The sequence below is a fragment of the Budorcas taxicolor genome, chromosome 25 (assembly GCF_023091745.1).
Source record: "Budorcas taxicolor isolate Tak-1 chromosome 25, Takin1.1, whole genome shotgun sequence".
Taxonomy (NCBI): Eukaryota; Metazoa; Chordata; class Mammalia; order Artiodactyla; family Bovidae; genus Budorcas; species Budorcas taxicolor.
This window is the reverse complement of record NC_068934.1, coordinates 44440490-44688289: the sequence shown is the minus strand read 5'-3', so window position 1 is coordinate 44688289 and position 247800 is coordinate 44440490. Positions and strand designations below refer to the sequence as shown.

General features: G+C 54.6%; 14 protein-coding genes and 1 non-coding gene across 42 annotated transcripts; 7 read left to right on the top strand and 8 right to left on the bottom strand.

Annotated features, from left to right (window-relative positions):
- Window positions 1–28318: 28318 nt before the first annotated feature.
- Window positions 28319–37298, bottom strand: OVOL1 (ovo like transcriptional repressor 1). Its single transcript, XM_052662386.1, has 4 exons — window positions 37199–37298; window positions 30625–30842; window positions 28779–28968; window positions 28319–28614 (listed from the first exon to the last, which is right to left on the bottom strand). Exons 1-4 carry the CDS (start codon window positions 37296–37298, stop codon window positions 28319–28321), a joined length of 804 nt encoding a protein of 267 aa, XP_052518346.1.
- An 8048-nt stretch (window positions 37299–45346) lies between these two features.
- Window positions 45347–48651, top strand: AP5B1 (adaptor related protein complex 5 subunit beta 1). Of its 2 annotated transcripts, XM_052661938.1 has the most exons (3): window positions 45347–45388; window positions 45758–45925; window positions 46030–48651. In XM_052661938.1, exons 2-3 carry the CDS (start codon window positions 45776–45778, stop codon window positions 48511–48513), a joined length of 2634 nt encoding a protein of 877 aa, XP_052517898.1. In that variant the 5' UTR covers window positions 45347–45388; window positions 45758–45775; the 3' UTR covers window positions 48514–48651. The 2 variants fall into 2 exon arrangements, with proteins under 2 accessions (XP_052517898.1, XP_052517897.1); XM_052661937.1 differs by lacking the exon at window positions 45347–45388 and having other exon boundaries at window positions 45389–45925.
- Window positions 48652–58331: 9680 nt separating this feature from the next.
- Window positions 58332–64284, top strand: RNASEH2C (ribonuclease H2 subunit C). 2 transcript variants are annotated; one of them, XM_052661832.1, is made up of 4 exons: window positions 58332–58566; window positions 58782–58960; window positions 59046–59165; window positions 63968–64284. In XM_052661832.1, the coding sequence occupies exons 1-4, from the start codon at window positions 58395–58397 to the stop codon at window positions 64106–64108; spliced, it is 612 nt and encodes a 203-aa protein (XP_052517792.1). In that variant the 5' UTR covers window positions 58332–58394; the 3' UTR covers window positions 64109–64284. The 2 variants fall into 2 exon arrangements, with proteins under 2 accessions (XP_052517792.1, XP_052517793.1); XM_052661833.1 differs by lacking the exon at window positions 63968–64284 and adding an exon at window positions 59451–59588.
- Window positions 59625–67346, bottom strand: KAT5 (lysine acetyltransferase 5). 4 transcript variants are annotated; one of them, XM_052661828.1, is made up of 14 exons: window positions 67143–67345; window positions 66977–67043; window positions 66581–66649; window positions 66358–66494; window positions 65915–66070; window positions 65751–65825; window positions 65576–65650; window positions 64980–65228; window positions 64809–64898; window positions 62672–62812; window positions 62495–62588; window positions 60474–60633; window positions 60261–60342; window positions 59625–60168 (listed from the first exon to the last, which is right to left on the bottom strand). In XM_052661828.1, the coding sequence occupies exons 1-14, from the start codon at window positions 67152–67154 to the stop codon at window positions 60034–60036; spliced, it is 1542 nt and encodes a 513-aa protein (XP_052517788.1). In that variant the 5' UTR covers window positions 67155–67345; the 3' UTR covers window positions 59625–60033. The 4 variants fall into 4 exon arrangements, with proteins under 4 accessions (XP_052517788.1, XP_052517787.1, XP_052517791.1 ...); XM_052661827.1 differs by having other exon boundaries at window positions 66977–67346; XM_052661831.1 differs by lacking the exon at window positions 65915–66070 and having other exon boundaries at window positions 67143–67344.
- A 36642-nt stretch (window positions 67347–103988) lies between these two features.
- Window positions 103989–112937, top strand: RELA (RELA proto-oncogene, NF-kB subunit). Its single transcript, XM_052661673.1, has 11 exons — window positions 103989–104370; window positions 104953–104979; window positions 105080–105231; window positions 105375–105523; window positions 106418–106509; window positions 106884–107015; window positions 107887–107991; window positions 108203–108415; window positions 110509–110589; window positions 110677–110751; window positions 111517–112937. Exons 1-11 carry the CDS (start codon window positions 104364–104366, stop codon window positions 112149–112151), a joined length of 1668 nt encoding a protein of 555 aa, XP_052517633.1. The 5' UTR covers window positions 103989–104363; the 3' UTR covers window positions 112152–112937.
- Window positions 112938–116045: 3108 nt separating this feature from the next.
- On the bottom strand, window positions 116046–127584 carry SIPA1 (signal-induced proliferation-associated 1). 2 transcript variants are annotated; one of them, XM_052661783.1, is made up of 16 exons: window positions 127519–127584; window positions 124367–125135; window positions 123660–123787; window positions 123397–123573; window positions 121206–121380; window positions 120416–120519; window positions 120015–120172; window positions 119319–119928; window positions 118748–119022; window positions 117529–117747; window positions 117321–117426; window positions 117126–117234; window positions 116927–117028; window positions 116765–116819; window positions 116500–116578; window positions 116046–116392 (listed from the first exon to the last, which is right to left on the bottom strand). In XM_052661783.1, the coding sequence occupies exons 2-16, from the start codon at window positions 125037–125039 to the stop codon at window positions 116246–116248; spliced, it is 3117 nt and encodes a 1038-aa protein (XP_052517743.1). In that variant the 5' UTR covers window positions 125040–125135; window positions 127519–127584; the 3' UTR covers window positions 116046–116245. The 2 variants fall into 2 exon arrangements, with proteins under 2 accessions (XP_052517743.1, XP_052517744.1); XM_052661784.1 differs by lacking the exon at window positions 127519–127584 and adding an exon at window positions 127283–127386.
- Window positions 127585–128303: 719 nt separating this feature from the next.
- PCNX3 (pecanex 3) lies at window positions 128304–146768 on the bottom strand. Of its 6 annotated transcripts, none has more exons than XM_052662490.1 (35): window positions 146249–146768; window positions 145708–145904; window positions 145377–145476; window positions 145213–145252; window positions 145016–145111; window positions 143660–144793; window positions 143084–143207; window positions 142818–142996; window positions 142517–142607; window positions 141960–142095; window positions 140535–140695; window positions 139632–139785; window positions 139331–139363; window positions 138947–139118; window positions 138723–138833; window positions 138243–138334; window positions 138008–138117; window positions 137746–137851; window positions 137556–137648; window positions 137256–137406; window positions 136302–136446; window positions 135842–136019; window positions 135070–135178; window positions 134771–134900; window positions 134299–134357; window positions 133987–134202; window positions 133089–133342; window positions 131377–131607; window positions 131107–131210; window positions 130691–130838; window positions 130366–130596; window positions 130012–130286; window positions 129409–129542; window positions 129026–129324; window positions 128304–128947 (listed from the first exon to the last, which is right to left on the bottom strand). In XM_052662490.1, the coding sequence occupies exons 1-35, from the start codon at window positions 146399–146401 to the stop codon at window positions 128753–128755; spliced, it is 6141 nt and encodes a 2046-aa protein (XP_052518450.1). In that variant the 5' UTR covers window positions 146402–146768; the 3' UTR covers window positions 128304–128752. The 6 variants fall into 6 exon arrangements, with proteins under 6 accessions (XP_052518450.1, XP_052518455.1, XP_052518454.1 ...); XM_052662495.1 differs by having other exon boundaries at window positions 133131–133342; XM_052662494.1 differs by having other exon boundaries at window positions 140535–140656.
- TRNAE-UUC (transfer RNA glutamic acid (anticodon UUC)) lies at window positions 131705–131777 on the top strand. Its single transcript has one exon. It is a non-coding gene; the product is annotated as a tRNA-Glu (tRNA).
- Window positions 146769–147014: 246 nt separating the features above from the next.
- On the top strand, window positions 147015–164194 carry MAP3K11 (mitogen-activated protein kinase kinase kinase 11). Of its 3 annotated transcripts, none has more exons than XM_052662498.1 (11): window positions 147015–147208; window positions 147727–149347; window positions 154363–154543; window positions 154737–154885; window positions 154995–155170; window positions 155295–155538; window positions 156028–156141; window positions 157011–157146; window positions 157240–157331; window positions 162317–162736; window positions 163308–164194. In XM_052662498.1, the coding sequence occupies exons 2-11, from the start codon at window positions 148609–148611 to the stop codon at window positions 163643–163645; spliced, it is 2589 nt and encodes an 862-aa protein (XP_052518458.1). In that variant the 5' UTR covers window positions 147015–147208; window positions 147727–148608; the 3' UTR covers window positions 163646–164194. The 3 variants fall into 3 exon arrangements, with proteins under 3 accessions (XP_052518458.1, XP_052518459.1, XP_052518457.1); XM_052662499.1 differs by having other exon boundaries at window positions 147693–149347; XM_052662497.1 differs by having other exon boundaries at window positions 147015–147588; window positions 147693–149347.
- Window positions 164195–165589: 1395 nt separating this feature from the next.
- KCNK7 (potassium two pore domain channel subfamily K member 7) lies at window positions 165590–168327 on the top strand. Its single transcript, XM_052662400.1, has 3 exons — window positions 165590–165908; window positions 167385–167783; window positions 168002–168327. The coding sequence occupies exons 1-3, from the start codon at window positions 165590–165592 to the stop codon at window positions 168205–168207; spliced, it is 924 nt and encodes a 307-aa protein (XP_052518360.1). The 3' UTR covers window positions 168208–168327.
- Window positions 168328–168374: 47 nt separating this feature from the next.
- On the bottom strand, window positions 168375–184674 carry EHBP1L1 (EH domain binding protein 1 like 1). Of its 13 annotated transcripts, none has more exons than XM_052662136.1 (22): window positions 184310–184674; window positions 181915–181972; window positions 181595–181690; window positions 181190–181243; window positions 180933–181111; window positions 180712–180854; window positions 180278–180313; window positions 180116–180184; window positions 179850–180012; window positions 177987–179679; window positions 177867–177926; window positions 177204–177806; window positions 176582–176739; window positions 176439–176487; window positions 175380–176021; window positions 171414–171483; window positions 171237–171292; window positions 171016–171139; window positions 170616–170715; window positions 169468–169541; window positions 169271–169385; window positions 168375–169130 (listed from the first exon to the last, which is right to left on the bottom strand). In XM_052662136.1, exons 1-22 carry the CDS (start codon window positions 184411–184413, stop codon window positions 169031–169033), a joined length of 4746 nt encoding a protein of 1581 aa, XP_052518096.1. In that variant the 5' UTR covers window positions 184414–184674; the 3' UTR covers window positions 168375–169030. The 13 variants fall into 13 exon arrangements, with proteins under 13 accessions (XP_052518096.1, XP_052518097.1, XP_052518095.1 ...); XM_052662137.1 differs by having other exon boundaries at window positions 177867–177986; window positions 178047–179679; XM_052662135.1 differs by lacking the exon at window positions 177867–177926 and adding an exon at window positions 177927–177986 and having other exon boundaries at window positions 177204–177866; window positions 178047–179679.
- A 1935-nt stretch (window positions 184675–186609) lies between these two features.
- On the bottom strand, window positions 186610–188247 carry FAM89B (family with sequence similarity 89 member B). Its single transcript, XM_052662144.1, has 2 exons — window positions 187805–188247; window positions 186610–187424 (listed from the first exon to the last, which is right to left on the bottom strand). The coding sequence occupies exons 1-2, from the start codon at window positions 188102–188104 to the stop codon at window positions 187146–187148; spliced, it is 579 nt and encodes a 192-aa protein (XP_052518104.1). The 5' UTR covers window positions 188105–188247; the 3' UTR covers window positions 186610–187145.
- Window positions 188248–188349: 102 nt separating this feature from the next.
- ZNRD2 (zinc ribbon domain containing 2) lies at window positions 188350–190236 on the bottom strand. 2 transcript variants are annotated; one of them, XM_052662143.1, is made up of 4 exons: window positions 190201–190236; window positions 189953–190104; window positions 189738–189822; window positions 188357–189346 (listed from the first exon to the last, which is right to left on the bottom strand). In XM_052662143.1, exons 1-4 carry the CDS (start codon window positions 190217–190219, stop codon window positions 189003–189005), a joined length of 600 nt encoding a protein of 199 aa, XP_052518103.1. In that variant the 5' UTR covers window positions 190220–190236; the 3' UTR covers window positions 188357–189002. The 2 variants fall into 2 exon arrangements, with proteins under 2 accessions (XP_052518102.1, XP_052518103.1); XM_052662142.1 differs by having other exon boundaries at window positions 188350–189346; window positions 189953–190219.
- A 17408-nt stretch (window positions 190237–207644) lies between these two features.
- Window positions 207645–227912, top strand: LTBP3 (latent transforming growth factor beta binding protein 3). Its single transcript, XM_052662374.1, has 28 exons — window positions 207645–207966; window positions 210763–211083; window positions 211213–211415; window positions 211588–211693; window positions 211886–211978; window positions 212106–212228; window positions 212724–212882; window positions 212973–213158; window positions 213708–213724; window positions 213801–213873; window positions 214052–214141; window positions 215970–216095; window positions 216180–216311; window positions 216455–216583; window positions 216822–216944; window positions 217178–217300; window positions 220066–220188; window positions 220424–220543; window positions 223727–223855; window positions 224154–224321; window positions 224499–224582; window positions 224881–225009; window positions 225113–225250; window positions 225345–225485; window positions 225631–225792; window positions 225891–225971; window positions 226055–226186; window positions 226346–227912. The coding sequence occupies exons 1-28, from the start codon at window positions 207645–207647 to the stop codon at window positions 226495–226497; spliced, it is 3885 nt and encodes a 1294-aa protein (XP_052518334.1). The 3' UTR covers window positions 226498–227912.
- Window positions 226873–237896, bottom strand: SCYL1 (SCY1 like pseudokinase 1). 2 transcript variants are annotated; one of them, XM_052662375.1, is made up of 18 exons: window positions 237720–237896; window positions 237231–237371; window positions 236898–237020; window positions 236588–236814; window positions 236059–236149; window positions 235820–235975; window positions 232720–232878; window positions 231752–231859; window positions 230583–230696; window positions 230030–230185; window positions 229364–229552; window positions 229168–229243; window positions 228732–228896; window positions 228449–228591; window positions 227718–227789; window positions 227408–227620; window positions 227262–227316; window positions 226873–227136 (listed from the first exon to the last, which is right to left on the bottom strand). In XM_052662375.1, exons 1-18 carry the CDS (start codon window positions 237828–237830, stop codon window positions 227012–227014), a joined length of 2424 nt encoding a protein of 807 aa, XP_052518335.1. In that variant the 5' UTR covers window positions 237831–237896; the 3' UTR covers window positions 226873–227011. The 2 variants fall into 2 exon arrangements, with proteins under 2 accessions (XP_052518335.1, XP_052518337.1); XM_052662377.1 differs by having other exon boundaries at window positions 227718–227786.
- Between the last annotated feature and the right edge of the window lie 9904 nt (window positions 237897–247800).

The following is a 247800-nucleotide window of genomic DNA, read 5'->3' as shown; positions in this document are numbered from 1 at the left end:
TCAGAAGTTTATCTTTTTGGCCACACCACACAAAATGTGAGATCTTAGTTCCCTGATCCCTTAGTTTAGGGATCAAACCCTCGCCCCCTGCAGTGGAAGCACAGAATTTTAATCACTGGATCACCAGGAAAGTCCCTGGTTAGAAGTTTATAGCTTGCTGTTTCTTGCATTCTCTAGGAACTCTGATCTCATAGTTAAGGCAATAAAGTAGAGATATTGGGTGTGGACAGAGTTGTAGAGATAAACTACAGAAGGCTCAAACCTATTAGTAGGATCTTCTTAGCTAATGAGGATAGCTAACATTGACTGAATTCTTAAAATAATCAAAATAATCTCGTAGGTACTGTACTGAGCCCTTAACATATTCTCTATCATCTAATCTTTCCAACAACCCTCTGAGATAAGAACTGTCAATCTCTCAGCTCTACTTAACCAGAAACTGCCTGGGCCAGGCCCGGAGCCAAGGTAGCCTGAACCCAGACCCGCATGGGAAACCATTGTGCTGAACTGCTTCTGCTCTTGCTAGCTAAGCCCAACAACCTGTTCTTCTAGCCTGTCACAGCATGGTCTGCCATTCTGGCTGGGAGTCAGGGAGCAAGGTTGTAGAGCCACCTGTCCATTCATTCAGTGAATGCTTATTCTTTAAAACATTATTTTTTGGCCATGCCATGTGGCATGCGGGATCTTAGTTCCTGGGCCAGGGATCAAACCTGTGCCCCTTGCAGTGGAAGAATGGAATCTTAACCACTGGACCACAAGGGAAGTCCCATGAATGCTTGTTGAATGAGCACTTTAGAGGCAAGTTGTGTTTTTTTTTTCCCCAGAGGCAAGTTTTTAAGAACATAAATGCCAAAAGACAATGATGTTTATTTTCTTTCTCAGACCTCTGCCTCCCCAAGATCAACCACTCTGGGCCTCCTCTGGTGATATCTGAGTGTAGAGAAACTGTTGCCCCTCTTCTAAGAGGCCTGCACAGGCACCCAGTCAAGACGGACAGTTGACTGTTATGTGAGTCTCTCAGATTGCACTTCGCAGTATATAAATTGTGAACTAAATCATCAAACTTGTTCTTTGGCTGAATTACATTTTCTCCTGGAATATGAGATGCATTCCACTGAGACCACAGAAAGAAAAAGTGAAGATCAAGACACTATGACACCACCTTGTGTAAGTGCAGATATTTTCAACCATCTGAGTAGCTAGAACTTTATATAATATATACATTTTTAACTAAACTTAACCAAAATGTTCACATTACAGGGGATTGTGGGCTGTTGGGTGATTTTTATTATTTTTATTATTCTTTCTTTGCATTTTCCCAAAGATCCCTGTTTCTGTCTTTTTTCTTTTCCTTTTTGGCCACAAATTGCCACAGTCAGAAGTTCCCTGACCAGGGATTGAACCCATCCCCCTGTAGTGGCAGCTTGGAGTCTTAACCACCGGACTACCAGGGAAGTCCAAGATCCCTGTTTCTAACAACAAGTTGTATAAAAGTGACATTATTGTATGGCTTTTGTTCAAGTGCCTTCTTGGTCCCATTCATTCATTCAGCCAGCACTGAACACTCACCAATGTGCCAGGTGGAAATACAACAAACATAAGGGACCAGGTTTTTGCCCTCAGCTTCCTGTCCATCTCATGCTGAGAGAGATGCCTCAATAAACCAGTTGCCACACACTGAGAGAGGACCTGAAGGGACCTATGTACCCTGTCTGGTGGGGAATGCAGTGGAGGCGGGCTGGCTGGTTAGAGAGGTGATCCCAGAAGCCTTCATGGTGGAGATGACCACTTGGGGCTGGACGTAGCAGGGTGAGAAGGGGTTGACATTGGCTGAGAAGAGGACAACAAACACTCTAAGCAGGAAGAGTAGTGTTGCCAGCGTATGATGACCAGAGGCCACGCGACTCACTTGGGAAAAGGTGAAAAAGTAATTTGGTGGAGCTGGAACAGAGAGAGGGCTGCAGAGGTTGGGAGGAGGCGAGCTGGCATGGGGGAGCCTTGCATGCAAGAATGAGGAAACCGCCTTTGTTCTGTAGGTGACAGGGAAAAAGACTCCAGCATGTCTTTGCTTTTCATCATTTGCGGAGAAGAGAGACTGAGTCCGCTGGGAGCAGCATGGGAGTGGGTCAAAATGGGGCACTAAGTAGGCAGGTCCCTGGCACAGAGTCCCCTGCTCAGCAGTGCAGGAGGTCTGTTCACTGGATCACTGGAATGAACAATGCAGGAGTGAGAGGACGAGATATAAACTAAGGCACAGAAAATGGGATGGAAACAAGAAGGATAAATCCTACTTGACAGAATTTGCTGATTAATTATGAATGATGGCGATGAGGGAGACACCAAGCTTACAACTAATCATAGCTGATGTCTTTAACCAAGTGCCTGCTTTGCAGGTAGATTCTTTGCCTGCCGTATCTCCTTTTTTCCCATAATCACCATATGAGAGGAGTTATGTTATTATCTGCATTTTATAGATGAGGAAGTTGGGCCCTGGAGTGGTCAAAGTGACTAGGCAGGTATATCACTTTGAATCCAAGGATTTGAACCCAAGGGAAGGGAGGAGAGCAGCCACCAGGCACGGTTAATGAGTGGCAGATTCGGGCTCCCCAGATGCACAGCCAGGCTGCATGAGGGCCATATTAGGCCACAAATGTGTACTGCTTGGCCCATAGAATATTTTTTTTTTCCAAATGACTTTTTAAAAGTTTTTTTTTTTTTTTTTAATGTGACCAGTTTTAAAGTCTGTTGAATTTGTGGCAATATTCGTTCGGTTTTATGTTTTGATTTTTTGGGGAGGAGCTTTGTGACATGTGGGATCTGAGCTCCCTGACCAGGGATCGAACCCATGTTCCCTGCACTGACAGGCAAAATCTTAACCACAGGGCTGCAAGGAGAGTCACTTGGCCCATAGAATATTCTGAAAGCAGTTTTTAGAACTAATTGCTAATGTTTAAAAATAGAGTTCTTATTAAAACCTGGGTTTCTGGTTTTTCCTGAAAAGTAAGAAGCTCTGGCCGCCTGGGCCCGTAGAGCAGCCCTTGCTGCCCGTCTGCCTTCCCTTTGGCTGTGGCTGGTGCTCTGCTGTTGACCAGAGCCCGCCAGCCTGCCTGGGTCCCTGCCCATCTTTGCAGATGCTCAAGTTTGCTGGTTCAGTTTGACACCAGGCTGTGCCTGTTCATTTGATCTCATGTCAAGCCCAGGCCTCCAACTGATGGCTAAACACTCTTTCTGAATGTTAGGGAATATAAGATAAAAACAGTAATGCGTTTTGCTTTGTTTGTTTTTTCTTTCGTGCTCTGGGAATTGAGAAAAACTAAACACCCACCCATGCTTGAGTGCCCACAAGGAGGAGGTTTACGTACAGGCCAAAGGTCAATGGTCGCAGTTCCCGGAAACAACACCCACTAAAATGAAGTGTCAATCACCCCTTGGAAAATGGCCAAAGTAATGGGAGCTATACAAATCATGTTGTGATTTTTTTGTGTTTAATTTGTTTTGTAATTGATTAATTTGCTTGAATTTTTTTTAAGGTTTTTTTTTTTTTTTTTTTTTGCTGTGGACCATTTTCAAAGTTTTTATTGAATTTGTTACAATATTGCTTCTATTTTAATGTTTTGGTTTTTTGGCTGTGAGGCATGTGTGATCTCAGCTCCATGATCAGGGATCGAACCCATTACCCACTGCTTAGTAAAGTCTTAACCACTGGACCACCAGGGAAGTCCCTGCTGGAATTTTGAGCTGTGAACTTGGAACATATTGTAAGGAAGTTTTTTGGAGAAAACACGTGTGTGTGTGTCATAGCTTACATAGCTTGGAATTCTCTGTAGAAATTCAAGTTCAGAACATTTTTTAAAGGTTTTTGCAATTTACTAAAGGTTGAAACATGTTTCTGTTCCATTTAGTTAGAATGTGAGGCTCAGGATGACAAACAGGTATCTGTCCACATTAACTATTTTGTTCCATCTAAGATGTAACAAGGGCCATGGCAGCTGCCGGTTTGGACAACTGATAAATTTTATGTTTGTGCGAGATTGTTTGCAATTTGTAAACTGCACTTAAGAGACACAGGTTCAGACAGGTGCAAGGAAGAGAGAAGACAGCAAAGCTTTAGGAGTTTGGCTCCTAGTCTGTGTCCTGTATGCGACCCCAGAGGGTTTTCCCCTGTGCTTGGCTGCCTGACTTGGGGACTGAAGGAAGGTGGCGGCTGCTGCTCCTGGGCACAGATTTCTCAGAGGCCACTAGATACTCCTCTGGGATGGCCACTGGGTCTCAGAGGTTCATTGTCCATCTTGCAAGGGTTACTGTGCTGTCAGACCACCCTGACCCAACTCTTAAGAGGTCTGCTCTGGGATCTTCTCCCTCAGTTCAGTTCAGTTCAGTTCAGTCACTCAGTCGTGTCTGACTCTTCGCGACCCCATGAATCGCAGCACACCAGGCCTCCCTGTCCATCACCAACTCCCGGAGTTCACTCAGACTCACATCCATCAAGTCAGTGATACCATCCAGCCATCTCATCCTCTGTCGTCCCCTTCTCCTCCTGCCCCCAATCCCTCCCAGCATCAGAGTCTTTTCCAATGAGTCAACTCTTCACTTTAGGTGGCCAAAGTACTGGAGTTTCAGCTTCAGCATCATTCCTTCCAAAGAAATCCCAGGGCTGATCTCCTTCAGAATGGACTGGTTGGATCTCCTTGCAGTCCAAGGGACTGTCAAGAGTCTTCTCCAACACCACAGTTCAAAAGCATCAATTCTTCGGCGCTCAGCCTTCTTCACAGTCCAACTCTCACATCCATACATGACCACTGGAAAAACCATAGCCTTGACTAGATGTACCTTTGTTGGCAAAGTAATGTCTCTGCTTTTCAATATGCTATCTAGGTTGGTCATAACTTTCCTTCCAAGGAGTAAGCATCTTTTAATTTCATGGCTGCAGTCACCATCTGCAGTGATTTTGGAGCTCAAAAAGTAAAGTCTGACACTGTTTCCACTGTTTCCCCATCTATTTCCCATGAAGTGATAGGACCAGATGCCATGATCTTCGTTTTCTGAATGTTGAGCTTTAAGCCAACTTTTTGACTCTCCTCTTTCACTTTCATCAGGAGGCTTTTTAGTTCCTCTTCACTTTCTGCCATAAGGGTGGTGTCATCTGCACATCTGAGGTTATTGATATTTCTCCCTGCAATCTTGATTCCAGCTTGTGCTTCTTCCAGCCCAGCATTTGTCATGATGTACTCTGCATATAAGTTAAATAAGCAGGATGACAATATACAGCCTTGACGTACTCCTTTTCCTATTTGGGACCAGTCTGTTGTTCCACGTCCACTTCTAACTGTTGCTTCCTGACCTGCATGTAGGTTTCTCAAGAGGCAGGTCAGGTGGTCTGGTATTCCCGTCTCTTTCAGAATTTTCCACAGTTTATTGTGATCCACACAGTCAAAGGCTTTGGCATAGTCAATAAAGAAGAAATAGATGTTTTTCTGGAATTCTCTTGCTTTTTCGATGATCCAGCAGATTTTGGCAATTTGATCTCTAGTGGGCCCAAATTAATCTTACAAGGTTTGCACTGCAGATCACTCTGGTCTCAGGAGCTGTTTCTACCCTGAGTAATTAAGGCTTGGGAGGTCATGCTCTGGTGCTCCTTGGACTCTGACTCTTGCCCAGCACATTCTCCTTCCTTCCTCTCCTCCTCAGAAATTCTCCACCCCTGGTCCCCTGGTGTGCACACCCAGGGTGGGACCTGGATGTGTGTTGCGGTCAGTTCTTCCATTCTTGGCAGTATCACCTGGAATACCTCATGTCTTGTTGATATCGCTAGACAAATGCCCGTATTAGGTGGTTGGCACCATGCTGAGCCAGGGACACAACAGACAGGTGCCCTGCCCTTGGGGACAAGAGGAACACACAGCTACTCATTCACGAACAACGTGGCATTTCATCACAGCGCTGTAACAACTGGTACTTTATCTCAGTCACATTATAGTTGGCTCAGCGGTAAAGAATCCACCTGCCAACACAGGAGACAAAAGAGACACAGGTTCAATTCCTGGGTCAGGAAGATCCCCTGGAGAAGGAAATGGCACCCCACTCCAGTTTTCTTGCCTGGAGATTCCCACAGAGGAGCCTGGAAGACTACAGTCCATGGGGTCATAGAGAGTCAGACATGACTGGGCACACACACATGTTGCAATTTCATTTCTGTAGTATCACCTATAAAGCCTAGACTCCCCCAAGGTTCCAGACAGGTTCTTGGTCAAATTCTACGTCTTCATTCTTTGACAAGTATTTCTACAGCACCTATCAGGCACTATTCCAGAAGTCAGGATTGTAACAGAAAACAAAACTGACAAATATTCCTGTTCTGTTGCCTATGGTGTTGTGGAAGGAGACAGAAAACCTGTGTCCATATGTAATATTAGCTAAGAATTTTGAAGAAAACCAAGAAGGGTAGCAGAGAGAGAATGACAGAGGGGAGTGGCTGGACTGTGTTTTTTTTAGGGAAAGTCGTTAGGGAAGGTTTTCTGATGAGGTTACTCTCCAAGTCAGGCCCAGAAAGGGGTGAGAGAGAAGCAACTCATTGGAGGAAGTCCTTTTCAGGCAGGAGGCCGAGGGGACAGCGCCCCCCAGTGGTGAGCGCTCCTAGCCCGTCTGAGGAATAGGAAGTCACTGTGGCAACCCACTCCAGTACTCTTGCCTGGAAAACCCCATGGGCAGAGGAGCCTGGTAGGCTGCAGTCCATGGGGTCACTAAGAGTCGGACACGACTGAGCGACTTCACTTTCACTTTTCACTTTCATGCATTGGAGAAGGAAATGGCAACCCACTCCAGTGTTCTTGCCTGGAGAATCCCAGGGACGGAGGAGCCTGGTGGGCTGCCATCTATGGGGTCGCACAGAGTTGGACACGACTGAAGTGACTTAGCAGCAGCAGCAGTGGGAACATCTGGGCTCCTTGGTTTCCTCCTGGGCAAGTCCATGGGCCAGTTGAGAGGCACAGATGAATCATTTACGTGGAGAAATTTATGTAAACCATCAAGCACTGTATCAAAGTTATTCTCTTTATATTGACTTCATCAAATATTTGTAGAATGTCTAAATCATCATGGATCATAATTATTTACAATTCTGCCCTTTCATTTTTTTTAATTATTGAGGTGAAATCCACATAACATATAATCAACCATTTTAAAGTGTATGCTCCAGTGAAATTTAGTGTCTTCACGTGATTGTGCAACGATTACCTCTATTTAGTTCCGAAATTTTTTCATCACCCTGCCCTTTCATTTGTAAAAAAAAATTATTTATTTATTTGGCTGCATAGGAGTCTTAGTTGCAGCATGCAGGATCTTCAGTTGCAGCATGTGGGATCTAGTTCCCTGACCAGGGATTGAACCGGGGGCTGCTGTGTTGGGAGCACAGAGTTTTAGCCACTGGACCATCTGGGAAGTCTCTCATTTTTAATATTAGTTTGTCACCACTCTTTTTTTAAATTTGTAAGTAATTTATTTAACTGTGCTGGATCTTAGCTGTGGCATGGGAGATCTTGAATTTTTATTGCTGCATGTAGGATCTTTTTTTTTCTTTTCTTTTCTTTTCTTTTTCAGCTGTGGCACACAGGATCTTTAGTTGTCTTATGTGAGATCCCAACCAGGGGTCAAGCCCAGGTCCCCTGCATTGGAGCATGAAGTCTTAGCCACTGAACTACCAGGGGAGTCCCTGGTAGCACTCTTGAAAAGGGGTTTTTCCTCCCCATTTCTGACTGTGCCCTTTCTGGCTGACCTTCACCAATTCTTATGATTCATCTATGTGTTTATTCAACAGATATTTATCGCACATGTGTTGTGCTGGTAGGTACCGGTAATACGGAAGACACATAGGTCCCCGAACTTAGGGGACTCATAATCCAATGGAGGATTTAGACACTAACCATAAAGTATCAGAAAATTGATTTAAGTCATGATAAAGCTGGAATCAAGATTGCCGGGAGAAATATCAATAACCTCAGATATGCAGATGACACCACCCTTATGGCAGAAAGTGAAGAGGAACTGAAAAGCCTCTTGATGAAAGTGAAAGAGGAGAGTGAAAAAGTTGGCTTAAAGCTCAACATGCAGAAAACTAAGATCATGGCATCTGGTCCTATCACTTCATGGGAAATAGATGGGGAAACAGTGGAAACAGTGTCAGACTTTATTTTTGGGGGCTCCAAAATCACTGCAGATGGTGATTGCAGCCATGAAATTAAAAGACGATTCCTTACTCCTTGGAAGGAAAGTTATGGCCAACCTAGATAGCATATTGAAAAGCAGAGACATTACTTTGCCAACAAAGGTCCATCTAGTCAAGGCTATGGTTTTTCCAGTGGTCATGTATGGATGTGAGAGTTGGACTGTGAAGAAGGCTGAGCACCGAAGAATTGATGCTTTTGAACTGTGGTGTTGGAGAAGACTCTTGACAGTCCCTTGGACTACAAGCAGATCCAACCAGTCCATTCTGAAGGAGTTCAGCCCTGGGATTTTTTTGGAAGGAATGATGCTAAAGCTGAAACTCCAGTACTTTGGCCACCTAAAGTGAAGAGTTGACTCATTGGAAAAGACTCTGATGCTGGGAGGGATTGGGGGCAGGAGGAGAAGGGGACGACAGAGGATGAGATAGCTGGATGGCATCACCGACTCAATGGATGTGAGTTTGAGTGAACTCCGGAAGTAGTGATGGACAGGGAGGCCTGGCGTGCTGCGATTCATGGGGTCGCAAAGACTGAGCGACTGAACTGAACTGAACTGAACTGAAATGCTTTTTTAAAAAAAGTGCTTCCAGAATTACACTTAAAGCATTTGTGAAGTTATTAAAGCTACCAGAAGTGAGGTGCCACTAGCTACTAGAGCTTACGGTAGTATGACTAAATGGTTTTTATGCTTGTGCCCTTGGTTCAAAGGCATTGGAGAGAAAGATCACCTCAGGAAAGTGACCTGGATCTTGTCAGGGCAGAGAGCAGAACGGCAGGCAGAGGTAGAACACAGTGGTACTTCATTCATTTCCTCCTGATAACAGCCCTTTGCAAGGCCAGATACTGTTACCGACCACTCCCATTTTATAGATGTGGAAACTGAAACTTAGAAGATCCTGCCTAAAGCCACCTGGCGGGCCTTATAGCCAATGTTTCCCTTTAGCCGGCTGTCCGGCAAAGCTGAAAAGCATTTTGTCCAATAGAGGGCCGTCGCGCACGTGGTTGGAAGAAGGCCTGCACGCTCGCGCCGGGTTGGTCCGTATCCACCCGGCCCAGATGGCGTGCTCCCAGACTTCCAGGAGAGGGCGCTGCTGGGCTGGCCTCGGAGTCGCCTGGCCGTACCTCCCTGGGTCCTGCCCTCCTGCCCCCTACCCGCCCACTCTCGCACCAAGACGCCTGACCCAGCAAGCCCTCAGCACCCTCGGGCCTTTTCTTACACACTAGTGTGTGCATCTGTGTTTTCCTAGATGATTGTTTCTTAATCACGCTGTGGAATAACAAATCAGTAACCCAGTCACCTCAAGTGATGAGCTAGTGGTCACCGAAACATGGGGAGTAGCCCCCTGGGCAGGAGCCACAGAGAATGCTAGCGTGGTCCTCGTGGCCACGTGGTACAGCGGTGCCACCATGGTGCCACCGCCGCACGTCTGTCATGTAGGCACAATCGTGGGTTGTTTTTTTTTTTAAGGCGGGATGACCTGGCAACATTTCTACCCCACCCACAGCTAGTTTCGCTTTCCTAATGTTGTTAAAAAGTACCTTCTAACTGAAGTAGGGTGGTTGAACAGGTTCCAACATTTTACTTTTAGCTTTTCTACGTGATCATTGAAGATTTCTTCCTGCTAGTGGGTCTTTTGCCTCCTGTCTCTGGAAGATGCCCGGGACTGTCACCTATGGCATTTTTCCAAAGTCCATGTCCTAATAGCTTTTGGACTGCGGTTTTGGAAGAAGTGCTTTTTAATCTGGAAAGTGCCAGCCTTATACAGAGCAGTAACAGGTCCTGCCAGGAATCATCAGTAGGCGGAGCTATGCTCATGTTCTGCTGACCTATCTTTTTTTAAAGGGGAAGGGGGCTGATTTGGTGGGGGGAAAAATGAAAATTGTGGATAGGTCAGTTGGAGGATTGTTTGAACCTTTGCTTTCTTCAACGTGATAAACTCTGGTTTACCAAAAAGAGCGGGCAGTGGGAGGAAATTGAGGGGTGAAACGATTGTGAGATCCCTGTGTTCACCTACTAAGCTGAGTGCAGCAGAGAAAGGCTTTTTTGAGCTGTGCTGTGGGAAGCCATGTGTCATCAGCTTTTGGGACAATCTAAATTTCTGAGGCAGAAGACACTGGCCCTTTGCTGGGCACATCAGACTGCCACCAATTCTCAGTTCTGAAAATGTGGCCATCAGAGAGGCCTGTGAGCAGCGCTGTGAAACAGTTGTTACCTGCTCAGAAATGACCTTACCCAGGCCGTAAGCTCCCTGCAGGATTCCTCCGCTTCCCTTATAATGCAAGTCTTTTGGTAATAATCACCTGCATTTGTAGGACCTTAAAGAATTTTTTATACAACAAGACACAAATTGGTTATCAACCTGTTTTTTGTCAGTTTAGGCAACAAACCTCTTCTTCGGTGATTAAAAAAAAAATCAAAGATGAAAAGAAAATGGAAGATACAATGGAGATCAGTTCTAGAAAAAAAGAATTATTTGTGTCAGCAGTCCCAGCTGAGGCACGCAAACCCAGGAAGACTTACCCTTTTTACAGGAATAGTGTTCTCTTTACCAGAGATTCATGCTTGGACTTATTTAAATATGAGACTCTTCTGGAGGATGTAAGTAGGTGGGAGGATAGAAAAACCAGAGGATAACTATCCAAAGCTGTTACCAGTGGAGGATGTCTTAAATGAAAACAAAGGGTCTGATTACCGGTGAGTCAGGAAGGGCTGAGGTCTCCATTTAGAAAACCCCGACCTGTGCAGAGGTCCGGGCAGGTGCATAAAGCCAGGTGCAGCCAGGCTGGCATGATCAGTCCCACAGAAGCACCTCAAAGCAGAGGCTGTGGCCTTTTAGAGCTCCTCACTGCTGTGATTTTTCGTTCAAAACACTCAGTGATTGTCAGCCCCACGTGTCGATTGGTCAGATTTGATGCATTTATAAGGAGAACGATCCATCCACTCGTGACCCAAGCTGGTGCCGAATCAGAATGTGATGCTTCTCACCCCTCTTGCCTCTGGAAGAGGACTGAACAGGAAGAGAGAAGGAAAACGTTTCACATGCCCAGAGGCAAACAGATGCTACAGAGATGAATTTTTTTTAAAAGAAATAAAGCGGGTTTAATCTGGGAGTTTGATCACCACTAAGAATGTGTTTCTATTTCATCACTCAGTTTCTAGTTCCGCCTTCCAGCTCAGACCTGTGTGTGCAGCAGCATCTCCGGAAGCGCCTTCCTTCTCAGCCGGTCTCCTTGCCCCCCGGGCACAGTTCCTCACTGGCACCTGGGCTGCTACCTTCCAGGACCGCCCCCCCTTTCCTGAGTCCTGTGAATCTGCCAAAGACAGAGAGATCGGCGGCACTAGGCTTCTCGAAGGTTGTGATCACCCCTCGAAAGGACTTCTGCTTGGTGATATTTCAGAGGAGTCCAGGGAGGCAGCGGCTTGGACACTGATTCTGTTGGGAGGGAGGTAGCACAGCTTTCTGAGTCCAGCTCAGTCAGCCTGGGGAGGGCAGGCCTGTGTCTCCGGCTGCTATGGGAGAGAGAGAGTGCCTTTGGCAACTCTTGCACCAAGAGTCCTTAGGATGTAATGAGGTTTCTCCTCAATTCCCTCATCTTAAAGTTTTTACCCACTCATCCACAGGATTGGGGCATCTCTTTTGTCTTGATTATATGCATCTTCTTTTTACAAATTACTTTTTTTTAAAACAGGTTTTATTTACTTGTTTGTTTACAATTTCTGGTTGTACCCTGCGGCATGTGGGATCTTAGTTTCTGGGCAAGAGTCTTAACCCCTGGACCGCCAAGCGAGTCCAGTCTTAGTTATATTCTCAAAGGAAAACTCACGAGACTGACAGAATCTGAAAAACAGCAGCCAGTGAAGCATTCCCTCTAAATAATCTTTTTTAAATTTAAATTTATTTATTTTAATTGGAGTAAACAATCTTTTAAAATAAATATCATTTCCTCCTTTCATTTACTTATTTATGGCTGTGCTGGGTCTTTGTTGCTGCACGTGCTTTCTCTGGTTGCAGTGAGCAGTGACTTCTCTTTGTTTAGGTGCGTGGGCTTCTCATTGCAGTGGGCTCCGTAGCTGCGGCTCCCGGGCTCTAGACACCGGCTCAGAAGTTGTGGAGCCTGGGCTCAGTTGCTCTGCAGCATGTAGGATCATCTCAGACCAGGGATCGCACCCATGTCTTCTGCACTGGCAGGCGGCTTCTTTACCACTAGGTCACCAGGGAAGCCCCCCACCCAAATAATCTTCAAAAGGAGTGGAACCAAGGGCATAAGTCAGAGTATATGTAGCAGCCCTGGTTAGGAGTCTGTCTGTCCATCTGTTAACAGATAGTTGCATGATGGGGACAGTAAGCCCTGAATATTATCAGTGCTCTGTAAAAAGAGCTGACAAGGTATTCAGCTATAGACTTGCTCTGTCTACTTGTCCAAGCTGGCATGTGCCAGAAAGAGAGTGAAATATTGAAGGGGCAGCCCAAGCGTGAGTTCCGCAGAACAAAGCGCCTGGAAAGAGAGAGCCCCTTTCGATCTAGCGGGGCAGTGAGGCCCCAGATGAGTGGCGTTACCCATGTGTGCCTCCCTCGTGGGGAGCCCCACCGCTGCGGCTGTTCGAGGCTCAGAGTTGCACGTGGGACGGTCCTGCTGACAGTGTGGTGTCCTGCCCTACACGTGCCCATCAGCAGGGCACCGTTGACAGGATTTGCTTGCCGAATTATGGCGCATTATGCACAATATCTTTTAAGTTCAATTAAATTAATGTTTAGAAATACCATAAGTAGAAGAGGCCAGAAAAGCACTGAGGTAAACAGTGATTACTGAGATTAGAGTGCCTGGAACTTGAGCACCTTGCGGATTTGTAGGAGTTATCCAGGACAAGTCTCCGTCTCTTCTAGGAAGCATGGAAGTTCCTGAAGGAGATCAGTGCTGATTGAGCTATTTCAGGTAGCTCAGGGCAGACTAAGGAGAGGAGGAAAGAGATAGGACATCAGAAAACATCTCTGAATACCAGGAGTTGTTACCTCCCTCGGCAAAAATACCAGGGGCTGAATTGTTTGGGTCAGTTACACAGGAAAAAAGACAGACTGAGGCAGAAACCCTGGGCGCAGACTTTGGAGGCCATGTTCAGGGAGAAGTCCACGGCCGCCTCTTTGACTTCACAGGTGACGTAGGTGAACCGCAGACCTCACTGTAAGATGTGGAGTCACTCCAAATTTATAAGCTTATTAAACTCGCGTGTTTGACTGTCTACACAGTCCTCCTTTAGAGAAAACACACAGAATGCTTACAGCCACACCTTCTAAACCACTTGGCTGACAGTTTTTTACTTCTAATTACTCTAGTGAGCGTCTCTATTATTTACAAAGTTTGGGGAAGGCGGGGGTGGGAGTGTAGAGGGGTCAAATTCAGCCCCTCTATCGGAGTCAGTCTGAACTGTCAGAGACCAGAGTAGAGGACCCCTGCCTCCCTCTCTCGATTTCTCTTTCTCTCTCTCTCTCTCTCTCTCTCTCAGACACAAACACACACAGGCACACCCTCAACTATCTGATGTGCTGTGGCCCTGGGGCCAGGGTCAGGACTTTTGAATTTGTTTACACTTCTTTGTTGGCTTCCTGGTTCACCCCAAAGCTCCCCCTCCCCGTTCACTTAAAAAATTTATTTTAAATTTATTTGACTGCGCTGGGATCTAATTCCTTGACCAGGGATCGAACCCTGGGCCCCCTGCCTTGGGAGCACGGAGTCTTAGCTACTGGACCGCCAGGGAAGTCCCCCCATTCACTTTTGTTTCAGTAAAATGAGAAGGCTTCTTCTCCCCTTTCCCTTTTTTCTTTCTTTCCTTGGTTGTTGGCCAGATCAATGAGACACTTGTCACAAAGTAATTAGTTTGAAGTATTTCAGGAAGAGCACAGCCTGACTCGCTGTTGCACTTGGGTCAGTTCATGAATCTCCACAATCCAGGCTTCCTTCTATGGCCTCAGGGCTGGGGCCGGAGAGCAAGGAGCGGATGCTCTGGACATGGCCCCGGGTGGTACTGTGGGATGGGTCGGCATTGCTCCTTCCTGACCTTGGCCTTGACACTCAGCCCCAGAAGTGGGATAAGTGGTGATTTGACCCCTTGTCAGGTGAGCCCTCTACCACCCCTGCGTGACTTGCCAGGCCGCTCAGTTCCCACCCGTGTTCCAGGAACCGAGGCAGAATGAGAAGATTGTTTCCTCCGATGCAGGTTGACAAGATGTTTTCAAGGATGAGGCAGCCGGGAACCGGTGAGCCCCGCTCCCTTGTGTGTAGAGGCGTCAGCGTTCTGGTGGGAGGGCACAGGGACACCCCTCCTTCCTGGGGCCTCTCGCTCAGCACAGCCAGAGGCAGCCAGGGGCCGGGGACCAGGGACCATCAAGGTAAACTGCAGGCCTCGTAAGCAAGATGCTGTTGTCCCTCCCGGGCTGGCGACAGCGTGGCCTGCTCTGGCGGGAGGGCGACTGAAGGGCAGCTGTGCTGGGCAGGCGGCCCTCCCTGCGCCAGCTCCCCCTGGGCCGTGTCTTCACTAAACCTGTGCTGTCTGTGACTGTCAGGCTTCTCCCATACTACCTTCCCTCATGGGTCATGAGGAGCTGGGTTTCTTTTTTTTTTAATTTATTTATTTTGATTGGAGGCTAGTTCCTTTACACCGTTGTGGTGTTTTGGGCCGTACATGGACATGAATCAGCCACGGTGTACATGTGTCCCTGCCCCAGTCCCGACCCCCCGACCCCCTCCCTGCCCATCCCATCCCTCTGGGTTGTCCCAGTGCACTGGCTTTGAGCGCCCTGTCTCATACATTGAACTTGGACTGGTCATCTGTTTCACATATGGTAATATACATGTTTCAATGCTGTTCTCTCCAATCATTCCATACTTGCCTTCTCCCACAGAGGCCAAAAGTCTGTTCTTCATATCTATGTCTCTTTTGCTGTCTCACATAAAGGGTCATTGTTACCATCTTCCTAAATTCCATATATATGTGTTAATATACTGTATTGGTGTTTTTCTTTCTGACTTACTTCACTCTGTATAATAGGCTCCAGCTTCATCCACCTCATTAGAACTGACTCAGATGCGTTCTTTTTAATGGCTGAGTAATACTCCATTGTGTATATGTACCACAACTTTCTTATCCATTCATCTGCTGATGGACATCTAGGTTGCTTCCATGTCCTGGCTATTGTAAACAGTGCTGCGATGAACATTGGGGTACACGTGTCTCTTTCAATTCTGGTTTCCTCGGTGGGTATGCCCAGCAGTGGGATTGCTGGGTCAAAAAGCAGTTCTATTTCCTGTTTTTTAAGGAATCTCCACACTGTTCTCCATAGTGGCTGTACTAATTTGCCTTCCCACCAACAGTGTAAGAGGTTCCCTAATCTCCACACCCTCTCCAGCATTTATTGTTCATAAACTTTTTGATGGCAGCCATTCTGATCAGCATGAGATGGTACCTCATTGTGGTTTTGATTTGTATTTCTCTGATAATGAGTGATGTTGAACATCTTTTCATGTGTTTGTTAGCCATCTCTATGTCTTCTTTTGAGAAATGTCTGTTTAGTTCTTTGGCCCATTTTTTGATTGGGTCATTTAAGGAGCTGGGTTTCTTATGAGGATTCGATCCGCATCCCCAGAGGAGGAACCACTGAGCCCAGGACAGCCTCAGGAGAGCCCCAAGGACATAGGAATCTTCTGGAGACAGTGGAGGTCGGGGGGTTTGTAGAAGTGAGCCCAGAGTCCAATGGGAGCTCATTAAACCCTGTTGAGAGGAACCTGGCAGTTGTTTCAGGAAAGGGAGACAGAGCAGAGGCTGAGGAGATGGTGGAGCTGGAGAGCCACAGGGGGAGAGGTTTAGTTATGCTAATTAATTAGACTAACTAGAAGGGACTAGAACATTCACTGGGTGGCCAAAAGGAGTTCTTAGCAGAAAAAATGGCGAACTTCCGCACTGGGGATTGAGGAAGGTGTGATGGGTCAATGCCTTAGAAAGGAGGGAGACAAGGAATCCTCACCACGTGGTTAGAAATAAGTGCTTTCACTGCTGAAGTGAAGTGAAAGTCGCTCAGTCATGTTGGACTCTTTGCAACCCCATGGTCTATACAGTCCATGGAATTCTCTAGGCCAGAATACTGGAGTGGGTAGCCTTTCCCTTCTCCAGGGGATCTTCCCAACCCAGGAATTGAACCCAGGTCTCCTGCATTTCAGGCAGATTCTTTATCAGCTGAGCCACACAAGGGAAGCCCTTTACTTCTGAGCCAGGGTTCAATCCCTGGTCGGGGAGCCGGTCATGAGTGGATGTCTCCTGTGTTTCTGCCAACAAAATGTGCCATTTTGATGTCAAGGGATACTTAAGTGTTTTCGTGTGCATGTGTGTGGTTGTCTGCTGAGCAATTCTGAGTTTTAAGAAAATGTTGGTGAAGTCCGCAACCCACAGTTCCCATCGCCGAGGTTCCACCCAGGCCATGCTCAGGGAGAGGGGGCCCTTGCTCCCGGCCCCTCGCCGTGGAGCACATCCTTCTGTCAGGAACAGGACCCTCCTGTTCCTCCAGGAGAGCTGGGCTCCGGCCCTGGCACGTGGGGCGGCGGGGAGGCGCAGGAGAGTCCTCTCCTCTGTGGTGTCGTTGCCACCAGTCCTTGAAGGCTTTGCGCTGAACCAAGATGACGTAGGGTTGACACCATGCGCCAAGAGCGGGAGCTTGCTTGCCTTGAGTTACAGGAGCAGAGAGAAAGGCTTAGTTCCGGTTGGCACCATCAGCCTCAGTCAGAGGGTGACAAGAACCTCAGAGGCTGGATGGATGTCTGCATGTCACTCTGCTCACTTGAATGAAGGGACTGGCTCTCTGGGAATTAGAGGCACAACTGGGGCTTTGACTAGACCTTAAAGATAAAATTGGCAAGGACACGATACGGAAACCCAGGTTGCCATTTTAACCCCAAACTGCTTCCTCTAGAGAATAAGCACGGCCCGCGGCTGGGACCACAGGCTGGAGCCACTTTGCTGGTGGCAGGGAGCGCTCAGGGCTCAGGTTACCAGGCAGGTGGTGGGTCACCTTTGTATGCAGAGAACAACCCATTTTCACTTGTGCAAAACACTGACCCACTTCTCTGTGTTTGTTCTTGCGGCTGCTCCTGTCTCGGGATCTCTGGCCAGAAATCCACCCCTTCTCTCAGGGATGGGGAGCTACGCTGGGAGGGACTGGACACTTCGGAGCAGAGTGTTCCGTGGGCTGCTTGGAGAGAATGGCCCAGACGCAGGCCGGACCCTTGGTTACAGCACCCCTCTGCGTCCCCCGGGGAAGGAATACAGCCGAGTTGGCATCAGCCTTCCAGCCAGTCCTTGTTCGCAGCTTGGAGCCAACTTGGTTCCCTCTCTCGTGGGAGATAAGGCGAGAATAGATTTGTTTGTCCAGGTGCAACCTGTCCAACGGCTGTCGTGGGCACAGGAGTGTCTGCAGAGTGTAGTGTCAGATCCAGGCCCCCCTGACATTTCTATTTTCTATCCAGGTGTGCGCTAAACAGCGGGTGGATTCAAAACTGGGAGGTGTCGGGAAACCCCTTGGGCAGGAGATTTCGAAATGAGATTCGGATTAGAAAAAAACGCAGTGGGGTGAAGTTCTCAGGAATGAAGACCAGGAGAAACTCTGTCCTGGCACTTGGCTGGATAGCGGGGACACACAAAAGCCCTAGAAGAGCCTAGAACAGGAGGGAGGCCGCCGAGCTGAGCAGGAGCGCAGGACAGGCCTCATTGGTCTCTCCCCGCTGCTTCCGCCTCGGAGGCAAGAGTCTGTGACTCTGTTCACCAGGCGAAACCGCACAGCCGAGCAGCGCTTTCAGTCTAGGCATGTCGGCACCAGCAAGGCCTGGATACATCAGAGGCTCCCGCAGATCAGATCGGGGAGGGGCCTGGGGGCCAGGAAGTAGGGCTGGCAAGAGTATCATGAGAAAAAGTCAGAGAAGGATTTTAAATGGCTTGTTGGATAATTGAGAATGGGACTAGTTGAGGGGGTGAGGAGAAATACGCATGAACTTTCACGCTTGGTGGCCCCGGGGAAAGGGGCACCCCCAGCCCCTGGCTACTGACCAGTGGCCGGCTCTGCAGCCTCAGCACACAGTTGTCCTCTGTGCTGTGGCTCAGGCATCGGGTTACTCCGAGTGTCTGTGACGTGAAGAGCACAGGTGAAGGTGCTGGCTGGACCCAGAACCAGAGAGAGGTGGACAAGGGGAGAAGGGGGGATACTGAGCATCGAGGAGAGGAAGAGCAACCAAAATGACCCCAAAGAAGGAAAGGGGGTGAATAGGAGGAAAGGCACCCTGACAGGAGCAGAAAAGCAAAACAAGAAACGTGAAGATGAAGCGCCTCATTTGGAGGACTTGGGGAGGCACAGTCAGGCAGGAGTCTCCAGGGACTTCCCTGGTGGTCCCATGGCTTAGACCCCACGCTCCCAAGGCAGGGGGCTTGGGTTCGATCCCTGGTCAGGGAACTATGATTCCACACGTCGCAGCTAAGACTCCCCGTAGCCAAATAAATAAAAATGAATACTAAAAACAAGACTAAGTCTCCAAACATGGTCAGTATTAGAAAGCTTGTCAGCAATAAATCTCCTTCTTCTAGTGGGATGAAGAAAGTGGTGTTCTTTGGGGATGTTTGAGACCACCCTGCATGAAAGCTGTGAGAGGCGTTGTAGGAACCAGCTCCCTGGTTCTGAACAAGAGGGGCTTGTGATTCACGGGCGTGCCCGCCATCTCCACCCACAAGCCATGGCTTCCCCCATCTCACACAGGGTGGGGACCTATCTAACCGGAACCGCCACCCAGCCTCTCCCAGTCTCCTTAGATGACGAGTGTGGCATCCTTGGTCCACCCACCTCAGCCCCCAAGCATTTTGCCAGAACATCAGTAAACAACTCTAGGTGAAGGGGATCAAAGACCCCTTGCATTTTCATCCGTCTCCTCCTTTCCACTGCCAGCACCAGGCTACCAGGGAGTTCTTATCACTTATTACATATTCTTTCCTCAAAGAGTAGACAGTGAATGCCTGCACACTTTCCTTCAGGCTCATTTTATTTTTATTTTTACGTGCTATGACTGGACCGGGAAATACAAGAGTTCTCCTGAGCCACGTATGGACACTTGCCCCTCAGTTCCCTCATCTCCAGCGCAGCCCTGACGGCAGCAGCTGGCCAGCTTTCTTGCTCAGGCTCAACCGGAGGTGAACGTTAGAACTACAACAGCTAACATTTGTTTAGGGCTTTTGTGGGGGTGGGGTGCTCACTGTGAGGCAGGTGGGTTCTTAGTTCCCCAACCAGGAATCCAATCCATGCTCTCTGCAGTGGAAGTGCAGAGTCTTAACCACTGGACCACCAGGGAAGTCCCTGTTTAGGGCTTTATACCTTGCAAAGAAAATAATCATCTTATTTGGTCCTTACAATATCCTACATTACTGTTACTTCCACTTTCTAGACATTGATTTTCAGAAAGATAAAGCGGCTTCCTTTGTGTCAACTGGTGGACCTGGGATCCACTCACGTTCTTTACCTCCAAATCCTCTGTACCTTCTGTCCGAGGTCGGGGGCCCCTGGGGGCTTCAGAGCACCTTCAGAGTTGGGATCCCTGGATCCCTTTCCTGACCCCCAGCTGACCTTGGGCCTCAGCCTTCCTCCCCCTATTCCCACCCTACCCTGCCTCTGTGATTACCAAGCGGGAGAAGACTGTCCACTTCTTGGGGACGAGTGTACATAGAAAGCAACAATTCTTACATCTGCTCTGCCAAGGACCCTTTCAAAGTCACCAAGAAGATTTCTTTTCATTAAAAAGTGATATGGGATGATTGTGAAAAAGTACAAAATACAGACAGACAATCAGAAGAAAACAAAAATCCTAATTCCACCACTGAGGAATAACTTAGTGTTGTGAATGTCACGGTGTCTGGTCTTCCGTAGCTTTTATGATGTGTACGTCAGCCTATCCGTGTTTACAAAAATGGAAAGTGCACCTACCCGTAACACTGATTTTTAAACTTAATATATTGTAAACATTTTCCCTTTAATAAATACTTTCATAACATCGTATTTAATGGATACACAATATTTCATTATAATTTTTGATGGTAACCTAGAGGTGAACATTTGGATTTTTCCTACTTTTTCATTGAAATAATCAGTTTTATGATAGACTTCTATATCTGATTTTAATTTTAATTTTCCTTTACTTGATTATGAATGAAGTTTGTTTTCTGAATGATTTTTATCACTTGAGACTCTTTCATAAATGGCTCCTGCGTATTATTTCCCAGTTTTCAGTAGCCTGTATTTTCTTTTTCTTGTTGATAGGCAGGGATTCTTTATTTTAGGGCTAAAATTTTATCTCTCAAACTCATTTTGACACCACATCTTTTTGCTTTTCTTCGTTATTATTTTTTTCGTTACATATCTATCTGTGGCTGCGCTGGGTCTTCTTGCTTTGCTCAGGCTTTCTCTAATTGCCGTGAGCAGGGCTGCGCTGCATTGCTTCTCACTGCGGTGGCTTCTCTTGTTTCTGAGCACAGGCTCTAAGCACACAGGCTTCAGTAGTGGTGGCGTGAGGGATCCGAAGTCGTGGTGCACCGGCCTCATTACTTTGTGTGGAATCTTCCTGGGCCAGGGATTGAACCTGTCCCCTGCCTTGGCAGGTGGATTCTTCTACACTGTAGCACCAGGGAAATCCCTTTCTTTTTCTTTTCTTTTTTTTTTGCCACACTGTGCCTGCAGGATCTTAGTTCCCTGACCAGGGGTTTGAACCTGCACCCCCTGCAGTGGAAGGGCAACGTCTTAACCATTGGACCACCAGGGAAGTCCTCTCGACACCACATCTTCATGCACCATTTTGAGTGTGGGAATGTATGGATTTTCCCCACATCTCCCAACCAGGACATGGATGTTCTTTCTCCCCTGCTGTCTCTTTAACAAATTCCCCAGCAACAGAGCAAACTTTGTAGAGGGCTCCTCCTCCAGTGCCCACCCCCAGAAGCACCCTGGCCTCCTTAGGGAAGGCCATTCCTCTTTGCCTGGGCACCAAGCCCCCATCCCTCCACCCCCAACTTCCAGGACATCATCGCCTCCTCCTCTTTCACAGGCTGCTTCCTGGGGGTGATGGTGGGCCCTTCAGAGGTTCCATCAGAAAACCTGGCTGTGAACTTCTCAGAAGCCTGGAGGATGGCGGAGAAGACTATGTCGGGGTATTAGCATCAGGGTCCGGCAGGGCAGGCAGTACTGATCGGGTCTGTCAGCGCAAGAACAGAGAGCCTGACTTTCTGAGGGCCCCTCTTGCTTCTGAGCCAGCCCTAGTGCCGCCAGCCTGGGGCCGCCAGCCTGCCCTCTTCCTGAGTCTCTGGCTGGCCCGCTTCTTTGCCCTGTGATTACCGCTGCAGGTTCTGCCTCTGGCAGAAGGGACAGGAGTCCTACCAGTTTTCCTGGCCAGCTTCACCAACTCACCTGCGCGTGGGGAGGGGGAGGCGCCCAGGCCTGTTGCCTGGAGTACCCCCAGAGGTGGGGGAGGCCCGGAGGAGCGGGCTGGACTGGACAGGCCGAGGGGGTGAGGAAAGGATGAGTTTCTTACAGGCCAAGATCACTACCTGGTAATCTGGGTCTGCAGGGAGAAGGTCAGGGCAGGCGTGGGGGCAGGTGCTGGAGCTCCCTTCAGAGTTTCTGCCAGTTTGGAACATCCTGGCTCCGGAGCATCTCCCTGCCTGTCCTTTCTCCAGGTTTGGAATATCTGAAGATGGCTGTGGCTGGAGCTAGACCCCGACCCCCTTAGCCCCCTAGGTCTCTCACCGAGGACTTTTGGGCTTAGGAGTTTCTGGGACCCTCTTTTCTTATATTTTCACTCATTTCCAATGAATACAGTGTGACACCCATCAGTGAGAGGCTGGGAGGCTCCAGCCAGGTGCCTGCATAGTGGTGGATCTCCCGGGTAGCAACTGTGAACTTGGCCTCCTGTTAACGTTTCTAGGTGTCACTTTCCCAATGGCAACCTTCTCCAGTATTCTTGCCCAAAAACCCCATGGACAGAAGAGCCTGGCAGGCTACCGTCCATGGGGTTGCAGAGAGTCAGACGTGACTGAACACGCAGGTGCAGTTTCTCATCTGGCGAGTCCAGACCTTGGGGCTAGGGCACAAATCACCAGACAGGCAGTCGTGGGGGCTAATCCGTGTCAGGGTTTCTCCCACCTTTCTCTTTTCCCAGCTCTGCTGACATGGGGTCACCCCTTCCTGCTCCCTGGCTCTCACGCTCTAGTGCGGCTCCTCCAGGGCAAGGTGAACCCTGGGGCACAGGGACCGCATCCCCCCTGCACACCCAGGGCCTCAGCACAGGGCTTGGCACAGAGTAGGTGCTCATGGAGAGGAAAGGTTGTCCCACCGCCTGATCGTGAAGGGCTGGAGAGACACGAGTCACAGCCTGAGAGTCAGGCCTCAGACTGGAGCCCATGTGACCCTGAGCAAGGCATTTCATCTCCCTGAGCTTCCATTTCTTTGTCTAAAAATAGGAACAATAATAGCCACCTCCCAGAGTTGTTGTCGTGGTTAGCAATGATGTCAGAGGGGAAGCGCAGCGTGGTGTGTAGTAGGAGCTCAATAAATGCCAGTGGTGATTAGCTGCTATTAAAGGGCTGGTGACGTGGCCCCAGGAGTGCCAGGCTCAGCAGTGAGCAACACCGGCATCTCTCAGTGCCCAGAGCCTCTCCCAGTTTGGTCTCCCACCTTGAAAGCCATGGTCTGTCTGTCCACCAACGGGCAGTGTGGACCCGCAGCCTGGACACAGAGCTCACTCACTTGCTCTCTGCCCTGGGCCGCCCTGCCCTGGCTTCCTCTGTGTGGAGGTGGGATTGGGGGGGCAGGTGATCCTCCCTCAAAGGTTAAGTCACCAGAGAATTCTGTGGACAGTTGCGTGCTCCCGCTTGAGGGTTCGGCAGGTTGCACCATGCAGCCGGCTCCCCGCCCTTCACATCTCTGAGCATGTCTCTAGATGCCTGATGTGTGTCCTGCTGTGAAAGCTTGATGGGGTAGAAGTCTCCCTCATTTTCTGTGCAGAGAACACATGGGGAGGAGAGGACATGGATCGCTTGATACCCAGCTCTTACGTTTTCTGGAAATAGAAACTGGAAGACATCATTGTCAATGTCCCACTTGGGCCAGGGCCAAAATCTCCACACCTGACTCACGTCGCTTCCGGTGCTGCCGTGGGACCTGAGCCCCCACGTGTCAGCGAGCCAGCCGCCTGAGGGCAGGGGGCTGCCAGACAAGGAGGGCTGTCCCTGAGGGAGATGACTGGTGGGTTGACAGATGGAGTATCAGACAGACTCTAGCGGACTTCCCTGGCTGCCGGTGGTTAACACTCCATGCTCCCAGTGCAGGGGGTCAGGGAACTAAGATCCTGCATGCTATGCAACAAGGTCAAAAGAGAAAAAAATTCAAAGCATACTCTAGGAACTGGGGAAGTGGGCTGGGATGAGGAGGACAGAGGGCAGGTTGGTCTGGGACATGAAGAGGGTGGGACATCCTGGGTCAGGTGACTGCCTGAGGGAGTGGGCTCCTCCTGGGTGGCCCCAAGGACCAGCCAGGGGAGCCCTTCTCTTGGCAAAACCACCCAAACCCAGGCTCCCAGCTGGTCTTCCCCATCCAGAGTTTCCTTTTCCATTCCATTCTTTTCACTCTCATTTTTTGGGCTTGGAAGTCATGACCACTGCTCAACCTCTTAGAATTCCATGGGTGGAAGTTTTGAAGATTATTTTGTCTAGCCTTCAGCTCCCCGACTTGAGTCCCTGCAGAAATTCCTGACAAATGGCTTCCCAGGCCCAGCCAGCAGACCCCAGGCACCCTGCCTGGGGTTGCAACCCTTCTGAGCTGCTGCCCCAGGGCTCCCTGCAGTGGGGGCCCGCGCCCCTCTGATGCTCACCTCTCTGCCCAGGTTCTGCCCGTTGGATCCACTGGAATGAACCTTTCCCCCTGCTTCAAGTCGGCAGCCGTGTGGTTCATCTTCCCCACTTGCAGGACAACCTTCTCAGCCTTCTGCACCTCCTCCACTGCAGTTTGTCAGTGAGTTTCTTCAGGGGTTTTATTGAGATAGGGGCCTAGAGACATGAAGTCGTTAGGACAAAAAGGACCTTTCAACTTGGGGAGCCGCCTCATTTTATAGATGAAAAACTGAGGGGTTCGGTCGCTTGCCCAAGGCCCCACAGACAGCCAGAGACAGGGCTGGGCCTCAAGTCCTGTGTGCTTAGTGGCTCAATCGGGTCAGACTCTCCGGGACCCCATGGACTATAGCCCACCAGGCTTCTCTGTCCATGGGGATTCTCCAGGCAAGAATACTGGAGTGGGTTGCCATGCCCTCCTCCAGGGGATCTTCCCAACCCGGGGACTGAACCCAGTTTTCCCCCATTGCAGGCGGATTCCTTACCATCTGAGCCACCAGGGAAGCCCTTTCTCTGCTCTCTCCCCACCCTCACCGACCCCAGGGTCACACTGGCACTCCTTTGGGCACCTCCATCCCCAGTGACGTGTTGAACTTCAAGTTGACTAAAAGCCCCGAATTGTTTCATAACTTAATTTTCTTCTGATTATAAAAGATAATATATGTTCATTGTAAAAACATTAGAAAATGCGTACAAATATACAGTCTAAATCTTCACCGCACTTCCTGGTGTTGTCAAGTTCCCTCTGCCCTGCACTTGGTTGCTTTGCTTTTAGCTGTATAAATAGGACTCTCCCTCCATCCTCCTTTAGGCCAGACGTCTTGCTAGGTCCCAGCCAGCTCTTCTGTCTCTCGTTTTGTTACCAGTTCTTATTGGCACCTGGGCAGGGCTCAAAAAACACCCGTGGTGTGGCTGAATGAATGACAGCGTCGAGACTGGCAATGGGACTGGTGAGGACCTCCGCCCAGTGCAGGGCGCACACCTCCTCTCTTCTGGGTCTGATCCTACCCTTACCCTCCCAGAAACGCCTTCCCTCCTCTTTTGTTCTCTTCAGACCCTCCCATTTTTTCCGGCCCAACTGAACCCCACCTCTTCCAAGAAATCTTTACTCTTTCAAATGCAAAAGCCTCCTTTTTGGGTCCCACCACATTGGTTGTTGGTCGGCCCACACCACTTAGCCGTAGTTATACATTGACTTGCATTCATCTCTCCCCTCTGCCTGGCTGCGGCCTCTTTCCCTGTCCGCGGAGGCTCACACGCGGCAGCCATCCTGCAGAAGCCAGAGATCATTACGGGCCCTCAAAATGTGACCGTCTGGCCTGACCTTGTCGGTGGCGTCCCACCACCAAGCCCTGCTGAGGAAGGGGAGGCAGCAGAGCCTCAGAGGGAGCCCTCCCCCAACCACCATCCCTGGCTTCCGGGAAACCTTGCTCCTGCTAAAGTTTACATAGCAGTTAATCATCTGGGCTTCGACAATGGGCTCTGCTCATCCTGGGACATGGAAAAATGGGATTTGGTTTGTCATTCACATTGGGAGGCTTCTAGAGATAAAAAGAAATCCTCTGTGCCTGGCTATTTAAAGAGACACAGGGAGGGCTAGGGGCCCTTCCACCCTCTGCCTTCACACGGAAGAGCCGTGGAGGTTAGACCAATGTTTTCCTTTTTCTCACTGCACCAGGGCTACCGACCCTTCTCCCAGAACGTACGCCAAGGGCCCAGGCCTGGCAGCTGCCTCCTCCATCCCTGGCGAGGCTGTAATGGAAGAACACTGAACGGGCACTCAGGCACCCAGGTCCCAGAGCGATCAGGGCTCCCCAGTGATCCTAGGTAGGTGATGGGCATGGCCAGGTGATCTCTAAGTTTCCCTCTACTTTGAGCTGCCTAGAGGTGCCATGCCATCTGTCAACCTCCCCATCAGCAGTGTGCGCCCATCCCAGAGTGTGGCTGGAAGGTCAAGGGTGCTAATACACGATGTGCCTGGCCTGGAACAAAGGCTATGTGGGTGTGACCATCCCCACAGCTAAGTGTCTGACCCAGAACTGACAAGAACTTCGTGCCCTACTATTTAGGGAATGCGGCTCTTCCTCCTCTGGTCCTGGCAGGGTATGGGGAAGAGACTGGACCCTGTGGCCACCATAGAGAACAAAACAGGGTCCTGGGGTCGGCAGGCACTGACCGCTTAGACCATGGGCAGGCCACTTAATCGAGCAGGTTCTTGTCTTGACTTGAGGGCCACTGCTACCTGTAAAAGGCTAAAACTTTGAATAGAGTGTATCCACTGTTTTGATTAATTTCCCTGTAGGTGGGGAAAAAAAGCCTATAAAACAAAAATGCTGAAACACAGAAAATGACAGTTCTTTTATTTTGCTACCTGAGGGGAAAGTTATAAAATAAAACAGACAACACAGAGCTTTGCAACTTCCTTGGATAGGCAATGAACACAGAGATGAACAATGACCAGGTAACAAACACAGGGATACAGACATGTAAACAAGACAGAACTTCCACAGAAAGTTATTTTATACATTACAACTTCCAGAATACAGCAGCTCTTGCAGGCTCTAAAGTAAAATGAAGCAAGACTCTTCCAAAACCATCCACACACATTCAGAGCTTTGTCAGAGAAGGCCCCCTCCCGCATCCCAGGCTGTGTGGATGCTGCAGGAGAGGCCAAGGCTGGGTCCACCTGGGCTTTGGCTTTGCAGGGCAGCTCCACCTGCTCTGTGCTCTCTTTCGAGTTTGCCTTCTCATTCTTTGGCAGACTAGCTCCAGCCCCTGCCTGTCTCTCCCTTTTGACCCACAGCCCTTTCCCGTTCTTAGTAGGAAACCCGGGTAAAGCCAGGGGAGCCTGGCCGAGTTCTTCTAATGGAGCAGGGGTGCAGGGGTGGCTCCCTGCTCAGGGGCTCAAAGGCCAACCCTGTCGTTAGAAAAACAGCAAAAAGGCTACAAAGATAACCGGTTAACCATCTCATACTGTTCTCCCTCCAGAAGCTTCTGATGTGTCTGGTTATTACTCTGTCCCATTTTTTTGCTCCTGTCCTAGGGTTTTTGACTCAGCCAGGAAAGAGCAGACCTCGCAGCCTGGCCCTGCACTCTTCTTGTTACTGCCGGCGGTGGACCCCTGGGCGCATCACAGACTCATCACCCCACCACTGGTCTTAGCCCCACGGCCCCAGCCAGACAAACCCTCGGCCTCTGGAATGGTGAGTTGTTCTGCCCATGGTCAGGAGGCCAGGGGGCTCTTGGTCACTCGGAGGCTGGCCTTGAAAGGATGTAGGAAGGAGGCAGAATTCCAAGGAGGGAAGGGCAGAAGCTGTGATGGGCTGACCCATCAGGAGGAGAGAACGGGGCGCAGTGCACCCTCCCCCAGGGCTGGAGGGAAGTCTTCGATTAAATATCTTGGGAAAGATGAGGGTGGGTGAGGGCAGCCACCCCACAGCCGACGCACAGGGGAGGTGTGAAATGTCCAGGATAAATAGAACTGCGTGGGGAGGAGAAAAGCCAGCTCCATCCTCTCTTAAAAGCAGTCGCCATCGGCACCAAAAATATATTAGTATCTGTACACTTGTCATCTTTTTAAAAAAGAAATAAAACCTCCTTGGCACCAGTAGTTGATTTTTTAAAAATGAGGTGATATGTGGCAAGGCCTCCTGTGTACGCACATCCATGGCTGTGCACACACGCGTGCATCTCCCTGTCAACGAGCAGAGCCCTGTAGCCCTGAGCAAAAGGAACACAGCCGGGTGGGCCATCGCTAGCTCCTCCATCGCTGGTGTTTGCTGGGGTGTCCTTTGTCAGGGCACCCGACTGCCATCCACGGGGAACCAGCTGCCCCTGCCCTGGGGCTTCAGAGGCGAGGGACAAGAGAATCACCTTCCCGCACCTCGTCTGGGAAGAAGTCCTATCTTTGGACTCAGCTGCTCCACAGGGAAGGCAGTCCCAGCCTCGCCCTGCCCCACACGGCTGCCCAGGCTCAGAGCAGCCTCTGCCCAAAGACACCAGTGCAAATACAGAGGTCAGTAGTGCCAGCCTGAGCGAGCACGCGTGGCCAGCTCCAGGCCTGTCCTGGGTGCTCCGGCAGGAAGCCGCAGAGGGCGGGCTGGCGGGGCAGCGAGGAGGCGCCCCCACCCTCTCGGGGCGCCGCCGCTCAGACGTGGTGGGCGCCCTGCAGCAGGGAGGTGACGGTGTTCTGCAGGGCCACGGCCACCTTCTTGGAGGTCTTGCGCAGCAGCGGGCTGTCAGGGTGGTGCTCCTTGAGGTGGAGGACGTGGCCCTCCTGGCTCTCGGACGTGCAGCCGCACTCCTCGCACACATACAGCTTGGCCCGCCGCTCCTTGTATGCGTACTTCTGCTGCACACCGTGGATCTTCTTGAGGTGGGACTCCAGAGAGCAGCGCTGCGTGAAGGCCTTGTCACACAGGCTGCACTTGTAGGGCCGCACGCCTGCAGGGAGGGTAGCGCGGGCATCAGGGACCCAGCTCTGGGGCACAGGAGCCCCAACTCCCCAGCGGCCCGAGGGAGGGGACGAGGATGTCTGCCCCGAACACCCCGGCCCCCGCCATAGCCACGCGGCTGCTGGGCCTCGCCGCCGGGCGGGCCCCTCTCACCTGTGTGGGTGCGCACATGCCTCTTGAGGTCGAACGTGTCGTTGAAGCCCTTCCCGCAGTAGGTGCAGAGATGCCTCTTGACGTCATTGTGGCACTTCATGTGGCGGTTCAGCATGCGCTGGTAGGTGAAGGCCTTCTGGCAGATGTGGCAGGTGAAGAGGTCTCCGCTGGGACCGTCCCCCAGCGTCACCTGTGGGCGAGGGCAGTGTGTGTGACAGACACCCAGGAGCTGGGGCTGCAGGTGGCAGATTGGGAAGACGCACCGCACCAGCCCCCGGCCCCGAGGAGGGGCGCTGCCCACCCAGGGGCCACACCTCTGGGCCGCTGGCTCCCGGAGATGGGGTGGTGGGGCGGGAAGCCGCCTTGGGTCCTCGGTCAGCCTCCTGTTGCTCGGTCAGCCTCCTGTCGGGCTCCTGAGTCCCTCTGCGAGGCCCTTCTTTGCCATCTCTAGAGACAGGCGGCCAGCTCCCGACAGAAAGAGGGCAACTCTCCCTGGCAGAAAGCCCCCCTTTGCTGAGCCCAGGCATCCTCTAGCTGCTGCTCAGTTCTCAGTCTGCACCTCAGGATGGGGAAGGCTCCACAACGTGGTTGTGGTCTCCACGCCGCCCTCCCAGGCTGAGGCCGCTGGGGGCCTGGAGCTCCCTCACCTCACGGGCCAGCCCAGCCCCAGCTTCTTGAGCCTGACATGGTCTCCTCTGGGTCCCTTTGCCACCCTGATGACTCTCTTTATAAAGGTTTCTCATTTTCACGGTAACTGTGCAACACCTCAGATCTGTTCAGAAGTGGAGACGTGGTCTCCGGGCCCTACCTCTAAATGCTCAGAGGTTGCTTGTGCTTTGTGGTGGCCTTGTCACCGGCCACGCCGCCTGAGCTCCCCAGGCCCCAGGTGCCCCGCTGTCACTCATACCGCCTGGCCCTGTGCTGCTCCTGGCACTGGGTAAAGGCCGTGTTGGTCACTGAGCAAGCTGTTTGGGGTCAGGACTCACTTCTCTGCCTCATCTACGGTCCCGTGCCCTCTGCTTTCCCTCCACGTGCTCCCTAGCTGCTGGGGCTCAAGGGCTGGGAGGAGAGGCCCTCGGGGATTTGGGTGCCGTGTCAGCTCCCCTGTCAGCCGCCTAGCACATTTCCTGGTGATTCCCGGCGGGTTACAACACCCAGCCTCCATGGGTGAGAGAGGAGGATTAGCCTTTCCCTGACAGTTTTCTCCAGTCTCTTGGCTCACAGGAAGCTCCATGAGAGCCCTTCCACGAGATCACCACTGGCAGGTGCTTCCAGGTTCCAGAACTTTCAGGAATGCAGGCCTCGTGCTCCTGGAAAGCAGGGCCGTTTCCGCCACCCTGTGCTTCTTCCTGCCTTGGCTGCTGAACGCGGGTTCACCAGGCCCCGCCCCAGATGCAAGGCCCTGGGTTGGAAGTGTACACTTCGAGGCAGAGACTGCCGGGCACACACCTCAGGGGACAGCTGACCACCGAGCAGACCCCAGACCTCACTCTTGAGGCGGCAGAGACACGGGCCAGGCGCTCACGCCTCCCCGCTTTTCCAAGGACTTCTGTGTAAGGGCTGCCTCCCCTCAAGGCCAAAAACAAAACTAAACAACCCCCACAAAGGACTCCAAAGGGCTGGACATCTCTCCAACCTCACTGCTTCTCCCCAACGCATGGCATTCTCACTTCAGACTCACTTTTCTTTCCCACCCTGTCTATGCCCCAGGGAGGTTCACATCTGTAGAAATCTGGACCCAGATCCAAAGCCAGTCTGCCTAATCTCATTTGGGCCACGTCTCGTGGCCAGGACCCATGTGGACCCACGTGCCCCTGGGCCTCAGGGACACTGTGAGGATCAGTACCTTCATCTTGGTGCGCAGAAAGCCATGGTCTCTGCTCTGCGGGCCTGCCAGGCGGCTCATGTCTTCGGAGGGCAGCTGGGCCACCACGCAGGGCCCGGGGGTCACAATATAGCTGGAGTTCCGAAGGCTCATGTCCAAAGCCAGGGGGCAAGAAGGGGGTTCGGCCACCGAGGGCTCTGGCTCCTGGTAGGGCTGTGGCGGGCAGAAGCCCAGGCTGACTGTGAAGAGAAGAGCAGCCAGGTGAAGGGCTTGGAGGAGAAAAGGGAACTCTGTGGGGTTTCAGGAGGGCTCCCTGGCAGTGAGCTGGCTAGAACTGTGAGCCGCTGTCCCGCCCCTCGTAGGCATGTGGCAGAGCAGGGCTGCCCCCAGCCCACCACACCTCCCTCCCACCCCATTAAGGTAATTACAGGTGACGCCAGCCAAGCGCCACGGCCCACAGGCCTGCCCGCTGAGTAATTTGTGTCTTAGCGGAACTGGGAGGACCGAACCTGCGCTACCAATTATTCCTCCCGAGTTGTCTGCCGGCCCCACCTGGGCCAGTCCCCCTGGATTCCAGGTCTCATCCACGCTCCTGCAGGGACAAAGGGCACCACGGGAGGCCCGGGGTCCCGGGACTCATCGCGGCCCCAGAAGGTCCCGGTAGTCAGGGTCACTCAGGGCCTCTCCTCCAGGCAGATTCAGCCACTGGTTGTGGGGAACTGGGTGGTCCTAACCCCTCCCTCCTTTGGGCCAGTCTGTCCCTCACACTGCGGCTGTTTGGGGCTCCAGGCTCCCCACTCCCGCTGGCCCAGCCTGGCAGGCAGACAGGTGGGCGGGGCGGAGCAGGGAGGAGGTCAGGGAGCAGCAGGTGGATGTGGCCTAACAGTCTCCTGGGCAGCCTGCCTGCCTGTGACGCAAGCCTCCCCCGCAGCAGGGACCGCTCCTCACCGCTCCAAGCTCAGTTCACGGTGGCGCCTAGAGGGCCTGGCCCCCCCCCCCGCCGGGGCAGTGACACCAGCGACAGCAAGCAGACACCTCACACACGGGGGCTTGGACCCCATCCCGACTAGAGAGGAGGGGAGGTCTCCCGAGTGACAAAGACGAGTCTCACACCCCCAGAGCCGAGGCAAACAATCTAATGTTTCAACTTAGTGTTTTTCCCCCAGAGAGGCTAAGCTAGAAACATTCTCCAAGCCTCAGAAGGAAAACTCAAGAGGGGCACAGGGAGGAAAGGATGAGTGGGCTTCCGGGAGGGGACTCAGGAGGTGGACTTCGGATTTCAGAGCTATGAACAGATCCCCTGCGCCACTGCCCCCTGGCCGGTGAGACAGTGGATGGGGACACAAGGAGGGGCGGCCCTGGCAGGACGCAGCGGGAGAGGCTGGAGGCGGAGGGCTGGGACCCGAGGGGGCGGAGGACACACTGATGGAGGAGAGGCAGCTGTGGAGGCACCCCAGTTTCGGGAGAGGCCCCGGCTCTCGCCCCCTCAAAGTACAACAAAGGTCTGACGGGGGAAGAATGTGCTTGCCCGACACCCAAACCCGTTTGACACCCAAACCCGTTCGGCTGGCACTGGCGCCGTCTGTCTGTCCGTTCGGGGATTCTAATGAGCCACCTCATTCTGGGAGTTGATTCACCAGCGCCTGGCCCTGGCCTGGCCTCTCTCCAAGCTCTGGGCGGCTGGACGTCAGGCCAGAGCTCTCGGGGGTCCCCCCAGTCTTCCCACAGGGACGGGGGCTGCTGAGGGCGGGCGTGTCTGAGAGCTGGCAGCTTCAGCTGATGCCAGCTTACATGGCTATTGGAGATCCTGCCTGGGAATTCAAAGCTGGATCACAATTTCCATTTTTCAATCCAGGTAGAGATAAACAGGAACCTCTACCCTCTCTATCTTTCAGTATCGGGTAGCGTAAGCGAGGCTCCCCAGCGCTGGAGCCGGGCCACACCGCCTGCACACGGAGGAGTGACTGCAGGTAAGGGTTAACCGGTTTGCACCCCAGTAAGTTGTCACCCTTGGCTCCCTTGCTCCAGCGGGGTGGGGGTGGGGGGTCCGAGGCCAGGGTTCTGAGATCTCAGCCCGTTTGGGGAGAGACCAGTGCCTGCCTCTCTCATTCCACAGAAACCCCAAAATGATGGTGCCAGGGAGCTGGGGACAGGGAGCGGGCCTGCCTGGCCCGCTTCTGTGCGGCTTCTACCCCAAGCCAGGGGCAGGTGAGGCCATCAGGGTGGGGTGCTCGCTTCCTCCCGCCCGCCCAGCCAAACCTGCCTTCCCGCCACCCCCAGGAGCGTGTCCACTCGCCCGCGAGCCGCTCCTGTGGCTGGGTGTCACCGAGTCGCAGGAAGCAGAACTGGTTGGGTCCTGCCGGTGCTGCTCTCTGTCCCCTAATTAGATGTTTCCGGCAAGGTGGCGGCCGCTGTGGCTACTCATCGCCCGCCCACAGCTGAGGAGCGTGGCCAGGCCGCGCCAGCCGGGCCCTCTCCCCGCAGCCTCAGACCCTTCTGTCTGCCCAGCTTGCCTCCACCTGGATGAGGGGTTCAGAGCAGCTCCCCCTACCCCCCCAAAAGGCCTTCTCCCCACTCCTTGGCCTTCAGCAAGTCCCTCAAGCTCCTGGCCCAAATACCAGACAGGGTGCTGGGTCCTCCCCATCCAAAGCCTCAGGCCAGGGCCGGGCTCTCTGGGCAGAGCACCCGAAGGAGGCGTGAGGACACCCAGCCTCCACCTCCCAGAGGCTGGGGCTGCACCGACCTGGAAGGGGGTCGGGGCTCAGCTCAGCCCTGAACCGGGGCGGAGCACAGCCCCGGCTCCTGTCAGGCGGCCTTGAGCCCTCATCGGGAAGGGCATGGTCCCCGCACCCGTCTCCTCCCGCCCCCAGATCAGCTTCTTCAAAGGAAGCCAGTGAAGCCAACCGCCCGAGGTGGGCAGCCCTGGAAACACAACGGGCCGTCTCTCAGCCTGTGGTTCCCATCCTGTGAATGCCAAGTGTTCCCCTCAGAAGGGACCTTCCCCCCTCCGCCAACCGTTTTTCATATCGAGTCCACAGCGCTGGTCACCCGGCGCACCCCAGCCCTCACGCCCGGGCAGACGCCGCAGGACTGGGCAGCATTTGCGTGCTGCCCCCCCTCCCTCCCGGGGCAGCATGGGGAGCCCCCTGTGGGAGGCCACGCAACCCCAGCTGAGAGTGAGCAGCGTTAAAGAGGAAGCCTGACGCCACCAACGGCCACGCTCTGCTCCTGTCCTCCCTGTGCCCAGAGGACTCGTCCTCACCTGCTCTTTCTGGGACAAACAGTCTGGCAGGATTCTGCCTCAGGTCACCCAAGCGAGGGACAAAGATTAAGGGCAGCTTGGGTGATGGCACCCCGTGGGACAGCCAGGGAGCCCACTGAGCCCACCCTTCCCACCCATGGGCTGGCTGCCTACCTTCCCAGCCTTGCTCCATGGAGACCTCACTGCCAACCCTTCCCAGGAATTAGAATAATTACCATCAGAGGCATAATCGTGCCCCAGCTCCACTCCGTCCCACCCCAACACGTGTACGCTGGGGCCCCAAGCTGACTTTCTCAGCCTTTCTATCTCAGCCGGCCCGGAAAGAGAGCTGCCCAGCAACCCACATGGCCTCGTCAGAGCCAGGCTGGGGGAGCTCCAGGCCCCCACCTCAGCCTGGCTGCCTCCCTGGGGAGGGCACGTGCTGGGGAATTGGCAGAAGGGCCCACAGACGCTGTGTCCCAAGCTGGGGAGAGGGCGGAGGCCCCCGGATGCTCATGGCTGGCACCTGTCCTTCAGCTTCCAGGCTGGGTCTGCCCCTCCAGGGCCGTCCCAGCCTTTGGCTATTCCTCTCAGCAGGGGCCAGGAGGACCCCCGCTTCATCCTCCCTCCTCTCTGTTCCTGGAGCTTCCTCTTTGGTCCAGGAGATGGAATTTAGCTCCTGGGTACAGGTGCCCGAGTTCATCCTCAAGAAACCAGCAGCCCTCCCACAGTCAGTACTGACACAGCAGGAGAAATGCCAGGGAGATGGGGGCCAGGGGGGCCCAAAGAAGGGGCTTCTTAACCATGAGCCCTTTCAATGCTCCCAACAGGAGTGGCACCGTCTCCCACCCCCATGGCCTTCCAGCCCGTGTGCCCAATTCTGGGCCTTTCCCTCAGCTTTGGGGGGAGACTGAGGCCAGGGGACTGAGGGTGGGAAACCTTTAGAATTGTGCCTCAGAGAAGATGCTGGAGTGCTGGTCAGCCTGGGGCCCTGGAGTCACAGCTGCCAGGCCAGGGGCCAGAGCCTTCAGCCAGTAAAGCCCTTCTTTGCAGGCATTCTTTGCTGCTCTGAGGGTCTCAGAGGACTGGGGTGGGAAGGTCAGACCTCAAACGCTTCGTTCCCCAGCCCTCCCAGTGCCTCTCCCGGAGGGACCGGACGGGGTCAATGCTTAGCTGGTCACAATGTGCTGAGTCTGTGCAGTGGGGTGAAGGAAACGTGCCCAGCCGGCTCCTGGGGTCACGGTCCGCTGGTGATGGAATGGCCCAGTCAGGGGACAGGCCACCACAAAACACACTCCCCACTCTCCTGCCATCTGAGGCGCCTGAGCGTAGCCCGAGAACATTCGCTTTCTCATTTCCAAAAACTGTGGGAAAGCTAGTGAGCCACATGGTTTTGAGGGGCAAAAGTCAGTTCTTTGACTTGTACTCTTTGCTTGACCCCACAGGACTTTGCCTGGCAAATTCTCACCTGCATCTCCAGGTCAGACTCCACCCTACGTCCAGGGTGGTCCTGCAGGCTGAGCAGCTCCCCTCACCTGGACAGCAGCAGCAGGTGGCACAGACATCCAGATGCCCTTCTCCACACCTGCTGGGCCTGCCCCTGGGTGTAGGTGCCCCCGCCCCCCACCGCCACTCCCACCACGGCCACCAGAACTTCGGTGGGGAAAACCACTAGGACACAAGGCAGCCAACGATTTGAACAAGCGGAATTTCTTTGTCCTTTGTAAAAGTCACCACATGATCTGTTACTGATTGGGATGTGAAATAAAACTAAAAATAACAGCACACTGAGTCTCAAGCAAGGCTCCGCTCACCTTTAACACAGTCCAAGTTCGGTTTATCAGATCCCAAGGAGCAGCTAAGCAGCAAGTCAAACACAGGTGAGGGAGGAGCAGGAGCAAGGAAGGGGGCCCATGGCCCTCACCCTCACCCCTTCCGGACCTGAAACACCATCAACTCCCTGGGGAACTTGGAGAAGCAAGAAACCGCACAGAAAATCCTGGGCCTGTTCACTTTCCTTGATGTCTCAGTTTCCCCACCGGGATCATCAGGGCTTGGAACATTCTCTCGTCTTAAGGAGGCTGTAGACAGGGGCCAAGGAGCTTGAGACAAGGCTAAGCTGTGAAACACCCTGCCAGCACCCTAGGCCATAGGATCCTGATATCGCTCAGGCCACCGCTCCATTCAGTCTCCAACCATGCATTCAGGAGAGAAACTGAGGCAAGAGCCCTCACAGGGCCCCTCACCACCCTCATTTCGCCACTTTCCTACAAGGCCTGGGGCGGTGCCGGGGAGCCTGCAGATCAAGGGTCAAAGTCGGTTGGTTAATTACAACCTCTCCCCCCTTGGAGGCGCTGGGCAGGGTGTTCAGCGCATCCCCCGCCCCACCCCCCAGGCCTGGGGAGAGGGAGTTCGGAAGGAAACCGGCTCGCTCCTGACCAAAGATTCTGTTGGGGGTGGGGCGGACAGAAGACTAACAAGGAAGATGCCGCCGGGGCAAGAAACAACTAGGTTTACTCATTCCAAGTTGACTCCGACGCTGTCAAGGCGTCTTCCGAAAATAAACTGGCTGCCCCAGCTTCCCCCGGGCTGGTCCCTGGCTGTGGGATGGGTTCTTTAAACCCCCTTTCAGCTCACTGGTGTCCTCTTCGAGGCTGAAGGAGGCGCGTTTCTAACCGAGGTGAGACCCGATCCCACCTTTGTCTTAAGGGCTGGTGGGGTGCAGCCGGGCGCCTTCCCGGCCGTCTGGCGTTCCCCACGGCTGGGGGGCTCCCTGCTCACGGGGACCTTCTGGCCACCCGTGTTGTGGAGGAAACGGAGAGAGCAATGAAGGTGGCCTACGCTCTGGGTCTTCTCTTGCATTTGCACAAACCTCAGCCTAAACTCCAGCTCGCTCCCGGCCCCCCCAAAGTGACACCGCTCCAGTGCCCTCCGCCCGCCTCATAAAAGCCCCGGCTTTCTGGATTTACGACGCGAGAGTGGAGGGTCGCCGGGGCGGTGACACCCCGTTGCCTCCCCTGCGCCGCGGCTCGGGCCGGTGGAGGGGAGAGCGGCCCCACGCGGGCCCGCGCGCCCCCGCCGGGGCCTGGGAACCGCTGTCCCCCCGCGCCCACCCCGCCCCCACATGGCCGCTCCTTCCGCCCGCCCTGCCCTCCCCCCCCTCCCCCCGGCGCCCGGGGTCGGCCGCGCCCGCGCGGGCTAACGGGGCCGCGGCCGCTTAAACATTAAATCGAGCGCCGCTGCTGCTCCGGCCGCCGGGCTCCGCGCCACGGCGCCCCGCACGCCGGCCGCTCGACGGGGCCCGGCGTCCTCTCTGCGGCGCGGGGCTCGGGGCGCGCTGGCCGGGCGCCTCACCTGGCACGTAGATCTCGCCGCGCTCCTCGTCGGGGAGCTCGCTCCAGTTCCTCTTGCACGTGGAGACGCACGGCTTCTTTACCAGAAACGCTCGGGGCATCTTCGAACCCTCCTCGCGCGGCACGGGCCGCTTCCGCAACTAGAGCCGGAGTCGTCCTACCTTTCCCAGGCCGGGCTGGAGGCGGGCGGGGGGTGGCTGGGGGTGGGGAGGGGGGCAGGTTGGAGAAGTAGCCAAAGCGCCCCGCGTTCCGTTCCGCCGGGAGGCCGTGCCCGGGACGGCGCGCGCCCGTTTCAGCTCGGTGGAGCTGTTGCGTCCTCCGGTCCCAATGAGGTCCCCTGCAGCCAGGTGCAGCGGGCGGCGGGGAAGCGTCTCCCGGCGCGACTGGCGTTCCTCGCGGCCGCTCGCGGAGTCTTAAAGTGCTAGCCGGCCGGACGGGTTCACGCTTTATTGGCTCGCGGCGGTGTGTGTTGGTGGCTGGGGCGGGGAGGGGGTGATCGAGCTAATTAGCTTGGAGTGGCCCGGGGAGCGACGGCGCATGCGTTGGGAAATAACGGTGACAACCCACCTATTTGTTACCTGTCGAACCGGTTTCCATTCCGCTGCCGGTGAGGTGGCCTCGCGGCCTGGGCGGGGTGGCCGGGCGGGGGCGGGAGCAGGGCACCCGGCTGCCGGGCCGGCCCGGTTGCCGCCCAGCGGGAGGGCTAGCGTTCGCCAACCGGAGTTTCGGAGAGAGAGAGAGCTGACGAGCAGGGGAGGGGAAGGGGCAACGTTATCCGGCGCTCGCACGCTCCGCCGGTGATGAAGTGAAACTCGCCCGACGGGGCCCGGCGCGCCCCGGGCGCCTGGGGAGGCGCGAAGCCGTCGGGCGAGACTGGGCGGCCCGGCCCACACTTGTTGAACCGGGCCTGGGCCCAGGCGGCCCCGGGTCTCAAAGGCCTGGCTGAGCAATTCGTGGCTCAGCCTAGAGGTATTGGCTGGTCGCCGGCTCCGTGCGGAATGGCACGCGGGGCCGCAGGAGCGCGCAGGCGGGTGGACCCGCAGGCCAGGCCGCGCCGGCCGCAATACAAAGCGGAGAGCACCCGCCGGGCCCGGGGCCGCCGAGAGCCCGCCTTTCCGCCGGGCAGGTGTGGAAGGCTTCGTGGAGGAAGGGTCGTTTTAAACCGCTCTGAGTTCGCCGCCTTCCCGAAAGACCCCAGCGCCTTAGCCATTGGGGCTTACCCCGCGCCCCACCCCCAAAGCCCTCGTCTTTGTCCCAGATGGCCCTATTTCGGGTGCAGCAAGACTGCAGGGGTGGCGGATGGTGGAAGACCAGCTTCCTTCGCCTGGCTGCAGCCACGGCAGGCAAAGAGCTTGTATCCTACCCTGGGCTCCGGTTCAGCCTGGGACCCCTCACTCCAACCATTCACCATGCCCTGCCCAGTCCCCAGGCCCAGCCTCCTGGAGGGAGCCCCCCGCCCTCCTCAGAAGCACCTGGTGGGCCCCGTGAGGCACAGTAACTGTGACGCTTGGGCCACTGGGCTTGTCTTACCAGCTGACTAGTAAGGGCAGGGATGGGACCCCTTCCTCTTTTAGCTCCCCTCGCTTCCGCCATGTAAAATAAACTAATATTTCAGAGTCCCAGCCACACACACACCTTTCTCACATATTAAATGTTTGCTGAAACAGATTAGGAGGAAATGAATCTGATAAATGAATTCACACAGTTCAAAAGTCAGGAGTCAGAAAAGGAGCAGCCTGCCTATGGTGGACTTTCAGGCATGTAGTGGAAGAAGGTAGTTGAAAGAGGGAGGTTCCAGAGGCCCTTAACATACCCCTACAGGACTTCTGTGGAGCACACCCTGGGTGGGTGGGGAAAGGGTTGACTTAGGGGCCAGATGGGCCTCCTCCTCTATACCTTCCTGGAACCCGGGAGTCTGGCTGGTGGAGGAGCTTTCCTTTCCAGCCTGTATTGTCCATGACCTGAGAATCCCTTGTCTACGTCCTGGGGCTGTGTTGAGGATGGTGTGAGATCTGGCAGGGGCATTAATGTTTGCCCCCTTGCCCCTCCTTTCCCAAGACTGTGCCTCCCACAGCCCACACTTACCTTGTCAACCATCCACTCTTACCCTGGACTCTTACCCTGGACTCTCAAACATCCGATAAATGTTTATTGAGCACCCTGGTTGTACCAGACCTTGACAGGGGCTGGGACACAGTAGGGACTTCGTGGAAACTCTGATGAAGTCTTCATGGATAATGCTGGACACGGGCAGTCCTTCTTATGGAGGACGAACTCAGACGTCTTCACTTGTGGAAAGAAAGTTCCCCAGTGTACCCAGTGTATAGAATGAGGCCCTGGGAAGGAGAGAGATTTGTCTGTGTTGTCCACCACTGTATCTGCAGCATCTGTAACAGTGCCTGGCACATAGTGGGTGTCAATGAATATTTATTGAATGGATGAATAGCGTTTTTTTTTTTTTTTAATGATTTATTTATTGGCTATGCTGGGTCTTTGTTGCTGCTCAGGGCTTTTCGTTGTGGTGGTTTTTCTTGTGGAGCACGGGCTCTAGGTGCCCAGGCTTCAGTAGTTGCTGCGCATGGGCTTAGTAATTGCCGGTCCCAGGCTCTCGAGCACAGGCTCAATAGGTGCGGCCCATGGGCTTAGTTGCATATGGGATCTTCCCGGATCATGGATCAGTGTTCCACTGGCAGGCAGATTTTTCACCACTGAGCCACCAGGGAAGCCCCTAGCCTATGTTTCTTGACTCAGGTGACACAGACTTTCATGTTCCAACTTTTGCTAGAGGCATAAATGCAGAGCTAACTTTTTTTAAAATTATTATAAGGAAAACTATAATGTCAGTTTAGTGACACAAGGCAGCTCTCGGAAATCGGGGGTGGCATGGAGAATGTGACTACCTAGAGTACCCGTGGCAAGCATGTCATTCAACCACAGAAACCCAGTGGTGCCACTTTCGTCCATTTGGGAACTGGAAATCGAAATGTGTTTGTGAGATCTACCAATTTTTATCATTTGCTTATTTATGGCTTCACTGTGTGGCTTATAGGATCTTAGCTCCCCAATCAGGGATCGAACCCAGGCCCTCAACACCAAAAGTTTGGAATCCCAACCACTGAACCTCCAGGGAATTCCTTGAAACCTACCAGTTTTTAAACATTGACTTCACTTAAAAAAAAAGGAAAAGAAATGAGTCAAATAAAATACATTTGTGGGGCGGATTTGACCTGTGGGCTGTCAGTGTGTGGTTTCTGGTTCATGGTCTCTGGTTCTAGTTTATCTAGAACTAGACAGTATATGTGACCTTGGGTAAACACTGAACTGTGAGCTCCATAAGGGCAAGCACCTTCTGCTCTGTTCACACAGCGCCGGTTCAATATCATTCTCTCCTTCCTTAATTCAGTCAACAAATGTTCATTGAACACCCACTATATGGTAGCCCTGGGTATCCTGTGATGCAAGGCAAACAAAGACGGAAACGATTAGTGTGGTGCAGGACATTCAATTAGTGGTGGATGGTGACAGGCAGTTCAGTTCAGTCACTCAGTTGTGTCTGACTCTGCAACCCCACGGACTGCAGCACACCAGGTTTCCCTGTCCATCACCAATTCCCAGAGCTTGCTCAGACTCATGTCCATGGAGTTGGTGATGCCATCCAACCATCTCATCCTCTGTCACCCCTTCTCCTGCCTTCAGTCTTTCCTGGCATCAGGGTCTTTTCCAGTTCTTCGAATCAGATAGCCAAAGTATTGGAGCTTCAGCTTCATCATCAGTCCTTCCAGTGAATATTCAGGACTGATTTCAGGTGACAGGCAAGGGGCACTGAGATCTGAATGAGAGGTAGGAGCCAGCTGTGCAGATCAGGGAAGAGCATGAAGTGTAGATGGATCAGATGGCTCAATGGCCCCAGAACAGGAGTGTGCCCCAGGTGTGTGTCTGTGTGTGATGAACTGAAAGGTGGCTGGATCATGAGAGGATGGGAGAGTGTAAGGTCTGAGCTTGGAGAGGCAAGTCTGCCATGTCTTGTGAGGCTCAGGGCGACGGGCAGCCTTGGGGTCCGCGATGGGGAGAAGGGAGTGCATCAACAGGGGAGGGGAGCTGAGGGTGGCAGCAGGGAGATCAGTGAGGAAGCTACTGTCATGGTCCAAGCAGGAGGGGATGGTGGCCTGGGCTGGCTGCAAAATGAGCCACGAGTGCTGATTCCAAGTGTCCTCAGCAGACTTGTCTCTTTGGTACAGTGGACAGGGGTGTGAGGAGACAGAGCCCCAACAGGCAAGTAAGGACCATGCTCCCCAAAGACTGGTTGCTGGCACCCACCTTCAGTGCTTGGTTCCCATCCTGAGCAGCTCTGGGGAGAGCCAGGGCAGGAGTTGGATGGAGAAGTTTTAACCACTTCCTGTTCTCAGAGAAGGCTTCTGGGAGGAACTGGGAGGGGGTGAGGGTGGGGTTTAGGCTGAAAGCATGGTGGCTGGAGATGGAAGAGCTTCCAGGAGCTGTGCTGAGAAGACAAGCAGAACACTGGTCCAGGAGTCGGGCTGCCCCAGCCAGGGACCTGGGCTAAGCCACCTCTGTACGGAGGGCTCCAAGTTCCAACCCTGCTGTCAAGAGATGCTTCTGATTTGCTTTGGCCGGGAGGACTAGCAGGTCTTGAGAATGGACTCAGCCTTAAAGCAGATTGCTGGTGCTCGGGCAGCTGAGGTCTCTGCCTGGCTCAAATAGTGGCCTTTCCAGCCCTGTTTGACAGGAGTCCCGTGGACGCTGCAAAGCCCCTGACTAACTGTGAAGTGCTGCGTGCAACACTGACGCCGCCATCGCTTGCTGAGTTTTGTCCTGTGGGTTTCCAGGGCACCTGGAATCTGCCTACACCTCACTCTCCGTGTTTCCCACTCCGATCCTTGGGAACTGATTGGAGTCCTTGGGGCCCAGCATGCTCTGGCCCCGCTGGCCTCCTGACCCCGTTCGTCTCCCTTCCCGCTGGTTATGTGTGTGCCCGCCACGCTGTTAGCTCTCTGGCCACTGAACTGGCCAAAGCTGGTTCCCAGCTCAGGCCTCTCCTCCGCTGCTCCTTCTGCCTCAAGGCATTTCCCCACTTGATAATCGGCTCGCTCTGCTCACTCAGGTTTCAGCCAGACATGCCCTCTTCTAAGAGACCTCTCTGAGCACCCCAGCTAAATCCTTGTCCCACCAGTCACTTCTGTCCCATTACCTTATTTTTCTTTTTTGCAGCATCTCTTCCCATGAAATTTTGATTTGTCTTGTCTGTTCCATTCTCCCCCAGTGTAAGTTCTGTGCATGAGGGACCTCTTTTAACATCATTTTTAGTAGCTTTATTTAGATATAGTTCACATACCCATAAAATTCACCCTTTCAAAGTGTACAAGTCAGTGAGTGGGGTTTTGTTTTGTTTTGGGCCATGCTTGTAGGACCTTAGTTCCCCCAGCAGAGATTAAACCCGCACCTTCAGCAGTGAGAGCATGAAGACCTACCACTGGACCAGCAGGGAATTCCCAGTTCAGTGGGTTTTAGTATCTGCACAGAGCTGTGCAGTCGTCACCACTGTCTTCAGAAACACTTTGATTGCCCCCTAAAGGAACCCCCTACCCATTAGCAGCCACTGTCTATTCCTCCCACACCCCAGCCCCTGGTACCCATGGCTTTGCTCTCTATGGATTTGTAAATTGATGTGCTCTTTTTTTACATAAATAGTTTTTAAATTATTTTTTAACTGAAGGATAATTGCTTTACAGAATTTTGCTTTCTGTCAAACCTCAGCATGAATCAGCCATAGGTATACACGTATCCCCTCCCTCTTGAAGCTCCCCGATGTGCTCTTTTTAAAGCGCCTCTATATCCCTAGTGCCAGTGCTGTGAGGATGGGTTATCTCCCATTTCACAGATGAGAAAACCGTAACTCGGACCCCTCTGGAAACGGACTTTCCCTATTTTAAGCCTTGTGTCTCATGTCTCCCCAGAACTGAGCTGCCCTGAGGAGGATGGAAACAGCAGAAAGAGAAGAAATGAGCCGGGGGGATGGAGTGGGGAGTTCCCTGCTGCAGCCCACACCCAGGGCCTCTGGGCTGGAAGGTCACTCTTAGGGGTGGGCTTGCTGACTGCAGATTCGGTGCTGGTGGACTAAGCTCAGTGTAGTGCCTGGCCTGTGCCAGGGGCAGTACCAGCAGCCCCCTCCCACGGGAGCAGACACCTGGGCAGGCAGGTGAAGGCAGAGAGTAGCTGCCCTGAGTGGCAGGCCAAGTCAGGGGTGGCACAGGGCTGTTGCCTGAAGGCTGGACTCCACTTTTTAGGAGCTCTGTGACTTTGAGCAAGTGACTACACCCAGCTGGGCCTCCCTTTCCTCCTCTGTGAACGGACCCCATCATCAGGTCCCTACCTCCATGAATCCATGCAGATGCTCCCACCACAGCATCCAGAAGCACAGCGCCAAGAACTCCCTCCCTCTAGACCCTGGGCCCCAAGGAGCCAAGGTTCTGAAAGACTGGCGGCTGTCAGAGGCCGAGCGGGGGCCAGAGCCAGCATCGTATTTCCTGACCCTTTGAAGCCTGGCTCCTCCACTGTAAAAAGGGGCTTAATAATCATTCTTCCCTCCCTGTAAGTGGTGATGGCTGGGGATGTGCAGTTATCAGCACCCTCTGGGCCTCAGACAGGGAAACCAGACAGGCTCCTTGTTACCCCCAAGCTGCCTTCCCTCCCAGGGTTGCTGTCATCCTGGCCTCTTTCATCTTAGACTTAATTAGCAGACAGCCCCACCCCGCAGCCTCCCCGGCAGGAGTCATCACTCCCATTTTATAGGTGGGGAAACTGAGGCACCTAGAGGGAAGTAGTTTGGGGCTGCCACCTATGAGTCAACTATGGAGCCGGGGCCTAGAGGAGCTGGGACTAGGTTTTCCAGCTGAACTTGTCCTTTGGGGTGGATCTGCCTGGCACCCTGGGCACCCAGAAAGCCTCTTCTCCAGCTCTCTCTACCCCACCACTCCCTACCACCTCTCCTCTGGAGGGCAGCGGGATGGGAATAGGGAGGGGACTGCCAAGCTTGGGGAAAGGAGAGAAACCAGTTGGCAGCAGCTAGAATGGGGGCTCAGGCCTGTTTCATCTTCAAAACAGGCTAATTAGAGCCTGGGGCATTTCTCAGACCAGTGGGCTGTGGGTGTGGGGTCTGGACACCTGTGGTTCTGTGCCCTGGAAACCGGCGGTCAGTGGGGCCTCTGCAGCCTGGACCCCGGACCCAGAAGAGGCTGCTAGGTGAGCCCCCGGCTCAGCCTCCTGCGTGCCCCCAAAGAGCCCTGGTCCAGCCCTCTGGAAGTCAAGGTAACTGGGCTCGGGCACTGCTTTACCCCAGATTTGCGGCGCAAGGCCTCAGTTTCCTGGTCCGTGCTAAGCGTCCTGGGAGCCCCGTGACCCGCCGGGCCTTGCCAGTCCGCACGTCTGCATCCCGTTGTCTTCCTGCTTCATAGCAGCTGGTGACTTGGCCCCGCCAGCTTTACCCTAGCCGATCGTCGGCACGGCCTCCGGCAAAGGTCAACAGCTTCCGCCTGCCTCGTTCCCGGCGCCGGCTCCGCGCCCCCAAGCCGAGCGGGTGGGGGGCCCGGAGCTGGCGTCGGGGAAGCGAAGCCAAGTCCTGCGGCGCCTGCCCGACCGGTTCCGCCAGGCCCGCGGCCGCCCGGGACTGCACCTCGCACACCCCCCAGCGGCCACACCGAGAGCCCCAAGTACTCATGATCCACTTCACCCCCCGAGCCTGCGGGCGCTGGACTAGGGTGCGCTGCGCCCAGGCGCCGGCGCGGGGCGCGCGGGTTGCCATTCTCGGCATCCCGGCGGGCGGGCGGGCCCTCGGCCGCTGGCCACCTGAGCTCCCCGAGACTGCAGTCGGCGCGCCCACGGGGACCCGGGCACCGGGAGCCCGGGCCCACCCAACTCCACCGCCTCTGCCTGGGCCTGCGGCGGTTTCGGGGAAGGGGGGCCTGCGCAGAGCGGGACAGTTACTCAGCCCCAGCGAAACCGGCGAGTCGGCACCTGCCGGCCGGGAGGGCGAGGGAGGTGGTGGACCCGTTACGGCCCCGCCCCCGCGCGGGGCCCGCCCCGTCTCGGCCGCCCACGCGCCGTGCGCCCCGCCCCGCGCCGCCAGCCCGGAAGGAGCCGGCAGTCCCCAGCGCCAGCGTCAGCTGAGTCAGGCAGGGTGAGAGGGCCGGTCCGTTACCGCGGGCGCCGGGGGCCGGGGCGGTGCTGTGGTTTCGGTGCCGGTTGCGGGCAGGTGGCCTAATGAGCTCTCGGCACGCACCCCGCGCCAGCGGCCCGCCCGGCGCCCCCGCCCCTGCTCCCCGCGCTCTTGCCCCGCGGGGACCCTGGCAGCCCGCCCCAGCGTCACCCCCGAAGCCTCTGGGTTTCATCTCGGGACCCGGGTGCGGGGTTCTCGCTGGTGTCTGAGCGCGGCCGAGGGCGGCCCCTCTGGGGTCTGCGCATCGGCTCGCGCGCCCTCTAGCGGCCCTGGGGCCCTGCGCGGTCCTGGCCCGCACGTCTGACCCTCCTCCCTCGCCTCTCTCTAGAGGGATCTGTGTGCCCGACCATGGGGCCTTTCAGCCGGGAAACCTGGGCCCAGCGCCTGGGCACCTTCCGGGCCAGCCCGTCCGCCTTCATGGCAGGTCCCGAGGGTGAGGATCTGGGTCGTGACCTGCTAAGCGACTTGAGGAGTGAGAAGCTGAGCGAGCCGATGAAGGTAGGCCCCCCCGCCCGAGCCCTGGTCCCAGGTGTTGATCCCAGCGCACCGGGTCCCGACCCTCAACTTCGTGATGCCCACCCCACGCCCTCCCCCATCTCCAGGTTGCCCTGCTGGCTCTGAGCTTGGAGTACTCAGCCCAGCTGTGGCCGGACGCCCCTGCTGCCGAAGCAGCCGCCACGTCTCTGTTGGACACTCTGGTCCTCCTACCCCCGCGGCCCTCAGCTCTGCGGCGGCCCCTGCTGCTGGCGGCCACCACAGCCTTGGTGGCAGGAGGTGCGCTGAGCCCCGCCTCGGGAGCCTCCGGTCGGCTCCTGCCCCTGCTGCTGGGCTTGGCCTCGGGTCGCGACCTGGGGCGAAGCTTCGGCCCTGCCTCGGAACAGCGGCCCCTGCAGGCCACAGCGTGGGAGTGCCTGCGGGAACTGGAGAGCTGCCGGCCCGGGCTGCTGGGGGGCTGCCTGGGGCTGCTGCGGGCCCTGCTGGGACGCGAGGGCCCGGCCCAGCCCCTCAGCCTGCTGCTGGCACTTGCTCTGCGAAACGCCTTGGTGATACAAGCCAGGGCCGGAGCCGGCCTGCAGGGCCTGCTCACGGCTGGGGACTCTTCCATGGAGGGTGGTCCCTGGAACTGGACGCTAGCTGAGGAGGGTGAGGTCCACCTTCAGCCCCAGGCACCCAGTTGGCCGGCGGCTGAGGAGGGCGAGTGTGGCCTTGCGGCGCTGGAGCTCAGTCCCGAGGAGGCCCGGGAGCTGCGGGCCACTGTGGCCCAGCTTCTGGACTCCTCCTACCTGCTCACTCCTGTGGCCCAGGCCCAGCTTCTGTGGCTCCTGGGCTGGGCCCTGCGGGGTCTTCGGGGACAGCCACCAGTGCTCTTCAAGCCACAGCTGGTACGGCTGCTGGGCACAGCCCAGCTGACACTGCTGCACGCCATGCTGGCCCTGAAGGCAGCCTTCGGCGAGGCCCTGTTCACGGCCCAGGACGAGGCCTTGCTGCTTCGTCGGCTCACCTTGGCTGCTCAGCACCCGGCCCTGCCCCTGCCCATCCATCTCTTCTACCTGCACTGTCTCTTGAACTTTCCTGAGAACTGGCCGCTGGGACCCACAGATGAGGAGGCCGCCCCACTGTTGCTGGGGTCCCAGCTCTGCCGTGGCCTCCTGCCCAGCCTCCTGCATGAGCCGATGGCCCTCTTGGCCCGCCTGCACCTGCTGTGTCTGCTCTGTGTGGAAGATGAAGAAAAGGAGGAAAAGGGCCAGGATCAGAGTCCCCGGCACTATCTGGAGGAGCTCCTGGCTGGCCTGCGGCAGAGGGCAGCCCTGGACGGCGGCCCCCGGGCCTTGGCTACTCTCTGCTTCCAGGCCTCATACTTAGTTGCTCACTGCCTGGCTGGGCAGCCTGTAGTACTGACACCTTTGACCCAGGGACTGGCCCAGTTGTACCGAACCCGGCCTGCACTGGCTCCCCATTTCGTAGATCTCCTGGATCAAGTGGGCCCTGAGCTGCAGGAACCCTTGAGGGTGGCCTTGCGGCAGGAGGTGGTGTCCAGGCCAGGCAGAGAGGAGGCCCTCCGTTGGCACCTGCAGATGCTGGCCAGGGTGGCAGACGGGGATGCCCAGAGTGCCACCCTCAGCTTTCTGCGGGCTGCAGCCACCCACTGCACGGACTGGGGCCTCCAGCAGGCCCTGCTACGGGTCTGCCGGGCCCTGCTGCGGGCCGGCGTTGGGGGAGGCCTGGCGGATTTGCTGCAGGCGCTGGCCAGGCAACTGGAGGACCCTGATGGGCAGGACCATGCACGTCTCTACTACATCCTTCTGGCCCACCTGGCAGGGCCCAAGCTGGGGGTAGCCCTGGGCCCCTCCCTTGCTGCACCTGCACTGGCCTCCTCACTGGTGGCCGAGAACCAGGGCTTTGCTGCAGCGCTGATGGTGCAGGAGGCTCCGGCCCCGGTTCGGCTAAGTGTGGGTCCTCGCAGAGCCGAGGGCCCAGTCCCGGTGCTGCGGCTCCAGGTGGAGGTGCTAGAACCGGTGTATTCTCTGGAGCTGCGCTTCCGTGTGGAAGGACAGGTCTACGCACCCTTGGGGGCTGTCCACGTGCCCTGTCTGTGTCCTGGCCGCCCCACCCGCCCTCTGCTCCTGCCTCTGCAGCCCCGACGCCCAGCTCCTGCGAGGCTGACTGTGCGTGCCCTCTATACCACACCCAGCGGCCTCACCTGCCACACTCACCTGCCACCCCTGCTTGTGACCTTCGCTGACCTCTTCCTGCCTTTCCCCCGGCCCCCCGAGGGGGCCCAGCTGGACTTCTTTGAGGAGCTCTGGGGCTCCTGTCTGCCGAAGGGCACCGAGAGTCGCTTGTGGTGCCCTCTCGGGCCAGGGGGGCTGGAGGCCTTGGTGTCCCACCACCTGGAGCCCTTTGTGGTGGTGGCCCAACCCCCTGTCAGCTACCTTATAGCCATCCGTCTGCCCCCGGACTCGCGGTTGCTGCTGCGGCTGGAGGCAGCCCAGGCGGACGGAGTGCCTGTGGCCCTGCGGACTGACGACTGGGCCGTGCTGCCCCTGGCGGGGGACTACCTCCGTGGGCTGTCAGCAGATGGCTGAGCCCAGGAGCCAGGCTGGGTGGGGGGAGCGGGCCGCAGGACTGTGGCCTTTGCAGGCTCTTGCCCAGGAAGGGCTGCTGAGAACGAGGACACAGCGCTGTGGCTCCTTTCTTTAAAACACAAAAAATTACATTGGCTAACAGCACTGACTGGTTTGTTTCCTTTTGGGACCTGGTTGGGGGCAGGCATCTGGGATGGGGTTCAGAGGCTCTAGGAGAGTTTCCAAGCTATGGAACCCCCAGACTGCAGGGCATCAAACTTCCTTCCTGCCCAGATATGCCTAGCATTCTCTAGAATCCCTGCCCAGGAGGTAGAAGAAAAAAGAGCCACATCTTTGCTTCCCAGAGAGGGAAAACCCTTGCCCCAAACCACCCAGCAACTTAGGAATGGAAATGAAGCTGAGCTTGAACCTGACCTGTGAGCCAGTGTTTTTCAACTCCAGAGCTTTGCAAGGTCCCTGCACCCCGAGCTTAGTTTAGCTAGGATGGTGGGCCAATGGGAGAAGCAGTGAGAGGAAGCTGCAGCAGCCTGGTGGTCCCTGCCCTAGCGAAGGGGTTCCTGGGTTGTGTTGATTGGAGCCAACTCGGAAGGATCTGCTAGTAAGGTTTGGGGGCTGATGGAACAGACCTCCCATGATCTGGGCTGAAATTAGGACGACTTTGCCTCACTGCAGCCTTCCAGGCTCCTCAGTCCATGGGATTCTCCAAGGAAGAATACTGGAGTGGGTTGCCATGCCCTCCTCCAGGGAAAATTCCCAACCCAGGGATAAGCCCACTCTGTGGACCTAAGAATCGTGCCAGGTAAGGAGACAGTTCCCCTAGTCCTTTTTCCAAATATGCAAGATACTTAGAATTCAGATGTATTAAGGCCAACTCTGCTACTAGTCACCAAGCTGTTTTCCACACACGTTGCCTCACTTCATCCTTGCAACAGCTCAGCAGGGCCCCACAGATGAGGAAATCTGTAGGCTAGAGGGGTTGAGTGATTTTCCAACAGTCACCCAGCTGGTTGGTAATCATGTTTTGTCATCGTGGAGCAGGTTTCCATTACCACAGGGCCGCGTCCTCACCGCTCCCTGCCCTGGATGTCCCCCAGAGGCTGCAAGAGCAGCATTCGTGAGTGCTGGGTGGACAGCCAGAGGCGTGGGCCTTTCTGCTCTGGGGAACGGGGCTGTTTGGCCCCTGCCTCTTGGGCACCCAATCTTCCCCTCCTGTTTGGGGTGGGCGAGGGAAGGAAACAAGGGCTCAGGACAAGTGGGGCTGTGGCAGAGCTGGTCAGGAGGAGGTCTGTCCCAAGCTGGAGCTGCTGCAGTAACTTGACATGTGATCTGGGCAAGCCATTGCCAAACCAGTAAGTGTTCAGTTCCAGGAAACAGAAGCTAAGTCTGCAAATGTTAACAAGTGTCTGGAGTAGGTTAGAGCTTGGACTAAGTGAAGAGACTGGAAGTTATCTATAGGATTTTTGAAACACAACCTTTGAAACACGTCAATTCTGGGGAGCAAAGAGGTGGAAGGGAAGGGAAGGGATTATGCTTTGGCATTTGAGTATAAAAGGGGAAACAAATGGAGAAATTTCACAAGTTCCGAAAGAGGAACAAGATCAGAGGACCCACGCTCCTCCCCCACTCAAAACAAACAAATCCTTCGAAGTGTCTGGACTTTTCAGTGTTGACAGAAGAGGGCGCACTAAACTAGGGCTCTTAAAAAACACCCAGCCCCACAGGACAGAACAAGAAAAAGATTAACAGGTTCATAAAGAGTTATTGCAAAATATGAGAACATGAATTTCATGACATATCTATGAAGCCCAATTCACACACATTCCTGAACAAAAACAGCCAGGAAGCAAAAGAAATCTGTAATATAACACTCAGAACTAAAACAAGCATTTGAAGGCATGCAAAGCTACCTGAGAAATTTAAACACCCAAGACGAAATGAAGAGAGAGTTGATTGAACTGCACGCAGGAGGTAAGCAGCTGGAGTTCATTCCATGTGGACAGAAACTCCAAAAGATCAATAGGACAGTTGAGAGAGGAGGCTGGATGGGCCCTGCCCAGATAAAACATAAAAGAGGTCACATATTTCTCATCCTTGAAGTCAAAGGGACCTTCCTGACTAGAAAGCTTCTTGGAGATCAAAAGGGGAGTGATGCCAAGGCTACCTTCCAGGCTACCCACTGGAACCCACTTTGGCTGAGATGTGAGTGCACACAAGAGAGGATCCTGATATATACCACAAACGGACTCAGAACCACACAAATCGAAATGATCGATCAAAGGAAACCCAGAAGAAATGCCCCATAAAAGTGATTCAAACTCCTACCAGGTGCGACTGTGTCTCTGAGCCCACCTGCGTGTCTATGCACAAGTACCATTCTCATTTCCTCCTAATAAACACTTCACTTGTTTCACTACTTTCTGTTTTTGTGGGAATCCATTTCTGCAAAGCTAAAGGGCCAGGGCCTTGTCACTGACCACTGATTGTGTGACTAGGATTCAGCTCTCGCTGACATGGCCCGACCTCAATCTCTGACCGGGAACTGAAACCCTGCTTCAAGCCACTCCAAGTGGAGGCCACCCGAGATCAAACTCAGGAAAGAAATGGAAGAAACAGACAAAATTAACAGGAACTAAAGATTATAAGATGCTTGCAGGAGAACAGACTCAAATAAAAATATAATAAGTGGTATTGAAGAAAGAAAAACAAGAGAATGAAAAGGAGATAAATACATAGAAAGGGTCAGAAGGAAGTAATGGAAACAGAAGATAGTCAAAAAGGAAACACATTTGTATTATTGGAGTCCCTGGAGAAAAACTAAACAATGAACCAGAAAGTGTTAGTTGTGTCCCGCTCAGTTGTGTACGACTCTTTACCACCCCATGGACTGTAGCCTGCCAGGCTCCTCTGTCTCTAGGTTTCTCCAGGCGAGAGCACTGGAATAGGTTGCCATTCCCTTCTCCAGGGGATCTTCCCAACTCAGGGATCAAACCTGGCTCTCCTGCACTGCAGGCAGATTCTTTACTGTCTGAGCCACCAGGGGAACAAGACCTGGTATTTAAGACTATAATCTAAGAAAACTTTCCAAGAAAAAAAATCTGCACATTTAAAGGGCCCACTGGGACATTTGGGAAATTAACCCAGAATGATCAACTTTGAGACATATCCTCACAAAACAGATTTCAAAGATTTTTTTTTTAAGTTTCCAAGATTTCTAGGCAGAAAGAATGATTAACTTGCAAAGGCAAAAGAATTAGAAGGGCATTAGACTTTTCAGACAGGGAGGCCTGGCATGCTGCAATTCATGGGGTCGCAAAGAGTTGGACACGACTGAGCAACTGAACTGAACTGAGACTTTTAAAAACTGATGTGGCAAGCAGCACAACAATGCAACAGTATTTTTAAACTGTGAAGAGAAATAAACAAATGCCCTGTTTGAGGAAGACTTTAACATCCTTTAATCAGTAACTGACAAATCAAGCAGGCAGAAAATCAGTAAGGATATAGTTGAACTGAGCAGTACCATCAATCAACTGGATTGAATTATAGAATACTTCTATAGATGATAGAACGTTTATAGATTACAGAATATTGTATCCAACAAGGGCAGAATGCGTGGTATCAAGTGCACATGGAACATCCACTGTGACAGACCACATTTGGGGCCATAAGACAGACCTTAACAGATTTAAAAGAATACACATTTGCTCTTGAATCACAGTGGAATTAAACTAGAGAGATCAATGACAGAATGATAACTGGAACATTCCCAAATATCTGAAGATTAACCAACATACTTTCATATAACAACATGGGTTGAGGAAACCTCTTGAGAAATTTTAAAATAGTCTGATCTAAATGAAAATGAAAATATAACTTTTTAAAAATATATTTTAAAATCTGTGTGATTAATATAACTTTTTTAAAATTATTTTAAAATCTGTGTGATTCAGTGAAAGCAATACTTAGAATGAGGCTTATGGCATTAAATGTATATATTAGAAAAGAAGAAAGATCTAAATATCAGTTATCTAAATTTTTGCTTTAGTATACTAGAGAAACAAGAGTAATATAAGCCTAAAAGAAGTAGAGGAAGTTAAATAACAAAAACTGGAGTGGAACTCAATAAAATGTAAAGGAGAAATTCAACAGAGAAAAGCAATGAAACCAAAAGCTGGTTCTATGAAAAGATCAGTAAAATTGATAAGCATCTAGCCAGGCTAACTAAGAAAAAAAGAGAGAAGACACAAATTACTAATATCAGAAATAAAAGAGGGGTCATCACTACTGAGCCCATGGACAGTAAAAGGATAATAAATATTATGAACAATTGTATGTGCACAGTCCGATAACTTACATGAAATGGACCGATTCCTCAAGTGACACAAAGTAACAAAATTTACACAAAGGAAAAAAAAAACCCTTACACATGGGAAAATAAAAGATTTGCATAGAGCTATCTCTAGAGAAAGTGAATTAATAATTATAATAGTTAATATTATGTTCTTAATGTAATTAAACTATCATATGTGAGATGGGTTAAACTAGATGGGAGGAATCCTTTCACAGTGTACATGTATATCAATTCATCATGATGTACACTTTAAATATTTTCTAATTTTATATGTCAATTATATCTCAATAAAGTTGAAAAAAAAAAATCTCTTGAAAGACAACAAAAAATATCGAAAACCTCCTAAAAAAGAAAGCAACAGGCTGAGATAGCTCCCTGGTGAATTCTACTTGTGAAAAAAAATTTGAGAAAGAACAATAGCAATTCTTTACAATCTCTTTCAGAAAATATTAATAGAAGCAGAGGGAACAACACTTCCTAACACATTCTCCGAGGCCAGCATTATCCTAATACCAAAACCGGATAAAGACATCACAAGAAAGGAAAGCTACAGAACAATATCACTCGGGTATAGGTACAAAAATCCTCCGCAAAATATTAGGAAATTGAATTCAGTATACTTACATGTATGCTAATACTTTAGAAGAGTAAACAACAGATAAGTAAACTAAAATATTTTAAAAGTTACGTAGGGCAGGAGAGAACAGGTTAGAGGGAACAGGGATAGACACTAGGTTTCTCTAAATATATCTTTGCAGTTTGACTTTGGAAATGAAAATAATCACACAAAGTAAAACTAAATCTTTTAAAATCTATCTCTAAAAGTCAAAAGTCATGAAACAAATGAGCCTAACTTTTTATCCAACTGGTAGCATAATCATAGAACTTAAAACCAGTAAACTGATTGTACATCCTAGTGGAATACATCTTAAGGACAAAAAGAACTACAAAAATAATTTTTTAACTGGTAATCACATTGTTAGTTGTAGTGTTGCTATTTTATTGAGACTATTGTGTATGTAATGTGGAGCAAGGCTGCAGAGAACTGGGATGTTTCATGTCGGAGAAAAAGATACCAAGGTAAGAGCAATGAGGTTAGTAAAAACCCTGTTATTGTTCAGTCGCTAAGTTGCGTTCAATTTTTTGTGACCGCATAGACTCTAGCCCACCAGGCTCCTCTGTCCATGGGAATTTCCGGGCAGGAATACTGGAGTGGGTTGCCATTTTCTTCTCTAGGGGATCTTCCCAGATCAGAGATCAAACCTGTGTCTCCTGCGTTAGCAGGTAAATTCTTCACCACTGAGCTACCAGGGAAGCCCCCAAAACCCTGTAATCCTAGATATAATAGCATAAACTCATGATGTATTTTCTTTTTTAAAGAGAAAAATACATATTTTCATGGAAAACATTTAGAAATGTCCACTGAAAACATCTAGCAGTCATGAGCACATCTAATGTCAAACTGAATTAGTAAATATCACTTCTTAGTAAAAGGAACCAAGGATCCTTGGATGATTCCAAGTCTGGAGCAGGAACTGTTTTCAAGACAACCCAAGAATATCTTGTGGTTCTGGGAAACAAGGAAACCGATAAAAGTCTACTTTTTTTTGTTTAGTTGCTAAGTAGTGTCTGACTCTTTGCGACCCCATGGACTGTAGCCTGCCAGACTCTTTTGTCTTGCCCGGGATTTTTCAGGCAAGAATACTAGGGTCACATCAAAAGACTCAGAAGCTCACTTGAAGAGCTTCCCCCTAGAAAAAGGTGGGACAATTTCAGGATCAATGAGAATAACAAACACAAGTAACTGAAGCATTCAAAATGTTAAAAATACATTATTTAATAATACTCAAAAAAAAAAAAAAGTCGCCATGGAAGCATGCCAGGGAAACAAGTCATTTCAAAAACTGAGAAATCGAAGGAAAGTATCGAGAAATACTCGTGCCTTTCTTATACTCACTGTATCAAGGGGGAACCAAATAGTTGATATGGGGAAGTTTTCCTTTTAGAAGTAAATGGCATCTGGTCCCATCACTTCATGGCAAATAGATGGGGAAAAAGTGAAAACAGTGACAGATTTTATTTTCTTGGGCTCCAAAATTACTGTAGACATGACACTTGCTCCTTGGAAGAAAAGCTATAACCAACCCAGACAGCATATTAAAAAGCAGAGACATCACTTTGCTGACAAAAGTCTGTATAGTCAAAGCTATAGTTTTTCCAGTAGTCATGTATGGATGTGATAGTTGGACCATAATGAAGGCTGAGCACCAAAGAACTGATGCTTTCAAACTGTGGTGCTGGAGAAGACTCGTGAGAATTCCTTGGACAGCAAGGAGATCAAACCAGCCAATCCTAAAGGAAATTAACCCTGAATATTCATTGCAAGGACTGATGCTGAAGCTCCAATTCTTTGGCCACCTGATGTGAAGAGTGGACTCACTGGAAAAGACCCTGATGCTGAGAAAGATTGAGGGCAGGAGGAGAAGGGGGCAACAGAGGATGAGATGGTTGGGCAGCAGCACCGACTCAGTGGACATGATGAATTTGGGCAAACTCCAGGAGTTCGCTAAGGAGAGGGAAACCCGGTATGTTGCAGTCCATGCAGTCTCAAAGAGTTGGACACAACTTAGCCACTGAACAACAAGAATAAAGTAAATGAAGAAGAAATGTGAACTTAGAATACCAGTTTTGCAACCCGTAATGACTTGAAACAGCTGGGCAATGATCATCCAGGGCTGCTAACTTGACAGAAAAAGGGAAACATGAGGTATTAGGTCCCTCCAGATGGAAAAACACACTGCCTTCCTTGAAGCAGTCTTCCTCAGCCCCTCCCCGCCCCCAAATCTGATGAAGCTTCTAGATCTAATTACTAATTTACAGGAAATAAGGGCAGATAAACATAACACTATGAGAAAGCAATCACTAAAATCCAGACTATGGGAAACTTAACAGAACCAAAAATGTAAAGATAAACATCTACTTCCAAATTAAAAAACCCTTATGGAGAAGGAAATGGCAACCCAGTATTCTTCCCTGGGAAATTCCATGGACAGAGGAGCCTGGCAGGCTACAGTCCATGAGGTCACAAAAGAGTCAGACACGACTTAGTGATGGAAACAACAACAAAAGGTAACACAACATTGTAAAGCCCGTCTACTGCAATTAAAAAAAAAAAAAACTGATAAGAAAAAAACCTTAGTAGTACAGCTTTAACAAGATATACATAAACAAGTTGAAAACCAACTTCATGAGTATTGGTGAAATTCCCATGAAAATGTCAGGAAAAAGGAAAAGATGTCTGTTGATGTGCTAGAAAAGAAAACATGTGAGGTAATGAGGGAGTAAAATGATCATGATCATTATTTAAAGTGAGATGATTAATTCTGGAAGACCCAGGAAAGAAAAGAAAACTATTAGGAAAAATTAAAAAATTCTAGATATATGTTTAAAAAATTAATATGTAAGAATCAGAGAAATGCAAATCAAAACCACAATGAGGTACCATCTCGAGCCGGTCAGAATGGCTGCTATCAAAAAATCTACAAACAATAAATGCTGAAGAGGGTGCAGAGAAAAGGGAGCCCTCTTACATTGTTGGTGGGCATGCAAACTAGTATAGCCACTATGGAGATCTGTTAGGTAGGTAGAACAGGGAAAAGGAGTCCAAAATGGCAGTGGCTACAAGACAAGGAAGGGAAAAGCCCGCGAAAATGAAACAAAAGAAGATCTGAGGACCGGAGCGAGGACCTCAGGTAAAACAAACAACACTCCCGGCTGGCCCAATTTACATAGGACAGGCCCAGGGAGAGATAAACATATAAATAGAAAAGCCAAAGCTAGCTCGCTCCCTCCCGCGAGCTGGGGCGCTCTTCTCCTCCTGTCTTTAGATCGACGAAGATGGATTTTCCTGCTATCTTCTAAATAAAATAGAGCTGTAACACTGATTTGTCTAAGAGCTATAACATGGTCCATTCGAGACCTGAGAGCTATAACACGGTCTATCCAAGACCTGAGAGCTGTGACACGCCGAGGGGGCTTTAATGTCCGTCACTCCAAATCTTTGTTGTGACGAGACAAAGAATCGAGGAACATGCACTTGCGTGACAGATCCAATACTTTGGCCACCTGATGTAAAGAGCTGACTCATTGGAAAAGACCCTGATGCTGGGAAAGACTGAGGGCAGGAAGAGAAGTGGGCGACAAGGATGAGATGGTTGAATGGCATCACCAACTCAAGGGACATGAGTTTGAGCAAACTCCAGGAGATACTGAAGGACCGGGAAGCCTGGTATGCTGCAGTCCATGCAGTTGCAAAGAGTGGGACACGACTTAGCAACTGAAAAACAACAGGAAGAATTTCTAGGATTTGGACTTGTGTTTTAGGGAATTTGAGGGAGCGTTTAAGGAAGTGGGACTTTTCTTTGGATTGGATGCCTTCAGAGAGTGGGAGTATTTCTACGATGGGATATGTTAACAAACATTATCTATACGGAGGCTGACGCTATAATTGGTAAAGTAGCAACAGTCACTATATTATCCAAGATAGAAGAATTTTCATTATTTGTGTTTTGGACAATATTTGTGTTTTTGTCAGTGTTCAGGTGAGTATGGAATGATCTTGCTTTTGTTTTCATAACTCACATCACAGAGTGACCTCCTCAGATATTCTATGAAATTGTTCCTGTTCAACAGACCACCAAAGCCAGATCTTGGAAATCTAAGGATGTTTTTCTCTTTCTCAAATCTATAAATTAAACGCAATTTCAATCTTAATAACCAGTTTTGTAGGAGTTCGTTTTATGAGAGTACTTGTCAAAAATCTAAGTTGGGTATCCGGACACAGTAACATTAGAGAAGTGTTAGTAGCTCAGTTGGTAAAGAATCTGCCTGCAATGCAGGAGACCCGGGTTAGATCCCTGGGGCGGGAAGATCCCCTGGAGAAGGAAATGGCAACCCCCTCCAGTACTCTTGCCTGGAGAATTCCATGGACAGAGGAGCCTGGCGGGCCACAGTCCTTGGTATCGCAGAGTCGGACACGACTGTGCGACTAACTTTAAGAAATGAACAAGGAAAGAGTACTGTGACTGAAAAGAAAAGGCAGATACATTGAATATGTGACTAAAAAATAAATAAAAGTCTTCTCTGTAATAAAAATGACCAATATACAGGTTTGGAAGACAAACTCGGATAAAATATCTTCACATGTGAAGAAGGGCTGATATCCCTTCTTTGTGGTGTGTGTTACACCACAAACAAAGCACAACACTTTGTACTAATCAATGTAAAAAGCGTACTCTTAGATATCGTTTTAATTTTTTACAGTAAGAATGTATTTCGGGGGCGGGGGGTGGGCCGAGGAATTCAAGGAAAAAACCCTGGGACTGGAACGCCGGGAGGCAGGCTTGGAGAAGCGCCTCAGAGAAGAACTACGCTTCCCACGAGGCTCTGCGCCGACCGCCCCCGACAGGCTCCGCGCGCTTTGCGCGCCAGCTTTGGCCTCAGCCTGCGAGCTGCAGAGTAGTGACGGACTATGGAGAACAGCTACGAGGAGACCATCGACAAACGCCGCGTCCACCTGCGCCCTGATACACTGCGCGATCCCGCCCCCGCCTCGCTGCACCTTCTGCCCTGCGAGGTCCCGGTTAACCGGCCCACGCCGGTGGGGCGCTTCTTCACCCCAGCCATCCGCCTGGGTTCCGACGGTGAGCGCTCGCAGCCGGACTACGGCTCCCGGCGGCAGCCGGACTACGGCTCCCGGCGGCCCCCGCGCCGGCATCGCGCTCTCCTCCGCGAGGAACGCCGCCAGGCCTCCTGGGGATCGTGGTCCACCGGAGGCGGCGGGCGGACCGCCACCGGGCTTGCTCCCTTAGGCCTGGATCAGACCCTCAGAGGCCCTCCCTGCTTCTGCCTCCTCCAGGACTGGAAGCGTCGTTTCGGGGCCGTAGTCTACGTGGCGAGGAGGTGGTGGTGCCGCCCGGCTTCGTGGGGTATGTGATGACAGAAGAGAAGGCAGAAGTGTTGGTGGCGAAGCAGGATGACCACGAGCCAGAGGAGCAGGAACTGGAGGAACCCCCAGAGGCGCTGGAGCGGGACTGCGTGAGCACTGGGGGATAGGGTTGGAAGGGAGCCTGGGTGGGAACCGCAGCCCGGATGCTGAGCCAGGGCCCCTTCCCGTCCCCAGGACCGCTTTATGGGAGCCACAGCCAGCTTCAGCAGCTTCACCGTGTGGGGCCTGGAATCTATCCCTGGTCCGGATGCCAAACTGCGTGGGGCCCTAAGCTGGCCCAGCCTCGCTGCAGCGGTGAGTAGATGGATGGGCCCTCTCCCTCCCAGGCTTTATCTAACACCGACCCCCCCGCCCCCCCCTCCCCACCCCGGCCCCACCCCAGCCTGAGTGAATTTGGGGCTGGGGCGAACAATGGGGCAGATGGAGACCCAGTCTGACTGGAGGATTAGACTGGGTAGGGACAGCATGGCTTCCCCAGCACTCTTCTCTGGCCTTCTAGAAGGGCTATGATTCTGAATATCTGGGCCACCCAGTCACTATACTGCAGAAATCCAATAGTAGAGGTGATTCCTGTTGCAGATTCACGCACAGGTACCGGAAGACTGAGAACCAGAGCTTGACATTGAAAGCCACCGAACCCCTCACCCCAGTGTGAAGCCAGAGTCCTTCACCCAATAAAGGAGCTTTTCACAGAACCTGTGAGTTTGCCAACACTGCCCCTTCTCCCACAGAACCTTCCATAGCTTTGACCTCTAGGAACAATTTATTGCCAGGGGGCAATGGGGCAGAAGAGGCCATAATTTTGCAACCAGTACCCACCACACCCCAGCTCCTACTTTACAGAAGAAATTTGTACAGCCGTCAGTCCTCTGTACAAGGCACCCCACCCCCCATCTTACTATATACACAGCTGCCTGGCTCCCTCTGGTCCCTGGTTCACAGCAGGCCTGGGCCTGCAGCCAGCTGACCGTGGAGTTGCCATGAGCCCTGAGCTCGCCTTGGTGCTGGGCACCAGCTAGCCTTGACCAGGCCCGTCCTCTCCTTTTGGAGTGGTCCTCAGCCCTGTCTCCCTTGGTGTGCCTCTTGGAGACCCTGCTGGGGGCGAGATGGCTGCCAGCTTCAGTTCTGCTGCCTTTGCCGGCATTCCCCGGGCAGCGTCCGGTCACCACTTTCCCCTCTTGCTCCAGTCCTTGGGAGTGAAGTGCAGACACTTGGAGTCGATCCGAAGAAGCCGTTTGAGCATAGCCCGTTCGTGCCCATCCACGATGTCCTCCGACAGGGTGAGGATATACTGGCCCTGGACAGGAGATGGGGCCAGGCAGGTCAGCTCAGGCGGGCCTGTACTTGGGATCCCTGCACACACCTGTCTCCCCCTGCCTGCCTCCCTACCTTGTAGTAGTTGATGAGGTTGAGGTACTGTAGAGTGGATATGACATCCTCCTTCTTGATGCTGGTAATTTCACTGATCTCACTGTGGGAGGGCAAAGATCAGGTCCCCTGGGGGCCTCCATCTCTGCCCAGGCCCCAGTAGCCCAAGGAGTGAGAAAGCCCGGGAACAGAAGGTCATGCCATGCACCCCCGGGTAGGCAGGGCCAGGCTCACTTGATGGTGATCTGTGGCCTCTCCCCGCTCTCTGACTTCAACCCCATCAAGATCTCCAGGATGGTCTGGGACCAGTAGCTTCGGTAGGACAGGAGGCCAAGGTCCGAGAGGGGCTTCTCAGGGGTCCCCGTTTTCCCTTCCACTTTGGAGAGTTCATAGCCTAAAGCAATGGAGCAGGAGGAGGTGGATAAACGATCACAGTATTATGCCACTAGTGTCTTAAGAACGCAGGCGATCGGGCAGACTGCATGGCCCCGTCTTGGGCTGGCCACGTGGTGGTTCTGTGGTCTGGGTATGTGGCTTGTCTGTTCGGTGCCTTAGTTTGCTCTAAAGGACTAGCACGCCTACTCTTGAGCTGTGTGCTGAAGCTACAGTCAACCAGGAGCCCGCAAGGGCTTACAGGTGGGACAGGGAAGTGCAGAGAATGGCTTGTGGAAAGAAAGTGCCTCCAGTTTTCCTCGGTCCTACCACACTGGGTATGTGAGGAGAAAAGTGGGCCAGGCCCCACCTCTGGTCCAGGCCTGAGGATGCTCAGATTCTCAGTCACAACAGTCCCCCAGCTGTGAACAGAGAAGCATCAGCAGCTCTAAGACCAGGCTGGGTGGCTGGGAGGAATTAAGGGGAGTGATGCCAAAGCACTTCCCAGTCAGAGGAGGCCATTCCTTAGCGGTAACTGCCTTTGCCAGGGCGCTCTCCCTCCTAATTCTACTGCTCTGCCCTCCTACCCGGGTGACCACTGAGCAGGCAGTTCCTGGTTTGAGACCCTCAAGCCCTGCAAAACCCTGAGCAGTTTCACATCTGTTGGACAGAGTCATTTTTCCCATCAGGGCCCTGAGATGTCTCCACTATTTCTAGAAGCCCTTCTTCACGAGCCTTGTGTTGGAGCGTAGCCTTTCTGCTTTCCCCTTGATAACGTCTTTATTAGCCAGTCTGACCCTCTTGCCCAACCTCCTGTGACTTCCACCAAACAGCCTGGTGGGGAGGACAGAGAGGCCTCTGCTTTGGAGGCAGGAAGCAGGGAAGAGAGAAGGGGCACACTGGAGTTCTCACTCAGCTTTGCTGGGCAGGTGTGTGTGCAGAGTCCTGACCAATCAACTGGAGGCCACGCTTGCCTCCTTAGTGGCAGGGACTCCTGGCCCCTCCCAGTGAATACCCCCTGCCCCCAGGAGCTGCCTGAACTGGTGCTTCTGGTATCCTGTCTGCTCCTGCCAGGCACAATGAGCACCTCTCCTTGGTGGCCCCGCACACATCCCATCTCCACTGGGTCTGAGCTCTAAGGCTTAAGCTGAGTTTCCTAAGCATCCTCCTGCCCTGCCAGACAGAGGGCTTCCTGAAGATGTGACCCCATCTTGGCATCTTTCTACCAATAAAACTTCTCAAGGTGACCTGTGATCAAGTCAGGCCTCCACATCTTCATCAGGGAGCCAAGGCTCCCTCCTCATCTCCCAGGTCAGAGCTTGGTTATCCCAAGCGTGCAGTGAACAGTGAGGTGAACAGAATGAGGGGAGGAGGCTGGGCAGTGAAAGGGGCCTTGGAGGCCAATGCAGAGTTCACATTTGACAAAAGGGCAGAGGCCAGATCCCCTGTGAGTCATGTTGACGTGACATCCACTGTCTGCAAGGCTCAGGCGACAAGTGGAGAAATGAGCCACAGGTCCTTGCCCAGAAACGTGCACAACTGCACAGGCCCAGACAGCTGATCAAGAGTGGCTCACTCAGCTTCTGCCCATGGCCCTGGGCAGGGGCTGATGAGTCAGATTTGGGAACAGCTGAGTGGTGCTCAGCACCATGGCCAAGGAACTACGAGGGACTGAGAGCCTAGTGCAGATGAGCAGGGGAGTCACCGCAGAACGGAGAGAACCTTGGGAGGGGCCCACCTTTATTCCTGGCCAGTTCCCCCGGTGACTGGACTGCAAGGCCAGGGCTGGGAACACAGCAGCCCCGTCCGTCTGTGTGTGCAGCCCGGGGGCCTGGGCCTGCCTGCTCCCACCCCGGCCCCCGGCCAGCAGCGCAAGTACTCACTGAACTCGATCAGCAGCTTTCCATAGCCCCGGCGCTGGTAGGGGGGCAGGGTCAGGATGCAGGCCACGTTGTAGTCTTCCGTGGACTCCTTTTCCTGGAAAAGCCGGGCTGGAGTGAGTGTGAGGGGAGGGACCCAGCTCAGGGCAGGACTGAAGGACCACCTGCAGGAGTGCTCACCTTGGAGAAGTAGCCCACTATATGGAAGCCCTTGCAGTCGTACTCTGTCATGACGTAGAAGAGGAAAGGGTCTGTGTCATAGTACAGCGTCTTGTGATCGAGGAAACACTTAGCCAGAAGACACAGGTTTTGGGAGTAACTCTGCAAAAGACAAGGTCTGTCACCACCCCGGTGGCTCTCTTGGAGTGTGGCCGTCAGGCTGGGGTCAGCTTGGAGCTTCTTTCTCCCCCAGGCTGAAAGGGTTAAGCCTTCCTCCCTGGGGCCTGAACCCATCCATGGGCCAGGCTGTCCCCAGGCACGGGCCCTTCTTAGCATCCAGGAGTCCCTGTTCCAGCTGTGATGGTATTCAAGCACCAACCTCCAGGTGAGCTGGGCAGGTTTGCCCCTATTCCCCGTACCGCCACCTAACTGGCCTGGAAGGCTTCCACTGCCCTCTGCCACAGTTACCAGTCAACAAACTGATGAGTGCCCCCCAGGAAGACTGACCAAGGCTTATGAGAAAAGCTCTGCCTGTGTGACAGTCTCACGAGTCCAGCTGTCAAAAAGCCACAGTACTCTCTTGCCCAGTCACATGTCCTGAAAACACATCTGCTCGTCTACAACACGGGTGAAGAAGTCTGGGGTCTCTCAAGGGCTGCCCCAGTAAAATTCATCTTGCTACTATACTCCATGCTCACAACTCTACTGCATATCACCGGAGGCTTTTTAAGCACCTGCTAGGCTCAGAGAAGGCAATGGCACCCCACTCTAGTACTCTTGCCTGGAAAATCCCATGGACAGAGGAGCCTGGTGGGCTGCAGTCCATGGGGTCGCGGAGAGTCAGGCACGACTGAGCGACTTCACTTTCATTTTTATGCATTGGAGAAGGAAATGGCAACCCACTCCAGTGTTCTTGCCTGGAGAATCCCAGGGACGGGAGAGCCTGGTGGGCTGCCGTCTATGGGGTTGCACAGAGTTGGACACGACTGAAGTGACTTAGCAGCAGCAGCAGGAGGCATGGTCACTTGGATACCCAAGCCTGCACCTAACACAGTTAACGGTGGTTAAAGCAGCATCTTTCTCTTAAGCTCCCCCAGCACTCAAGCCAGAGTGCTCTCCTGCCAGTCAGTGATTGTCCTTCCCTCCCCACCCTCCAGGGCCCAGGGATGGAGGCCTTTCACTCTTAAAGGTCCTTGCAGGCTATTCCCTTCTTCCTCCTCACAGCCAGAATAAGGCAGGTGTGAAGCCCCAGACCTGTAATGCCCCTGCTTCCCAGCTGACCTCAGTCCCACCACCTGAACTCTCTCCTTGTAACAGAGCCTTCCTTCATCCTGTCTGCGCTCCAGCTGGAAGGACAGCTCTTCGATGCTCACTGTCTGCACAGGCACACCTCATTTTATTAGCTTTCACAGAGATTGCTTTTTTTTTAAACAAAGGTTTGTGGCAACCCTGCCTTGAGTTTATCAGTGCCATTTTCCCAACAGCATTTGCTCATGTCGCATCTTGTCACCTTTTCATAATTCTTGCAATATTCCAAACCTCTTCATTATTATTGTATTTGTTACAGTAATCAGTGGTTTTTGATGTTACCACTGTAATTTTTTTGATACTGTTATTGCACCCTTAATAGAGTATGGCACAACATAAATATAACTTTTATAGAGTTTGGGAAACCAGAAAAACTCTCGTGACTGCTTTATTTCAACGCTCACCTTGTCACAGTGGTCTAGAACTGAACCTGCAGGGTCTCTGGGCTCTGCCAGTACGTCCACTCCTGCCCTTCAGAACCCACTGCTGGGGATTCCTGTACCCACCCTACCCTTGTGTCAAGGTTCAGAGGTTACCTCCTCTTTGAAGCCTTGCTGATCACCCTGGGATCCTGACAGCCCACTTTTCTCATGAAACATACCACACTGGGATCCAAACTGCTACTGGCCTGTTTGTCTTCCCCTGTGAGCTCTCAGAGAACAGAGATTTTGTCAAATTCCTGGTCACTCTGTATCTACCAGCACCCGGCCTACGGCAAGAATGCAGTAAATGCGGTGAAGAGATCTGTCCCCTGTAATGGTCAGTGTCTTCCGGAACTGGAAGAAGCTACTCACTCAACTCCCCCAGACTCCCGGCACCAAAGCCTTCCCGCTGCCCCTCAGCCCCTGACCTTGTTCTTACGTCCGTCGATCTCAAAGAAGGAGATGGTGCCCTTGCGGTAGATCTCATTGCCGGGAGGATGTCGCAGGTCACACTTGGTCTGAGGAAGAGAGGAGAATCAGGCACAGGGGCGGAGGTGAGGGGGTGCTGCTAGGGGGGTGGCCCCTGGGACTCCCCATACCAAGTGACGCTGCAGACACTTGAGGCTTCGGCCATACTTGAGGCAGAACTCGCAGAGGTAGAGGACGGGCAGCGCGGTAAGCTCCTGAGGGTACGGGGAGAAGTACCAGGGCTTGAGGCGGTGCCGGCCCAGCTCGATGCACTCGATGTTCTTCATCCGGGTGACGATGTCGTCGTGGCTCCGGTCAGATACCAGGCTCCCAGTCATGCGAGGAGCGGACGGGATTCCATCTGAGCTGTCCTGGGAGTCCTGCCCAGGGCCCGTGAAAGATACCAGGTTACAGAAGACAACTCAAGCAGCACACTCTACAGCTCACAGCCCTTCCACAGGTTTCCTTGCCCAAACCTAACAGCGACCCTCCTAGGGGAGGTACTGCAATCCCCGCTTGCCAACTGAAGAAACCAAGACTTGGATGATTTTCACCTGGAAGGTGAAAAAGATCACCTAGTGCAGGATCTGAATCAGTTCCGCCTCACTCCTAATTCCAACACCCTTTCTGCCCAGTATCCCTTGTTCATTTTTAAAGTAGTCACTAAACCCCGTGCCCTCCTTATGTCCCCTTCGTTTCACCCACCTTCCCTCCTCCCCAGACCTACCTCATCAGTGCCCAAACAATTCGATTTCCGCTTCCGCCCGGGCTGAGCTGCCACTGCCCTCCGGGCTGATCCATTCTGCAAATGATAGTGGAGGGACAGAAAGAGTGGCTGTGAGGTGAGCCCAAAAGGGGCTATCAGAGGGTAGGAGGGCAGAAGAGATGGCTTGGGGACTCACCTGGGGGAAAACTGAGGCTGGGGCTGTCTCGCTGGGCACTGGAGTTGCTGGTGAAACCACCTCCACCTTCCGTTTCTGCAGAGAGAAACCAGGACAGGTGGGTCAGAAGGTAGAGAAGGCGGGACCTGAGAGGAAAGCAAGGTCCCTGGAATTGCTGAGGGTACCGTTGAGCGGTGGTTGGGCTGCAGGCAGGAGCTGGAGGAGAGCGGCTGGTCGGGCTCGCCACCGGGAATGGCCTCCCGCTCCTTGGGCAGGTTGAAGCGGAGTGTGATCTGAACCGGGATTGGCAAGGTCTTCCCGCTGGCCTGGGCGGAGGCCGGCTGTAGAGATAGGTCCAGGGTCTTCCTCTGGGGCTGGGATGGTGGTGGGATGGGGAAGGGGAGTAGGGCCCCCTCGGCATGGAGTGATCAAACCCCACCCTCTGCCCTCTCAAGGACACAGGTACAGTCACTGGACTCTGGAAGCTACATCTGCAGTCTGGGCCCCATCCTTTACAAGCTGAAGCCAGGGTGGGAGGGCACAGCCTCTCGCCCATCTGGGAGCCACTGAGGCCAAGAGATTTTAAAAGTAGGCAGGAGAGAAGAGGTGAAGCAGGGGACCTACTCACCACCTCTCTCTCTGGAGAGCCGGGTCGGGACCCAGGAAGTCCGTTCTTAGTGGGGGTCTTGGCCTCTTTCTTGGGGAACTGGATCTTCTTCAGGTCCAGCCGCTCGTGGGTCACCCATTCATCCAGGCGTTTGTTGACTGCAGCAGTGGGTATGGCTCAGGAAGGAGTGCCAGAGGCTGCCCCCCAACCCTCCAGCCCCACCTCATCCCGGCCCAGAACTCACAATCAATGTAATGGACATAGAAAAGCTTCCGGCCACTGATGTCCTTCACGCTTAGAATCTCAGCGAGTGCTGCGGGAACAGCAAAGGCAAGGGCCTTAGACTGGCCAGGCCATGAAGCTCCACCCTCCTACGACCTGAACTCCACCACCAGGCCCGAACCCTAAAGCCCCAGCACTTGGAACCGCTCTCACAAGCCCCGATTAGTCACCAAGTGCCATCCCCTCTTCAAGCCCTGCCCTGCCCAGCTCTAAAGGCTAAAAGCCACGCCCCTCCTGAGTATCTGCGCCCCGCCCGCTCCAGGATTCTAGAGGCCCCACCCCCTCCCCGGGGTTCGGTTGACTCTCCCCCCGCCCCTCGCCCTCAGGTTCCTTAGCCCCGCCCCCCGACGTCACTCACGCCACTCATCTTCGTTGTCCTGGTTCCGCCGCAGCACAGGCAGGCGGCAGCCCTCGATTATCTCCCCCTGGGGAGACAGCGCGGCGCCAGGGTCGGCTACTGGGGGGCCTCGGGCTCTACCCACCTCCCCTGGCTCCCTCCGCCCCGCCCCGGGCACCGGACTCACCACCTCCGCCATCTTCCCTCCCTCCACTGCCACTTCCGGCCCCTCTGGGAGCCGTCACTTCCGGGATTGAGCACGTTGTAGGCCCCGTCTTCCCCGAAGCGGCTTTACGAGTAGGTTCTTAGGAGACACCGCCGCCCAGCTTGCTGACGGAGCCGGCCAGTTTGGCTGGCGGGGGAATAGGGTGTTTTAAGGCTCAGGTCAGGTCCTGGATGGAATCCCCACAACGTGTGCAACGATTGGAGGAAAACTGAGTCCGTCACGTGACGCTCACCGGGTGCGACACCGGTCACGTGGGATTGGTGTGCGTGCCTAGCGGGCGGCCGCTTGGGCGTCTCCTAGTGGCGTCAAGGCTGCGTCACGGGGAGTGAACTGTGTGTGCTCGGCTGGGGGGTTGAGGGGCGGATTTCGAAAAGTGGGCACCAGGACCCCCGCAAGTTGTGGACTTTCCTAGGGTTGGGGGTCCACGGAAGAAGGTTTATAGGTTTGTTGTTTTGTATGTTAGGTTGCTAATTATATGAGGTGTTATTGTTCAGACGTCTAAGTCGTGTCGACTCTTTGTGACTCCCGTGAACTGCCAGGCTCCTCTGTCTTTCCCTATCTCCCGGAGTTTGCGTAAACTCATGTCCATTGAGTCAGTGATGCTCTCCAACCATTTCATCCTCTGCCCTCCCCTTTTATTGCCCTCAGACTTTCCCAGCATCAGTGTCTTTTCTTCCGCATCAGGTGGCCAAAGTATCGGAGTTTTCATGTTCAGCGTCACTCCTTCCCATGAATAGTCAGAGATGATTTCTTTTAGAATTGATTAATACATTCAACAACTGTTTAATAATCTGTTACCGTGTCCCAGGCATTTTATCTAGGAGCCTGGGGTACATCAATGAATAAAATAACTTGCAGCTCTTGGAGCTTGAATTCTTGGAGGCTGAGAGAGAAAAGAGGGGTGTGGATCACAAACGGTAAATATATTTTAAAAATAAATAGTCTATTAAAGAATGATAAGTATTTTGGGAAACAGCAACAACGAAATACACAAGGTGCAGGGAACGACTAGGTAGGCAAACTAGCCTGCAGGGCAAATCCAACCCTATTCTAGTTTTCCTGCTCAGTGGGCAAAGAATGGTCTTTATACTCTTTTTAAAGCTTGGGGAGAGAAATAGAATATTTCATGATACATGGAAATCCTGAAATTCAAATTTCAGGGTCCATAAATAATGTTTTATTGAAACATAGCCACCATCTCATTCACTGACATTTTGTCTATGACATCTTCCACGTTAAAGCTGAATGCCCACAAAGCCTAAAACATTTACTGTCTGGCCATTTACAAAAAATGTTTGCCAACCCATGCTTTACCTTCTATTGTGCTATCAAACAGGGTGTCCCTGGTAGCTAAGTGGTAAAGAATCTGGCTGCAATGCAGAAGACGCAGGCTCAGTCCCTGGGTGGGGAAGATCCCTTGCAGGAGGAAATGGCAACCCACTCCAGCATTCTTGCCTGGAGAAATCCATGGACAGAGGAGCCTTGTGGGATCACAAAGAGTTCCCCATGGGATCTTGAAGAGTTCAGGCAGGACTGAGCAACTAACACATATCAAATACAAAAATAGATTCTTAATGTGTATGTTGTTCTGAGACCAGCTTGTTCACTTAGTAACATAAATGGAACACTTCTCACATTCTAGAGCACTATTTTAATGGCTACATAGTGTTTTGTTGCTTCAGTTCAATTCAGTCGCTCAGTTGTGTTGGACTCTTTTCGACCCCATGAATCGCAGCACGCCAGGCCTCCCTGTCCATCACCACCTCCCTGTCCATCACCAACTCCCGGAGTTCACTCAGACTCACGTCCATCAAGTCAGTGATGCCATCCAGCCATCTCTATGCACCTTATCTGCCACAACCAATTTCTTCTTGTTGAATATTCAAGTTCCAGATTTCCCATCTTACAAACAGTGCCACAAAGAGCATCTTGATACATACAGCTTTGCATATATTCGTCCCAACATGTTAGCAGTTTCAGTCTCTGCCCCCTTATCAAAGTCACCAGTGACCCCCATATTCTTCATCCAATGGCCACTTCTCAGACCTTTTTTCCATGACATTTGGCATGGTTGGTTACTTCCTACCTTGAAACTCTTCTGTCCTGGTTTCTAGGATACCAGGCTTTCCTGATTTCTTTCCAGCTTTCCCATTGCTCCTTATCTCCTTAATGGGTTGCTCCTCTTGTCCGTGACCTCTAAACCTTCCCAGGCCCCAGGTTCAGTCCTGAACTCCACCTGTATATCCACAATCACTCCCTTCATGATGCCCTAGAAGCTCATGGCTTTAAATACCATTCACATGCTGAGGTTTCTCAAATTTATACCTCTGTATTTAGCCACTTGGCTTACTCCCTTACTTCATTAAAGTCTTTGTTCAAATGTCACCTTCCCCTTTAAGTCACCCCTGACTTCCCCAGTTGTCTGCTCATCCCCCACCACCTCCGCTCCCCTCCTCTGCTTCATTTTCCTTCATAGTATTCAGCTGTCAGATCATGTCTTCTCCTTATTCGCTTATTACTGTCTTTCCCTCACTAGAATGTAAGATCCATGAATGCAGTATTTATGCAGTTTGCCAAGTGCTATTTTCCCAGCCTCCACAGCGCCTGTCTCATAGTAGGTATTCAGCTAAACTGTCAAATGGATGAAGAATGGGGAGCCAGAGATGTGAACTGACATTTGCTGCCAAGAGTCTTGTAAGTTGGGCTCTCCCTGGGACTCAGGGAAGATAGCTTGAGGTGGGGGCCCAGGCAGGGGTCTCAGAGCATGATAGGCGACCTGCAGTTGAGAAGGGGGGGTAGCATTGGCTGGAGAAAGGGGTTGGGACTGTTTCAGGCAGTGAGGACAGCAACAGCAGAGAGAAAAGAAACAGTTGGTGATGGGACTTCCCTAGTGGTCCAGTGGTTAAGACTCTGCACTTCCACTGCAGGGGCCACTGGTCGGGGAACTAAGATCCCACGAGCCACGCGGCCTGGTCAAAATAAAAGAGTTAGGTCATCGGCCATTCACCAGTATTCACTGAGCACCCACCGTGTGCCACCCCTGCAGGAGCAACTTGAACAAGTACAGATGAGTCCCCTGCTCTAGTGGGTCAGACATGAGCAGCTGACAACCCAAAGCATAAGAGCCCCTTCAGACAGCAGTAGGTACTGTGACGATGTGGAAACAGTGTGAGGAGCTGGTCAGCTGGGGCCTCTCTAGAAGCTGTCACGCAGGAGTCACACAGTGTCCCTCGCCGGCCGCTTCCAGAGGGAATGTCTCCATCCGTGTGGATCAAACACGTGGGCTTCAGGATGGTCTCATCTGGAGACTAGATGAAGTCACCAGCAATGTGGGTTCTGTTCCCAGTCTCGCCTTGCCAGGGTTAGTCTCCTCCTACATTCAAGGTGGCCCCTTCTTATAGTCGCAGCACAGCTGCCCATGGTTCTAGAACAGGGGTCCCCAGTCTCTGAGCCAAGAACTGGTACTGGTTCACAGCCAGTTAGGACCTGGGCCGCACAGCAGGAGGTGAGCGGCAGGCAAGCCAGCAAAGCTTCCTCTGCAGCTTCCTGTCCCTCGCATTTCTGCCTGAACCATCCCCACCCCACCCATCCCACTCCCGGGCCATGGAGAAATTATCTTCCATGTTCCTAGTCCCTGGTGCCACGAAGGTTGGGGACCACTGCTCTAGAGCCTACATGTGTCCAAGGCCTTATCTATGGAGAAAAGCTGTGGAAGGAAAGCCCTAGGATTGAACCATTTGGGGGCATGTGCCTCCGCCACAGCCAATCTCTGTGACCAGGAGAATTCTACTGGTGTACACAAGCCAGGGCCCACCAGCAGGGGTGGGGGTGGGGTGCAGTTTAGTGTATCCCAGGAGAGAGAACCTGGGGTGGGGTTGGGAGATGGGGGGCAGTGATGATCCAGGAATCAGAAAGCAGGCCAATCCTGGCCTTTTATGGCACTTTTGTAAGGAAATCAGGTTTTGCTTTAAGTGCAGCAGGAGTCAATGGGGAATTTAGAGCAAGAAAATTAAGTATTGGATAGATAAAGAAGATTTGGTACGTATGTACAATGGAATATTTAGTTTATTTTAGTGAAGTTGCTCTTGAGAGTCCCTTGGACTGCAAGGAGATCCAACCAGTCCATTCTAAAGGAGATCAGTCCTGGGTATTCATTGGAAGGACTGATGCTAAAGCTGAAGCTCCAATACTTTGGCCACCTGATGCGAAGAGTTGACTCGTTGGAAAAGATTGTGATGCTGGGAAAGCTTGGGGGCAGGAGGAGAAGGGGACGACAGAGAATGAGATGGCTGGATGGCATCACCGACTCAATGGACATGAGTTTGGGTGAAGTCCGGGAGTTGGTGATGGACAGGGAGGCCTGGCATGCTGCGATTCATGGGGTCTCAAAGAGTCGGATACGACTGAGTGACTGAACTGAACTGAACTAGTGAAGTTGCTCAGTCGTGTCCGACTCTTTGCAACCCCATGGACTGTAGCCTATTAGGCTCCTCCGTCAATGGGATTTTCCAGGCAAGAGTACTGGAGTGGGTTGTCATTTTCTTTTCTAGGGGATCTTCCTGACCCAGGGATTGAACCCAGGTCTCCTGCATTGCAGGCAGACACTTTATCGTCTGAGCCACAGTACTCTAGAGGTTAGGACAATGGAATATTACTCAGCCATTAAAAAGAATGAAATAATGCCATTTGCAGCAACATGGATGGGCCTAAAGATGATCATACTGATGAAGTCAGAGAAAGAGAATTATGGTATGATATCTCTTGTATGTGGGGCTTTCCAGGTGGCGCTAGTGGTAAAGAACCCACCTGCCACCTGCCAAACAATGCAGGAGATAATAAGAGACATGGGTTCGATCTGTAGATGGGGAGAATCCCCTGGAAGAGGGCATGGCAACTCACTCCAGTATTCTTGCCTGGAAAATCTTATGGACAGAGGAGCCTGGCAGGCTACAGTTCATAGGGTCGCAAAGAGTCAGACACAACTGAAGCAACTTTGTACACAGCACACATACTTGTATGCAGAATCTAAAAAGAAATTATACAGGTGAGCTTATTTACCAAACAGAAACAGACTCACAGACTTGGAGAATGAACTAATGGGGGAAGAGTCTGGGGAAAGGATAGTTAGGGAGTTCAGGAGTGATGCTTACACGTTTTTTAAAATGGATAACCAACAGGACCTATTGTATAGCACAGGGAACACTGCTCAATGTTATGTAGCAACCCAAATGGGGAAAGAATTTGAAAAAGAGGAGATGCACGTATATGTGTAACTGAGCCACTTTGCTGTCCACCTGAAATTAACACAACATTGTTAGTCAACTGTACTCCAACATGAAAAGTTAAAAACAAAGAAAGAACATAATGTCCCTGATTAAAGGTTCAAAAGATGGCTGAGGAAATGATACTTCTGGAAACAGGATATGAGTAGCAGCCTGAGTGTAGCTAGAAGGTTCTTGCTGCTGCAGGGGCAAGGACTGACGGTGGCTGCAGACTAAGGTATGGCCTACAGTGTGGTGAGAAAGAAGGCCTGGCAGGCACAAGAAGGCAGGGGCTGGCAGCCCTCCTGGGCCCCGGATCTCTGGGTGCCTCGGATCCTGAAGAATGAGAACCCTTATTCCATAGTCTCTTTGGAAGAGAGGAACACAGACATCGGTTTTCCAAACCCATGTGCTATGGTTGTGCTTATAAGATCCAGACCCATCGAAATGCTGGCTGAATTCACAGTGGGAGTAAAGAAACACTTCCTCTAAACTGCACTAACGATGTGCGAGAGATTGTTTTCTAATTTATTTATTAATTGAAGGATAATTGCTTTACAGAATTTTATTGTTTTCTGTCTTGTGATCTTGAGAGCTGAAGATGTTTCTTCCGGGTAAGAGCTCTCTGGCTCATGTGTTTTCCAGCACAGAGTTGTCATAGCAGGTGGGCTGTGATCCAGCTCATGGCCTTTGTGGAACATTCCCTGTCACAGTGTCATGGAAGCAACGACTGGTTCGCGGGAAAGAATCCAAGGCAGGAAGGGGCCAGGAAGCTGAGCCCCACCGAGCTCAGAGGCTCTCTCATTGAGGAAAATGGGCTTGAGCTCTCCTTGAGATCTCAGGAGATCTAAAAAAAAAACAAGCACATGAGACAAAACTCAAGTATTCAGAACGATACCTTTTTGACCCAGAGAAGGCTTAAAAAAAAAAAAAAATCCATGAACACAATTCATTTTCATTAGCTCTGGTTTTCAGAGGGGGCTTTTTTTTAAGTGCATTTGCTGGGACACCCATTAAAACACTTTCTTTAAAAGGTTGCCATGAGCTGTACTTTTGGGAGTAGGAAAAGTGAGTGTTGGTGGGGATGAGGCAAGGACCAAGGGCAGCAGGGGCCCGTCGTGGAAGCTGGTTTGCGGCCATGGGAGAGGAGGTGCTATAGCATAAACCTTCTTCTACCAGCTAGGGGACTTACTGAAGTGCATGAGGAATGACTGCCAGTTGTTCTAGATTGACAAGGTGTTAATTTCTCAGTAGGTTGGAACTTTAAAAATAAGAAATTGGGACCTCCCTGGTGGTCCAGTAGTTAGGGCTCTGCCCTCAGTACTGAGGGCCTGAATTCAGTTCCTGGTCAGGGAACTAAGATATCACAAGCTGCGCAGACAAAAAATAAATAAATGGAAAAAAATTACTTAAGCATTAAAGCAAACAGACAAAAACAAAAATGTAGGGGTAAAGGGTGCTTGCCAGGGGTTCCTAGGTTGCCAGTTGGGTCTGGGACTCCTCAGCGTGGATGGTAGCAAGGATAGGAAAATACCAGCTGGGCTGGGCGTTTGGCTGGTCATTCCAGACTTCGGGGGGCTCCTTCTGCAGAGGTGGGGGTGGGAGAAAGTCAGGCTGTGTAGGGGCCAAGGAAATGGAAGCAGCCCATTTGAGTTTGCATGAAAAGATAACGTTTGGAAGGAAAAAAAAATTTTTTTATGAGTTTTTTTTTTTTTAAGGAGAGTGATTAGAGGGGAACCAGAGGGGGCTGCACAGATGAGAAAGGGCCTTTCTTTAAGACATGCATCAGGACTTTCCTGGTGGCACAGTGGATGGGAATCCACCTGCCAGTGCAGAGTGATTTGACACAGGTTCGATCCCTGCTCTGGGAAGATCCCACTAAAGCCTGCGTGTCACAACTACTGAGCCTGCGTGCTGCAACTACTGAAGCTTGTGTGCCTAAAGCCCATGTTAAAGTCACTCGGTCATGTCTGACTCTTTGTGACCCCATGGACTATACAGTCCATGGAATTCTCCAGGCCAGAATGCTGGAGTGGGTAGCTGTTCCCTTCTCCAGGGGATCTTCCCAAATCAGGAATCAAACCAGGGGCTCCTGCATTACAGGCAGATTCTTTATCAGCTTTACCAACTGAGCTACGAGGGAAGCCCACGCTCCCCAACAAAAGAAGCCACTCCAGTGAGAAACCTGTGCACGGCAATGAAAAGTAGTCGCGCTCACCCGAGCTAGAGAAAGTGGCATGCGCAGCAACAAAGAGCCTGCACAACCAAAAATAAATAAATTATATAAAAAAAGAGACAAGATGTGCATGCATTATAAATAACAGGAAACAAAAGAATAAGCTTCAAATAAACTGGAGTTCACACCTCCCTGGAGGTGGAGCAGCTCCAAGACTGGTCGACACTGTGACTCAAAGATGGCGCCTTCACACACCTGCTCAGGGTCTTGGCTTTGTTTCTAAGAGGATTCCCCTCACGGCAGCCCAATGCTTGCTGCAGTCACTGGGCCACATGCTCTGCTTTCACACCCCCTGTCTCCAAGGGGAATGCCTTCTTCGCATTTCTCAGGAAATTTGTGTTTGCTAAATCCTGAGAAGGGCTGACTTCATGGGTGTAAGACCCGTGCAACCAGGGCCTAGAGCTTAGAAGGGTCCTGCACTTAGTTTAATGCTCTGTCGCTGACATCTTGAAAATTCTTAATAATTTTTGAACACGAGGCCCTGCATTTTCATTTTGTATCAGGCCCCACAAATTTTATGGCTGGACTTGATTCTGAAAAAAAAATCAGGAAAAAAAAAGGTATTATAACTCTCCCTCAACAGTTAAGGCTTAATGATTCTGCTTCAGAAGAACTCACCAATGTTAGGTAAAAAACAAAAAGCAGAAATAGGACTATGAAAGCGAGAAGTCATCATGATGAAGTCAGTCTTGCTTCTTGTATTAATAGCTATTGCCATATGTGAGTCATGGTTCATGGTCCTAGCTAATAGCAGTGAGTCATTTTTTGTTAAGTTATGGTAAAATACACATCACATAAAATTTACCATTTTAACCATTTTTGAGTGTGCAGTAGTGACATTGTCATTCACTTTGTTGTGCAACCATCTCAACTTTCCATCTCCAAATCTCTTCACCCTCCTCAACATAAACTCTGTACTCACTAAACACTAACTCCCCAGTGCCCCCTTCCCAGACCCTGATTGCCACTTTTCTGCTTTCTCTGTCTAAGAATCTCACTTCTCTAGGTGCCTCATACAAGTCAGATCATAGAATATCTGTCCTTTTGCATATGGCTTGGGCTTCCCAGGTGGCGCTCAGTTCAGTTCAGTCGCTCAGTCATGTCCAACACTTTGTGACCCCATGGACTGCAGCATGCCAGACCTCCCTGTCCACCAACTCCCAAAGTTTACTCAAACCCACGTCCATTGAGTGGATGATGCCATCCAACCATCTCACCCTCTGTTGTCCCCTTCTCCTCCCGCCTTCAATCTTTCCCACATCAGGGTCTTTTCCAGTGAGTTGACTCCTCGCATCAGGTGGCCAAAGCATTGGAGTTTCAGCTTTACCATCAGTCTTTCCAATGAATATTCAGGACTGATTTCCTTTAGGATGGACTGGTTGGATCTCCTTGCAGTCAGACTGCTAAGAGGGGGCGCTAGTGGTAAAGAATCCTCTTGCCAGTGCAGGGGACACAAGAGACTTGGGTTAAATCCCTGGGTTGGGAAGATCCTCTGGAGGAGGAAATGACAACCCACTCCAGTATTCTTGCCTGGAAAATTCCATGGATGGAGGAGCCTGGCTGGCCACAGTCCATGGAGTCACAAAGAGTTGAAAACAACTGAGCGCGCGCGCGTGCACACACACACACACACACACACACACACACACACACTATTTCACTTAGAATAATGTTTTTAAAATGTGCCCATGTTGTAGCATGTATCAGAATTTCATTCCTTTTTAAGGTTGAACAATTTTCCATATGAATAAGTCATTCTGGCAACTAAAATATAAATGAATAAATTTATAGGCTTGCATTCTTTATACAAATTTTGTGAATAGTATTCAAGAAATAACACCTTTTGGAAGTAAAATAAGTTCTTAATTTGGTCATTTCACCAAGGGATTTTGTGTAGTTCTGCTAATCTTGCTGGAAGACCCAAATATTACCTTATTCAAATACGACCCAACAGTGTTCACAGTAGCCTGGTATTTTAAATATTCATGGTAGGCTACAATGCTTTGTGACTACTTCAAGATGAGAGAGAGAGAGAAAAAAAAAAAAGATGTGGATGTTATATAATACTCCAACAGGGAACCAGAAACTTATCTGAATTAACAGTATTGATTTCAACGGCGAAACCAAAATCAGGACTAGTAGACAAAACATTTTCCTGATTAAGGAAGTGAGCTTTTACAAAGGAATGTGTACTCCCTAGTTGAAGATGCTTGTGGACACCCATTCAACAATTTGACCAAGATCGAAGCAAAATGAAAGAAAATATTTTCCATCTGAAATATTTGTTATGAAACAGTTATCAACTTTGTATGTTTTATCTTTTTATTTTAAGAATAGTAATTCTAAATGTTAAATGTTTCCAGTATTATTTCTCCATCATTGGCTTCTAACTTGCATTTAATGTGTTTATTTCCTTTTCTTTTTTTCTTTTTTCTATTGTCAGAGGTCTGAATCAGGTAGAGATTATTTTTATTTGTCATTGACATAGTCTTATGATATATTGGTTCATAATAATACATGTTTGAATTATTATTATATCTTTTTTTACAGAAATCTCAGAAACTTTTGGTACATATGTTCAGTCATTTTTATTTTTTTCCATCATTTTTATTTGAAACCTATGGAGTATTGAGGAAAATACTGTAAAGAGTAACATCGTTTTAGCAGGATCATCCATGGGGAAGGGGAAGAGAGAGAGAGACGATAACAGAAAGAATAAGAGAGAGAGAGGGAAGAAGGAAGAGAGACTCACCCTCTAGAGCTGGAGACACAGTAATAAGGACCGTTGCCTTTCAAACCATGTCCTGGACTCTATCCTTTCCCCCATCAAGCTCTCTCTTAGGCCACTCCCTGCTCTTTCTGTCTCCCCCTCCATCATGCTTTCTCAGATCAGATGCCTCTTCCTTCAGGAAGACCTCCAGACCTCATAGCCCCAGTTACTTGTCAACCAATGACATCTACTTCCCTCCTGGCTTCCTCTAACTCAGCCTTCATGGGGCCAGGGGCTGTTTCTGCATCATCCATCCCTATTTTCCTAGAGCCAGCCAGGTGCCCGTACAAAAGAGACTGTCAGTGAACACTTCCTGGAGGAATGAATCTGATCCTGACATCCCCCTCAGGTTAGGTGCTGTACCCATTTAACAGGTGAACCACGAAGGCTCAGAAATCTGAGGACTCAACCAAGCCACAGAGCCAAGCATTAGCAGAGACATCATTCAAACACAGGTCCTTCCTTCCAACCCACTATCCAAACCTTGGCAGCCTAGCTCCAGGAAATTCAGAGCCAGTAGGGCAGAGACCCTGGGACCCAGATCCCCCACCTCAGCAGAGAGACTGGGGGCATGGTCTAAGTGGCTACAGCAGCACTGGCTGGCAAGCAGGAGATCCTGAAGTGTGCCATCTTAAAGTTTATCTGAAATTTTCTTATTCTACTTTGGCAGAGTGGACTTTCATTGTTGTCAGATAGAATTAATTGGTGCTTACTCTATTTGTTCGAATAAACACACTTTGGCGGGCCGGGCGGTCTTCCAAGCTGTAGGTTAACTTGAGCTCTGCCTAGAACACTCTCCTGAAGATGGAGGGCTTGTGAAGGCTTTTCAAAAACACTTTTTTTTTTTTCACCATGTCCCACCACTTGTGGTATCTTAGTTCTCCAGCCGGGAATTGAACCTGTACCGCCTTACAATGGTAGCACGGAGTCTTAACCACCGGACTGTCAGGGAAGCCGCTCAAAATTTTTATTTCATGTGAAATGAACTTTTTTTTCTTAAAAAGATTTCTATTCTCTGATTAGACACAAACATTGGAAAGTCCTGTTTATCTCCTGCAGTGTCACCATCCTTTATTGGCCACATACAAAGTAGCTAGCAGAGAGAAAGGCCCACACTTCTACATCAGCCTCAGGGATTTGGCTTGAAGGGTGTGAATAAAGTGCTAGGGGAAATGGGCCTCTGGTCAGGTGGAGCAATCTTCTTCAAGATGGCACCTGCCTTCCATTCTACATGTCACCAGCACAGGGGCCCCATCTACATTCCACCTCTTTAGAAGAGTTTCTGTGCGGAAGCACTGGAGAGATACTCCTTGCCCTATCACAGGGGTAAAGATGGTTACACCTACAGATGATGCCCATGCAGGTTAGGTACCATTTCAGTACATCGTGAGCATCCAAAAATCAGTAGGTCTTATCCACAAATAGCATGGTTCAGTGTTCTCAATATCCCACTTATGCCTGCCGTTGCAAAACTGCAACATATCTGGAGGAAACGCTGCTTTGCTCCTCTCCCTCCCCTCCATATTCTCTGTGCACAGGGAAGGCCTCTCACTGCATATGCCTGCAGCTCTGACAGAGACTTCCTGGGACCACAGGAGGGTATCCAGCCCGTGCATAGGGAATGCTGGAAATGAACACCTCCAGAAGCTACTTCTCAGCCAGTAACTGATGGGAGAAGGAGGATAAACACCCAGCTCCTTGCCCCTAGGGTGTGATCACTCCAATGGAGGGCAGATTTTTTAGTTTGAAAATTTTTTCAGATGTATTGCTTATCTCAAATTTTACATAAATGCATATATGATCTTTGATGGTTAATTTTATGTGTCATCTTGACTGAATCACAGGGCACCTAGATATTTGATGAAACCTTATTTCTGGGTGTGTCTGTGAAGGTGTTTCTGGATGAGATTAGCATTTGAATCAACAGACCTAGTAAAGAAGAGGGCTCTCCTCACTGTGCTGGGGGCGGGGGCGGCGGCTGGGGAGTCTCCTTCAATCCGTTGGGCCAGAATAGAACAAAATGGCAGAAGAGGAGAACTGGCTCTGTCTGACTGTGTGAGCTGGAACATCAGTCTTCACCCTCAGACCAGAACTTTCACCGTTGGTTCTCAGACCTTCAGATTTGGACTAGAACTAGGCCACTGGCTTTCCTGGGCCTGCAGCTTGCAGACAGCAGATGGTGGGATGTCCCAGCCTCCCGTATCATGTGAACCAATTCCTTACCAGAGAGACAGAGGAAGAGAAATATATATAATAAAATATGAAGTGAAAAAATGTGCAAATGTTAGTTGCTCAGTCGTGTCCAGCTCTCCATGACCCCATGGACTACAGCCCGCCAGACTTCTCTGTCCATGGAATTTTCCAGGCAAGAATACTGGAGTGAGTTGCCATTCTCTTCTCTAGGGGATCTTCCTGAGCCGGGGCCTGAACCCAGGTCTCCTGCATCACAGGCAGATTCTTTACCATCTGAGCCACCAGGGAAGCCCATGCAAATATAAAAATATGAATATATATCCATATCTACTATTGGTTCTGGAGATCCCAGTGAATACATGGTCATAGTATATATTTTTTATAACAGTCTAAATTTTCCTTTGTCCTTTTTGCTTGACTTCTCCCTCACTTCACCCGTATTTCCCACCAACACCCCCGCATAACCCAGATTAACACTCTGCTATGTATCCCCTCATATTTTATCAATACTCATAATCAAGAATAAATCTATATATAATTATAAATGTGTGCAAATGTACATTACAGGATGTGGGTTTTGTTTTCTTTTCTGATTACTAGAAGTGTTGTACCAAATGCACCTTTGCACTTTTCTCACTCAGCAATACTTCGTGGAACTTTCTTCAAGTCAACTGATATTGCTCTAATTCACTCTTTTTTAATGGCTATAATGTCCTACAAGTGGAATTCAGCTACCTGTAGGTTCTTGCTTTGGTCTTGGTTGTATGCCAATATGAATATTGCTGCAATAAATCTTTCATAGTGTCTAAGGGTTGGAATTGCTGGGTTGAAAGATACGAGAATTTCGCGTTTTGCTAAATATTAGCTGAGTGCTTTTTTTTAAGTAACATATCTCATTTCCACAAAAGAATGCATGGAAATTTCTGTTTTCCTGTATCATCTTCAGCCAACAGATGCTAAAGTTCTTCTAAATTTTTGTCAGACTAGTTAGCAAAGCAGCAGAATTGTATCATTTTAATTTGCATTTCCCAACCTTTCAGTTTAATCATCTTTTCCTTTGCCATTTGGAATTTTCCTTCTGTGAACTGCCTCTTTACAGGCTCAGTTCATTTTTCCATCAAGTTCTTTGTCCTTGATTTGTAGGGCAATAGTAAGCTGCTGGGCCCCTAGTGGCTCAGAGGGTAACGAATCCTCCTGCAGTGCAGGAGACCGGGGTTTGATCCTGGGTCAGGAAGATCCCCTGGAGAAGGGAATGGCTACCACTCCAGTATTCTTGCCTGGAAAATTCCATGGACAGAGGAGCCTGGCGGGCTACCATCCATGGGTTTGCAAAGAGTCAGACACAATTGAGCAACTAACACATACACATATACAGTAAGATGCTCTTGTCTTCTGCTTTGTAAATATTTTTCTTTCTTTTAAAAAAAAAAAATGTTTTATTGACCACACTGCACTGCACTGCAGGTGGAATCTTTGTTCCCTGACCAGGGATTGAAACCACGCCCCTTTGCATTGGAAACTTAACCACTGGACTTAACCACTCCAGTTAACCAGTGGAATCTTAACCACTGGACTGCCAGAGATGTAACTATAAATATTTTTTTCTAAATCTGTTCTCTGTTTCTTTGTTTCATCTCCAGCATCTTTTGGCATTCATATATTTACATTTTTAATTGAGTCAAATATGCCTATTCTTCCCATCATGACTTCTAGGTTTCCAGTCTTGGTTAAGAGAGTCTTCTCATTTTTTAAATTTTCTTACAAGATTTTTATTATGTTAACAAAAAACATAATAAAAATCTTGTAAGAAAAGGAGAAGAGGGGGTCAGAGGATGAGATGGTTAGAAAGCATCACTCAATGGACATGAATCTGAGCAAACTTGGGGAGATTGTAAAGGACAAGAAAGCCTGGTGTGCTGCAGTCCATGGGGTCCCAAAGAGTTGGACACGACTTAGTAACTGAACACAACAACAACAACAAATTTATTACATTTAAGAGTTAGATCCTTCTGGAATTTATATTTTGGAGACTAGCATAAGAGATAGGCCCAATTGCATTTTCTTCTGGATGGGTAGTGAACTTTCTGCTGGCACCTCCCATTACTTAGTACAGCCCCTTTCTGCTAAATTGACACTCCACATGTGTCATATATTAAATCCTAAAATAGATAGGAACCCAACTCTATATTCTTAATTCGGCTGCATAAATCTGCTGGTCTAATTCTTTCCAATACCAAATTGCTGTGATTATGATGTTCTTATAGTGGCTCCTTTCTTATAGTGGCTCCTTTCTTGAAAAGTGAGGCCCCTTCACGATTCTTTTTTGTATATTTTCACTAATCCCAGACTTGTATTATTTGAGATAAGCCATTAGAATCATTTAAAGCTATTAAAAGAGGAAACTTAGGGACTTCCCTGACTGTCCAGTGGTTAAGACTCTGAGCTTCCACTGCAGGGGGGTCTGGGTTCAATCCCTGCTTAGGGACAAAGATCCCACATGCTACATAGCCAAAAAAAATGTAGAACGCTAATTTAAATTGCATTAAATGTATATACTAATTTTGGGGACAAGCGATCATTTTATGCTATTATGTCTAACCATCCAAAACTCTAGGATAGCTTTCTTTTTGTTCCATTTTAAAGCATGTCTTTCAATATGATATTGAAAAATGTGATTGTTCATATTGATCTGTGCTTTTCTTGCTAAATTTAGATTTATCTTTGATTCATTTTGAGTTAATTTTTGGATATAGTATAAGGTAAAAGGTCCAACTTTGTTCTTTTGCATGTGAATATCCTGTTTTCCAGTACTATTTGCTGAAAGACTGTCCTTTCCCCTTTGAATAGTCCTGGCACTCCTGTCTAAAATTGTGTGACTGAGTGATAGTCACTCAGTTGTGTCTGATTCTATTGCTCAGTCAGGTCCCATGGACTATAGTCAGCCAGCTCCTCTGTCCATGAAATTTTCCAGGCAAGAATACTGGAGTGGGTTGCCGTTTCCTTCTGCAGGGAATCTTTCTGACCCAGAGATCCAACACAGGTCTCCTGCATTTCAGGCAGACTCTTTACCACCTGAGCCACCAGGGAAGCCTACTATGAAGAGACATTTCTAAGTATAAAGACAGGTCAACAAAAACTATCAGCTGATATATGCTTGACTTTATCTCATAATCTATAGACAATACATTAGAATATGTAATGAATCCACACACCTTTTTCAAAGAAATACCCGAGACAGAAGTAGCAATAAAGTTATAAATGACAGTCATCAATCAGATGAAATAATTTAGATGAAGCTTGTCTCTCTCAATGAGATGGAGACTGGGCAAGTAGTCAGGAAGGAAAAACAATGTGCTTTTAACTTTGTATAAAAAAAATCTATTGACCATAAACGTGAGGGTTTACTTCTGGGGTCTTGACTCTGTACCATTAGTCCATGTATCTGTTGTTATGCCAATATCACAGTGCTTTTGGTAGGTCTGTCTTTTTTTTTTTTTAATTGAAATATATTTACCTGAAACTAACATAACATTTAGGTCATACCTGAATGGTCTAGTGGTTTTCCCTACTTTCTTCAGTTTAAGTCTGAATTTGGCAATAAGGAGTTCATGATCTGAGCCACAGTCAGCTCCTGGTCTTGTTTTTTGCTGACTGTATAGAGCTTCTCCATCTTTGGCTGCAAAGAATATAATCAATCTGATTTTGGTATTGACCATCTGGTGATGTCCATGTGTAGAGTCTTCTCTTGTGTTGTTGAAAGAGGGTGTTTGCTATGACCAGTGCATTCTCTTGGCAAAACTCTATTCGCCTTTGCCCTGCTTCATTTCGCATTCCAAGGCCAAATTTGCCTGTTACTCCAGGTGATTCTTGACTTCCTACTTTTGCATTCCAGTCTCCTATAATGAAAAGGACATCTTTTTTGGGTGTTAGTTCTAAAAGGTCTTGTAGGTCTTCATAGAACTGTTCAACTTCAGCTTCTTCAGTGTTACTGGTCGGGGCATAGACTTGGATTACTGTGATATTGAATGGTTTGCCTTGGAAATGAACAGAGATCATTCTGTGGTTTTTGAGACTGCATCCAAGTACTGCATTTGGGACTTTTTTGTTGACCATGATGGCTACTCCATTTCTTCTGAGGGATTCCTGCCCGCAGTAGTAGATATAATGGTCATCTGAGTTAAATTCACCCATTCCAGTCCATTTTAGTTCGTTGATTCCTAGAATGTCGATGTTCACTCTTGCCATCTCCTGTTTGACCACTTCCAGTGTGCCTTGATTCATGGACCTAACATTTCAGATTCCTATGCAATATTGCTCTTTACAGCATCGGACCTTGCTTCTATCACCAGTCACATCCACAACTGGGTATTGTTTTTGCTTTGGCTCCATACTTTCATTCTTTCTGGAGTTATTTCTCCACTGATTTCCAGTAGCATATTCAGCACCTACCGACTTGGGGAGTTCCTCTTTCAGTATACTATCATTTTGCCTTTCATACTGTTCATGGGGTTCTCAAGGCAAGAATACTGAAGTGGTTTGCCATTTCCTTCTCCAGTGGTTTATTGACTATGCTAAAGCCTTTGACTGTGTGGATCACAATAAACTATGGAAAATGCTGAAAGAGATGAGAATACCAGACCACCTGACCTGCCTCTTGAGAAATCTATATGCAGGTCAGGAAGCAACAGTTAGAACTGGACATGGAACAACAGGCTGGTTCCAAATAGGAAAAGGAGTACGTCAAGGCTGTATATTGTCACCCTGCTTATTTAACTTATATGCAGAGTACATCATGAGAAACGCTGGGCTAGAAGAAGCACAAGCTAGAATCAAGATTGCCAGGAGAAATATCAATAACCTCAGATGTGCAGATGACACCACCCTTATGGCAGAAAGTGAAGAGGAACTAAAAAGCCTCTTGATGAAAGTGAAAGTGGAGAATGAAAAAGTTGACTTAAAAAAAAAAAAAGAAGAAGTTGACTTAAAGCTCAATATTCAGAAAACTAAGATCATGGCATCCGGTTCCATCACTCCACGGAAAATAGATGGGGAAACAGTGGAAACAGTGTCAGACTTTACTTTTCTGGGCTCCAAAATCACTGCAGATGGTGATTGCAGCCACGAAATTAAAAGATGCTTACTCCTTGGAAGGAGGGTTATGACCGACCTAGATAGCATATTGAAAAGCAGAGACATTACTTTGCCAACAAAGGTCCGTCTAGTCAAGGCTATGGTTTTTCCAGTGGTCATGTATGGATGTGAGAGTTGGACTGTGAAGAAAGCTGAGCGCCGAAGAATTGATGCTTTTGAACTGTGGTGTTGGAGAAGACTCTTGACAGTCCCTTGGACTACAAGGAGATCCAACCAGTCCATTCTGAAGGAGATCAGCCCTGGGATTTCTTCGGAAGGAATGATGCTAAAGCTGAAACTCCAATACTTTGGCTACCTCATGCAAAGAGTTGACTCATTGGAAAAGACTCTGATGCTGGGAGGGATTGGGGGCAGGAGGAGAAGGAGACGACAGAGGATGAGATGGTTGGATGGCATCACTGACTTGATGGACGTGAGTTTAAGTGAACTCTGAGAGAGTTGGTGATGGACAGGGAGGCCTGGTGTGCTGCAGTTCATGGGGTCTCAAAGAGTTGGACACGACTGACTGAACTGAACTGAACTGAACGCAACATTGCAAATCAACTATACTTTAATAAAATTTTATAGGTTCAGTGGCTAAGAAAGACTTCCCTCTCTCATTGGAGGGAACCAGGGTTCAATCCCTGATCAGGGAACTAGATCGCAGATGCTGCAATGAAGTGTTCACCTACCACAACTAATGATCCTGCATGTGGCAACTAAGACCTGGCGCAGCCAAAGAAATAAGTGTTAAAAAAATAAAAACCTACCAAAGAAGGAGAAATACATTTGACAGAGAATACTGTGGAAATTTAAGGTGTACAGCATGTTAATTTGGTATTTTATATATTATCATATGATCGCCGTTGTAGCCATTGTTAGGTTACCATCAGGTTACATCATCATCCTTACATCATCCTTTCTTTTTAGTGGTTGGAATCATTAAGTTCTGGTCTCTTAGAAAGTCTGATGATTTTACTACTGTATTATTTGGCTGGTTTGGTTTTTCTAACCTGATCTGACAGTTTGTCTTTTATTGCAAGCATCCGGTCTCTCACATTTAGTGTAATGAATAATACACTTTCAATATTACCTTCAAGTCTTTCAATATTACTTTATGAGTAGGATTTATTTTACATCGCTATTTCTTTATTTACTTTATGTTAAAGTTTAAAGAAATGAGGTCGATCATAAAAGTGTTTTAACATACTATTGAATAAACCTAATGTTCCAGAAAGAATCCTTACTCTGCCACCTATTAGCTATATGATTGGGTGAGTAATTTAACTTCTCTGAACCTCAATTTCCTGATCTAAAAAATGTGAATAACCAAACCTCCTTCAATTGGTGTTTGTGAGAAATAAATCAGTGTTGAACATAAAGGGCCAGCAGAGTAAGTATACAATAAATAGATGCTAAAATACACTTTATTGAATCAAAGACTGCAGATTTATCTTACGACATCGTGGGGCTTTGGCTCTGCTGAGTTCTCCTGAGGTGTGAGAACCTCCTCCTAGGTCTCTATTTCTGGAGGGAGCAGGAAGCCACCCAGGTCCTGTTGGATGCAGCAGGTGGATGGATGTAGAAGCTTTCAATTTTTTCCCGTTTTGGTCGTACCACACAACATGTGGGATCTTCATTTCCTAACCAGGGATTGAACCTGTGCCCCCTGCACTGGAAGCACAGGGTCTTGACCACTGGACTTCCAGGGAAGCCCCTGGAGGCTTTAAAAAGGAGGTAAATGTTTGGAATAGCTAACGGGGACTGGAGAGGAGCTGCCCATGCAGAGTTTCTTCCTTGTGACAGCCAAGAGACTTCTGAGGTCCTCAGAGACAGAGGGATCAAGGAGAGAGCAGGGACTTTTCTGGGCAGATCATAAAGGATCTGGCTGGTGGAGGGTGTGCAAGAGAATGTGGGGGTTCTGGAAAAAGTAATTTAGAAGTAGAGAAAGAAGATGCTGGGAATTCCCTGATGGTCCAGGGATTAGTACTCCGAAAGGGATTGATCCCTCCTGCACCTCTCCCTCCCCCCGACCGAGAAGGAGATGCTATGGGGTTGGCTGCCTCATAGAAGGACTAGAGTGGAGTCAGTCTCTGACATTAAACAGTATCCTTCTGTGCAGCAGTCACATTGCTGCTGTCAAAGCAGAGAACCTTGATTTTCTCCGCTATTCAGCTTTATTTCTGTTTTGAGATCCACCATTCCTTGGGAGTAGGGTACTTAATCTCAGTAATTTTTGAGGTGTGGACTTACATCTAAGGTAGAGATGGAGGGGAAGGAAGGGCTCCCCTGGAGCCATGGTGTTGGTCATTTGACCTGGTGGCTGAGTGCCATAGCTTTGTTTGAAATAAAGAATATTACCAGGTAGGTATAAAGAGAGACATTGTATAATTACAAAGGGGTTATTTCAAGAAAACATAAAAATCCTAACTGTAGGTACTCAGTAAGAGTTCCTGGATGCATGAAGCCAAAACCAACAGAACTGAAAGGAGAAACAGAAAACCGCAGTTGGGCATTCCTCCGTGGGTAATTGATAGAAGAAGTTCAGAGACCACCAGTGAATGCGGAGAAGATCTGAACACACTCTCGACCAAGTTGACCTAATAGACGTGAGTGTGTACTCAGTCCATCAGTCGTGTCTGACTCTTTGTGACCCCGTAACTATAGCCCACCAGGCTCCTCTGTCCTGGGATTTCCCAGGTAAGAATACTGGAGTGGACCCAGGGATGGAACCCACGTCTCCTGAGTCTCTGGCATTGGCAGGCAGAGTCTTTACCATTGAGCCTCCTGGGAACCCCAATCTAATTGACATTCATGGTCAAAGACAGTGCCTCTTCCCACCAGTTAGAAAGAAAGACTTCGTTATGTTACAGGGAGCACTGACTCCTAGAAGGGTCATGCCTCAAGAGTCAGGAATAATTAACTCCTGGCTAAAGGGCTAAAGGATGTTCTGTTTCCACCTAACAAATCCCTGGTGCAAAATATATAAAGTATTAAATATTTATTATATATAAATATATATTTATATCAATTTATTTATATGTATTTATATATATGCAAGGAGAAGGCAATGGCACCCCACTCCAGTACTTTTGCCTGGAAAATCCCATGGACAGAGGGGCCTGGTAGGCTGCAGTCCATGGGGTCGCTGGAGTAGGACACGACTGAGCAACTTCACTTTCCCTTTTCACTTTCATGCACTGGAGAAGGAAATGGAAACCCACTCCAGTGTTCTTGTCTGGAGAATCCCAGGGACAGGGGAGCCTGGTGGGCTGAAGTCTATGGGGTCGCACAGAGTCGGACACGACTGAAGCGACTTAGCAGCAGCAGCATATATATGTAAAGCATTATATATATATTTAGGCTTTGTCCTAGTTCCTGGCACAGAGTTCCTAAAACCCTTGGAATGTCCTGAGTGATATGAATGTCTTCTGTTATTCATAAGTCCTTTTCAACCATAGCCAAATTTGTGCTAATGAGGTTGTTATTGGTGGGCTCCTAAATAACTTCAGAATAGAGCAGGTAGCCTGAGAAACCACCCTTGTGATTGGTGGATGGAACTTTCAGCCCCCTGCCCCAACCTTGAAGGAGAAGAGCGGGAATAGAGATTCAGTTCAATCACCAATGGCCAGTGACTTAATCAATCACACTGACATGGTGAAACCGCCATAAAAACTCCTAAACAGGGTATGGAGTGCTTCCGGGGTGGTGAACACCCAGTGCTGGGAAATTGGAATCCCCAGAAAGGGCATGGAAGTCTGTACTCACCCCTATACTTCACCTTCTCTTCCATTTGGTGGTTACTAAGGTTTACCCTTTATAATACAACATTTCCCTGAGCTCTGTGAGTTGTTTTGCTGAATTACGGAAACTGAGGGAAGAGGGTCATCTATAGATAGTGTTAGAATTGAAATGAATAGTTGGACACCCAGCTGGTATCAGAGCATTGCTTAGTGTGATGGGAAAAAAAAACCTTCAAAATCTCAAAGCAAGATCCAAAGTACCAAATCATTTCAAAGTAATTTAAATGTGTCCTAGAATACGACTCAAAACTATTTGCAGGAATACAAGGATATCCTCAGTTCAGTTCAGTTCAGTTCAGTCACTCAGTTGTGTCCGACTCTTTGCGACCCCATGAATCGCAGCACACCAGGCCTCCCTGTCCATCACCAACTCCCGGACTTCACTCAGACTCACGTCCATCGAGTCAGTGATGCCATCCAACCATCTCATCCTCTGTCGTCCCCTTCTCCTGCCCCCAATCTCTCCCAGCATCAGAGTCTTTTCCAATGAGTCAACTCTTCGCATGAGGTAGCCACAATACTGGAGTTTCAGCTTTAGCATCATTCCTTCCAAAGAAATCCCAGGACTGATCTCCTTCAGAATGGATATCCTAGCACACAAAAAACTGAAATTCATCAGGCCTCATACCCAACGAAAGGTTACAAATATGCAAAAGTGTAGGAAAATATGACCCATTAATGAAAAGGAAAATTAATTAATTAAAACTGCCCCAAAGGGATTTCCCTAGTGGTCCAGTGGTAAGAAATCTGCCTGCCAAAGCACGGAATACGTTGCGTCCGTGGTCCGAGAAGATCCCACAGGCCGAGGGGCGGCTAAGCCCACGTGTCACAGCTGCTGAAGCCCGCACAGCTAGAGCCTGTGCTGCACAGCAAGAGAAGCCACCACAATGAGGAGCCCGCGCACTGCAACTAGACAGTAGCCCCTGCCGGCTGCAGTTAGCGAAAGCCTGAGCACAGCAGCAAGACCCAGGGCAGCCAAAAATAAACCAGCACAAGAAAACCTATTTAAAAATAAAACACACACACAGAGAAAACACAAGTGAAAAGTCCTGCCCTGCCATTCGGTACTGTGTCTTCCCTTCTCTGGACTTCAATTCACTCATTTGTAAAATGAGAATCAGTGTGATACGGGGTTGTTTTGAGAGATTTAAATGAGATTCATTCACAGGAAGGGGTCATGTTCTAAGCCCTCCACAGAGGCGAGATAGTATTTCTGGGGGAGAGGCATCCAGCCCCTGCTGCGCCTATGGAAAGCCCACCTGGTCCCTTTGGGTGCATCTTGGCCCTCCCCACACTGAGAGCAGGGCCACTCCAGGTCTGCCAGCTCCTGGTGGCTGGGGGAAGCCTTCTCCGGTGCCCTGATCCCTGCTGATGCCTGGGGACTCTGTGAAGCCTCTCACATTGACTCTTGGGCTCCCATCGGCCGTTAGCCTTAAAGACACACTTGACCCTGGCTCCAGCCAGCCCAGAAGCATAGCGCAGGCGCCCGGGCTGTGAGCAACCCAGTCTCTCCGGGTTCTCTTTTTCATTTGCACACCTCAGCCAGGGTGGGGCCCAGTGGGAACTGGGACATAGGTTCTTCTTGGGTACACCCCAACTTCTCTGCTCCTTTCTGAAGCCTCTGCTGTGCCTCCCTTGTCCCCTGCTTTCATTATCTCCCTTGGGGAGGGTGGGACGTTGATGGGCTTAGTAGCTGAGCAGTTGTTCTTTCAAATCTATTGTTCATGACTCTGAAACCAGCATCGTGGCTCCTTTTGTCCCACTGTGTCCTGAGTCAGTGACTAGACAGGGAGTGTCACCGGATGAAAGGAAGTGTGTGTGTTTGTGTGTGTGTGCTTGACCTGTGACCCTCTTCCAGATGCCTCTGAAGAGGAACAGTGGAATGGCGCTGACGCTTGCTCCTGGGCCTTGCTTGGCTGGACTGGAGAGAGACTGGGGCGGATAGAGAGGCCAGAATAGGGGTAGGAACTGAGAAGCTGGGCCGGGGGCAGTGCGCTGAGTACAGGCAAGCAAACTGAGCCGGAGAGAGCGGAATGAGTTTAGTCCCAAGTGCCCATGGGCTCTGCTCGGGAAGGAGGGGTGGATGCAGGAGATAGCTGGGGCTGGCGGAGGGGGACTCTGAGTTTGGGGGTTGGGAGGCCGGTGGATGGGCCTGTCTTGCTGCTGCTTGTTTATGAATGGCAGCGAGGCAGCAGGATTTTCTTTCCTTCTTTGCCAAGATCTGAACAGCGTGAAGCTCTAGGATTGCCCTGGACCTACGGCCGCTCCCAGCCCCAAGTCAGGGCATCTCGCGTTGCACCACCCGAGCCAGTCCCGTAGCCCTGGCTTTTATGTGGCTACCTTCTCTGGAACCACCTTTCCAGGGGTCTCAAACCTGGAAATCCACAATGATCCAGAAAGGCCAGAAGGGCTGGGTGGGTGGATGTGTCACTGTCAAAACGGAACTTTTTAATTTCTCCCTTTAAATTGTCAATTCCACCAGGGCTAGAGCTTGTCTTGCTCACTGCTCTGTCCCACGTGCATTGTGGGTACACAGTAAATACCTTGCTTGGGTCAAGATCTGAGGGGATTCCCTAGGGTGGGGAGCAGACTAGTGCCTTCTTTGAGACTCCATAAGCAGAAAAGGCTGACAATCTCACGGAGGACAGAGGGAGAGAGATTTTGACCCTATGTCACAAAGGACCTTGAAAACCCAGAGCTGCTGCGAGCTTGCTATCGCCTGAGCTGACCACAGGGAAGCTAGAGTTAGACGGAGCAGGAAGGTAACTTGCTTCAAGACCCGAAGGGCCCCTGTGGGTCTTTCCAGCCACTGCATCTGGGACTGGGCTCCCGAACCATAGGTTCCCGCAACAACATGTCAGCTCTTGAGTCAGACAGAACTGGGTTTAAATCCTGGCTCCTCTATTGAGCTGTGTGACCTTGGGCAGGTTACCCAGTGTCTCTGAGCCTAATACTAAATCTGTAATATAGCCATCCTAGTGGTGCAGAAGGCAACTGCAACCCACTCCAGTACTCTTGCCTGGAAAATCCCATGGGCGGAGGAGCCTGGTAGGCTGCAGTCCATAGGGTCGCGAAGAGTCGGACACAACTGAGCGACTTCACTTTTCACTTTCATGCATTGGAGAATGAAATGGCAACTCACTCCAGTCTTCTTGCCTGGAGAATCCCAGGGATGGGGGAGCCTGGTGGGCTGCTGTCTATGGGGTCGCACAGAGTCGGAAACGACTGAAGTGACTTAGCAGCAGTAGCAGCAGTCATACAATATTTGCCTCAAAGGCTGGCTGTAAGCACTAGATTCAGAGCTTCAGCCAGTACAGCATTTAGCTCAACAGCTGGCTCACAGCCAAAGCTCAGCAAACATTAGCTATTGTTACTGTGCTGGAGAAGGGAGGGGCGGTGGCTGAGGGGGGAGCTGGTGCTCACAGCCCAGTAAACTAGGACAGATTACACAAGAGGCAAATTAATGGGTGGGTGGCCATAAAGGGACACAACAGTGCCCTCATTAAATACTTGCGTGCACTCTTCTTCTAGTTTGATAGAATTTTAAAAAATTTGTTATTATGTATGTATAGCTGTGCTGGGTCTTTGCTGTGTTGGCAGGCCTTCTCTAGTTGCGGGGATCAGGGGCTACTCTTTGCTGCGGTGCGCAGGCCTCTCCTTGTGGTGGCTTCTCTCGTTGCGGAGCATGGGCTCTAGGTGCATAGGCTTCAGCAGTTGCAACATAAGGGCTTGGTAGTTACGGCTACCAGGCTCTGGAGCATAGGCTCAGTAGTTGTAGTGCAAGGGCTTAGCTGCCCACGGAACGTGGAATCTTCCTGGACCAGGGATTGAACCCGTGTCTGCTTCGGGCAGATTCCCATCCCCTAACCCACCAGGGAAGTCCGAGTTTGATAGAATTTTGATTCATACTCTTCCAAGTCATCACTGGCAGGACAATATTCAGATATAGGGAAGGTGCCATTTTTAGGAGATTTATAGAGACAGATGTGCTTCCCAGTTGGGTAAAGAATCCGCCTGCAAGTGCAGGAGATGCAAGAGACATGGGTTCCATCCCTGGGTCAGGAAGATTCTCTGGAGGAGGAAATGGCAACCCACGCCAGTATTCTTGTCTGGGAAATTCCATGGACAGAGGAGCCTGGAGGGCTATAGTCCATGGGGTTGCAAAGAGTCTGAGCATAAACACATCGAGACAGATACTAAATCCATAACTGGTGCAGAGATTTCTCATACATGTCAGAGAACCGACAGATAACTTAGTTCTAAGTCCTTTAGCTAAGCAGGGAGGTCCAAGGATTAGTTTTACTCTTACTGTTCTCTGTTAAAACAATCAGCTCCAACAAAAGAACTATTTAGATTGTTTTATAGCCAATTTTACATTGTTTTTATCTCTGTGTTAATACAAAGTGCATCATTTGTAGAAACAGAAATTTTATCAACAATGACAATAAAGTTGTAATTCTTAAATATTCAGCAAATATAATCAACATTAGGCCAACATTTTAAAATTCTCAGACCCCTCACTCTACACTGTAAAGCAATTATACTCCGATTAAAAATTTTTTTCAGAAGTTTAGAACACCGATTTTGAGACTCCCATTTGGAACTAAGCCCACAAGAGAGGCTGAATTAGTCCTAAAATGAACTCAGTACTCCTATGGCTCCCACTTCCGCCGGAACTAACAGCAGAAGCAAATCCTTGTACCTTAGCCTGCATATACCTAGAGCTCTCTCTTGCTCTGGGCCCTGCCAAACCTGGCAGCCTTCCAGCCACTCGGTGAATGGAACCGAGGAGAATTCCTGAGTGTAGCATATGCTCAGGTCTAAATGCGAACAATAGCTACCAGGTGCAGCATGGTAGGAGGTACAGGGTGCAATAACTGTGGTCCGCCGTGTGACTATACCACTTGTTGATAAATATTTAGGTAGTTTACAGCTTTTCATACTAGAAAAAAGCTATAAACATCCTTGCACTTTTGGGGAATGTATTTTAAAATTTTTATTTTGGGAAAGCACATAGGAGAGAAAGAGCCAGTCGGGGCAAACGCAGACTCAACTTTATAGACGCCAGTTTCCCAAAGTGGTTGCACCATTTTCCCTTCCCACCAGCAAGAGTCCCAGTTGCTCCACATGGGCTCATTTGATATTTTAGCTTGTCTTGATTCTAGTACATGTGAAGTGGTACCTTATTGTAGTTTTAATTTATGCATCTTTGATGACTTTTTTTTTTTGGCTTTGCTGGATCTTAGCTCCCCTACCAGGAATGGATCCTGGGCCCTTGGCAGCGAAAGCACAGAGTCCTAACCTGGGCTGCCAGGAAATTCTCTCTGATGACTATGATAAACATCTTTTCATGTGTTTATTGATTATCTATTTGTGCATCTTTAACATTTTTTTTATTTTATATTGGAGTATAGTTGATCAATAATGTTGTGTTAGTTTCAGGTGTAGAGCAAAGTGACTCCCTTAAACATATAAAGGTATCTATTCTTTTTCAAATTCTTTTCCCATTTAGGTTATTATGAAGTATTGAGTGGGGTTCCCTGCGCTGTACAGTTTAAGTACTTGTTGGTTACATCTACTTTAAATACAGCAGTGTGTACATGTCGATCCCAAACTCCCAATCTATCCTGCGTATATCTCTCTTTTGTGTGAAGTTTCTTTTCAAATCTTTTGCTTGTCTTTTTTATCAGTTCAGTTGCTCAGTCGTGTCCAACTCTTTGCGACCCCATGAACTGCAGCACGCCAGGCCTCCCTGTCCATCACCAACTCCCACCCAAACCCATGTCCATTGAGTCGATGATGCCATCCAACAATCTCATCCTCTGTCGTCCCTTTCTCCTCCTGCCTCAATCTTTCTCAGCATCAGGGTCTTTTCCAATGAGTCAGCTCTTTGCATGAGGTGGCCAAAGTATTGGAGTTTCAGCTTCAACATCAGTCCTTCCAATGAACACCCAGGACTGATCTCCTTTAGGATGGACTGGTTGGATCTCCTTGCAGTCTAAGGGACTCTCAAGAGTCTTCTCCAACACCACAGTTCAAAAGCATCAATTCTTCAGCGCTCAGCTTTCTTCACAGTCTAACTCTCATATCTATACATGACCAGTGAAAAAACCATAGCCTTGACTAGACAGATTTTGTTGGCAAAATAATGTCTCTGCTTTCGAATATGCTGTCTAGGTTGGTCATAACTTTTCTTCCAAGGAGTAAGCGTCTTTTAATTTCATGGCTGCAGTCACCATCTGCAGTGATTTTGGAGCTCAGAAAAATAAAATCAGCTACTGTTTCCACGTTTCCCCATCTATTTCCAATGAAGTGATGGGACCAGATGCCATGATCTTCATTTTCTGAATGTTGAGCTTTAAGCCAACTTTTTCACCCTCTTCTTTCACTATCATCAAGAGGCTCTTTAGTTCTTCTTCACTTTCTGCCATAAGGGTGGTGTCATCTGCACATCTGAGGTTATTGATATTTCTCCTGGCAAACTTGATTCTAGCTTGTGCTTCATCCAGTCCAGCATGTCTCATGATGTACTCTGCATATAAGTTAAATAAGCAGGGTGACAATATACAGCCTTGATGTACTCCTTTCCCTATTTGGAACCAATCTCTTGTTCCATGTTTGGTTCTAACTGTTGCTTCCTGACCTGCATACAGGTTTCTCAAGAGGCAGGTCAGGTGGTCTGGTATTCCCATCTCTTTCAGAATTTTCCACAGTTTACTGTGATCCACACAGTTAAAGGCTTTGGTATAGTCAATAAAGCAGAAATAGATGTTTTCCGGGAACTCTCTTGCTTTTTCAATGATCCGGCAGATGTTGGCAATTTGATCTCTGGTTCCTCTGCCTTTTCTAAAACCAGCTTGAACATATGGAAGTTCATGGTTCATGTATTGCTGAAGGCTGGCTTGGAGGATTTTAAGCATTACTTTACTAGTGTGTGAGATGAGTGCAATTATGCGGTAGTTTGAGCATTCTTTGGCATTGCCTTTTTTTGGGATTGGAATGAAAACTGACCTTTTCCAGTCCTGTGGCCACTGCTGAGTTTTCCATATTTGCTGGCATATTGAGTGCAGCACTTTCACAGCGTCATCTTTCAGGATTTGAAATAACTCAACTGTAATTCCATCAACTCCACTAGCTTTGTTCATAAGTGATGCTTCCTAAGGCCCACTTGACTTCACATTCCAGGGTGTCTGGCTCTAGATGAGTGATCATACCCTTATGATTATCTGGGTCGTGATGATATGTAGGGATTCTTTATATATTCTGGATACAAGTACTTTTTCAGATATTCGTGTTGCAAATATTTTCTAGTCATTTTATTAATAAGTCACAGAAAGAACATATGGAAAGTGTGGAGGAGAGGTGATATATCAAAAGACAGTGGTGTTTCCCTGGTGGTCCAGTGGTTAAGAGTCCACCAGCCAATGCAGGGGACACAGGTTCAATCCCTGGTCTGGGAAGATCCCACGTGCTGCTGGTCAATTAAGTTTGCACTCCACAACAACTGAGCCCACGTGCCGCAACTCCTGAAGCCTGCATGCCCGAGGCCTCTGCAACTCCCGAAGCCTGCATGCCCGAGGCCTCTGCAACTCCCGAAGCCTGCATGCCCGAGGCCTCTGCAGCTCCCGAAGCCTGCATGCCTGAGGCCTCTGCTCTGCAACGAGAAGAGTCACCACAGTGAGGAGCCCTCGAAGTGATACAAGAGAGAGCCCACACAGCAATGACGACCCAGCGCAGCAGAAATAAATAAATAAGCAAATAAATAAATCTTTTTTAAAAAGACTGAAAGAGAGAGACGTAGTGGGGACTTCCGTGGTGGTCCAATGGGCAACTCCGAGCTCCTAATGTAGGGGGCTTGGGTTCGATCCCTGGTCAGGGGAACCTAGATTCCACATGTCACAAGAAAGATCAAAGATCCTGTGTGTTCTAAGACCTGGCACAGCAAAATAAATACATGTTTTCAAAAAGGCTTTATTAAGTTAAATACGTATGTTTAATACGATCATCTCAATAGATGCAGAAAAAGCATTTGGCAAAATTTCATTAGCATGATAAAAACTCTCAGAAAAGTAGTAATAGAAAGGAACTTCCTCAACCTAATTAAACACCTCCAGAGAAAAACCTGCAGCAAACATGTTGCTCAATGGTGGAAGAGAATGCTTTCCTCCTAAGATCTGGAAAAAGACCGGGATGTTCATTTCTACCACTTTTATTCAGACTTGTACTGGAGGTTCCACCCAGTACAATAAACTAAAAAAAAAAAAAAAAAGGAAAAAAAGAAAAGAGATTAAAAGGCATCCTGCTATTTGAACTGGAAAGGAAAAAGCAGAGATGCTTTTATTGCAAACAATATGATCATCTATGTAGAAAATCCTAAGAAATTTACCCTCTACTCACACAAAAAAAAGTTACAAGAACTAAAATGGGAGTTCAGCAAGGTTGCAGGATGCAGTTTCCAACAATAGATTTCTATATACTAGCAATAAGCAATCATAAATTTAAAATTTAAAAACAATTAAAATATCATGAAATATTGAAAACTCAGGGATAAATTTGACAAAATATGTGCAAGACCTATACACTGAAAACTACAAAACAATGCATGAAGAAATTAAAGAAAACCTAAGTAAGGTTAGATATATACCTGAGATCATGGCTGAGAAGCTTGATATTAAGATGTCAATGCTCTCCAAATTATAGAAATTAACAAGCTGTATCCTAACACTTATAAGAAAATGGAAGGGATTTTAAAGAAGAAGAAAGTCGAAGGATTATAGTATCTAATTTCCAGATATAATGCAAAAGAAAAAAAGAACACAAATAAAAGCAAGGACCTTCCTTCACAGTCCAGTGGTTAAGACTCCATGCTTTCACTGCAGGTGGCACAGGTTCGATCCCTGGTCAGGGAACTAACATCCCACAGGCCGAGTCTCCCGGCCAAAAGGAAACAAAAAAGATGTATTATAATGCTACAGTAATTGAGACTTTGTGGTATTAGCATAAAATAAACATATATAGATACAAGCAACAGAACAGAGAGTCCAAAAGTACACCTGTACATATGTGGTCAGTTGATGCCAAAGTAATTCAATGGAGAAAGAATAATTTTTTCAAGAAATGGTGTTGAAACAATTCAATAATTGTGTGAAAAACAGGAAAAGAAAAGAAAGAAGCAAGCTCTTACTCAATACCATGTGCAAAAGCTAGCTCGAAATGGATTATAGACCCAAATGTAAGAGCTCAAGGTATAAGGCTTCTAGAAAAAAATTGAGGAAAATCACAGTGGCCTTGAGTTTGGGAAAGATTTCTTTAAAAAAAAAATTATCGAAAGGCTTCCCTGGTAGCTCAGTGGTAAAGAATCACCTGCCAGTGAAGGAGACGTAGGTTTGACCCTATAGGGGAAGATCCCATGTGCTGTGAAGCAACTGAGCGCCTGGGCCACAACCACTAAGGCTGTGCCTAGAGCCCGGGACCCGCAGCTACTGGGCCTACGTGCCGCAACCACTGAAGCCCGCGCTCCACAGCAAGAAAAACCACCCCAGAGAGAAGCCGCTGCTTGTTGCAACGAGAGAAAAGCCTGCGGAGCAATGAAGACCCAGCACAGTCAAAAGTAAATAAATAAAAAATGTAAAACTCTTTAGAATTATTGAAGTGTTACAACATAACATTAGTCTCAGGTGTACAACATATTTGATATTTTTAGAGATTTTACACTATACAGAGTCATTATAAAATCTTAACTATAGTCTGTGCTATGTATTACATCCTGTGCCTTGTTTATAAGTAGCAGTTTGTATTTCTTAATCCCCTTCACCTATTTTGCCCCTTCTCCCAACCCCTCCCCTCTAGTTACTACTAGTTTGTTCTCTGTATCTAAATTTATTTGTTTTGTCATATTTGTTCATTTGTCCCATTTCTTAGATTCTACACGTGAGAACATACAGTATTTGTCTTTGTCTGACCTATTTCACTAAGCATAATACCCTCTATGTCCATCTATGTTGTTGCAAATAGTAAGATTTCATTCCTTTTGATGGCTGAGTAATAGTCCATTATATATCACATCTTCTTTATCCATTCATCTGTAGATGGGCTAAGATCTTTTAAATATGATACAAAAGGCATGTAGTACAAAAGAAAAAATTGGACTTAAGCAAAATTAAAATACCTTGCTCTGTTCAACTAGTAAAGAGTCAACCTGCAATGCAGGAGACTTGGATTCGATCCCTGGGTTGGGAAGATCCCTTGGAGAAGGGAACGCCTACCTACTCCAGTATTCTGGCCTGGAGAATTCCATGGGCTGTATAGTCCATGCAGTCGCAGAGTTGGACACGACTGAGCAACTTTCACTTTCACTATTCTGCTAATAATACTGTTTTAAAAATGAAAAAGCAAGATACAGACTGAGAGAAAATATTTGCAAAACATACACTCAACAAAAGACTTGTATTTAGAATATAGAAAGCCATGTATAGTTCAAAAAGATCCACCAAATTTTTTAAAAAGGCAAATATTTGAATAGATACTTCACTAAATAAGATACACAGATAGCAAATAAGCACATGAAAAGATTCTCAAAAAACCTCTGGCAAGATGTCTACAGAGAAACAGAAAGTGCAAATAAATAATGTAATGAATGAAAAGGGACACATAACTATAGTTACAGCAGATACTAAAAACATAAGAAAGTTATCATCAACTTAATGCAAATAGATTTAAAAACTTAGGTAGAATAAATTCCTAGAAAAACCACAACTTTTCAAAATTAACTCAGGAAAAGTCAAAATAGCCCTATAAATACTAATACAATTTTGATACCAAAATTAGACAAGGCCCCCCTGCCAAAAGGAAAACTACACTCACTTAATTTACAAATGTAGTTGCAAAACCTCCTCCTAAAATATCAATAAATGAAATTCAACAATGTAACACACTGTGATGAAGCTAGGTGGGTCCCAAGAATGCAGGATAGTTTATTATTAGGAAATCTATGTCATACTCTGCATTTACAGATAAAGGAGGAAAATCATATGATCTCCATAGATACCAGAAAAAAATTTAATAAAAATCAACACCCAGGGAATTCCCTGGAGCTCTAGTGGTTATGGGCTCGGTGGTTTCACTGTGGGGACTGGGTTGAATCCCTAGTTGGGGAACTAAGAGTCACGAGCCCCACAATGTGGCCAAAAAAAAAAAAAAACCAACGCCCATTTATCACAAACACTGTAAACTAGAACTAGAAAGGAGCTTTCTTAACTTGATAATAGATATGTACAACAACAACAGAAAACCCCAAAACTGAATATGACCTAAGAACAAAAACTATAAAAATATACTCTATATTTAGTCACATTATTGGTGGTAGAGTTAGTATCGTTACCGTGAGTGTTTTGTCTACAGGATGAGACAGACCGAATGAATAATTGATTGAGAACTGAGATTTTTTTATTGCAGTAAAATATACATAATATAAAATTTACCATTTTAACTACTTTTAAGTGTACCATTCAGTGACACTAAGTACATTCACATTATTGTGCCACCGTGACCACCATCCATCTCCAGAATGTTCATCGCCAACATAAACTCTGCATCCGTTAAATATTAAATACTAACACCACATTGCTCCCCGCCCCACTGACCAGCCACTGAGAACCATTATTCTACTTCTTGCCCCTACGAATGTGACTATTCTAGGTACCTCACATACGTGGAATTGTGCAACATTTGTCCTTTGGTGTCTGCCTTAGGGACTTCCCTATAGCTCAGTTGGTAAAGAATCTGCCTGCAATGCAGGAGACCCAGGTTCCATTCCTGGGTCAGGAAGATCCCCTGGAGAAGGAAATGGCAATCCACTCCAGTATTCTTGCCTGGAGAATCCCATGGACAGAAGAGCCTGGTGGGCTACAGTCCATAGGGTCACAAAGAGTCAGACATGGTTAAGTGATTAACACACACACTATGTCACTTAGCCTAATGTCTTCAACGTTCATCCACACTGCAGCATATGCCAGAATTTCACTCCCTTTTAAGGCTGAATTATATATATATATATATACACACACACACACAGATATACACCACGTTTTGTTTGTGTATCTGTCCATTCACAATTGGGTTGCTTCTACCTTTTGGCTATTGTAAATAATGCTGCTATGAACACTGGTTTACAAATATCTAATTGAGTTCCTCCTTTTAGTTGTTTTGTGTTAATACCCAGAGGTGGAATTGCTGGATCATATAGTAATTGTTTAATTTCTTGATAAATACTGTTTTCTATTTTCCACAGCACCTATACCATTTTACACTCCTATAAATGATGTACAAAGAATCCAATTTCTCCACATTCACAGCTACACTTGTAGTTTTGTTTTTCTGCTAATAGCCATCCTAATGAGCCATGAAATTAAAAGACGCTTACTCCTTGGAAGAAAAGTTATGACCAACCTAGATAGCATATTCAAAAACAGAGACATTACTTTGCCGACTAAGGTCCGTCTAGTCAAGGCTTTCTCCAGTGGTCATGTATGGATGTGAGAGTTGGACTGTGAAGAAAGCTGAGCACTGAAGAATTGATGCTTTTGAACTGTGGTGTTGGAGGACTCTTGAGAGTCCGTTGGACTGCAAGAAGATCCAACAAGTCCATCCTAAGGGAGATCAGTCCTGGGTGTTCTTTGGAAGGACTGATGCTGAAGCTGAAACTCCAATACTTTGGCCACCTCATGCAAAGAGCTGACTCATTGGAAAAGACCCTGATGCTGGGAGGGATTGGGGGCAGGAGGAGAAGGGGACGACAGAGGATGAGATGGCTGGATGGCATCATCGACTCAATGGACGTGAGTTTGAGTGAACTCCGGGAGTTGGTGATGGACAGGGAGGCCTGGCGTGCTGTGATTCATGGGGTCGCAAAGAGTCGGACACGACTGAGCGACTGAACTGAACTGAACTGAATGAGTATGAAGTGGTATTTCATTGTAACTTTCAGTTGCATTTTGCTGATAGCTATTAGGTTGAGCATCTTTTCATGTGTTTATTAGTCATTTTTTATCTTCTTTGAAGAAATGTCTATTTAAGTTCATAGCCCATTTTTAACATTGGGTTGTTTGGGGCTTCCCTGGTGGCTCAGTGGTAAAGGAATCTGCCTGCTACTGCAGGAGACACTGGTTCAATTCCTGATCCGGGAGGATCCCACATGCCTTGGAGCAACTAGGCCCATATGCCACAATTATTGAGCCTGTGCTCTACAAGAGAAGCCACTGAATCCCGTGCACCCCACCTGGAGAGTAGCCCCCGCTCTCTGAAACTGGAGAAACGCCACCGTAGCAACGAAGACTCAGCAGAGCCAAAAATAAAATCATAAAAAAAATAATAAGTTGGGTCGTTGGGTGTTTGGTTATTGCGTTTTAAGAGTTATTTATATATTGTGGCCAATGATGGAACAATTTGAACTTCAGTAATAATTGTAATGGAATAAAGCACCTCAAGCGTGCCCAGTTGTGTCTGACTCTGCCTGTCCCATGGACCATAACCTGCCAGGTTTCTCTGTCCTTGAAATTTTCCAGGCAAGAATACTGGAGTGGGTTGTCATTTCCTCCTTCAGGAGATCTTCCTGACCCAGGGATCAAACTCGCATTTCCTACATTAGCAGGCAAATTCTTTACCACTGAAACACGTGGAATCCCCAAAACACGTGAAAAACGTTTAAATCCATGCATGCGTTAAGATATTTTTAAAATGCTTGTTAATTAACTTTGGAGGATGTTAAAGAACCAAGGCATTATTTGGACAACTGATAAACAGAAATTCTATACCTTAATAATCACATTTAGATATACACCCAAGAAAAATCCTGGATATATGTAACAGGAGACATTCACAGGAATGTTCTGAACAACATTGTTTATAATAGCAACAAACTGGAAACCCAAACGGCCACCCTCAGGAGGAATAAATGAAAAACTGTGATATGTTTGCAGAACAGTACACAGTAGTAAAAAATTGAATGAACTATGAAACAGATGAATATTAGTAATGTGTTAAGTGAAAAATGTAAATAACGAAGGACAACAAATAATACCATACTCTCTTACAGTTCAAAACTAAGCAAAAACAAACATCATGTATATATTTTTTTCTTAAAATTTTTTAGAAAAATTAAAGGAACAACAAATACAGAATTGTGGATGATGGCACCCTAGACACTGGGATAAGGAGGGGATGAACAAATGAGGAGCAGGTGGGTAGATATAAGTTCTGATGGCTTTTCCATCCAGCCTCTTGAGTTTTGCAGTGGGTGCACTGGAACTCGTATTAATCTGAAAGGTATACATATCTAAATTTTAAAAGGAGGACCATGCTAGCATCAATGATGATTGTGTGTCGTTAATCAAACATTATAATTAATCCACTCTGTCTTCCTGAAGACTGCCTCCTCAGAAAAAGTAAGGTGCCGTTTCTAATCCGGGGCAGCCACAGGAGAAACCGAAATGAGTGGGAGGGGTGGTAACTGTTTTCACTTTTCTCTTCCTGTTTTTTTTGAGCCTGGGAAAGCAAGTCAGAATTTCCAATCTTTTCCAATTCCCACACGATTCCCTAATTTAGAACGAACTTAGAGAAAATAAAAACCCTTCCTGCATCTGGGGAAGACTGCCGCCAGCCGTGGAGCATCCTCACCGTGGGATGAAAAATCCTCTCGGGGGCGGTGTGTGCTCCAGCCCGACCCCCAACCCGTTCGTACTTGCTTGTACGGGGTTAAACCTTGGGGGACGATACCCTCGGCGAGGAGTCACAGGACGGTTAGTGGAAATTCTTTGGGAAACTCTTGGACCCCAGCAGGAAGCCACGGGAGGCAGGCGTGGGGAGGAGGGGCGGGTAAGGGAGTTCAAACGGAACAGAGGTGTCAGGTTGCAGAGACAAGCTCCAGAGATTTACCCCCGGGTGACTACCCCTCTCCACCCACTGGCCCCGAGGGTCGGCAGTGTGGAAGATCTTAAACCGACGAGCCTGCGGGTACTGCGCGAGCGGACGCGGCGCGGAGCCTCTGATCACGCTAACGTGCAGCAGGCTCCGCGAAGGCCACGGTCCGAGTAGTGCCAGGTGGAGAGGTCCAGGCCACTTCTCTTTTTCCTCGTTGCATCCAGACTGGGGAGGACAGGAAATTAAAAAGTGCTTATGCGGCAATAACCATCAAGAAGCACTCTTACTGACTAGGAAACCGTGAAGAGTTGAGCCACCTGGCCTTTGCGGGCGAAGCAGGCCGGAGCCTTTCCCTGCGCGGGGCGGGCGGTCGAAGCCCGGCAGCCCTAGCTTGGCTCCAGACCGGCTCGGGGTGACATCACCAAACTCCTCCGATCGGCGGGAGGTGGCCCCCGAAATCCCCTAAAAACATAGTGAGTAATCGGAGGCCCCGCCCTCCAGGCGGGGCCCAGACTCGGGAGCGAGCCGGGCTGCTCCGCCAGCCCCGGGAGCGGCCTCCAGGCGAGCTGCCTGTCGGTGCCCCGCGCGGCGCGCACTAGCTCCGCGTCGCCGGCACAAGCAGCCTGTCCACCCTGCACGCGGCCTGCCCATCCTCCGCGCGGCGCGCGTTCGCCCCTGAACCTCTCCCGGTGGCGGCGGCACCCGCAGCGGCGACGAGGGCGAGGGAGGCGCATCGCGCAGGCGCGGTCGGATTCCCGGCAGTGACGCGACGGCGGGCGCGCGCGGCGCATTTCCGCCTCTGGCGAATGGCTCGACAGTAGCGCGCGCCGCGGGCCCAGCTGCGACCCCGGCCCCGCCCCCGGGACCCCGGCCATGGACGGTGAGGGCGCCCCCTGACCCCGCGGGGTGGCGGCGCTGGGGCCGCGGGGACCGCGGCGGGAGGCCCCTCACCGCCTTCCGACCCTTCGTTCGCCGATGGGCGCTGCGCAGGGAGCGGCCGGCCGGATGGTGGCGCGGGGCGGGGCGGGCATCGAGGGTTCTGACTCAGTTTCCCCCTGGGTGTGGGGTGTTGGGGGGAGCGTTAACTCAGTTTCCCCCCGGGACCCGGGAGTGGGGCTTGGGCAGTTCCACCTTAGTTTCCTTGTTAGGGGAGAATGTATCTAACTCAGTTTCCTCTCGGGATGGGGGAGTGCCCTCTCTTAGTGTAACTTAAAACAGAAAAGGCCGTGACTCAGTTTCCCCTGGTGGAGGGAGGCGGCCATCTCTGGTTTCCCTCAGGAAAAGGGTGCTTCTGGCTCCCTTACCCACGCCCCAAGTTTCCCTGAAGGTTCCAGGTAGCAGGCCCTGACTGAGTGTCCCCGAGAAGGAGCCTGGCTCCCTCTCCTCACCTCTGGAAAGCAGGCCTTCCCTGATGAGGACAGGATGTGGGCTCCTGCTGACCCTTGTCTCCCTCTCCTTTCAGACTTCTTCCCCATCATCTTCTCCGAAGGTAAGTGGCCCATCCTTTCTCAGTGGGTCGGGAGGAGCTCCCCAGGGTCAGGGGCGATGGGGTCAGCGGCTGATGGGCCTGGCCCGCGTGTCCCCTGCAGAGCCTGTGCAGGCCTCTGGCCCCTATGTGGAGATCATCGAGCAGCCCAAGCAGCGGGGCATGCGCTTCCGCTACAAGTGCGAGGGCCGCTCAGCCGGCAGCATCCCTGGCGAGAGGAGCACAGACACCACCAAGACCCACCCCACTATCAAGGTCAGCAGAGCCCCAGGGCGGGGGACCCAGAGTCAACAGGGCTGGGACTTGCTTTCAGCCCCCACCCCCCCATCCCGAAATCTGTGTCTGGGAGTTGGGTCTGGAATTCCAGCCCTCTAGGGTGCTCTCTGTACTTTGGACAGATCAATGGCTACACGGGGCCAGGGACAGTCCGCATCTCGCTGGTCACCAAGGACCCTCCTCACCGGCCTCACCCTCACGAGCTAGTGGGGAAAGACTGCCGGGATGGCTTCTATGAGGCTGAGCTCTGCCCGGACCGCTGCATCCACAGGTGAGCTCCTTAGGGGTGGCAGGGGGTGGAAGAAGGTGGTGATGAGATGGTAATCGGAAAAGCAGGCAGTTATATTGCTGTTACAATGTTAATCGTTTCTGGACAGAGGGCAGAATTCCTCACTGCTTGCTCCCTCTCCAGCTTTGCAAGCTGATTCTTTTGTTTTGAAATTGTCTGTGTGTCTCCTCTCTCCAGTTGATAGGAGGAGCTCCCTGTGAGCTCTATGGCAAAGGTGTGGGTCCCTAATCACCCCTGAACCCCTAACCCCTGGGGCTGGAGTGTCACATCTCTTGTAGTCAGAATGAAAGCCATTGAACCAACGGTCTCCCCTGAAGCTTATGTACTGGTTGACAGAGGCAGACCATAAATGTACAAATAACTGAACAAGATACTGTTAGAAAGTCACCATTTCAGTGATGAAAATGAAGCAGTAATAGGTTGGAAGAATAGCCTGAGGTGGCAGAGGGTGAAGGAGCTGGTCCCACTCCTTTGGGCTGGGAGGTCAGAAAGGCTTCTCAAAAGTAAGACCTAAATGTGAGAAAGTAGAGAAGCATGGAAGGAACATGCCCAGCAGAATGAACAGGTGCAAAAGGCTTTGAAATACGAATGAGTGTCATGTCTTTGGAGACAGTAAAAGAAAGCCCTGGGGCAGAGGGTAGGGAGCTGGCAGGGACTGTGGCTGGGGCCAGGCGGCAGGGCACAGGGCCTTGTCAGCCAAAGTAAGGAGTGGCTTTCAGTGTGGCACAGTTGGGTGGGGTGGCATTCAAGGGGGTTAAGAATAGAATGATTACCTGGTGAGTTGGGGGGGGGGGAGGGATAAGGGGCAGAGTGGGTAAGGCAGGAGGGCCCAGGCTCTGCTGGAGACAGTGGAGCTTATGCCTGCGGGGGCCTCAGCTTTCAGAACCTGGGGATCCAGTGTGTAAAGAAGCGGGACTTGGAGCAGGCCATCAGCCAACGCATCCAGACCAACAACAACCCCTTCCAAGGTGAGGGCGGCCACGGTGGAGGCTTGGGCCTGCCTGGAGCACCTCCAGCTGCTGTACCCTTCTGAGGCCACCTTCCCCTCACGTGTCCCTCACCGGCCAAGATGCGGTGCCTGTTCAGTACATACACCCGTTCAGTACATTTTACCATTGGAGAAACAGACTGAGAGCGGGGGCGTAGGGGACAGGACATTCAGGGTCACAGGTGGAGTCAGTGATGGGTCTAGAACGTTCCCACCGCCCTCCTCTAGGACTCGTGCTATTTCACACACCTTCCAACAGCCCTCCCAGCCCAGAGCTACCCACACACCCCGCTCTGCCCCAGCCCCAGCCCCATCCCCGGCCCAGGCTCTCCTGACCATCGGTTTTTCTGACAGTTCCCATAGAAGAGCAGCGCGGGGACTACGACCTGAATGCCGTGCGGCTCTGCTTCCAGGTGACAGTGCGGGACCCGGCAGGCAGGCCCCTCCGCCTGGCGCCTGTCCTCTCTCATCCCATCTTTGACAACCGTGAGTGGTCAGGGAGCCGCAGGAAGGGGAGAGGGGTGGGCCTCTGAGGAGGAAAGGAGAGGTGGGGAAGGGTGACCTGCAAGAGTCGCTCTGACTTCATCCAGTCACCCAACGTATCAGTCATCCCCTCTGTGCCCAGTGCTGTGCTGACCAAAAAGACGAGGCAGAGGAGACACAGAGCTGCCCTTGAGGTGCAGCGTCCAGGCTGGCAGGGAGTCAGATGGGAGATAGGCATTTCCAGCCCATGACGAGAGGGTGGTGTGCCCAGAACTGTACTGATGACTCCAGGAAATGAACTTCCAGGAATGAGATAATGTTAGAAACTAAGAATTCAGTGAGGAAAGCTCACAGGAAGTTTACAGATGGATTGGGCTGACATTGGTCAACTGCAGTTTTAAAGTAGCTAGTAGGATACGTGAAAATAAAAAGGCTTTGGAGCCCCAAGGCCAGAAAACCAGGATGAACCAGTGTGTGTGGGGGTGGGGGGCTCAGGAGGGAAGGATTCATTGCCAAGGCGTGTATGAATGGGTCTGGAATACTGCCTGGGTCAGGTGGAGAAACAGCAGTTGTGATCGCTTTGGTTCTCGTAGGACTGTATGCTTCATGATGGCAGAGATGTTTACCTTTTGTGCGTGGTTATGTTCTTCAGGCCTAGAGCAGAGCTGGGCATGGAGTAGGTGCCGGTAGATAAAGAGTTGCTGAATTGGTTGGTGTGAGGAACCAATGGGAATGGTTGAATCTTGGCTGCAGAGGTGTAGTCAGCAAACTCTAGACAACCTTGACCCTGGGGTGGGCAGGAGCCTTTTCCTGCAGGTCAGCCCGGGAGACCGCCGGTGGTTCAGGGCTTCCTTCCTTATTCCCACACCTTCAGGCGCCCCCAACACCGCCGAGCTCAAGATCTGCCGGGTAAATCGGAACTCTGGGAGCTGCCTCGGCGGGGACGAGATCTTCCTGCTGTGTGACAAGGTGCAGAAAGGTACACAGCCAGAAGGAGGGCTGGAACCAGGAGCAGGAGGCGAGGGGCGAGGCTGAACAGACACACTAAGTGTTAAGGAGCTGGTTTAAGCACTGTCCCCAACTCTTTGGGGACAGCAGGGCCATGCATCTCTAGAGACAAGTATCGGCAATTGCAGGGGGCGGCGGGCTGGGGGAGCTGAGCACCCACGCGGCCGCCCTGTCTCCTGCAGAGGACATCGAGGTGTATTTCACGGGACCAGGCTGGGAGGCCCGAGGCTCTTTTTCACAAGCTGACGTGCACCGGCAAGTGGCCATCGTGTTCCGGACGCCGCCCTATGCGGACCCCAGCCTGCAGGCCCCTGTGCGTGTCTCCATGCAGCTGCGGCGGCCTTCTGATCGGGAGCTCAGCGAGCCCATGGAATTCCAGTACTTGCCAGACACAGGTACCCAGCTGGGCAGGGCAGCAGCAGGGCTGTGGGCTCCAGCCGGTGGGAGTGAGGCCGGGCTGGATGCCACAGCTGTAGGTGAAGGTCAGAAGCTGGGGTTGGGCAGATTTCCATAGTAATCAGATTCTTCTTCTCACCTCATTTAATAGTGATGCCCAAGACTTACTGAGCTCTTGTGACATGTGTGGCCCTATTCCAGGCATATCAGTGAATTACCTGATTTTATTCTCTCATGAACCTTTTGAGGTGGGAGATAGCATCTAACTTGCCTGAGGTCACATAGCTAGTGAGTTATAGACCCAGACCTCATTTGAACCCAGGCCATCTGGCTTCTGGGACCTGTTGCCACAGTGTATCTATACTTATCACCACCACACAGCCATGCTGTGGTCAGGGCTTTCGGGCATCTGCTCAAATAGGAACAGCCAAAGTGATCCTTTATCTGAAGCCTGTCATCCAGCCTGAAAGTGTGTCCTGCCCTGGGACCTGCTTAACAGTCTGGAAAACAAGGCCTGAAACGGCCATCAGTTCATCCCACCAGATGAGGACTGAGTGTCCACTTGGCACCAGGCTCTGCGCCAGGTATCGTCAATCCAAAGATGGATAAGACACGTTCCCTGCCCTTTGGGAGCTCGGTCACATGAGGAAGGCACACATGCAAAACAGCAGCCTGTGTCACAGAATGACGCGTGAAGCAGCGAGGTGTGTGCAGAATACTGTGGGAACTGGAACCGGCTGCGTGGAGGAGGTAGCATTTAGGTTGGAGAAAGACCCAGAAGCGCATTCTCTAGGCGGGTGGAGCAGAAGGGCAGGGAACGGGCACAGCATGTTTGGGGACAGCTTTGTGGCAGGGCAGGAGTTCACGTCGTCGGGTAGTGAGCAGGCTCCGGCAGAAGGGCCCTGAAGGCTGGACTTGCGTTCATCTCGGGTCACATCCTAAGGCCTCGGGAGCCACCAAAGGTTTCTGAACAGAGAAGTGATGTGAGCAGGTCTGGAAGCAGCGTGCAGAGCATCTGAGAGGGGGGACACGGGATGGGGAGGTTTCGGAAGATGTTCCGGGAGAGAAGGTGCTGTGTGCACCTCACAGACAGAACGCACAAGACCGTCTCACCCACTGCCGGCCTCCTCCGAGACCCTGAGCCCACAGGCCCTTTGTGTCCTCCTGGGGACCTGTGCTCTAGCTGTTGCCTCTGCTTGAAACGCTTGGCCCCCAGATCTTCACACGGTGGGCTCACACCGGTGCTTCCCTGGACCCCTCGACCTTACCTCTGGCGCTGTTACTCGCCCTGGTCTCCTCAGCTCCTATCACTTGTGTCAGTGCCCCTCTGTCCCTTGGATGTCACAGCTTTGGGGAACAGGAACCTTGTCTGCTTACTCAGGGCCATACCTCCAGTGGCTCTAATGGAGCCTGGCACGCAGATGCTTGGTGAACGTGTGTCTAGAGGGTGAATGGTGGGGAGTGAGAAAGAGGAAGCTGCTGAGGATGTGTCCAAGGTTTGGGAACAGGGCAAAAGAGGTAGGGCAGGAACACCGAAGGGGAGGGAACCAGTATCAGGTGCTCGAGGTGAGACGGTGAGGTTGGCTTTGGGCTCTTGACGTCAAGTGCTTTGGGCTTCTCCAAGTGCTGCAGTAGTTAGAGAGTTCGGAAAGCTCCAGACTAAACTCAAGAAACGATCAGAGAGAAGGTTAAGAGTCTGTTGAAGTCTTAAGCCAGCCTGTCATGCTCGGGCTGCTCCAGAAAGCAGAGCGCGCAGCACCAGGCCTGGTCAGGGCTGGACAGGAGCAGGGATGTCAGCGGTGCAGGTGAGAGAAGCCTGAGGTGGGACCCTGCGACGGCTCCTGGCTCCTGACTTGGGGTCACCTGTGTGGCCTTTGGAGGGCGGATTCAGCTAACGGAGGTCTTCTCAAAGAGTCACGGCATTCTTATCTTCGTGGAGTGTCACAGTCGTGCAGCTGTTCTCACTGCGTGAGGTTTAGAGAAAGGTTCTTAGAAAAAAGTTTGTCTTCTCACCTACCTCCTGAGAGTCCTTTGGGAACTTTTGGGGTCCACTGGTACAAGCAGGACCCACTTCCCTCCGTTACTTTCCCAGATGATCGTCACCGGATTGAGGAGAAGCGCAAAAGGACATACGAGACCTTCAAGAGCATCATGAAAAAGAGCCCTTTCAATGGTAAGAGGGGGCAGCGGGAGAATCAGAGAGCAGTGGGCAGGGAGGGGACCCTAGACACCAAGAACTGACCCAGCCTTCACCCCACAGGACCCACCGACCCCCGGCCTCCAACCCGGCGCATCGCTGTGCCTAACCGCGGCTCAGCCTCCATCCCCAAGCCAGGTGAGGATTTCCTTAAGGTCGTCACACTGGAACTGTAGGCTCAAATCTGTTCGATCCATGGTTTCCAAACCTCTTGGAGAGAGTCGAGCAATCTCACCAGCAGGTGTCTGAAACCTGCTCGCTGTTGGGCTCCTGTTTCTCAGGGCCTGAGCCTTCGTGGCCTAAAATCAGAGCCAGCTGGGAAGCGGTGAAGATGCCAATTCCCGGGTCCCTTACAGCCATGGGGAATCAGAGGCTTGGGAAGTGTGTCCCAGGAACCAGCACCCCCCTGGGGATGAGAACCCATGTGGTGTCGGTTAAACCCACATTGGATGCCTTGAGATGCAGAAGTTTTAAAAATGCAGTCTCTGCTCTCAGTTCTCCAATGAAGTGGGGCAACCAGACAGTCACCTCTGAAGTAGCAAAACAGTAACCTGTAATGTATGTGCTGCTGTGTGTCTCAGAGAAGGAGGAAGAGGCGCTGCTCCCTGCCGGCTGCTCAGGCACAAGGTTGTGCCCGCTCTGAAAGCATCCTTTCCTCTAAAGGCTGTGAGAGCTTTGTGGGCCGGGGTAGACAGGCAGGGCTCCACGGAGGGGAGCCTGGAACTGGGCCCTACAGGGGAGGCCAGATTGGGTAAGAGGAGGGAGTAGGGTGCCGGCGGTGATGCCACAGGGAAGGGGTGAGCCTCAGCACTCGAGGCAGTGGCTGGGGTGCAGAAGCTGGCGGGGGTGGGGGGCGCCTCCGAGGCTTTCTCTGACCCCTGCCTCTCTGTTTCTCTTCTCCAGCTCCCCAGCCCTATTCCTTTACGCCATCTCTCAGCACCATCAACTTTGAGGAGTTTTCCCCCATGGTCTTTCCTTCTGGGCAGATCCCAAGCCAGACCTCGGCCTTGGCACCAGCCCCCACCCCGGTCCTGACCCAGACCCCAGTCCTGGCCCCGGTCCCAGCCCCAGCCCCAGCTCCAGCCCCAGGCATGGCATCAACCCTGGCCCAGGCCCTAGCCCCAGGCCTGGCTCAGGCTGTGACCCCGCCTGCCCCCAAGACCAACCAGACTGGGGAAGGGACACTGACAGAGGCCCTGCTGCAGCTGCAGTTTGATACCGATGAAGACCTGGGGGCTCTGCTTGGCAACAACACTGACCCTGCCGTGTTCACAGACCTGGCATCTGTCGACAACTCTGAGTTTCAGCAGTTGCTGAACCAGGGTGTACCCATGGGCCCCCACACAGCTGAGCCCATGCTGATGGAGTACCCTGAGGCTATAACTCGCCTGGTGACAGGGTCCCAGAGGCCCCCTGACCCAGCTCCCACTCCCCTGGGGCCCCCTGGGCTCACCAACGGCCTCCTCTCGGGGGATGAAGACTTCTCCTCCATCGCGGACGTGGACTTCTCAGCCCTTCTGAGTCAGATCAGCTCCTAAAGGGGTGATACCCGCCCTGCCCAGAGCAGTGGGTTAGCAAGGGATTGAAGCCCTCCCAAAGCACGCACTTACGGATTCTGGGAGGGTGTGCTCCAGTTGCCCCCAGCTTCTTTGGGTGATGTCTTCCTGGGGAGGGGGGGTGCATTTTATTCTTTTATTGGCAGTATCTCTCTCTCTTTTTGGAGGTGCTTAAGCAGAAGCATTAACTTCTCTGGAAAGGGGAGAGCTGGGAAGCCTCAGACTCTTCCATCCCTTATCCTGATGTTTGGCTCCAGGCTCTACAGAAAATTCTGGGGTCCTCCAACCCCACCCTCCAGCTTCTAGTACTCTCCTAGAGAGATGGGCAGGCTGGAGCTATGGCCTTGGAGGCCACAAAGCCTTATTACAAGTGTCTTCCTCAAATCATAGATTCATTTATACCTTGAGGCAAAATAATGCCCCTGTTAGGCGCCCCTCTCTGGTGAGGCATTCTTTGTGCCTAACTACCAGCCTTTGAGGGCCTGGCTTTCCCCACCCGCAGAGGTCTCTGCCAGCTCTTCCCTTGCTGGGCTGTGGTTGAAGGGGACTGGTGGGGCAGTATTGGCCTTCTCCAAGATCCAGGGAGGTTCTCTTTGAGACTGCTCTGTTCCTCCTTTTCTCAAGTGCCTTAATGGTAGGACGAGCTGTTCAGAGTCGGGGAGAGCAGGCTGGCTGCTCTCCAGTCAAGAGGCTCAGTTTTTACTGAAGAATCAAAGCATTTATAGACTATTGCTTTTTCTACTCTGAACTAATAAATTTGTTACCATGCTGGCTAGAGATTTGTCTTTTTTGAGCACACTCTTTGCTGGTCATTTCAGGCTGGATGTTGGTGATACAGAGTTGGAGGCACACATTTGCTGGAGGAATACATTGCCACTGGGGAGCTTGCAGTCCACGGACATCCGTGGACACTCCTAGCTACCAGCCAGTGAATGAAAGCAGGCGGCTATGGGGGGCGAGGGGAAGTCCTAGCCTAGCGAGAGCCCGGTTGGACCCAGGAGTCGTGCGGATGGAGCATTTTCAGGAAGGGCTTCACAAAGGCCACGCTAGCTTAGCTTCAGGTCTATACATCAGCAGAGGGGCTAGCCAGCATTTATAGGTAAGCGGGGTAGGAGACGATGTTGGAAAGATTCGATGGGCCAGTCTGTAAAAGATGAAGAGGTTCGGCTAAGAGGTTTGGGTTTCATCTCTTAAGTGGTTGGGAAGGGAGGTGTCGCATCAGTTGGGGAAAGGGAGGTGCCAGGTAAAGGTCTGTCCTTTAATACCCTGCCCTGGGAGGACCAAGGAAATCTTAAATCCGAAGCCGCCTCCCCTCCAACACCACGCAAGGCCCAGGAGTCCTGAACAAAAACCAAGCCACGGCCCACGGGCTAGAGGCAGACACACTTCCGTTTTGTCCCGACGCACGCGCAGTAAAGCAGAGTCAGCCACCGGCCCTACATAGGGAGGGCCTGCCTTCCCGAGTGCGCAAGCGCACAGATAGCTTTCTACAACGGGGCGGCCAGGCAGTGCGCTTCGGGAAAAGCCCATCCTGAGGCCGATGGCGTTGCAGGGTTGCGGGAGGGTGAAGGTACTCAGGTATCAGTGAGACGTTGCTGCAAATCTAGCGAGTCCCCTGGGAACACAGGAGGCCCAGGGTGCAGGTTCCGATGGCGTCTACGAGAAAAGATGCCAGCTGGCGGCGAAATGTTGGGGAACCGGAGAGCATCTAGCGACTCGCGCTGCGCTGCGGCGTTTCTTTCGGGGGGCGGGGTCTGAAGCAGGTGGGCCACCCTGGGGCCTGGCCGAGCGGTACTTACGCCCGCCCCAAGAGCCGTGGCCGGGTCAGGACCCCGGCGGGAGTGCGTGCGGAGGTGAGGTTTGCAGCTGCTGCGCTGCGGGCAGGGCCAGGGCGAGCGCCGGGAAGGACCTGGCGGGGTGGGAAGGCTCCTCGCCGGAGGAAACTGATGGCCGAAACTGCCCGCAGTGTCGTCAACCTGAGGCCCGGAGGGAATTAGTGAGTTCGGGTCCTCCACCTTAGGCTGTGCCTCGCTCTTGTCGGCTTCCCCAATGTCCTGAGGTGACCTCCTGCTCTCCCCCGAAAGCCCTTCCCACACTCCCTGAGTGACCTCATCATGACCATGGCTCACCAGCCCCAAATCTTTGTCTCCAGCTCTGACTTATCTCTCCTGTGCGCCCGCCCTCTGGACATCTCACCCTGACATCCCTCAGGTCTTTCAAAATCTCGGTGTTCCAAGGGACCCTAGCCATCCCTGGCCTGCCCTTTCCCCTCAGTCATGGCCTTACCAGCCTCCAGGGCTCCAGTCAGAAACCTGGCCACCACCGTGGATTCTGCACCTTCTCCCTAGCAACTGGAGTTCACTTCCTCACTTGGTCCTGGCAGATGTGCCCCATTATCCCCACCCCCACGGCCATCCCTTAGTTTAAGCGACCACCTTGCCCACTGGGGCTGCAACTACAGCCGCCTCCCTGGCCATACCTTCCCTGTAGGGCTCTTACACCCAAATCTCATCACCCTCCCTTTGGACATCTACCCACCACATCACCAGACCCGTTTTCTGCAGACTCACAGCCAGAGAGTAACCAGAGCCTTCCACCCTGCCTGTGAGGGCTCCTCACTACAGTCCACCAGGTGAGACCTGGGACCCAGTGCTGGGAACCCCAGTGCTCCCATTCACAGCCCTTTCTGATTCAGCTCCAGCCTCCTTGACCCCTGCTGCTGCTGTTGCTAAGTCGCTTCAGTCGTGTCCGACTCTGTGCAACCCCAGAGACAGCAGCCCACCAGGCTCCCCGGTCTCTGGGATTCTCCAGGCAAGAACACTGGAGTGGGTTGCCATTTCCTTCTCCAATGCGTGAAAGTGAAAAGTGAAAGTAAAGTCGCTCAGTCGTCTATGACTCTTAGCGACCCCATTGACTGCAGCCTACCAGGCTCCTCCGTCCATGGGATTTTCCAGGCAAGAGTACTGGAGTGGGGTGCCATTGTCCCTGCAAAAGCCAATTCCAGTCCAGTAGGCCCCCAACTAACTGGTCCTACCCAGGATACCCTTGACTTCTCTATCTCGTGAACAGGACAGTGAACCTCTGCAACTCACATTACCTCCTCCTGATCCCCTGACCCGGTTTCTCAGAGCTTGGCTCATACTGCCAAAGCCTAAGTCGGTGGCCTGGGTCTCAGCAGGACTGGACAAGGCATGTGATGCTGGCCAAGTCAGTGTCCTGTCTGGGCCTCAGATCCCGAAAACAAAGAGTTTAGACATAATCCAAGTTTGGACCTGCTGATGCCACTCATGGGAAAGAGCCCAGCCTGGTGAGGAACAAGGGGTCAGAGACTGGTGAGGAAGAAAGTGAGTTGGAGACATGGAAACATCTCCCAGGCAGGTAAGGCAGAGAAGCTCCTACCTCTGGAACTGGACCCTGCAAGATCTGGCCAGGTGACTGAGGAGTGCCAGGCTTGGGGTCTCAGTGTCTGCAGAGAGGAGAGGACTTCCTGTACTGGGGTCAGGGCCTTTAAAGGGGGGCATGGCCAGCACCTTCCCTCCCCTGCCCAGCAGGTCCACTCTCTTCCTCTGATCTCAGCCCCTTGGGTTTGGTTCCAGGGCAAGGGCCTGGCTCCTACAGTTAAGCAAAATCGGTACAGAGTGTGGTGACTTGCTTCCCAACAGACCAAATAAATGTTGGTGGAACAGAAGACAAGGAATGGCCTAGCCTCAGAGAACCCCCCAGTTTGTGGCAGCCCAACTCTGAACCAATGTCCCCAGGGCTTCCCTAACCAGTCCCGGGAGTTTGGCCAGAGCCTATGGGAGCAAAACCCCTTCCCCCATCATGTTGTGAACACTTGTGTAGACACAAAGAGCAGTGGCTTCTTTATTCCCTGAAGTGCCCTTTTCTCCACAGAATATTTACAAACGGGTGGGGTGAGGGCAACTGTGCCACCATTTGGGCCGGGGAGTGGGGCAGCGCCGTGCACCTCCCGCAGGGAGAATTCCTGAGGAGGGCCCAGTTTGGGCGGCCCAGGGGCCCTGAGCAGCCGGGCAGTTCCAGCAAATGGGCAGCCAGGCTGAGGCCTGCCTGAAGGCTCAGGCCAGGTCGGTGGCCGGGGAGCCCAGCTGCTTGGAGGCCAAGAGCAGGCGGGTGGCCGCGCTCTCTGACTCGGCCTGCAGCCGCCGGTTGTTGTGCCGCAGGTTCCGCACCTCCTCCTCCAGGGCCGCCCTGTCTGCCTTCTCCTGAGAGGGTAGAGGTGGGGGGGAGGCAGGAGTCAGGGTGGCTGGGCCCCCAGCCCCGCTCCCAGGGAAGCCCCGTGAGTCCCCGCGCCCCGTGGCCACCGTGTCACCTTCTGCAGGTCGTCCTGCAGCTTTCTGAGCATGGACTCCAGGTGAGAGACCTTCTCGGACAGGCTCCCGGGTTCTGGCCTGGGGACATGGAAGTCAGGACTCAGGGGGACCGGGGCTGGGGGCAGCACCACGGGCTGGTACCCAGACCCGCCCGTGTGAGAGGGGCCCAACCCCGTCTTCTGACTCAGGTGTACAGAGCTTCCCTCTAATGCGTGGGCACAAACACTGGGCGTAGGGTGAGGGGTAGGTTGGTGGGAGGCTTACTCAGCATCAGACTTTGGAGTTCCCTTGGCGTCTCTGCTCTCGGGGATGGGCTGTCCTGTGGGGACAGAGGGACCGTTCGGCACATAAAGCAACAGAGCCCCACTCTGGCTCCTGCGCCCCTGATGCCCACCCCCTACCCTCGGAGCACCCTGGTGGCCTCACCCTCCCGGGAGAGCGACTCCAGGATGGTGTTGCAAGTGGAGGCAATCTCTGAGATGGACTGCCACTCGTCTTCCAGGGTCTCGCTGCCCGCCTCAGACATGACTGTGGGCAGCAGGGGTGGGCTCAGCCAGGGAAGCGCAGGCCAGGCTCCCTCCCACTCTGCTCCTAGACCCCCACCCCACCCTTGCTCCAGACTCACTTTTGCTGATAGAGTTCCTCAGAGACAAGGTTCGTGGCAAAAAAGAGGCCCTCAGCTCTGGGGCCGGTTCGTCCTTGTCCTCAAAGCCACTGGGGCTGCTTGGCCCGTCCTGGGGGGGCGGAAGTGGGTATAGATGAGGAATGACCACTGTGCCCACCCCTGCTTGTGGGGCTCCAGAGCCTTGCTTCTGCTCACCTGAGCGGGGGGTGTCTCCCTACCCGCACTGGGTGCTGCCGGCTTGGCCGTGGTGGCCAGGAGGAGGTCCGGGGTGGTGTTGGGCAGGACTGGGGCCTCATCGGAGCTGTGAGGGCAGAGACAGCTCAGCACTGGGAGCTGTGCCTGCCTGTGGCCCCTGCTTGCAGAGGCCTCCTGGGCTGCAGGAGAGGGGAGGCCGAGGGGGTACCTGCAGGGTGACGGTGGGTTCTGGCTGTGCAGGAACTCGGTCCTCTCCTCTGCCAGGTCCCCAGGCCCTGGAGGACCGCCGCTGTCATTCAGGCAGACTTGCAGCAGCTGCTTCGTGTCGGGCAGTAGGGCCTCAGCGGGGGCCTCATCCTGCACTGGCTCCATAGCCCCCCGCCGGCTAGGCTCCTGCAGAGACAGCGTATACAGCTCCGAGAAGCTCCTGCGGGGGGAAGAGGGGGTCAGGCGGGGTGTCCAGCACCACCAGCCCCACTCCCAGCTGTGCCGGAGGCTTGCTTCCAGGAGGAGAGCACTCCCAGCTGCCTAACAACAGTGAAAGAAGTCTGCCTGGCTGCTGGCCATTGTTCCCGCGGGCATGTGTGTGTGTGTGCGCTCAATCACTTCAGTCACGTCTGCCTCTTTGCGACCCCATGGGCTGTAGCCCACCAGGCTCCTCTGTCCATGGGACCTCAGTTCAAATCACAGGGCTGCCCACGTGTATCCTGAGCAAATCACTCTGTATGTCAACTTCTCCAACGGCGAAATGAAGATGATACTACTGATCTCCTGGCTTGCTGTGAGGGTTTAAATAACGTGGGAAAACCACTCAGAGTAGAGATCCAGAAAGTACTGCCTGGGCACAAATCCAGCCTCTTGGCTTTTTTCTGTTTTAGCAGATGTGCCTGTTTCTGGAGTACTGAACACTAAGGATAGGTTTTTACGATCTTAATTGGTTGGGAAAAAAACACAAAAAAAATGTATCAATGGCATATGAAAGTCATATAAAATTCAAACGTCAGAGCTCACACTCATCGTTTACTTGACATCTGTGGATGCTTTTGAGCACCTGTGAGGGAGCTGAGCACCTGCAGCAGGAACCAGATAGCCCAGAAAACCTGAAATATTTTCCCTCTCTCTCTTTACAGAAGCCAGCATGTCCCAGCTTTAAAGCAGCAGGTAGTCAATAGTGTGTGTGAGGGTGTCTGTGAGAAAGCTAGGGGGGGCTGCACTTCGATCTTTCCCCGCAGTGAAGACAGTGCTTAATTGGCTTCCTTCTACCCATGAGGAACGTGCCGTTCAGAGAGATTAAATAAGGGACATGGGGTTCTCTAAGGGAAAAGCCTCCACGCAAGGTTCCTGTCGCCAATGGGACACAGTGAGCATAAGCGACGCGGTGGCCAAGCTGCCGGTCCTCCCACCGCCCTGCGTCCCGGCGCCCTGACCTGCGGGGCCGGCCGCTGTCGTCGGGGGGCAGGACGGTGACGCAGACTTTGGGCGCCGAGCGCAGCAGCTGGGCAGCGGCCTCGGGGCCGAGGCTGGGCAGCGTCTGGCCGCACACGCGCAGCAGGCGCGCCCCAGGCCGCAGCCCGGTCGTCTCCGCGAACGTGAAGCGCTCCACGTGCGTGATGAAGCCGGCGGCGTCCACCTCGAAGCCCAGGCGGCCTTGGCCGTCGCGGGGCAGCGCCAGCTCGCGGGTCTCGCAGCCGCGGCTCACCAGCTGGGGCGGGGTAGGGCGGGGCGTGAGCGGCGCTGCCGGAGGACGCGCGGCCCCAGCGCCAACCCCAGGACGTCCCAGGTCACACGGACCCTTTCCCACCCCCCGCCCCGGGGAGGGCATTAGTAACCACCCCGTGGAAGAGGGCCTGAGGGCCCCCAGTTCCAGCTCTGCCAAGCTCCCAGACTGGGTGTGCCCCCACCACTCCGACTCTCCCTTTCGCAGGAGAGCCAGCGGAAACGAGGGGTCCCAAAGCAGGTTCCTCCCTGCCGCGCCCCCAACTTAATCCCGCGCCTCACCTGCAGGCGCGCCACGACCTCGCCGACGGCTTGGCCAGGGGGCCCGTCGAACCGCAGCGTGATCGCCTCCCCGCGGCCGTAGTACAGGTCGAGCCGCTGCTCGGAGAAGGTCCAGGCCAGCACGTCGCGACAGGCGCAGTTGAAGACTACCCGGCCGTCGCGCGGCGCCACCAGCACCAGCGCCTCGGCCGAGATGCCTAGCAGACAGGGCACCTCGGCGCCGTCGGGGCCGCCCGCCTCGGCTCCCGCCGCGCCCCGCGCTCCGGGCGCCGCGCGCACGCCCCACACCAGTGCGCCTGCCGCCTGCAGCTCAGCACCTGGACCCCGGGGGGCTGCCCGCCGTCTCCCGCCCAGGGAAGGCAGGCCGAAGCGCGACGCAGAGTCCAGCGACGTGGTGGTCACCTCGTTGGTGGCCAGGTCCTGCAAGTACTGCTGGCGTGTGCGCGTGGCCATGGCGTGGAACTGGCGTGCGTGGCCCGCCGCCTGCTCGCCATTGAGCGCCTTGGCCAGCAGGAGGGCCCGGAAGTCGCCATTGGCCGCGAAGGGACCTCCGCCAGGCGGCAGAGCTGGCCCGAAGGCTGGCGTGTCCTGGGTGCGGCTCACGGCCACCCTATGGGGAGGGAGGCCGTAGTCAGGGGCAAAGGGAAGGTCCAGGAAGAGGCACCCTTGGCAGAACTGGAACCCCGGGGCGCCCACCTGTAGGAGGTGTGCGGAGTGCAGGGCGCCTCCGCCCGCACCACTAGGAATATGTGCTGGAAGTGGGAGCGGATGGTGGTGGGGCAGAAGGGCTTGCTGCCCGGTTCCTGGAACACGATGGTCACAATGTCGTTGCCGATGTGGCGCTTCCGCAGGAGCTGGGGGTTAGGAGGAGAGGCATGTGAGCAGGGCTTCCCCATGTCCCTGCTCGTTCAAGCCAGGCAGTGCCTGGGCACCCATGGCCCCCAACTGCCCCCCACCTGCCCCCCAGTGCAGGCCTGGGGTGTCTGTCTTTGGGGAGTCACACTAGCTGGGAGGGAGAAGCTGGGGGTCAGCAGAGCTCAGGCCAAGGTCCCGCCCACGCAGCACCCCTCCCTGGTTCCCCAGAGCCCCAGTCACACCTGCTGCTGGTTATTGGGGGTGTACGGCAGCATCGTGGATACGTGGAACATGATCTCATGGTCCTGGTACGTGGTGTAGAGGGAGTGTGTGCCTGTGGAATCCGCTGTGGCCGGGGAGTTGGGGACACCGCAGGAAAGCAAGGGGAATCTGGGTGACTTGGACCTGCCGTCCCTGCGCACAGGCTGGAGCCTCTGTCCTCCCCAGCCAGCAGGTGGACAACTCCTTCCCACCACCAGCCAAGGTCCAGGCCACCAGCCCTGCTCCCTTTTCCCCGCCCCGCCCCCCGCCAACTCCCTCCCACCACAGGATCCAGCCTGGGGTTGGGATGCTGAGACAGAATGGAGACAGAAACGAGAAACGATCTGCTAAGAGAAGCAGGGGCGGATGTCCCAGGAGAGGACAGATGCTGGCCTAGGCACCAGCATGTGCGGAGCAGCTGAGAGAGGAGGGCAGGCAGCAGGTCACCTCCCAGGAACCCTGGGACCTTTCCAGCACAACAGGCTGGGGCTGGGCTGGGGCTGTGTTTGGTGGGAGGAAGTGGTGCCCACAAATCCCCATGGCCCAGCTCCGGCAGTAGGGCACCAGGGCTTTCCCAGCCCCTCCTCCCAGCCTTCGCAACCCCCGATGCATGTCCTCGGCCTATCGGGAGAACTCTCCACTCCCAGCCCCAGCCCTAGGACAAGATGGGACAGAAAAGTGAGCCGGCAGCTAGTTCTTGCCAAGGCAGTCTGCCCTTCAGCAGGGTGGGTCTCCACCCACCCCACCCCACCCTGACCCCCTGGGCCTCACTTTTGGTGTCCAGCTGGGCCCGGTAGCTCTCAAAGCCTTTGAGCCGAACCACGTCGCCCAGTAGGGTGAGGAACTGCATGAAGGCGGGTCCTGCCTCCTGGTTGTTGTACATCTCCTCCTCTGAGCCCTGGCCCGCCCGGCAGTACAGGATGCCCACCTTACGCTGGAAGCTCAGCTGCAGGAGGAGGGCACAGGCGGAAGGCTCAGGCCTCCATCTCCCAGCAACACCCTGGGGGCCTTGGGGCGTGAACGGGACACTGGCCTGGGGGTGGGACTGCCTCTGCCCTCTCTAAGCCACGACCCTATCAAGTGGGTTTGGTCTCTCCTGCTCCGGGCGCTCAGGAGGGAAGAGGAGGGCAAGGTGGGAAGGAACCGGGAGGTGGCTGGTTCTCATAGGAGCACAGAGGACGGGGTTCACGGAAAGGACCCTGCACAGAAGATGCTCGATCCCAATCAGCGTCCACACAATCATCTTCCTTAGCCCAAGGCCAGCCTGTCTTCCCCTCTCTGGAGCCCCACACCACCTCTCACTCTCACCCTCTGCTCCCAGCTCCTCTGGCTCCTTTGCATCTGGGCTTAACTGTGCACAGCTCAGGGCGCCCTGCCACCGTGCCAACCAGCCCAGGGCCCTCCAGCTCCAGCCTCCCTTTATCACAGTAAGCCTGTCTACACCCACAGTCCCCACTTATATCCCTCCTAACCTCTAGAGTCCCACACTTCCACCCCAACTTTTAAACCCTGAGCCCCTCTTAACGACCATAGGCATGGCCTCACCCTGGCATACTCTCACCCTAGTTGGCACTTGGGACAACAGGAACTTCACTTGGCCTGTGACCCCAGGGACCGCCCCCTTCATGTCCAGGCCTCTTCTCCACTCCTGGTCTTTGCCCTCAGTGGCCAAAGCAGCCGTCTCCACGGATGACGCCCCCATCTCGGCCTCCAGCGCAGCCCCTTTCCCGGCTGCAGCTGCACGGATGTCCGTCTAGCACCTGGCACCTCACCTCCTCCCTGTGACTCTTCCCTCCCGTCCATCCTCCAGGGTCCCTGGCTCCACAAAAATACCTCTCTCAGGGGCCAAGAAGGAGGGGAATCTCACAACACCCCCACCAGCCACTCTGTCCCTGGACTACCGCCTCTTCACCTCTGCCATCGTCACCACCAGGCCTGGCTTGGACAACTGCAACAGCCTTCAGCCTGGCTTCCAGTCTGGGCTCCACACTGCAGCCAGAGGGCTGCTTGACCTCTCAGATCTTCCATGGCTCCACAGCGCCCTCAGGACCAAAGGCCAGCCTTTGCCACCCTGTCCCCCCTGGCCCCACTCTAGCCACACTGAACTGCCCACAGGCCCCTGATGCAATAGTTCTTAGTCTCTAAGCTTCACCCATGTTGTTCCTTCTGCCCAGAACATGCCTGCCCTTCCTGGTTTGAGCTCTTGCATTTCCTCCATGATGCTAATAACCTCCTGGCCAAGGAAGGCAATCAGCCCTACCCTCATGCCCCACAGAGCCCTCAGCATCCCCCTTTCACTATTATCCTGCTCATCATTATCCACGATTCTCTGTGGGTCTCTCCCCCACCTGGCTGTGAGCTACTCAAGGACAGAACCTGGTCTAGACAAGTCTCCAGCATCCAGTCTGGAGCTTGGTACCAAGGGATGAGGAAATGTTTGTTGAGTGACTGACAGATTGAATGACCAAAGAGGAAAGTCAGGGCCAGTGAGTAGTAACTTTCGGCACAGGGTAGGGAAGGACTTCCAGCTGGCTTGAGTGGGCCCGCAATGGAAGGAGCAAGCGCCCCAAACTAGCAGGAGGCCCAGCAGGGCCTTGCAGGGCAAACTGACAGAGAATGAGAGGGACTTGCGAGAAGAGGGAGTGGCGATCAGACAGTTGCTCCTCAGCTGACAGGCACATGGGAATCATCTCGGGATCTCTTCACGTGCAGGGCCTGAGTCAGTAGGTGTCGGTTAGGACCCAGAACCTGCCTTTCTAACAAGCCCGCCGGTGAAGTGGATGCTGCTGGTCTTGAGAGGCCAGGTTCCAGATGACCTCTCATGCCCTCCTTTCGAAAAGCTAGCTCTTCTGGGGTCCCCGTCCTGCTCAAGATCAGGGTCAAGGCTGGGTGGCTGGGAGCTGGGCAGACTCAATTCAGACTAGGTTGAGCTCTAGGACGAGGATGTGCCCTGCCCACTCACCACTTGCTCGTCCAGCGTGAGCAGCGTGCGAGGCACCTTGGGTGAAGCTGAGCCCAGGCGTAGGCAGGTGGGGCTCAGCCTCGGGGCCACATGCTCTAGAAGCTTCCTCGGGGACAGGCCTCGGGGGGGCCCTGGTGGCAGCGCGTCCTCTGAGATGGTGCCTCGGAGGGTCCGGAGCTAAGGACGGGATGTAGGGGCACTCAGGATACACGCAGGCGGCTCCGGAGGCAGTCCGCGGCCTGGCTCCCATGACCCTAGCCCACCTGCGTGGTCCGCACGATGATGCGGTAGCTGTGCACAGTACCCCCTCCGCTGCTGTCCTTCTCCTCCCGCCGCAGGCTCACTGCCACCGGGCCCAGCGCCTCGTCCAGGCCAAAGAAGTTCTGGTGTTCTGCCGGGAGCAGGAGGCAGATGACCAGCCTCGCCCCTCAGCAGTCCCACCCTTGCTCAACCACACCCATCACGAAGTCCCCCTCCCAGGTCCCCATCACACTAGCTCAGATCATCCCCTCCTCAGCCCTGCCCACGTTTTACCAAGCCAAATCCTGACTCCTGTCCGCACCTATTATACACTTGGGCCCTAAGCCTCGCCCGTATATCTTGCCCCGGACCCAGGGGGCTATGCCTCCCTGCTCCAAAGCCTAGGTCCTGCATGGCCTTGCCCAGCATGCCCATATTCTTTCCCAGAATATCCAGGGCTCTCCCATGTGAACCCTGATGATGACAAGGTGCCCAGGTGCAGGGGTTCAGATTTCAGCTCCCAGCAATGGCCCTAGGAAATCTCTCCCCAGCCCAGTGGAGTACAATGAACCCGACAGAGGCAGAGGAACATGTCTGGGTGTGAGGGGAGGCCTGGCTTGGCTGCAGGGAGGTGGTTATAGCTGGACAGCTTTGACCCAGAGACAGAGCCCAACACTTTACATAGCCAGGGACTCAACAGAGAGGACAGTGCGCTGCAGGTGACCCTCACCTTTGCCGTAGAAGTACTTGCGGTAGTAGCCGGCGCCCAGGTCTGCGTGCTCCAGGCTGTAGGCAGAGGTTCGGTTCTGCGGCTCCTCCAGGACAGAGACGGCCGCATTGGGCAGTGACGGGGGCACAGGTGGAGACACCGGTCCCCCCAGGCCCAGCTCGCCTTCGCCCCCGAGCTCGCTCACAAAGCCAGGCGCCTCGAGCAGCAGGTCTGAGCTAGCAGTCTGGTCCTGAGCCGTGGCCGGGGTCCCAGAGCTGGCCTCCGCCTGCGCCCCCGGTCCCCGGGGCCTCGGAGACCAGTCAAAGAGCAGGCTCTGCACGTCGTAGTGGGCGAAGCAGCGCGGCTCAGGCACCGGTGGGAACTCAGGCTCCGGCTCCTCCGCTGGCAGCCCCAGCAGTGCCAGCGGGTCAAAGAACCGGGCCGGGGGCGCGGCAGGGCGACTGGCGTCCTCGTGGCTGTGGGCGCGGGCACGAGGGCTGGCTGGCGTCGGAGGCCGGGCCTCACCTGCATCGCTGCCGCTGCGCACGAGCGGGCCCCGGGTCGGCCTGGGTTCGAAGGTGTGCGGCGTCAGCGGGGGCCGGGCCGGCTGGCGCAGCTTGCGGGCGAAGAGGTCATCGGTGGGCGCAGGGGCCGGGCCCCGCCGAGGGCTCCCCACGCCGCCGCCGGCCCACATGGACACGCCTCGGACCTGGGGACCTGGCTCTCCGGATGCCGGGCCGCATTGGCGGGCGCGGGTGGTTGGTGCCCAGCCGGCAGGCTGGTTCCTGCCCTGAGGGAGGAGTGGGCTGCTGAGAGGGGCCTGGGGAGAAAACAGGAACCCAGCCCCCAGCCTGGTCCTCCCCACGCGGGTTGGCTTCCGGCCCCCTCCGCGACCATCAAAGCCGCTTCCGCTTTCCTGGCCACTTCCTCGTCTGCCTGGGGCTGAGGTTTCAGCCCCCTCCTCCAGCTCAGCGCAGGGCAGGGCCAGGGACTGGGCTGTGGCGACCTTGGCCCTGAGGGTCTGGGAGCCCCGGGCTGCCCTAGGGCCGCCAGGGTTCCCCAGCTCCCACTCACACACCTTGGCTGTGGTCTGGGCCCAGGGTGAGGGTACCCACCAAGAGCTGGCCCAACCAGACAGATGATTTGTCTCCGCTGGGACGGGAAACCCATGGGGCCACTGGTGTCTGGGTCCTGCCCACTTGACAAAGGGAGGACGTCCTGTCCCCAGAGACCTTCCTCCCTGCTCCTCCCACTTCCTCCAGGATCCCAGAGGAACTAAACACCCAGCGGCTGGGTCTCAATGCCCTGGCCCTCACCGCCTTGGTACCTCAAGGACGCAGGGGTTCCCAGGGGGCAGTGGCAGGTCAGCAGGGACAGCAAGAGGACTTCCTTCAGTGCAGGAAGTGGCCCCAGCTCTGGGCCCAGCCCCCTGCCCAGCCCCACATCCTGAGGAAGGTGCTGGGGTCACACCAGCTCAGTCATGGGACCTCGGTCACCCCAACCTGATGGACAGGTCTGGGCTCACCCTCCTGCGGGCTTCTGCAGCCTGCCTGGGGGGAGGGGAGGAAGTCCTGGTGACCAGGACTGGAACTGGGACCCATGGGGACTTCGGCCTACCTGGCCACATTGAGGCTGACAGGGCATTCTGAATCCCACATGACAATCCAACCGAGGTCCCCATAAGGGACTGCTTTTGCCTAGAGCAACTCTGTATCAGCTCGGATCAGACTGACAGCTAGGCCTGTCAGTCTGCAGGGCCTAAGCGATGCTGTACTTCCCCACTCTGAGCTCTGTGTGAGTAGGTGTGGGGCAGGTGGGGCTAGGCTAAGGCTTGAGGTCTCACAGGATGTACGAGTGAGACACCAAAGGCCCCAGGGACCTGCTAAGTGCGGAAACGTGTCGAGACCAGGGGCAGGTGTAAAGAAAGGGTGGTGTGAGAACGTGAGGCGGCCACCCTCAGATGAACCCAGGATGGAGTGGGCGGCTGGGGCAGGGCTGTGGGTGACCCCTCCGGGTGCATGCACCTGCTGGTGGGTTTTCATGCGTCAGCTAGGGCTGCGTGGGGCTGGGCTGGGAGGGGGTGGGGGCACACGCTCTGCACCCCTCAGCTAGAGCTCCAGAACCAAGCAAGGGCAGGCCTCCAAGAGCTCAGAGTACCTCCTCCCTTAGCTTCTCCTAGGACAAAGTTCTTGACGCTGACCCTGAGCCTCTGTTCTCTCATCTCCAAAAATGGGGTTAATTAACCCTTCCTGTCCCTTCCCAACCCTGCCAGGAGATTGCAAGCAAAGGGAAGTGAGCGAAGCTGGCCATGTGTTAAGCGTATGGTGGCAGATGCAGGCCCTGGCTCCATGGGCCAAGCTCCGGGGCCTGGGCTGTGGTGTGTGTGTGTGTGTGAAGTGTGTGTGATGGGGTGGGAGGGGACACGAGGCAGGGGTCTGTGCAGGACCCCGCTTCGTGCAGGTCGAGCTCTGTGTATCTGTGTGTGCACAGCTGGGGGCTGCTCCTTGCTCTGGCCCAGCGCCGGCTCGGCTCTGGCCCTGCCTTCAGGGGTGTTCTTGGGCTCTGCCCCCCACCCAGCAGCTTCACACAGGGTCCATTGAGGCCAGGACATTCCTTGTGGCCTGTGTCACTGGCGAGGAGGGGGCCGGCCCGCTCCCACAGATCCGGAAGGCCTGGCTGCCCCAGGAGGAGGCTCTGGACGCTTCCCAGCACATCTGGAGGTCATGACCCCATTTCTACTGCCAGGGGGCGCGACAGATGTTTCCTCCCAGGCCAGGCGCGGGACTGGGGGGCGGTGTGCAAAAGCTGGGTCGGAGGCCGCCCTAGGAGAAGGGGAGCCCCAGAACAGGGGGTGCCCGGCACACAGCCAGCAGGCAGCCGGACAAAGTCGCCAGCTCCTTTGAGAGGAGCCGGTAACCGCCGCATCCACTCACTCACCCGCCACAGGCTGGGCCGGGCTGTCCACGCAGAGGAGGTGGGGGCGGCACCAGTCAGAGGCAGGGGACTGGACGTGCTGACTCGGGACTAGAGCCCAGTGGGAGGTTGGGAGGGTGCAGGCGGCGAACTCGGCGAGGACCCCCTACCACCCCCACACCACCCTGGCTGACCGGCAGGCCACCTCCTCCCCTGTCCCGCCCGACACAGTGCCGCCGCTGCCCCGCTCCCGCCGGTACCTCTGGGGCTCCCGCCCGGCCGCCTCCTCCGGCGCTGGCGTCCCGCTGCCTGCTCTCCAGCGGCGGCTCAGGAGGCCGGCTCCGCCTGGGGGCGGGGCCACGCCGGGGGCGGGGCCGGGGAGGAGAGGCGGGGCCGGCCCGGGAGTCCTCCGCGGCGGGAAGCGCAGCGGGAGGGGACTCGAGGCCTGGCCGCGGTCAGCGCGGAGCGCTTGCCCTGAGCCAGGCCCGGCCCGGCAAGCTGTGAAACTGTGGGGCTTCCAGCCCTTGGCCAAGAAACCGGAACAAGTGTACCGGCCTTCCAAACCAACTTGGGGGCTAGACCGGGACGCCTAGTGTTGGGCTGCAGCCTGGGCACAGAGACCAAGTGCTCAGGAAGTGCCACTATTCATGAGTACTTGTAAGCGCTGCTCTACACACGGTCTCATGTATTCTTAAAAGGCCTTAGACAGGTGTCACCTCTTATTTACAACGGGAGAAACTGAGGCTCAGAGAAAGGCTCTGGCAAGGGTCAGGCTGATAATTGCAGGAACCTGCCATTGGAGCTAGAAATCTTTGAACATTTTGGCGTGAGAAACAGAACTGCACACTTAAGGTCAAAGTTTAAAAAAGGAACAGGCTTGTGGCAAAGAGGATCCAGTCCTACTTGAGTCCCACCCTGGTCTAACCTTGACCTCAGAACCCAGCCCCACATCCTTCATCCCTCTCTCTGTGCTCATCTACCCTGACTTGACCACCTCCTCCACCCTCCACCCAAACACCCTCAGACAGAAGAAGAAACTGCCAACCAAAATCAAAAATAGTGTTATTAATTCTGGTGTCTCTGAAGCACGAAAAAAAAAGAAAAAAAAAGAAAAAAAAAAACCCTTTCCCACATTTCAGCCCCAAGTCCAAGGCCAAAGGGCCACCCCAGCAGGCGGTGCAGGTCGAGGGGCCAAGTCAGTCCTGGCCATGGGCTTGAAGCGGGACCAGCCCATGGGTTTGGCTCCTAGGGCCTGACTGGGATGCTGCCTGCCTCAGTTTGGGGAGCCCAGGCCCTGGATTAGGGATGAGAGATCAGGGGTCAAGGTCAGAGGTCTGGGCTATTCAGTTCCGGTGCTCTGGCTAAGGCAGCCAGAGGTCAGGGTTCACATGTGGAAGCCAAAGCCACTCAGTTCTGTGGTCCAGCAGAAAGGGCCAGAGGCCGGGGGTCCAAGTTCCCAAATACAGGGCTGAGGCCCAGAGGGCGCCAGGCCACTCAGTACTGATGCTCCAGGAGGGGCTGAGCTGCCGGGCTCTCTCGCTCCTCTGCAGGGGCAGGCCAGTCGCCCAGGGCCCCGGTGGGCGTGCCACCCTCAGGAGCACTGCTGTCCAAGCAAGGAATGTCCCGCACTGTTCTGGGGGGTGAGGCTTCAGTGCTGATGTCCGGGTTGAGGCTGAGGTCTAGGGGCGCCTGAGGGAAGGGAGACAGGTTGGTGGTGGGAGAGCAGACCTGAGCTACCCAGACCTGACCCCGCCGGAAGAACCTTACCTGAGATTTGGGGGTGCTTCCTTTAGGGCTCCCTGAGGCTGGCTCCCCCTCGGATCCCCCTAGTCCCTTCCGACCCCCCAGGCTCCACTTCCCACTGGGACCCTCAGAACTTAGGAGACCAGGGCCAGGGGGCCTTGAGGGCCTGGGACCCTCAGGGGGGGCCGGTGAAGCGGGGGATGGTCCAGGGAGCCGAGGGGGTGGCCACTGCAGCAGAGGAGGGGGGCGCCCATCACCAGAGCCGCTCAGGGAGGGCCTCGGGCCCCAAGCAGGGCCTGGTGGGAGGGGCTGGTCCCCAGCGCCTGTGGGAGACAGATAAGAGGGCAGACTTCAGTCGCTAGGCTGCCCTTCCTACTCACGGGCTCAACCGGGCCTTGCCGGCTCACCTGCTGTGTTCTCAGGTGTGGGTTGTGCCAAGGGGGGGTTATTGCTGAGGGAGGTCAAGCCACCACCTCCGCCACAGTCTGAGTCATCCACATTCCCGCCGCTATTGCAGCCGGCTCCACAGCCCTTGTGAAGCCTGGGCGAGGGGAAACAGATGACGTTGGTAGGGAGAGGAGGGTGCAATGCCCTCACAAGCACAAGTCCCCAACCCAAGGCACCTAACATCTCAGATCCTAGTCCTATTTCTAAAAGATTCTGCCATCTACTTTACAGGGTGTTTTTTTTTTAGGGTTACATTGTGAGGCATGTGGGATCTTAGTTCTCCGACCAGGGATGGAACCCATGCCCCTTGCGGTGGAAACGTGGTCTTACCCAATGGACAACCAGGGAAGCCCCTATAGAGGTTTTAAAGGTGGCATTATTGATGGTGCTTCAGGCTAAAGGCCACCTTCAGCTCTGGCTGAGAGGGTGGGGTATGCAGCTGGGTCAGCTTGGGGTTCACCCCTGGCTCTGGCGCTTCCTCAGTCAGACCCCGGAGGGCACCACTTTCTCTCTGTGAACCTCTGCTTTCTCCCGTGACCCCAGAGGCATGGGTCAGAGCTCACCTCTCCCAGCTGCGCAGAAGCCAGTGGGCAATGGCGCCCAGGCTGACGGGGCCACCCCACAGCGCCCGCAGCTGAGGGTGGCTGCCGGCCAGCGAGGTGGTGAGGGGAGACACGTAGATGGGGTAGCCCAGCGGCTGGTCGCAGGAGGAGTTGATCATGTTGCGGAGCGCCTGCTTGGCATTCTGGATGCTGCCGCGCTCAGGGTTGCGGTTGCGCAGGAACACCAGCTCCTGCTGCTGCCCGGCCCAGAGGCCGCGCACACACTCGCGGTTCACCTGCAGGGGCCACACGTGTGGGAGGGGGTCAGGAGGCCGCGGCGGGAAGGGGCCAGGAGGAGAGGGCGGCCGAGCCCACCTTGATGACACGGAAGCCGAGGTGGCGCCGGTTGAGCATGATGATCTTGTACTCGTCCGAGGCGTCGTCCAGGACGTGGCGCAGCGCCAGCAGCGAGGGCGTGTTGCTGAGGATGGCGCTGCGCCAGGCTGGGTCGCCCTCGTGTGAGATGACCAGCCGCTCCTCGTTGGCCGCGATGGCGTCATATAGGGCGGCCGGCTCCTCGTACTCGTCTGGGGATGTGAAGTGGTCCTGCGGGGAGGACGGGAGGGCTGAGGTGGGCCGCCCCTGCCCTGAGCGGTGGGTTCACTGCCTGCCCGCCCTGCCTGGGCACACCTCTGCCTACCTGGTGAAGCTTGAGGGCCATGCGAACCCCGGGCGCCACCACGCGGTGAAGCAGGTCCATGTCGGCAAAGACCCACTCGTCCCGCGGGGAGGTGATCCGGAAGTCCCCCTTAAACAGGGCGTGCAGGCCGTAGAGGAAGGGCTCCAGGCTGGAGAAGAGGAGGGGGTGAATGCACCAGGCACACTGGGGCTCCTCAGCGCTGGCTGTGTGTGTAGGGGTCAGAGGGCAGCCCACTCTTCACGCTGGGCCTTAGTTTCCCAATCTTGACAAGGAAGTTAGTCCCTGCCTGTGTCCCTCACAGGGCGATGGTGAGGAGCAGGCGAGGTCCCATGGGGAGAGGAGGGGCTGCAGCCAGAGGCCCAGAGCTTGTCAGGAGGTAGCGGAGGGGAGGGCCACAGGCTGGGCTGGGCACTCACCTGGCAGACATGCTGTGGGAGGCGGTCCCCAGGGCCCGGCGGCCCAGCACACACAGGCCAAAACACAGTGTGACCAGCGGCGAGTTCCAATCCTGGTCCACAGGCTGCAGCACAAGGACCCCCATCCCCAGAGCCCAGCTCAGACCCGGCACAGGGAACTTGGGGCAGGGGCTGGGGCCCAGGCCAAGGGAGGCTGAGGGCGAGAAGAACCCGCAGGGGAGCGGGGAGGCTGATGGGAAGAGGGCAGCCCCAGGGTGCTGGTGGCCGGACCTGGCCGCGCCGGGAGGCACAGTACTGGATCCACTCCAGGTGCACAGCGCAGAAGGAGGGCAGCGAGAGGCCGGAGAGGCGAAGGTCGTAGTCCTCGTCCACGCTCAGAGAGAAGGTGGGGTCGGAGTCAGCGTAGCCAGGCGCCCGCACAGGACGCAGGGCCGTCGCGATGCCTTCGTGGCTCAGCCAGGCCTCCAGCTTTGGAGAGCGGCTCACGTAGTAGATGATACTCTGTGAGGAGAGGGCAGGGGTCAGTGAATGGGGGCGCGCCCTCGCCCTGGCCACTAGGAAAGAGAGCGTCAGGGTACAGAGGCTTCTCCCCGTGAGTTCCCTGGTGGTCCAGTGGTTAGGACTCTGCGCTTTCACCGCAGAGGTCCTGGGTTCGATCTCTGGTTGGGGAACTAAGATCCCTCAAGCTATGTGGCCTGACCGAAAGAAAGAGAAGCTTCTGCCTTAGACTGTGCTGAAGTCAGCTTCCCAGGACACCCATCCCCTCTCTCATCTCAGCTCCCTGAAGCCACACAGGCCTGTCTGCTCCTTCTCTCGGTCAGGGAAGGGGAAGGGCAAAGCCGACAGGAAGCATCCCTCCTTACGGAGCATCCACTAGAGGGTGCTGCCTACGGCAGGTGCTTAGGTCACAGGTCCCTCAAAATAGCATGAGTGTGATCACAGGACTTCCCCTCAAAAAAAGAGGCACAGCATATGTACCCAAGCCAGGGGCTCCTGGACCCCTTAAGAGAATCTGCTGAGAGCTTCAGTGGTTAAGAATCCGCCTTGCAGTGCAGGGGACGTGGGTTCCATCTTTGGCTGGGGAACTAAGATCCCCCGCAGGGCAACTAACCCCACGTGCCACAACTACTGAGCCTGTGTGCAACCAGAGAAGCTGCGTGCCGCAACGAGGATCCCTCGAGCCGCAACTAAGACCTGACTCGGCCAAGAAAATAATAAAATACATATTTAAAAAAGAGAGATTCTGCTGGTTTCTAAGCAGGGGCGTGGGCGAATGGAGAAAAGCCTTTGGACAGTATGTGACTGGTACGGACACGATGGATGGGCGGTCTGAGGCCAACAGTTGGCAGCCAGTCAGGTTATGGGATCTTGTGTGCTGCCCTGGATGGAGCCAATGGGGGGGTGGCCTTCTGCCTGGGGGAGGGGTGGGGAACCCAGAGCTGCAGAGGCTGGTACAGCTGGTCGTGAACAGGGGGCATCTCGGCAATAGGGAGTCCAGCAGCATGGTAGGACGCGGGGGGCCAAGAACCTGGGCAAAATGGCCCCAGTATAAGCTCTTCCCTAGGAGTGAGTGAGGGCATGGGAAAAAACATCTGAGAAGGTAGTTTCTCTGACAAGTGACACAGAGGGGCCGTCCACCAGCTGGTGGTCTGGAGGGTGGTCGTCAGCAATGCCCTTCCCAGGTCCGAAGCCCAGAGAGAGGATCTGTATACGTGCTGCCCACTGGCCCCCAGTACTCACCACCCCACAGGAGCCTCCTAGAGGCGGTGACAGAGGGCCCCACCCTAGGCCCCCCCACGGGCAGAGTCACAGGGCCTGAGACCCGCTATCCGGCAGTGACTCTTAGGAAGATGCTTCCACTCTCTGAGGCCCCAGCTTCCCTTCAGAACAGGCTCCTGGAGACTCAGGAGGTGGCCTTCGGGAAGCTCCCACCCAGCAAGCGCTGAGTGTGGGGCCCCGGCCACCCGGCCTCACCCTCCTACCCTGACGTAGTAGGTGACGAGGATCTTTCGGAGGTCGAACACCTGCAGCATGGACGCGGCGTTGTTATCGCTGATGCTGTAGCCCTCCAGCACGTACTTGCTGGCCGTCACCTCCCAGGCCAGCCAGCGCTGCCCGAAGGCTGCATTGAAGGACAGGACCCGCGGCAGGTGGCCTGGCTCGCAGCAGCAGCAGCCCTCATCCTCCTCCACGCCCTCGGTGATGGCCTCCACCTCCCGCTGCTGGCAGTATGTACCTGCGGGGAAGGGGGCCAGTCAGGGGACACGGGCCCATCCCCGCCTGCCTCCTCCCCAGAGTGCTCAGGCCCCTCCCCTGGAGGCGACGGGAGTCACCGTTACTTAGTGAATGGATGAACAAACGAGCCCCTTTCCCCTCCTAACTCCCAGTGGCCGTGGTGGGGTGGGACTGGGGTGACGGTGACAGGACAGATAGGGTCAGATCCCTCACTTATAGACGCAGAGACCAAAGCTCAGGCTCGCGCTGCTCTGAGCTGTGCTTCGAGCCTCTCTGCGCTCAGGGCCTCTTCTGAAGCTGGTACCTGCCAGGTGCATCCTTCCTGAGGGCCAGGAGCTGGCTCACTGCCCAGGGCTTATGCGTGGGCCCCAACGTGGGCCAGGCCTGAGTCCACAGAGCAGGCCAGCAGGAGCTTCAGGCCAGAGCTTCCACCAGAGCAGCCTGTTCACTACAGACCTGCCACAGTCAGGGCAGGGATGGGGCTGGGTCAAAGAAAGCCTGTTGCCTCAACGCTCAGACTAGGGATCCCAGGCCGTGGGGCCCATGGTGGAGAGTGCCTTGCTCAAGGGCCCCAGCAAACAGGGGTAAGAGCAGGGTTAGGGTCCAGCCCTCACACACTGACAAAGGCGGCACCCTGAGGCTCACCCCGGAACTCGAGGCCACGCAGCTGGAAGGTGACGAGGCCGTTGCCAACCTCGATGAGGTGGACCAGGGCGTTGAGGTAGTCGGAGGCCAGGACGAAGCAGTCGCCGGGGCCGTAGTTGCCCCAGCGGCCCAGCACCAGGTCCCCACACAGTGTGTGCTGCAGCGAGCGGGTCAAGTGCTCGTAGAAGATCGAGTTGAGGTTGTTGTCATCAGCGCCTGGGACCCAGGATGGACGGACAGATGAACACAAGTAAGCAAGGCTCCCTCCCCAGGGCGGCCCAGCCCCAGAGCCCCCGATGGCTGGGTACACACCGGGGTTCCGGTCCAGCTGAGTGACCAGGCGGGTGTTGGAATGATCCACGCGTTTAGTGCTGTTCAGAGACAGGGTGACACACAGGTGGCCAAGAGGGCAAGGCTGCCCCAGGCTCAGGTGACAGTTCCCACCACCCTCCACCCACGCCCCTCTGGGCTTGCACCCCATACTCTGAGGCAGACGCCACGAGAGCTCCATGACAGGGGGAGGTTAAGGTTCACAGATGTGAGGGGACTCCCCCAGGGGCACCACACAGCCAGGAAGCCCAGGGTGTGAGTCCCAGGCCTCCATCTGGCTCAAGCTGTGTTCCTGTGGATCAGCCACCTCAGTGAAGCCCACGGTGCCGTTCCCCAAAGCCCAGCCTCCAACCTCCATCTGATCTCCCAGCAACCTGCCCCGTTCAGCCACCCGCTCCCCGCCAGTCCCCCTCAGGGTCCCACAGGGCACCCGTCTCCGTCCCAGGAGACTCACTTGTAGTCACGCTCCCAGAACTTAAGGGGCCGCGCGTAGGACATGATGAAGACGGCGCTGCCTAGCAGTGGGTTGAGAGGCGTGGAAAAGAGTGCCGAGAGCAAGGCCTGAACGAACAGCATGGCCGAGTCTGGGCGCGAGTCAAGGAGGTGGCGGGCACGCAGAACCCTCCCCAGCCTCCCTCACGATCCTTCCACCCCTGCCAGCCCGCCTGGATGCCAGCCTGCCTGGAGACCCCCATCCGGGCGACAGCCCTCCCTGCACACCCCCACCCGGGCTGCAAGCGGCAGGCTGGGTACGTGGCACGGCAAACGGCTGGGCAAAAGCGTGGAAAGCTGAGCCCCAGGTGATCTGCCAGGGCGCGATGTAGGTCAGCACGAAACGCAACTTGTACAGCAGGTCCCACAGCTGCAGGGGTGGAGAGGGGAGAAGGTGAGAGATACACGGACTGCTCACAGAAAAGGGGGCCCACCACGTGCCCCTCAGACCCCTGGGACTTCCGACACCATTAGCAACCCCAGACAAAGCACCCAAGGGGACATTAGCTATTTAATTCATATAATCATCCCAGGAGCCTCCTATCACTGTCCCACTTCCCAGATGGGAAAACTAAGGTTCAGACGAGGTAGAACAGATACATGACTTGCTCAGGGTATGCCACTCTTGGTGAGGAGGCTGTGATACCAAAAGTTAAGAGACAGTCACAGGCCCTACCCTCAGAGGGGAATACAGACTTGATCTCCACCATCCTGGGCCAGGCCAGAAACCAGACCAGAGTGCTCACGGGAATGAGATGAAAGCTCAGGCCTGTGCCAGGATCCCCCGTGGGCACCACTGCAGGCCTCCAGTACAGAGCCAGGGAACAGGCCTTTGTTCAAGTCCCAGCTGACCACCAGCTCAGCAGGAAACCTGAGGCAAATCACTTATGCTCTCTAAACCTCAGCCTGCTCACTGGCCTACGAGGAGCTGCTGCCAGGGCCCTCAGAGGGAACACCACAGGACTGGGGCAGGTCTCCTGCGGCGAGGCAGGAGAGGCCTGCCGTCAGGGCTGCAGTGCGGCCCGCAGCTCACCTTGCTGCAGAGCAGAGACATGACGAAGTAGTCGAGCAGGAAGCCCTGGGAGAGGCGCGGGCAGTCGAAGTGAAAGAGCAAGACGGTGAAGGCCAAGGTCAGGTACTGCTGCGGCGGGCAGCAGAAAGCAGAGCGCAGCAGCTTCAGCCCAGCCACAGTCATGAGCAGCGCCCGGCAGCTGTGGGCCAGAGGCAGGCGTTAGAAGCCTGGGCTCTGCTGGGCGGGGCCCGGCTCTTTTGGGCCAGCGACCTTCGTCTCTGCTTCCTGAAGAGGTCACTAACCCCTTCAACTTCAGGAGTACTGGAGGGATATGTCTGCTCCTGAGAAGGCAGGTGCTTCACTGGAAGGGGTGTCAGGAGCTGGGGGCCTACTTTAGCTTGCTGGCCAAGGGGACTCAGTTTCCCCCTGGGTTACTCGGGCAGGTAGGTGGTGGGATGACCAGGGGGCTGGAGGTCCTCACTAGAGGCAGAACTTGTCCGGGTGGCTGACGACTGTGTGAGCGTCCACCGTGAGGGCATTGAGCACCACAGCTGGGTAGATGAGGTACTTCTCCACGCACTGCAGGCCGGCATACAGCTTCTCAAACCACATCACCTGGGCAGCACCTGCAACCACGGGCAGGAAGGTGGGACTGCTGTCGAGCTCCAGGCCCTCCACACCCCCTCCTGCTGCAAGGGAGAACAGTCGTGCTCTCCGAGGGAAGCTGGCGGGAGGGCAGAGCCCAGGATGTGGGGGTGCGCAGTTCTGGGACCCTAGAATTTCTGAGCAGCTGGGGGTGTTGATCTTCGGCAAATCAAATGAGGGCGATGAGGCCCAGGCAGGGCGCGTTGGGGGCTCAGGGCAGGTGCTCTGCCCATTCAGCTGTCTGAAATAAAGGATGACGACAACACCCCCAGTGTCCACCAGAGTCAGGACAGGTTGGGTGAGGCCCAAGTTCAGTGACCCTCAGTCACAGGGACCTTCGGACCAGGCCCCTGTCACCGGCTCAAGGTGACCGTAGCCACATGGAGATGCTGGCCCGGTAAACAAGATCCTTCATTGTCTAAGAAAAACAAGCACGCAGACCTTCGCACCACAGATCCAGGTATTTAAACACAAGCTCCAAGGTGTCTGTGTTGCACAATTCAGCATGCACTGCGCTGGTCTAGTTCATCAACACCTCCTGGAGTTCTACTTCTACCTTCTCAGGGTCCACAAGGCGGGCAGGGAAAGGCCAGAGCAGGCAGGGCGAGAGTGAGGCAGGGGCTGAGGGGGGCACAGGAGAGGGTACAGAGGGCAGTGAAGGGGCCGCAGGGCCCATGCCATCGCAAACGGGGCGGTGTGGGCAGAGGCTGCCCCCTGCTGGCACCCTGAGCTGAGCGGTCCGAGCTCTATAAGGCAGGTGCAGGGCCCCAGCCTGGCGGGAGGCACTCACCTCGCACTTCGTACTGGCTGTACTCCAGCGGCTTCAGCACAGGCTGCGACAGGCAGAACCAGGGCAGCTGTTTGCGGAGCTGCGGCAGCAGGTAATGTGTGAAGAAGCCTACGGCCCCCGCCAGCGCATACAACACAAAACCTAGCACAGACTGCAAAAAGGAGGGGAGGCTCAGCCACGGGGCCGCCTGGTGCACGTCACCCAGGGCCTGAGAAGGATGTGGGCCATGGCCCCCGGCCCTCGGGGCATGTGGGCTCTGGCAAAGACCTGGGCGAGAGGACTGGCCTGTGCCCCACGAACCTTCAGGGCAATGAAGACGGTGCTGGCGCTGATGGCAAAGGTGAGCACGGCGATCACCACACACATCACCAGGTCGGAGTGGAGGACCTCGCGCTGCAGGGTTGGGAAACACCAGCGTGAGTGCCGCTGCCACCGGTGGCTGAACACACCCTTCCCCCCAAGACTGGACCCCGAGACTCCGGGCGCTTACCACTGACTGGCGCATCTTTTCTGGCAGTGGGTCTGGGGGCTCGGCGCGGGCGGTCTCCAAGCTCCGCTCCTCCAGCTCAGGGAAGAGCTTGCTCCGGACCAGAGACCTGGGGGGTCGGGCCATGAGAAGAGTCAGGGGCCTGGGTCTGGGAGGCTGCCCCTCCTCCCACAGGCCCTGGGGTCAGGTGGTGACAGGCACATGTGCAGACCCCGCCCCCCAACCCTTGCCAGGCACAGACACGCGAGCACGCGCAGGCACCCACCAGAGTACAGTGGGGTCGCTGCTCTGCCGGCTCAGGTGGTAGGAGAGCGCCACCAGGAGGCCACAGAAGACGGAGAAGATGACAGGGACGTGCTGCTCGGGCCAAGGGCTCTGGGGAGGGAGCCCGCGCCGGTCAGAGCTGCAGGCGCCCCCACCCGGGGCAAAGGCCACTGAGAGCCCCATCCCACAGCCCCCCACTCTGGATGCCTCCCAGCAACCCCCCAGGTCATCCCTACCTTGATGGCCCCAAGGCAGAAGCCGTAGAGCAGGGCGGCGGCCAGCAGGCTGCGGGAGAGGCTGAAGATGGCAGTCAGGGGGCTGGTGGCGGCTGCGAGGCGAGCGGGGGCAAGTAAAGCCCAGAGCCCACCCGCCAGCCCCCGCGGCACTGCCCCCGCTGCCCCTCAACTTCCAGGGGCTAACATCCCCTGGACTTGGGGCCCGGCCCACTGTTCTCTGCTCCCCCAGCCCAGAGAGGCCTGCAGGGCTTCTGGCATTCTCGGGTTTAAACCACTTGCCTGGGGAGGAGGAGATGGGAGGGGTGGGGAAGGGAGGGGAAGAGATGGGCTCTTAGAATCTTCCATGTAGACTCGGAAAAGCCTCAGCGAAGTGCTAAACCCACAGTTGTTTAGCCTCATAGCCCTCATACCCTCAGAGCCTCACAGACCCACAGGCCTGCACGTCCTCCTCACCCTCGAGCCCCGCCTTGGGCTCCATACCTGTGCCCCCAAAGCCGTGCATGTCTATCTGCTCCAGCAGGTACATGAGGCAGGTGTTCACCTGGGGCAAGAGGCCCAGGAGGAAGACGAACGGGAAGCACAAGGTGAACACTGGCAGGGAGGGGAAATGGAGGCCCGGTCAGTCTGCCGGCTGGCCCCCCAGCCCACCCTTAGGGCCTCACTCCCCCCGACCCCCTTGCAACCTCAACCCTACCCAGCCTTACCAGTGGCCACATCACGGGCACAAAAGAAGAAGGAGGCGGAGAACAGTGTGAGGCCATAGAGGGAGACGGGCGGGAACGGCTGCGCAGAGCCCAGGATGTCCAGCAGCCAGATGAGCAGACAGCAGATGCAGAAGTAGACGGGCCGGCTGTACGCGATCACCCAGTTGTGGCCCTGGGGAGGGGGCCTGTGAGGAGCCGCGCCTCCCTCACTGAATGCCCTACTGGCAAACGCATGCTCACGTGCCCCGGGCCCGGCCCTGGGTCCAAGAGAGCTTGGCAGGGTGGGGGCAGAAGGATCAGGGGCCTGGGGGCAACAGGGAATGGTGAGGGTCTCAGCCCCACCCAGGCCCAGGCCTCCCAGGAGACATGCTCCGCTGTACTCACGTGCATGGGAGAGGCGGCATCCGGCTGCACGCTCTGGAAGAGACAGAAGCTACGCTGGTGGCGAAAGCCTCACCCATGGAGGGTCAGAGGCCTGGGACCCGTTCAATTCCACTTCGAGGGTGTTATGAGGGACCAGAGCAGGACTCCCCCTTCCACTGTCCTGAGCCTCAGTCCCTCCATTTGCTGGATGGGGACGGCAGTGGTAACACGGGGCCTGGAGCATCTCATCTGCTTTCTAGCTCAAACCCCTCAAGAGGGGTCGTGGGAGGAGGAGGAGGAGACCCTGGAAGCCAGGCCTGACCTTCAGCAGGGAATACTGGCAGGAGGCGATGACCAGGCAGAACTGGAAGACCCAAATGTCCGTGAAGAAGCCCTTGAGCAGCAGCAGGTAGCCCAGGAAGGCGACAAGGCTGCTCAGGCCGACACCGAGGATGTTCTCCAGCAGCCCACGCGTCCTGGAGAGACCACCGGGTCAGAGCATGCCTACCTCCTCCCGTACTGGCGGTGCAAGGGATTCGGGGGTGGGGGTGGGGGACAGGACCCGGCCACAAAGATCCACATCCGGGCTGGTGCCCACGCCAGCCATCACCCTGAGTATCTGGAGCTATAACCTTGGGCAGGGCCAGGCTGCACCTGCTTCACGAAGCCAGCCCACTGCTACCCTGAACGCAACCCCAGGCTCTGTCCCCTCTAGACCCGGAGACCTCAGGGGCCACCACCCTGGGATCTGGCCGATCTGCCTCCCACTCCCCCAAAGCACCGCTCACGGTGCCGGGAGAAATCCAGAGCACAGGAGGCCACCAAGACAACAAACATCACCTGACCTCTCTGCCTTTCTGGGCCTCAGTTTCCTCCCAGAAAAAAAGGAGAGCTAAGACAGACGATTTGTTGGCTTTTTAGGCTCTACAAAATTCAATTTAATTGACTCTAACACAGAAGCAAATAAAAAAAATAAAAACACACTGTGTAGAGGCCATGTCTCCCTCCAGCAAAATTTTGAGGGAAGAATGACCAGAGCACCCCCTACTAGGCCAACCATTCGCCCCTAGAAGAACCTAAAGCAATCCCACTGCAAATGCTAGCTCTCCACGCACCCTCAGTGACCCAGCGGTTAGGCTCTCTGTGGCCATGACGGCCTCCACACGTTAGAAGCCCTGGAGCCAGGAACGGCAGAGGACTGGGAGCTGAGGGGCTGAGTGCTCACCGGTCCAGCAGTGCCAGCAGGGCGAGCCGCTCGTAGCGCACAGAGGTCCAGCGGCCAGGAAGAAGCCAGTACTTATAACTGTGCTGGGCCCGGGGTGGCGCTTCCTCCATCAGCGTCTGCTCCTGGGATTCGTGCAGGGAGTCCTGGTCCAGTAGGTCAAACTGCGGTCCCCACGGCCGCGGCCATCAGCCCCGCCCCCCCACCACTGTGGTCCACGCCACCCCCTGGCACACACTGGCCATCAGCCCCATCCCCCACCACCGCAATCCATGCCACCCCCTGGCACACATTGGCCCATCAGCTCTGATCCACTCCCGTCCATGCCACCCCCTGGCACACACGAGCTGGTCTACAGAGAAAGTCCCTACCATCTAGAGGCCCCACACCCTGCCCTGACCCTCCACCCCAGGGCCTGCTCCTTTCTCCAGCTTCCCAAGATATGCCAAGGGCCAGGGTTACCAGCTCCTGTGTCTGTCTTTCCCACTCAGGAGGTGTCTCCGGCCTCTTTCTGGGGTCGATGAAATCCACCTTACCTTTCGGGAGCCGGTACAAATGCCACCCTTTGCCCAGATGTGGCCACCAGGGTCACTTTGACCACTCTACCCTGGAGCACATGGAGGGCTGGCCCCGAGGGCAGGCCTGGGTGCCAATGCCACTGCTGTGAGGCCCTGGGCTGCCTACTTAACCTCTCTGGGCTTGTCGGGCTTTAAGTCAACAAGTGTTTATAGGACCCATCCATGAGCCTGTCCTGTGCCAGGCTCCAGGGACACAAGGAGAGCCCCCACAGCACAGCCCCTGCCTCTGGAGGAGCCCTCGCCCATGTGAGGACTGCACTGCTCTCCCACGGGACGGGGAAGGAGAATAAGCACATCAGGAAGGGGCACACGCAGCTTCTGGGCACTGCCCTTGGTCTCTCTGTGGCCCTGGCTGCGTGGGCACTACTCTCACGACTGTTCTTTAAGCTCTGAATCTGTGCCTTACACAATCCTAATATTTCTGTCACTTCCTGACTGATTACATAAGTTTTCGTCCACACCAGGACACTTTCAGGAACAAGAAGAGGTGCTCTTACTAACCCTGCTGAAACAGACAAGCTCGACCAGCATGCCTCAAGCGACCCACCGCCACTGTCCAGTGATCTCAGCTGTCCCCTTTGTGGGTGCCACTGCACTGTCCCCACTAATTGTGGGCCCTGCCAGGGTAACAAAGCTATTCCAGACATGCTTACTGAATAAATAAATAAGCAACTTGAGTCTTTCACGTTCTGTGTACCCTGTGCTGGCCACCATAGGTCAGGACAGCCACCTTAGGGCCCCTGGAGCCCTCAGTCGGAACGACCTGGGCCTCCTGGGGCCTGCGCAAGCACTTGGTGGTCTGCATCCCCTACCCCTTCCTGCAGGTCCTTCCCCAATGCTGGCTTCTCACCTCCGGGATCTCCAGGGGCACTCGGCGCACCTGCATGCCCTGCAGGACCACAGGCCGAGGCTGCAGCAGGTTCAGGCCGCCAGTGGCCTCCGGGACGTCAGCTGAGTGGAAGCTGGAGGAATGCGAGTGGCGATCCCTGTGGGAACAGCAGAGGTGAGAGTCAGGGCTGTGGGTGAGCCCAGGAATGAAACAGGGTTGAGGCCAAGGCCAGGCCACGACTGGGGGCCCGAGGGGGCTGCTCGAGTACCCAGAAGATGCACAGGGGTATCAAGAGGAGACAGGTCACAGAGGGCCTCCCTCCCAGACCCTAGGCATCCAAGAAGGCCCTGGAGCCTCGTGCTTGGAAGTCCTGCGGAGCCAGGGACCCAATGGATCCCTGCAGGCTTGCCCATCTCCCCTCCATGCCCCTCGCTGCCGCCCACCATCCTCTCCTCCTGGAGATCCTGAGCTACCTCCTAGAGGTCTTTGCTCCTGCCCAAAGGAGGAAGGGAGAAAACGCCCCAGGAATGACAACCCACCAGCCACAGGGCGGGGAGAGCCTGAGCTTGGAGACTCACCATGCTCCGTTGGCTGCCTGCTCCCCCTGCTGCCCTACGGGGTTCTCATAGCCGCCCCCGGCCAGGCCAAAGGTGTAGGAACGCCGCACACCTGGAGCACAGACAAGTGCGGGACACAAGGCAGCCTGTCAGCAACATGAGCACCGAGGCCCAACCCACCTGAGAAAAACCCTGCGCTGGGTTCTCCAGAGGGCAGCCCAGCCCCGGGGCACCAAGGGTGCAATTTCAGGGACGATGACTCTCAGTGGCGGAGGAGAGGCTGGGCCACAGGCTTGGCCACTGGATGCAGGGAGGGGCTCACCGCTCTCGTCGTAGAAGTAGTGCACGGCACCCTCAGAGGTGTCATCAAAGGTGCAGGCCTCGTGCACGTTGGCGCCAGCCCGGGTAAGCAGCAGCGAGGAGGCGAAGTGCAGGGCCGAGGGCAGCGTCAGAGCTCGGGAGTGGGAGGCCGCGCGGCCCCGCTGAGCCTCCTGCAGGCTGCTGGGGAGGGGGCAGCCCAAAGGCTGTCAGCAGCACTCAGAGCCAGCAGGCCCCCACCCCCACCCTGGGCAGCCAGCTGGTGCTCACCTGGGGGGCGAGCCCATGACCGAGGCTGGGGGGGTGGGGTTGCTGCCGGCGTTGTGCCGCCTCCGGATGGCCTGTGCCCGCCTCACATTGCTTGAGTGGTCCCGCTTGCCAGTCTCCTCGGCAGCTGCCCAGAGAGAGGCCCACCCCCGAGTGTAAGTGACAAGGGAGTGGACAGAGCCTGGGGGCGGGCGGCGGGGTGATGCAGGTACTCCTGTGTGGGGCTAAAGGTCAGGCCTAGTCCAACCATATCCTGGCTCTGTGACCCTGCCAGGTGACCTAACCACTTGGGCCAGTTTCTAAATCTGGGAATAAGGACGACTTGTTCTGCTAAGCTAGTGGCTCAGGAGAATGAGCATGGCTACAGAGAGACCTCGAAGAAAAGAGGCTCAAGTGCTAACTTCAGGACGGGAGCCAGGTGCCTGAGGTCTCTGCCTTAGCTTTCTCTCTGCTCACCCCTGCTTATCTGAAGCACCAGCAGACAACCGTCACCAGACGGCCGTGTCCAGGTCCACCTGCTGCCAGAGGCTGAGCAGGCCCCCTCCAGCTGCCCTTTGCCCCTCCCCAGCCGGCACTCACCTCCCCCCAGCGCACCTTCCTCCCGCAGCTCCCCGCGCCAGCCAGGCTGGTTGGCGGTAGGCCCCCTGCGGGCCTCAGCGGGCAGCACAGCGGGCTCAGCAGCAGCCAGCTCCACCCCCGCCTGGGCCTCCAGCTCAGCCTTGGAGCCGGCGGCCGGGGGACCCCGCAGGGCATCCCCCCCGGCCCCGTCCATGCTCAGCACTCGAGCGTGCGTTTTGGCGCTGGCAGTACTAGGCGTCCGCTGGGTCCCATAGGGCCGCTTGGGGGGCACAGCCATCCCCTCCTCAGCCCCGTGGGGGGCCCGTCGTTTTCGGGCTCCCCCAGCGGCCCCCCGAGAACTCTCGGGGGAATAGCACGAAGTGGAGGAGGAGCTGTCAGTGCTGTAGCGGCGCTGGGACCGGAGGCTGGAGGCCGGGCTCAGTTCACTGCCCTCGCTGGTGTCGTCATCCTCGAAGAAGCCCCGGCCTTCCAGCAGCGGCCGCCGAGGGGCCCGGCCGGTGGCGGGGGAGTGTCTCCGCACGGGTGGCCGCCGTTTGCTGGGCCGGAGCAGTGCCAAGTCCTTGGGCCGCACGACCAGGAGAGGCTCGGCCAGGCCAGGCGGCGTCCCTGCTCCTACGACGGTGTCAAAGGAGCGCAGCGTGTCATCCGAGGGGACTCCAGCATCCGGGGAGGCAGGTAGCTCTGCCTCCGAGGGAGGGTCTGTGTCGCTGCCCTCGGGGGCTTGCCCGCCAGGAGGGCTGTCCAGGTGGGTAGAATTGGTCTTCTCACTCTTGAAGCTGCTCAACGTCTCCCTGTCAGTGCCACTGAAGCAGGAATCTGAGGAGCCAGCTTTCTGGGGCGTGGGGTCCCCTGAGCCCCGCCGGTCCAGGGGCTGGTAGCCACCCGCTCCTCGGCGCTGTTCCCGTCGACTGCTGGTCCTCACCAGGGCCCGCTCGGGCCGGGTCAGGGTCAGGAAACTCTTGCTAAGCTCCTGGCTGAGGCTGCCCTTCAGGAGGGGGCTCATGGGAGTATCAGCCACACTGCCGCCACTCCACGGGGCTCCGTCTCCAGCCAGGGGAGAACGTTCTGAGGAGTCCGTGCTGGGAAGAGAAGGGTCCGGGGCAGCCCCTGGAGGCGTCTGGGGAAGGTCTCCAACTGTCAGAAAAGAAGACAACACAGGGCTAGAAAGAGGTATTCTATAGCAGAAACTGATGGCTGAAAGGGTCCTATGGCCCCGAGTTCTGAGAGCCCAGGGGGGTGGGACACTGAGGTCCCATCTCAGAGAACTAAGAGAGCCCCGGGAAGCAAAGGTTAGGGTGACTCAAAGACATGGCAGCTAGTCTTCTCCCCAAGCCTTTGCCAATCATGCCCACTCACTCAGCTTCTCCTGTGAGCTTAGCTTCAGCATCTCTCGATCGGCCGAGGTCACGATCACGTTGTTGCTGCCCTGCTCCCGCACCAGCTCCTTGATGTCTACAAGCACAGCCCCAGACACGTTAGCAGTACCTCAAGGCGTCGATGTGCCGGGCCCCCGTTCTGCACCGCCACCTCAGTTCTCAACAGCAGCCACCTACCTCTGAGGGGCCCAGAGTCCTCTATCCGGGGCAGCAACTCCTGAGCAGGTAAGAGAAAAGTTTGAAGGGGCCAAGAGGGCAAAAAAGTAGGTGCAGGACATACCCACATGGGGGACAGGCTCCCAGGAGAGGAGTAGGGGAGGCTGAGGGCCGGGACCACTCACCGAGACCTGGTTGAAGCCAAACACGGAATGCTGAGAGCTACAGCGCACGGGGGGCGTGGAACTCACTTTTCGAAATACGGTCATCTCCACTCCAGGGTCTCTAGCAGTGCACAGGAACATCAGCTTCGAGCTAACCTTCCCTCTTCACACAGCACCTCTCTCACCATCCCCATCACGCCTCCCTCCACATTGATTCCCCTGACAACTCCAGAGCCAATCAAGGAATATTTATTCCACCACTCTTGGAGGCAATGTTCCCTAAGCCCCCTCTCCATCCTCCAATGCCAAGGCCCAAGCACCAAGAACCCTCCATTTCCAGCACAAGCCCTACCTCACCGACCTGGGCAGACTGCTGTCCCCCTGGACAGGCTCTTCCTCTGGTTCCCCCATGGTAGAGTTGCGCTTCTCCACAATCTCGCCCTGGTCGAACATAGCATGCAGCCGATAGTTCACAGTCTTGATGGTAGCGAAGATGACAGCCACCACAAGGCAGTACACACCAGCCACCATCAAGCTGGGGGGCAGGACCTGGAGGTGGCAGCAAGTCAGGTCCTTCTTCATAGAGCCCTGCTCCCACAAGGGGTGGACCTGCCACCGCCATCAAGGCTAGGATTCACAAGTTTACAAGAAGACTTCCTCACCCCTGCATACAATCAGTACAAAGACCCTGCCTTTTCTTTACTAACTGGACAAAGATTAGGTGAGGGGCTCAAGGTCACCCTGGCCAGAAAATTCTGGCCTCTCCGCCACACACTCTGAACTCTGCATTGAGTCCCTTTCCCACAGCTCGGAGTCCCTGTCAGTTTGCACCCCTCGGTGACATCTGCCCTCCCTTTCCCCGGCGGGAGTTACAGGTGGCGGCAGCGTCTCACCATGTACAGCAAGAAAGGGAAGGTGAGCAGGAAGATCCAGACATAGAGGTGGAAGCAGTTGGAGAAGGTGCTCTGGTGCGGGTCGAAGAACCAACCGCCGGTGAGCGAGGCCCACACCCCCTGGCGTAGGATCTGCAATACCTGTGACCCCATGGCCCCGCCGCTGCTGCGCGCGCCCTCCTCCCGGGACCCTCATGGGGGCGGCCCCTGGCCCATGCCCCGCCTGGCGCCCAAGGGCCCCGGGGCCCGGCCTCGCGCTCACGCCATGGTCTCCCCCAACGGGGGAGAGAGATCGGAGGGGCGAGGGTGCGAGCAGGGGGCGGGGCCGGCCCGGAAGTCAGCGGTGTGAGACCCAGGCGCGGGGGTGGAGCCGCATCAGAGGCGGGGTCCTGGCCCCCACTCCCGCCCCAGAACTGATTCCGAGGGCCGGGCCGGGAGGCAGGCGCGGGGCACGGGCCGGGCACCCGTCGGCGGCATCCAAAGGTGGGCGTGGGGTGGGTGCTCCGGGGGTGCAGCGACGGCTCCCTCGGTTCCGGTCCGGGGAAAGCCCCAGGACCCTGAGGTCCACTTCCGGGGTCACAGGTCACTCGCTTTGGGCTCCGCGCTCGCCCCGCTTCTGCGGGAGCCGGCCCAAGGGGGAGGCCGGAAGAAGGAGCCGCGAGCCGCCAACCTGCAGTGGCGCATGCGCCCAACGAGCCAAGTTGGGACCCGGAAAAGGAAAACCTGTCGGCTTGAATGCGCAAGCGCAGGGAGGTGGTGGAGCGATAAGAAGCGGGAGGACCCTTCGGGCTTGCGCAGAGTCCGGGTCTAAGGGAAGGGACGGGCCGAAAGGCGTAAGCCCTTGGGCGCATGCGCACACCTGAAAGTTGCCAGCCTAGCGGAGACCACTGGGCATGAACCCAAGGGATACTTGAGTGGCCATCGAGTAACGGCGGAGTTAATTGGCGCAAAACTCTCCCAGTGAGTTACAAGAGGCGGGGAAAAAGATGGAGGCATGGACCTGCCTGAGCTAAAGCTACAGTTCGGCGTTACGGGGGCACACCCCCGTCTAGGTCCAACTTATTTAGCGCGGGACCTCAGACGTCATGAATGGCCTCTACTTCCGGGTCAGAGCTCACGCCTTAGAGTGTAGAGACCGATCCTTCAGAAAGGCAGAAATAGTCGAAGTAGGATAGCGTCGTTTTTCTTAAAGTGACAGGCTCAAGGCAATCAAGGGGTCAATCCTGCGGTTGCAAGCGCGGTTTGGCTATTCTGAATCCAGTCACTGCGCACATTTCAGGACCACAGACTCAGGTTTCCGCCCCTTCACGGGGAAGAGGCATGAATAAGTGGTTTCCCAGGTGAGGAAAAGGAGGACCTGACAACTCGTTCCAAGAGCTCGAGGTGCAGCCAGTTCCATCCTCCTCGTCTTAACCAGCCCCCCCACCCCCGCCGATCCCACTAGGTCTGCAAAGCTGAGCTTCTGGCCCCAATTTCAGATGCAAAGCGAATGAGGCGCAGAGAGGATGGATCACACAGCCCTGCAGCATCGGAGCCAAGACCAAACTCGGGTTTGTCCCCTTCCCAAGCCAGGTTCTTTGCCCAAGTTTTCCTGATGCGGATGTAGAGGGGAGAGATGGCCCGTCGTGAGCAGAAACCAACTTGACCCTGAACCTGCTGTCATGGGAGGTGGGGGCTACCCTTCCCCTCCGTCGGCCTCTCATTGCCCGCCTACCCGGGAACTCCCCGGCCCAGTCGCCCCGCTGCCTCTGGGAGGGGAGCGGTGCTACCCGCCCGCGTCATCTGATGCTGTTTCCTGCGGGAGGGAGAACAGCGGAAAAAAGTGAAACTCCACCCTCCACCTCTGCCTCCCGCCCCCGGGGCCAAAGTACAAAGGGAGGAGGAAGAAGGGAACGGGGTTGGAGCCATCGGGTCGAGAGAGCCCAGCCAGGAAGAGACAGCTAGCCCCAACAAGAGACACTCCAGCCACCCGCTTCGCAAGGAGACCCAACCAGAGTCCAGGCGCTGCCCCTTGCTGGCCCCACCTTACACTTCGAGGGGTGCTGGAGCCAGGCTCCCAGGACTGGTCCAGACTGAGGGACGCCGGGGCCCCTCTTTGCTGGCCATGGTGAGACTCCAGAGGCCCCGGGGGCTCACCCCCCAAGCCTGACCCCACTGCCCTGGGTGGCCTTCCTCCGGAAGCCCGAGATGCAGGGGGCCGGGAGGCGACACTCCTGGATCCCCAGAGAGGCGTGGGTCTGGGGCTGAGGGCCAGGGCCCGGATGCCCAGGTTCCGGGACTAGGGCCTCGACGGTCAGCAGGGGTGGGGACCAGGGGCACCCAGGGAAGGTCCCCAAACCCACCAACGCCAGCTCCCAGCCATGGAGCCCTTGAAGAACCTCTTCCTCAAGAGCCCACTGGGGTCATGGAACAGCAGTGGCAGTGGGGGCAGCGGGGGCGGCGGCGGAGGTTGGCCAGAGGGGTCCCCGAAGGCGGCAGCTTATGCTAATCCTGTGTGGACAGCCCTGTTTGACTACGAGCCCAGCGGGCAGGACGAGCTGGCCCTGCGGAAGGGTGACCGTGTGGAGGTGCTGTCCCGGGACGCAGCTATCTCAGGCGATGAGGGCTGGTGGGCGGGCCAGGTGGGTGGCCAGGTGGGCATCTTTCCGTCCAACTATGTGTCTCGGGGCGGTGGTCCGCCCCCCTGCGAGATGGCCAGCTTCCAGGAGCTGCGGCTGGAGGAGGTGATTGGCATTGGTGGCTTCGGCAAGGTCTACCGGGGCAGCTGGCGAGGCGAGCTGGTGGCTGTGAAGGCTGCTCGCCAGGACCCTGACGAAGACATCAGCGTGACAGCTGAGAGCGTGCGACAGGAGGCCCGGCTTTTCGCCATGCTGGCACACCCCAACATCATTGCCCTAAAGGCCGTGTGCCTGGAGGAGCCCAACCTGTGCCTGGTGATGGAGTACGCCGCCGGTGGGCCCCTCAGCCGTGCCCTGGCTGGCCGGCGTGTGCCCCCCCATGTGCTCGTCAACTGGGCCGTGCAAATTGCCCGTGGGATGCACTACCTGCACTGCGAGGCCCTGGTGCCTGTCATCCACCGAGACCTCAAGTCCAACAACAGTGAGTTTTGGGGAGCGTGGTTAGAGGGTGGCATGGCCTGAGCACATACCTACTGCCAGCTCACAGCTGAGCCTACCTGGGGATCTACTAGAGACAGGAGCTACTGTTCTAGGAGCATCTCAGTTGACCAGGGGTGTCCCTGGGCTCACACTAGCCCCAAAACAAGAGTCCTAGGCACCCAAGAGTCCTTTACGCCCCAGCCCCAGGAGGAGGCCTTTACCCCAGCTCACAGGTGCCAAGTTAAAAAAGTGGAATCTCTCAGAACTGTAAGCAACCTGCCTAACCAGGGCCACTACCTCAAGGAAGGGCATGCTGGATCCTGGCACCCCCTCATCTTCAGGGAGCGCCCACTTGTCCTGCGGGTGCCTCCTGTCTCCTCCGCTTGTGGTGGTCAGCTCCTCCAGAATAGACATCTCAAAGGGAAAAGCCCCTCCCCACTTCCCCACCCTGCGGTGGTCAAAGCTGGGGTCAGGGATGGAATTCTAACCCCACTCCTTTCTCTGGCTGCACTCTAGCTGGTTATTTCAACTCAGAGCATCGATTTCACTCTAAAAAGGGAGTGATTGGGAGGATGAAAGGGCTTAATCGTTGGGCACCTAATGCCGAGCATGCGGTGGGTTGTCAGCCATGGCTGTGGACATTTGACTGGATTGCCAGGAGGGCTTTGCCTGGAATCAGCACTTGGAGTGGGCGTGGCAGGGCTTAAGAAGACTCGAGGCGCTCTATCTCCAGCCATTTCGGGTCCTACACACGGCCCAGCATGGGCCCGAGACAAGCAAGTGATAGGTTCAGAGCGCTTCCTGAAGCAGACAAGCTTCACACCTGGCCCAGAGCAGGGCATGTCCAGAGAGGCACGCAGTTAGATGTTCTGGCAGGGCCTGATGAGAACAAAGTCAAGGAGGCAGCACCCAGCACGGGAGTAGGGATGTGGGTGGGCTTGCTGGGGCCCAAGGTGCAGACTGAAGAGCAAGAGGAAGGGCCGGCAGGGCCACTGGAGAGCCATAGGTGGCCCGTGGAGGGGTGAGCGTGGATATTTTGAGCCTCCCGGCCTGGGCTGACCATGGATCAGAGGCTTGTGGGGAGCAGAACACCAGGGCCCAGTGATACCCAAGTCCTTTCCAGGGCTGGAGGGGCCTCAGGAGGTCTGCCAGCCACCCCACCCACTCCTCTCATCCACAATAGGGTGCAGGTCCCAGCGCTCAGCTGTGCCCCTGAGCCCCAGCCAGCTAGGGACCCTCACTCCCTGCCCCAGCTTGAGGGGGATTCCCCGAAGGCCTGGGGGGAGGGGACTCCCGTCTACTGTTTTTCCTCCAGTTTTCTTTCCAGAAAAAATGGAACAATAGCCCAGGCCCCTGCTCCCCACCCTCCCCACCGCTTCCTGCGTTTCCTGCTGCCCCTGAGCCGGCTTCCTGCCCCTGCTCCAGCCTCTGCTCTCTCCCCAGCCCAGCTGCCTGCAGGGGAGGAAAGAGTTGGGGGTGGGGGGGTTTGTGGGAGAGGAAGGAGCCAGGGATGGCACCCCCACTACCCCCAGTTCCCTGCTTTCCTCCCTGAGTCTGGGTGGTGGTGAAGGGCAGGCAGGGTGCCCTTAGCCTCCCTGAGCCTGGGCTCCCACCTCACAGACCCCAGTTCTAGGCCCGGGGTGCTGTCTGCGGCATTGTGGCGGGGCGGGGGGAGTCCCTGGGCTGGGGGGGCTCAGGCAGGAAACAATGGCATGATTTTCCTGGACAATGGGGGCCTTGTGAGGAAGCCTGGAGGGGAGAGGAGGGGGAATTCTCCAGGCCCACGAGTCACAGGACTGACCAGCCAGCCCGGCCTGGGCCTGACCTCCCCCAATTCTCCCCCAAAGGACCCCCCCATTGGAGACCTGGGCCAGGCCTCCCAAAAAGGAGAAGTAGGGACCATGGGAGGGAAGCGGAAGAGGTGTGAGCTGCTGAGGCCACTCCCAGGCTCCCCAGAGGCAGTCTAGGGAGGGGGCTGGGGGCCAGGTCCCTTTTCAGAGCCAGGGAGCCCTAAGAGAGTATTGGGAGGGGGATCTCTAGCCTCTTCTCTGAGTGACCCCTGATCATCCCGAAGTCTACATCAGACACCAGAAGAGCAGCTTGGGTTAGAACAAATTCAAGGCCATTGGAGAAAAGCAGGGCTCATGGAGGGGAGGCTAAGGCTTCACAGGTGTCAGGTCAAGCTGGGGACAGGGTTGGCAGAAAAGTCAGTACAAAGGAGTCCTGAGACTCTGAGTGGGTTGCCACCCCTGTCTGGGCTTCAGATGATTTGATTGAAAAAGGGAAGCTGGCCTCCCAGCTTGAGATGCTGGTGCAGAAAGTGCTTCACCAGTCCGTGAGGTACCACAGGAGGCTAGAGACCTGACCGAGAAGTAGCAGGGGTTGGTCTTCAAGAGGATGGGTGGGTCCTGGCACCAGAGGAAGTGGGAGTCCCTCCCCAACCCCAGCACATGGACCCCTTTGCCTGGTCCCTCTCCAGCCACCCGCCCCAGCCTGCTGTGATTCTTCTTTGAAACGGATATTCACGGGGCTTACTAAGTGGTCCAGTTCTGAGACTCCTGCAGCCAGCCCAGAGGCTGTTGTGAAGCTGGGAATAAGATGTGGTAGTGGATGGAGAGGAGAGTCAGCTTGAGATTCACGGCATCTTTGGAACAACTGTCAGATCCTTGTGTGAAAGCTTTAAAAAGGGTGATCTTGTTTAACACTCCTGATGACCCTCTGGCTTTTGTTGTCATCCTCAGCTTTAACTGATCAGGAGTCAGCCCCAGTTTAGCTCAGAGGAGAGGGTAGGTTGCAGGACCATTCTCTGAATTTGGAGACAGGGCAGAAAGATTTGCCAGGCACAGTGGGAGGATGTAGGTGGTTGTTGAGAGCATGGAGACCAGGTAGGGTGACAGCTGGGCAGCTGGACCCACTTCTGAATGAGGGCCCCACATACAGGAGATGCTAATGAGGAGGGGGCAGCCGGCACCTGGGAGAGGCCAGGACAGCCTGGAGGCAGTAGGCCGAGGTCAAGGGGAGGCCAGGCTCTGAGAAACACCGGCATTGAAAAGGCTAAGGGTGGGGAGGCCTGAAGGAAACAGCACAAGCAGCCAGAGGCCCTGGGAGCCAAGGACAGCAGGGAGGGGCTGAGCAGCAGTGCCAGATGCCCCCATGAGGCCCAGGGAGCTTGGCCAGCAGCAGGATCAGGAGTTGTGGCTTTAGGCCTAAACAAGTGAGTACCCTGGTTGTGCCACCTCCTCTGAGAAGTCTTCCCTGACTCACCTGTATAAGGTGCCTGTCTCCTCTGCCCCAACCCCAGTACCCTGTGCTGCCCCCTCTGTGGTGCTGTCACCCTGGGAAGTATTGCTGAGAGGTGTGCCCTGAAATGGCAACCCACTCCAGTGTTCTTGCCTGGAGAATCCCAGGGACGGAGGAGCCTGGTGGGCTGCCGTCTATGGGGTCGCACAGAGTTAGACACGACTGACGCAACTCAGCAGCAGCAGCACGGCAACAGTGCCCTGAAAGGATATGTGCTCAGGAATGTCGTTGGCTTGGATGTCCCTTAAGTACAAAACAGTTGACTATAACCAGAAAAGTGGAGAGCCCTCTTCAGACCCTCGAAGATTCTCTGACTTTGCCTTCCTTTTTTTCCTTTAAAGCCTCTCTCCTTTGAGCCATGCAGTTCCTAGTGAGACATTTGCAAGTTGCTGGCTTTCCTGTGTATACAGGGTATGATGGTCCCATGAGGGACAAAGCCAGGAACCCTTGCCGTGTCCATCCACTCCTACATTTGTCCTAAACTCCTTTCTAGTCAACAACCACCTTAGACCCCTTAGTCTCTCATCACATCTAGCCATATCAGTGGATATCTTTCGGAGTCTTTTTCTCTTCTGGAAATGGCTGTGCTAGCCACAGTGGGACATGGGCACCAGGGGTCTATAGTGCCCACTGGGCTTCCTTTCTCACCAGGCAGTTTCCTCCTGCTCCCCAGTCCCAGGGAGGTTCTAAATCACACTTTTGCCTTGACAAAATGGCAACACACAGGTTTCTTTTGAAATCAAAGTCACGAGTGCTGAGAGGCTGCCGTATTGCCTGTTTCTGTTCTGTGCAGGGTTAGGGGAAAGTTAGAACACTGGCTCGGGAACCACGCCACAACCAGGTTGTGTGTGATACCTGTTTTGTTTGCTTATGACCTTGGTTAAGTCACATTGTTGTTCAGTTTCCTCTTCTGAAAAATGAGGATAATGATGTCTTTGTTGTTGCTGTTTAGTCGCTAAGTTGTGTCTAACCCTCTGCAACCCCAAGGATTAGAGCCGCCAGGCTCCTCTGTCCATGGGATTGAACCCCCACCATTGCCTAGCTGAGGCCAACTTCTCACTCTGGTCTCAGCTTAAATGGCACTTCCTCTGGGAAATCTTCCCAAATCTTACAATTTACTTATTTATTTATTGGCTGAGCCAAGGGCATGTGGGATCATAGTTCCCTGACCAGGGATCGAACCTGTTTCCCCTGCAGTGGAAGTGCAGAGTCCTAATTACTGAAGTGAACTGTTAGTCGCTAAGTCGTGTCTGACCCTCTGCAACGCCAAGGACTGGAGCCCACCAGGCTCCTCTGTCCATGGGATTTTTCCAGGCAAGAATACTGGAGTGGGTTGCCATTTTCCTTCTCCAGGGGATCTTCCCGACCCAGGGATTGAACCTGTGTCTCCTGCACTGGCAGGTGAATTCTTTACCACTGAGCCACCAGGGAATCCCATGATGTTTACCTCACAGATTTGTGTGTGTGTGTGTGCTAACACTGAGTATAATATGCCTAACCTCTAGGACCCCCTTGGTAAATATGTCCCAGCCTTGTGTTTATTGTCTCATTCTATCCCAACCCCAGATATGAGCTCTCCAGGGCAAGGTTGAGACCAAGTCACCTCACTGCCCCCATTACCTAGCCAGGATGTCTGTCAGGTGACAGTTTGCTCCCAGCTCCTCCCCTGTCCCCACCACCTGAGCCTGGAACCACAGTCCAGCCTCTCTTCCCCAGTTCTGCTGCTGCAGCCCATTGAAGGTGAGGACATGGAGCACAAGACCCTGAAGATCACGGACTTCGGCCTGGCCCGCGAGTGGCACAAAACCACACAAATGAGTGCTGCGGGCACCTATGCCTGGATGGCTCCTGAGGTTATCAAGGCCTCCACCTTCTCCAAAGGCAGCGATGTCTGGAGGTGCAGCTGGGTGGAGTCTGGACAGATATGGGGTCACAGGGGTGGGAGATGTGGCAGCCAAAATCTAGGGCTGGATGGATAAGCAGAGGCCAGGGGAGGGACACAGACCACTTAGCTCTTGGTTGCTTTGGGGTGAAATGGCAATGAATGAAGGAGTTGAGGCGGGAACACAGACCGTTTGTCTCACCCACAGCTTTGGGGTCCTGCTGTGGGAACTGCTGACCGGGGAAGTACCCTATCGTGGCATCGACTGCCTTGCTGTAGCCTATGGTGTGGCCGTGAACAAGCTCACACTGCCCATTCCGTCCACCTGCCCGGAGCCCTTTGCACAGCTCATGGCCGGTAAGGGGATGGGGCAGGAGGGTGAAGGGTAGAGCTCCTTGGCCCAACAGGACATATCCACTCACAGACCCCTTCCCCTGTCCCCCCCGTCCCCATTCCGTTTCCCTAGACTGCTGGGCGCAGGACCCCCACCGCAGGCCCGACTTCGCCTCCATCCTTCAGCAGTTGGAGGCGCTGGAGGCGCAGGTGCTACGGGAAATGCCGCGGGACTCCTTCCATTCCATGCAGGAAGGCTGGAAGCGCGAGATCCAAGGCCTCTTCGATGAGCTGCGGGCCAAAGAAAAGGTAGGAGGAGTCGCGGCCCCAGGGATGGAAGGAGACACCGGGAAGGGACGTCTCACGGAGGGTGGGGATGAGTGCTTGGGACCGTACCCGCCTGACGCCACCCCCTTCGCTGTCCTGGGCACAGGAACTACTGAGCCGCGAGGAGGAGCTGACCCGCGCGGCGCGTGAGCAGCGCTCACAGGCAGAGCAGCTGCGGCGGCGCGAGCACCTGCTAGCTCAGTGGGAGCTGGAGGTGTTTGAGCGCGAGTTGACCCTGTTACTGCAGCAAGTCGACCGCGAGCGGCCGCACGTTCGCCGCCGACGCGGAACCTTCAAGCGCAGCAAACTCCGCGCGCGCGACGGCGGGGAGCGTATCAGCATGCCACTCGGTAAGGGGCGGGGCCCCAGTGCGCCGCCCGCCATTGGCTTCGCGGGCGGTGGGGCGGGGCCAAGAGGGCGGCTGACCGCGCTGGGATTGGTCTAGGGCGTCGGTGGGTGGGCCTGTGAGCGGAGGCTGCAAGGGCTGGGATCGGGAGTGTGTTTTTGTCTGTGGGCGGGTTCTGGCGGGAATATTTGCATGTCGGCCTGGGAGTGGCTGCGGCCGGGAAGGGGCGGGGCTTATGAATGTTCTGGGAAGGCCGAGGGCGCGGGGTGGGCCCTCTCCGACTTCGCCGCGCTTCCCGGGGTTGGGGATTTCCTTAACGAGAGCCAGGGGCTCAGGAAGCCAGTGAGGCCGGCCCCAGTCACCTAGCCTCCGTGCTAGGCCGGGTTCCAGCACTGCCTGCGCGGCCTCGGCGCTGCCGAGGGGCCCTGCGGGTTAGGATCCTGTCTCTCCTTCACCACAAACTTGCACTCTGCTTCCCTTCCCCCAACTCTAGACTTCAAACACCGCATCACCGTGCAGGCCTCGCCTGGCTTGGACAGAAGGAGGAACGTCTTCGAGGTCGGGGCTGGGGACTCTCCCACCTTTCCCCGGTTCCGGGCCATCCAGTGTAAGCAGCTTCTCCTCCTCTTGCCCACGTCCTTCTCCCCAGATCTTACCCTTTCGTCAAACCTTATCTTTGGAAGTGGATCCGTCGCACTATCCACTGTCCTCCTCTTCCTCCCTGCTCCCAGATTCCCTCCCCATCCATCTAAACTGATACCTAAGTTTCCCAAGTAGCAGTCATTTTACAACTTTTCTTTTTTTTAACAATTGTATGATATGTACCATTCACTTTCCTAAGTGCCTTGCTAATATTAGGGTGTCCTCAGTGGCTCAGAGCATAAAAAGAATCTGCCCATAATGCAGGAGACCCAGGTTTGATCCCTGAATTGGGAAGATCCAAGAAGGGAATGGCAACCCACTCCAGTATTCTCACTTGAAGAATCCCATGGACAGAGGAGCCTGATAGGTTACATGGGGTTACAAAGAGTCAGACACGACTGAGTGACTAACAGTTGCTAATATTAATTCCTCACAATGACCCTGTGAGGTAGATGTCTTTATTATTACCTAGGTTTTACTGACGAGAAAAGTGAAAGAAGTAACTGCATAGCTGATAAGTGACAGGGTCAGACCCACACAGTCTGCTGCAGTGTCTGTGCTAACTCCTAAGCAGCAAATGCCAGCTGAGGGACTAGAAGAGATGCCCCACTGCCAGTCTCAGGACCCACACTCACCTACCCCACCCCAGTTCTGTGCGATTTCTCTGTAAGCCCAAAGCTTACCGTGGGAACGGGATGGGGCCCAGCCTGACTATCCACTCCCATCCTCCAAGAAGTTGCCCCTGGAGCCCCTTTACGGTGGGAGGATAAGGATCAGGGTCCTTGATCTTGACTCAGACTCCTTCGGTTCCTCCCCTCACCCCACCCACCACAGTGGAGCCTGCAGAGCCAGGCCAGGCCTGGGGCCGACAGTCCCCACGACGTCTAGAGGACTCAAGCAACGGAGAGCGCCGAGCATGCTGGGCCTGGGGTCCCAGCTCCCCCAAGCCTGGAGAAGCCCAGAACGGGAGGTGAGTGCCTGACTGCCACCTACCCAGCAGCTCCTGCCTCCCAACAGTCCTGAGATTCATGAAGCACAACTCCCCTTCTCATCCCCTCACCAGGAGAAGGTCCCGCATGGATGAAGCCACGTGGTACCTGGATTCAGATGACTCATCCCCCCTAGGATCTCCTTCCACACCCCCAATGCTCAATGGTGAGTGGCCTTGTCTGCCGCCAGCCAACTGGTGCTGTACTCCTGTGGGTACTATGGCAAGGCAGGCCATTGCTAGAACCCAGGTCTGACCTATAAGCCCACAACTGAGGGGGATCCTGCCTAGGCCTCAAGGGGCCCAGAGTGGTCCCATTGTGCAGGGCTGGCCTGCATCAGCTGCTGTGCCCTCAGCAAGCTTTAGGGAGCAAAGGAAGACAACAGTGGCCCCTGTTTGGGACCCAAAGGAAGCTGGGCGCAGAGAGGGGAAGGAAATTGTGCACGTGGGGTGGAGTTAGAAAAGTGGCTACTGCGCTGTGCTTCTCAGTCTTTTCTGGGGAGCTTGGAGGTGGAAAAGAGGATAAGAAAGCTGAACGGGTGGGCATCCAGGGCCCTCTCACTGCATCTGGGGCAGGTCTGGGCTCTTCTGTTTTCCATAATGGCAACAGCACTTGCTGTGTATCAGGTATTCCATCCAAGCAACAAGCCCAGGAGGGATTATTATACCCATCTGAGAACTGAGAAAACTGAGCCTCTGAGACATAAAGTAATCTACCTAAATCCCCCAGCTAAGGATCTGAAGCTAAGAAAATGTTGACACTCATGCTCATAGTGAGTTTCCCCCGAAGCTTTCACTTAAAGAAGGGCTTTCTCACCTACAAGCTACTTGGGAAGCTAGGGGATCAGCAGAAAGCAGGGATCCTGGGTCAGTGGGACAAGGCTCATCTCAGCACTGCCCAGCATTTGCAGGGACTAGAAAGTTGCAGCCTCCCTTGCCCAAGGTCACTTTACAGCCCCCAGCTGCACCTGCTTCTCAAAGCCAGAATATAGGACCTGACTTAGCTGTCATCAGACCAGAGTCCTATTCAGCAAACAAGGTAGACTCACTCCTCTCACCCCACCCAGTGCATCACCTCCACCATTACCTAAGCTAGGATTCACAGTAATAACAACAGCAAACATTTATTGGGTCCCTCCTCTGTGCCATTTTATAGAGGAGAAAACTGAGGCACAGATAGGTACAGTGATTTAAAGTAGAACACACAGCAGAACAGGGATTTGAGCCCAGGGCTTCCCTTGTGGTTGAGCTGGTAAAGAATCCACCTGTGATGTGGGAGACCTGGGTTCGATCCCTGGGTTGGGGAAGTCCCCTGGAGAGGGGAAAGGCTACCCACTCCAGTATTCTGGCCTGGAGAATTCCATGGACTGTATAGTCCATGGGGTCGCAAAACTTTCACTGATTCCAGAAGCAGGGCCCTGGACCCCCGTCTGCAATGCCATTTCTTGCTCCAGCAGTTGCATTGCCCCGAGCAGGCTGTGCTACCGGGACTGAACTGAGGATTGGAAGGCCAAGGGGGCTGCTTGGAGTCACCTGCTCTAGAATGCCCCAGGTCAGAAGGCTAAGGTCCTGTCGAGCTGGATGTGCAGGCCGAAGCAGCCCCTGACCATGGTCTACAGATCCCTTCAGATCCCTTTGGCCTTATCTTCCCTGGGCTCCCAGGAGCAGGGACCTCGTCTTTCTCCAGCTTGCCCCCTTACCTGAAAGGGTATCACTTGTCCCAGCCTAGCTGCTGGCTGAGCATCTGTTTCCGCTTGTGCAAGCCCTTATCCAGCTGTCTTGGCCCACCCACAAGTGAGTGATCTTGACCTCCCAACCACCTACAGAGTCAAAAACCTAGCTAAGAATCAAAGATGTCCCTGAGAGATTGTCCCAGGTGTTAGCCACACCACTGGGGAGTCCCATCTTCCACCCCTGTCCCTGCCTGTGTGTGCTGGCCCCTGGGGAACTGGTTGTAATGGATTGGTGGGCACAATCTGCCAGCAACTACCCCATGAAGCTTTTGCCCTGGAGCCACCAACTACCACATGGCTGTGTCCTTTCCATGAGGCCCTGTAGAAGTGATTTCACTTTCATCTCTGAGTCAAGAATGGTTTTTCTGCTTTCTCCGTAACAACAGGGTTGCCACCTCTTACTGCCAGGGAGTTTAGAGGTAAATTAAAATCATTGCCAAATGACCTGGGGCAAAGTTTCTGACTTCTGGGAACCTCAATTTCTCAGGATATCAGCCTCAGTAACTTCTTTCCATTCTTAGTTGGTGTGCTGATCTCCAGCTTCACTTTGTTCCATTTTTCTTGCTTGTTTTAAACATGTTTTTACCCTGTTCTGCTTTAAACTCACTGTAAACGATCAGTTTCTTCACCTGTAAAGTAGGGGAACAGCGATCACCTTATGTGGTTGTCGCAGGGATTCTAAGAATGAATTCTTCCTTCAAACATGTACTGACACACATAATCAGCCAGGCATCATCGTGCGAGAGATCAGCAGTGCCTTGACCTCTGGGCGAGCCTAGTCTGGTGGAGGAGGCAGACTCAGAAATAAACAAGTACGGTAGAGAGTAGCGTGTGGTAGGCTGAAGGGCTGTACAAGGCCTAGCAGAGCGAGAACTACATAGGTTAGCGGGGGATTCTGAAAAAGCTCCTATTTTGCTTTTTAAACTTAGTTTTTGGTTGCACTGGGTCATCATTGTGGCGCACTGGCTTCTCTCATTGTGTGCAGGCTTAGTTGACCCACAGCATGTGGGATCTTAGTTCCTCTGCCAGGGACCAAACCCCCCTCCCCTACATTAGAAGGCAAATTCTTAACCACTGGACCACCAGGGAAGTCCCTGGCAAAGCTTCTAAAAGAGGAAAAGTTCTTGTTTTCCTCTACATTCTCTTGCTTCACTTCTGACACCACATGTGTGGAGTTTTCCCCACACTGGCCAATTCCGGGACACCAGCTGGAAGTCCTATAATCCAATCCAATCCAGTTCTGACACCGTCTACCTGGAATTAGCGTCAGACCCCACAGGTTAAGGGTTCAGGCCCACAAAACTGCTCCTCTGTACTGCAGACACCAGTTGTAAGTCCAGGTTGTCACCTGTGCTCCTCACCAACCAGCTCGACATCAGAGGTTCCCATGACCCCCCTCCTCAGATTTGATAATTTCCTTGAAGAGCTCACAGAACTCAGGAAAACCATCTACTTCCTAGACTACCAGATTATTATAAAGGATACAAGTCAAGGACATACAGATGGAAGAGATATGGAGGGCAGGGTATGTGGAAGGGGCACACAGCTTCCATGCCTACTCTAGGCACATACTCTGCTGGTTCACCAAACCAGTTCTCCAAACCCTTTGTCTGGGTTTTTATGGAGGCTTCATTACGTGGATGTGATTGATTAAATCATTGGCCATTGGTGACAGGAGTCAATCTCCAGCCCTTCTCTTACCCTGATGCAAGTAGAAGTTGAAAGTTCCAACCCTCTAATCACACAGTTCGTTCCCCCGGCAGACCCCATCCTCCAACAATGACCGCATCAGGGACTTCCCTGGTGCTCCAGTAGCTAAGACTCCATGCTCCTAATGCAGGGGTTACAAGTTTGATCCCTGGTCAGGGAACCAAGATCCCTCATGCTGCACAGGGCTGCCAAAATAAAAAGACATCAATATGAACTCAGATATGGAAATGCCAAGGGTTTGGGGAGTTCTGTACCAGGAATGAGATGAAAACCAAATATGTACTTTTTTATGAAGCACAGTGTCACAGCTTCATAGATGCTGTGGTCTCTCAGCTGGGTCTTAAATGGTAAGGGACTACTGAGCGCAAGGTGGGTAAGGTGTGCTAAGTGGAGGGAACAGTGTGTGTGCGCAACCGTGGGGTTCACCAGACCTAAGGAAGAGGACTCCTGGTTGGAATTCATTGAAGGACTTGAGAGCCAGGGACTCACAGGCCTGAAACAGCAGGCTGGGGCCAGTTCAGGAAGGATCTGGAAGTTGGTTGGGGGCAAGACTTGTCTTTAGCAGGTTTGCATTTTAGAAGGCAGTGGCCACTGCAGGGGTGGGGTGGGGTGGGGTAGGAGATAAGAGAGAGATGGGGTGGGGGTGGGGGGTGGAATTCCCTGGCTTTCTGATGGTTAGGACTTCCATGTTCTCACTCTTGAGGGCGTGGGTTAAATCCCTGGTAGGGGAACTAAGATCGCACAAGCCTTGGGGCCCAGCCAAAAAAGAGAGAGATGAGGTAAGGGTTGTGGCTGAGAACCGACCCCAAGCAAAGTCCTGGTTCACTGCAGAGGCTCACGTTTTTCCCAGCTTTGCATTTCTTCCTCTGGACCCCCCACCCACTGCTCCACACCAGGCAGGCCCAAGGAAGACAGAGAGGCCCTAGCAGCCGTGGAGAGCCATCGCAGGTTCTAGAGCTGAGGAGGACTTGACAAAATTGGGGTTTGTGGGGGGCCATCACAGGCTGCCCTACCTCCTCGATGACAGGTTCGCCAGACCCACCCATTTGGTCTAGAATGGAGTCAGATTAACCCTAGGCCCACAGGTTAGGACACATGTCCTTTAATCCAGGGCAGGGTAGCCTTAGCTCAGCCTGGGAACCCCTGGGGCATGAGGCTCAGACAACGTAACGCCCCTAAATCACTCAGCTCAGGCCTGACACAAACAACTGACCTCTCCGAGCTGATTTCCTCATTTCTGGAATAGGGACAGTGTTGTATCCCTTTAGGGCTGTTGTGTACATTGGAATTGGCCTGTGTGCCTTATACAGGCTACCACTGGAGGCCAGAGCAGGCAAGTAGAAGGACCAGGGCTGCCCAACCAGGGAGGAGATGGGCACCACACAGGTCCCAGCTGTGACCCTGGCCCCTGCAGGTATCTTCTGCTGCCTGTTGAGGGCACTGAGGCCGGCCCTGCTCTGGCTTGAGCTTGCTTCTTGGTGGACCCCGGGGCTTCCCTCCAGCCAGCCCTCCTTTCGTGGGCTCCAGAGCACCTGGCTTAGCTCCTGCTCCTTTAAAAGGTTGCACTGCCCTCCTCCACCCCCAACACTTCTGAAAAGCCAGAATGGGGATGCCGAGGGAGGACTTGGACTGGGGGAGTCAGGGGAGCAGAAGTCAGCCCTTGCTCCAGGGCCGCCGGAAATCGGCCTGACCTGTGTACCCGCCGCCAGGTAACCTCCCGAGGCCGAGCCCAGAGCCTGAGGAGCCCCGGCGGCAGGGCCCGACCGAACGCGGCAGTGGCTCCGGGACGCCCAAGCTGATCCAACGCGCGCTGCTGCGCGGCACCGCCCTGCTCGCCTCGCTGGGCCTCGGCCGGGACCTGCAACCCCCGGGGGTCTCGGGCCGAGAGCGCGTGGAGCAGCCCTCACCAACACCGCCCCGCTCGTCGCTCCCCACCCCGTCCGCCGCCGAGCCGCCCCCCTCCCCGCTCATCCGCTTCTCCTCCGAGACGCCCGAAACCCCAGCCTCCCCGCTGAGCCTCGACGCCTCTGGCCCACCGACCCCCGCGCCACCCCTGCTGCTAGAGCTGGGTGTCCCCGCCGCGGGGCAGCCCTCAGCCAAGAGCCGCCGGCGCGAAGAGGAGAGGCGCGGTAAGCAGCCTACTGCCTTGTGACGGGGGAGGAGGAGCTGGTGGGGACCCGCAGGGCAGTGAGCAGGGCCGCAGCAGTCTGCTGGACCTCCAGCTGCGCCCTCGGGGTGTGGGGAACCGAGTTCTATGTTCAGCCATCCGGGGGGGCCAGGCTGGTTGTGAAATAATAGAAGTAATAAGGCCCACCCTAGCAAACTCCTATTGGCTGTTTACCTGGGCCAGGTACTATTTCTAGTCCTTTAGAAAGGTTGCCTCATTCAATTATGATAACAGTGCTATGAACTAGGCACTCCGGTTAGACCCATTTTTTGGTTGACATGTAAGGCACAGAGAGATGAAGGGACTCAAACTAGTCAGCTGCTGAGATGGGTTGATCCAAGACCTGCTCCTGAGGCCTCCTCACTCTTAACTGCTAAATCGCGGCACTATGGAGCAGGAAGGGTTATGGAAGTCTCGAATCCCGGAGCTCACTGTGCTGTGAGCAAACTGAGGCCCAGAGTAGGGCAGTGCCCCCTGGGGACACCAGGAGCTGGTGACTGCCTGACCTGGGCCCCCTCCCCTTCGTTGAATAGCCAGTGCTGTCTCACCGCCACCGGGAATATCACGCTCTGCTCCTGGCACCCCAGGGACCCCGCGCTCGCCGCCTCTGGGCCTCATCAGTCGACCTCGGCCCTCACCCCTCCGCAGCCGCATCGACCCGTGGAGCTTTGTGTCCGCTGGGCCACGGCCTTCACCCCTGCCCTCACCACAGCCTGCGCCCCGCCGGGCACCCTGGACCTTGTTCCCAGACTCAGACCCCTTCTGGGACTCTCCGCCTGCCAACCCCTTCCGAGGGGCCCCTCAGGACTGCAGGGGGCAGACCAAAGACGTGGGTGCCCAGGCCCCGTGGGCACCAGAGGCAGGGCCCTGAGCGGGCCGGTTGCTCCCCGCTCGCCCACCGCCCTGGAGGAGCCTCAACATACACTGGAATAGGAGCCAGGCCAGTCTCTCCAGCTGCCTTGGTTTTGCCCAGGGATGCCATCCCCTCTGGGGGTCAGGAACACTACACTGCACAGGAAGCCTTCACACTGGATGGGGGGCCTGCACCCCCCCACACCCCTGCAACGGGTGGGTCCCCCGACTTAGCCGCCCCACTGGGGCCCGACACTGTACCCAGCCGGTTGGGAGGACCAGGGCCTGTCTCAGGGAATTGCCCCCCGGGGGTGGTGCAGGGAAGCGGGGAGGTGCAGGGGAGCGGGGCCAGCCTTAGCTGTCACCAGCACTTGACCAAATCCTACTACTGTGTCCCCTGCCCCTGGGCTTAGTGCCTGGGCCCCCCTGCCCTGGGGGTCATCTGGGGCCAGGGCCTCAGGATCCAATGAAGCCAAATAAACTCCCCAAGCTGTCTCCCCAAGCACAACCTGTCACCGTTCTTGGAGGTAACTGGGGGATCCAGACCATCCCATGACCCTGGTGACCTCAGGCCCCCAGCAGAATGGCAGGTGGCCTGGGCTGAGGTTGGGATCCTCTGGACCGCATCTCTCTCCCGGGATCAAGTTCAGTTGATGATCAGGTGTTACAAGGCCCTTCTTAGCCTCCCTGACACCCACACACTTAGGCCTTACTTGCCTGTTCCCACCCTGGCCGGGCCTTTCCCACCATTTCAAGCGACTGTTTGCCCTGATTTGTTCCTGTTGCGGGGTGGTCCCCACTTATCCTCAGGGCCCAACAACAACACCACCTCCCCTGGAGCTCCTTCCTGGCCATGCTGCACCCACTCCAGGCAGCTTGCTGAACTCGGGAGCCCACAGTCCTCCGAGTGGCATCTTAGGGGTTTGTCCAGGGTTTGTTTTTATCCTGAGGCCTGGACACAGGAGGGGGTCATCCACCCTGACACCTGGCTCCGCTCACGCTTCTCTTAAGAAGCCACGGGTGTTCTGCAGACCACCCCTCCCACGCACGCCCTAGGGCAGGGGCCCCTGGGCTCATCCCGCAATGTGGTCCAGGCTCCCTCTCCCCCTCCCATTTGCACTCTACGGCAGCCAGATCTACTGTGACTCGTCTTCAGCAGGGTGGGGAGCACAAAAGTTTCTCAGGAAGGGTTGGGAATGGCGGAAGTCTCACCTCTCCAGAGCGCCCAGCGTCCTCCACACCTGTCCTGCCCGCCCCATCCCAAGTCCCACCATCCCTCTTCCCATTCTACCCAGGCCACCACCTTCTCATCTGGGGTACCTGCCGTAGTCTTGTCCATATGTCCCCATTTTTCTCACCACCCAACCTCCTTCCCTCCTGGCCTGGCCTCTTCTCTTCCCCAGCTGAACTGTCGCTCCCCGGAGGGAGCTTTTCAGGCGAAGTTCCCCTCCCCCAGAACGCTCTACCATCATCCAGGGCGTTTCCTTTAGGGAGTTTATGACAATGTGAACTCGCCCTGCCTTCTTGCTACAGGGCAGGGACCTGCCTCTGTCCTCTCCCCTAGTGTCCTCAGGGTCTGGGGACCTGCTGACCAGTGAATTGGATCTGTGACTGGGTGAGCTCGTCCTCGCAAGAACCACCACCGTGGGAAGGGGAGCTGGTCAATCGCCTTGCCTTCACCTGATCCTGACCGCCCACCACTCAACCACCCAGCTTTGGGGACCTGGGTGGAAAGCTCGTTGCCCCCAGAAATGGAGGAGTGACCCAGCTCCCTCCCAAGCCTGAGCCGCCTCCTCGCCTGGCCCTCCTGGCCCCACTCACCCCAGCTCCATCCCAGGCTTCCTTCCCTCTCCAGCCACCCACGCAGCCCCTCCCCCCAGCCCCACCCTGCCCAGCCCCTCCCAGGTGCCTGTGGTGGAGAGTTGGCTCCCAGGGCACCTCTGACGGACTCTGGTGGCATACCATGGGGGCTCTAAGGCCCTGGGCCCGATACGGGCTACTGGCTGTGGCCCACCTGCTGGCCCTGGGCCTTGGGGCCACAGTGCTCCAAGCCCTGGAGGGGCCTCCAGCCCTTCGGCTGCAGGCCAACCTCAGGGCCGAGCTAGCCACCTTTCAGGCAGAGTTCGGGGCCTGCCTGCCAGCTGGGGCACTGGAAGAGCTGCTGGGCACCGCCCTGGTAGCCCAGGCCCATGGGGTTTCCAGCCTGGGCAATGGCTCTGAGGCCAAGAACTGGGATCTGCCCTCAGCCCTGCTCTTCACCGCCAGCCTCCTCACCACCACGGGTAAGGTAGCCGGCGGGGGGCGGCAGGAAGGCACTTTCAAGGCGGTCCCTACCTGGGGTTCCTGAGGGTGCAGCCCTCCCCCGACCCCAAACTGCTAGCCAGAACCCAGGCCTCATTAGGCCTGTCATCAGGGCTGGGGCTCCCCCCACCAACACACCCCAACTGGTGCCTCAACTTCAGGTGCCAGGGGGCGTGGCCTCCTCAGCCCCACCCCCAGGCAGCTGTGAGACCCAGGGGAGGTGCCCAGACCCCACAGGCCTGAGGCGAGACTGGGGAGCCTGTGCGGTGGGATGGATTCTTGAATGGAGGGAAATGGAGTGAACCCAGAGACCACCAACCCAGGAGGAGTGTGGGGGGAGGATGTTAGCTAATGAGACGTTAGCCCAGGCGAGAGGGCACAGAGACACAAAGAAATTCCTGGCAGAGGAAACAAGTGTGAAGGCCCAGAGCCCAGAAGGTGGGGGGCAGGGGGTGGGAGTGAGGTGTTTGCCCTGTAAAGTGTGTGAAATTCATTTATTTATCTAGGCTGCACCAGGTCTTAGTTGCAACACCCAGGAGGATCTTGGATCTTCATTCTGGTATCTTTAGTTGTGGCACGTGGGGTCTAGTTCCCTGACCAGGGATTGAACCCAACCCCCTGCATTGGGATCACGGAGTCTTAGTCATCGGACCACGAATGAAGTCCTGAATATTTTTTAAAGTCCCATTTTCCATCTTCTTTTGGAGAAACTTGTAAACCTACTTGCGCTGAGCCAGAAGCCCCTGTTGGAGAACAGGGCCCCCCCTTGGGACTGCGTGTGTGCTCTTCGGCCCACCCCTGTCCCCACCACTCCCTTTTGGCTCACTTCTGACTCCTCGAGGCATCTGTGTTTTACAACCCTGGACCAGCTGATCCTGTTCCCCCAGCAGGCCCTGATCTTTCACCTCCCCTGCCTTTGCACACGCCTTTCCACCCTTGAAAAGCACACTGCCTCTTTTGCAACCCTTCATGTCTAGTGTCTTGACTGATTTTCCTGTCGGCCTCCCATCTGAACCTGAGCAGACTCAGGTTCCAGCACAGGGCCTGGCACCCAGGGTAACTTGATATGCCTTTGGGGAATGAATGAAAGATTGGGTAACATTTCACCTGGTGAACTGGGAAGTGTGGATCAAAGACACACTGAGGAATCTCTCAGGTTAGGCTGCCTCAGGGTAGGACGGCAGCTCTCAGAATTATCCCAGCTACAAGAGGCCTTAGGGGGACTCTTCTCTTTTCATCCTTTCATGTTCCAGAACGTAAAAGAGTGACACAGGGAGGTTCAGGGACTTGACCAATACTCCCAGTGAACGAGGGGAAGAGCCCACAGAGAACAGGGCCTGAATAGTTCCGGCCGTGTTGGCCACCAGAGGGCAACCTTCTGCAGGAGCGAGGCTCGGGGAAGTGGGCGCCAGCAGCCCCACCAGGATCCCCATTACCCATGGCTCTCTCCTCTCCAGGTTTCGGCCACATGGCCCCGCTATCAGCTGGTGGAAAGGCCTTCTGTGTGGCCTATACGGCCCTGGGGCTGCCGGCCTCCTTAGCCCTTGTGGCTGCCCTGCGCCACTGCCTGGTGCCTCTGCTCAGCCGCCCCGGGGCCTGGGTAGCCACCCGCTGGCAGCTGCCGCCGCCCAGGGCTGCGCTGCTGCAGGCGGTTGCTCTGGGCCTGCTAGTGGTTGGTGTCTTCGTGCTACTGCCAGCACTGGTGCTGTGGGGAGTGCAGGGCGACTGCAGCCTGCTGGAGGCCGTCTACTTCTGCTTCAGCTCCCTCAGCACCATCGGCCTGGGGGACCTGCTGCCGGGCCGCGGCAGTGGCCTGCATCCAGTGCTTTACCACCTCTGCCAGCTGGCGCTTCTGGGTGAGTCCAGCTGCTAAGGAGGATGGGGTGGTGAGGAGGAGGGAAGAGGAGCCTGGACTACAACTCCCATAAGCCCCTGGGGGAGGCTGAGCCTGGCAGGTTGGAAGGCCCCTGCCCCAGGGCATGGTGCAGAGTCTTAGTTGGCAGTGGGAAGAGAATTGTGTGGGTAGGCTGTGGGTGGGAGCGTGAGAGCTGCCCTAGTAACCTCCCCTCCCCAGGTTACTTGCTCCTGGGGCTCCTGGCCATGCTGTTGACTGTGGAGACCTTCTCAGAGCTGCCCCAGGTCCGTGCCATGGTGAAGTTCTTCGGGTCCAGCGGCCCTGTGAATGCTGAGGACGAAGGTGCCATCCTAGGCCAGGACGAACTGGCTCTGAGCACCATGCCACCCTCAGCAGCAGCCCCAGCACAGGCCCCAGCTTGCTGACAGGTGTCGGTCATGGAGCTGCGCTCCTTTCAGGTGGAGAAGCCTGAGGAGGGAGCCCTAGGGAGTGGCTGGGGAAGGCTCCGGAGGAGGGAAGGGAAGGCAAGGCGTGGATGTGAGAACCTCGGGCAATAATGTGTTACTTTAAAAAAACAGGCAACACAACCGGCTGTTCTCGTCTCTTCTTTCGAAACGGGACTTCCCTACAGCCATCAACAACCCAAACCCCATCATCCTTTAAAGGCAGAGGTCAGGCCTCTGGTCCTGCCTCGGCTGGCATCTGAAAACCTCCCCATTCCTGCACAGTCCCCGTGAGGATCGCAGACCGCCGTATCGGCCAAGGCCCCACCCCCTTCCGTCTATTGAAAGCCCGGGTCACCCTGAGAAAGCCCAGGCGCGTTGGCGTGGCCTTTTCCAACTTTATTGCTCGCTAGGAACAGGAAGGGGGCGGGGTGTTGAGCGCGGCAGTTCACCATCCGTCCCTCCCACCCCTGGAGCTCGCCAGCGGGGTCCGGCCATTGGGTACGGGCTCTGGGTGGGCACGGTTGGGACCCTCAGTCCACCACGAACACACACGCACACTCACTCACACGGACTAATAAATACGGCCCGGACGGCGCGGCCGCCCAGCCAGCCGCCCTCGTCCGTCGGGGCCCGAAAGGCTGCGCTTCCTTTCCCGGTAAAGGGTCACGGCGGCCCCTACTGGTCGCGCGCGGCACCAGGGAGGGTCCGGTCCTCCCGAGCGCAGGGCCAAAGCGGCGATCCGGCGCGGCGGCGAGAAAGGCTGCGGACCGGGAGGGGCGAAGGCTTCTGGGCCCGCGTGGCCTCAGCTCAGCACGCAGCGTTCACGCCGGCTCAGCTGCCGGCTCAGCTTGCGGCGCCGCTGCTCCAGGCCGCGCTCCAGGCGCTCATCCTCCTCCAGGGCGCTGGGAGGGAACGGGTTCCGGTCAGCCCCAGCGGCGTCGGGGCCCACACGCTGGCCGCCGCCCGGGGCCCAGACCGGGCACTCCTCCTTGAGCCCCCACCAGCGCCTCCCCAGCTCCCGGCGCATCCCGGCCCCACTCACGTCCGCTCCTTCTGGTCCAGGTTCCGGACCAGCTCGTCTCTCTGGTTCACCAGCGACACCAGCTCCTCCAGCAGGAGTTGCTCTCGGCGCTGCTGCGCAGCCGTTTTCAGCCAGTCTGCAAGCAGAGGAGACTGAGGGTCAGGAGGCGCCAGCCCCTGTCCCGTCCTGGTCCCCGGTCCCACGGCCCCATCTCCCACCTTCAATGGCCAGCATCGCCCGTAGCTCCCGGCTCAGCAGCTCAAATCTCCGCTCCAAGTCCTGCTCTTCGATGCTGAGGGGTGGGGTGCCAGGTCAGGGAAAGGAGAATGGCTGGGAGTGTCCAGGGTTCTGACCACTCCCTGGCCCCCACCCACCTCACCATCAGTTCCCACAAAGGCCATAGGCAGGCAGAGATATACCCCAGTCCCCGCTTGGAATGATCTCTTTCGTTTCTTATTTTTTTTTAAGCAACATATAGGATCTTAGTTCCCCCACCAGGGATATGGAACCTGCACACCTTGGTGGAAGCAGGGAGTCAACCACTGGATGGCCAGGGAAGTACCTCTTCTGTTTCAGCTGTTCCCCATCATAATCATCTCCTCCCCCACCCCACCCCTTTTTAAAAAATAAGAAACAACTCAGGATTGTTTGGATGAATATTATTCATAAATGGCAAATATTAGACTAAAATTTATTCTGAAAAATGACCCAAGATGCAAAAAGGAGGCAAAACCACCTTCACCATGCAGGACTATAAAAGCAATGATGCCCGGGGAATTGCTTCTGACCCCACCCAGGAACCCAGCTCAGCTGTCTCTAGGCATCAGTGTTCCTTACTGTAAAGGAACGGGGTCAAACGGAGGCACTCAGCACTGACCTGCCATAGTTTTCTTTGGGCCTCGATTTTCTCATTCATAAAAATAGTACCAATTTAAGAAGTATACACTTTACACAGGAAATTATGAAAAAACATTAAGACAGCTGAGCAATTTCTCAAAAAAAAAGGGAAGAAAAGAAACCATAACTTTGTAGAAAGAAAAAAGCAGTGAAGAGTTCTAATCAAGGTAATTAAGTTTGCATTTGCTCTGCCCAGGTGACACTAGTGGTAAAAATCCCTCCTGCCAATGCAGAACACATAAAAAACATGGGTTTGCTCCCTGGATCAGGAAGAACCCCTGGAGCAGGGCATGGCAACCCACTCCAGTATTCTCGCCTGGAGAATCCCATAGACAGAGGAGCCTGGCAGGCTACAGTCCATGGGGTCGAAAGGAGTCAAACAGGACTGAAGCAACTTAGCACACACACACTGCTCTGCCAGCCCTGGGTGGGCAGAGGCAGAGCCTGAGTGGGGAGGACCAGCACTCACAGCAGCTGCAGCTGGTCCTGCCTCCGGATGAGAGCGTTCTTCTTGTTGACCAGAGTGAACCACTCCTGGATCAGTACCTCCTCCTGCAGCCTGTCGGTACCTGAATCAGGCCAGGACAGTCACCAGGCCAGCCCCTGACCCCTATGTCAGGAGCAGGGAGGTGGTGGCAAGGGGTGGGGTGGGGGTGGGAGTGTGGTTTCCCTCAAGTATCCCAGAAACCAGAGCTGTGTGCTTCCAGCAAGCTGCTTCTGGGCTGCAGGCCTCAGCGTGCCCAGCTATAAATGGGGATGGTGACCCCAGTCTCCATCCTCCCAACTCCTCCCAGGGTTCAGAAAGAGCTCCAGAGCGGGCCAGATGTGGTGGCATGTGCTGGCGAGTGGACTCCGGACGCCTGTCCCACCTGACTCCATGAGGGTCCTTAGCTGCTTCTCCACCTCGGCTGCCCGCCCATCTATCTGCCTCTGTTCCTGTTCCAAGGCCTGAAGCTCCGCGCACACGTACTGACTTGTGTCCTGGAACCGTTGCTGGGGTGCAAAGCGGAGGCAAGAGACAGGGTGGGTTTGGCCCAGGCCCTGCCTAGCAAGCCCACCCATCAGCTCCTCCCACTTCAGCCCTCCTTACCAGCCCAGCATCCTCCCCTGGGCTTGGGGGCGGTTCTTCCGCCGGAGGAGTCCCACCTGCGGACAGAGACCAGGCTGAGAGACCCCACAACGGACAGCGGCCCCCAGAGGGGCCCCAGCTCAGGATCTGTGAGCCGGCTGACTTGAGCTGAGTCACCACCCCTTCAAAGCTACTCACCAGCGGGCTGCTGTGGGGCTGAGGCTGCGGGAAGGCCAGGGGCAGGGCTGGGGTCAGGGCTCGTGCCTTCCTGTGGAGGAAGAGGCCAGTAAGGGCTTGGGGCTCCCCTGACAACAGGCCCAGGGGCCAGCCAAAGCTCCACTCACATGGGGAGGAGGGGCCTCCCTGCCCCAGCAGCTTCTCAGTCCAGCCCACACAGAACCCCACCTCCACCCCTTCAGGAGAAGCACCTCCTAGAGCGAAGGCCGTGGCCTTCACCACCCCAGGCCCTGTGGTCGGGCCAGTCCACTCCTGCTGGCCGAACCTCCCAGCCCCCATTCCTGGGGCCCCACAGGGCTTTTGTGAGTCGGAGGTGAAAGGCTGTGAGGGGCGCAGCTGGGGCCTCTCCTTCCCCCTCCCACCCCCTCCTCCGTGGAGCTGTCTCAGGCCTCCTCAGACTCCGTCACCTAGCGCCAGCATCTCTGATCATGGCCGGGGCCCCACACAGGCCAAACGTGGCCATCATGAGCCAGCGCCTCCATCTCCTGGCCAAAAGGGGGTCCCCCTCCCGCCTCCTCAATCCCCACACCTGAAGGATGTGTCACATGACCGTCAGAACAGAACAGGCAGCTGGACCAACTGATTTTAGCCCGGAAGAGCAGCTGGCCCCTCAGGAGCCCTGCCCCAGCAACTTGCTGGCACTTGCAGCCCTGGGGGCCCCCAACTTTCAGCTCAGCTGATAGCCTGGCCTCCTTGAGGGCTCCTGCTCTGGCCACCTTTCCAAGTCACAAGGTGAGGAGAAAGCGCTGAGCCACCCCGCTGTCCACCTGACCCGGCACCTCTCTGAGACACAGCCCTGGAAGTGCCCTGCTCAGGGGACATCCTCTCTGGTCTGGGCAGGTGGCAGCCCCTTTACCAGCCGCCCCCTCCCTGCCACACGCCCTGCCTGCTGACTTTACCCTCAGGCCACAACTGAGGGGGGTCTCCCTAAACCTTCACCCCAATAGTGTCAGCCTCCTCACTCATCTTCTCAGTCCCCAGTCTCACTGCCAAGGCCTGTTGGCAGTTCCAACAGTAACTCCTACTGCCCCGGACCCCATCCAGACGCCACCCTCCGGCCCCAGTGGTGGACTTTCGCTTCCCCAAATCGTTTCCTCAGCCTGGAGCAGCCTCTCTCTTGGGCGGCTGGATGGCAACTCGCCCTTCATGACCCAACTCAGCCCCACCTCCTCCAGAAGCTCCTTCACCCGCCTTCTTCCTCCCTTCCTGACTTTCATGCCCCCTGAAGCCTCCTCAGTCCCCACCAGGGCCCCCAGGGCCTCTCCCATTACAGCTCCAACCCCACTCCCACCCCGCCATGACTGCTGGCTACTCCTGTCTGCTTAGGCAGAGGCTGGGGTCCAGAGGACACACTCAGGGCGCAGCGCGTACCAGTAATGGCGAGATGGGCATCAAGCATCTGTCCGTGTGTTGGATGCGGTGGGAGCCCTGACTCATTTCATCTTCCCATCATCACTGTGAGGCAGGGACCCTTACCTTCCCCATTCTACAGATGAGGAAACTAAGGGTCAGAGATGACACTCAAACAGGGCCTGGCTTGGGCCCCACTGTCTAATCCAACAGTCTGTTCCCAAGCTTGGCCACCAATTTGCTGTCTGCCTCTGGGCCAGTCATACCTACCAGGCCTGTTTGTGTCCTTGTACGAAAAGGACATACAAGCCCCAGGCGGGTTGCAGGGCTCCAGACAGGCTTGTGAGGAAAAAACACAGTTCCCCCCCTTTTTTTTGACAACACCCTGCAGTGGTCCCTCAAAACCACTTTGCAAAAAAACTTTCATGTCTTTGCTTCCCATCTTCAGGAAAAGAGCACAGAGATGTGGCTTGTCCAAGGTCACGCAGCCAGTGCAGACTGCTGGGCCCAGTAGAGGGCGCCATTGGAGAGTTCCGTCTCAGTGGACCTGGGGGTTCACACCCGGGACCAACTCCCTTTACACTTCACATCCCTGAGCCTGGACACTCCTACTTGCAAAACGGAGAAATGGTTGCCCCCCAGAAGGGACACTGTAGGAGTCGGTGAGGACTTGATGAGGGGTTGTGGAGGCGGGGCGGGCCAGGAAGGAAGCAAGTGCTCAACCAACAGGGCAGGCAGAGGCGAGAAAGTGGAGAAACCCCAACCTCAGCAGCAACTGAGCTTACTCACAGCTGTTCTGATGGGAATTCCAACACTTCCTCACGTCTGACCCAAATTCCCCTTTCTACAGCCTCCTGTGTGGCCCCCTCCTCCAGAAAGCCCTGTAGAGCCACACCAGAGGCACTTGGGCCTCCTGGCTTCAGCCTCGCCCCAGCTTCAAGCTGCCTGACTTCATCCTATCCAGGGGCAGGCCCTACCTCCTCTACAGCATGCACGGGGTGGGGGATGGGAGTGGCCAAGAAGGAAGCAGGCCCCCGCAGCCCCGTGAGTCAAATATCTCCTGTGGGACAAGGGCTGGAGGAGGGCCCTGGCTTGGAAGGACCAGACACTGGGACTTGAGCCCAGAAAAATCGAGCTTTCCTTTTTTCTTTTTCCACTGCTCATGGATGTGTATTTTAATAAGAATAATTGTATCCAAATACAACAGGAGTTTTTCATCTCTCAAGTACAATGTAATAGAGCCTTCCCTTTTAAGATATAAAGAGCCATTGACGCACATTGAGGGGGCTTTGGCCACAGGCCAACACAGTCCAGAATAGCTGTCCAGCACAGCTCCTCTCGGTGTCTCTGATGCTCTCCCTGTCTCTCATTCATAGAGTCAAAGCTGCACCTCCAACCCCACACTCGGGGCTCCTGCTCTCCAGGCCAGCCTCATCGCTGCCCGTGGGAGGTGACCTTACGGGTGGTGTCCTTATGGGAGGTGACCGGCAGTTCCCTAAGTAAGACCCAAGCTTTCCTGCAACCACACGTTTACTTGTGAGGTCCCACCTCTTGAGAACCACCCCTCGGATTCTTCACCTGGGAAAAGCTGCCCATTTTATTAGCCTGGCTCAAGTGGCTACTTCTTCCAAAAAGCCTTTCCCAGTTTGTTCCCTCTTTTCCTTAGAACTCAGGGGTCATCCCCAGGCAGCCGAAGGCTTGAAGTAGCCTGACAGAGCTGCCCTTGCTGTCCAGGATGGTGCTGCTGTAGAGTCCAGGGCCTGGAAGTTGGCAGCTGTGAGTCCCTGAGCAAACCCTTGACCCCTCTAGAACAGTCTCCCTTTTAGTGTAGTGACCACAAGACTCCCTGGTGGTTCAGTTGGTAAAGAATCCTCCTGCAAGGCAGGAGACCCGGGTTCCATCCCCGAGTTGAGAAGATCCCCTGGAGAAGGGAATGGCAACCCACTCCAGTAATCTTGCCTGGGAAATCTCATGGACAGAGGAGTCTGGCGGGTTACAGTCCATGGGGTAACAAACAGAGTCAGACACAACTGAGCAACTAAACCACCACTGCAAGACACCCTGGGAAGCTGACCTGAGACCTGCAAGGGATGGGGGAACATGGGCACCCACCAGGGTCTCCCATCTCCAACTCTCCCTCATCAGAATAGAGAGGAAACTGGTCTCCAGCGTCTGGAGTTAAAGATCCAAGTCGGAGAGTCGTGGAGCAGGGAGGCCCTGGAGAGCTCCCTTGAGTACAGAAACCCTGTTCCCAGCCTACAGGGAGGTGGTGGGCACCTCCAGCCAAAGAAATGCCCCAGCCCACTTGACAGTTGATGAAGACCCTGTGCTGAGTGCTGACTCCCGGAGCCTTCTGGGAACCTCCTATTACAGCCTGACTCCACTAGTGCCATCCCAAGGCTGGCAGCAAAAGTCAGCGGCTCCGGGCCGGGCAGGCCTTGGGCATGGGTGCCCCTGTTGAGGAGCTCGCAGGGGACTCCTCCGTGGCACCGGTGCCTCGGCGTCCAGCAGAGGCAGGTCGCCCCTACCCCCGCGCCGCCTCGCTCCCCCGACCGCGCGCCGCTGGAGGGCACTCACCGCCGCCGCTCCCGCCGCTCCGGAGTCGGGCTCGTCCCCGGAGAAGGAGCTGCTGTTCCGGAGTCGCGAGCGCCTCTTCTTCAACAGGTCTGCGTCGCGCACGTGCGAGAAGGAGCCGTGCGCGCGGGGCGGGGGCACCGGCCCGGCCTCCGCGTTAACCGACGGCCGCCGCAGCCTCACGCCGCCCGCGGCGCCCGGCGCCCCCACCCCGTTCACCAGCCCCTCTGCTGGGGGCACGGACGCCCGGGCTCCGGGACCGTCGGCCGGGGCCTCGGCGGAGCGCGCCTCCTGGGCGGCTGCGGCCCCGCGGTCCTTGGAGGCCGCCTCGGGGGCCGCCGCGTCCACGCGGGTCGCGGCCTCCTGGGGCTGCTGGGGCGCCTCGGCCCGGTGCTCACGCAGCCGCTGCGCCAGGCCCCCGGTGTCCAGGTCGTCGGGGGGGCTCGGCTGGGCGCTGGCCACGCGGTACGTGCCCGCGCCGCCACCGCCCTCCAGCTGCACCAGCTGCAGCTCCTGCCCCGTGCAGAAGGCGCGGATCTGGCACAGGTAGGTCATGACGATCAGCTTGTCGGGCACCGACAGCAGCACCATGTCCGCCGGCTCCAGCAGCCGCGACACGCCCAGGGCCGCGAAGCCATCGAAGGCCTAGGGAGCATGCGGGAGGGTTACCCAGCGACTCGGCCGCCCCGACCCGGCCGCCGCGGGGGTCCCCGCGACTGGCACGCCCGGGTTTGCCCGCAGCGCCCTCGCACTCTTATTGGGAGAAATCTAGCAACAGGATCCGCCCCCGCGTTACCCAGCAACAGCACACCAAAAGGGTGGTTTCAGGGAAAACCATCTGGTGGAAATATGCTTTAAAAAAAAAAACATAACTGAACTCAGAAAAACGAACAGTTTAAAGACCAAAAGGGTAATAAGTGGCAGAACTTCCAAAAGCCAGTGCTGGGGCCCTGAAGCCCACAGATTACTCTCCTACACACAGTCAGGATCCCAGATAGCTTGGGCCTGGCCCGGGACCCTTCTTCCCTCCTTTCCCTTTCCACCAGCCCTGCCCCTTCTCACCTGCTTGTTGTTCTGTTTGATGTTCAGGGGGTCAAGGGAGGCAAAGTCTCTGCAGGGAGAGCACTGATCAGAGGCTGGATTCCCACCATCCTCCCCTCCTCCACAGGCTTCCCCATTCACTGCCACCCGCTCCAGCCGCTCACATCTTGTCTGGGTAGAATCGGTGCAGGATGGCACAGAAGGCCAAACCATTGCGCCAGGACGTGGTGAAGTTGGTGATGCGCACACCGCGGTAGCCTGCAGTGACTTCCTGGCACCACTCCAACAGGGACTGGCTGAAGCTGACCTGGGCAGGTGGTGCCTGGGGACACAGGGATGGGCTCAGGGAATGTGGACGTGGGACCTGCGCCCTCTGTCCCTTGGGCACAAAACAGCTCCAGCTCTGGGTCTGCAGGAGTCACCGCACACCACTGGCCAGGGCCTTAGCGTCAGGCAAAGGGGTTTCCAGCTCCAGGGTTATCTATCAAGGTCACCTAAAAGGTCAGTGGCCCCCAGGCAAGAACAGAAGTCACCAGCAGCCACACCTCCAGGTCAGCCCAGAAAATCGGCTTTGAGGGGGTGGGGGTCCTACTCCATGCAGCCCAGGGAAGAGAGGGTAGGGGAGCCAGGGCATCCTGAGAGGGGAGGGGGCGAGGGGCTCCTGGAAGCTGAGCCCCTGTCCCACCCCACCCCAGTCGGCCAGGTGGGTCCATGCAGAGCCGCCGTTCGCTCAGCCCAGGTTAGTGGGAAGCAGCAGACTGGGCCCTCGGCGGCCCCCATCCCTACCTGGCTGCCCGGCAGCCTCCTGTCCTCTTCAGGCTCCTCTGGGGAAGAGGCCCCGGAGGGCCTGGACACCTCAGCCCCTGCCCCACTGGCCACCTGCACCTCCATCAGGCTGGCCTCTGGGAGGTTTCCCTCAGCTTCTTTTCCCTTCTCGGCTCCTGAGACCCCAGCCTCTGCTTCCTGGGCCTCAAAAATACCAGATGGGTTTTCTGAAGCCCCTGAAACTTCCACCTCTGCTTCCTTGGCCCCCCAAACCCCAGACTTGGCCTCTGAAACCCCCCAAATCCCAATCTCCGCCTCCTGGCCCCTTGAAACTGTAGTTTCTGCCTCTGTTCCCTGGGATTCTGAAACTTCATGCTTTACGACTGGGACCCCTAAAGCCTCATACTTGAGGGTCTCCCCAAGTCCAGTCTCTGCCTCCTGGACCCCGGAAGTCCGAGCCTTTCCCTTCTCCGCCTCTAAAACTGTAGTTTCTGTCTGTTGATTCCCTAGTCCCTCACCCTCTGCCATTCCAGCCTCTGACCCTGAGAACCCTGAGCTCCTCACCTCTGTCTCCCAGGTCCTCAGGGTCTCAGTGTCCATCTGTGGGGCCCCTGAGCCCCCCACCTCTGTCTCCCGGGTCCTCAGGGTCTCAGTGTCCATCTGTGGGGCCCCTGAGCCCCCCACCTCTGTCTCCCGGGTCCTCAGGGTCTCAGTGTCCATCTCTGGGGCCCCTGAGCCCCCCACCTCTGTCTCCCGGGTCCTCAGGGTCTCAGTGTCCATCTGTGGGGCCCCTGAGCCCCCCACCTCTGTCTCCCGGGTCCTCAGGATCTCAGTGTCCATCTCTGGGGCCCCTGAGCCCCCCACCTCTGTCTCCCGGGTCCTCAGGGTCTCAGTGTCCATCTCTGGGGCCCCTGAGCTCCTCACCTCTGTCTCCCGGGTCCTCATGGTCTCAGTGTCCATCTCTGGGGCCCCTGAGCCCCCCACCTCTGTCTCCCGGGTCTTCAGGGTCTCAGTCTCCATCTCTGGGGCCCCTGAGCCCCCCACCTCTGTCTCCCGGGTCCTCAGGGTCTCAGTGTCCATCTCTGGGGGCCCTGAACCCCCAGCTTCAATCTCCTGGATCTCCAGTATCTCAGCTTCTGCTACCTCAGTCTCTGTCCCTGGGACCCCTGAACTCCCTACCTCTGTCTCCTGGCTCCCTGTTATCTTGGATTCTATCTCTGAGACCCCTGAACACCCCACTTCTGTGTCCTGGGCCCCAAGTATTTCAGACTCTGCTGTCTCAGCTTCCTTTCTCTGTATCCCTGAGCACCCAGATATCTCCTGGGTCCCTAACATCTCAGTTTCCGACACCCCAGTCTCTGTCCCCAGAACTCCTGAGCCCCCAGCCTCTGTTTCCTGGATCCCCAGTGCCTTACACTCTGCCGTCCCACCCTCTGTCCCTGAGGCCCCTGAAATGCTTGTCCCTGTTTTCTGGATCCCTAGATCCTCAGACTCTGCCATCTCAGCAGTCTCTGACTCCAGGACCCCCGATCTCACTGCCTCTGTCTCCTGGGTCCCCAAGGTCTTCGCTTCTGCTGCCTCAGACACTATCTCTGGGGACCCTGAGATCTCCTGGGTCCCCGATAACTCTGACTCTGCCACCCCAGGCTCTGTCCCCAGGACCCTCGAATCCCCAGTTTCTACTTCCCAGGTCCTCAGATCCCTGGACATCACCCCTTGTTCAGCTGCTGTTGGGGGCCCCTCGTACCAGCTCACCTGGGGCCCAGCGCTTGGTGCTCCAGCAGAGGGCCCCTGTTCCAGGCCTGTCCCCCCAACACCAGGGGCTCTGCCCCTCACCTCTGCACACTCTCTCTCCTGGCCTGCAGCAGCCCTGGCCGCCTGGTCACCAAGATGCCTGGAATGCCCCGCAGGCTCTGCTGGCGTTGGGCTCAAGACTGTGGGAGCTTCATCCCTGGTCTTGACCCCTATTCTCCCCTGAGAGCCCCTTGGAGGAGCCTCGGGAGTCCCCTTGAATCTTGCCTCAGATGTCACTTCTGTGGCCTCTGGTCCCTTAGTGTCCACAGGTTTCACCTTTGACCTCTGCTCCGCATCCACGTGACCGATCTCTAAACTCTCTTCAACCTCCCCAGGTCTGACCACTGACCTCTGACTGTTCACCTCTCTGACTCCTGGCCCATGCCCAGTATCCACCCCACTAGCCTCTGCCCTGTCTCCAGCGGGCCCCTCCTCAACCTTGGGTTTCTGCCCTTCCAAAGAGTTGCTGGAGTCTCTGTTCTCAATGCCTGGGCCCAGCCCAGCTCCCTGGGCCTCTGTCCCTTCCTGAGGGCTTGCCCGAGCCTGGGTCTCCACAGCAGAATCCACTCCTGCTGGGGGAGCCCTGGAGGCTTTGGGGGCCTCATCCTCTCCTTGGTGGACTGGGGGCCAGGGGGCATCAGAGCCTTTCTGGAGCCGAGGGGCTGGAGTGGGGGCCACGTCCTGGCCTGGCTGTCTTGGGGACCTGCGGAGAGAGCAGAGAAGGATGCACTGCAGGAGCTCAGTTGTGCCCCCCGCCAGCCCCCCTCCCCACCTGCCAGACTCCTGGGACCCTGGAAAGGCAGGTTGGCGCGGGGTGTATAACTTCTGAAGAGCAGACGGGAGAGAGGGGCTGGAGCTGATTCCAAAGCTCACCTTGTCTCTGGCAGGGTTCCAGGGGGCCTTGGGGCCTTGAGCCCTACCTGGCCCCCTGCTACAGTAGCTGGTTCTGAGCCCTGGCCCCGGGAGGCCCTAGCTGGGGGTGCAGGGGCACTCACAGGGGCTGGGCTGGTATCCTCAGCACTAGAAGGGCTGGCAGCTGCAGGGAGGAGGAAGGGAGAGGATGCTGAGGCTTGGGACCTAGGACTGGAAGTCACAGTCCCCCTGCCCCAGGCCGGCCCCAACCTCAGCCTGGGCCTCACCTGCCTGCCAAGGCCGCAGTCGGCCCTCTTCCTCCTCCTCACAAAGTGTCTTCAGCTCCCGAGGGGTCTCTGGGGGTGGGACATTGGGGGCACGGTCAGCACCAGGAAGAGCCCTGTGGGTCTGACCCCCCCCCCTTCCCCCAACTAGAATGCTGGGCCTACCTGGGAAATGCCCCAGCCTCAGGGCACTGCCTGGGCCTAGGAGAAGAGACAGGCCCACAGATGCAGAGAAAAAGAGAGAGAGATGGACAGACAGAAAAATAAAAAAGCCTTAACAACCAAAAGAGAGGGACGAGGTTGTGTGGTGAGGGGTGTCAAGCCCAGACCGCAGCCCTCTCTGTGCTTTTGGCCCAGCTGTCTCCCGGCAGCTTTGTGGGGCGGTGCACCCTCAGGGCAAGGAGAGAGTCAGGGGCATGGGGCGGGGCACTGGGAACCCATCTTGCAGGACACTCAGGGCTGCTGGGCAGGCTGGGAGCCCTGGCAGCAGTGAGGTCCCTCCACTAGCCCTGCCCCAAAACAGCAAGAGGATTTTGGGCCTGGGTGATCCCCCACCCTCTCGAGGTCTTGGTGATCTCAACCTGCAGCTGGGAGCCCACCTGGCTGGGGGACACGTGCCCGTGCCTCCAGGGCTCCTGGACCATTGGCCTCCTCCTCGTCGCTCTCGGCAAAGTCATCCAAGTTGCCCACGTCACTAGGTTTCATGCTCATGAGGCTCGCAAGGCTCTGCATGTCATCATCCCTGCGGATCGGAGACCAGGGGTGAGGGCTGGCGTCAGAGGTTGTGGACTAGGGCCCAGGAGGGCGGGCAGACACTCACGTGGCACGGCCCTCCCGCAGCAGCACCCCGGACAGAGTGAGGCTTAGCTCGGCCTGTACCACCTTCACTGACTTGGGCTTCAGCCGCAGCCGCAGCGGGACCTGGGTTGGCACGGGCCCTGCGTGGCGGGCCAGGTCCACCTCGGCCGTGGCCAGCACCTTCCGCTGCCCCTTGGACTCCTGGGGGCAGGGGAAGGAACATCAGTGCTGCCCCAGAGTCCCCGAGACCCCAGGCTCCCGCCCACCCCGGCCACTCACATTCTCAATGATGAACGTCCACTCTTTGGCCTCATACTGATCCACATGGGGGTCCTGGGGAGGAGGGGCACCAGTGAGTACAGGGGCTGCTGGGTCGGGGGCAGGGCAGGGAGGAGAGCCAGCGCTAGTTCAGGAGGTTTGTTTGAAGCCTTCAGACAGGCTGGTCCCTCCTGGCAGGTATGCTCCCCAGCTCCTCCTGATCCCAGCTCTCCCTCATGTGGTGGGTAAATGCCACCTCCTCCAAGGATACTTCCTGGGCCACTCAGGCTGAGTAGGCCCCCTGCCATGATTCTTGGTCTCGCCCCTCTGTTCTTTTCTATTTGGATGGATAACCCATCTCCCGTGGCCCCTGGGGTTGCAATCGCCGGCTCACTGTCCCTCTGGGCAGGAGGGCTAGAGACTCACCCGGTACAGGGTTACAGAGATGTCCACATTCTCAGGTACCATCCACACCACGGTGCCCCGGTATGGGTTCTGGATGCCCGGCTGCCAGCTATGGGCCTACAAGGAGCCGTTTGAGTCCTCCCTCCATCCTAACGCCCCCCTTCACCACTTGTCCTCATCTCCAACCTTGACCCCATCTTTTTCTCTCTTCGATGGATTCTGACCTGAATCCAACTCCAGTCCCCCAACAGTCCTCCCCCACTCACCCCATCCCCCAACTGGCCCCACGCCCCCAACTGGCCCCACCCCCAATCTGGACTCCCAGCTGACATCCTCCCCACCTTGGAGCAGATGCGTCGGTTCCGCCGGGTCCACACTACCACCAGCTTATCCGGTTGCCTGGGAGGCGAGGGGCAGGGGAGAGGGGGCCACTCAGTCAGGCCCACCCAGCCTCTCCATCTCTTCCACAGTCTTCCTTGGGCCCGCATCCCCCTCCCCCAGCCCCCTTATCTGGGGCCACAAGGAGCAGGGTGGGGCTGTCAAGGCAGGGTGAGGCCTGGGCCAGAGGGCAAAGGCCTGTGGATTGACAAGGATTATGAAGAAAGTCATACAGAGAGACAGGCACATACAGGGACAAAGACAGCAACCCAACAAGGACCTGCAAGACACACAGACTCTGAGACAGCGAAAGAGACAAACTTGGAGTAAAAGGAGTCCATTCACTCACAAATATTTGTAGAGTGCACACTATAACCCTCATCCACGCCAAGGAGAGGCTAGACCCTGCTGGAGCAGGAATGGGTCGTGTGAGGGTCTGGAGAAGGTAGGCTCCAGGAAGAGGGGATGGCAAGTGCCAGGGTCCGAGGATGGGGGTAGGTGTAGGGTCGGGCAGGGGGGCAGAGGCTGGCAAACAGAGAGGCACAGGGTCAGCTTGTCATTCGATACCCTCCCAGGACCTTCCACGCCCACCCCTTCTCCTTGCAGGGACCCCTATTCCCACAAGGGACATCAGGGAGGACTTCTAGAAGGTGACATCTAAGCTGAACAGCATAAGCTGGGGCAGAGGCAAAGAGATGCAGGGAGACAGAGACAAAGCCAGAGGAGAGAGTCGCCAGGCACGTGGCTGGGCCTGGGAGGGAGAGGCCGAGTGCTGCCCAAGAGGGTGGGGAGGGCTCGGGGATCATCAGGCAGAGGGGGCAACACAAGAGCCCTCCGTGCCTGCACCCAGTCCCATGCCAGGACGCTCAGGTTCACCCAGCTCACAGCCCCTCTGGAGGCTGAGCCAGGATAACTGGTTCTCCTGTCATCTTCCAGGGGATGCTGAGACCAGAGAGGTTCGGGGCCGGGCAAGGGCACACACCTGAGCCTAGTGCCCCTCCTGGACCCTCCACTGCAGGCGACAGCTAAGGGCAGCCATGGGGCCTTCCCAGAAAAGGGAAGCCGACTGTGGGAGCCTGGGGAGGGCGGGGCCTGCTCGGGCAGCCTGACTCAGGCGGGGCACACCCTCCCGGGGAGCTGTGACCCGGGCAGGGGCAGCTTCCTAGCCGGGGCTCCAGGCAAGAAAGTCCAGGAGGCCCTGCCTGCCCGTTGTGACTCAGACACATTGACACTGCCCACACCCTCAGCCAGCTCTCTGCGATCATGCCCAGCATCCCCCCTGGCTTCACCCAGGATGCTGGGGCAGAAGACAGAAGCCACAGGTCAGAATTCAAGTCCCACCCCGGTGCTGTGCTACCCCAGCCAGCTCCTGGGCCTTTCTGGGCCTCGCTGAATGGTGTGAAGCACACTCTGGCTGGCCCAGTCAAGATCAGGGATATGACAGCTGCCCAAGGGACCCCAGGCCTCCTGCTCACTCCCCTCTCTTTGGACCCTCTGGTCCCTTCCTGTCCCTCCTCTTGGGAACCTAAATTTAGCCCCGCCTGGCGGGTGAGGCCCCCACAGCTGTGCTCTAATCCAGCCAAGGGAAGCTGACACCAAGGAGCACGTATATTTAGGGTGTGACGCAGGGGCCGGGGCAGCTGCGGCTAGGGGCGTGTGAACCAGATGCCCCCAGGCCCTTTGGTAGTCCAGGTCAGGGTCCTGCATCCCCTGACACATCTCCCCCCACCCCACCACCTTGCCTTCTCCAGGCTCTCTCCTCTGGGACCCACAACCTCCAAAACCCTCGGGCCCCTTTAAGCTGCTGCCTGCCTCCCTCCTCATCACTCCCAGCGCTCAGTTTCCCCTTTTAAGGATATTATGGAGATGAGTCCAGCCGCCCAGGGCCCACTCCAGCTGAAGGGGCGGGTGGTTCCTCTGGTTCAACAAACAGGCAGAGGAGGAGGGGGCACCATCCTTATTCTGAGCTGTACTGAGGTCATGGAGTTGGTTGTCCCAGGCCCTCCACCCACGGATCTGAAAACTTGCCCCCTTTTCTGATGTTCCACCTTGAACCACCCCTCTGGCCAGAAATATGAGGCCACACTTTCCTCAGCTCTGATCGCAGCTGAGGAAAGTGTGGGCCCACACAGATCCTCAGGCCTGGAACTCCTGACCTCCACTCCCCAAAGGCTGCCCACAGTCCCCCGACTCTGGGGATCCCCTAGAGTCGCCAGGGCCCTTCTCTGTGTCTGGGTCCCCAGGGCCCTGGCTGGAGTGGGCGGTCTCTTTGGCCACTGGACGGAGGTCAGGGTTCTCAGGCCCCCGGATGGGGTCCCAGCCAGTTTGGGGAGTCCCCCAGGCTTCCCTCCCACTCACCATTTCTTGGTGCACTCCACCACCAGCTCGTGGTAACAGGCCACAAACTGGAATTTGGCGGCCCGCTTGCCCACGCGCTGCAAGCGCTTCCACACTGAGGTCATGGCCCCGCCGCCTCCGCCGCCCGCTCCTCAGACCCGGGACTCCCGCTAGTCCGCGACCGCTGGCCCGGCCCAGGTCCCCATGGCCTCCAGGATCCTATCCGCGCCGCCCGCCCCGTCCGTGCGGAGGGGTCCGAGGCGCGGGATCCGGGGCCGCTCTTTCCGCCGCGGCCGCCGCAGGGCCCGCCGATGATCTGGCCGCCTCGGCGGGGTCGTCTGGGGCGCGTCGGGTCGCTGGAGCGCTGAGCGGCGAGCGCGCCGTTTCCTGGAGCCGCACCCCCGTCGGAAGGCGGGCGGGGCTCCGGCGGGAGGCGGGGGCCGGGGCGGGAGCGCGGGGGCGGGGCGGCCCGGCTTCCGGGGCCTCGCGCGGGAGGGAGAGCGGGGTCGAGGGGGACGTCTAGACCGCAGCGTCCGCCTGTTGCGAGCCGAGGCGGTGCGGAGGCGCGGGCGGGGTAAGGGGGCGCGCGCTCCGGGGCAGGGGGCCACCAGCAATTGGTGCCGCCCGCAAGAGCGCGGCCCGGCCGCCTCCCTTCCTGCCCGCAGCCCTGCGAGGTACGTACCGGTGGCCCCATTACACAGGCTGGGGAAATAGAGACCAGAAAGGAGAAGAGACGTAAAGGGTCTCAGTGCGCTGAGCCAGAGCCAGCTGGGGAGACAGACTCCTGCTGCCACCCACGTGTTAACCAGAGCAGGAAGGACCAGGGTCAGGGGCCAACCCCGGTGGCCCTACGGTGAGCGGCACCCACTTGCCAGCCTCTAGACCTGGCTCTCCAGCTGTCAAGTGGGAAGGCAGTTCCAACACCCCACAAGCAGCTGACCTCCAACAAGAGTGTGACCTTGGGCCAAGTACCAACGCTCTGAGCCTCAGTTTTTACCTCTGCAAAATAGGGATAATTATAGTTGCACCTTTTACAACATCACTGAGAATGAAACCTTGGAAAGCATTTAGTGTGGAATCTGGCTGATTTTTGCCAGGTCTTACTAAATGAAATCCGTTATCGTGGAGAGTAAAAGTGTGTGTTTACTCTCCCTCCCCTGGAAAGCCTGCCGCGGGGCGTTAACCGCTGTGTTCACACCTAGATTAGAGCCCTTATCGCCAGCCCGCCTGCTGGGTCATGAACCGCTGCAGGTGTCAGGCCCAGAGTTAGGAGAACAGCCCTAGAGCAGCACACTGGCCTGTTCCCTCTGTCAGTGCAAACGCTCTGCTAGGCTTGTGAATGGACAGAAGCCTGGTCCTTGATAAATGCTCGGTCTGAACAGGACGTCTGACTGCCAGGAGTGTCAGCTGAGTTCTGTCCAGGACGCAAGTGACTGCGCAGCGGACGTGGGGACAGGCAGCCAGCCGGTAAGCCTAACTGTGCAACTTCGAGGTCCTTTCCTCTTTGTTTCAGGAAGTTGTGGGGTATTGTGTGCGCGAAAGCCTTAGCACCCACCACTCGCAAATGTGCAGACTTATCTGGGGGACGAGGGAAAGAAGCTGACACCCCGGTTTAGCTGCAAGACCCAGCCTCGTGGCTCTCCACTGTAAAAGAAAGCCTTTTATGTACAACTCTAAAGGTCCCAGGTGCTGTAGAGGGGGAGCCAGGCAGAGAATGGGGGTGTTTGGCCGCTGGGAGTGTCTCAGGCATTAAAACCCACAGCCCCATCACCCCTCCAGGGCTTGCCTAGACTCTAGGGGGGCCTCGGGCACTGGGGCTCCATCCCTTTCTGCTTCTACAACTCTTTCCTCCCGCCCATTGGTCACTCGTTCCCGAGGCCCTTCCAGCAGGCGCTTTCCCCTCTCACGCCCAGGGCCCCTCGGCCCGGCCTGCCTGCCCGGGCCCACCCATTTCCTGTGCCGCCTCAACTCCGCCCCAACTTGGGGTGGAAAGTTTCTCTCCTCGAGATGGGCGGCTGCTTCTCCTTCCTTCCCGGCCGGCCAGGAAAGCCCGAAGCGAGTGGGTAGGCTGGTTGGGCTCCAGGCCTCCAGCCAGAGAGGGGAAGTGACTCGCCCGCAATCACACAACCGCGAGACCACGCCGAGCCAGCTTGGACCGATGGGCAGGCAACTCTGCCCGGGGAGCGAGGTTTCGCACCCGGCCGCAGCCCAACCTCTTCCAACTCGGGGTCTCGGGCGCCACCCGCTGGCGGAGCGCGGGGCAGCACCTGTCAGAATCACCGCTATCTTCCCGCCCGAGCCAAGCAGTCAGAACACACCAATGCTGAGACAGTGTTTATTTATCTATGAGCCAAAGAGGCTGACCCCTAAACTTAAATATCCAGCACGAAGCCTTGGCCCTCCTGACCTTGGATGGTGCAGGAATGGGTCCTGGAGAGCCCCTGTCTAGGGCAGTGGAACCCAGGGGCCAGAGGTGGGATGCCCCTGAGCCAGGAGCTGCCAACAGCAGCGAAGGTGAAGAGACAGGAGCCAGGCCACTCAATCCCAGTCCCAGAGATGCCAAGGGAAGGGCTTTGGACCCCACTGCCGGACTGAAGGTCGGCCACGCTGGAGGTCCCACAGGTGGGACAAGTGGAGGACCAGTGCCATGGGCAGAGGCTATAGCCCAGGTACGCGCCCCAGTGCCAGCTAATCCAAGACATGAGAGGGTGGGCAGCTTTGCCTCCGTGGGGCCCAGACCCTGCCCTCCTGTGAGGTGAGGTGGTATGGGGGAAAGCAGGCACCACAGTCCGAGTACTTGCTGAGGGGTGAGTTTCTGAGCCTTTGTCGTGGGTGCATGCCCCCACCCTCCCAGCTCTCAGAGGCTGATATGGAAGGCATCCTGCAGCCACTGGTCCCGGACATTGTGTGTCTGGGGCACAGTGAGGGGTGGCGGGTCTGGGGGCAGGCTAGCATCTGGAGGCTCCTCATCATCAGACAGGCCAGCGTCAGGTGGGTAGGAGCTGTCTGAGTGCAGGGAGGACGACAGGTCCTGGCACAGGCTCAAGTCTTGGCACAGGTGCTTATAGTCCTGGATCGACTCATACAGGCCCCACAGCTGGCACAGCAGGGACATGTCCAGCTGCCGCAGGCCCACCTGCAAAAGACTGAAAGTGGGCTGGGGTTGGAGTGCCAGCCACCCCTCCGCCCATGCCATTCTTCCCAAGCACAGGTTTCTGTGGACAGCTTTGAATCTTTAGGCAAGTCAGTAACCCCTATCTGCAGGACAGGGACAAGACAGCAGAATGGAAAGAAATAACACTAGTAAAGCATTTAAAAATACATGGTAACTATTGCCAATAAACATAGCTATAATTATTACCGTATCCCCTCTAACCCAACTGGCTTCTTTCCGTCGTTCCTCTAGACCCAGACCGCGTTGCCTGTGGACCCCGCCCCGCCCGCGCCTGGACTCTCTAGCTTGGTGGCTGCCCCGTCGCCCCCCAAAGCCTAGCTGACCGAGGCCCAGCTCCTCACCATTTCCTTGCGCAGCGCCGCTAGCGCCGAGTCGAGGTTGACAGGGCGACGCGAGCCAGGAGTACCCGCGGCAGTTCCCGCGTTGGCGGCGCCGGTGGCTCGGCGGGGCCCGTCCGGGACGCGGGCGGCTCGGCTCAGCTCATCGTGGATGCGGCTGCGCTGACTGTAGACGCGCTCTAGCTCTCTCCACGAGCCCCCGCTCGCGTTGAGAAGACCGCTGAGGCCGCGCGGTAACGGCGGGAGACCAGCCAGGGCGCAGCCCGCGCCGCTCGGCGCCTCGGCAGAAGGCAGCCCATTCATGGCCGGGCGGGCACCAGAGGATGATGCCGCCTCTTTTTCGCCAACGCTCCGCCCGGGCCACCGCCCGCAGGCCCCGCACCCCGCGGCCCCGCCACCAGAGCCCAGCCGCCGCCCGCAGGCCGCGCTTTGTTCCCACCCGGACTCCTCCGACTCCGCCCCTGCCCCACCCCCTCCGCGTGGGCGGGGCCTGTCTTAAAAGGGCAACAGCTCTGTGCGACCACGTTGCCCCAGGAGACCAGAGAAAAGGGCATTGGCCACCGATAGGAGGGAAGCAGGTAAAAAGGAGGGAAGAGGTTAAAAGCGGAGGGTGCGGTTCCTCCCCCTCCCCAACACTGTTTATTCTGGCCAATTACAACGCTCAAGGAAAAGGATCTAAAAGGGGTGGGGTGTGGTCAAGAGACAGATTAAGACCATCCTTGATCCCTATCGGACTACATCCTGTCAGTATCTGGGTACCTGGTCTGGGCCTGAGATGGGACAGGATGATGGTGTCTGGATGCTTGGGGGAAGAAAGGGAAGCTACCGAGGGGACTGGAACCCCAAATCTCTCTCAAGGGTGGGGAATAGCGCTGGATGGCTGGGGAGGTTCCAGGATTCCTTCAGAGACCGGCGCCTCCTGTTTCTGCTTTTGAGGTTGGGGCCTCCTCACCAGAAAAAAAGAAAAAATAGCACATAGTCCTCTGCCACCTCATCCTTTGAGTGGGGATACTGAGCAGAAACAAGCCCCACTCATTTCTCAGGGCATCAAGGAGACCAGACTGTGATACCATGAAAGACCAAAAGTAGGGAAAAGACGAGTGGAGCTGGGACTTGCATGCACACTCAGAACCAAAAAAAAGAACGAACCACACAAGAGGAACAGCTGTTTTTCTACAGGGTTTTTCTCAGGAGAGGTTTTTTAGTGTTGCAGCTGCTGCAGACTACGCAGGGCTTCAGCACACGCCCGGATAAGGCTACACAGCTGGATGCTAGTCTCCAGGGAGGTGCTAGAGCCCAGCTCAGCTGAGGCCCAGGTCAGCTTCTGCAGGAGAGCCTCCTGTGTGCAGGCCACCACATCTGCATTTGGAAGCACAGCAGGAGGGGGTGGCCCCTGGACTGCCTTAAGCCCTGCTGCAGCTCCCTCACAGTGTTCAGGACGGGGTACTGGCGGCTGAGGGGCAGGCCGAGAGCTCAAGGGGGGCTCCGAGGCAGAGGCGAGCTGGTGCTCCCGAGCTTGGGAGAGGGCAGCCTGGGCATTCAGAGCTAAAAAAGGAGAAAGCCAGTGGAATGATCAGGATATACCTGGCCCCACATCAGCCCTAAGACACTTCCCCTACCCTTCACTGTTCTGCTCTCTCTGTACTTGAGATGTATTCCCTGCCCCAGTATAAGAACACATCCATTTTCTTTTTTGTATCAGAGGTATTTACGCCCTTGCTTAAAGAGCATAAGGCCTTCTCTCATCAGAACTATGCCTAATAACCTCAGGCTCGGGTGTCTGGCACACAGTAGGTGCTTAGTGCTCTTACTGAATGAATGGCCCTTTCTAGGAGAAAGGAGAACGCAACTCACCCTTGCCCCACCCACAAATACCACTCTCACCTCCCAACTACTGTTCCTGAATCTCTACCACTAAGCACCCTCGACCCCTCACCCGGGTTATCTTTATCCACGTCTGAATCGAGCTCCTGACAAGCCACGCAGTAGATTTTCCGCTGTTTGTCTTGGAGGAGGATCGTCTAGGGGCCAGAAAGCACAGGGAGCAGGGGTGAGACGGGCGACGGGGTTCAGAGGGGAGAGAAGGGGAAAGGGCCGTGTAGCCTGGTCCGCGGCCCCAGCCTGGATCCCACGTCCCGAGTATCTCCTCACCCCGCAGTCAGCACAGGTCTCGCCCAGCATGCGGTAACCACGCAGCAGGTAGTCGCCCATGAGCCGGGAGATGCGATCCTGTCGCTCCCGCCGCGCTTGCAGCACCTTCGTCTCCGCTTCGGTCGGGGGCTCCCAGGAAAAGTCGTCGACTTCTGGGGGAAGAGAGGCACAAGGGGCCGGAAGGTCTTGCTGAAGCAAGGTGCCGCCCGAACCGCCAAGCCACAGGCCCCCACAATCCATGTCCTCACCAGCGCCGTTTAGGGCCATGTTGCCGTTGTCGCCGCTAGACTCACCGGAAGTGACGCCCAAGCAGCGCGCCTTCTGCTTGCCCCGCCCTTCCCTGTCGGGCCGAGAGTGAGGGCGGAAATGACGCGCTCTCTGCTCCTCCGACGTCGCGATGCCCAGAGTGGGGCGTATCTGCTGCAGTCTGGACCCTGTCCCACTGGCACGCCCCTCGGTGGGATTCTGTGGACAAAAACTTTTCGACTGGCTGGGCGTCAGGAGGGGCGTCTCCGTGATAATGCCACTCAGGTCTCTGGACCCGAAAGTGACAGTGCAGGGTCGCTCTTCCCGCCGCAGTTGGAGGGGATCGCTTGGCTTGAGAAATCTCCGCTGGCCTCCGCCTCCCTGGTGTTTCCCTTTCCGCACTGGCAGGATCCGGGACAGGCGGGGCGGTTGGCATCATCGCAACACCACTCTTGATAATAACAAACGGCCCCTTCCGCGTGCATGGAGCCTCCTCGGGCCTCACTCGTTCGCCATTCAATTGGCAAAGCAGGCCAGGCAACGAAAGTTCTCCCCGTCAGTTGTTCAGTCGCCAAGTCGTGTCCGACTCTAGGACCCCAGGGACTGCAGCACGCTAGGCTCCCCTGTCCTTCACTATCTCCCAATTTGCTGAAACTCATGTCCATTGAGTCAGTGATGCCGTCCAACCATCTCATGCTCTGTTGCCCGCTTCTCCTTTTGCTTTCAATATTTTCCCGGCGTCAGGGTCTTTTCGAATGAATCGCCTTTTCGCATCAGGTGGCCAAAGTATTGGAGCTTCAGCATCAGTTCTTCCAATAAATATTCAGGGTTGATCTCCTTTAGGATTAAATGGTTTGATCTCCTTGCTGTCCAAAGGCCACAGTTCAAAAGCATCAATTCTTCTGCGCTTAGCCTTTTTTGTGATCCAACTCTCATATCCCTACTATGGGAAAACCATAGCTTTGACTATACATACGGACCTTTGTCTGCAAAGTCTATACCTTCCAGCTTATTTCAAGACCCCTCCCCTTCTGCATGTTCGGTGTTCCAGTGTGCCCACCCCACTACCCACTGCATCCCCATCCAAAGGCCTGGGACTGATGCAAAGTCAGCGCCTAAGGAGGTTTTTTATTTTGTTGAAGTTGGCGCACTCAAAAAGCCAGCTAATGGAGGCGGAGGTCGGGTGGGGTGATGGTGGCAATCGCTGTGCTGGACATGTGCTGTTTCAGTCCCAGCTGCATGCTGGAGAGTGGGGGTGAGGGGTTTATTATGCATGCCTGTGACCCTTATGGGGGTTCCAGGTGGTGAAGTGGTAAAGAATCTTCAGGCAACACAGAGCAGATTCGATCCCTCCTGCCGCTGCTGCTAAGTCGTTTCAGTCGTGACTGACTCTGTGCGACCCCATAGACGGCAGCCCACCAGGCTCCCCGGTCCCTGGGATTCTCCAGGCAAGAACACTGGAGTGGGTTGCCATTTCCTTCTCCAATGCATGAAAGTGAAAAGTGAAAGTGAAGTCGCTCAGTCGTGTCCGACTCCATGGACTGTATAGCCTACCAGGCTCCTCCGTCCATGGGAGTTTCCAGGCAAGAGTACTGGAGTGGGGTGCCATTGCCTTCTCTGGGATTCGGTCTCTAGGTGGGGTAAATCCCATAAAGGAGGAAATGACAATCCACTCCAGGATTCTTGCCTGAAAAATCCCACGGACAGAAGAGCCTGGTAAACTACAGACTGTGGGGTCGCAAAGAGTCAGACATGACTGAGCACGCACATGACCGTTATGCTCTTCTTCAGTGGGTTGCTGTTAAAATAGCTCGGGCTTCCTAAACATTGGCCCCAGTGGGTTTTTTTGTTTGTTTTCTCCCTCTCTTTTTTACCCCATACACATTCTCTCCCTTAGTAGGTTTGGAGAAGCCAGGTGGAGCAGCAGCAGTCCCCCCGACGTGCAGCCTGCAGCGCCTCAAGGCTGTATTCCAGGGGAGTGGAGGCACAAGGACTTAGACTCCCACAGTCATCTAAGCAGTCTGTCTCTGACTGGCGGAACGTGCTTTCACAGTTTTACCGGCAGCTGGAGTGCCCTCCTTGTGGCCCCATCTTCCTCCTACATAGACTCCCTGGACCTTCCATTTTTGGACACTTGCTGCCTCCTGCTTCCTTGGAGAGCCCTGGGCCCCCAGTCACTCTGTCCAACTACCAGCAGGCTCTTGGGCAGCAGTGTACCTGAGTCAGGGCCTGACGCCAGGTTGGTTCTGCCAAACTGACTAGAGGGAATTTCGGACTCTAAAGCCGATATGCACAGTCCCTCCAGGTCCTTACTATCTTCAGCTCTCAGCTCTTCCTTACCCCTAGCTTCCTCGATGCATCCTTCTGTGTCATCATAATGACCGATATCCACTTGACAGCTTATCCTACCTGGCCTCAACTAAGACCCTCCCATTTACTCCCTTCATTTATTCCTCATGACAATTCCTCTCTTCTGGGTGGGGTTGGGAATTTCTCACAGAAATTCACTACTGCTATGGACAAAAACAAGTAGATGAATCACTAGAACTTTGCTGGCTCACTTGGGAGATAAGGGGTAGGGCAAGTGATACTTGGTAAGATAGAATGGCAACAGCTGGGCCATCTTACAGCTCAGCCCTTTCTACAGTCTATCATGCCAATCTTAAATCCATTCTGAGATGACAATAAAAGGTCTCAGCTCCTCCATCCCCACCCCGCACCCCGAAGCGGGTCCTGGCTGCTATAAGGGAGCTTTGTCCCTCTTAGGGGAATTTCCTTGAGACAGACAAACTCCCATAGGAAGCTACAGATGAGGCAGTGATTACTGCTTGGGCTCCTATTGTTTAAGTTTATAGTACCGCTACAGTGAAAGAAATCTAGATAAATTCTTGTGATCAGCTCCAGCTAGAATCCTAGTCCTTCTATTAAAACAAGGCAGAAATAACATGTTATTATGACAGTGGGACAGAAATACCCCCTATTAAGGCAGTCTCCTTTAAAAGAAAAATCACAGCTGTCAAGTCCAAGTCCTGACAGACATCTATAAAGCACTCTTGCCAACAACAGCAGAAGTCATATTCTTAAATATAGTTGGAACATTCTCCAGGATAGACTGTAAGTTAGACCATAAAACAAGTCTTAATACACTTATTTTAAATTTTTATTTGTTTATTCAGCTGTATTAGGTCTTAGCTGTGGCACATGGGATCTTTCATTGTGGCCCTCAGACTCTCCAGTGTGGTGTGGGGCTTAGTTGCTCTGCAGCGTGTGGGACCTTAGTCCCCTGACCAGGGATCAAACCTGAGCCCCCTGCACTGCAAGGCAGACTCTTATCCATTGGACAACCAGGGAGGGGCCTGAATACACTTATTCAAAAGGGTTAAAATCATACAAAATATGTTCTCAGATCACACTGGAATGAAATTAGCAATCAATAACAAGGACATTTGGGAAATTCACAAATATGTGGACATTAACACCCTCTTGAATAACTGATGGGTCATAGAAGAAATCACACAGGAAGTTAGAAACTACTTTGATATTAATGAAAACACAGCGTACCCAAACTTGTGAGATGGAGCCACAGCAGTGCTTAGAAGAAAATTTACAGTTGTGTGTTATTTTTTTTCTTCTTTTTTCCTTTTGGCTGCACTGTAGGGCTCGTATGACCTTAGTTCTCCGACCCAGGATTGAACCTCAAACCCGAGGCTTCAAAAATGAGAGCAGCAAGTCCTAACCACTGGACCGCCAGGGAATTCCCTGTATATTCCTATATTTAAAAGAAAAAAAGGTTTCAATTCAGTAATGTAACCTACTACCTTAAGAAACTAGAAAAAGTAGAGCAAACTAAATCCAAAGAAAACAGAAGGAAAGCTAGAAAAAAGATTAGAGAAAATCAACTCACCTACAATTTATTTCTTTAGAACAGGGGTCCTGACTCCCTGTCCGTGGCCTGTTAGAAATTGGGCTGCATGGCCAAAGGTGAGCGGCGGGGGAGCCAGTGAAGCGGCTCCCCATCATTCCCATTACTGCCTGAGCTCTGACTCCTGTCAGATCACTGGCAGTGTGACATTCTCATAAGAGCAAGAACCCTTCTATGAACTGCACATAGCAAGGATCTAGGCTGCTCACTCCTTTTAAGAATCTAGTGCCTGACGATCTGAAGTGGAGCTGAGGTTGTGACGCTAGCGTTGGGGATCAGCTGCAAATATAGATTATCATTAGCCAATAAATGTAATGCTCTTAAATCATCCCCAAACCACCTCACCCACACCCGGCTGTGGAAAAACTGTCTTCCACAAAACTGGTTCCTGGTGCCAGAAAGGTTGGGGACCACTGCTTTAGAAGATCAACAAAACTGCCAAACCTTTAGCGAGAGTGACCAACCAAAGACCAGGTCAGCCAAATGGTGTGATCCTCGCAGCTCCAGCTGGAATGCAGTGTGGCTGTGGTTGTTGAGTCAAGGAGTCCCCAGATGTGAAACAGACAATGTCACGATCCTGCTGCCTGTAGAGGGCTTTGGACCGTAGTGTTCTCAGCTAACTGTGGAAACAAGTCATGGCTGATCAAACCACCTAGATCACTTATGCAGATACCCGTGCTGAGGACCCATTCTCTGACGAGATGACAGGAATCAAGCTGTGGATCGAGCCCGCAGTGCCCAGATTGTCTCCACTTCTGCCTGGACCCATTGTCATACCAGATACAGCAGCACGTCCACCATCAGAGTGGACACAAAGTATAGGACTCTGTGCCTTTGATGCAGAGGCCACCACTTCATGCCAGATTTGTGATTCCAGCCAAAATCTCTTCGTCCTGCGAAGAGGGAGGCTACAGTATATATGGCATTGTCCCTGCCCACTCCTGAGAGATTGAAGGCACAGGACCTTTGACTCTTTCTTGAGGCTATGCATGGTGTTTCACATTTTTTCAGTTTACAGTGGTACTGTTTCAGATCAATCAGTCAAGTCTGGTCACACCATTGTGGTTCTTGCGACTAATCTGTGTAATGTTCTTGGCCTTCTGGACCAGCTGAAGTCTAACAATGGTGTACCCTTCATCTCAAAAGCCACCCAACAATGGGCTGATAGTCTAGGTATCTGGCGGTCGTTCCATTCTCCCTAATCATCCACAAGCATGAAGTACTGTTGAGTGTTGAAACAGCTCCTCAAAAATTAGCTCAAAGAGGTTTCTGGCTCTTCCTCCTGGTCCACATACCTCAGTACTGCGGTTTAGTGACTATGGGACCACCTCTTCTAGGCTATGCCCTTCATAATGATCAAGATGAGAGGGGTAGGGTTTATATAGACCAGCTTTGGAATTTTAGGGCTCACCGTTTGCCATTCCTGGACATAATGCTTCTTTCTTTCCCTTAACAGAAACTCCAGGTCAGCAGGGTTGGTGAACGCTGGGTTACAGCCCGGTCAGAAAGGGGCCTTGAGACTTCCCTGATGGTCCAGTGGTTAAAAATCCGCCTTCCAGTGTGGTTCGATACCTGCTCTGGGAACTAAGATCGCACATGCAAACTAACCTCACACGTTGCAACTACAGAATCTGCACACCACAACCAGAGAGAAGCCTGTGCGTTGCGACAAAGAGCCCGCATGCTGTGATGAAGAGCTCGTGCGCGATAACTAAGACCCAGTGCGGCCAAAAAATACATTTTAAAAACTAAAAATAAATGAAAGGAGGGGACTGCGGGGATTCTCACTATATTATGGTTCAACCACCTGGATTCTCTTGTTTGACTGACACGGGTCTAGATCATGAGAATCTCTAGAGGGCTTGGTGTGCACTTCCCTCTCTCTGTGAGTCCCCGACAGTGGCCCACATGTGGAGTGGTAGACATAGCGGGTCTTTGTACATTTTATAAAAATGTCATGGTCCCTCTTGCACCCAATATTCCAGAGGAAAAGTATAGGCAGGAGAGACTGCGGAAAAGGTGGCGCAGTCAAGGAGTCCCCAGACGTAAAACAGATTATGTCACAATCCTGCTGCCTGTAGAGGGCTTTGGACCACAGTGTTCTCAGCTAATTGTGGAAACAAGTCAGGCTGATCTACTAGGGGAGATCTCTACTAGGGGAGTAGAGCACGCTGACTTTGTGACCGTGGAGGAAGAATAGCAAGCTTGGCACCTGAGGAGTGGGACTCCTCAGACCCTGGGAGTGACAGGGGAAGAAAGACACTAACATTCTTGTCTTTCTAAACCACCTGGAACCTTCTTCACTGAGAATAACATCTTGGTCAAACTCTTTCAAGTGGTTTACATTTAACTGACTGGTAGGTCTGCCATGCTCCACTAGACAGTTTGGGCCTTGACTTGACTGCCATTCTGCTTAACGTTACCAAGAGATAGGAAAGAGCAGGAGGTAGCCTCAGCTCTTTCTGTTGTTCAGCTGCTAAGTCGTGTCCAACTCTTTTCGACCCCATGGACTGCAGTGCACCAGGCCTCCCTGTCCTTCACCATCTCCTGGAGTTTGCTCAAACTCATGTCCATTGAGTTGGTGATGACATCCAACCATCTCATCCTGTCTCCCCCTTCTCCTCCTGCCCTCAAGTACTTCCCACATGAAATACCTGTCAACACCATCACCCCCAGGCCCAGTCCTGTAGCCATCACCACTCAGTCATGCCATCGAGTGAATAAATGCCATCTGGCCGGTGGCCTAGACAAACAGGACTAACTGCCCTGAGCCAAGCCTTCCGAAATAAAAGACTAGACTCAGTTGTTTGAATTGGGCTGGGGGTCCTAAGGCCTACCAACCTGAGAGGAGGCACTGTCAACCTGGGACCCCCTAACTGACGTAGGTCCAACTGGGGGGCACCATGTTTCTCCCCAGAAGTACCATGTGTACCCTTGAGACTATATGACTGATGTGGAAAGTGAAAGTGAAGTTGCTCAGTCGTGTCCGACTCTTTGCGATCCCAGGCTCCTCCCTCCATGGGATTCTCCAGGCAACAGTACTGGAGTGGGTTGCCATTTCCTTCTCCAGGGGATCTTCCCAACCCAGGGATTGATCCTGGGTCTCCCTCATTCCAGGCAGACGCTTTAACCTCTGAGCCACTGATGTGGAAGTCATATATTAATGTGCCTCTCTCTAGAAAACAGAGTGATTTGAAATTTCTCCTTGACTTTAGCCTACTTGCAAATTAACATGTGAGCCTGCCACAGGTTCTTGCTTGCTGGCAGAAGACAGAAGACTCCTGGGGGTCAGAGACAAAGAACTGTCTCACTCATGACTGAAAGCATTAATCCAGGTACAGAGGATATATATATATATATATTCCCCCCCCCCCCATACTTATTCGGGCTTCTCTGGTGGCTCAGATGGTGAAGAGTTTGCCTGCAATGCAGGAGACCTGGGCTCAATCCCTGGGTCACTAAGATCCCCTGGAGAAGGAAATGGCAACCCACTCCAGAATTCTTGCCTGGAGAACCCTATGGACAGAGGAGCCTAGTGGGCTACAGTCCATGGGATCACAAAGAGTCAGACTGAGCGACTAACACTCAATACTTACTTATTTATTTGGCCGTCCCAGGTCTTAGCTGCAGCATTCAGGATCTTCAGTCTTCACGGGGGCATGTGGGGATCTTAGTTGCAGCATGTGGGATCTAGTTCTCTGACCAGGGATTGAACCTGGGCCCCCTGCCTTGGGAGTGTGGAGTCTTAACCACTGGACCACCAGTGAAGACCTCCAGAAGATATATTAATTGCACAGATTCTGGCCTTCAGGGAAGAAGTCTGGAAGAAATCTATCATCCATAGCAACCTTGCTCAGTGAACTGAGTGAGACTGTCCTGAGTGCCTGCTGGGCCAAGGTGGAAAGGGCAATGAAAAGAACTAAGGAGCCAGCCACCTGGCTTTCTGAGGTAGATCTATTGTTTTCTGGATTTGTTCAGCTGGGAGGCATGGCTGAGGTCAGAAGTGCAAGTTGGCTTTATCCTGCTGCTTGCAGTCCTATTGACAGTAGCTTTTTCTTTTTTTTCTAGTACTTTTTCTTTTTTTTTTTTAATTTTTATTTTTACTTTATTTTACTTTACAATACTGTATTGGTTTTGCCATACATTGACATGAATCCACCACGGGTGTACATGCATTCCCAAACATGAACCCCCCTCCCACCTCCCTCCCCATAACATCTCTCTGGGTCATCACCGTTCACCAGCCCCAAGCATGCTGTATCCTGTGTCGGACATAGACTGGCGATTCGATTCTTACATGATAGTATACATGTTACAATGCCATTCTCCCAAATCATCCCACCCTCTCCCTCTCCCTCTGAGTCCAAAAGTCCGTTATTGACAGTAGCTTTAATGAAATGCTGTATGTGACAAATTGAACAGGCTTGGTCCTAGCTTCTGTCGATCAGATTTGCCAACAGAGTGGTGAACTCATGGGAAAATTCACCAAAAGCCAAGACAGTGTAGAAATGGGGGGTGGATATTATTGTAAGACAATTCTCCAGGGATCCTTTTGAGTTTCTGCACATTTTGCAAGAGAGGCACTGACTGCCTTTGTCCTGGACTCTCTTCTTAAGGATGTTGTGAACGGCCGTGAAAGACTGAGATAGACGTTCCCTCTAGAGCAAAGGGCACCCATTAGCAAAGACCTGGGAGGACCTCCCTGGTGGCCGAGTGGTTAAGAACTCACCTTGCAGTGCTGAGGACTCAGATGCAATCCCCGGTCAGGGAACTAAGACCCCACATGCCACAGACCTGCTAAGCTCACGCCACACAGCTACTGAGCCTGTGCACTCCGGAGCCCACGTGCCACAACTAGAGAGTCTATGTGCCCCAATGGAAGGTACCACGTGATGCGATGAAGATCCTGCATACCGCAAAATGTAACCAAAACATAACCAAATACATAAAAATACAGAAACAAACAAACAAGAATTGTTTAAAAAAAAAACTTGAAAAAACAAAAAAGACATAAGTCCTTAAGTTTAGGGCCTGCTCCCATACCACAATCCACTGTGCGCAGGCATCTACCCAGGCCACTGGCGCCACCCCACAGGACTTGGGGACCAGAGGACTGATGTCAATATGCTGATGACTGTGCTATTTACTATGCCATGAATAACGAAGTCCTTTGTTTCTGACCCAGGAATCTCCTGTCTTCTGCCGGCATCCACGAACCTGAAGCAGGCTCACTTGTATTCGCAGGTAGGGTAGAGCCATCACCGTCCTTGACACGAGGAAAGCACACAGGTCTCAGGAGCGCTGGCGGTGAAGCCAATTCCGAGCAGTCACGGTGGGCAGCCCAGCTGTTTGGGAAGCAGTGCGACCCCTTCCTACCCTCTCGTGGCCGAGCATTTGTCCTTTCCATGGTACAGTGGGCATGGCAGTAGCTAGGCCTGACCCTGAGTGGCAGCATACCCCACCAGGGCATATTCACACACAGCTCAGTTATAAGCCTTCCTCAACTGCCGCGTTTGGTGGATCAGATTCTCCTGGTAACAGGTGGCCTATGTTTTGTAGCCACGGCTCTGAGCATCGCAACTGGCGTTATTGTATCATCAGGCTAACAGGCATCCAAAAGGTACTGACTTTTCTTCTTGTTTTTCACTGCAATGTGAATTGGCCTGACATTTCTGGGAAACAAGAAAGGGCTAGATGATACAGTAATGAAACTAATAATACTCGGACTTTCCTGGTGGTCCAGGGATTAAGAATCCGCCTGCCAGTGCAGGGGACATGGATTTGATCCCTGGTCCAGGAAGATCCTGGGCTTCCCAGTGGCGCTAGTGGTAAAGAACTTGCCTGTCAGTGCAGGAGAAGTAAGAGACGTGGGATCGATCCCTGGGTGGGGAAGATCCTCTGAAGGAGGGCATGGCAACCCATTCCATTCTTGCCTGGAGAATCCCACGGACAGAGGAACCTGGCAGGCTACAGTTCATGGAGCCGCACAGAGTCGGACACGACTGAAGTGACTTAGCACACATGCACACCAGGAAGATCCCACATGCTATGGGGCAACTAAGCTGGTGTAGCACAACTACTGAGCCCAAGCTCTAGAGCCCGTACTCCGCAACAAGAGAAACCACCGCAGCGAGAAGTCCGCACACCACAAGGAGGAGCGGCTCCAGCTCACTGCAACTAGCAAAAGCCCAAGTGCAGCAATGAAGACCCAGCACAGCAAAAAAGAAATAGATAATAATTTTTAAAATGTAAATATATATATAATTTAATTGAGTTAAGATGAATGAAATAGCCTAATAAAAAATAATAATACTCAGCTTTTGGTGTATTTTTTTTCAAACACAACAGAAACTTTATTTCCACAATCCATGTGAGATTTCTGAACCTGTGCCAAAGAGGCAAGACGAGACCTTTTCTCTCAGGCCTGTAACTGACATGTAAATAAACACAAATGCAAGTCCAACATACACACTGTTGACAAGTAGCTCCTAGTCCCTCTTTTAGTACCATCATCACAGCGGGATGCTCCCGGTGTCAGCAGCCCCTCAGAGGAACTTTCGGTGTATTTTATCTTGTGGCCGGGCACTGCACGAAGAGCCTGAATTACCCTCCTTTAAGCCTCAGGACAGCGCTGTGAGTTTTGTCTTATCATCATCCCCAAAATGCAGATGGAAAAGCTGAAGCCTGGACAGGTTAAGAGATTTCTTCACAATCACCCTGCTGGGAGGTGGCAGGGCTGAGCCACCACCCAGGCCGTGCTTGTCTCCCGTCAGATTCTCACCGGCAGACTTTTCCTGGGTTCGGTAGGTGGAGACAAGGGGCGGGGCTGAAGATCCTCTGGCTGATCAAGGATGAAGACTGGTTCCTTTCATTTTCCAGTCCCATCTCTCATGCTCTTCAACACCATGGGGACACATCAGAGGGATTCAGGGACGGCCACTCCACATCACTTGGAGAGAGATGTTTCAGGGCAGAACTGGCCCCTCCAGGCCTCTGAAACTTCTAACTATCACCTTTAGAACCTACCACCCCTAGAGCCGTTTCTTTCTTCAGAGCCTAGAAGCTTCCCAAAGACATTCAGAACTCAGGGAGGTGTCACAGAGCCTGACACACAGTCAGCCCTCTTTCAGAGGTATTCTCCCCATCCTCCCAGGCAGCCAGCTCCCACCTGCAGCCCATTTTGGACCCAAGTGTGTGCGCTCAGTTGCTTCAGTCGTGTCCAACTCTTTGGGACCCCATGGACTGCAGCCCACCAAACTCCTCTGTCCATGGGATTTTCCCAGCAAGCCCATTTTGGACTCCAGGCCCAAATAATAATGAAAAGAGCTAACATAGGGACTTCCCTGGTGGTCCAGTGGTTGAAACTCCACGTTCCCAACACAGGGGTTCCAGGTTGGATTCCTAGTCAGGGAACTAGATCCCACGTGCTACAAGTTTTCATGCCCAAACTAAAAAAGATCCCACATGCCGCAACTAAGACCTAGCGCAGCCAAATAGAAAAATGAATATCTTTTTAAAAAGATAGAAAGAAAAGAAAAAAGAGGCAATATATACTGAGAACTTACCGTGTGGCCAGCATCCACCAAGGGTTTCATGAATGTCAGCTGCTTTACTTCCTTGTCTGAAAATGAGGAAGGAGGCATAGAGAAGATGAAGAATTTTCCCAATGCTCATAGCAGGTATTCCAGAAAACTACCACTGTGGTATGCTGCCTTCTGAAACCTAACTTCCGTTACACAGGCTGGGGCCACCCCGTCCAGCCAATGCCCCTAAGGAAGCATCAGGAACCCTAGGTTTGAGCCGTGGCATGTCCGACTCTTCGTGACTCTATAGACTGCAGCCCACCAGGCCGCTCTGTCCATGGGATTCTCCAGGGAAGAATACTGGAGTGGGTTGCCATACCCTCCTCCAGGGGATCTTCCCGACCCAGGGATCGAACTCGAACCCGCATCTCTTGTGTCTCCTGCATGGGCAGGCAGATTCTTTACCACTAGTGCCACCTGGGAAGACCCAGTAATGTAACCTTGGCCAAGTCCCTGCCGTCTCTGGGCCTCAAGAACCCCTCTGCACAAAGGCGCCCTTCCCTGATGTTGCGGCAGACAGACCATTCCTCAGGCTGAAAGCCCCTTATTGCCCTCAGGGCCCCACCCTCCTATTTGTAGACTATCTGTGGGACTCCTCTCCTTCCTCCTCCCAGGAACACCGTGTGGGTTTTGGATCAGGCCAGCCTACATTCAATCCCCATATCTTACTCACCAGATGAGCCAAGTCTAACTGTTACATCTTTCACAGCCTCGTCGTCTCAGTCCAGCCAATCAGTCAACAAACGTCAGTGCCCTCTGCGCGCCAGGTCACGTGCTAGGAGTTGGAGGCGAGGCTGTGCTTCCTGGGAGGGCGGTGAGATGGACAATAAGTAATCAAACCTGTAGCGAAGAGTGCTTCAGGCTGTGACGAGGATTAGCAGGAGATTAACATGGGATGTGACTCAAAGGGCTAGGGGTAGCTATTTTAGAGAAATGCCTCCTGGAGGCAAGAACTAGAGACAAGCAGGAGTAGGCCCAAGGGGAGGCACAGAGGACCTTGCAGGCCAGGTGAGCACAGGGAAGCTGCTGGAGGTCTTGTAAACTGAGAAGGAGCATGGTTGGAATTAGGTTTCTGTTTTTGCTTTTGGCCACGCCTTGCATTGTGTAGGATCTTAGTTCCCTGACCAGGGATTAAACCCAACCTCCTGGGGTGGAAGTATGGAGTCTTCACCAGTGGGCTGCGAGGGAAGCCCTCTGAAATCAGTTTATGTTTTGGCTGTGCTGTGTCTTCACTGCAGCGTGCGGGCTTCCCACTGCGGTGGCTTCTCCTGAGCACGGGCTCTAACTGCGTGGGCTTCAGTAGTTGTGGCTCTTGGGCTCTAGAGCCCAGGCTCAATAATTGTGGCCCAAGGGCTCAGTTGCTCAGCGGCACGAGGAATCTTCCCAGGCCACAGATCGAACCTGTATCCCCTGCATTGGCAGGTGGATCTTTTTTTTTTTCCCCAGTCTGGATAAGATAGGAAGCTCATCAAGACTCCTCTGCCCATGGGACTTTTCAGGCAAGAATACTGGAGCACGGACAGGTGGATTCTTAACCACTGGACCAGCAGGGAAGTCTTGGAATTAGGTTTTAAAAGGTGAGTCCAGTACCAGGTGGGGGAGGGATGGGACTGGGCAGCAATGGTGGTGTGGAGACCCGTTAGGTGGCCGGAGTGATCTGCACTGAGCACAGAGGTCATGGTCTCCTTGGGCTTACAGAACTTCCATCTGGGAGGCATGCTGGTAGGTTCCAGGAAGCTGGGCTGCCTGGGTGCGGTGACACAGGAGATGCAGACAGAAAAGGCGGACAAGCTACGAACACTCCCTGGTTGGGCCATTGCAGTGAGCCCTGAGGATCCACTCTGCATCTGTGTCCGCCAGGCCTCACACCCCAAGGCCAACCCTGCCTGCCCTGTGCCCTCCCCAGCCCCGCTGCCCACAGGCTTCCTCTGGGGTTTGGCCCCTGGGAGGTGGGGCTGGACAGGAGGAATATGACTTCCGGAGTTCCCTCCCTGCTGGCTGCACGAGGACAGGTACTGCTGGTGTCCACAGAAAGCCAGGCCCCCCCACCCCCCACTTCAGCTCCAGCTTCTGCGGCTCCAGTTAATGTTCATCACCCAGGTGACGGTGCCCACCGCTTCCAGCTGGGCCCCTGATAAGCTTAAGTGAAAGTGAAAGTCGCTCAGTCGTGTCCAGCTCTTTGCGACCCCATGGACTATACAGTCCATGAAATTCTCCAGGACAGAATACTGGAGTGGGCAGCCTTTCCCTTCTCCAGCGGATCTTCCTGACCCAGGAATCGAACCAGGGTCTCCTGCACTGCAGGCAGATTCTTTACCAACTGAGCTATCAGGGAAGCCCTGATGAGCTTAAGGAGTCTGGTAATGACAGTAAGTAAATGTATGGCGCACTCACTGCATGCCAAGCGCGGGGCTGGGCGCTGGCCTTCGTGGCTCCCGGTCACTCAGCCCCCTCAGCGGTCCCGGAACAGAGGCTGCCTTACCTCCATCCTTCTGTCAGCAGCATTAGACACCCTTGGCCATGCTCTCCTCCCAAAACATTTGCTTCTCTGGGCTCTCCGACATCACACTCCTGGTTTTCTTCCCTCAGCCTCTTCCAGCTGCTCCTCTGAGTCACTTCAGACTCTGCCTCCTCTCTCTGACCTGGGGGAGGAGACCTCCCTGGTTCTCCCTGACCCTCTTCTCCCCAGCGGACGCCCTCCTTTCCCCTGGCTGTAAATGCCCGTGTGTGCTGAGGACACTGAGCCTGTGTCTCCAGGGCAAGCATCCTGGCTGAGCTCCACATATCTGGATTGAGACGTCTCCACTTGGATGACACAAGCATCTCAAACTCTCAGTCATGTCCAATCTCAAACGCTCAGTCATGTCCAACTCTTTGCAAGCCCATGGACTGTAGCCTACCAGGCTCCTCCATCCATGGGATTTTCCAGGCAAGAATACTGGAGCAGGTTGCCATTTCCTTCTCCAGGGGATCTTCCTGACTCAGGGATCGAACCCCGGTCTCCTGCATTGCAGGCAGACGCTTTACCATCTGAGCCACCAGGGAGGCTCTATCTCAAACTCAGCAAGTTGCGAACAGAACCCACACTCCTCTGTGGGTCTCCCTCTCCCCTGCCGCATTCCTCACCCGCCTGGGGGGCTCAGGCAGACACCTGGGAAGCATTCACACCACCTGCCTCTCCGGTACCCTCCACTTCACCTAGTCTCTGGATTCCACCCCCAAACACATCTCCGCCACGTCCAGGTTGTATCGTCTCTCCTGGGAAGATAGCAAGAACACCCTTCTTGCTCTGATACAGTTCCACTGCAATGAAAATAAAACTCAGGACTCCTCACCATGGCCTCCCGCCTCCGCCTCCGGATGCTCTCTCTCTCTGCCTCCCCACCCTGTTGCTCTGCTGGCCCTGTTTCAGCTCCTGGAAGAAATGAATCTTTTTCCTAGCCCCCACCCTGGCATGACAGTGTCAACTGTCCCCTCCGCAATTCCCCTCAATCCCTCAGGCCTCCTCCAGCCTTCCCCCCACGCTGGGCGGACCGCACACCCGTTAACTCCCGCTCCTCCTCCAGCTCCTGGCTTAAAAGTCCCTTTGTCAGAGGGGCTTCCTGGACTTCAGGTCTCACCACTGCTCTCGCTCCCAGCTCCCTCTTCTTCTTTGTCTTAGCACCGACCTCTGGCACAGCCTCAGTCAGGTGTGAATTGTCCTGTCGTATGTCTGTCTCCTCCAGGACAGAAGCTCCAGGAAAGCAGCGATTGGTTCTACCTGTTAACAACTGCATGTTGGGGACCTCCCTGGTCCAGTTGTTAAGACTCTACGCTCCCAATCGCAGGGCCTGAGTTTGATCCCTGGTCAGGGAACTAGACCCCACATGCCGCAACTCGAAGTTTGCATGCTGCAACTAGGACCCAGCGAAGCCTAATTAATTAATTTTAAAAAAAAGAGCATGCAAGAGGTTCCTTGTTTGTCAAACGACTGGATCCCAATTTTAGAGGTAAAAAAACAGGTTCAGAAAGATGAGGACTGTAACCCTAGTCTGTTTTTGCTGTGTTCCAAGGTGAGTCACACCTTACTGTAGGCAGAGGAGGGTTAGATGAGTACGAGGGAAAAATGACTGGAAAATGCTTAGCTCTGTGCCTGGCAGGTGGTGAGCATCAGTACGGCTCCCGGCCTCAGTGTGTGACCCGAGAGCCCCCTGAGGGAGTGTGGGGGCTGTCTGTACTTACACACTCTCCTATCTCCCCTGGGGACACGGGACTGCCCCCATCTTACTCCTCCAATACCTGTCAATCTGAACAGGGCCTGAGCCCACTGAGCAATTTGGGCAGGGGTCCACGAAAAAGTCTCCCTCAGTCACCCCAAATAAGCCCACCCTCAAAGTTAAAGCCATGAGCTCCTTACACAGGTGTACCTCAAGTCACGTACCTGAACCCCCTTTCCCTCAGACTGCAACCCCTGTTCCCCTCAGAGAGAGGGTATCACCCTGTCTTGGCTGTGACCCGCTCTGGAGGTACCCTGGTCGTACTCACCCCCTGCTGAGTTCTGTGAGTCACAGACTGAATCGGGGGTCCCCCCTGGCCAGGCACCCGGTGATATGGCCTGGGCATCAGGCCACTGCAGCCCTCGAGGGCCTCCCTTCCAAACCAGTGGGCTGGCCTGGCTCCTCTCCAGCCTTGACCCAACTCAGGGCCCTTCCCCAGTCCCTGCCAGCCCCTGCCCTGGGGCCCGGCTGTGCCCCTCCCCAGCCCCGGGCCCTCAGGCATCACTCCCCTCCTCCCGGCTGTTAGCCTGGGAAGGGGGCCAGGCCCTGAGCTCAGACCTTGGCGATTCCAGAGTGTCTGAGGCCCAGAGCCAGCCCAGCCAGCCCGGCCAGACAAGGAGAAGGGGCGGGGGCAGGGTGGGCACCGGGAAGCCATTTACTGGGGGTTGGCAGGCAAGCTGGATTTCAAACTTTGCTCTATCTACTCTTCTTCAGGACCTCATGGACTTCTTCCTGGGACCCCACTGAGGGCCTGGTGAAGGGGTACCCCCTCCTTGAGTCTTAGTGGGCAGGGGTGGACCGGTACTCATGAAAAGTGACTGAGGGGTGTTGAGACCCTCGCATGTGCAGAGGAGGCTGGGCCAGGGCTGGGAGCCCTGGGTTCCAGCCTCACCTGGCCTCCTACCAGCCGCGCGACCCCCGGGCCCGGCCCATCTTCCTCCCCCCAGCCTCGGTTTCCCACTTGGATGCTGCGGGGCGGAGGTGGGCGCGGGCCTCCCAGCCCCGCCCGGAGGAATCTGGCGGGGCGGCCAGCGGTCCCAGGTGAGGGTTCGCTGGAGCGGGCCCAGCGCGGCGGCGGCGGGTTCCGGCGGGGCGGGCATCTGGGGTGGGGACCGCCCCCCCTAGCCTCCACCCGCCCGCACACCCTCGCTCCCCCAGGCGGCAGCGACGACGCTTTAAACAGAAAAAAACTGTCTCCCTGGCCCGGGGCCAGCGTCCCAGCCCCCCTCGCCGCCGCCGCGCCGCGCTCCAGCCAGGGAAAACAACTGCTCACTTCTCCCTGCGTCCGCCCCGCGCGCTCCCTGCTTCCCGGCGGCCGCGGGAGCCCAGCCCGGCCGGGGGAGGCGCGGAGCGGGCCGGCCGCCCGGCCTTCCTCTCCCCTCGCTCCTCCTCTCCGCCTCAACTTGCTCCGGCCTCCTCGCTCCGGCCTCACGTTGGGGCCTCCGCAGGCCCCCGGCCCCGGCTCGTGGCTGGGCTCCTTCCCGGGGCAGTGGAAGTTTCTGGGCTCCCCGCGGTCCAGCCTCCATCTCTCTGCCTCTCACTGGGCCCGCGCCCGCGCTTCCTCCCATCCTGTCCCTCGCTGCCCTCTCTGCGCCTCTCCCGGGGCTCCCGGCTTGCTTATCCCCCTAGGGCGTCGGGACCATCGCCCCCGCCCGGGCGCGCCCCCCCGGGTCCTGCGGCCCCGGATGCCCAGGCCCCGTGGGGCTGCTGGCGGCCTGGCCCCTGAGATGCGCGGGGCGGGGGCGGCGGGGCTGCTGGCGCTGCTGCTGCTGCTGCTGCTGGGCCCGGGCGGCGGGGCCGAGGGGGGGCCGGCGGGCGAGAGGGGCGCTGGCGGGGGCGGGGCGCTGGCCCGCGAGCGCTTCAAGGTGGTCTTTGCGCCGGTGATCTGCAAGCGGACCTGTCTCAAGGGCCAGTGCCGGGACAGTTGTCAGAAGGGCTCCAACATGACGCTCATCGGAGAGAACGGCCACAGCACCGACACGCTCACGGGCTCCGGCTTCCGCGTGGGTGAGGGCCGGGGGCGCGGGTGGGGGGCGCGGGGAAGGCCAGCTCCCGGAGCCCACGTGGGAGACATGGCAGCGGAGGCCTTGTGACCCTGGCGACCGTGGGTTCAGAGAGCGAACCGGAGGGCAGCGGGCCCCAGGGGCTTCAGGGGGCTTGGGAGGCTGGAGTGCTGGGGCGGGAGTTGGGAGGGTTGCGTGGAAGCCTGGACTTCACAGCTTCGGGCTGGGGTTGAGGCCTAAGGTGTGGGGTCATGCTGGCGCCCTGGATGGCACAGGCTTCTAGGAAAGTGCTGAGTTCTGAGAGGGAGTCGAGGTCGACAGGCAGGGGCTTTTGCGGGGATGCCAGCTGGCGCAGGTCTCAGAGGAGGGTTAAGTATTCCCCCTAGAAACAGACTCGCTGGAAGAAACAGGAAAAGTCTTTTAAAAATGTCTTAAGTAGGGCCTGCCAGCAGTAGACACCTGCATTCCCTGGGAGGAGGAGCCAAGCTCAGGCTGGGAGTGAGGGAATTAGTTACTGGAGAGGTCTTACAGGGGAGGGGCTTTGAGGCCTAACAAGTGGGGAGCAGGCCTGGAGGTAGGGGCTGGCTTGGGTCCTCGGTCTCTCCTTTTTCTGATGCTCCATCTGTGCTTCCCCCAGAAGCTCTGAACAGTTCCACCTCAGTCTCCCTCCAGCGCCCCAAACCCTGAAAACTCCAAGGGGCCAGGCCTGGGGCTCAGCGCTCCTCTGCCAGGGCCCTGTGGGCCAGGCTGGGGGAGGCGTCCCAACAGTAATTACCCTCCCGGACAGGGTAATTAGGCCAGGCCCACGATGGCACTGGCAAAACAGCCCCTCTTACACACTGCTATACTCACATAGCCACTACAGATCAGATGTGGCTCACGCTTCTCATAAGATGTGTGTGTGGGTCTGTGTGTGCACATGTGCTTGAACATGGCATACACGCAGGGGTATGCCCGGGCTTTGGGCTGGCACACTGGGCTCAAGTACAGGTTTCTCTGTGTTATCTTGGGTGCACATCTGCAGTGACTTTGGGAGTGTTTATGTAAGCCTGTGTTGGTGTCAGAATGAGTCTGTGCATGTGTGTGTGTGATGAGATGACTGTGCATGTGAGCGTCCCTGGGCCTGGCCTCCCAAGCCCCCGGCCATCCTGCCCAGGCTGCTGTCTCCATCCGTGCTGCCCACATCCCTCAGGCTCGGTGCCCAGGCCACAGTGGGCGGGTGTCACCGGGAGGTCACCCTCACCGCTGTGGGTGACTCACTGGGAGGCAGGAAGGAGAGGATCCTGCCTCCCCCAGCCCAGGACACACCCCTTCTGCCGTGAGAGTCTGGCCCCCAGAGGCCGGGCAGGATGGGCTGGGCTGGGCTGGGCTGCTCGTAGCCAGGCCCTGGTGGCCTTGCATGTGGGCCATCCCTCTGAGGCCCTCCAGGTGTCCAGGGGGCAGCACCCCCACCTCCCCATCCTGGCAAGTGAGGGCAGTCCTGGGGGAGGGGCTGGAGAGGGGCTGGGCTTGGTGCACGAGCGCAGGTCCCCGAGGCTGGATTTCAGATGTGAGTGTGTGACAGACAGACAGACATCCCATCAGCTCCCTGAGTTCACTCCTTCATTCATTCCCCCAGCACCTCCTCTGGCACCCAGAGCTGAGGCAGAGGGTGGGTGGGATGTGAGGAAGGGCTCTCCTCCTGGGGGAGGGGCTGGAAGGATATGATGTGAATATGCACAGATGGGGACTAGGCTCTGAGTGGGCAGAAATGGCATGGGTCAAGGAAGGGAAGCAGAAGACGTGGCACGTCTGTAGGAAACAGGAGATGAGTCCTGGAGCGTAGGGTGCACATGGAAAGAGCAGATGGGGATGGGCCGAAAGAAGGTTCCTTCTGGGCCACCGAGAGCAGGCAGGGAAGCTAGCTGGGAGCAGGGCTGTGACTGTGCCGGAGCTTTGCCCAACCAAGTTTCTCTGGGGGTGCTTGGGATGTGGACAGGCAGGGGAGGGGCAGGGGACATGGGGAGGAGGGAAGATGGATTATGAGACATTACAGAGGCCGGAACTGGCTGGGGTGGGAGCAGGGGAGACTGGAGCCTCAAGGCTCAGTTATGAATGACTGGGCAGGCAGGGATCCCAGTGGTGGTCCAAGGCCAAGAAGAGGTGGGGAGGCAGAATGCTGATTTCTGACAGGGTCCCCTGGGTGGAGTTGCTTAAGAGAGGTCCCAGCGGAGTACAGCTCAAGTTGGCAGTGGTGAGGTGCGGGCCCTGGGATGGCTGAACAGAGGGAGGGAGAGCCCAGAGAGGGCTGAGTCAGGGGAAGGACTGGGGGGCAAGGAGGAGGCACCAGATAGAGACTGGGTGTCCAGGAAAGACCCAAGGGGAGGGAAAGGCTAGTCCATCACCATCATCATCAGCTGCTACTGCTTATTAAACACCCTCTGTGTACTAGGTACTGTGCAGAGTTTTGGACAGGCCTTGCTTCATTTAATAGATGGGACCGCCCTACAGATGAAGACACTGAGGCCTGGGAGGGGAAGTCAGTCGCTCAGGGTCACGCAGCTGGCACAGGGTCTCCTAGCTAGGATGCAAGTTCAAGATGCCAGTGGCCCCTAGGGTATAAGGATGTTGGGGGACCTAGAGGGTAGCATGTGTGTGTATCTGATGTGTTACTAAGGCCAGCTTCCCAGGGAGGACAGAACCAGTGGGTGGCTTGGAAGTAGGGAGGAGGGCAAGGAAGAGACAGGATGTGGGTGAGGGACTGGGTTTGGGCGCTGGCCACAGGGGTCTGCCTGAGCCCTGACCCACCTCTCCTCCCTAGTGGTGTGCCCCCTGCCCTGTATGAACGGCGGCCAGTGCTCCTCGCGAAACCAGTGCCTGTGTCCCCCGGACTTCACGGGTCGCTTCTGCCAGGTGCCGGCTGGAGGAGCTGGCGGAGGCGCTGGCGGCTCAGGCCCTGGGCTTGGCCGGGCCGGGGCCCTGTCCACGGGCGCGCTGGCTCCAGAGGGCGAGTCTGTGGCCAGCAAGCACGCCATGTACGCGGTCCAGGTGATCGCCGATCCGCCAGGGCCCGGGGAGGGGCCCCCTGCCCAGCATGCGACCTTTCTGGTGCCCCTCGGGCCAGGACAGATCTCAGCGGAAGGTACCAGGCTTTGGGCAGACCCCGGGAGGCCGAGGTGGGCAGGACCCGGGCGGGGCCAGCCTTGGAGGAGCTCCGCGCCGCCACCTGCGCTGCGGGGCAGCCCTCAAGCCGCCGTGCCCCGCCCCCCAGTGCAGGCCCCGCCCCCCGTGGTGAACGTGCGCGTCCACCACCCGCCCGAGGCCTCGGTCCAAGTGCACCGCATCGAAGGACCCAACGCCGAGGGCCCGGCCCCCTCCCAGCACCTGCTGCCGCACCCCAAGCCCCCGCATCCCCGGCCACCCACCCAGAAGCCCCTGGGCCGCTGCTTCCAGGACACGCTGCCCAAGCAGCCAGTGAGTGAACCCACAGACGCCTCTCAGGGCCGCCCTGTTCCAATCCACCGGGTTTGCTCAGACTCGGGGGGTGTCCTGCAGGTTGAGTGGGGAGAGGAGGAAAAGGGCCCGAGGAGGGAGGCCAGGTGGGGGCTGGGCAGCCTGTCACCCCTGTCCACGCTCTTCTCCCTAGTGTGGCAGCAACCCCCTTCCGGGCCTCACCAAGCAGGAAGACTGCTGCGGGAGCATCGGCACCGCTTGGGGCCAGAGCAAGTGCCACAAGTGCCCCCAGCTGCAGTGTGAGTGCCCTGGCTCGGTGAGATCTCTGCCCCTCCCCACGGGGCACACCCTCCAGCCCCTCCCAGCCCTGCAGCCTGAGCCTCTCACTTCCCACCCGGGTCCCCTCAGTACCCCACTCCCCCACCCAGTGCCATCCCTTCCCTCTCTGCAGCCCCTGTGTCCTCTCCTGCCATGCTCTCCTCTCTCCACAGACACAGGGGTGCAGAAGCCAGGGCCAGTACGTGGGGAGATGGGCACTGACTGCCCCCAGGGCTACAAGAGGCTCAACAGCACACACTGCCAGGGTATGGGCCAGTTGTCACTGGGTGGGGGGGAGGAGGCGGGGCTGGGGTAGAACCCTGAGGTTCCTGGAGCAGGTCGCTGTCACCCTGTGGCCCTGGCCTGGAGGGACCAAACTCTCACTTATTACAGACATCAACGAGTGCGCGATGCCAGGCATGTGTCGCCATGGTGACTGCCTCAACAACCCTGGTTCCTATCGCTGTGTCTGCCCACCTGGCCATAGCTTGGGCCCCTCCCGCACACAGTGCATCGGTGAGACTCGGGGGTCCTTGGAGGTCACCAAGTATGGGTGGAGGGTAAGGCTCCAAACAGTAAGGATCAGAGGTCACAGAGGTCAGAGGGGGGTCAAGGGTTGACTGCTGGAGGAGCAAGATCTAGAGCAGATGGGGTCAGGGATCAGTGGGTTCAGGAGTTGCATGAGATCTGGAGTAAGAGGTCACATGGGGTCAGGGGTTATGAGAAGGCAGTGTCATATGAGACCAAGGGCTTGTTGAGTGGGAGGGATCAAGTCTAGAGCAGCTAGAATCAGGGATCAACGGGTTCAGTGGTCACAGAAGTTTCAGGTACTACATGAGGTCAGAATAATACAGGTTTCAGGGGTCAAATGAATTCAGGGTCATGTGGGGTCAGGGGCCACACGAGAATCAAGGCCTCTTGTGCCAGAGAGGTGAGGTCTGGAGCAGCTGGGAAGAGGGACGTGGGCAGCATTCAGGCCCAGATGCCCATGCCCATCACTGGCCCCTGCAGCGGACAAGCCGGAGGAGAAAAGCCTGTGTTTCCGCCTGGTGAGCCCTGAACACCAGTGCCAGCACCCCCTGACCACACGCCTCACCCGCCAACTCTGCTGCTGCAGCGTCGGCAAGGCCTGGGGTGCCAGGTGCCAGCGCTGCCCAGCTGATGGCACCGGTGAGCCAGGGGCCTTTGGGGCTGGGGGGCTGTCTGTGAGCCTGCCTCTCCAGGAAGGGCTCACTTGCCTGCCCCTTGCTCTGGCCACAGCTGCCTTCAAGGAGATCTGCCCAGCTGGGAAGGGGTACCACATCCTCACCTCCCACCAGACGCTCACCATTCAGGGCGAAAGTGACTTTTCCCTTTTCCTGCACCCTGATGGGCCACCCAAGCCCCAGCAGCTGCCCGAGAGCCCCAGCCGGGCACCACCACCTGAGGACACAGAGGAAGAGAGAGGTCTGGCCCGATCCCTCCTGTTTCCTGACAGTTGCAGAACCCCTAGGTCTGATACCTTGACCCTTGACCCACAGTTAGGACCTGAGTCTAACCTCTAGCTCCTAATCCCAGACTAGCATTGACCCCTGGAGTTGACACTCTGACCCCTAACCAGTGTTGTAACTAAGCCCAGGATGTCATCCCTGATCCACGGGATTTGATCATTTATTGCCCTCCAGGTTCAATCCTCTGACACCAGGACACCTTTGATTTCCAGATCAGGGCACTAATGCAGCTCAAATGCTGCCTCTAGATCTGACCCTCTGACCCCTGACTCAGGGATATGACCCTGGCTATAACCTCCCAAGCTGAGGACCTTGTCCAGCCATCGCTTCACTGACCTGTGATGAAAACATTCCCAGACATCAGGATCTAATTCTTGATGCCTGACCCAGAGACATGATCGTTGAACTCTTAGGGACTCTGACCACACATGCCCAACTGCCAATCCCAGACTTGACTCCCTTCTCCCAGCCCAACACTTAATGGCCCCATCTTCTTCCCTTCTAGGGGTGAGCACAGACTCAGTGAGTATAAGAACCCAGGTGGGAGGGGCAGGGAGGCCAAGGAGACACAGAGGGTTCATGCTACTGTCGCCCGCAGCCAGTGATTGAAGAGCAGTCAGCGCAGCAGAGCCACCCGACTGTCACCACATCTCCTGCCCGGCCCTACCCGGGTGAGCTGGGCACTGTAGACACCAGTCCTCAGGGGCTGTCACTGCCGGGGAAGTTCACAGCTTAGGCACCAGGGGGCGGTGCAGCTGGTTGTGGAGTTGCCGGCCCCGTGACCTGCGGGGAGAGGGGCGGCTCTCTCAGTCTCCTCACCCGCTGATGGTCGTGTGCTGCTGCCCGCAGAACTGATCTCCTGGCCCCCGCCGCCCCAGTTCCTGCCCGACTTGCCCCCGTCCCGCAGTGCGGTGGAAATCGCCCCTACTCAAGTCACAGGTAAGATTCGCCCACCTAGGTCACGCCCCAGGTAAGCCACGCCCCCAACTTAGGGTTTCTCCTTCCTCACCCCCTCCAATCCTTCCGGAGGGCTGACACCGTCAAGGGCTTACTGTATGCCAGACCCTGGGCTGGGGGCTGGGGAAGCCTCGGCGTGTAACACTCTGAGACGCCTCTCTGCCCTCAACTGATCCGGGTGGTGTGATGGTCAGGTCAGTCTGAAGGCATTTACAGTCAATGAATATTTACGGAGCACCTACTATGTGCAGGCACTGTTTAGGTGCTGGGGACACAGTAGTAAACAAAACAGATAAAAATTCCCTGTCCTTGTGGAGTAGACAGAGAGCAAACAGATCAATGAGTCCAAATCTAGTGTGTCTCATAAGGGCTATGCAAAAGTAAATCAGAGAAGAAGGAAGGAAGTCTGGGTGTTGAGATCATATGTAGAATGGCAATGAGAGAAGGCTTTCTGAACAGAGCTTTTAAGAGTGCTAGAAATTAACGACAAAATGTGGGAAAGAAATGGGCTAGCAGGTTGGGGAAAAGGACATTCTGGTTTGGGCAGAAGTTTGGGCAAAGGCATGGAAACATGAAACCCTGGTTTCATGGAGAAGAGAGAAACCACACACAGATCAGTGTTTCTGAACTAGGAGAGGGCCGGCTCAGGGAGCTTTAAGAGGCTTGGATTTGATCCCAAAGGCTGTGGGAAGTGTCTGCATGGTTTGGGGCATCATAATAATTGCTAGCTATGGCTGAACAGTTGCCCTGGGCCAGGCACTGACTGGAGAGTTTTAGATACTAAATACCATTTACCTTTCTTGTACTCTGTGAAGTGGGCATGGTTAGCCTCATTTTCCAGATGAGAAAACTGAGGCTAAGAGAGGTTCGGTAGCTGATCCCAGGTCACACAGTTGAGCCGGATTCAAGCCCATGTCTGGTTGGACTCCAGCCACAAGGAAGCCACCAACCTGATTGAAAACTGGAGGCTAGATGAGCTCCTAGTGGAAGGTGGCTGCCCAGGAATCTGCACAGGCTGGGATAACCCAGTGACAGCCTGGGGTCTGTGGGAATGTGGAGAAAGAGGCACTTGGGGAGACTTATCAGAGGACGGGGTGTTAAGGACCCTAGAGAGAGGCACTCTAAGCAGAGAGAACAGCCTGCAAGAACCCACTGGCCAGGTGTGTTTGGGAGGGAGTGGAGTTCAGCCTGAGGCCAGGGCTGCCTGGGGCTTCCTGGGGCAGGGTTCAGGGGAGGGGCCACAAGGAAGAAGAGGTGGGAGGCAGGGAGTACTGTGAATCCTAGGAAAGAAGGTAAGGAGGCTTCCTGAGTCTGATCACCTGTGCCATCCAGGGTTCCCAGGAAAGTAGCTCTTGCCTGCCTTGGGAGGGGGAGGATAACTTCTGGAATGGGGGCGGGGGTGGGCAGGTCTCTAAGGCAAGGGGTGTTGGTTCGCTTGTCTGGAGGATATTGGTGTGATTGAGGCTACAGAGTTTGAGGTGTTGAAGTGACTCGAGTCAGAGTATAGTAAGTGGAGAGAGAAGTATCAAGGGTCCTCAACTTGAGGAGATGGGGATGCCAGGGACCTGGGATCATGGTTTGGGGCTACTTGGGACTGTGATGTTGCGGTTATCTGTGATGGTGGTGTAGGGAATCCTAGGATGGGGGGGATGGCTGTACGGAGATCTGAAATCATAGTGCGACCAGGCTCAGTTATCGGCGTCGAGAGTGATGGGGTGTCCAGTTCTTCCCTGGGAATGTGGCAGAAAGTGACTGCTCCCTGCCTGCCCCCTCTGACCTGCCGCCCTTTTCCCCCGGGCGCCCCCGGCAGAGACGGACGAGTGCCGACTGAACCAAAACATCTGTGGCCACGGAGAGTGCGTCCCGGGACCCTCGGACTATTCCTGTCATTGCAATCCCGGCTACCGGTCGCATCCGCAGCACCGCTACTGCGTGGGTGAGCGTGGAGAGTGGGTGGCACGGCGGCGGCCCTGGCTCCCGACCGTCGTCTGACGTCTCCCCATCCGCGCGCCTTTCTCAGACGTGAACGAATGCGAGGCGGAGCCTTGCGGCGCCGGGCGGGGCATCTGCATGAACACCGGCGGTTCCTACAATTGCCACTGCAACCGAGGCTACCGCCTGCACGTTGGCGCCGGGGGGCGCTCTTGCGTGGGTGAGCACTGAGTGGCCGGGGGCGTGGCCGGGGCCGGGGCCGGGGGCGGGCCCCGGGATCGGCGGACCCGAGGGGCTCTCCCGACCGCATGTCATCCCCTCCGCCGCCTTGCACTCCCCTCGCGCCCCCTTCCTCCCGCTCAGACCTGAACGAGTGCGCCAAGCCCCACCTGTGCGGCGACGGCGGCTTCTGCATCAACTTTCCGGGACACTACAAGTGCAACTGCTACCCCGGCTACCGGCTTAAAGCCTCCCGACCGCCCGTGTGCGAAGGTGAGGAAGACCCATCCGGACCGACGCGGGTCCTCAACGGTGCCTCGGCCTGGGGTGGGGGCGGAGGGCCTCACTCCCGTCTCCGCCCAGCCCTGGGCCTCTCGGAGGTTTCGATCTGGAACCCAGAGGGCCCGCTTCGCCTGGTCGATCCGTGACAGAGGGAGGCCCTGCCGAGGCCCCTGAGCACCTGGCCGGCAATGTTGTTCCCAAACGAGTTTTCTTCCTTCCTTCTGCGCAGACATCGACGAGTGCCGAGACCCTAGCACCTGCCCGGATAGCAAATGCGAGAACAAACCTGGGAGCTTCAAGTGCATTGCCTGTCTGCCAGGCTACCGCAGCCAAGGGGGCGGGGCCTGCCGCGGTGAGCGCGAGGCTGGGGTCCGGGTGGGGCGGGGCTTCGATCACAAGAAGGCGGGGCCCTTCGGGAGTTGCCTCGGTGATGGGGCGGGGCTATTGGCGTGGGAGTCGGCTCCAGAACCCGGCTTCCCCCGCCCCGGGCTGGGGACCCCCACCATCCTGGAAGGAGGGTCTCCCATCCCCTCACAGTACCTCGTCCAGTGGGGCGGGGTCCGAGGCGAGCCTTCTCCGCCGCAGATGTGAACGAGTGCGCCGAGGGCAACCCCTGCTCTCCCGGCTGGTGCGAGAACCTTCCGGGCTCCTTCCGCTGCACGTGCGCCCAGGGCTATGCGCCCGCGCAGGACGGCCGCAGTTGCCTGGGTGAGCGCCAGCCCTCCCCGCCCTGCGTCCCGCCACCTACTCGAGCGTCGAAGTTGGGGACCGGGTCACCCCATCTGTCGGCCGGGAGACGGCGAATTCGCAGGCACTTTTCCTTCACTGACCCACTCACTCACTTTCTCCGCAACCTGGCGGAGGAGGGGTGGCGGAATTTCTAGGTAGGAAGGATCTTAAGAGGCAAGGCTTGAAGCTGCGTTTGCAAAGCACAGTTACTTGAATATTTAGTAGGAGAGATATAAAAGAAAGGGGGTGTCAGTATTGTCCCCCCACCGGCAATAATGTTTCTTATGCGTCAGGAGATGGGCTGAGGGATGAGAGTCAGAGAAACTGGAGAACCGTGGACACCCACTGTGGAGCGCAGGGCTGTCGGCCTCGGTGGAGTCTGGGTGTTTCTGGGAAACCTCAGGGGGACTGGGAGAAGAGGAGGCTTGAGTTGTCTTAAAGGATCAACAGGAGTTAGCCAAGCAAAGAAAGGAGAGAGGGAAGAGCGTGCCAGGCTCTCTGAACACCAGCAGAATGTACAGGGAAAGGAAGGTGTAAGTAGGGGGTGGGGTTGAGGCTGGCTGGTGAAGGGCAGGTCCCCACCTCTTGAAGGGCCCACCTAAGCCCTGCCCAGGAGGTTGAGCTTCACCCTGAAGGTATTAGGAGGCGCCTGAAGGGAAAGGCTACCCACTCCAGTATTCTGGCCTGGAGAATCCCATGGACTGTATAGTCCATGGGGTCGCAGAGTCGGACACGACTGAGCGACTTTGAGGAGGAGGCGGAGGAAGCATTTTAAGGGGAAGAATGACTTTTGCTATTTGTTCTAGAAAGTTCTCTGATGCCCATTGTGGAGAGGGACTGGAGGTCTGGCGGAGACTCAGAACAGAGACAGTGGCGGATGTGATAATAGTGGCCTCAAAGATGGCCATGAGACTATGTGATATTAGAGAAGTATTAAAATGAGTTACCTGGGCTTGTTAACTGGGTGTCAAGGTGAAGAAGAGAGAGGAGTAAAGGGTCTCCAGGTTTCTAGTTTGGGTGACTCAGCGGGTGCCGCTCACTGGGATAGGGTCCCTGGGAGTGAGGCGTGTTTGAGAAGGAAGACATTAAGTTTCCTGTTGGACAGTTGAGTGTGTGGTCCCTGTGGGTCTCTCAGCTGGTGATGCCCACAGAGAGCGGGCGGTATAGATTGGAAGCCTTGGGCCAGACACACCCACTTGCGACTGTGGGCTGTGGAGCCTCGGGGTGAACAATAAGGGGAGCTGTGGAGCCTCCAGGTGAACACTAGGGGGCGCTGTGGAGCCTCGGGGTGCACACTAGGGGGCACTGTGGAGCCTCGGGGTGCATACTAGGGGGCGCTGTGGAGCCTCGGGGTGCAGTCAAGGAGGGTGAGTCCAGTGAGGGGAGCATCGTGGACACTGCCAGGTCGGCAGAAGGCAGGGGGTTAGAAGCAGGAGATGGGGGAACGGGGGCCCTGGGGGGCCCAGGGAGCACTAGCTGAGAAGCTGGGGAGAGCAGGCATCGAGGGCAGAGGAGGATGCGCTAAATGCGGTAGAGAGGTCCTTGTAACTAAGAACTAACCAGCGAGACGAGAAGGCGGCCTTGGCGGGGTAGCTTCTGTGGCCCGAGGAGAGGCCAGAAGACGGAGGCAGCGGGTGAGGAAGGGCGAGTGGGGTGGGGGCTGTGGGCTGAGGAGAACGGCGCAAGTCTGGACCTGCTGAAGGGCACGGGGCTCCCCAGGCCTCCCCCTGTCAAGGCCTGAGAGAAGGAGAGGGTGGTGCGGCCACGCCGAGGCTCTGGCCCAGCTGGAGGCCACAGGGAGTGGAGCGGCCCGTGGTGCTCCGCGTGGTGGCCGGCCTCAGCCGCACTCAGCACCCGGCATCCTGAGAAGCAGGCTAGGGCGCTGGCTTTGCCGGAGCGGAGGGGAGGCAGGAGAGGTGTTCAGGGGCCCTTGGGGAGAGGAGGTGAGGAGGGGCCCGGAGAGCGCGCCGGCGGCAGTGCGAAGGGAGCCGCGTCTGAGACGCCCGGGCCTGGGGATGGCGGGGCAGCGCCCAGTCCCTTGTACTGAGAGCGAGTGGCTGGCGTTGAAGTGGAGGTCGCGGATACCGAGGGAGGGACTGTTGCATCAGAGGCTGGGCCTGGCTGGCCAGATGGATGTTGAAAACGCCCAGGATGGAGAGGAAGAGAGAGGGAAAGGGAGAAGCGCTAGGAAGATGGGTGCTGATGGCAGTAGAGAGGTGGGAGGCTGGGGCGGGGGCCAGGTTTTCTCCAGGAAGTGGGGGGTTTGGAAGGGGTCTGGGGTGTGGGCGACTACCAGCTCCCCCCAGAAAGGACTGCACAGAAGCGTGCTCTCAGAGCCAAGTGCCTTTACTGCACAAGCGGGAGAAATTGCTCTGTGAGCATGCAGATACAGGGGGGCTTACTTACAAAGGGAGCCCTGGCAGTGGGGGAAGGGCGGGAGCAGCCGCCAGAGCAGCTGCGGCCGTGAAGCCGGGCAGACAGGGAGGATTGTTAGGTGAGAATGGACGAAGGATGGGGAGGCCTGAGCCCTTTGGAACCAGAAATGGCCCAGGGTTCCTGCCAGCGCCTGGCCTGGTCATTAGGGCACGGTGTGCCACACAGGGGCGGGGTGAGGTGCCCATGCTTGTCTCCAGCTCCACCTGCCTCAGCTCTGGTGCTCCAGGCCGTGGGCAGGAGTGGGAAGAGGGGAGCAGAGACTCAGGACCACCCTGTCCTAGCCCTCTGATGGCCCCTGTGCCCCACAGATGTGGACGAGTGTGAGGCTGGGGACGTGTGCGACAACGGCATCTGTGCCAACACGCCAGGCTCCTTCCAGTGTCAGTGCCTCTCTGGCTACCATCTGTCAAGGGACCGGAGCCGCTGCGAGGGTGAGGGGAGACCTCACGCTGGGGGGCTGACCTGTTCCTCCCTGTCCCAGACCGTCACTGCTCAGGTCCCAACCCCAGGGGCTACTGTGAGCAAGCCCACCACTCCCATGGCCAGCCCCCATCCAGATCCAAGATAGGCCATGGGGTGTGGGCCCTACCCAGGGCTCTTCGGAAGCCTTAGGCCATGTGAGTGGGCTTTGTCCCTGAGATTCTTCACCCCTTTGATTCCCTACAGACATCAATGAGTGTGACTTCCCTGCAGCCTGCATTGGGGGTGATTGCATCAACACCAATGGCTCCTATCGATGTCTCTGTCCCCAGGGGCATCGGCTGGTAGGCGGCCGGAAATGCCAAGGTATGGAGGGATTGGCTGAGAACTCCCAAGGAGCAATGGCAGCAAGCAGTCATCTCCTAGACACACTGTTGATCTGTCTTTCCAACCATCCATTCATTCATTCTACTTTTTCACAGAAAATATTAATAACAGTAATAATGACAGTAATTAGATGATGCTTATTACCGTGCCACCTCACCCCTCAATGCATTCATCTAACAAGAGTTTCAGTTCGGTTCAGTTCAGTCAGTCAGTCATGTCCGACTCTTTGTGACCCCATGAATTGCAGCACGCCAGGCCTCCCTGACCATCACCAACTCCCAGAGTTCACTCAAACTCATGTCCATCGAGTTGGTGATGCCATCCAGCCATCTCATCCTCTGTCGTCCCCTTCTCCTCCTGCCCCCAATCCCTCCCAGCATCAGAGTCTTTTCCAATGAGTCAGCTCTTTGCATGAGGTGGCCAAAGTATTGGAGTTTCAGCTTTAGCATCATTCCTTCCAAAGAACACCCAGAACTGATCTCCTTTAGAATGGACTGGTTGGATCTCCTTGCAGTCCAAGGGACTCTCGAGTCTTCTCCAACACCACAGTTCAAAAGCATCAATTTTTCAGTGCTCAGCTTTCTTCACAGTCCAACTCTCACATCCATACATGACTACTGGAAAAACCATAGCCTTGACTAGACGGACCTTTGTTGGCAAAGTAATGTCTCTGCTTTTCAATATGCTATCTAGGTTGGTCATAACTTTCCTTCCAAGGAGTAAGTGTCTTTTGATTTCATGGCTACAGTCACCATCTGCAGTGATTTTGGACCCCCCAAAATAAAGTCTGACACTGTTTCCACTGTTTCCCCATCTATTTGCCATGAAGTGATGGGACCAGATGCCATGATCTTCGTTTTCTGAATGTTGAGCTTTAAGCCAACTTTTTCACTCTCCTCTTTCACTTTCATCAAGAGGCTTTTGAGTTCCTCTTCACTTTCTGCCATAAGGGTGGTGTCATCTGCATATCTGAGGCTATTGTTATTTTTCCCGGCAACCTTGATTCCAGCTTGTGCTTCTTCCAACCCAGCATTTCTCATGATGTACTCTGCATATAAGTTAAATAAGCAGGGTGACAATATACAGCCTTAACGCACTCCTTTTCCTATTTGGAACCAGTCTGTTGTTCCATGTCCAGTTCTAACTGTTGCTTCCTGACCTGCATATAGGTTTCTCAAGAGGCAGGTCAGGTGGTCTGGTATTCCCATCTCTTTCAGAATTTTCCACAGTTTATTGTGATCCACACAGTCAAAGGCTTTGGCATAGTCAATAAAGCAGAAATAGATGTTTTTCTGGAACTCTCTTGCTTTTTCCATGATCCAGCAGATGTTGGCAATTTGATCTCTGGTTCCTCTGCCTTTTCTAAAACCAGCTTGAACATCTGGAAGTTCACAGTTCACATATTGCTGAAGCCTGGCTTGGAGAATTTTGAGCAGTACTTTACTGGCGTGTGAGATGAGTGCAATTGTGCAGTAGCCTGAGCATTCTTTGGCATTGCCTTTCTTTGGGACTGGAATGCAAACACATTTTCCAGTCCTATGGCCACTGCTGAGTTTTCCAAATTTGCTGGCCTATTGAGTGCAGCACTTTCACAGCATCATCTTTCAGGATTTGAAATAGCTCCACTGGAATTCCATCAGCTCCACTAGCTTTGTTTGTAGTGATGCTTTCTAAGGCCCACTCGACTTCACATTCCAGGATGTCTGGCTCTAGGTGAGTGATCACACCATCGTGATTATCTTGGTCGTGAAGATATTTTTTGTACAGTTCTGTGTATTCTTGCCACCTCTTCTTAATATCTTCTGTTTCTGTTAGGTCCATACCATTTCTGTCCTTTATCGAGCCCATCTTTGCATGAAATGTTCCCTTGGTATCTCTAATTTTCTTGACGAGATCTCTAGTCTTTCCCCTTCTGTTGTTTTCCTCTATTTCTTTGCATTGATCGCTGAGGAAGGCTTTCTTATCTCTCCTTGCTATTCTATGGAACTCTGCATTCAGATGCTTATATCTTTCCTTTTCTCCATTGCTTTTCACTTCTCTTCTTTTCACAGCTATTTGTAAGGCCTCCCCAGACAGCCATTTTGCTTTTTTGCATTTCTTTTCCATGGGGATGGTCTTGATCCCTGTCTCCTGTGTAATGTCACGAACCTCTGTCCATAGTTCATCAGGCACTCTATCTATCAGATCTAGTCCCTTAAATGTATTTCTCACTTCCACTGTATAATCGTAAGGGATTTGATTTAGATCATACCTGAATGGTTAGTGGTTTTCCCTACTTTCTTCAATTTAAGTCTGAATTTGGCAATAAGGAGTTCATGATCTGAGCCACAGTCAGCTCCTGGTCTTGTTTTTGCTGACTGTATAGAGCTTCTCCATCTTTGGCTGCAAGGAATATAATCAATCTGATTTTGGTATTGACCATCTGGTGATGTCCATGTGTAGAGTCTTCTCTTGTGTTGTTGGGAGAGGGTGTTTGCTATGATCAGTTTACTAAGCACCTAGTATTTGCCAGGTTCTAAGCTCTATACTAGACACTGAGCAATAACCCAGGGCTCCTTGCTAGGAAGATAGTCTCCCCTAGCAAGGAGCCCTGGATAAATTGATTCTTACAATTCAGAGTGCTAGGTGCCAAAAGAGGTCTGGACTAGTGATTAATTGCAACAGGGAAGTGACAGTTGTATTGGAACTTGAAGTATAAACAGGCTTCCCTAAAGTATAAGTAGATTCCCTAAGCAGAGAAAAGCAAAGGATGGTATTTACCAGGCCCAAAGTAGAGTATTTGCAAAGCACAGAGATCTGGAAGCAGAGCTAGTTGTGTCTTTAGGGAGAGTAGATACCTTGGCCTAGACACAAAGCTGAGGGTGTTAGTGGTTTAGAGCAAAGGGTGATGAGACAAAGATACTGGGAGACCAGACTGAAACCCCAGATGCTGAGCTGAGAGCTAGGTCTTCATTCTGTTAGGGTTTGTGAAGAACAATGCACTGAATGTGTACACATTGACCCACGTGCACAGACCGACAGGAGTGGCTTTCCTGTTGTGTGTGCCTTGAAGTCCAAGTGGAAATTCAGGTTCTCAGCTTGTGTGAGGCCCTTGAGCCCCACCCCTTGGGAGAGAGGGGCTGGTTTCCCTCTGAGTGATTCTTTCTGCTCTTCTCCCTGAAGACATAGATGAGTGCAGCCAGGACCCAGGCCTGTGCCTTCCCCATGGGGCCTGTGAGAACCTGCAGGGCTCCTACGTTTGCATCTGTGATGAGGGCTTCACACCCACCCAGGACCAACACGGCTGTGAGGGTGAGTGCCCTCTCGGCTCCCTCCTCGATCCAGACACTGCAGTTAGGACTCAGAGTTGTACCTGGTCCCACCCTCTGGAATATGAGGAACAAGAAGAAATTTCTTTTGCCTGGGAGAGCCCGGCGGGACCAGACCTGTCAGGTGGCCCCTGAATGCCACACTGAGGATGGAGCTTGGCTTTCACGTGGCAGCTCCGGGGAGCCAGGCGATGTGGGGGCACAGAGGGAAGAGGTTGGTGGGCAGTGTGGACAGGCAGAGACACAGCGCTGGACCCTGAGCTGCTCTCCCCTCCCTTCAGAGGTGGAGCAGCCCCACCACAAGAAGGAGTGCTACCTTAACTTCGATGACACCGTGTTCTGTGACAGTGTTCTGGCCACCAATGTCACCCAGCAGGAGTGCTGCTGCTCGCTGGGGGCTGGCTGGGGAGACCATTGCGAGATCTATCCCTGCCCAGTCTACAGCTCAGGTCAGGAGCCGGGCAGGCCTTTTCCCTTTCCAGAACCTCAGTTTCTTCATTTGGGACCGGATTGGGGAAGAGGGCCCCTTCCTGAGTTGGTGGGAAATGACAGCTCCGGCCCTACGGCCAGCACACACGTGCTCAATCCTGCTCCTTTCCTTCCCCATGGCCACTGTCTCCCCGTAGCTGAGTTCCACAGCCTCTGCCCAGACGGGAAGGGCTATACCCAGGACAACAACATTGTCAACTATGGCATCCCAGCCCACCGTGGTAAGCTCCAACATGGCTCCGCCCATCTGGCTCACCCCGCCCCGCCCTCCGGTTAGGACCGCCCCATCCCTCCAGTGCTTGCTTGTCAATTGCGGGTACTGGAGTAAGGCCCGCCCACTCTCACCGACTGCCCCGCCCCTCTGCTAAGCCCCGCCCCATGACCTCAAGTAGGCGTTGGGAAAAGGCCATAGACTTTTCCACCTTTCCACGGTAAGCGCCACGCCCACGTCCTCTGCTACGGGGCCTCAGAGGCCTGGCAGGTAGAGGGTGCGGGCGCCCACGGCCTGTCGCTCTGCAGACATCGATGAATGCATATTGTTTGGGACGGAGATATGCAAGGAGGGCAAGTGCGTGAACACGCAGCCCGGCTACGAGTGCTATTGCCAACATGGCTTCTACTACGACTCGAACCTGCTGGAATGCGTGGGTGAGTGCAGCTGCCCCCGTGGCCGTGGGAAAGCAGCCAGGAGACACGCAAAACCACCCGACTCCAGGCCGGTTCCTACCACTCGCGCTTTTCCTCCCCTCAGACGTGGACGAGTGTTTGGACGAGTCTAATTGCCGGAACGGAGTGTGTGAGAACACGCGCGGTGGTTACCGCTGTGCCTGCACTCCCCCGGCCGAGTACAGCCCGGTGCAGCGCCAATGTCTGAGCCCAGAAGAGATGGGTGAGGCCCGGGTCAGCCCTCTGGGAAAACGGGAGGGAGGCTAGCCGAGCCAAGCTGTGACTTCCATCCCCACTCATCCACTTGCTGCCCGCAGACGTGGACGAGTGCCAGGACCCCACAGCCTGCCGCCCTGGCCGCTGCATCAACCTGCCCGGCTCCTACCGCTGCGAGTGCCGCCCGCCCTGGGTACCCGGACCCTCAGGCCGCGACTGCCAGCGCCCCGAGAGCCCGGCGGGTGAGGGCGAGGGTCATCTTGGGCTCTCCAGAACCCTGTGTGCCGCGTGGAGGCCCGGGGCCGCCATTCCCACGAGGGTGGATTGCAGCGGGGGAGGGCGGCCCCTGCTTTGGGCTCCTCCCTGACACCCGGTCCCCCTCCACAGAGCGTGCCCCGGAGCGGCGGGACGTGTGCTGGGGCCAGCGCGGAGAAGACGGCATGTGTGCGGGGCCTCTGGCCGGGCCCGCCCTCACCTTCGATGACTGCTGCTGTCGCCAGGGTCGAGGTTGGGGAGCCCAGTGCCGTCCGTGCCCGCCGCGCGGCGCTGGTGAGCATGCCCGAGAGGGGTTGGCCCGGAGGGAGTTTGTGGCCGGGAGCCGAGGTGAATCAAAGCCATTGCCTGCTGACCGCCCCTGCCCCTCTCAGGGTCCCAGTGCCCAACGTCGCAGAGTGAGAGTAATTCTTTCTGGGACACGAGCCCCCTGCTGCTGGGGAAGCCCGCCAGAGGTGAGTGTAGCTAGAGGGACAGAGTCGGGTCCGCGGCCATCGCCGGGGGCAGTGTTGACGTCTCATTCTCTCGGCCCGCACAGAAGAGGACAGCTCGGAGGAGGATTCGGACGAGTGTCGCTGCGTGAGCGGCCGCTGTGTGCCGCGGCCGGGCGGCGCAGTGTGCGAGTGTCCCGGCGGCTTCCAGCTAGACTCGTCCCGCGCCCGCTGCGTCGGTGAGCCACGCCGAGGGGCGGGGCCAGAGGGCAGGTGGGCGGGGCGGGGCGGGGCGGGGCGGGGTCAGGCCCTGCATAAGCCCGGCTGGGACCAGAAGCCAAGGGGTCGCACAGCTTTGGTGCTCTCATGAAGTCCTCACTTGTCACCCCCGCTTCCAGACATCGATGAGTGCCGAGAGCTGAACCAGCGCGGGTTACTATGCAAGACCGAGCGCTGCGTGAACACGAGCGGTTCCTACCGCTGCGTCTGCAAAGCCGGCTTCGCGCGCAGCCGCACGCATGGAGCCTGCGTGCCCCAGCGCCGCCGCTGACACCACCCTCGGCCTGGACCTTCGCAATCACCGAGTGGTTTCCGCCCAGCACTTGGGGCGAACTCGGCCTCTCGCTGGTGCCCCGACTCGGGGCTCGGACCCAGGGACCCTTCGGGCCCGTAGACCCCTTACCCGCGCCCCATCTTCCAAGGGCGACCCTGCCGGTTCCGCCTGGCTCACAGGCAGATGTTGGGTCTGTCTGGCGCTGCCGGCCTTCCTTCCAGAGGGCATTTCCCAGAAACTGATAAATCAGATCATTTCTCTTTACTCTTGGTTTTCGAAGTAAATTGATGTTCATGTCCGTGATGGGTGCAAACTCCAAAGGGCAGCGCCAGACTCCAGCCTCCTTGGAGGCGCTGGACTGAGCCCAGCACAACAGGTGTGAAATAGAATTTATTGTGGCTCTGATTATGTACATGTGAGATGTGCCTGGCCAGCTGACCGGGCTCGCATGGTTTGTACAATAAATACATCTGTGGGGCCTCCAAGGCGGGGAAGGGCTCACACCCACAGTTCAGTCCAACTTCCGGGTTCCCAGCTTCATGGGGCCCTTGGCTGCCTTTTTCTCAGCCCGTTTTGCCTCCATCTCCCGCCTTCGCTCCTCGCGCTTCTTCCGGGCTAGCTCCGCCTTCACCTGTCCTGGGAACAAGAAGGGGAGGGATGAAGGTGTCAGCACAACCTGGGTCTCAGCTTCCCTTCCCAGGCCTGCCCCGGTGGAGGGTAGGCCCAGGCCATTAGCCAGCTGGCTGGGGAGAAACACTTACTGCTCTCGGTCTCCAGGCCTTCCCAGTTGTCATCACCCCAGGAGTCTCGCCTCGACTGAAAAGGGAGGTGTGGGCTGGAGTGGAGACCTACTCTCAGCTGAGGTCCACCCCAGGTCTGCACCCTCCCACTGGACAGGCACCAGTACCTGCGCCCCAGCCTCCCGATGCACTGACAGGGCAGCAAAAGGGTCGCCTCTGTCACTAGGCTCCGGTCCACCCCAGTTATACTCGCTGGCCAGCCGTGTGCCCTCAGGGGGTGGCTCCGGGGGGCTTGGCTCCTGCCAGTCTTGCTCCCATGAGCCCTCGGCTTCCCAACTGCTCCAGTCTGACTCCTGGGATCTGTGGCCAGGGTTGCTGGCCTGCAGAAGAGGAGGCGGAGACAGTGCTAGAGAAGGGGAGGGAGGAGCAGGGGGCACCCCGCTCCCCCGTACACACGCTCTGTTCTGCCCAGCTCACCTGCCCAGCCCGGCTGGCTTGGTTCCTAGTACTCCAGTCATCCCGCTGAGCCAACGCAGATTCGGCCTCCTGCTGCAGGGTGGGGAGGAAAGCATGACCATAGAGCCCTCTTGCTCCACCCGAAAGGCCACAGAAGCCCCCCAGTCTCTGCCCAGCTATGGGCTCCACCCTTTCTTCGTCTTCCATCTCATTTTCTCCTCGGCCCTGTGTCCCATCAATAAACTGGACACGCTGAACCAGGCCTGTTGTCACTCCTCTGTGAGGTGGGGAATGAGATCCTGAGTTCCACACCCCTGCCTGCGGCCTCAGGGGCAGAGAATGCTGGCAGCTGGAGCTCTGCCCCCCATTCTCTTTAGGACAGCCCCACTCTGGCCTCAGCCCATCCTGAACCTACCCTCAGGGAGGACAGGTTGGTTGTAGGCCTGGGCGTAACCTCTCTCTGCTGATCACAGGGCAGGGTGGGCCCCAGAAAGGCCATAGGAGGGATGGGCCGTGGAGGGGAGCGAGGAAGAGGAGTGGGCAGACCCAACCACCGTCAGCTTGGCCTCTCATTTCTGGAGTTGAGATGGGGCTCAGCTGTTGGCTCTGACCCACAATGGCTGCTCCGTGACTCCTGCTTAGGATACTTGGAGATGAGGACAGATCTGACTCCGGCCAAGCCCATGAGAGCTCCCCGAATGGCAGTCTGTGGCCCTGCAGCTGGGTCCCCGAGGGAGTCCTTGGCCCCTCACCTCCAGGCTGCCCCAGTCCTCATCATCCCATCTGTCAGCGGCACTGCTGTCCTCTTCCGTGTCCTTGCCCTCCTCTTGGGTCTCCCAGGGGCCTGAGGTTGTAGGCGCGGCAGGCACGGGGGTGGGGGCTGGGGCAGGAAGTCCTGGGGAGCAGAGGCTCGCTGAGTTCCCACCCACTGAGCACCAGGAAGGTCTCAGCACAGGGCAGAGGTTGCTGGGGGTGGGGGCGTCCCCACCACCATCCTAGGGGGAACTCCAAACCCTGTCAGTCCAGGACTCTCACCCTCAGGTGCAGGTCTCTGGGGGACGTTGGTCTCGGCCGGGGCAGCCGTGGGATGTGCCCGGATCAGCTTAGAGGTGAGCGAGGAGACCCCCGTCACGGCCCAGCCTGCCCAGCTGGCTGCGGCTCCTCCCATCCCAGGGCTGGAGGCTGCATGGACATCCTTCTCTGGGCAGGGGCAGGAACGACAGGTACAGACACCTCAGGCCTCCATGGGGAGGGCGATAGGAAGGCACTAACTGAAGCACAGCAACCTAGAGTGAGCGCCCTCCTCCCCAGGCCTGCGCTCTCCCAACTGAAATGGGAGGCAGGAAGAGTGCTCGACTGTCTGTCTCCTGGGGCTCTTCAGACACTCCAGCCAGGCAGACGGGGGCCACAACAGGCCACAGTCAAGAAAGTGGCGAGAGAACAGGGAACATGATGAGCGTGGGCCACTCACCCACTTCGGCCAGCTGTGTGGGGTCCTCTGACACAGACTCCAGTTTGGACAGGAAGCTTCGAATGGCCTTGAAGGCCTGTGGGGCAGCAAGGGGCAGAGCTGGAGCCTCCAAGGTTCCTGTGAGCCTGCCAGGCCAGCTGGGGCCCAGGTACCCCCAGACCCCCAGCCCCAGGGCCCAGCCCCAGCAACGCCTCACCTGGTCTCGCACCGATTTCTCAGGATCCACGGTGAGGCCACAGAGCACGGGCAGGATCTTGTGGGCACAGTCGTTCATCGAGTAGAGGTTGTGGGTAGCGGCGAAACCCAAAACTCCCGCAACCCGGGACGGTGCAAACGGGTCCTTTGTGGCCCGGCTAAAGGCGGAGGTGAGGACCCTGTGTCTGGTCTGGGGCAGGAAGAGGGCTCCTGAGTATAGGGTCCGTCCTGGGGTCCAGAACTGCCACAACAGAGGCCAACAGGGCCTCCAGAGTCTAACAAGTGTGAGACAACTCTGGCTCTTGTCTCGTCCTTCCAGATCACCGGGGGGCCCAGAGCAGAAGCTGCCCCGGGGCCGGGTCACGCCTCCCTGCCTGCCTGCCCTGCTGAGCCATTCAATCCTTCCTGCTAAGCGCCCCGGGGGCTGCAGTGTCTGCATTCACAGACCCTGAGGGGGCAGGCAGACCCAGGTTCCAGACACACCTATTGGGTGTGTGACCTGGCACAACTTACTCTGTCCTTCAGACATGGGGACTGGAGCACCCAGGGCCTGAGTCTGTGTGTGTGTGTGTGGGGGGGGGTGACAGCCCCCACACAAGGGGACCTGGCCCTGGGGGATGTGGCTGTGACGCTGACAGAACTCCTGCCACGTGTGCGGGGCACTCACAGTGGCACTGAGGTAGGAGCCGATCTTGCCCAGGCACACAGTGGTGTTGCAGCGGATGGGACCCTGCTCGTCCTTGGCCTGCAGCCGCGCGAAGTGCTTCATCAGCTCCACGTTGAGGTTGGTCTCGTTCAGCTTTGGGGCCAGAAGCAGCATGGACTGCAGGGCGGGAGACAGCGGAAAGTGTGGGCCGGAGCGGGCAGGGTGCCACACATGGGAGGGGCCTCCTGGGAGGGCACCAGTGACCCTGGGTGCTGAGGAGACCCGCCAGAGCCCTCCAACCTGCTCCTGGGCCTTACCCAGAAGGCTCTGGAAGGGGAACCCCTGTCTCAGTGAATGTCTGTTGCACTCAGGACTATTGGCCATAGCCACCCTTCCCCCCACGACCTGCGGTGCTATACCCACGGCCAGGACCCACATGCGGAACTGTGCCTGCCTGCCCCTCCCATACCCTGCTTGATCCTCAGACCAAAACCAAGGCCTCTGTGTCCTCTGATGAGCCCCCTGTGAGCCTTAGAAAACCAGAGGTGGCCCCTCTGGGCCTGGCCACACCTACCTTGACTGTCTGCTCCCTGATGGCGGGGTTGGTGTCCAGGAAACCGTGCACCACGTGGGGGAAGATCTGGGTGTTGACCGTGGGCTCGTCGAGGTACTGGATGAACTGCTCCATCTGCGGCCCGGGTCGGAGCATGAGAACACGGTGAGGCCTTCCACCCCTCCCCAGAGCCAGGGGCCACCCCTGGCATGGTTTCTCTACCCAGCAGGCACTGGCTGGCCAGGGAGTCTCCTGAGCCCCACACCGTGCCTCTGGTCTCAGGCCCACATGGAATGGAGAGGGTGCTGGGGGCGAGCGAAGGGGCTGAGAAGAGCCAGGGCCTGGGTGTCAGAGAGCCGGGCCTCTGGTCCTGCTCAGCAGGCGGAATGGTCACACCCCCTCTAGGAGCCTCCAGACCTTTGCTATAAAAAGGGTATAACCCCTGCCTAGAGGAGTGCTGGGAGGAGGCTACAGTGTCTGGAGTTGGAGAAGGACTGATACCTGGATACCTGGCGCAGTGGCCCCCATCCTCGATCCCACCAACCCTGTCTGATGCTCCCAACTGCCTGGGGGTTGGCAAGAGAGACGCTATCCGCCCTCAAGAGGAAATAAACCCTGAATATTCATTGGAAGGACTGATCCTGAAGCTCCAATATTTTGGCCACCTAATGTGAAGCACTGACTCTTTGGAAAAGACCCTGATGCTGGGAAAGATTGAGGGCAGGAGGAAAAGTGGGTGGCAGAGGATGAGGTGGTTGGATGGCATCACTGACTCAATGGACATGAGTTTGAGCAAACTCTGCGAGATAGTCAAAGACAGCGAAGTCTGGCATGCCACAGGCCACGGGGTTGCAGAGTTGGATGTTACTCAGCGACTGACCAACAGAACAACAGGCTGAACCCAGGAGACTGGGCGGCGCAGGGAGAAGCGCTTGAGCCACGCAGCCTGGGTCGGGGCATGCCCTAAGTCTCCAACGAGCCCGCTGATGATCTTGATTTCCTGAGAGCACAGCCTCACCGGTCTCTCACCTGTGTGTATGTTTCGAGGAGGGGTTTCTGGGGGCCACAGGTAGCCAAAGCAAGGGCTCGAGTTAGCTGCCTGGGGCTGGAGGTGAGGCAGGGGCCTCCCCTGCAGCAAGGGTGAGGTCTGGGTGGAGTAGAAGCGGGCAGGCTCTCCCCACGGCCCCTACCTGCTGGAGGAGGCGAATGCGCATGGCCCGGTCGGTTGAGGAGAACATTTTGACCACGACAGGGATGATCTTCTGCTGATACTCTTCAGCACTGAGGAACTTACCCACCTGAGAAGGAGCAGGAAGAGGGGCTCAGCCACCTCCACACGAGTGGGATGATGTCCCTGGGTTCAGTGAACTTCCTCAGGCTCCCTGCTGATTTCTCGGGGTAGGAACAGGGTGATGGTGGTGGGATGAGGCAGGCATTTCCTCAGCAGGCCCTCTGCCCAGACTCCATGTCAAGTTAGCCCTACCCTTGCCCTTTCTGAGTCAGGCCTCTCTTAGGAGGCTTGCAGAAGCTCTGGGCCTTTTCCTGTAATCAGGTATTAGATCTCATGTGTACACAGGATTCCGCCTGTAACTTCTGGGGGTTCCCAGCTACACAGGATGTACTTGCTGTCTTCCCCACCTCCCCCCATGCCAAGTTCCTTTGGGGAAAGGGTTCTCCCACTGAGCAGGGAATGGCAGATGCCCAGGTACTGGCAGGCTGGGATCTGAGGAAGGAGAGAGGATCCAGTCCCAAGAAGCCAAGAAGGCTGAGTGCTGAGCGGTCAGGAGGGAGGAAGGCAAGCAAGGCAGTAAGCAGCTGACCCCTTGGCACCAGAGTGCCTGGGTCAGACCAAGGAGGCTGTCCTGAGGAAATGGAGGAAAGGCTGTAGGCTCTGCAGCAAGGGGTCTTTGGAATAAGAATTTTGGAGGCACAGATTTTCCCTTCACCAAGGACAGGAGGTCCCCATGTCTCCCTGACAGCTGGTCACATGGCCACAGCCTGCTGAACTGCCAGATGTCAGAGCTCCTCAAGTGGGCTTGGGTCCCCCTGACCAGGCTCCCCTCCCAGGATGCTGGCAAGGGTGGCCCTCTCTTCTGCCCCCAGACCACCCAGCCAGTCTCCGGGCCCCACAAGTCCTGAGGCGCCAGGCCCCGCTCACCTTGAATAAGGGGGTGAGGACCACAGCCCCTGCATTGCCAAACTCGAAGGCAGTCAGCAGCTGGGGCAGCACCTTGTGCCGGCAGAAATCCTCGGGGAATGAGTCCAGGCTTTTGCTCAGCTCTTGGAAGAACTTTTGCTTCTCAGCTGGCTCTTTGATCTGGGGGAGAGTGGGCAGGAAGCAGGGAACAAGAAATCAGCCTGGTCATGGTCTCTTCAGCCAAGGGCCAGGACATGGGGTCACCTCCTACCCGAAGGAAAACAAGCATGCAAAGCCAGCCTGCCTGGGTTCAAAGCCCAACTCTCCCACTTATTAGCCATGTGACTTTAGGTGGCTTTAAGCGGTAAAGAATCCTCCTGCCAATGCAGGAGACGTGGGTTCGATCCCTGGGTTGGGAAGGTCCCCTGGAGAAAGAAATGGCAACCTGCTCCAGTATTCCTGCCTGGAAAATCCCATGGACGGAGGAGCCTGGCGGGCCACACAGTCCATCGGACATGACTGAGTGACTAACAGTTTGGCTTTCACTAGCGAGTGTAAGACTGAGCAACTAAACAACAACGTGACCTTGGGCAAGGTCCCCCACCTGTGAAATGGGGTGATAACTGTACTGCCTCACAACCGTTCTGAGGATTCAACCAGAAGATGCACACAAATGCTGCTAGCATGGTGCCTGGCACACTGGAGGCGCCCAGTCAGTTAGTGGCACTGCCACCTGACCTGCCGCTATGAAAGCAGCCACTGGGGGATCAAGCCCTTTATCAGTATTGCCTTAGCTCCTCAGGACCACAGAAGATACCCCCGACCCATGAGTGCCATTAAACATGGTACAAGAAAACAGGGAATAAGGGCTTACTCTGCCTCTGGGCCCTGTTGGGTTGGGCTCACCAGCAGCCCTGTGGTAGAGACCGTGGCGGGCTGTCGGAGGCAGGGATGAGGTGCATTCACCCCCAGATCTGGCCCTCTCACTGAGCCGAGACAGGCCACGCCATCAGCTCAGTGGTCTCCCTCCATCCTTCTAATCTCCCCGAGGCTGTCCTATCCACAACTCACATTTCCTGAGATAGACCACATGGCCAAACAAGATTGTATTCTAAAAACATTACACAGATGAAATAATCCAAGGAAGCTGAGGCACAGAAAGGGCAAGGAGCTTGTCCAAAGTCACACAGCTAAGCAGCAGTCAAGGAAGGGTGTGGGGACTTCTCTGGTGGTCCGCTGGTTAAGAATCCACCTTATAATACAGGGGATGCGGGTTTGATTCCTGGTTGGGGAACTAAGATCCCACATGCTGTGGAGCAACTGAGCTCACGCACAACTAGGGAGTCCGTGCTCCTCAACGAAAGATCCTGCATGATGTAATGAAGATCCTGTATATCGCAACTAAGACTGGACACAGCCAAACAGAGAAATAAATAAAAAGCAAGGGCGCGGCCCAGTGGTATGGCACTTCTGCTGTGTTGCGCCCTGTAAAGAAGTGCTGTCATTCCCCCATTTACAAAGGAGGAGGCTTGAGGCTCAAGGTCACCAGGCAAGAGAGGCCAGGCGTGTGTTACAGCCCCGTCCGGTGTGCTTCCAGAGTTCTTGTGCTCTTGGTTGTACCCTCATGGCCACAGCTGCTGCCTGACCCAGAAGTGACCTCTAACCCGGGTTGGGGAGGACCTGATTGGGCTGCAGCAGCTCAGTCTGGCGTGGCAGGCAGGCTTGGTGCTCTGACACACGGTTTGGGGGAGCACAGTCCCAGAGAGAGGCCAAGCCACATCCAAGGTTGCCCCGACAGTCACAGCTGGGTTCCTCCACTGCTCTGCTCTCTGATGGGAAGGGGGGCCTCCAGCACGGCCCTCCCACATTCTCCTCGGGACCCTCCAGAAACAGTTTGTTTCCTACGGGGCGCGCATTAAGAAGGGCAGCCCGGCGAAGCCAGCTGTGTGAGAACGCCATGTCACGGAGCTCCTGCTGCCCTACACTGCCTGGGGGCGGCAAGGCTCAACTTCTCCAGCACCTTCTCCTCGGCACAGGCTCCTATCCTCTGACGGCCCCCCAGCCCCATCTAAGTCAAGACTCCACAGACCAAGGAGAGCCATGGAAGCCCTGTCACCCCTCCCATTCCAGACTCTCATCACCTCTCTATGCCCCACACAAGGCCAGGGCAGGGGGCAGAGCCTCCCTTCTGCATCCCCTACAACAACCACGTGGGTCAACAGACACCGCCATTATCCTCACCACACAGATAAGGAAACTGAGGTTCAGTGAGGTTACGCTGCGGGCTCCCTCCTCACAAAGAGGTTCTTTCTGCCTGGAACTTTCTTCCCCAGTTACCATCCCCATGACTCCCACCTTCACACCCTTCAGGTCACAGCTCAAACGTCACCCTTGAGAGAACCCTTGCCCAGGCCCCACCCTCACTCTTTTCCTTCCCGGCACTTATCTGCATCCAGGAAGCACGTTTCCTCATTCACATGTTTTCTGTCCCTTTTCCCCAGTGAGAGTCCCCAAGGGTGGACACCTGGATCATTCACCCCATGCTAGAGCCTTGAGGGCAGGGGTCTGGGTCTGACTCTTCCTCCCCACCCTGCAGCCAACATCAGGGGCAGGGCTGGAATGTATGTGTGCAGTTAACAGAGTGCCAGGCACACTCATAAAGCACCCACTATGTGCCAGACACTGTACTGTGCACTTCAGACTCACTGACTCCTCACCCTGCTCCTCTGAAGCAGGTACTATTAATAGGACTGAACTTCAGCCGAGGAAAGTCGCACATAAATAATAACTAGAGGGACTTTCCTGAGGGTCCAGTGGCTAAGACTCTGAGCTCCCAGTGCAGGGGGCCAGAGTTTGATCCCTGGTCAGGGAACTAGATCCCACATGCCACAACTAAAGATCTGGCATGCCACAATGAAGATGGAAGATCCTGCAAGATACAAATAAATAGATAAGTATTTTAAATAAGCAATAGTTGGAGCCAGGGTATGAACCCAAAGAGCCTAGCTTCATCATCTGTGCTTGTCTCCAAGGGTCTAATTATCAAGGAGCCTGTAAAGTGGGGAGGTGCACAGAGGTGAGGAATGTAGGGCCAGAGCCCAGGGTGGGGCAAGGGGCTCACCTGAATCTCTTCCAGGAAGAGGTTGGTCTCCACGAAGCGGTTGTTCATGAAGCCACCGGGCGCCCGGCAGTTCTGCAGGAAGCGGGCTGGGTTGGGACGCACCTTGGGGTTGGCTCCGACCAGTTCGCAATAATGGGGCACCAGTGATTTGGGGATCTGCGGGAGAAGTGTCAGGGTCAGGGCAGTGGCTGGTTGGCTGGGGGAGAGGGGCTGGGGTGCAGGTGGGGTCGGACACTCACCTTCCCAGGGTTCCGCAGGGCTGCCGCTCGAGGTAGGGACCCATTGAAGACTTCCCAGATGAGGCAGCCCAAACGCCACATGTCAGCTGACCTGAGGCAGTGACCAGAGCTGCTCAAGACTCTGCCACCTGCCAGCATAGGCCTCCAACCTACCCTGGGCACCAGGCACTCACTGCACGGCAAACCCTGGGCTGTGTTCCTTAGCTGATCATCCCATCAGCCTCAAGAAGCAGGTTTCATTAGCCCCAATTGACAGATCAGGAAACTGAGGCTCAGAGAAACAAGGACATCCATCCCAAGTGACAGAACATTCAAATTCTGAACCACCTAACCCCAAAGCCTGTGCTTATCCTGCCCTTCCTCCCTCAGGATCCTGGGAGAGAGGAGTGGGCTCCACCCTGAGGACCCTGGTTCCCTCCCCAGCCTAGCAGGAGGGGATGGAGGGAATGCCAGATAGTCTAGAGGTCCTGAGACTACAGGAGGCTTTCAGAATAGGGCAGGATGGGGCATACTCCCCCTAGTCACCCACCATTTCTCTCTGACCGCTCTGCCACTACCATCAGCCAACTCCGGGGGATCATACTGCTCAAGCTCAGGGATCCCCTTGGGGGGAGGTCCCCCACCATTGCCCTGGGCTGAATACATGTAGTCCAGGCCCCCAAGCTTCCACTCGCCAGCGCGGTCCACGAACACAGCGGCCATGCAGACATTGTTGTGGATGAGGCTGCAGTCGTTGACCAGGAAGCTGAGGGCTTTCTAGGGGCAGAAGGATCCATCACAGCCCAGTAGCTGCAGCCCCCTCTACCCCTGCTCTCATCCCCACTGCCCCTCCACCTCACCACAATCTGGTGTAGCCCCCAGGAGAGCTCCAGCTCCTTCAGGCCACCAGCCTCCGCTCGCGCCTTGAGGTATACTCCCAGCGGGGTCACAGCCTCTGTCACTATGTGGAGGCATTTGTCTGTCTGAAGAAGGGAACACAGGGTATCAGGGAGGGATGGGGGTAAGGAAGAAGCGATGAGAGACATGATGGGGATAGGGGCAGAGAAGGGGAAGTCAAATCTGGGGCGGTGGGGCGCTGGCGCAGAAGGGCTGGAAATCCACAGGAAGACAGAAAACAGGACTGGGAGAAAGTGAGGGACAGAGGTGGGGTAGCCTGAGCAGCTGGTAGGTACCTCCAGCCCATCGATGTAGGCAAGGATATTGGGGTGCCGGAGAGTTTTGAGGCGCTTGAAGGCAGCTTTGGCCACCTGGGTCTGCTCTTCGGCACCGGGCTTCACGTCATACACGAAGATGGACACCGGGCTCCCTGTGGCCTGGGGGAGGGCAGAGGGGCCTCAGGTTGTGGCCTCAGGTTGCTGACCACTCCACCTCCGAGATAGTCCCCGGAGTTGGTTCAGTGCCGGAAGGGAAGGGCCGCCGGCCGGGTCTCTCCCCAAGTCAGCCCTTGGAGATTGAACCCGGCCCACGTAACCCTAGTTGGGTCCGCCTGTGGGTCCCTCGGTCCTTCCGCCCGCCACGTCGACACTGCCCGTCCCCCTCCCTCGGCCCGTAGTCCTAGAGGCTCCGCAGCCACGTCAGGCGGGCGCGACGCGGAGGAGCCGGCGGCGCTGGCTAGGCGAGACCGAGGTCGGCCGCGGCCTGCAGAGCTGGGCCGCTCTCACCTTCTTGCGGCCGCGGTGCAGGACCCAGGGTCCCGGCGGGCTGCCCTCGGGGGGTTCCGGGCTGAGCTCGAACGGGAAATCCCGGACCGGGTCCCGGGCAAAGAACCACATCGTCCCCGCCGCCGCGGCGGCCTCGGGGTGCCTCAGCTCCGGGTCCTCCGGCAGCCCGAGCCGGGGCGGGGCGGGGCGAGGGCGGGGCATAACCGGATGAGGCGGGGCTTTGGGTTGGTGGGCGTGGTCGGTGGGCGGAGTAGGAGGCGGAGGGTGACCGGGAGACCAACCTTCGGCGCAACTGGTCGGGCGCAGCCAGTTACCAGGTCTGCCGCCCTGGCAGGTCGCCTAAACTCTCAGCCCCTCCGTGTCCTTATATCTAAAATGTGGATGGTAATAGAGTCCACCTCCCAGCGTTATATAGGGATGAGACCTTGAGAAGAAACAGGATAGGGAAACCGAGGCAAGGAAGCAGAGAGATAGACAAATGGAAGAGCAAGTCGATAGACAGATATGAAAGGATGCAGTGTTTAGTGGGAAAAAACTTGGGGAGGGCGACTGTCCCCAAGCCAGACTCTCGCACCCACCTGCCGGTGGGCACCTCTAGAATCCAGTGAGGCATCGTGTTGGTGGAATGATGGAGTGACCAGGGGAGAGAGGCATAAGGAAGCAGGACCTCTGAAAAGGAGCGTGGTTGGGGAGCAGAGAGTGAAGTAAAGGTCCTGGGAAGGTCTAGGAATCCTGGGACAGGGAGGGAGCCTGGGGGAGGGAAAAGGCAGTGAACCTAGGAAAGAAGAAGGGTAGAGGAGGAACAGCCCAGCAAGTCCAGAAGAAGCCAGGGGGTCAAGAGGGCCCCCTGCTCCCTTGAGCCCAGCAGACTTGGCTCTCTGTCTCTAGGGCCAGCATCGCCTCCAGGTCCCCCAGTGTCTGTGCAGAGAGGGTCTGTCAGCAGCTCAAATGCCTTTCACACTGATGGAGACCTGGCCCCTTAGCTGCACAGAGTCCAGTGTCCAAGAGTGACTGGGCTGGCAAGGGGCTCCTCCAAACGTAAGGTCTCAGGGGACTCAAGGTTGGGGAAAGACCCACAGCCACACCCTATGGAGCCTGGATAAGAGTTCTGAGATTGATTATGAAATGTCTGGTTGGGATGCCCTTGAGAGCAGATTCAAGGGGAAGGGATGCCAAAGTCAGTAGTTATTGTTGCTCAGATGCTAAGTTGTGTTCAATTCGTTGCGACCCCGTGGACTATAGCCTGCCTGGCTCCTCTGTCCATGGAATTCTCCAGGCAAGAATACTGGAGTGGGTTGCCATCTCTTCTCCAGGGGATCTTCCCAACCTAGGGATTGAACCCAGGTCTCCTGCATTGTGGGCAAATTCTTTACCCTCTGAGCCACCAGGGACACACCCCTTAAAATCAGTAGATTAAAAAAAAAAACACCTGATCAAAATTAGTTACTTAGTCATGTATGACTCTTTGTGAACCCATGGACTGTAGCCCACCAGCTTCCACTGTCTATGGAATTCTCCAAGCAAGAGTACTGGAGTGGATTGCTACTTTCTGGGTTCAAATCCTGGCCCAGCCCCCATCACTGCCTGTGGGAACTCACATTATCTGGGAGCCTCAGTTCCCCCATCTATAAACTGGGGTGCCTTACCTGACACAGAGCAGCTGCTCAGCAGAGTCTTCTCCCTTTTCTCATCCAACTACTTGTGCAGGGCACTCAGAGGGACGATCAGACACAGTGCTGGCTGCTTGAGGCAGAATAGAAATGTCAACTAGAGAGTCTTCTGACTTCCCTGGGAAGATGGTGACAACATTGTGAATATGGACTTGGCAATGTTGGGGGTGGGGAGCATCTTGTCACGAAAAGGGATCAAGTAGGGGGCTTGAATACCAGAATACAGACTCTGAAGCTTTGCCCTGCTGAAGCCTGAACTGTGTTTGTGGGATGATGGACTGTGGCAGGCTGGGCTGGAGTGATGCTTTGGGGTAGAGATCACAGTTGGAGAGGAGGGTTTAACAACACAGGGGCCCGGCGGTGTTGTTTAGTTAGTGGCACGTTCTCTTAGCACCTGCCAAACATCAGTCCTGTGCCATGCATGGGGCCTCACCTAGAGAGGAAATCAGAGCAGGAAGGGCAGGGCCACTGAGCTGGGGCAGGGGTAGGGGGCATCTGAAAGTCCCAGTGCAGAGAAGAACAGCGAGGAGATACAACAGGATGGACAGGGGACACCAGGAAGAGTTACAAAAAAGACCCAGATAAAGGATCGGCCTCCCAGATTCTGTAACTCTGCTTCTCCAGTGGAGCTTGGCACACAGAGGCTAGCAGCCTAGGAAGGGAACAGCCTGTCCTCACAGTGTGGCCCCTCCATTTCACCGATTACAAAATGGGGATAATACCAGCTCCTCATTACTGGCCTATGAGGGGGACCAATATTGTTCCCATCTTACAGATAAGGAAGCTGAGGCTCTGCAGGCTCACGCAGTAGGAATTAGCAGGGCCTGAGTGTTGCTGGCTGCCTCCCTCACCTGTCAGGACAAGTGCAAGCAACCCTGCAAGCTTGGCCGTGACCCAGGGAAGTCCCAGGGCAGGCAGGCCTGGGGTTCAGGGGCACACCAGGAGGCCAGTTGCTCCTGAGGAGACACGGTAGGATCAGGAGCACCTTTAGGCAGATGCTATTTGAATCTCATTTCTGTGGGAACTTGAACCAGTCACTTCACTCCTTTTCCTCATCTGTAAAGTGAAGACTCTAAAAGTAACTATATTAAGTGTTTGCCATTGGGGTTAGTGAAGTATTTGGTCCCATACACTGGGAAGGAAAATGGAAAACCTTGAAAAGCAAGCTATAAATAACACTTGGTGTGGATGCAAGATAAAGAAGGGTGATTGGACTTCCCTGGTGGTCAAGGGGTTAAAACTCCATGTTTCAACTTCAGGAGCCACAGGTTCCACCCTCTGGGTAACTAAGATCCTCCATCCCGCCAGTGTGACCCCGTCCTCCCCCCAAAAGGGAGTGATTGAAAAGGCTCAATGAAGGAAGTGATTTATTACCCAGAGATCTTCAGAAGATGACCTGGGAGATGAAAACAGCTCATTTAGGTGGAAAACAAAACTCTCAGAAGCAGTGCTTCTAACAAGGTAGAACGTTCAAGTCTTGGTGAAGACAGGAAGCTGGTCTTCATGATCAGTATTAGGACAGGGTTTGCAGTCTTACAGTGTGTTAAGGTAATGAAATGATTTTCTTTTCTCCAGGAAACTGATGTTTCTTTATTCCAACTGTAATATTCTGGTTACTGTTAGCTAAGGAACGTTCCTCTCCTCTCATGAAGAGAAACACTTTTCAGTCCCTAAATTGATAAGAAGCAGTAAAAATCCTTTGATTTTGTATGTTCAAGTAACATTCTGACCCTAGAGCATCAAGAGTTGGGGTAACAGTTCAGGATTTCAGGCACTGCTGGTGGGAAATAATTGGCACAGCTGTCGTGAAGGAAGAATTAGCGATAACTGTTAAAACAATTTGCCCAGTCATTCCACTTCTAGAAATATATCCTACACAAATGCTTATACAGGTATGCGAAGATTTATAACAAAGCTACGTAATCCTTGGAGAAGTCAATGGCACCCCACTCCAGTACTCCTGCCTGGAAAATCCCATGGACGGAGGAGCCTAGTAGGCTGCAGTCCATGGGGTCACGAAGTCGGACACGACTGAGTGATTTCACTTTCACTTTTCACTTTCATGCATTGGAGAAGGAAATAGCAACCCACTCCAGTGTTCTTGCCTGGAGAATCCCAGGGACAGGGGAGCCTGGTGGGCTGCCGTCTATGGGGTTGCACTGAGTCGGACATGACTGAAGCGACTTAGCAGGAGCAGCAACATGTAATCCTTAGAGCCTGGGTTATCAAGCCAGATTGCCTGTATCCTAACTCTGCTGCTTATGAGCTGTGTGACTTTGGGCAAGTTAATTACTCTCCTTGTTCCTTGGTTGTCTCACCTGTCAAATGAGTGGAATAGTAGTATCAAGTTCATAGGTGTGGGAGGCTGAATAGTGCCCACTCAAAGATATCCACATCCTGATCCCTGGAACCCATGAATATGTTCCCTTATACAGTCAAAGGGACTTTACTGTTTTGATTAAATTAAGGGCTTTGAGATGGCGAGAGTATACCGGATTATCTGAGCCAGCCTCATGCAGTTACAAGGGTCCTTGTAAGAGGGAGGCAGGAGAATCACAGTGAGTAGTCGGATCAAGAAGGTGGAGTGATGGGAGGAAGGGGTCATGAGCCAAGGAATGCAGGTGGCCTCTAGAAGCTGAAAAAGACAAGGAAACAGATTCTCTTCTGCAGTCTTCAGAAGCATACAGCCCTGCCCACACCTTCATTGTAGATTTCTGACATCCAGACTGTAAGATAATAAATATGTGTTATTTTAAGCCACGAAGATTGTGGCACTTCATTACAGCCGCCATGGGAGCTAATACATTAGGCATGCTATGAGGATTCTTGAGTTAATATGTGTAACTGCTGCAGCTCAATAAATGATAGCTCTTCTGTGAAGCAATCACAGGGCTGTCTGTAGTCATGGAAAACTGGAATAATCCAAATGTCCATCAGGAATGGAGTGAGTCACAACACCATCCATACTATAGAACCACAACAATAATTGGTAAGAAAGAGGCTGCTCTACAGGTACTGACATGGAGAAATGATGATTGTGGCAGAGAGTGCTCGCTGCCCGGCAGGCACTGAGCTAGGAGCTCTCCTTGCAGGATCTCGTCTGATCTTTGTAACAACGTAGGGGATCTGTGTCAGTCAGAGAGAAAAAAAAAAGTGATTTGAATAGGGAAAGTCTAATATAAAGAATCATTAATTGTTTATATTAGACTTAAAGTCTAATATAAGAATTATTTGGGCTTCCCTGGTAGCTCAGCTGGTTAAGAATCTGCTTACAATGCAGGAGACCCCAGTTCAACTCCTAGGTTGGGAAGATCTGCTGGAGAAGGGATAGGCTACCCACTCCAGTATTTTTGGGCTTCCCTGGTGGCTCAGCTGGTAAAGAATCTGCCTGCAATTTGATCTTTTAACAGTGTAGGGGATCTGTGCCAGAGAAAAATCACAAAGTGATTTGAACAAGAGAAGTCTAATATAAAGAATTATTAACTGTTTATATTAGACATATTAAAGTCTAACATAAGAATTATTTATATTTTATAAATATATTTATTTTAAGTAAATATATTTATATTTTTATAAACATATATTATTTATACTCTGTGACCCCATAGACTATACAATCCATGGAATTCTCCAGACCAGAATACTGGAGTAGACTTTCCCTTCTCCAGCAGATCTTCCCAACCCAGGGATCGAACACAGGTCTCACACATTGCAGGCGGATTCTTTACCACCTGAGCCACAAGGGAAGCCCATATAAGACTTCTATTAAAGTCTAATATAAGAATTGTTTACAGGGGGTTGGGGTAACCAGGAACTGACTAGTAAGAAGTAAAGAGAACTCTAAAGGGCACAGGAATAGCAAATATGAGTAGCAGCTCCCATCCCCAGGGCTGCGCGGAGATCCAGACCTGTTGGAGAGGGAATGGCTGGGGCTCACTGGATAGTAGAGAAGTTACTCAAATGCTGTGCACGCCCCGTGAAGCTTGCTGGAAAACCACCCCCTACGATGCTGAGAAAAACTGCTCATGAAGAGTCTCCGTAGAGGCATTCCACTCCTCCCAGGTTGCGGGCTAAGGGCTGCTGGCCACCTGCACTGCAGAGACCCGGTGCTGCAAAAGCTGCCTCAGGAAGCTGAGCTGGGGAGGCTGGGCCCCCTGCGGAAGTCCGCCGAGATGCTCATCAAAACCCGGAAGTAAAACCTTTTCCTCAAGCAGTGACTGTTAGCGCCTTCTACCGGCAAAATTTAACATTCTGCCATCTGGCAAAGGGGAAAAAAATGTAAAGGGCCTGGATTCATATTCACAGAGAAGGCAAATATGATAAATTTGGAGATGAGAGTCAGTAAATTAATAACTGGAACGGAATCATTTGTTTGACTTTTACAAGTAAGGAAACTGAGGCTCCAGCGAAGGGAAATGGCACAACCAGTGCTAGGATTTGCTTTGCTCTTGTTCAGTAGCTAAGTCGTGTCTGACTCTTTGCGACCCCAAGGACTGTATCCCACCAGGCTTCTCTGTTCTCCGCTATCTCCCAGAGTTTGCTCAAATTCATATCCATTGAGTGGTTGATGCTGCCTAACCATCTTATCCTCTGCCACCCCCTTTTCCTTTTGCCTTCAAACTTTCCCATTATTAGGGTCTTTTCCAATGAGCTGGTTCTTTGCATCAGGTGGCCAAAGTACTGGAGCTTCAACATCAGCAACAGTCCTTCCAATGAATATTGCTTTTTTCTACAAAGTGATTAAAAAGCAGGTGGCAAAATTATCCATGTTATGTCATTGTGGTGATAACTCCACTAACCTTAAACGTGCACGGACATACTCTCCAGCATGAAGGAATGTATACTGAATGCCAGTGGTTTCCTCTAGGACACAAGGATTCCAGGGAGTCCTCCTATATATTCTTGGGTTGACAGTAGAAAGTTGCTGTCTTTAGAAGAACTAAAGAGCCTCTTGATGAAAGTGAAAGAGGAGAGTGAAAAAGTTGGCTTAAAGCTCAACATTCAGAAAACTAAGATCATGACATCCGGTCCCATCACTTCATGGCAGATAGATAGGGAAACAGTGGAAAAAGTGGCTGACTTTATTCTTCTGGGCTCCAAAATCACTGCAGATCGCGATTGCAGCAGTGAAATTAAAAGATGCTTACTCCTTGGAAGGAAAGTTATGACCAACCCAGATAGCATATTAAAAAGCAGAGGCATTACTTTGCCAACAAAGGTCCGTCTAGTCAAGGCTATGGTTTTTCCAGTGGTCATGTATGGATGTGAGAGTTGGACTGTGAAGAAAGCTGAACACCGAAGAACTGATGCTTTTGAACTGTAGTGTTGGAGAAGACTCTTGAGTCCCTTGAACTTCAAGGAAATCCAACTAGTCCATCCTAAAGGAGATCAGTCCTGGGTGTTCATTGGAAGGACTGATGTTGAGGCTGAAACCCCAATACTTTGGCCACCTGATGCGAAGAGCTAACTTATTGGAAAAGACCGTGATGCTGGGAAAGATTGAGGGCAGGAGGATAAGGGGACGACAGAGGATGAGATGGTTGGATGGCATCATCGACTCAATGGACATGGGTTTGGGTGGACTCCAGGAGTTGGTGATGGACAGGGAGGCCTCGCATGCTGCGGTTCATGGGGTCGCAAAGAGTCGGACATGACTGAGCAACTGAACTGAACTGAATTTATCAAAAAATAGTGAAATATTGGCAAACTTATAAGTGCAATGTAATATTTATTTCTGAGATGTGAGTTTGAAATTTTCATAATGTGTGAATTCCTTTTGTAAATAGGAAATTATGTATATATGTACATGTATACTTATGTGTATACATATAATTTCATTGTATATGTGTAATTATATATTTTTCATTATAAAAACATACATAATGTGAAAGTGAAAGTCAGTTGTGTCTGACTCTCTGCGACCCCATGGACTATACAGTCCATGGAATTCTCCATGCCAGAATACTGGAGTGGGTAGCCTTTCCCTTCTCCAGGGGATCTTCCCCACCCAAGGATGGAACCCAGGTCTCGCACATTGCAGGTGGATTCTTTACCAGCTGATGTAAAGGTACATATTACAATGTAGGTTTTGGAAAGTCTCCCCTCCAAATGTCTCTCTCTCTTTTCTTTTTTTTTTTAAATTTTAGAAATGTATTTATTTATTTAGTTTTGGTTGCACTGGGCCTTCATTCCTGTGCGTGAGCTTTCTCTAGCTGCGGTGAGTGGGGGCTATTCTTTGTCATGGTGTGTGGACTTCTCATTGAACTGGTTTCTCTTGTAGTGGAGCACAGGCTCTAGAGAGTGGGCTTCAGTAGCTGTGCTGCATGGGTTTAATTGCTCCACAGACATGTAGGATTTTCCCAGATCAGAGATCGAACCCATGTCCCCTGCATTGGCAGGCAGGTTGCCATCTGCTGCACCACCAGGGAAGTCCAACTGTCTTTTGCCAGTAGTAGTATCTTCCCCTATGATACAATAGAAACTTTAACTAATGGAGATGCAAAGACTCAAGAGGAAACTATTTCTCATTCAACTCACTGCAAGATCCCAAGAGCTACTTGCTAATGGTCCATGCTTTGTTCCTTGATGACTTACCACAGGATAAAACCATCAGTTGTGTTTTTTCTACTTATTTTATGAGATTTAAGTCATGAAACAAAAAAATTATATTAAACAATGGTGGGTTTTTTGTGGCAGTCACACAAATGTCATTTTAGAAAGTATTTCAATTGTATTAAGTCTAAAAAGTGATAATTAAAGAAAGCATTTAGGGATTTCTCTGGTGGTTCAGTGGTTAAGACTCCATGCTTCTACTGCAGGAGGCATAGGTTTGATCCATGGATGGGGAACTAAAAATCCCACATGCCATGTGGCATAGCCAAAAAAAAAAAAAAAAAAGTTAATTTACTCACTCAAAATAGAAGAAGAAGAAATATCTCATATCAATAATTTAAACTTCTATCTTAAAACATCAGAAAAAGATAAAACTAAGCCTTCAGCAAGTGGAAGGAAGGAAATAATAAAGATGGCAGTGGGAATTGGGAGTGGGGAGTGGGAAAATTGATGGAAGGGGGTCAAAAGATACAAATTTCCAGTATAAAATTAACAAGCTGTGGGAGATACTGTAGAGCATGGTGACCATAGTTTATAATACTGTATGGCATACTGGAAAGTTGGTAAGAGAATGGATCTTGAAAATTCTTGTCTCAAGAAAAAAATGGTTTGCAATCCCAAAGAAAAATAAATGCAAGAAGGTAAATTGGTTGTCTGAGCAGTCTTTACAAATAGCTGATACCACTTTAAAGACAGAATGTGAAGATGAGGGTGAAAGAGGAAAATGAAAAAGCTTCCTTGAAACTCAACATTAAAAAAACAAAGATCATGGCATTCAGTCCCATCATTTTGTGGCAAATAGAAGGAGTAAAAGTGGAAGCAGTGACAGATGTTATTTTCTTGGGCACCACAATCACTGGGGACAGTGACTCCAGCAATGAAATTAAAAGATGCCTGCTCCTTGGAAGGGAAGTGATGACAAACCTAAACAGCATATTAAAAAGCAGAGACATCACTTTGCTGACAAAGGTCCATATGGTCAAAGCTGTGGTCTTTCCAGTAGTCATGTACAGATGTGAGAGTTGGACCCTAAAGAAGACTGAGCAGCAAAGAATTGATGCTTTCAAATTGTGGAGCTGGAAGAGATGCTTGAGAGTCCCTTGGACAGCAAAGGAGATCAAACCAGTCAATCCTAAAGGAATCAACCCTGAATATTCATTAGAAGGATTGATGCTGAGGCTGAAGCTTCAATATTTTGGTCACCTGATGCAGACAGTTGATTCATTGGAAAAGACCCTGATCCTGGGAAGGATCGAAGGCAGCAGAAGGGAGCAGCATATAACGAGATGGATGGCATCACCAACTCAATGGACATGAATTTGAGCAAATTCCAGGAGATAGTGGAGGACAAAGGAACCTGGTGCGCTACAGTCCTTGGTGTCACAGAGTCAGACACGACTTAGCAACTGAATAACAATGGTAATGGATAACTGAACTACTTCGGTGATCATTTTGCTATATATATATATAATTATTATGTTGTACATCTGAAAAAAAAATTAAGTCTATTTCTCAATAAAGCTAGAAAAAGATTTTAAATTTTTAACTTTTTTTTTAAAGTGGAAATTAACGAAATAGAAAATAGAAAAACAAAAGGGAAAAATTAATGAAACCAAAATCTAGTTCTTTGAAGATATCAGTAAACTTGAAAAACCTTTAGCTGGGTTGACTAAGAAAAAAGAAGATTCAAATTAATAGAATCAAAAGTGAAAAAAAGGGACTGTATTAATAACTTTATAGAAATAAAAAAATTATAAAGGAGTACTATAAGTAATTTATGTCAATAGACTAGATAACTT

Coding starts and splice junctions, on each gene's coding strand:
- OVOL1 (XM_052662386.1), bottom strand. CDS start 37,298: ATGCCCCGAGCGTTTCTGGTAAAGAAGCCGTGCGTCTCCACGTGCAAG. Junction 30,843..37,198: donor CGGCGAGATCTACGTGCCAG/GTGAGGCGCCCG, acceptor TTCTCTTCACAG/TCAGCCTGGGCTTCTGCCCG. Junction 28,615..28,778: donor GCATGTGCGCACCCACACAG/GTGAGAGGGGCC, acceptor CCCTCCCTGCAG/GCGTGCGGCCCTACAAGTGC.
- AP5B1 (XM_052661938.1), top strand. CDS start 45,776: ATGGGGCCTTTCAGCCGGGAAACCTGGGCCCAGCGCCTGGGCACCTTC. Junction 45,926..46,029: donor AGCTGAGCGAGCCGATGAAG/GTAGGCCCCCCC, acceptor CCCCATCTCCAG/GTTGCCCTGCTGGCTCTGAG.
- RNASEH2C (XM_052661832.1), top strand. CDS start 58,395: ATGGAGAACAGCTACGAGGAGACCATCGACAAACGCCGCGTCCACCTG. Junction 58,567..58,781: donor CATCCGCCTGGGTTCCGACG/GTGAGCGCTCGC, acceptor TGCCTCCTCCAG/GACTGGAAGCGTCGTTTCGG. Junction 59,166..63,967: donor GGCCCAGCCTCGCTGCAGCG/GTGAGTAGATGG, acceptor TCCTTGTAACAG/AGCCTTCCTTCATCCTGTCT.
- KAT5 (XM_052661827.1), bottom strand. CDS start 67,154: ATGGCGGAGGTGGTGAGTCCGGTGCCCGGGGCGGGGCGGAGGGAGCCA. Junction 64,899..64,979: donor AGTGTCTGCAGCGTCACTTG/GTATGGGGAGTC, acceptor TCTCTTCCTCAG/ACCAAGTGTGACCTGCGACA. Junction 60,343..60,473: donor AGGCCACAGATCACCATCAA/GTGAGCCTGGCC, acceptor GCCCTCCCACAG/TGAGATCAGTGAAATTACCA.
- RELA (XM_052661673.1), top strand. Junction 104,980..105,079: donor CCCCATCATCTTCTCCGAAG/GTAAGTGGCCCA, acceptor TGTCCCCTGCAG/AGCCTGTGCAGGCCTCTGGC. Junction 110,590..110,676: donor GAAAAAGAGCCCTTTCAATG/GTAAGAGGGGGC, acceptor TTCACCCCACAG/GACCCACCGACCCCCGGCCT.
- SIPA1 (XM_052661783.1), bottom strand. CDS start 125,039: ATGTGGGCCGGCGGCGGCGTGGGGAGCCCTCGGCGGGGCCCGGCCCCT. Junction 123,788..124,366: donor CAAGTACTTCTACGGCAAAG/GTGAGGGTCACC, acceptor TGCTCCCGGCAG/AACACCAGAACTTCTTTGGC. Junction 120,520..121,205: donor GGCCCAGCTGGACACCAAAA/GTGAGGCCCAGG, acceptor CCCCGGCCACAG/CGGATTCCACAGGCACACAC.
- PCNX3 (XM_052662490.1), bottom strand. CDS start 146,401: ATGGGGTCACAGGTATTGCAGATCCTACGCCAGGGGGTGTGGGCCTCG. Junction 138,335..138,722: donor GCACGGCTTTGGGGGCACAG/GTATGGAGCCCA, acceptor CTCGCCTCGCAG/CCGCCACCAGCCCCCTGACT. Junction 133,343..133,986: donor GCGTGGCCTCGAGTTCCGGG/GTGAGCCTCAGG, acceptor CCTTCCCCGCAG/GTACATACTGCCAGCAGCGG.
- MAP3K11 (XM_052662498.1), top strand. CDS start 148,609: ATGGAGCCCTTGAAGAACCTCTTCCTCAAGAGCCCACTGGGGTCATGG. Junction 154,544..154,736: donor AAAGGCAGCGATGTCTGGAG/GTGCAGCTGGGT, acceptor TCTCACCCACAG/CTTTGGGGTCCTGCTGTGGG. Junction 156,142..157,010: donor CCGGTTCCGGGCCATCCAGT/GTAAGCAGCTTC, acceptor CACCCACCACAG/TGGAGCCTGCAGAGCCAGGC.
- KCNK7 (XM_052662400.1), top strand. CDS start 165,590: ATGGGGGCTCTAAGGCCCTGGGCCCGATACGGGCTACTGGCTGTGGCC. Junction 165,909..167,384: donor CAGCCTCCTCACCACCACGG/GTAAGGTAGCCG, acceptor TCTCCTCTCCAG/GTTTCGGCCACATGGCCCCG. Junction 167,784..168,001: donor CTGCCAGCTGGCGCTTCTGG/GTGAGTCCAGCT, acceptor TCCCCTCCCCAG/GTTACTTGCTCCTGGGGCTC.
- EHBP1L1 (XM_052662128.1), bottom strand. CDS start 184,413: ATGACCTCAGTGTGGAAGCGCTTGCAGCGCGTGGGCAAGCGGGCCGCC. Junction 179,680..179,849: donor GGAACCCTGCCAGAGACAAG/GTGAGCTTTGGA, acceptor CTCTCTCCGCAG/GTCCCCAAGACAGCCAGGCC. Junction 171,484..175,379: donor GAGCGGCGGGAGCGGCGGCG/GTGAGTGCCCTC, acceptor CTTCCTCCACAG/GAAGGCACGAGCCCTGACCC.
- FAM89B (XM_052662144.1), bottom strand. CDS start 188,104: ATGAATGGGCTGCCTTCTGCCGAGGCGCCGAGCGGCGCGGGCTGCGCC. Junction 187,425..187,804: donor CGGCGCTGCGCAAGGAAATG/GTGAGGAGCTGG, acceptor AGTCTTTTGCAG/GTGGGCCTGCGGCAGCTGGA.
- ZNRD2 (XM_052662142.1), bottom strand. CDS start 190,219: ATGGCCCTAAACGGCGCTGGTGAGGACATGGATTGTGGGGGCCTGTGG. Junction 189,823..189,952: donor AGACCTGTGCTGACTGCGGG/GTGAGGAGATAC, acceptor TCTGGCCCCTAG/ACGATCCTCCTCCAAGACAA. Junction 189,347..189,737: donor CGTGGATAAAGATAACCCGG/GTGAGGGGTCGA, acceptor CTCCTTTTTTAG/CTCTGAATGCCCAGGCTGCC.
- LTBP3 (XM_052662374.1), top strand. CDS start 207,645: ATGCCCAGGCCCCGTGGGGCTGCTGGCGGCCTGGCCCCTGAGATGCGC. Junction 211,084..211,212: donor AGGACAGATCTCAGCGGAAG/GTACCAGGCTTT, acceptor CCCGCCCCCCAG/TGCAGGCCCCGCCCCCCGTG. Junction 212,883..212,972: donor CTGCCCAGCTGATGGCACCG/GTGAGCCAGGGG, acceptor CTCTGGCCACAG/CTGCCTTCAAGGAGATCTGC.
- SCYL1 (XM_052662375.1), bottom strand. CDS start 237,830: ATGTGGTTCTTTGCCCGGGACCCGGTCCGGGATTTCCCGTTCGAGCTC. Junction 237,372..237,719: donor TGCACCGCGGCCGCAAGAAG/GTGAGAGCGGCC, acceptor GCCCTCCCCCAG/GCCACAGGGAGCCCGGTGTC. Junction 229,553..230,029: donor GCTCCTACCTCAGTGCCACT/GTGAGTGCCCCG, acceptor TTCCTGCCCCAG/ACCAGACACAGGGTCCTCAC.